Source organism: Esox lucius, chromosome 1, assembly GCF_011004845.1.
Source record: "Esox lucius isolate fEsoLuc1 chromosome 1, fEsoLuc1.pri, whole genome shotgun sequence".
NCBI classification, from domain to species: Eukaryota; Metazoa; Chordata; class Actinopteri; order Esociformes; family Esocidae; genus Esox; species Esox lucius.
The window spans coordinates 30,794,488-31,066,334 of NC_047569.1; the positions used below are offsets into that span (position 1 = coordinate 30,794,488).

General features: G+C 44.2%; 11 protein-coding genes and 1 long non-coding RNA gene across 29 annotated transcripts; 7 read left to right on the plus strand and 5 right to left on the minus strand.

The window, feature by feature from the left end:
- The first annotated feature begins 23,413 nt into the window (after positions 1–23,413).
- On the plus strand, positions 23,414–30,565 carry pld3 (phospholipase D family, member 3). Its single transcript, XM_010891953.3, has 12 exons — positions 23,414–23,617; positions 26,567–26,666; positions 26,756–26,806; positions 27,120–27,277; positions 27,453–27,633; positions 27,725–27,842; positions 27,964–28,091; positions 28,423–28,623; positions 28,875–29,014; positions 29,417–29,582; positions 29,681–29,780; positions 29,927–30,565. The coding sequence occupies exons 2-12, from the start codon at positions 26,640–26,642 to the stop codon at positions 30,112–30,114; spliced, it is 1,458 nt and encodes a 485-aa protein (XP_010890255.2). The 5' UTR covers positions 23,414–23,617; positions 26,567–26,639; the 3' UTR covers positions 30,115–30,565.
- Positions 30,566–31,522: 957 nt separating this feature from the next.
- Positions 31,523–33,869, minus strand: LOC105023087 (homeodomain-interacting protein kinase 4). Its single transcript, XM_010891991.2, has 3 exons — positions 33,334–33,869; positions 31,881–33,102; positions 31,523–31,672 (listed from the first exon to the last, which is right to left on the minus strand). The coding sequence occupies exons 1-3, from the start codon at positions 33,867–33,869 to the stop codon at positions 31,523–31,525; spliced, it is 1,908 nt and encodes a 635-aa protein (XP_010890293.2).
- Positions 33,870–56,291: 22,422 nt separating this feature from the next.
- prx (periaxin) lies at positions 56,292–63,551 on the plus strand. Its single transcript, XM_034291965.1, has 2 exons — positions 56,292–59,103; positions 60,058–63,551. Exons 1-2 carry the CDS (start codon positions 56,323–56,325, stop codon positions 62,602–62,604), a joined length of 5,328 nt encoding a protein of 1,775 aa, XP_034147856.1. The 5' UTR covers positions 56,292–56,322; the 3' UTR covers positions 62,605–63,551.
- A 4,553-nt stretch (positions 63,552–68,104) lies between these two features.
- si:ch211-14c7.2 lies at positions 68,105–76,294 on the plus strand. Of its 6 annotated transcripts, none has more exons than XM_010891958.3 (6): positions 68,105–68,934; positions 69,437–71,801; positions 73,910–74,061; positions 74,354–74,478; positions 74,911–75,025; positions 75,280–76,294. In XM_010891958.3, the coding sequence occupies exons 2-6, from the start codon at positions 69,665–69,667 to the stop codon at positions 75,406–75,408; spliced, it is 2,658 nt and encodes an 885-aa protein (XP_010890260.2). In that variant the 5' UTR covers positions 68,105–68,934; positions 69,437–69,664; the 3' UTR covers positions 75,409–76,294. The 6 variants fall into 6 exon arrangements, with proteins under 6 accessions (XP_010890260.2, XP_010890256.2, XP_034143842.1 ...); XM_010891954.3 differs by having other exon boundaries at positions 68,107–68,934; positions 73,862–74,061; XM_034287951.1 differs by having other exon boundaries at positions 68,107–68,934; positions 69,487–71,801; positions 73,862–74,061.
- Positions 76,295–76,487: 193 nt separating this feature from the next.
- kcnk6 (potassium channel, subfamily K, member 6) lies at positions 76,488–83,241 on the plus strand. The gene is made up of 3 exons (XM_010891960.5): positions 76,488–77,615; positions 79,908–80,303; positions 81,767–83,241. Exons 1-3 carry the CDS (start codon positions 77,273–77,275, stop codon positions 82,000–82,002), a joined length of 975 nt encoding a protein of 324 aa, XP_010890262.1. The 5' UTR covers positions 76,488–77,272; the 3' UTR covers positions 82,003–83,241.
- A 579-nt stretch (positions 83,242–83,820) lies between these two features.
- sertad3 (SERTA domain containing 3) lies at positions 83,821–86,722 on the minus strand. Its single transcript, XM_029121190.2, has 2 exons — positions 86,532–86,722; positions 83,821–86,000 (listed from the first exon to the last, which is right to left on the minus strand). The coding sequence occupies exon 2, from the start codon at positions 85,988–85,990 to the stop codon at positions 85,172–85,174; it is 819 nt and encodes a 272-aa protein (XP_028977023.2). The 5' UTR covers positions 85,991–86,000; positions 86,532–86,722; the 3' UTR covers positions 83,821–85,171.
- Positions 86,723–88,537: 1,815 nt separating this feature from the next.
- blvrb (biliverdin reductase B) lies at positions 88,538–93,436 on the minus strand. The gene is made up of 5 exons (XM_010891961.4): positions 93,237–93,436; positions 92,159–92,320; positions 91,837–91,926; positions 91,598–91,729; positions 88,538–89,326 (listed from the first exon to the last, which is right to left on the minus strand). Exons 1-5 carry the CDS (start codon positions 93,319–93,321, stop codon positions 89,172–89,174), a joined length of 624 nt encoding a protein of 207 aa, XP_010890263.2. The 5' UTR covers positions 93,322–93,436; the 3' UTR covers positions 88,538–89,171.
- Positions 93,437–99,134: 5,698 nt separating this feature from the next.
- On the plus strand, positions 99,135–160,931 carry LOC105023069 (spectrin beta chain, non-erythrocytic 4). 9 transcript variants are annotated; one of them, XM_020050063.2, is made up of 37 exons: positions 99,135–99,480; positions 109,777–109,950; positions 110,583–110,734; positions 111,039–111,212; positions 115,614–115,705; positions 115,873–115,953; positions 116,056–116,171; positions 116,391–116,503; positions 118,789–118,976; positions 120,159–120,276; positions 120,474–120,632; positions 120,889–121,191; positions 121,428–121,578; positions 121,970–122,840; positions 122,972–123,109; positions 124,436–125,192; positions 126,722–126,924; positions 127,699–127,789; positions 131,642–131,788; positions 146,544–146,807; positions 148,582–148,806; positions 148,957–149,046; positions 149,140–149,418; positions 149,953–150,083; positions 150,872–151,076; positions 151,273–151,518; positions 151,608–151,742; positions 152,172–152,416; positions 152,799–152,985; positions 153,102–153,186; positions 154,431–154,627; positions 155,495–156,555; positions 156,638–156,707; positions 156,825–157,105; positions 158,308–158,478; positions 158,562–158,604; positions 158,776–160,931. In XM_020050063.2, exons 2-37 carry the CDS (start codon positions 109,800–109,802, stop codon positions 159,049–159,051), a joined length of 8,196 nt encoding a protein of 2,731 aa, XP_019905622.2. In that variant the 5' UTR covers positions 99,135–99,480; positions 109,777–109,799; the 3' UTR covers positions 159,052–160,931. The 9 variants fall into 9 exon arrangements, with proteins under 9 accessions (XP_019905622.2, XP_010890264.2, XP_019905627.2 ...); XM_010891962.3 differs by having other exon boundaries at positions 158,782–160,931; XM_020050068.2 differs by having other exon boundaries at positions 158,311–158,478.
- A 2,008-nt stretch (positions 160,932–162,939) lies between these two features.
- On the plus strand, positions 162,940–172,173 carry shkbp1 (SH3KBP1 binding protein 1). Of its 2 annotated transcripts, none has more exons than XM_010891964.4 (17): positions 162,940–163,140; positions 163,588–163,641; positions 165,018–165,063; positions 165,174–165,247; positions 165,486–165,544; positions 165,649–165,729; positions 165,828–165,998; positions 166,122–166,212; positions 166,322–166,512; positions 166,966–167,081; positions 167,376–167,463; positions 167,603–167,719; positions 168,103–168,291; positions 168,534–168,689; positions 168,779–169,060; positions 169,150–169,282; positions 169,392–172,173. In XM_010891964.4, exons 1-17 carry the CDS (start codon positions 163,061–163,063, stop codon positions 170,101–170,103), a joined length of 2,640 nt encoding a protein of 879 aa, XP_010890266.2. In that variant the 5' UTR covers positions 162,940–163,060; the 3' UTR covers positions 170,104–172,173. The 2 variants fall into 2 exon arrangements, with proteins under 2 accessions (XP_010890266.2, XP_010890268.2); XM_010891966.4 differs by having other exon boundaries at positions 168,121–168,291.
- Positions 171,534–179,032, minus strand: esrrd (estrogen-related receptor delta). Of its 2 annotated transcripts, none has more exons than XM_010891967.4 (7): positions 178,833–179,032; positions 178,051–178,466; positions 176,677–176,793; positions 176,377–176,487; positions 176,010–176,171; positions 174,712–174,981; positions 171,534–173,168 (listed from the first exon to the last, which is right to left on the minus strand). In XM_010891967.4, exons 1-7 carry the CDS (start codon positions 179,015–179,017, stop codon positions 172,924–172,926), a joined length of 1,506 nt encoding a protein of 501 aa, XP_010890269.2. In that variant the 5' UTR covers positions 179,018–179,032; the 3' UTR covers positions 171,534–172,923. The 2 variants fall into 2 exon arrangements, with proteins under 2 accessions (XP_010890269.2, XP_010890270.2); XM_010891968.3 differs by lacking the exon at positions 171,534–173,168 and adding an exon at positions 173,206–173,376.
- Positions 179,033–181,974: 2,942 nt separating this feature from the next.
- Positions 181,975–238,436, minus strand: LOC105023073 (latent-transforming growth factor beta-binding protein 4). 3 transcript variants are annotated; one of them, XM_029119190.2, is made up of 40 exons: positions 238,097–238,436; positions 234,537–234,607; positions 231,587–232,124; positions 225,730–225,938; positions 217,775–217,981; positions 211,467–211,691; positions 207,217–207,506; positions 207,000–207,102; positions 205,272–205,334; positions 204,151–204,273; positions 202,985–203,161; positions 202,295–202,549; positions 201,938–202,015; positions 200,827–200,955; positions 200,361–200,486; positions 199,908–200,033; positions 199,580–199,699; positions 199,167–199,286; positions 198,928–199,047; positions 198,730–198,849; positions 198,341–198,580; positions 198,138–198,257; positions 197,918–198,037; positions 197,656–197,775; positions 195,543–195,662; positions 193,742–193,867; positions 193,455–193,580; positions 192,528–192,656; positions 192,292–192,423; positions 191,183–191,308; positions 190,921–191,052; positions 190,214–190,456; positions 189,702–189,770; positions 189,457–189,585; positions 189,197–189,343; positions 187,102–187,254; positions 186,749–186,995; positions 186,342–186,613; positions 184,775–184,924; positions 181,975–183,979 (listed from the first exon to the last, which is right to left on the minus strand). In XM_029119190.2, exons 1-40 carry the CDS (start codon positions 238,384–238,386, stop codon positions 183,846–183,848), a joined length of 6,525 nt encoding a protein of 2,174 aa, XP_028975023.2. In that variant the 5' UTR covers positions 238,387–238,436; the 3' UTR covers positions 181,975–183,845. The 3 variants fall into 3 exon arrangements, with proteins under 3 accessions (XP_028975023.2, XP_012989768.3, XP_012989769.3); XM_013134314.4 differs by lacking the exon at positions 198,730–198,849 and having other exon boundaries at positions 181,976–183,979; XM_013134315.4 differs by lacking the exon at positions 204,151–204,273 and having other exon boundaries at positions 181,976–183,979; positions 238,097–238,435.
- Positions 238,437–246,082: 7,646 nt separating this feature from the next.
- LOC117595408 lies at positions 246,083–258,047 on the plus strand. Its single transcript, XR_004576665.1, has 3 exons — positions 246,083–246,792; positions 247,297–248,257; positions 256,259–258,047. It is a non-coding gene; the product is annotated as an uncharacterized LOC117595408 (long non-coding RNA).
- The last annotated feature ends 13,800 nt before the right edge of the window (positions 258,048–271,847 follow it).

Consider the following 271,847-nt stretch of genomic DNA (forward strand, 5'->3'; position numbering starts at 1 on the left):
TGGAGAAGGATTTTTTTAAATGAGTCTCTAAATGGTTTGGAAAAGGGTTTGGAGGCAGGAGGGAGCTGGTTGTGATGGTACGCTGTATGTTTCCCGTAAACGAGCTGTGTACCTTATTCAAAGACTTGCGGTAAATGTTAAATAAAGATTAGATCAACAAGGACGCTCAGATTCGGAGGGAATCAGCATATGGGCTGTTCCATGAAATGGGTGTCTTTTATATTTTAAATAGAAAATGTTGCACATGTAGAATTACAAAGGCCCTTCCATACACTATAGAGAACAGATTTTCAATAAGAATAAACATCTGCTTAAGTGGCAATATTCAGCATAATGAAATGTCTCTGTGCACCTTCCACGACTTTGACTTGGAAAACGTTTTAAACACAACATTTCTCAGAGTTTTAATTGTCCTTGTAAAGCCATAGACTGCGTTCTGATTTAGCTTAAAGAAAAGTCCCTTTTTTAAAATATATATACACTAATATTTATTTACCATCTTATTGTCAACCCCTAACGTAAAAGCAGGTGAGCTGGTTTTACACTTTTTCAGTAATTGTTTGGTGTTTTGTGGTGGAAAACAGAATAGGCTGAGCACATCACATCAACCCTGTTACCCATGACTTGTAGAATTGTCGGAAGGAACCAAAAACATCTGTGTTTTCTTGGATAAACATTTCTAAAAATGTGTATCTCCCCAAACGAACGAGACCATTCAAAATGATGGTAAAAGATACGCGTCTCAGAACTTTCAAGCATCACACACAACATCCAGTACCACAGCTAGACTAGAAACAATTCACATAACTGACAATCAAAACATTAATAGGTGAATCATCAGCGTTGTTCGCGTGAATGAACAACACTGGACTCATTTGGAAAATAATCCTAGCATGACATTTATTAAGTGGAATGTTGCTTATTCTATAAGAATAGTTGGTCTTGCATTTGTTTGGGGAGATACACATCTCTACAGCATGGTCTATGATTAGGTGTAGCCTGGCCCAGGGGCGTGAACGTGATCAGAAAGGCTTGATGCTGTCTACCTTTGCTGTCTTGCCAGGTGGGCTCTCATCGCCACTGGGATGCCCTCCCTCCAATGCCTCTCAGAGGCAGAGTCACTGGCTTGTTGTTGTCTCTCTGTTGCGCACTTGTGCTGTTGAGCCCTGTCCGGGGCCTTTCCCAGATAGGGCCACAGTGTTGCCGGACCCCCCTGTCTCAGTCCCAAGGTTTTACGCTGCTGTTTTATTGTGCTGGGGGAGTAGAGTCAGTTCTCCTTCTCCACTAAGTTCTCCTTCTCCACTATAAATCCTTGTTGATATGAGGAATGCATTTTCTGAATTTTCCCAGTCTCTTCCCGTTTTGAACTTAGGAGGACATGAGGTCCTGGCCCACACCTGCGGAGTACCTGGCTTGAAAGACCTGTTGCTGTCCCTGTCCAAAGTCCTCCTGGTGGTGTTACAGATCAAGACGATACCTAATGATTTCAGCTGCCACTGGGCTGACACCTCCCCCTCCCCCGTGTTGTCCCTTTCTTTGTCGATCTGGTCATGCATCTAACCTGGACTAAGTTTAAATAGACTCTGGCCCACATACATTTATTACTTATTACAATTGTACTCATAATATGTACACCCGGCACAGCCAGAAGAGGACTGGTCACCCCTCTGAGCCTGGGTCCTCTCTAGGTTTCTTCCTACATTTTGGCATTCTTAGGGAGTTTTTCCTAGCCACTGATATTCAACACTACTGTTGTTTGCTCCTTGGGGTTTAAGGCCAGGTGTTTTGTAAAAGCACTTTGTGACAACTGCTGATGTAAAAAGGGCTTATAAATAAATTTGATTGATGGCTGATTGATTGATTGCAAATATTACCTTGTTGGTAGCCATCATTTTCAATGTTGCAGTGTAAATTACATCATCATCATCTTCTTCCGCTTCATCCGGGGCCGTGTCGCGGGGGCAGCAATCTAAGCAGAGATGCCCAGACTTCCCTCTCCCCAGACACTTCCTCCAGCTCTTCCAGGGGGACACCGAGGCGTTCCCAGACCAGCCGGGAGACATAGTCCCTCCAGCGTGTCCTAGGTCTTCCCCGGGGTCTCCTCCCGGTGGGACGGGCCCGGAACACCTTCCCGGGAAGGCTTTCAGGAGGCATCCGAAACAGATGCCCAAAGCCACCTCAGCTAACCCCTCTCGATGTGGAGGAGCAGCGGCTCTACTCTGAGATCCTCCTGGGTGACCGAGCTTCTCACCCTATCTCTAAGGGATCGCCCAGCCACCCTGCGGAGAAAGCTCATTTCGGCCGCCTGTATCCGGGATCTTGTCCTTTCGGTCATGACCCAAAGCTCATGACCATAGGTGAGAGTAGGAACGTAGATGTAAATTACATATGAGCTAAATGTACCATCTCCTTCCCAAAAGCGGCGACATCTTGATTTGATCAAAGCACTTGTGCTGATGCTTCATCTCACACATCCAGTGGCAGAGTTATTAGACGGGCAGGGAAAATGACCTCAGGCCTCGCATCACCCCGAGTCTTGTGAACTCCGTATTCTTGTCACTAATGCTAATAATAATAAAATAAAAGTTAAATAAAGTATTTATTCGCTCAATGCCCCCGGACTCTTCCACTGAATCCCACAGTCGCCAATGCACATATGCCACTGCAGTATGGGTTTGATTCCTGCCAACGGATAATTCAGCACACTCTCTCTCTCTGTTTCCCATTTTCTCTCTGTAAATAAAGCAACTCATTCTTTATAATGAAAAAATAAAAAACTGATAAGTGATCACGTGGTGTCAGAATAAATACAATTAATTGACAATTGAATTGACCTGTATTGAAATGGAAACATACAACGCTGCTGGAGAACAAATTGTTTGGAAGCATGTTGCAGTTCGTGAAACATAATACTCGTGGCGGCCATAGAGCTGCATTCTGACAAACTGTTATTCACACTGCAGGTAGTGTCCTTAAACAGCTCACAACCTAGCCTCACCAACAGTTGAGCCTCACACAATAAGTGGGTTGTGGGGGGCGTGGATATCAGAAAGACATCTGCCTAGGGCCTCCAAATCATCAGGTCCGGCCCTACACACCTCCAGTTGCATCATGACAGATCTGCTGTGCTATATACAGTCTACCTATATTGTCTGTTCACAAGAGCCTTTCAACATTTTCTTTCCTGGCTTTGCCTACAGCAATGGACTAAGTGCATAGATGTATAGTCAATCAAATGAACATCTCATTATTGACTTGAATTTGGACTCACGTTCTATTTATCCTTTTGTGGAATAGGATTATACATTACAATATTATCCGATAGGTGAAATACAGATAGATTACTTTTTAAAGACTGGGTCCAGGCAAGGGGGAATCCCTCTGTTGTCAGTAGATGCAGAAAGGCCAGCGCTTGCTGTCTGTGGGCTGAAGGGAGGGTTGGGTGATCCTGTTCTAAGGAGCTGTCTTGCATCCTGGTGTCACGTAATAAGTTTTTTTTTTCTTCAGGAACCTGTGAGGATTTTCACAGAACTAACAATGTGTACTCATTCATGAGTCACCATCACTTATCCTTAACACAACCCTTCTCCGCCTTCTCTCTCTCTCTCTCTGTCTCTCTCTCTCTGTCAGTTTCTCCTTCAGTCTCTCTGCCTGTCTCTACCACCATGTCCTATCCTTCGCATCAACTCTCTCTCTCTTTACCAGGGAATTTTGCATTATTCAAAGAGCGATTTGTCAGACGTCCACCTAACAAAAGCAGAAAAATGCTAATTGTACTTTAAACAGTATAAGGGAAAGGTATTATTTGTAACGGAGTATCGTCCAAATAGTTTGCTATTGTGCTGAGTATATTCAGCTTTTATCTAGTTAGCTCTTGAGGTTAAACCTATGAACTTTCCCTGTCTTCTGCCACTAGGCTTCAACACGTAGAAAAAGCATTTGCTTGCTTGATTAAAGTTACACAATGGATCGGCTATACAAATAGTAACCTTGCCTTGTATAACGTTACCTAGTTTGCCAAGCTAGCTTATTGTCTAGTCAGTAGTTAAGGCTGTGTAGAGTCACAAATACATTGTTTCTGTCATTTCCCCTTTTAGACCTTAGAGGGCTGAACATACAAAAGTCTTCTTCAAAATCCTCTAAACTCACCATTAGATCTCCTCATGAAGATACCATCAAAATAAGGCCATAAATGAATCTTACGTGTTACATTCACGAATCAGGTGATGTTGTTGTCCCCTTGTGTCCCCCTTGACTTTAATTAAAGTCTCTGTCAATACAGGGGCAATTTTCCTTGCTGTTTGAGGATGACTAGTGTTATTTGTTTCCACTGTGTAAAGATCGTCATCATATTACCTCTTCTTTATTCCCCCCGTCGATTGGTGCCCTGCTTCCTGACACTGCCTAACAGAGGTTTCCACACGTAAGACTGCTAAAAATAAATACAAAAGTAGGTATAGATATTCTTTTGTGGATGTTACCCAGAGATTCAGCAGGTATCGCATTGAGTGGACTTAGAACGATCGCCCAGTCATAGGTGAAGAGGAAAAGATTTTTCTGAATGGGCAAAGGGGCCACATCAGATCCAGGCCACTCCATCAGAAGAAGGCAACAGTCTGTTGCAAAGGTAGTGGTTTTGCACATGGCTGCTGAAATACTTGATGTTCGGGAGGGCAGAGCACACAGGCTGGTTCTGTTCAGCCTTTCTTCCAGGGGTCTTTTAATTCCACAGACGGCCAGAGGAGACGGAATTAGTGATACGGCGGGGTGATTTTTCACTGCTAAAGGTTCAGGGCTCCAAACCAAATAAATAACACAGATTCATTCAGAGGATTTTTTTTTTCTTTTTTTTTTTTCGGTCTGTGCTGAAAAAAAAACAAGCTCTCCACATTTGACATAAATAGAAGAATAAATAAAAAGGCACAGGGTGGTACATGAAAGGTTCTGGTTGAACTTCTGAAGGTCAGACCAGTTCTCAGCCTCAGATAACCCAATGAGATGTTTAATCCTAAACACATGTATTACTAAATGTCTTATAATTGTCATGAAAGGACGCTGACGTTGGTAAATTCAAGACACTAGCTGGATTGCCTTTTAGGATTCATAAGTCTATGGAAGAATTATGCGGAGTTTAACACCACACTATTGGGCCTGTTAAAAGCGGAGAAATAGCATGTCTCGCCACAGTTCTGGTAAGACGGGCACCGAAACGGTCGCTGGAAGGTACAGTTGGTGCAGCGACATCCTTAGACAGTTTCCTTCAAAACATCCGCTCAATGAATTAGACATCTTATTTCTCCACTCCGCCCCTAGTGCATTCACCTAGCTCCCCCCCACCTCCCTCCAGGTTTCCCTCCCTCTCTCCCTCTGCACCTCTCTCTCCCTCCTTCTCCTTCTTTCCCACCCTACCTTTGCACTCCACCGCTCTGTCCCTCCCCACGCCCTCTCCTTCCTTCTGCACGCCACCTCTCTCTTTCCCTCCCCCTCTTTCGCACTCTCAATCTTACTCTCTCTCCCTACTATCTCTCTCTCTCTCTCTCTCCCATCATCCCCCTTTCACTCTCTCCATCTCCCTCCCCTCTCTCCTACTCTCGTTCTCCCTCTCTCTCTATCTCCCCCCCTCCCCCTTTCTCTCTCTCTCTTTAATGGAATAAATACCCTGGTGTGTTTCCCTACTCTAAACTGGGTAGATGAACTAACACTACAACACTACGTCTTTTGTACACTATACACATGCAGTGTAACTAACTATAATTACATGGCCTTTAATGGCATCTTGTATTGCTTTATATGGGGAGCAGGGTTAGAGAGGAGCACTTGGACAATTACAAGGGTCTAGATAAAGGCATAGTCCTAATTACAGGGGTGTAGATATAGGTGTAGTCCTAATTACAGGGGTGTAGATATAGGCATAGTCCTAATCACAGGGGTGTAGATAAAGGCATAGTCCTAATTACAGGGGTGTAGATAAAGGCATAGTCCTAATTACAGGGGTGTAGATATAGGCATAGTCCTAATCACAGGGGTGTAGATATAGGCATAGTCCTAATTACAGGGGTGTAGATATAAGTGTAGTCATAATTACAGGGGTGTAGATAAAGGCATAGTCCTAATTACAGGGGTGTAGATAAATGCATAGTCCTAATTACAGGGGTGTAGATATAGGCATAGTCCTAATTACAGGGGTGTAGATATAGGTGTAGTCTTAATTACAGGGGTGTAGATATAGTTGTAGTCCTAATCACAGGAGTGTAGATATAGGTATAATCCTAATTACAGGGGTGTAGATATAGGTGTAGTCCTAATCACAGGGGTGTAGATAAAGGCATAGTCCTAATTTCAGGGGTGTAGATATAGGTGTAGTCCTAATTACAGGGGTGAAGATATAGGTGTAGTCCTAATTACAGGGGTGTAGATATAGGTGTAGTTCTAATTACAGGGGTTTAGATATAGGTGTAGTTCTAATCACAGGGGTGTAGATATAGGTGTAGTTCTAATCACAGGGGTGTAGATATAGGCATAATCCTAATCACAGGGGTGTAGATAAAGGCATAGTCCTAATTTCAGGGGTGTAGATATAGGCATAGTCCTAATTACAGGGGTGTAGATATAGGTGTAGTTCTAATCACAGGGGTGTAGATATAGGTGTAGTTCTAATCACAGGGGTGTAGATATAGGTGTAGTCCTAATCACAGGGGTGTAGAAAAAGTGTAGTTCTAATCGCAGTGAGCCTTCACATAACATTAATATTGTATAAAGTATGTTTTTACAAGGCAGAGATCTGATCATTGTGATGAAAGCAAACCAATAAGTTGTTTGATACTCTATATCTTCCATGCAAGCATCTGATGAACCATCCACAATGTTTGCCAGAAAATAGCCCAACATCCCTCTTCAAGTGACTAAGAAATTGGGTTACATTGTTGGTGGCCATGAGTTATGTCAACTGAGCTTTGAAATGCATTTTTGCATTTGCTTCAGTCATACTGCCCCTGCAGATGTAAGGAGATTAGTAATGTAATTTGTCTATATAATAGGAATTAGATTTATTTTCCCTCTCTTTGTTACACCATGCTGTCATCTACTTTTCACTTTTCTAATGTGCTGTCTGTCAGTGCTGTCACTCCTCCCCATTTCCATTTCCCTCTCCCCCATCTCTCTCTCTTTCTCTCTCTCTGTCTCTTTTCTCTGATTCATTTATCCCCCTCTCTCTAACTATCTGCTCTCTGTCTATCTTCTCTCTCTCTGCTCTCTCTCTCTTCTCCCTCTGCTCTCTCTATCTTTTCTCTCTCTGCTCTCTCTATCTTCTCTCTCTCTGCTCTCTCTCTGCTCTATCTTCTCTCTCTCTGCTCTCTCTCTGCTCTCTCTATCTATCTTCTCTCTCTCTGCTCTCTCTCTGCTCTATCTTCTCTCTCTCTGCTCTCTCTCTGCTCTCTCTATCTATCTTCTCTCTCTCTGCTCTCTCTCTGCTCTCTCTATCTTCTCTCTCTCTCTGCTCTCTGCCTGCTCTCTCTCTCTCTCTGCTCTCTCTCTGCTCTCTCTATCTTCTCTCTCTCTCTCTGCTCTCTCTCTCTGCTCTCTCTGCCTGCTCTCTCTGCCTGCTCTCTCTCTCTCTGCTCAATCTCAATTTCAGCGTCTTTGGGTCCTTGAAAAGCGTTATATAAATAATGTATTATTATTATTAATCTCTCTTCTCTCTCTCTCTCTCTCTCTCTCTCTGCTTTCTCTCAGCTCTATCTCTTTTTGCTCTCTTTCTCCGCTTCCTCTCTCTCTGCTCTCTGTATCTCTCTCTTACTCCATTGTTGCAGGTCCATTCAGGTGTCCCTGCGATAGAGCACTCAGTCCGTAGTTAATGGATAACTCCGGGGCCAGGGCAGCCATGATGAAACGTTGACATTTCCCTCCGATTATTCATCCTCCTTTGTTCTGCAGGCTGGAGTGTTTGCTCACGGCCCTGGCTCTGGGTGGAGGCAGGGGGACCTATCTGAGGCACTCCCGGCTGTTTGCTCGTCCTGTTTGCTCAATATGGTGGGTGGGTGGGTGGGTGGGTAGCGGGGCCACGGGGATGGGGCAAGCGCTGGCTGGGGCGGGGAGATGGGGGAGACAGCCTGAGACTTTGCCGGAACACATCCCAAGGGATACAAAATAAAGAAATACTGGTGCAGAAGGCTAATTGATCATTTCCACAATGTTACAGATTACCAGGGATGGGTGGATTAATTATTAATGGGTGGAGACAGTGCTTGATCATATTTCATAATAGAATAGTTCATATAATACATTTTCATTTATCAAATGTCTGCTGGAGATTTTTTTCCTAAATCATCACACGCATTTCCCATTTTAGATGTGCAATCACCCTTTTATGTAACATTGCAGCAAACAAAAATCACCTGGTGCAATTTCTCATTGAAGCATATTTTAACTGTATTTTCCAATTGGGGCACGTTTTCTCTAGGGCCTAGATAAGGTCTTTATGACTCCTATTGAGGCAGCGCATGTAAAACATGCCGACAGCCAGCCTTCAACTTCCCGTCTGCCACTGGGAGAACCTTGCTCTCACACCCACAATATGCCGGGTGTTCTCAGACACTTTTCCTAGACCCAGATGACATAAAACAGATCGACGACAGTTTATAGTGGGTCGGCTGCTCACAGAGGCCCTGGCCTGACAGAGCCCAGCCTCTGTCTGTGTGATCAAGGGGCGTGCCTCAGTTCCAAATAACCACTGGTAGACTCTGTAGATAATTGAACCACCCAGGTGGGGGATGGGGGGGTGTGGGGGGGGGGGGTGGTGTGGGGGGGGGGGTGGGGGGGGGTGTGGGGGGGGGGGGGGGGTAGGTGGCTCAGGTAGATCACTCACATCCAGACCCGAGGACAAAACAATGCCCGGCTGCCCAGAGTGAGAGGAGACTGGATGATCAGGTTGGCCGGTATTGTCTTCAGTGTTTGTTCATTTACTCACCTGGCAGATAGCTCTATCTGTCAATGGATGGACGGATGGGATGAGGGCTTCAGCCCACTCACAGTGCCTGAGCTAAGGACTCACAAGGGGGACTAGTCTGCAATGGATACGAGTAGGAAGAAAGACATGGCATTCATTGACTATATACTATAATTGTTTCCCAGCTTTAACACTGTGTGATGTACTAACAGTTATTAAACTGCAATTTACATGCTAACAGAACACTTTTCTTCTCTTCCAGTTATTACTTGACCACGTTCAGAGTGGTGGAATGGCACCACGTTTATTTTTTGGTGGAATTGTCCCCCTTGCCAAGACCACCATGTTACAGTGTATGAATCTGTTGTTAGTGCTAGCAGCTGTTGGTCTCCTGGGCTGGGGGTTCTACTGTTAGGAGCAGTTGGTCTACACCTGGGCTGGGGGTTCTACTGTTAGGAGCAGTTGGTCTACACCTGGGCTGGGGGTTCTACTGTTAGGAGCAGTTGGTCTACACCTGGGCTGGGATTCTACTGTTAGGAGCTGTTGGTCTACACCTGGGCTGGGATTCTACTGTTAGGAGCAGTTGGTCTACACCTGGGCTGGGATTCTACTGTTAGGAGCTGTTGGTCTACACCTGGGCTGGGATTCTACTGTTAGGAGCAGTTGGTCTACACCTGGGCTGGGATTCTACTGTAAGGAGCAGTTGGTCTACACCTGGGCTGGGATTCTACTGTTAGGAGCTGTTGGTCTACACCTGGGCTGGGATTCTACTGTTAGGAGCAGTTGGTCTACACCTGGGCTGGGATTCTACTGTTAGGAGCAGTTGGTCTACACCTGGGCTGGGATTCTACTGTTAGGAGCTGTTGGTCTACACCTGGGCTGGGGGAGGGACTTTTTGGGGAGGGGTACTCTGTGGCTTTTACAACTGAGTCAACACAATGCTGATTGCTTTTAATGGGATCAGTGAGAAGCCTCTGCTCTGACCCTGCCCTTGTTTGGTTGTGGGGGCATTGGGTGGTTGTCTTCTAGTGTGACACTCAGAACAGGAAAGACACACACACACACAGTCACTTGCATGCACACACAAACACCCAATGACAGCAGCCACACGCAGTCACACACCAAGACACACACTCACCAAGACACACACACATACACACCAAGACACACACACATCAAGACACACACACACACACCAAGACACATACACATACCAAGGCACACAGACACCAAGGCACACAGACACCAAGACACCCACACACACACGTGAGGTAATGTGAATGCTGTCAAGTTGGTAAAGGGAGAAACATGATGAGACAATGGCTCTGCTGGGAGTATCAGTGAGAAACAATGTGCATTGTGTAAAAGGGTACCCCAATTAAAAACAAGGAGACCCACACAATGCCCCTGATCTCCACATATGGGTTACCACAACCCTGTTTTATCTAATGTCACTACAGAACCATCAAGGGGACATTCCCTGACGGGCCCTGGTCAGAAGTAAGACACGAAATAAGGAATAGTGCCATTTGGGATGGTTTTGTGGGATTAATGAAGTATTACATAGATATGACAATAGTCTAAATGGGAAAGGCGTCGTTCATTCAGGCCATTTCAGTTTTGAGGGAGATGCTGTCCTCCACTGTGTGTCGGTCTCTATCAACACAAGTCAACTCCATGTATCCAACTCATTTATAAACAGTAGTGAGAGTTGCAGGTCACACTAGTCCAAGATGTTTGCCAAGCAAATAATGGTGTCGACAATAAAGTAATTATGATTACCATCACCATTAAGGATAGCAGGTTGAATCAGACAGTACACACAAAGCGACATAGCTGAAAGGGCAATAGGTGGGTTTATCACTATGATTTCCATGTTATGTTTCTTTGCTGTGATGCTTTGATTAGAAAATGCAGGAGAGAAATCCATGCAATGTTTGGTCTGTATTACTGTCAACTTGTGAGTCCTCAAACTCTACTGGGTGGAAGCAGCGAATTAGAGTAAATTCAACATGATCCCAGTTAGTCAGTGCTGTAGACTCTGTTAATCATGTAGGTCCAAACTATGGATTGTGTCATAAGCACTGTAAGAAAAGAGATGAAAAATGATTCAGCCATAGAGCTGCTAACAGATTTATGGACTTATTATTTTCTAGGTCAAATAGAAAACAACATTGTAATAGCTATGACACGACACTGAAAACAGATCCTAGACCAGCACTTTTTAACTTCCCTCTTAGAAAATCTTTACCAAACTGCTAAGCACTGGTAGTCTTTTTCCTTACTTAAAGTAAGTCTCATTTGTTACTATGACAATTAAGAGATCACAATATCTTATAATTCTGCATCCTCTGTTGTCTTCATAGCCCTTCCCAAAGATTTCTTCAGTTTGCTGAAAATCATCTCCTCTCCATCTTCCAGTGTTTATAAAGCACTGATGGCCTGGAATGTTTGTTGTTGGTTGTTGTTCTTCTAAGAACTGGCAGTTTTTTCATGTGAAAACACCCTCAAAACCAGCCTATGGTGGGAGTTTGGATGAGGATCACAGGGAAGATGAGGTGACATGGTGGAAGGTGAAGGATGGGGATTCCGCAGACTCCCAGTAAAAATGAGGACAAGCTTTTCTCCTATTTTGTCCCGGCCTTATGACAGGTCAAAATACTCTTGTGACAACAATGTTTTGGCAATATCAGTTCCTCCAATGAATGGTAGTTGACATTTGGGGCTAACGCAGCTTAACGTTTTGTTTTTTAAAATATGTTTTAGAAGAGCATGTACAGTATATCTACTGATGTGCAAAAGATCCTTTTCAACACAAAGTCACAAAGTATTTGGATGGTGACACAAAATCACATAATCATGTCAGCATCATGCACACAGACATCATATCTGTTGCACATACTGAGCATTAAGAAAACACTGTGTGTCGAAGAAATTTAACTCTCATCAAAATGGAAGATTCATGTAGGAAAAGACAAATAATCCATCAACACATCCAGTTAAGAATTTTATTTTACATAACATTTGATCCTGGCCACCAAAAATGTAAAATGTATTTGTATATAACACATACACATTTTGTATCATCAAGCAAAATGAAGTTACAGTATTGCACTGTACAGATGAATGGGGATAAAAGAAAACACTGCAACCTCAGGCACTGTCCTTCCTGTCATACTGAGTTGGACACAGGTGCTCCTAGCATGGTGGATCCATCCTTGGCATGTCTCTGCAGGGATATCACCACAGACTTCCTCCATTGCCCGGAGAAGACTCACTATCTGATGAGGGTTCCAATCATACACCTCAAAAAAATCTTCAACTGGATTGAGGAAGGGAGGAATATGGTGGATGGAAAATAATTTGGATCTGGGGGTGGTTGGTGAGCCTGGGGCCCTGTGTTGTCTTTCTGGGGGTGGGGGAAAAGGTCGTCAAGGAACACCAGAAGGTGTGCCGTGTTGTGAGGGGGGCCAAGTGTGACATGGCAATGGACAACCCCTGCTGCCTGATAGCAGCACACGTGATGAGGTCTCCACCCCTTTGGCCAGGAAACTCCGTCCTTCCTCCACCCTGACTCAGTGGCCAATGATGTTCCTTCCCCGGTGCCGCCTCTTGGTCAGGCTGAATCCTTCCTCATCCTCCATGTCTTCCCCCGACCTCCTCCCCTTTCTCCTCTCTGTTGCTCCATTTTAAATGTACCAGGAGTCCTTGTGTGCCCTTTTTCATAGCTGACAGGATGAGGACTGGTTGAAACCCAATTTGGTTGATTGTGTTAAGTGTGTTGTAATGCATTTGAACTTGAGTTTTTTCTGGTTAACTCGTGTATTCTCACAAATGGCCCAGGTGTTTTCTCAACGACAGTTGTGCTCACACATTGAGAGTTGTGTGTAGTGTTTTGCAATATGAGTGAACTGGAATCGTAAATTGAGTTGAAGCAAGTAGAATGTGTGCTTGGTTCTGCAGAAATCATCTGATTACTCAGTGTATGCTTTCACTCACAGTGTATAAATGACTGGGAAAAACTGTAACCTGTCTAATAGCTATATATTTATTAAAAGCTAAAATATATATATCTTGTCCTGAAGGTAGGGGATAACACAATATAACATTTTATAATGCCTCTCAAACCATTGCTGTACCTGCGCTGTAGATTGCCAAACCAGCCAACAGATGAGATGGTAGGCATACCTGTCTAGAAAGCATGCTAGTCTATATCACCATGACAACGTATACACATAGCTTTTTCTACTACCTTGATGCAAAGTCTCGTTCAGAGCCTCCCTGCATCAGTGTTGCCATGTCTGCTATATTTCAAAATGCCAGTACTTGGGCTTGTTTGAATTCCACCATTTGTTTTAACAACCATATTTAGCAATTTTTTACCACAATATATCCTGATTTCATAATTGAACATTTAGAAGTTGAGCCACTGATAAATCATAGGCTTTCGTGAAATTACACCCGCTGGCAGTAACTCCCCTTTTAAGCAGCCCCCGTTGAGTATTCAAATCGTATTACTTTCTTACTGCAGGGCAGATCTGCCTCCCAGTATATGTTTGAGTAGGTAAAACTCCCAACGCTTCTGTTTAATCTACGTACAGTCTCTACTCTGGTCTTCTTCCTGACTGACTGGTCAAACCATGACTGTTAATCATCCATGAAAAGACTTACCAGGATTCACTTTCTACCCATCAATACATCCGTTTCATTCAGCATTATCCTTAATCATGGTTGCATCCAAACGAATGAAGACGTTCTCAGTAACATAATGCATTCCAATATTTTCAATAAAAGGGACTTTGCAACAGAATAAAACATTATTTACCATAAACAAAAATAATTTTAAATACATCCAACAAACATTCATAAGCATGAGGTAGTCTTGCATGTTAAAAAATATTGGACCATATGTTGAACTAATTGTAGGTGCTAGCGCAGCCTTTTAGGATTTCCTCATGGAAACTATACCCCTCAATATTAAAACCAAACTTTCCTGTTCTGATGGACAAACTGACAACAAATATAATATTTTGTAATTCTAACCAATGTCCTTGTTTTCAGGGCTTAATACCATTAAGCTGCCTTACCTATTTCAGAACATCCTCATTCATGTTCTTCAATGAAAAACTAGATTGTATTGTCAAATATATGGGAATTATAAATGATATGGGACTTGTAAAACAAAAGAAGAGGTAAAAAGCCCACACAGTATTTAGTGGGGAGGACTAGCTCTTCCAAACATTGTTTTTGACTACTGGTTTGCAAATATCTGTCTTGTTATGTTTTGGAATGATGACGCCTCTGTTATATTGGCACAGGGTTTGTGTCACCCATCTGCCTAGAGAAGTTATTTTGTAATCCCACTATACACACAGCACAATGCGGAGCAAATTAAGGTGCACTTTGACCCGTCCTTCGCCCCTCAGATAATGCATTTGATCACTGTGGAGATGTTGGGATCCACATGGAAGAAGATCTATAGCCAGAATGGTCTTTCGCCTCCTCTGATCATCTGAGGGAAAACTATGACCTCCCTAGAAATAACTTAATCAGATCATGACAGATTAGAGACTATGTAAGAATTTGCCTCTGCACATTTCAAAGTCCTAGACCCTCTTTGTTTGATGGGTGCTTCAAAATGTGCCCAAAATCAAGCAAATGTGTATCTAATCTGTTTGAAACATTTCTAAATGTGAACACGACCAATAATGTCAAGGTAAGAAGCAAGGAGGAAATGGGCACTGAAACGTTATGTCTGACTGGGAGGATGACTTGGAATACTTTAACACCTTCTCAATCAACTCCAGACACTGTCTCAATCAAGAGTTTACACTATATACTAAGACATGGTACATGGAATGCTCCCTGATATCTCACCCCTGTCTGATGAATGTTAAATGGTGGAGGGGCCACTCCTTCACAGCTTTTTCCTAAACTCTGTCTGACCAACCTGTCCTGACGGCTACTGGTCTGGAATCCTTGAAATCCTTTCTCAGGTTCTGGAATCTTTAATAGAACCAGACCCAGTGTTGAGCATTCCCGGGATTTTGGAAAATGTAGTTTTCCTTGGTCTGTTCCCCTTCTTTTTTTTTATGTGGGCGGGGGGTGTTCATGTTTTATTTAGTTTGTCTTATTTTATTTAAATAATGAATAAACTACACCGCTAATATATTTTACATTTCCTGTCTGTTAAATGTATGTTTAATTAAAAAGTGTAACATGAAATTACAAAGGAAGCACACAATTAAAGTAGCTTCTAAAATCAACCGCAGTCAGCTTGAAAATTGAACACAGCACCTACCAGCACTGTTTATCTAAAATGAGTCCAACATTTCAATCAGTTTTTTTATGTTTCATATGTTTGGGTTTGGCTGCTAGCAGATGTGCAGTGTTGTTGTCCAACATGAACTGATAAGGGCTTTTATTTTCTCCAGTCCCTACACTGGCCAGGCTGCTGGCTCAGTGTCAACTGATAAGACTGTCGCATACCACCTGTATTAATGATTGGTCAAGCCTGCCTCCCAGGCCAGCAGTTACCAAAGAACACATGTCAGATTAGGAGAAACCTCAATAAAGCCTGCCAGGTTCTGGCCCTCTGTTAAAAGACACTATTCTCACAACTCTATGACAGTATTTTTTTTATTGGAACAAACAAGTCGGGAAAAAAAAGGAACCTGACAATTGTGAACAGCAACAGCCGAGTATTTCCCTTTGTTGGTTTGGACGATAACCCAACATCAAAAGGAGTTCAGCCCTAGTCCCTCTAAGTAGTTGCTCTGGAGCAATAGCCTGTATCTAAACTGGATCTTTTAACAGGACAGTACACTCCAGTGCACAGTCACTCAGTCATTACTGTCTCTGAAACATTCCCACCTCCCTTTCACCTACACGTCTACCTACTATTCTCACTACTACCATTACCCTATTCCCGCTACTACCATTACCCTATTCTCACTACTACCATTACCCTATTCTCACTACTACCATTACCCTATTCTCACTACTACCATTACCCTATTCCCACTACTACCATTACCCTATTCCCACTACTAACATTACCCTATTCCCACTACTACCATTACCCTATTCTAACTACTACCATTACCCTATTCTCACTACTACCATTCCCCTATTCCTACTACTACCATTACCCTATTCTCACTACTACCATTACCCTATTCTCACTACTACCATTACCCTATTCCCACTACTACCATTACCCTATTCCTACTACTACCATTCCCCTATTCTCACTACTACCATTCCCCTATTCCTACTACTACCATTACCCTATTCTCACTACTACCATTACCCTATTCTCACTACTACCATTACCCTATTCCCACTACTACCATTACCCTATTCCTACTACTACCATTCCCCTATTCTCACTACTACCATTACCCTATTCCTACTACTACCATTACCCTATTCTCACTACTACCATTACCCTATTCTCACTACTACCATTACCCTATTCCCACTACTACCATTACCCTATTCCTACTACTACCATTCCCCTATTCTCACTACTACCATTACCCTATTCTCACTACTACCATTACCCTATTCTCACTACTACCATTACCCTATTCTCACTACTACCATTACCCTGTTCTCACTACTACCATTACCCCATTTATTGTCTAATTCTTTTACTTCATGTGAAAGTGGCTCCTCCGTTCCCCCCCTGACCAGCTCATTTACACACCACGTTCGCCGTCTCATTATCGGCCCAGCCCTGGCACACTCACTGGGCGCTGACCTGGGGGCCGTCAGTCTGTGGCGGATAAAAGGTCCTGGTTAATGAGTAGCCAGTGGAACTGTGGCCTGCTGCTACAGGTGTGGGGGCCAAGGACAGGGACTGATAAGGCCGTCCTAGCAGACATGGCCGGGGGGGAGAGGTCGGGGACCAACAGTAGAAAAGGGGCTTGTGACGGTGACCCATGAACACTTCCATTGGATGGCTAATAGCACAGTCATTTAACCCAATGGTTCCTGATGTCCAATACGGTGCAGGTAACAGTAATCCCAGGCAGTTAAGTCATTCTGTATGATAATGGCCAGAGGCTGCCTTTGTGAGGTCGCAATTACTAACAGATTTTTTTGTTTTGTCTGTGACCTCTGAACTCTCACCCAGTTAGTAAAATTCAGTTCACTTCCTGTAATTTGTAAAGCATTACCCTGTAGGCCTATAGAATATGTAATCATGGTGAATTCACACAACCGCAAACAGTTACCAAGTTTTGAATCTCAAGTAGGCCGAGCACGGAATCCCAAAACTCACAAAAAGGTTTTCTAACAGGAGCAGAACCTTATAAACTAAAATTGTATCTAAAATTGTATCATTTGTATTTGTCAAGAAAGATGCTTGTGTGAGTGCAATTCCTGCAGAAAGATAACTTCTGGTAACTCTGGGGAATGACTCTTTGGGGCTGGGATGTTTCATTCAGATCAATATTTCAGATGCCTCTTTTTCCCCCACCTCTTCCCGCACACAGTCCTTGTTCGACCAGATTGGCTAATGAGTTACCTGGGATCACATCCAGTTCAGTCCTTCCTCCCCTAACCTCCCACCAGCTCCCAGTCATTCTACTCATCCCCCTCCTTTTCTCTGACCTCACACCCCCATTCCTCAGCACTGTCCATTATCTGCCAGCCTTCACCAGGGTGAACAAACTGTTCTATGTTCCCCTCTGGTTCCCTCTCCCGAGTACATGTCCCTGGGTCACCAGGTCCAGAAAAGAGAGAGGGCAACAGAAAGCTAACCCAGTCCAATGCAGGCAGCCTCCCAGGCTATCGCTAAGGCCAAAGACTACTGCCCTCTGAGAGATTGATTGTTCTCCCCCATTCTCTAACATAGGAATGCAACTTTGTTCTAAGCTTTTGAAAGTCACTTTGACTGGTAATTGACAGCCCTAAACTACCTGGCAGAGAACAGGAATTTGTAACGGAAACCTATGCCTAGGTTTGTATTGAAGATATTTCCATTGGAACTGCGGGGAACAGTTTCTGTGCAGAAACAGTTTCTGTGTCATTGTAATAGGCTAGGGGAGGCCAGACCTCGTGTGTGGACAGGTGTGTCACACAAGCTAATGGGTACTAGCACCACTCCACAATCCCACTCACAATGGCTACCAAGCCAGAGGATTACATTTGAACTGTCTCCAAATCCTTAGACTGTACAAATGGTTTTCTCAAGATCTGGATACCATACAATATGTGTGTTTGTCTGTTTGTGTCTATTTGAGTGTGTGTGTCTGAGTGTGTGAATGAGAAATAGAGAGAGAAAAATATGTCTGTATGATATATACAGGGTTGGTGGAAGAGGTGTCTCCCATTTATTGCCCTGCAGATTTTTCTTTTTTTATAATTGGTTACTTAACACATGCAGCAAAATGGCCTGAATTACTTCAACATCTCCTCATTAACCAAACCAAGAAAACACCCCAAAGGTATGACCACCTGAGTCATTGGTCAATACACGGGAAACCGGGCCTGATGTGTCACTGTGTAGCAGGCTGGCAAGACAGCCCCCTGAGCTAATCATCAACAGATTAAAAAAGAAACGGTATAAACCGGGTGGTTTGAACACTGTATGCAGATTGGCTGAAAATAGTTTTTCATGACACGGTAGATCACGTGTATGACCAAATATTTATTTTTCACTGCTTTAATTGGGTTGGCAACTGATTTCTAATAGCAATTTTGCATCTCCAGATTCCAAGATAGCCTAAGTATAATGGCCACTACGGATAGCCTTAGTATAATGGCCACTACGGATAGCCTAAGTATAATGGCCACTACGGATAGCCTTAGTATAATGGCCACTACGGATAGCCTTAGTATAATGGCCACTACGGATAGCCTTAGTATAATGGCCACTACGGATAGCCTTAGTATAATGGCCACTACGGATAGCCTTAGTATAATGGCCACTACGGATAGCCTAAGTACAATGGCCACTACGGATAGCCTAAGTATAATGGCCACTACGGATAGCCTAAGTATAATGGCCACTACGGATAGCCTAAGTATAATGGCCACTACGAATAGCCTTAGTATAATGGCCACACCCCCTCGTGCCACCTTGCTCAATAACGAGATAAACTGGGATTATGGCTTTGAATATGAGACTTCATAATAGTATAGGAAGTGAGTGTGAGAACAGGTGGGTGTGGGGGGGGGGGTCAGCTGAGGGGAAATGCGTCACATTTTATAACTTCACGGCAGTAACTGGGGACTGACTCACTGTAATAAAAGTATGCAATGGGGGAAGTCCCCACCCCAATCCTTATGTCTGTTGACATGGTTGTAGCTACTTGCTGTTTGGGTTCTACCTTCCGGTTTGCATCCAACTATATATGACCCAGAGGTCTAGAAAAGAAACCTGGAAAACGAACAAAATGCCCTGAGGGCCACTGGATGACGCCTGCTCCCAATGGAGACAGAAGAAGTGGCAAGGGAGAGGACTTTCCCGCTACTAAGTGTTGCAAACAATAGCTGGCCACCAATCCTGGGCTGTTAAACACACAGTGTCAACACTGACTCTAGGGAATGCTCAAGTTGTTTTTCATGCTGTCCATTTGGACAGGTCCCCGGAAAGCTGATTGAGAACCGTGTATTGTTGTGCCGGCGTACACCTTGCACGAGTCGCCCAAACGGACGGTGTTACATTTACCGCTGTGTGGATCCGCCAAAAGACAAGCATTTAACTGTCTTTATCTCTCTTGTGGCCTATCTGGAATTTGTTTGAAATCGGTTTTCAAAGGAGGGCTTGTTCTCTTGAAAAACATTTATTTTTAAAAAGAGTTTAATAGGGTTTTCCCCTGTCAGGACACAGCATCAGTCCTGGTGGGAGTTGACAGTGGAGATGTCTTTTTAACTACCCTGTTCACAAGGCAGGTTGCCTCAACGCATGAGCCCCAAATGACTACCTTTATTACAGATATTTATTGTCTTTCAGACTGGTTGTCTGGCACCATGTGGCTACTGGAGGTACTGTGAACAAACACATCTAATGTCACATTGAATTGATCGGAGAACAAAAACACCTCATGATTATCTTTGATATATTATTGCTTTGAATTCCATGCCACCATTTGCTATCTGAATCCATCAATTACTCCCACTATGAAAGGTGCACTTCTCTAGTCCACCACCATAAAGTCTAGAAGAGGAATGTGGATCGCTCTCAATCCCTGTGTACATGCGTGCTTAACGCACAGTGTCTCAGAAACACCTGACCAAATTACATAATTTATATAGAACACGCAATTGAAAATGTAACATTTGCAAGGTCACCCCTCTCCACTCGTTTGATATGAAATGTAATGTAATGAAATTCAGTACAGTCGCCTCACAAGGTCACTCAATGCAGTATTTCTCTGGTAAAAAACCTAAGGGATGCCACTGACCAATAAACATTCAAGTACTCATGGACTGGCACAAAAACCCATATAAATCATATATATATATATATATATATATATATATATATATATATATATATTTGCAGTGTTAAGACTCAACAAATGCAAGGACAATCAAGCCGACCTCACGGTGGCACTATATCAGTGCCATGTTACCATGTATCTCTTGATCTGTTTGATTCTACTATTCTTGGTAATGTCTTGTCACAGAAATCCAGCGTTCACAAAATGACAATAATTGTCTCAGGGTGATGTTGCAATCATCCATGTGGCACAACATGTTTACTGTTGCCTTGTGTTATTCTAATTCCATGCTCCAGAACAACAGTAGTTCTATGAAACGGGTTGGATAATGGGTGCTGGTAAGCAGGTGAAGATTCCTTTACCTTAAAATAATTTGTCTAGTCATCCGTTGGCTACGAGGATGTCAGTCAACTCTCAAGGACATAAATATGAAGTAAAATTGATCAATCATGTTTGAGGTGGAATAATTGTGAAAAGGGGTATCACATCAGTCATACCCGAAAACACCCGCAAAAATATGGTCAAAACAGTATGCTAAATACTTTTTTGTGCAGTTGCCTGGCCCCTGCTGTCATCAAAAATTACCTACATTTGAAATGTGCATGGTGTTTAACATAATTCGGCCTGTTTATCATGTTACCTGTATACAATAACGGCCTATCGCCCAAAAAAATTATAGTAGAAAATAAATCGATTTCTTATTCAGTCCATTTAGAATGGGTCAGGGCACCAACAGTTTTAAAAACAAGTTTCACTTCCACATCCATAGCAACAAAGGAGTGCAGAGGAAATAGCATTTCTTGGCATGACTGGAGGAGTTGTTCACCTGATCATATCCTGGATAAGTAGTAACAGTTCCTGAGGGCCTCACCCTTTAACCGCCACTTTTAAGTCCCTCCCTGATGTTATTACCTATTTATTTTCCTGCACCTTGCCTCCCTGCATTGAAAGACGCAGCAAATTATGCAATACTTGTGATAAAATAAACACTATATGTGTGGGAGTGTGGGTGCACAATGGGGATGAACATGACCATGATAATAACAAGGATTAGATGGCGATTACCCCACTCCAGAGAGTGGGTCAGGCATTAAGAGTCGGATAGTGGGGAAGTAGCTTGCACTACAAGAGAACAAATATATTTCGTAAAGGTCAGGCGTATGTTAGGGTATAGGCCAATAACAAGCATAGGATATGGTATACGGACATGATCATTAAGTTTAGATTTAAAATGACCGGACCTGTCTTCATGGTAGCCTGACCTCACAGCGTGCCGAGTATGACGCTTCTATAAACCTAGTTGGGTTTTTTATGATCTTACAGCGCCCTCATCGGGTATATCGGTGAATGACGGGCTTTCATGTAATTGAATACATCACCTATATTTCTTCTAACTATCACACAAAGGTCTTAGCGTGGGTTGCGCTGAGGCTGTCTCCGTTTTCTAGAAACATCCACTTTATGCCCTTCGAAACCAAGTAAACCAAGGTTGGTGATAATTCTTTTTTTTTACAGAAATACAATTACACACATTTAGTCTAAAATATGTTATTAGACAGATGTAATGAACTGAACACTGATCAGCACAACAACTGACAAAAGAGGCAATTTTTGGCCAAAGAAAGGAACAACTGTACCAGCCTGCATTCCACAGCCGGCTTGGCTCTGAAGGCTAAGCAGGGTTGGTTCGGGTCGGTGCCTGGGTAAAAGACCAGATGCGGCCTGAAGTGCTGTTTGAGGGGCATGTAGAGGACACACTTCCCACTGGTATAAAAATAAAAATCTAAATGCCCAAGCCTTGCTTAAGTCTATTGGATGGGAGTTTAAATGGGTGCCCTAACTCCATGGTGACTAAACATCCGGTGACATCTCCCTCATCTGTGAACGGGGCGCCAAGGGCGGACCTGCCAATTCTGGTGTTCTCTGGCGAATGCCAATCAAGCTACAGGGCGCTGGACTGTGAGCACAGGTCCCACTAGAGGATGTCGGGCCCTGATGCCACCCTCATGGAGTCTGTTTCAGACAGTTTGGTCAGACAACTGCATACTAATAGCCTGTTGGAAGTCATTTTGTAGGGCTCCGGCAGTGCTCTTCATGTGCCTCCTCGCACAAAGGAGCAGATACCGGCCCTGCTGCTGGGTTGATGACCTTCTACGGCCCTGTCCAGCTCTCCTTATTTAACAGCCCATCTCCTGGTATCTCCTCCATGCCGTTGAGACTGTACTGGGAAACACAGTAAACCTTCCTGCGACGGCACGTATAGATGTGCCATCCTGGAGGAGCTGGACTACCAGTGCAACCTAAATGGGCTGCAGGTACCACGTCATGCTACCAGAGGCGACAAGGACACTAGCAAAATGTAAAACGAAAGAAGGATAAGGAGAGGGCAATTGTCTGTGGCCATAACCTGCAAAACCATTCCCTTTTTGGGGGTTGTCTTGCTGTTGCCTCTCCAATGCACCTGTTGTCACTTTAATTTGCACCACAACATCTGACATTGACATAATCGCTTGGGGCGATTATGTGTGTAGTGGGTCGTGTCTCCTTTTACTTTTATAAGTCCGATGTTTCCTTTTATTATTTTATTCAGAAAATGTCATTCACAAACATGAATTCCTTCAACGCCGTAATGGCTAGATTTTCTGAAGATTACATCAGAACCACACAACATTTTCTTCTCATTGCCAACTTGTCAGTAACTTCATGATTACCGATGCATGTTTGGTTGCATGATAGTCTATGCACGTACCTCTGTTCACTTTTGCTGACATACAATTTAGTGTTTTCGAAAAATAATAAAAATAATACGATAATTTCTTTGAACAATCGGCAACTGTAAGTAAGCAGTTTTAGTAGTAAACATATGTGTACTATATATGTGTACCTTTAAACGGTGCATTGGCTAATACTTTCAGAACATAACTTCGTATTCTTATGAAGTCGGATATCTCCTTTCTCCACCCTCTCTGAAAGTCACGTCATATTGGGTTGGATTTCAATTGGTCGTCTAGGCTTGATCACATGACCAGTATCGACTCCCGTAGCCTTCGTTCTTCAATTTATCTCGACTTTAGCTTTGTACTGATCCATGTTAATTGGAACATTAAATTCGGGATAGAAACCCTATGTCACGTAAGATTTAAAGTACATTGTCAATAACTTACATTTGGCAATTAATCCATGGAAGATTTACCACGGACTGGCCACCCTATTCCAGGTATGACATTTCCTCGGTTTTGTTTTCTTTGTTGCACTTGCATGTCAACTACTGCACATTGATCGTATCTTGGCAAAACAACTTATGTTTCAACGACGTAATACGTGCAATACCACCGCTGCACAGTTTACTAGCGCCAAAAATGACAATGTTTATTAATGAGATGACAGGTATTTTGTTTCATTTACAAAGAATCTGAGAGTTGTGTTTGTGTATATTTTCTTAGAATATACTGTATATAAATGTATGCACATATGACTAATTTGCTTTGAATAAGTAGTGTGTGTCATCTGCTTCGTTAACAAGGATCTGCTAACAGTGAAAGGCTTAACTACTGGCGCTTTAAAAAAAAAAGTCAATAGAACTGAAAAGTGAAAATGGTAAGTTGTACATGGTTTAATGCCAAATAGCATATGGTCAGCTCGAAAGGTAGCTCCACGTATTGCGGTAGTTGACAATAAACAATATTGTTCAAATGTCTTTAAGATTTTTTTTGCCTGTCGTACTATCTTGTCAAAATAGGCGGGGGACGGGTACCACCTAAAAGTAATTTAGGAAAATAAATAATTGTTTTCACACCAGAAGCAACAACTCCCTCACTGAACCATTAGCATTTTCCTTGTAATTCCCTGCAAAATGTTACTTTTGCAAATAGAGAACTTGAATACGTTTTATTGTGTATTCAAAGTTAAAGTATTCAAGTCCCTTAGGTATGCACTCTACAAAAACTGAACTCTAAACACCCCCTCTTAAATGCACCCTCAAATAACCTTTAGACATTCCTTTTGGTGTTGATTATTGAGGGAGCTTGGTTCTTGAAATGGTTAATTGAGGAACCGTTAAAAGGAGTTCCCATACAAACTTCTAGGGGTTCCCCCAAAGTCTCCTCTGATGTGTGGACATGTCTGCAGTTCCTCATTTCTGTAGAAGATATATACATTTTTTTTTTATATTTTCATTTTTAAGTAACTTGCAATTCCACAAGTCATACATGTGAATGGAGAGGTGCTGTTGTTGTGGGAAGCGGCCTTGCTCAAGGGCACAGTTGCAGGCAACAACATCTGGGAGTTCATATCAGCAACACTCCTCTTGCCAGCTTTGCAATTTGCTTGTCAGACCCTGAGGTTTGATCTGGCAAACACCCTGGACAACAACAATGGTCTAATTACTATTTCATGTAGGCTTATGTGTTTGGTGAAGCATTAAAGTTATGTGCATTTTCATTCAAACGTTACGATTGTCCATAACACTGGAATTGCTCAATAACATTAAGAAGGTCTCTGGAAATACACTACAGTTTTTATTATGGAAACCCAAACTCCCTGACTCACACAGTAATCATTCATCCTTGTAATTCCCTGCAAAATAAGTTACTCCTACAAAGAGAAGTTGAGTTGTCCAGCAATACAACAGACATGCTGTGTCAGACTCCCTATTACATTAAGAGAAAACAATACACCATTTGTCAGACAAAAGCCCTTGTTATTTTTGTTGGTTTGAAAATCAAGGATGCTAACGTTTGAAACAAATGTTTATAGTATTTTATTTTTGTGTTGCCTTTCAGTTCCTGTAGTTTCATTGCCTTTTCAAACAAGTCAAGATTCCTCATTCCATTCTGTTAGAAATGTGCTGTATTCTGTAGAAAACGGGTCTATTGTGTAATACCCTTTGTTGTCCATGTGACATGACAGTGCCTGACTCTCAGATCAGACCTTCTCGTGACATGTTTGAAATGTGTTTCATTAAAAGCCCAGCAAATAAATAAAAAAAAATTACAAATGTGGGCAGAATGGGAACTTGATTTGTGTTTGACATATGAGAAAACCAATGTAGAATAAGGACAACAAAAAGTAAAGTACTGTCACAACAAAACAAAAAGTACAGATAACATAAAATCAAAACAAAAACCACATCCACCCTCTTCCCCAAAGACTCATGATATGTGACAACAGGAACTTCTCTTTATGTGTCAGCGATATAAGATTCCTCTTTCCTCTAACATGTCGTCGAGAAACTGCTTATTAACTTGATCAGTGGCACCCATTTTCCAAGCAGAACTTCACTTCTGATTTTCACCACCGTAGAACAATGCATTCAGGACCTACATCCACCACCCCTCGGGTGGTTGCCAGCTCCCACCAGATTTGACCTGGTAATCCTCTCACCTCTGGTTCACCCATCTACCTGTCAGACCACCAGTCGCACGCCCTGCCACTGGTCATGGGAAATGTGCTCTAAAAGTGAACGTCAAGCCACAACAGGTTCTTTGAAAAGTCTGAAGCCTTACAGTCTATTGCAGGGCTAGGCAACTGGATTTAACCTGTTAGTGTGGGACCAGAACATCATTTTAATAATTGTTAAACATATACGCTGCAATTTGACAACATCTAAGTGATTTCACTGTCATCAAATTTACAAAACAACTATAATCCAACAAACTCCTTCGGGTAGGTCAGTGGAGCCCCCACCGCCCCCCCAACAAAAAACAGTATGGCAGCCTATTGCCGACCTGTCAGGCTTGTCATCCTGGTGAGGAGAACCTTGTACTGTAATGCTTTGTGTTATCGCTAATACCTGTGAACGCCCCCCCCCCCCTCCCCTGGGGCCCTGGCTTTGACGTCAGTCTATTCCATAGCGTTGATGACACCCGGAACATTCCCATTATCAATGGAGCATGGCGTGCACCTATAGAATGGATGCAGTATTGAGACAATAGTGCTTGAAATAAGCCCATCCCTACCGCCGGATGGGGCGCCATGCTCCGGTTTTGACTGCGATATATACCCACTCAGTTTCCACAGGGTTGTTGCTCTACGTATGTGCTACGCCTCACCTCAACCTCAGACACACCTCATTTAGCTTGGGCTTTAAGCCATGTCATGGATTAGGACATTCTTTTATTAAATTGTATCTTGTTTTTTGTTTTTTTGTGGCTTTTTTTTTTTTAAGAGCTGCGCGTGAGCTGCGTCTTGGGTTTGAAATCCTGAAGTGAGACTTCCAAGTGTGATGACACACTGCAACAATGATTTCTGATGTTCCATATGAGAAGGTACGGTTTCTGTCAGCGCTGTTGTCAGACGTCTTGATGGCATTTTGTGTCTATGTTTTGGAACTTAGAGATTTCTCCTTCTTGTGCAGATGTGTGATGTGGAGTCGACAAGAGAAAAGTCCCATAGGAAAACGCAGATGGTATAACATTTCTCACATATAATAAGTCACCTAATGAGAATAGTGTAAAAAGAGTTTTGAAACCTACAGCAAGACCTTAGTCAGTGTCTGTGGATATGGAATTGGTCACGAACCAGACCCAGACAATCCTTGAATCCGTATAGAACCTGTTCTAGAAATGTTCTCTTATTCCTCACTATAGAACCTGTTCTAGAAATGTCCTCTTATTCCTGACCAGTCTTAGGGATCATGATCTCTTCATTTGATAGGGTTTGGGGGTGTGGTCAGTGTTATTGCTATGTTACTGCGTTCTGATCTAGCCGTATTTGTGTAGTATTCCAGGTGTCTTTTGGGTCTCGTCGGGGGTGCCACTCTGCTGTTAGTGGCCACTGTCCTCCAGACCCTGCTGGTTCCTGTGGGTAACTCTTCTCTAAACAAGCCTGGCCTCAAGGTTACACTGCCTCTCACTGAAACCTGCGCTGACCCCTGCACGTAAGTTAGCATCCACGCTCAGTCTTCCTCTTTCCCACTCTTATGGAGCTCCCTTTAAATGCAATAGTTTACACTGCAACTTTTAGGGGATGTGGTTGAAAGCCATTGTTTTTGCACAACAGGTGTGATCATAAAGTGTTCAAGAATGTAGTCCACTTCCTTTTCTCTATTCCAGAATTGTTCTTCTTGAGAGCATCCCACAGGGGCTAGAGTTCAACTCTAGTGTCACCAATCCATCTATCTACCAGGCTTGGGTCAACCTGATTAGTGAAGCTACCAGTAGCATGGACATCGCCTCTTTCTACTGGACCCTTACCAACGAAGACACAAGCACTCACGAGCCAACAGCCGATCAGGTGTGTGCTACGTTCGGCTGCTAGTGCGATGGTACAACTAACTGGTCTGTAGTTTTAACTGATATTTTTCTGTTGCTGTTATTTTCAATAGGGCGAGGATGTCCTGAAGAGGCTTGCTGAGGCGTCTGGGAAACTTGCAGTCCGCATCGCGGTCAACACTCCACCAGATGTCAAACCTCTGGCAGACATTGAGCTCTTAAAAAGCTCTGGTAGGGGATACTCCAACTGGACATTTGTTTTAAATTTGATGCAATTTACCTTAATCCAGCTACTACCAACACAGGAAATAGTAGGCTTTAGATTTGTTTAAATGTTTTTTTGTTTTTTTAGGTGCTAATGTCAGAATGGTGAACATGAAAGATTTGACATCAGGGGTGCTGCACACCAAGTTTTGGATTGTGGACAAGAAGCACATCTATATTGGCAGTGCCAACATGGACTGGAGGTCCCTTACCCAGGTGAGTCTCTACTATGCCCTTTCACTCAGATCAACAACATGCCAGGTTCTTCAAGTTAAAACAGCCTGACCCTATTCATAACCCATTCCAAAATGTCAACACTGCCAGCAGTATAAATACAATGGTGTCAGTTTCTTTGTGCAAAAATAAAACTAAACGTGTTACTGGAACCATTTAAACAGTTAAGCCTGTGGTGTCGCCTGAAAACGATCACATTTCATTGTTCATTTACGTCATGAGCATTCTCGAACAAAGTGGCCCGTACTGTTCAGGTAGTGGGGGGAGGGGTTGTTTAGGTCTGAAATGTGTCTGGGGTTTTTCCCCTGTGAAGGTCAAGGAGCTGGGGGCTGTGGTGTATAACTGTAGCTGCTTGGCCGCAGACCTGGCGAAGATCTTCGAGGCCTACTGGTACCTTGGGCAGAAAGACAAACCCATCCCGTCCCCTTGGCCCAGCAGTTTCAACACTCCTTACAATAAGGACACACCCCTACAGCTGCCTCTGAATGGCACAGCCTCCAGCGTCTATCTTTCGGTAAGAACAGACTGGTTGTGTTGGATGAAGGGGTGCTTTTTCCATGCTAAACCGTACCTATTGGATAGATAAGATGCAAGTTGGGCCTGTTCCTTGGTTTTGGCCAGTGTTACGCCTTACGCCATATCCGTGTATGTAGGGGTCAGTCATTTCGACGTCTCTGTGGCTGTCCTTTCCCCCAGGCTGTACACTAGCGACACGTTAAAAAATAAGCTCAAAAGTCTGCACCTCGTTGAAAATGTTGTCCTCAGAGCTCTCCTCCATCTTTCTGCGCTGCTGGGAGGACCGGAGACCTGCAGTCCATCCTCAGTGTGATGGAGGACGCGCAGGAGTTTGTCTACATCGCTGTCATGAACTATCTTCCCACAATGGAGTACACGCCCAGCAAACGGTCAGTGTCCAGAGTATTATTAACCTCACTATCTATGACGCTATCTTGTCTGATCAATAGGGATTTTCATCAGTAAACGCGAGTTAACTTTTTGTTACCTTTTTTTTAATCAAAGTGTCGGAAATACACTGGAAACATCTAAGTTTTACACAATCTGCTTTACACAAAATCAAAACACAATGTTCTTGTCAGAAGTCGGTTATTGACCCTGCCTATTTCTACAATTGTGCTTCTCACTATCTGATTTCAAACTTAGCCCTAAACTTAACCACACTGCTAACCTTATGCATAACCCTGAATTAAGTTTGTTTTCCGACATTTCTTTTCCCATGTAGCCAATTTTGAATATACAAATATTAAGACAATAATGTAGCCCAACCTGGTCTCTGGCGCCCTCTGCAGGTACTGGGCAGATATTGATACTCAGATAAGACGTGTGGCGTATGAGAGGCGGGTGAAGCTGCGTCTTCTGATTAGCTGCTGGGCCAGCACTTCACCTGCCATGATCCCCTTCCTGAAATCCCTGGATGCAGTGTGGGACCACAAGAACAAGCTGGACATCCAGGTGGTGAGTAGAACGCCTAGAAACCGATGCACTTGTCGTGTGGGCAGCTCGTCCAGAAGAGCAATGTTCTAGATTTTGAAGTGTTCTTCACTGTCCCATAGAAACTCTTTGTTGTGCCGGCCAATCCGAAGCAGAAGGAAATCCCCTTTGCCAGAGTCAACCATAACAAATATATGGTGACGGACAAAGTTGCCTACATAGGTAACATCTCCTCTACTGGATGATTTTATAAACCAGCCTGTTTCGTTATTCCGATCAACTTCTGAATTGACATCAAAGTATGAAGACTGACATTGTAATTGAGATGTCATGCTGCTTACACGTGTTGTTTCCCCATTGATGCCCAGGTACCTCTAACTGGTCTGGAGACTACTTTGTCAACACTGCTGGAACTGCCTTGGTGGTTAACCAGACTGCCGCCCACTCAGTAGGACCTACGGTCCAGGCACAGCTGCTGGCCGTGTTCCAAAGGGACTGGAACTCTGCATACAGCACTCCAATACACAAGCACAGGGACCTCAAAAAGCTCTGTTAAATTGAGAATTACAATGCCGATGTGTTAAAGAGCCTGTGTCCTGTGAGCCAGCAGGGGGAGGCGTGGGAAGCATATATATAATATAATGCACTGTGGTCCCAATGCATTCTATGGGAATAAATCCCTGTGAATCTCATGGAGATATGTAACCGTCATCTGTTGGCTGTTTGGATGGATGATCCTTGGCATACCGGTTTGATCCTTTTAATCTTTTGAATGTATGATTGGAATATTGGGCCCTTTTTTTTAATGAAAACTAGGGTTTTTTGTTTCAGTCATTTTGAGTCTGTCTGGCTTTAAAAACTAGTATATTTCCCTTTTGGATTGCACCAAATCCAGAAAAACATTTGTGTGGCGTGTGTCTGATGTGACAACTAGGTTGAAGTTGAGAATGTTGTCCTAGCAACTGTTAAAAGGTAATAAAGTCTAATAAACAACTTCTTCTTGGAAACAACCCGTGTGTCATTGATACAAGGTAAGAAACATGTATTCTGTCAAAATGTAGTAATGGCAATAGCTTAATTGTGGTCATAACATCAGTCTCCAAAACTGCCTATTAGCTCTGACTTGGTTAATATAAGACGATTCACACATTTATTATCCAGAGAAATACACCTCTAGTTCTACAGATGTCAAATTGGGTGACTAAAACCATGGCAAAAAGCGTAAAAATATATTACAGCTTTCTGGGGTTAATATAATATTATCTTCAAATAAGTTACAGTTAACTGTAAATCTATTTCCCCTGGCAACAACCTAGGAGGAGGGTCCCCATTGGCTCCAGGGTTTGACCTAGCAACCTTTTGGTTACTGGTTGGATGCTCTAACCACCTTGCTGCCCCTGAAATGGTTTCTCCCAGGGGATAAACATCGGTAACTGCCTCCTTTCTCATCAATAGAAACTATTCCGTTGCTCTTCAGAAGCACTGCAATATTATTTTGGCGAGTGTTATGGAAATTTCTAACCATATGAAACTGTATTGTGCCAAGATAGTTTTGTCTCTTCATACTTCCAAAACAGTTCTCATCGATGGGATTGCCTTCATACGAGCAACATATGATATAAATGACATATTCCCTTCCCTAACGCAGTTATGTATATAATCAATACATTTGATACTATTGTCTAGCACTACAGCTTTTCTATGTGTACGCCAAGTGATAGGATTACCATGAATAATGCAATGAACTCTAGCAAACGATATATATTCATTTTCTAAATATTTTATCCCATTGTCCAGTTAATATGGGAAATTAAAAAGCATATACACTTGTCTGCCCGGGCCTGCCCCGAGTCTGTCTGGCATATAACAGGCGAAGTTGGACTGGAGGAGCTGTTTGAAGCCTTCAGCTAGAGGTAGGGTACGGTCACGTGTAGCCTATACGCCCCCGACCCCCTCCAGGGGACTCAGCAGTGGGGGTGGCTCTGCTTTGGCTGACTGCTACAGCAGGCCGGGGGGCCGTAGCCAAGGTAGGCCAGATCAGAGGTCCACGCCGGCCACCACTGACCACAGTCACAGGAATAGCCTTCAGGTTCCAAATGGAGGAACTGGACTTCCTGTGGAAGAGTGGGAAACCCAAATGGAAGAGGACGCAAGTGAGAAAGGTTTATATTACTGAACAGGCAGATGACGGGGGCAGAGATGGTAGAGGCAGACAGCCCCAGCAGAATGGAGTCCACATGAAACAGCGTCAGCATGCCCACAACATTGTACACTGTATCATGTACGGTTCTAATCCACTGGAAAAATAAGAAATACGTTTACCTCCAAGCTCTCATAGTGACAAGCGGCCTGCTCTTCCTGGTCCCGCTTCCTCGACTCGGTAAGATCCCGTTGAGTGACTGAGTCCCCGTAAAATGGACTGGAGCCTTTGGGCTCCTCTGCATTCCTCACCTGGGGCCCAGATGCGCAGCCCCACCCTGGGGTGGGATCAGACTTTGAGGACCTGGCCGGAGGCTGCCGGGGGCGTTGACACGGCCTGGTGAAGCAGGCAAGCATGGAGCCGATGTCTGGGCCCTCTCTGCTCTGCTCTGTCTCCGGTTCGGCATCCCTGTTACCGGACCGCAGGATGGCTTGGAGACCTGAGGGCTCCGCCAAACTGGATGGAGAGGGGCCGTTCTGGGTGTCCTCTTTTGCCCATGCCCCTGTGATGGCCTCCAGGCTGGCCTCCTCCACAACGCACAGGCCTTTCATGAAGCCTTCCATCAGCTCTGTGGCGGAGTCAGGCTGGTGGCACCCCAGGGACGGTGAATGGACCCCCCTGCGGTCATGGTGGTGTCGATCCTGGGGACATCGTTGGGGGGATTCTTCCTCCTTGGCGTACAGGTACCGCTGGCCCCCGCCTGCATTCGGTGGGCGAGAAAACCAAAAGCCGTCTTTATCCGGAGCCGTGTCCAGAATCAGGGCGGAGCGGACGGCCTGAGTGGCCTTCTCGCAGTAGCTGCTGTAGTCCGGATACACGCGCAAGTGCTGCATGCTGATGAAGGGATGCTGGGAGGCGGCGGAGGGCCCAATCCTCTGGTGGGAGTCCAGGGTCAACATCTGCTTGAGGAGCTGGACCATGCTGTGGCGATCCACCACCTCGGCCGCCACGTCTTCGTTCTCTGGGTCACGCTCCGTGAACTCCATGGTCTCCAACTGGTCCAGGGAAGAGAGGATGTATTTCCTCCGATCGGTCGATTCTTTCCCCTGGGTACGGCCGTCTGCGGACAAGGGGGGGCGCTGCCTGTTGGACCTGAGCTGCCAGTGGTTCTCTCCGCGGTCGGTGGTGAGCTGGAAGAAGAGATGAGCCTTGCTGGCCGCGTTGAGAAGATGGGCTCCGGGGAGTCCTTGCGTCTCACAGATGTAGCACACCTGATCAAACTCTGAATCGCCAGGATACAGAGGCCATCCAAGGAACAACTCAGCCATCACACAACCCAGAGACCACATGTCCACTTTTTCACAGAATGGAAGGCCAAGGAGGATTTCAGGAGACCTGTAGAACCTATTATATATATATGAATAATGCAATGATATATATATATATATATATTTTTTTTTTTTTTTTTTTTTTTTTTTTTAAAGAAAAGTGAGTGCAAAGTAAGCTTTTTTTCCTCCAAAATGTTTTTGGTTTCACAGAAACAAGGACGCTGTTTACAGTCATACAGTGTAAATACAATATTGATAATAGGATATCATAAAGAAAGCAATAATTGGTGCAGCATAAGCTTTCTACCTGGATTGGATGTACGGCTCCTTAACAAATCGCACTTCATTTAAAATACTTGCTGACCCGAAGTCGATCAACTTTACCCGGAAGGGATGGCGACAATGATCCACCACCATTACATTTTCTGGTTTCAGGTCTGCATGTATGATTGCCAGTTCCTTCAGCTTTACTAGGGCTTTAATTATCTGACACGTGATAGTTCGGATGTTGCGGATTGCCATCGGCATGAAACCGTTCTCTTTCAGAAGCTGGTACAAGTTCTTCTCCAATAGTTCAAAGACTAGGTAATGATGAGTTTGGTCACGAAAGGCTTCGTGAAATTGAACTATGTGACTTGCCTTAATATTAGTCCGTGAAAGAGCACCCGTAAGTTTTAATTCATTTTTTATGATCTGATTTCGGAGAACATCAATTTTCATCATTTTTACCGCCACTAATTCTCCGTCACTCCCTCTCCAGCATTTTGATACTTTTCCGAAGGTGCCCTTTCCCACTACATCCAAAGTGTGGTAAACTTCAGTTTCAGAGTAAATATCTCTCATTCTTGCAGCTCAATTTGTGGTCTTTCGTAAAAAGAAAAACTTTCGTTTTAATTATAAACACAATTGTAAATAGTTCTAAATCCATAGAATGTTCACTTGGCGAATTCTAAGCATTCTGTTTGTTAATACTATTTGGCTACAAATGGTGAGACAAATTATATTAGGCTTGACAATGACGATGTACCATGAAAAAACGAATACATATTGTAAGGCTTATATGACTTTTATGATAATGATGATTATTGTAGATTTAACAATAACTACCTAATATATATAATGGTGGAGATTTTTAATTATTTGTTTTTGTCCCCGAACAAAATGAACATAGGCCTAAATTGAATGACTGCATTTACCCGATGCTTATCTAGATCCATGAATAATCTTCGAGACCATTAGAATTCCGATAGACTATGGCTCCAAACCCAACCCTTTCCACATGATCTTAAAAGGAGGGACATATATTGGTAGTTTTGGAGCAGGTGAAAATGGCGGTGTGTCAAACAAGACAACTTTACCCTATACAGTTTCTAGTTCAATATTGCAGTTTTTATTTTCAGCTGTGACTGGCAGACTATAGCATTGTGCAGCTCATGCACGCGTTATAATGAGCACAGTGCGCTTGAAATGGAGCCCGTGCGTGTCGGTTATCAGATTGAACGTTGAACGTTGAGATCCGCATTAACAACAGCCTGAAGATGTGGTAAGAATAAAAACCTTAAGATAATAATAAAAGTCGGTGATTAGACAAGTTTTTCCACAAAACCTTTGATAGTTTCTCTGCTTGCGACTGTTAATTACTTAAAAATAAACATTTAAGAGAGGTAACACCATTTACATTTTATATCACGTTTTTCGAATACATGTGTGCTCTACACGACAGAAGGTTAAACATTCATGCCGCGTGTTGTTTGGCTTGGCTATTCATGTGGACTGCGTATAACGGTATATCAGCAATGATTGCCAAGGTGACTGAGGTGGCCAAACTTTGATTAAGAAAACACGCCCAGAATAAACATTTTACTGAGCAAACTCAACCCAAGCCATCAGCATTATTTTTTTCTATATTTTTATCCATTATCTTCAGGGTTATGTGAAAATGTCACTGTTAGGTCTATACAACTGGATTGTAAGTGGACCAAGATAAACTGTAAACGGTCATGTTGCCTACTTTTGGATATGTACATTTATTTAGTTGTGACTCTGTTTTGATTTAGAAGCGTGTGTTAAAAATATATAATATAAAAATAAAATGATTTTAGTAAGATTGTAACAGTAATTAAATCAGAGGAGTTGTGATATTTTGCCAGTGAAGGCTGTTCAGTATGTTAAAACTCAAGTTCACATAGAGTAATTGCCTGTTACTAATAGGCCTACTTCACAAACTTGGGATGGCTGATTCAAATAGCAAGAGTAGCGCAATGTCATTGACAGTTATGGACCGCTAGGGTGGGCAGCGGTCCAGCCCCCCCGCCCCACACCCCCAGATTTTTTTATTTTATTTGGTTTGCTAGGGTTATCATTTGACAGATTTGCCATTCTAGTTTCCGATTTTATGCTGAACATTCGTGTTAGTCCAGTAGTTTATTGCCTCGTTGCAGTGACGGCATTTGATCACTAGTGGGCAACACAGATGCAGTTGTGTGGCTGGTGAGGTCACATGGCATGAAGGGCTCCTCTGCATTTTTAATCAGTGACGAATCCTTCTCGCCTGTGTTAATAACTACGACATGACTTGTTAACAACCGTCGACACTGCTTTATGGACTGCCAGGGAGGGCTTTCTGTAAACGTGACAATTTGAATGTCTCTGGGGAACCTTCCTAAAACCCACCCAAGGTAATCCCAGACATTAGAATTGCAGCGGCGGGCCGTGATAAGCTGTACACCGGGCAGGGGTGCAAGCTGTGTGCGTCACGCCTCATGATAATCAGATCTCAGGACAATTTCTCTAATTGCCTTTTTCGGTTTTGCGGAGACCACGCCAGGCTGCAGGTGGGGGAAGCATCCGGAGCTCAGCCCAGGGTTTGTTTGGGTTTCCCCCGACGACCTGGGCTGGTTGTGACGGTGCCTTCCCCCAGAGGGTTGGAGCTGGATGGTGGGTGGGCGGGGAGGGACAGTACGTGCCTACTGACGACAGCCAAGGTTGGTGACTGGTTCTGCCGTGCTGCTCTCCAGCGGGACCGGATGCCCCTTTCTGAATGAGGATGTCCTGTGTTTACAGTGGAGCTGCTGCTCTGAGCACCACCCACCAGCCGGCAGATAACCCTCCTCCTCCTCACCCTAATCAGGCAGTCTGCCCCGCTAACCCCTTTCCCCCCCGTCCCTCCAAGAGACACTCTCCAACCTTCCCGTAGTTTAGTCTGTATGGCTGAATGCCAGTCTAGTCTACCAGTGAATGCCAGTTTAGTCTTTATGGCTGAATGCCAGTTTAGTCTTTATGGTTGAATGCCAGTTTAGTCTTGATGGCTCAATGCCAGTTTAGTCTTTATGGCTCAATGCCAGTTTAGTCTTTATGGCTGAATGCCAGTTTAGTCTTTATGGCTGAATGCCAGTTTAGTCTTTATGGCTGAATGCCAGTTTAGTCTTTATGGCTGAATGCCAGTTTAGTCTTTATGGCTGAATGCCAGTTTAGTCCTAATGGCTGAATGCCAGTTTAGTCTTTATGGCTCAATGCCAGTTTAGACTTGATGACTGAATGCCAGTTTAGACTTGATGACTGAATGCCAGTTTAGTCTTTATGGCTGAATGCCAGTTTAGTCCTTATGCCAGTTCAGCCTCCTAGATGCAAGAGGTAGACCAGGAGGGAAACATTTCTGGTGGTCATAAGGTGAGAGGATGTGTTGAGGTATTGTGTCTCAATTCTACCCCATTCCTATGTTACCTGAACATCACTGCAGATTATGCACATGAATTGCCATCCCTTTGTGCCATTGGGAAGGTGGGCTGACATGGGTGCATGCGGTATAGTGTTGTGCATCCCCCTCCCTGCCTGGTTTCCCTTGCTGGACCCAGGGCGTGGTGGGCATTGCCACAGTCCCAGATGTTGCCCACATGTCTGGGTGATATAATTCACTTATGGTAGCCTGGGCAATAATTAGGTTTCAAATGGGCCGGAATGAGATCTTGATCTTAATTCATATCTGGACACGTGCAGTAGCATAGCATTGAGAGCATAATCCGCCAGATTTCTCCTCCTCAGAGAATTATTGCATGTCTCTCTCCCTGAAAAGTGAGCTGGACTGTAGTATTTCACCCCATCCAACTCTTTTATTTTTCTCTTCTTTTCTATCCCTTGGGTCATATCCCAGTCCAGGGTCCTTAAGCTGAATTGGATGCGGTCAAGGGAAGCACTGAGCAGATGGCTTAAAGATGTGTTCCTCTTCCACAGCGATTTGGCCTCCCTCCATCCCGGCCAAGCAAGCACACTTCCGCTTATACACCTTTTACAGTTAGGCAGTTTCCAATTCTCTCAAGTAGACATTATTTGGCCCCAGAGGACTTATGGGTTCTGTAGTCACAATTGTTTAATTCATAATGGATGATGGTTTTATAGACATGGTTTGCTGCTTGCTGATGTTCTATACCCATGTAGTTTCTGATTCTGTTTGTAACTCTATTAATGCCTGTCATGCTTTACTGTAGGGCTATATCACATGAAAGGACCATCAGAGCGAAGGCTAGCATAGCACTGTAGATATGTAAAGAATGATTCCCTGTCTGGGTAGTTACAGACGGTAGCATGTAATACTTTCCTATGAAACAGTCAGTACCACCTAAGTGAGTCTTGGGATTCACAGGTTTTACTGCACTAATATTATAAGTGCTCTAAAAAAAAAACGCTCTGGTCCTGAGCGTCGTTTTGTTCTCTCCTCGTGGTTCTGAATAATATCATCCAATTAGGATACTTCCTTTAACCACTTGAATTCTTATTGGATTGCAGTTATGAAAGGTCAGCGGCGACACTTAGATTTCATCACGTTAAGGGGACAGTCTCATGATTCCCAAGTGACAGTAACTTCGTTTTGTGGTACGGGGGGATTGAAACTGACTCCGAGTTCTCTTACCAGAAGGGGAAAGTTGCAGTGATCCATAATAACGCGCTGGTCATTTACCGATTGAGTTTACGGTGAATGTGGTAATTGCTATGGCAGGAACATTGCTTTTTAATGTTAAGTTCAGCTGCAACGCTGAACTCTCGTAATAAGGAATGAATAGAGTCAATGATTAATCTGGAATAGCCTTATTGTTATGATTATTAGAAAATGGAATATAATCACCCATCTTCTCTGACTGTATGACAGGGCGTTATATTACGCTGAGGATTTTATGTCATAAATATGAAGTTCTGTAAATCCATCCTTCAACAGCTCATTGTAGAAAAATCAAGTAATCAGGGCTTTCTATCTGGATACTTTCTTGAGTGGATGTGTTGAAGAGGAAGCTGCTTTGTTTTTATTCTTGTAACCTTTTTGTAACTCTGTCGGCTAAGGCAGCTACAGTCCTCTCTGTAAGCAGGATGGATTAATCAAGTTAACAGCAACTTGCTGTCATTGAATATTGTGAATTATGTGCGGTGAACAACATGTTTTTGTGCTCGTGTTGAAATGTCAAGGTCAGACCCGAGGACTCAAACAAAGAATAACTGAAACAATATCTACCCACATGATTCACAGACTTAATTATGATGCTACATGGCAGGAAATGTTCTGTTGGTACATCCCTGCATTGATAAATACTCAACTCTCCGTTCCTCTAAAAAGAATACTCTGGACTCAAGGGTAATACATTTTGTTATTAATAATATTATGCCTTCTGTTTTCTAGTTCTGGAAGTGGCAGTGAAAAGGCGTTTTAGTGCGTAGTATTAATAAAAGTGGCTTATATGTTGGGGTATGTACAGTGATAAAATATATATATTTTTTTATATGGTAATAAAATGGTGTAGTGATAGAAGTGTGTAATTATATAAGGGTGACCTGATAGTTATGTAAGAAGTGTGTAATTATGTATGTGTGTTGGGAGTTAAGAGTGTTGTGATAAACGTGGGTATTGACAACAATGTGTATTGAAAATAGTGTGTTAATAGAAGTGTTTACAGATAATAGTGTGTTGATAGAAGTGTGTATATGTTATAGTGTGTTAATAAAAGTGTTTATAGATAATATTGTGTTGATAGAAGTGTGTATAAATTATAGTGTGTTAATACAAGTATTTATAGTTAATAGTGGGTTAATACAAGTATTTATAGTTAATAGTGTGTTGATAGAAGCGTGTATTAATTATATTGAGTTGATAGAAATGTGTATTGATAAAAGCGTGTTCAATGAACTGTGGAATGATAGAAGTGTGTCGTGATATTAGTTGGTAATATTCTATTGGTTGTATTGTGTAGATAGTCATGCATTGTGATAATAATGTGCATTGATAACAGTGCGTTGATGGAAGTTTTTAGTGACTCAATGGGAATCTTACTATGCTACCTGTTGACCTGTTTACAGCAGGCCATGCAAGGGGAATGTGTTTTTCTTTTCATTATATTGTGACTGGTTTTGAGCTGTCTGACATGGTGTCCATTGGCCAGTTCACTCTAAGCCTGTTAACAAGGCCCAGTTGGGCCGGGACTAAAGCCACCCCGCCACCAAACAAAAGAGCAGGGCTTTACCAGGGGGGCACCCAAACTGCTGACTGTCAGCTTGAGCTAATGCAGCCCTATTCTGTCATGTCTCGCTCCTGTTGCCCCCCCCCCCCCGCCTGCTCTGTCCATCCATCCCTCCCTCCCTCTCTATCTATCTATCCCTCTCTGTTTCTCAGTCTGGGACCCTGTCTACACACTTGCCCAGCAACAGCCAGGTCCTCCATCAGCCCACTGATAGACTGAGTGCTCACCTTCAGAAAGTTATCTGTCCATCTGGTCTCGCTAGTCATTCTTTTTTCGTTCGTTTCTCAGTGTGTCAGGTGTGTGTGTGTATGTGTGCTCTGAGTGTTTGCTCGTCTTTGGACCATGTGTGAGTGTCTGCGTGGGATATTCAGAGTCACCTGGACACCCTCTTCCAGTGCAGGTCAGTGGGGACGGGGGGGCGTGTGTTCGGGGGGGGGGGGGGGTTCTGGTGTTCACCTGGACACCCTCCTCCAGTGCAGGTCATTGGGGAGGGGGGGGGGCGTGTGTTTGAGGGTTCTGGTATTCACCTGGACACCCTCCTCCAACGCAGGTCGGTGGGGACGGGGGGACGTGCATTCGGGGGTTCTGGTGTTCACCTGGACACCCTCCTCCAACGTAGGTCGGTGGGGACGGGGGGACGTGCATTCGGGGGTTCTGGTGTTCACCTGGACACCTTCCTCCAATGCAGGTCGGTGGGGACGGGGGGACGTGTGTTCAGGGGTTCTGATGTTCATTAGCCTGGCTGTGTTTCTTGCTGATAGCATTTGTTGCTTTGTTATTCTGCTTGCGTGAGATGGGTCTGTGGTGACATCACGTTGGTGAGTTACACGTCACCCTCACTGATGAGTCTTTTCTTGAATAAAGTAGATTTGTTAATCAAATGTTTTCTTTGGAGAAATGTGTGGCTGGTATTTGTCAGGAACAGGTTATTTGTGTAACTTAAATCAGTGAATAGTTATAAAAACAGACAGGGTTTTTTGGCTGTGCAATCCTGGCCTCAGTTGACTATCCTTCCGAAACATGTCACAGATAAATTGCATCTCTCACCTTTGTTATGGATGTTTAAGGGTGGTTCCCCACCCAGTTCCTTGCCTATTAATATGCCCAGACGGAAGGCCTGCGTCAAGCTGAAGAGGGGAAAGGAGCTTTGTTTAACTGACAGTCGTGTTAAGTTAGTGTGTCCGTATATCTGGCAGGCATTCTGTTTATCTACTGAGATCTGTTCCCTCCCTGCACCTTCCTAAATGCTCTGAGGTTGTTGTCTGGGTCAGAGACTAGTATCCACAGATGGAGAGGAGGCACTGCAGATTTGTGTATGCTGGCTGCCTTCCTTCCTTCTATGTTGACCGGCTTGGTTTCTGCCATCACAAGGTTTAAAATTTTCCTTGACAAAATGCTTTTAACTCCAACATCTATAGTTTTAGGGTTTGTGTTTGCACTGTCTCTTTTATGTTTTTATTGTTGTTCATGCACACATACGCATGCTCACGCAGACACTCTAACCCACTTAAAGAGCAGACGGCAGTGAAGTGAGCATGTGATCAACCTCCCCAGTCGGTCGACCTCTCAGTGCCCTGAGTATGTCCCTGGAGCAGAACCTTCCTAGGCCCCGGTTAAGTAGTTTTTCCCTTTAGCCCGTCGTTACCGGCCTGCTCCGGTTTCTGGCCCTGGCACACTGAACCGCTGACACCAGGGGATTGCTGGGCCGCTTCAACGCTCTAACCCCCCCCCCCCCCCTTCTAAATCCCAGTTTTGTGTTGACAGTGGAACGCAACAATGACCGTGTTAACACAATGCCAGCCGCCTGATCCCCCTGGCAGACATCATCGAGGGGCTCGTGTCCCTGGCTGGGTTCTATGCCAGGCCGGGACCACCTGCTGGGCTTGCACGGGGGGTCCGGCTGGCAGGGAAGAGTCTGCCAGTGGTAACTAACGGCCACGGCACTCGTGTTGATTTCCTCCGCTCTGCCGGCGGGGTCACTTCGAGAGGTGCCAAATACACGCAGGAATTGCAGCCAAACACTGAGTGGTGAGCTACCAACATCAGCTGCTCTCGCCCCAAGAAAATAAGTCACACTTTCTCTAAATTAAGTCCCAAGGCCTGTACTTATTTTTGGCTGTCGCGTTAAAAATATCCCCTCAACGTCAGCTTTCACTATTCCAGATCTGAAGACAAGTTCTGTTGTTAGTTTTTCACATTGCTTTACTCCTCTGGGAATTTAAACAGTGTCACCAGTAGCCAGGTGGGCCAGAAGAAGAGCAGTCTCCTGTCTTCCTGTCTTAAAGTCTGTGGCAAGCCAAAGCTCAGGCCTCTCCAAACGAGTCCTGTCAGAGAGAGGCTGGCCCCTTCCTCCTCCCTCGACTTTCATAGTCCCACCCCTCACATTCCTAATATGGGGGCATTCCTTTGCCCTCGTCCAATCGGTGATATTGTTGCGACCCGCCTAGAGACGCCGTGGGACATGTTCAGGTTTCCCTCCTCTAAGGTTTCAGAGAGGGGTCCGACTTGCTGGGAACCAGGGGTATCAGAGGGAGTGAATGAGAGTGTGACAGAGGACAGGTTGACTTCAGTCCTGCAGCCAGGTGAATCTCTCAACCACACAGAGAGTGGACAACACACTGACCGTTATAGGGACTTCAACAAGGTAGGATGAGTCATGCCAGGCTCGCAGCAGTGGGATAATCTGGGACTTTTTGTGAGTTGCTTATATTTGCGGGTTTGTGGAAAGTACTTGTTGAGCGGGGAGATTTTTTTTGCAGTGGTTATGTGGTGGCAAGTTTGTCAGATTTGGATAGTGGCAGGACATTTTACATATTCCACACTGCCGTTAATCACATACTGCCGTTAATCACATACTGCCGTTTGTGTAGTGCAAAACAGAATGTCCCATCTATGTAGCTATCTGCCTTGTTGTTTGAGCATGTTGAACAAAAGTTTGTATGAGTGCGGAAAGGGCCGAGTGTGGAAAACACAGCCGTCATTTGTTGTATGGGTGCCCAAACCTTTCACCAAGACAAATGGCGCTTGTGCTGCTTATAACACAGGGTTGTTACCGTACGATACACCGAGCACGTTTGTTCCTGCTCACCACCGACGTGGTGGCACCGGCACTCGCTTGCTCCAAACCTCTTTTTCCACCCGGGCGGGACAGCTGCTACCCTCTGGTCACAGGATCTGAGGGATGCTCCCCAGTGGCTTGCTCAGCAGCTTGGTATGGTATGGTATGGCACGGTGGGTAGGGCGACGGGTTTGTTACCGGGCAGGGGGTTTGGGGGGGGTTTGGGGGGGGTTTGGGGGTCAAGCCCCACCCAGGGCTGTGGCTGGTTTGGAATGGAAGCAATTATTTGACCCCCTTCGGATCTTCGGCCGCCGATCGATCATGTGACTCGTAGAACAATTTCAGGTTGTGGTGTGTGCTTTTGGTGATATTTGCCGTAGCTGATTAAGACGAACCTTTAATGGCCAACAAAAGTGCCCGCTTGGATTCCTGCCAGTGAGAAAGCGTTGCAGTAGCCGCCGTCTGTTTTGGAAGTGCGTTTGTGTGTCCTGAAGGCCCTCTCCACCCTCCGATGGCATGTGTTGAATGTACGCGTGTGTGATCTCCATGCCATTCCTCTCAAGACTGAGGGGTCAGGCGTGTTAACGATACACCATCACCGTCGTTGGGTAGCGATCAGCTTGAGAGACATCACCCCTGAGCGGACCCGGGGACTTGACATGAATGTTGTTGATATACTATAGATAGATGTTTATGGCACAGAATAGTGGAGTGTGATGCAGATTGCTAAGCTTCCCAGTGTACAGTCTGAAATAGAGATACTGAACCTGAGTCCCAATTTTGTTGTGTACTCGGGCCAGCCAGAGGATCAGGGTTTCATCATAACACGGACTTAACTGTAAATATTAAAGTTTGTCCCTGTTTACATTTTGGTGGGAACATTTTGGATTCCAGGGCATAATATCTGAGATTGCTTTAGGCGTTGGGGACTATGAAATATTAGGTGAATGTCTGAAAAATGATGACAGTTTCCTGGCGACTGGTTTCTTGAGAGGTGGACGGGTTGGTAGTGGAGGAGGATGTAGCTGGGTCAGAAGGTGGTTAAGGGATTTGGAGGAAGCTGGGTAACTCACAAGGAAACGCAACTTGACACATGGTGCCCAACTGCCCAGAAAATTCACCCTGAGACCTGGAACCTTTTCTAAGGTTGGATATGAATGTATGCTTTTCATTTTGGCATTAATTACCCGACAGAGTAATAAATCATTATGACAGGAGCAGGATGGGTGTTTGTGTCATGCTTTCCCTGGTGAGTAGTTATCTCACTAAATATCCTAGTTTCCTGTTTACAAAATGACAGTTCCTGCTGGCCTGCTCAAGCTTTTGGGTGTAGTTGATTTCTCCTGGGCTTTTAGAACTTCAGTTCTTATAGTGCTCTTGAAATACTTTTTTGGGGATGAGGAGACTTCATGAACTGTGATTTGCTGAAACAATTGCAAATGAAGTCCAATTTTACCTTTAGAATAGTTATATAGTGCATTGAATTCCACCATTAGGGAACCTCCAGTCCCTAATGTCTGATTTAGGTTCAAATTGCATTTTAGGTTGGGTACGTTCCCCTCAAATTATTCTCCTCCATGTTGGGTTCTAGTATGTTCCCCTCAATGATTACCCTGCAGGTTGGGTACTTGTAGATTTTTCATAACTATTCACCTCCATGTGTTTAGACTGATGTACATTAAGTCTCACACACACACATACAAACACATACACATGCAGACAGGCACGCATCACATATGCAAAAATCTAATTCTGTTGCATAAAAACACACACACTTTATTCTGACACACGGATACTGTACAAAAATACATTTAACATTTTGCTGTTCTGGGGAATAACAACACATTATTCCCATTCAAAACAAAAATATTCAAACGCCATTAACCCCTAAACTGAAAATAGCCTTTTCTTCTCATGGGGAACCACAGAATGTCTCTGGAGGTATTTTGGTCCCCCTAACAGTTGTAAATTATTGTGTACACATACTGGCCGATACACAGATGCAGAGGACACATATTGTAAATGAGTGTTGTGTGTGTGTGGGTTCCTATGTGAAAACAGTGTGGTCTAGACCATTTTAAAGTGTCACACCGTGCTGGGAATGCCAGCTATGCAGAGTCAAGCTTTCCCCTTTATTGTTCTCTGATAAACAGGGAATTGACAATCTCCACCATTGTCTGACCCTGGTTTCTGTAGGTCACAGATGAGGGAATACACATTTCCTGAATGCCTTTTTTTCCTCCTGGCATAAATATGATCCATCTGCATAACTATAGACAATGATCTGTTTGATTACCTGGATATCGTGCCCCTGGTAATGTTGGGTGATGTGCCAGGTTATGTTGGGTGATATACACTCACCTAAAGGATTATTAGGAACACCATACTAATACTGTGTTTGACCCCCTTTCGTCTTCAGAACTGCCTTAATTCTACGTGGCATTGATTCAACAAGGTGCTGAAAGCATTCTTTAGAAAGGTTGGCCCATTTTGATAGGATAGCATCTTGCAGTTGATGGAGATTTGTGGGATGCACATCCAGGGCACGAAGCTCTCGTTCCACCATATCCCAAAGATGCTCTATTGGGTTGAGATCTGGTGACTGTGGGGGGCATTTCAGTACAGTGAACTCATTGTCATGTTCAAGAAACCAATTTGAAATGATTCAAGCTTTGTGACATGGTGCATTATCCTGCTGGAAGTAGCCATCAGAGGATGGGTACATGGTGGTCATAAAGGGATGGACATGGTCAGAAACAATGCTCAGGTAGGCCGTGGCATTTGAACGAAGCCCAATTGGCACTAAGGGGCCTAAAGTGTGCCAAGAAAACATCCCCCACACCATTACACCACCACCACCAGCCTGCACAGTGGTAACAAGGCATGATGGATCCATGTTATGTTCTCATTCTGTTTACGGCAAATTCTGACTCTACCATCTGAATGTCTCAACAGAAATCGAGCATACTGGATGTTTTTCCCTTTTCACACCATTCTTTGTAAACCCTAGAAATGGTTGTGTGTGAAAATCCCAGTAACTGAGCAGATTGTGAAATACCCATGTCACGCTCGAAATTGCTTAAATCACCTTTCTTTCCCATTCTGACATTCAGTTTGGAGTTCAGGAGATTGTCTTGACCAGGACCACACCCCTAAATGCATTGAAGCAACTGCCATGTGATTGGTTGATTAGATAATTGCATTAATGAGAAATTTAACAGGTGTTCCTAATAATCCTTTAGGTGAGTGTAGTGTCCCAGGTTATGTCAGGTGATGTGCCAGGTTACGACGGATGATATAGTGTCCCAGGTTATGTCGGGTGATGTCCCAGTATATGTCGGGTGATGTGCCAAGTTATGTTGGGTGATGGCCCAGGTTATTTTGGTAGATGGCCCAGGTTATGTTGGGTGATATTGTGTGCAGGTTATGTCGGGTGATGTTGTGTGCCAGGCTATGTCGGGTAATATTGTGTGCCATTTAATGTCGGGTAATAATGTGTGCCGGGTAATAATGTGTGCCAGGTAATGTCGGGTAATATTGTGTCCCAGGTTATGTCGGGTAATATTGTGTGCCTGGTTATGTCGGATGATATAGTGTGCCTGGTCATGTCGGGTGATATTGTGTGCCTGGTCATGTCAGGTGATATTATATGCCTGGTTATGTTGGGTGATATTGTGTCCCAGGTTATGTCAGGTGATATTGTGCACCAGGTTATGTTGGGTGATATAGTGTGCCTGCTCAAGGCTTTTTTTCTCCAAACTAAATGTTTAAAGAATAACTGTGTCCATGAGTTGTACAGAAGCTAACCACTTTGACACTGTTTTTAGTGTTATTTATTACAGTAGTGTACCATTAACAGAACACACTCAGGATTGTTTCCATTATCCTGGGTCTCATGACACTCATTAGAACTCAATTAGAACCAGTCAGGGTAGCATTATTTACACTACAAATCTAGGGTACCCCGAGCGCATGTCTTCATATTTATTTCAAAAAATTACACACAAAAATTAGTGTTTGAAAGACTTACATACCACTGCCTTGTGTGATGTGATAACTGTTCACCAGATATCATTGGCTACATTTCATTGGTTCTTAATCGTCTCAGGGGCCTGAGGTGCTTCAGAGATAACTCCTTAGATTTTTTATTTGTCAATTAACACTTATGGTATATTATCAATATAACAAGGCTGACCACAAAAACATGCATGCCTCTTGAAAAGGATCTATGAAGAACATTTCAGATTGAGAAAGGTTCATCATAGAACCATTCCCCTATAATGAACCATTTAAAAGGGGTTGCATGGATGTAGCCCTGAAAAGGGTTTTTAACCAAAGCAGAAACCTTTCCTTGTTTAATATTGAACCTTTATTAATGGTTTGTTTTAGAAACTTTATAGCTCCACAGCGGTTCCATTTTGACATAAACATCAAATCTGGTATATAAACTTAGAAACACACACAGACCTTACTATCAGACCGATGCACATGTGCATTGACTTTGTGTGATAATGCGACACAACCTTCTGCTTCTTATTGTCTTGATCACACTGCTGCTTGTGGCAACACCATTTCTGTAGTCTTCCTTTAGACGTTATGATTGTTGGCCTTAGGCTCAAGTGTTCTGAAAGTCTGGGGACTTCGCTGGTGTTCTGCAAAGGTTTTTTTTCAGGATACAACAGTTACACAGCACTCTTAACTGCCATGTCTTTTAAGGGTGTACAAAGTGTCATACCCTTGGCACATGTCATGACAGAATCCATGACAGAAACCTGACTTTGTAACCATGTTACCCGAAGACAAATGTAAATATATTTCAAATCAGATTGTAACTGGAGATACTTCATATTGCTTTCATTACCATGATGTGGCTGCCTAACCATAACAACAAAGGCCATACATCACAAGATCCCATTACTATCCCGTCTCTAAATAGCTGACCCCATGACAAAGTTTGTTACTTCATTAGAAAATCTAATAGAGGCAAATCTAATCCTGAAAACCCCTTAGGTTCTGCAGGAACAATGAGTTTAGAAAGGCACTGCAAACATTGAGGACATCGGATCTGACAAGCAAACGTTCTGTAAATGAGTGCAGACAGTAGAGCACCCCACCCATCTCCAACTTTAAAAAGCTGTTGACCACAGAACCCGTAATTACAATCCCAGGACGTGAAATTAAACAGGTGGGTTAGCCACATTGGCAGGTATGCTGCTTTGATGTATCACTTTGATTTTCAAAAGCTTCCTCAGGGACCACCAGATGTTTCTCATTCCCTTGTAGCACTGACTTAGTTCACCCAATTCACATAATTAAGGACTTGATGATCCTAGAGAGGACTGGCCGGCCCTCAGTGTCTGTCTCCACTCTAGGTTTCGTCCCATATCCCTGACCCTACTGAGGAGCTTTTCCTAGTCACTGTGCATACATTTTTGTTGTTGCTTGCCCATTGGGGTTAAAGGCTGGGTGATATAAGCATTGTTAAAGCACTTGACAACTGCTTCTGTTCTATGCATTTAATACTATCTGATTTGGTTGGAACACAAAAAACCTGTCAAGGTCCCAGCTGGATAGGATTGATGCCTTATAGGTCGGTGAGTAGAATGCAAATGTGGGTCAGAGAGCTGGCACTATATAAAGAACATTGCCTGAGCTATGTGGAGCACCCACTGAGCAAAGCAAGGACCACTCTCAGCCAGCTGCTTCTTTCATTCACTCAACGAAGCCCCGACCAAACCAATTCCTGCTTTGCCTGATGGAAAAACAGGGATCCCCTCATGAATGCATCCCATCCTTTTAAATCTTAAAGTTGTGACTTCTTTGCATGTAACGTTCTCTAAATCAGCTCTTAGGTTTGCCTTAGCCGTGACAAGAAACTACACTGCAAAATGTCTTTTGAAAATAAGATTTTAACTATATTTGAGAAATAATCTGCCAATGGAAAAAGACAAACTTGATATTCAAGGCATGCTTTCTAAAACACTTGTGTTATTATCTAATACTTTTGCTTGTTAAAATAATATATATCTTATTTGAAGGATTTTTTACCTGAAAACAAGATAAGTATACTTAATAAGAAATGTTTGCAGTGTAGAGCCATGACATGAAGCTAGAGCCATTAGCCAATTTATTAACACTTTTTTGACTATAGATTCTTAAATTTGTTGATTATACAGGTCGTTATAAAGGATCTGATGCATTAGAGTTGTTTTCCTGCAATGACCAACAAGGCATATTGACTAATCTCGGAGTTGCTGCTTTGACAACATTTTGCTAACAGTGGCCAGGAGCACTCCATAACGAGTTCTCGTGATTGGCTCAGAAACCCGACCCTCGTGCAAATACCCTGACACTGAATACTCGAAACCCCTCGGATGCCTTACAGAAGGGAGGTGTTGAGAGGCATCACGGTGGGACGGCTGGTGAAGGGGACATGCGAGATCATTCATGACACCAGGAACTATAACAGTCTTGTTGTAAACCAATCCGACCTGTCCTCTGTCATATATAACACAGCACTGACAACATTCTCTTCTGTTTGCAGACTCTGACAGAGAATTGGAAGAAAGCCATGTATTTGCCCAGTCAAGACAATCAATCGTGAGTGGTGCTGTCTGACTCCCGCTTGTTCCGGGCATGCTAATTGCCTTATCTGAGGTCGTGTACTGCTATTTACCCTGGTATATCCTCTTCTGAGCCAGGTGAAAGACAAAAGGAGGTCCCCCCCCTCAGACAGGCCTCCCTCCGCTCCCCACGGCAATCCTCCCCACAGTGCCTCCGCAGAGGACCAGGAGAGCCCAGAGAGAGTGGTGCGTTTTGGATTAGACCCACACCATGCACACATCAGTTTAGGGAACAAACAACAGTAGCTCACAGGCATCTGTGAGATAAATCAAGATAGAGCGCGTTCCATCTGGCCGTAAGGATTCCAGGCTAGACTTCCAAAGAGAGAATTATGATAAGAACCAGGACGGAGATCTTATATTAGAGATCATGATATAGTGAAGAAAAACAGGGGAAAGCATTGCGCTATAAACAATGGTCAAGATTTGGTAATAATGCGTTGTGGTTAAGTTTAGGGGTAAGGTTAGAAAACAAAAATATTGCACATCCCTCTTGATTCAAACACCTCTGCTGAGCTTGGTCCTGTTGAATGGTTAGTTATGTTGAGAGAAGCCACAGGGGGGCAGGGTGGCCTCAGCCAGTATTGACTGTGTAATATTCCTTCTGTCAACAGCTGAAACAGAGTTTACACTGTGTAAAATGTCATCATCCAAACCCATGTGAGAAGTACTAACCCATTCACTTTCTCAAATTTCTCTTTGTATTATATACTGAATTTATAATTCAATAAATAAAAATGTTGCCATCAGTTTACACATACTCCATATTGTCACATGCTGGTAAGGCTTACCATGCCAGTGAGAGCCAGTGCCCTTGTTCCCTGATTTGAAGCACAGATACCTGTTTATGATAATTACCCTCACCTGTGTTCCTCATCACTGTCCCAATTTGAGTTCTTCCTTTTCTTGTGAGTCTTGTCAGTCTTTGTTTTGGTTTCGTCCATTTTTAACAATGTTGTGTCTTTATGATTTAGTTTCTTTTTTGTAAAATGTTTGGCATTTTTATTGAAAGTCCATCATTCTTTCAGCGCACGTGTCCTGCACACAATCACAAAGCATTTATTTTAAAATAATTATTGAAAATAAAAAACTGCTATATCTCCTGCACATAATTATTCAGCTCCAAATTGAGCTTCGATACTGTGTCCACCTGTGGAAGATTCAGTGATGTACATGACTACACAAGCTTGTCTATATAAGAGGTGTGTAGATAAATGGCATTATTATTATAATCAATTATGAGTTAATTCTATTACCCAACAAAATGTGGAGAAATTTAAGGGGTTGGAAGATTTTCAGAAGGGACTGTACATACATTATATGATACAGTATACATAACCAAACTGTACAATACATGTGTACAATGTACACACACACACGCCATGCAGAATTTGTAACCAGAAAATAACTATTATCATCATAGTTAAGGATCCAGCTGATTCATCAACACACACAATGCTTCATTTATTTTAGGTTCAGAAGGAAAAACTCCATGCAGAGCTGAAACAAGTGCTGAGTCTGAAGAGAAGCCATCTGAAAGAGACCAATTTGAGCCAGGCAGAAATGGATTCCCCAACAGAGGCCCAAGCTGAGGTAAAGAGCCAAGACACAACTTAAGATAAAGAAACAATAACCAAATGTTTTGTTGCTATCACTGTTGATATATATATATATATATATATATATATATATATATATATACACACACACACACCCTAACCCTAATCTAACCCTAAACCTTACCCTAACCTCAATAAAGTAACATTTATGCCTAAACTCTACCTAGATGTGATGCCTAACCTTAACCCTAAACTTAACCAACAACGCCAGGACCTTAAAGAAACCCCAATTCTAACTATAAAATTAATTGTAAGGTTAATTGTGACCCTAAACCCTGAGACGGAAATTGAATTTTGCCTCACGGGGACTGGCAAAAGGTCCCAATGAGTCAAATTATTTCTGGTTTTACTATACTCATTAGGACATTTGGTGCCCATGAGTTTAGTAAGACCTAAAACACACACACACACACAGTTTATAAACAATAACTATAACTGGTATAATAATAATTATCATATATTATAGATGTTCAAACAGGCCAGGAAAACAGTCAGAATGGCTTTTAATTTTACTGGTAACTTTTGAAGGCCGGAGACTTGTGAGAGAAGACACTCATCTGGTGTGTCCTTACAGGAGAAAGCTGCGTCTGAGGTGGTGGAGGTTGTGGTGGAAACAGGGGCTGAGATGGGTGCCAGTGGCTACAGTGTCACAGGTGGAGGCGAGCGAGGCATCTTCATTAAGGACGTTCTTAAAGACTCATCGGCAGCAAAGAATCTCAGCCTCCGGCAAGGTAATTGGATGGGGAAACTGTACTTACACAAATATAATGCTGCGAACCAGCTGAGATGAAGAAAAGGTTTGTTCTGAACTAGGCTGAAAAAGAAATGTGGTAGCAAAACGGTAAACCATTTGAACGAAGCTCCAATCCAAACCTGTGTAGCTGAAACAATTTAATATTAAAATCTTATGTATTCTTATTTATCTGTATTCATTATGCCTTCATTAGCGTTGTTATTTTTTTTTTAGCAGTAATTCGCTTATGATCTAGTATATTACGATGGAAATATTGTAAATTTCCTTCTTTAAAATAAAACTTATTCAATATCCTTCCTTTGATTGACGAAAGCAAAACACCACCATGTATAAAACCTGTGTGTTTACCTCTGTTCTCTATATCATGTGTGCTGTGCCCTATTAACAGTCTCCTTGATTGTTGTCCTTGTAGGAGATCAGTTGCTCAGTGCCCGGGTCTACTTTGACAATGTGAAGTATGAGGATGCTCTGAAAATCTTACAGTGTGCAGAGCCCTATAAAGTCTCCTTCCTCCTGAAGAGGACCATCCCTGGTGCTGATGTCAGTGTGCATTCCAGCACCACCAACGTGGAAGTAAAAGGACCCAAAGCCAAGATGCAGAAAATGGTACAGCTATGATAGTGTTTGCAATTGCCGATTTGATGATGGGATTTACAAACTGGGTGTCCCAGATTCACTGGTCCACCTAACTTATACTTGTATTTCTATTGCAGAGTGTCAAGAGCATCAAACCTTTTAAAGCAAAGAAAAAGAGGGGAGGACGTTTCGGGTTGAAAAGGCTGAAGGAGAAAAAGAAAGGGAGCGCTGTAGAAGAGTTGGAGATGGAGGGATCGCCTTCCAGGGTGGAGCTTAGTCCTGTAGATGTGGAGTTTGCATTCCCCAAGTTGAAGCTGAGGAAGGACGGAAAGACCTCTGGAGAGGGCACAGAGCAGCACGGAGAAGTGGTTGCCACTAGCAAGAAGAAGAGGATAATAAGGTTTCCCAGGTTGAAGACAAAGGGTGCTACGGCAGTCACAGGAGAAGTTGACATGAATCAACCAGAGGGACATCCACACATCTCCCTGACAGATGTGCCTGAGACTAAGGTCAAAGTCAAAGGTCACAAGTTTGGAATACATTTTCCTAAAACCAAAAAGACAAGATCAGACAACACCCTGTCAGGACAGTCACTAGACCTGAATCCCCCTGACGTCAAAGTCACACCACCCTCTTTGGAATTCAGTTTGCCGTCTGGACACAAGGATGTTGGCCTACAGAAACCTGAAGTGAAAGTCAAAGAGGGGTCAAAATGTCTGTACAGAGAGGGAGAGTTTTCATTAGGACTCCATTCAGCCCGTCACACTGATGAAATTGACGGTGACATTAAAACCAAAGGCTCAGCTAAATTCTCAATTCCTGAGCAAGGATTTAAAGGGTCAACTGGCCTGTCTGGCATTAAGATGTCCGAGGCTGACATCATAGCACCAAACCTTGATCTGCAGCTTGACACCAAGAGCAGAGTGCCAGATGAGCTTGAGGAACCCTCCTTTAAAGGGTCAAACCTACCTATGCCTAAAGTGGACATCTCATTACCAAAGACTGGATCATCTGATATGGATATTGAATGTCCAGAAAAGGCTGGAAATATGAACCTACCAACAGTTGGCATTTTGCTGCCAAAAATGACACCAGTGAAGAACAACATAGATTTGGAAGGACAAGTTGATAAAGAAGGTACATTTAAAATGCCAGGCTTCAATATTTCATCTGAAAAAGACATGAATATAGCGGGGCCTGAAGTCAAAGGGGAAATTAATATGCCTAAAGTTGCTATTTCACTCCCTAAAGGTCAAGCAAAAGGAGATATAGACATTGAAGGGCATGCTGGGACAGGGGGCAAGTTCAAAATGCCAGGCTTTGATGTTTCTCTTCCAAAATTGAAGTCATCTGAAGGGGATGTGAATGTAGAGGGGCCTGAAGTCAAAGGAAAGATCCATATGCCTAAAGTTGACATTTCACTCCCTAAAGGTCAAGCAAAAGGAGATATAGACATTGAAGGGCATGCTGGGACAGGGGGCAAGTTCAAAATGCCAGGCTTTGATGTTTCTCTTCCAAAATTGAAGTCATCTGAAGGGGATGTGAATGTAGAGGGGCCTGAAGTCAAAGGAAAGATCCATATGCCTAAAGTTGACATTTCACTCCCTAAAGGTCAAGCAGAAGGAGATGTAGACATTGAAGGGCATGCTGGGAAGGGGGGCAAGTTCAAAATGCCAGGCTTCGATGTTTCTCTTCCAAAATTTAAGTCATCTGAAGGAGATGTGAATGTAGAGGGGCCTGAAGTCAAAGGAAAGATCCATATGCCTAAAGTTGACATTTCACTCCCTAAAGGTCAAGCAGAAGGAGATGTAGACATTGAAGGGCATATTGGGAAGGGGGGCAAGTTCAAAATGCCAGGCTTTGATGTTTCTCTTCCAAAATTGAAGTCATCTGAAGGAGACGTAAATGTAGAGGGGCCTGAAGTCAAAGGAAAGATCCATATGCCTAAAGTTGACATTTCACTCCCTAAAGGTCAAGCAGAAGGACATGTAGACATTGAAGGTCATATTGGGAAGGGGGGCAAGTTCAAAATGCCAGGCTTCGATGTTTCTCTTCCAAAATTGAAGTCATCTGAAGGGGACGTGAATGTAGAGGGGCCTGAAGTCAAAGGCGGAAAGCTTGAAATGCCCATGGTTGACATTTCACCACCAAAAATTAAAGCAGAAGGAGGGGTGGACATTGAAGGATATTTAGGAAAAGGAGGTAAATTTCAGATGCCAACATTTGATCATTCCTTACCAAAAACAAAGTCATCAGATAGAGAAATTAGTATTGAAGGACCTGAAGTAAAGAGTGGAACAATTGACATATCTCACCCAAAAGGAAAAGCAGACGGGGATATTGACATTGAGGGATATTCTGGAAAGTTCAAAATACCTTCCTGTGACATTTCTCATCCAAAAATTAAGGTTAATGCCAGTTTAGATGGATCAGATGTCAAAGGAGAAAAGTTTCACATGCCACAAGTTGACATTTCACTTCCCAAAGGAAAAAGAGAAACTGACATTATGGAAAATTCTGGAAAATATGGAAAGTTTCAAATGCCTTCCTTTGATGTCTCACTTCCAAAAATAAAGTCATCAGGTGGTGACATGAAAGAAGAAGGAACTGATGTTAAAGTCAGTAAATTTCATATGCCCTCCATCGATATTTCAATTCCAAAAGGACAAACAGATGGTGTCATCAGTGAAGGAGAAGAAAAATTTCACATGCCTTCACTTGATATTTCTCCTCCAAAGGTAAAATTACCAGAATGTAAAGCCAATGTAAAAGGTCCTGAAATTGCAGGTAGAAAGGTTGAGATGGCAAAGATTGATGTTTCCCTCCCAAAAGGTGAAACTGTGGAAGAAGTTAATATTGAAGGCCATAGCAGTAAAGGAGGCAGGTTTAAGATGCCCAAATTTGGCATTTCCTTCCCAAAAATGAAGTCACCAGAGGGTAAAGTCAACATAGAGGGTCCTGAAGTCAAAGGAGCAAAGTTTCACATGCCTACTATCAACATTTCACCACCAAAAGGAAAATTGCAAGGTGATATCAATGTTGAAGGAAATTCTGAAGCAGGAGGCAGTTTTCATATACCTACAGGTGACTTTTCCCTTCCAAACCTCAAGTCACCAGAAGCAGATGTCAGTTTAGAAGGACCAAAAGGTGGTGATATGGATATGCCAACGATGGACACATCCCTGTCAAAAAGTCACATTGAAGAAGCTAAAGGACATGGAAGCAAATGGGGCAAGTTTCACATGCCCTCTGTTGACATTTCCCTTCCGAAACTGAAGTTGCCCGAAGGTGAAGTGAAAATAGAAGACCCAGAAGGGAAAGGTGGAAATACTGAATTAGCCACATTTGATATTTCACTACCCAAAGGGAAAATAGAGGCCGGAAATGACCTTGAAGGACATTCTGGAAAAGGAGGAAGATTTCATATGCCTACTTTTGACATTTCCCTTCCCAACATGAAGTCCCCAGAAAAAGATGCCACTTTAGAAGGACCTGAAATACAAGGAGGGAAATTTCGTATGCCAACAATTGACTTTTCCCTTCCTAAGGCAGAAATAGAAATTGACACTGAAGGCCATTCTGGAAAAGGCAGCAAGTCCCAAATGCCAGTATTAGATATGTCACTTCCAGAAATAAACACACCTGAAAGTGAAGTCAGCCTAGATGGCCCTGAGGTGAAAGGTGGAAAGTTTGAAATGCCAAAGATTGATATATCACTTCCAAAGGGAAAAACTGGGGAAATTGACATGGAAAGACATTCTGGTGAAAAGGGAAAGTTTCACATGCCTGGATTTGATATGTCCTTACCAAAAATGTCAAAAGATGGTGATATATTAGAGGGGCCAGAATTTAAAGGACATAAAATACACATGCCTACTATTGACATTTCTTATCCAAAGGGGAAGGCAGAAGGTGATCATGAGGTTGAGGGGAAAGGTGGCAAAGGGGGAAGGTTTCACATGCCCTCCGTTGATATTTCTCTTCCAAAAATTAAGTTACCTCAGGGTGAAGTCAAAGTAGAAGGCCCAGAAGCCAAAGGTGGAAACTTTGACATGCCCACAATTGATATTTCACTTCCAAAAGCAGAAGGAGAATTTGACACTGAAGGACCTTCTGGGAAAGGAGGAAAGTTTCATACACCCAGATTTGATGTATCTTTACCAAAAATGAAGCTCCCAGAAGGTGAAATCAAACTGGACGGACTGGATGAAAAAGGCAAAATACATGTGCCTACCATTGACATCTCTCTTCCCAAAGGGAAGACTGAAGTAGATCTTGAGGTTGAAAGGCATGGTGGCAAAGTGGGCAAGTTCCACATGCCCTCAGTTGATATTTCTCTTGCAAAAATGAAGTTATCTGAGCATGAAGGCAAGGTAGAAGACCCAGGAGCCAAAGGTGAAATGAAAAAAATATATATTTCACTTCCAAAAGGAAAATCAGAGGGAGAAATTGACATTAAAGGATCTTTAGGGAAAGGAGGAAAAATGTATATGCCTACATTTGATGTGTCCCCGCCAAAGATAAAGCAGCCAGAGTATGAGCTCACAGTAGAAGGCCCTGTAGTGAAAGGGGGAAAGAATGAAATGCCAAAAATTGAAGCAGAATCTAGGATTTCATCCAAGTTGCCAACTGTTAAATTGCCAACAGTAGACATATCAGCACCAAAAGTTGACCTAGATTTCGGAATTTCAAAAGGAAATGATAGGGAAGAGATGGAGCTACTAAAAGCAGAAGGTGGAAGGCCCTCCTCTGGCACAAGTTTTGACATGCCAGATGTGTCTCTCAAAATGCCTAAATTTTCTCTTCCGAAATTTGGTGGAAAGTCTAAATCTAGTAGAGATCTAAAGACAGAAGCCAGTACCCCAGATTTCGATATTCATATTAGTTCCCCACAAGTGGATGGTGAAGGCAGACTAACATCAGTGGAATTAGGTGGAGATGGGAAGACAAAAGGTAAAAATAAAAAGCCCAAAATGAAAATGCCAACTTTTGGAATATTTAAGAAAGATGCTGATATATCAATAGCCGGGCCTGATATGGAAATCAAGACAAAAAAAGAGGAAATAGACATTCCAAAGCCAGAGATCGGTATAGAAAACCATGAGGAAAAAGGAAAATATAGACTAAAATTCCCTAAGTTTAAAAAGGCCTCTCCTAAAGCTACTCTACCAGAAGGAGAGCTAGTTGCCTCATTGGATAGTGGAATGGAAGGGAAAGCTGGCTTTCATGCACCCGGTGTCACAATTAAAAAGTTCTCCATGCCAGGGTCTGGTGAACCAGATGCCAAATTAAAGGTCAAAATACCATCAGTGGAGTTATACTTGCCTGCTGCCAAAACATCTGAGCAAGAAGTGTTACTCCCAAAGGCTGAAGTGGATGTGTCTGAGGCTGATATCAGAGGTTATGAAGGGAGCCTAAAAATCCCTAAAATGCCAACTATTGACATATCAGCACCCAAAATTGATCTTGATGTAACTCTTCCTAAAGTAAAGCATGAAACAAAAATAGCTGAAGGGGGTGGGACATTTAAGATGCCAAATATCCAAATGCCCGACATAGATTTATCACATCCTAAATCTAAAGGAAAAAGTGACATTCATGTATCAGAAATAGAGGGAGTTGGTGGAAAATTCAAGATGTCTGGCATGAAAATGCCAAAGGTAGAGATATCACTTCCAAAAGGAAAACATGGAGCAATGGATGTAGATAAAGGAGAACATTTTAAGATGCCGCATATGAAAATGCCAAATATTGATATATCACCCATAGTAAAAGTTGGAGAGATTGAAGGACCAGAAAAAGAAATTCATGGTGGGGCTGAAAAAGTCACGATGCCCCATGAGGAAATTCCAAATATTGATTTATCACTTCCCAAAGGAAAAGGTGGAGAGATTGAAAGACCAGACATAGAAATTGAAGGTGGGGGTGGAAGATTCAAGATACCACATATGAAAATGCCAAATATTGAAATATCACTTCCTAAAGGAAAAAGTGGGAAGACTGATGGGCCAGTCATTGAAAACAAAGCAGAGAGTGGACAATCACAAGACATAAATTTACCAGAAACTGAAATAGGAGGAGGAGCAAAATTCAAGATGCCACATATGAAAATGCCAAATATTGATATATCACTTCCCAAAGGAAAGGTTGGAGAGATTGAAGGACCTGACATAGAAATTGAAGGCGGGGGTGGAAAATTCAAGATGCCACACATGAAAATGCCAAATGTAGACTTATCCCTTCCGATAGGAAAATCTGGAGAAATCAGTGCACCAGAAATGGAAATCAAAGGAGAAAAATACAAGATGCCACATATGAAAATGCCAAATGTTGACATATCACTTCCCAAAGGAAAAAGTGGAGAGATTGAAAAGCCAGAGATGGAAATTGAAGCAGGGGGAGGAAAGTTTAAAATGCCACACATGAAAATGCCGGATGTTGAGATCTCACTTCCAAAAGGAAAGACACCAGACATCAGTTTAACAGAAACTGAAATGGAAGGAGGAGAAGCAAAATTCAAGATGCCACATATGAAAATGCCAAATATTGATATATCACTTCCCAAAGGAAAGGTTGGAGAGATTGAAGGACCTGACATAGAAATTGAAGGCGGGGGTGGAAAATTCAAAATGCCACACATGAAAATGCCAAATGTAGACTTATCCCTTCCGAAAGGAAAGTCTGGAGAAATCAATGTACCAGAAATGGAAATCAAAGGAGAAAAATACAAGATGCCACATATGAAAATGCCAAATGTCGATATCTCACTTCCAAAAGGAAAAAGTGGAGAGATTGAAAATCCAGAGATGGAAATTGAAGCAGTGGGAGGAAAGTTTAAAATGCCACACATGAAAATGCCGGATGTTGATATCTCACTTCCAAAGGGAAAGACACCAGACATCTGTTTAACAGAAACTGAAATGGAAGGAGGAGGAGCAAAATTCAAGATGCCACATATGAAAATGCCAAATATTGATATATCACTTCCCAAAGGAAAGGTTGGAGAGATTGAAGGTCCTGACATAGAAATTGAAGGCAGGGGTGGAAAATTCAAGATGCCACATGTGAAAATGCCAAATATTGATATATCACTTCCCAAAGGAAAGGTTGGAGAGATTGAAGGACCTGACATAGAAATAGAAGGCGGGGGTGGAAAATTCAAGATGCCTCATGTGAAAATGCCAAATATTGATATATCACTTCCAAAAGGAAAGTCTGGAGAAATCAGTGCACCAGAAATGGAAATCAAAGGAGAAAAATACAAGATGCCACATATGAAAATGCCAAATGTTGACATATCACTTCCCAAAGGAAAAAGTGGGGAGATTGAAAAGCCAGAGATGGAAATTGAAGCAGTAGGAGGAAAGTTTAAAATTCCACACATGAAAATGCCGGATGTTGAGATCTCACTTCCAAAAGGAAAGACACCAGACATCAGTTTAACAGAAACTGAAATGGAAGGAGGAGAAGCAAAATTCAAGATGCCACATATGAAAATGCCAAATATTGATATATCACTTCCCAAAGGAAAGGTTGGAGAGATTGAAGGACCTGACATAGAAATTGAAGGCGGGGGTGGAAAATTCAAAATGCCACACATGAAAATGCCAAATGTAGACTTATCCCTTCCGAAAGGAAAGTCTGGAGAAATCAATGCACCAGAAATGGAAATCAAAGGAGGAAAAGTCAAGATGCCACATATGAAAATGCCAAATATTGACATATCACTTCCCAAAGGAAAAAGTGGAGCGATTGAAAGGGCGGAGATGGAAATCGAAGCAAGGACCGGAAAATATAAAATGCCACATATGCAAATGCCAAATGTTGATATCTCACTTCCAAAGGGAAAGTCACAAGACGTTAACTTGCCAGACACTGAAGTAGAAGGAGCAAAATTCAAGATGCCACATATGAAAATGCCAAATATTGATATATCACTTCCCAAAGGAAAAGTTGGAGGGATTGAAGGACCTGACATAGATATTGAAGGGGCGGGCGGTAAATTCCAAATGCCACATATGAATATGCCAAATGTTGAAATCTCACTTCCAAAGGGAAAGTCACATGACATTAATTTACCTGAAACTGAAGTAAAAGGAGGAAAATTCAAGATGTCACATACGAAAAACGAAAATATTGATTTATCATCTCCCAAAGGAAAAACTGGAGGATTTGTAGAACCAGAAGTGGAAATTCAGGCAGAGGGAGGGAAAATCAAAATGCCAGGTATTAAAATGCCAAAGGTAGACTTATCACTTTCAAAGGGAAAGTCAGGATATATCAGTGCACCAGCAATGGAAATGGACATTAAAGGAGGAACATTAAAGATGCCCAATGTTGACATAACATTACCAAAAGGCAAATCTGGAGACATTAATGTACCACATATGGAAATTAAAGGTCAGGATGGAAGACACAATATGCCAGAAATCAAACTACCAAAAATGGATATTAAAATGGCTAAGATAACGCCTGGTGATGTTGATGTGGAAATCAAACAGCCCAGTGCTGAGGCAGAAGGAAATATTAAAATGCCCTCAATTGACATGGACATGAAAGTTGGGACCCCAGAAAATGGAGCTGACAAAACTGGTTCACATGCGGAGGAAGACAATAAGATTAAAATAGCAATGCCAAAAATAGACGTGGAGTGCCCTAAGGTAGATCTGGAGCTGGATTTAGGCTTCCAAAAAGCTATGAAGGATAGAAAAAGAATTGAGTTACCTGATTTAGACCTTATCACTGGTACCAAAGTTAAGGGGCCAAAGGTCAAAGGCAACAAATTCAAAGTTGGAATACCAAAAATGAAGAGCACTGGAGATCATGCAGTAGATGTTGCCACAAACAAAACTGGTAAAGAGATTCAAGGGGCCAGTGGTCAGTTTAAGATTAAGAAGACAAAGCTTGGCGAAGGTGTAGATGTGGGGGCAGGTGGTTCTGTGGTGCCAAATATCTCCCTACCGGATGTAGGCTTGTCAGTGTCTAAAGGAGACAGCCAAGAGGGGAAACTTGGTCCAGGGATTAGTGCTGAATTGCCTAATTTGAAACTACCAAATTTAGAAATCTCAGGAACAGGCCATGAAGGAGCACAAAGCAAGGTTGGAGAACAAGAAGAAAATGATTCCGTCAAGCTTCAAATGCCAAAGATCGCTTTACCCTCTGTGGACATAAAGAGCAAACAAGGCTCTGCCGAGACCACTGGCACAGATACCAGCGGAGAGAATGGACCTAATCTTGGAATCAAAGTCCCTAAAATACCTGATACAGAGTTTGACACTGGATCTGATGACCATGGGACCGACACAAGCACAAGACAAAAAATAAAAATACCCAAGTTTGGGGTGGCTTTGCCGGCAATGTCTTCACCTAATGCTAGAGTTGATGTGAAGCACCCAGAGGTTGAGTATGAAGGTCCAAAAATGCCAAATGTTAAAAAAGCTGTATTTGTTTTAGTTAATCCACAAACAGAACACTCTGATATGTCAACAACCTTAGCAGAGGTGGAAGTAGGTGTAGAGTCTGGAGGGGCCGCCATTGAAAGACCAAAGATCAAAATGAAGCCATCTTTTGGAAAGTCAAGATCCAAGGTAAAGGGTGGCACTATGGAAACTGAGGGAAATCTAGATGGACATAAGTCAAAGGGAGCAAAGCTAAAAATACCAAAAGTTACATTCTCTCCAGGGAAAAACAGTTCATTTGACATAAAAGGTGAGGGGTCTAGTTCTAGCCTCAATGGGGAGAAAGATCCAACCTTTCAGAATGGATCGAAGGAAGATAAAGCTAAGTCTGGGAAGCTCAAACTGCCAAAAATAGAGTTCTCCTCACCATATTCAAAAACAGGCAGTGGAGAAGACGACCTTGAAATGAACGCTAAGCTTGTCAAAGAATCCTCAGGACCTGATGGAGAAACCAAGAGACCGAAAGGGAAATCAGGCAAAATATCCTTCCCGGGATTTAAGAAGAAAACATCAAAGGGAGAGGAGGAAAGTCAAGGCAATGTGGTGTCTTCATCGGCCAGGACTGAAATGCTAGACAGAGATAGTTCAGAATCACCAACACCTATGGCCTCCATGAGCTTTGTATCAGGGAATTCTAGGGGGCAGGTAGAGGCTGAGAGCAGCAAGCAACAGACTGAAGGAGGACTGCAGTCAACCTGGTTCAAGGCCCCGAAATTCAACCTGAAACCCCACTCAACAGGAATCCTCCACATCACACCAGAAGGTTCTCCCCGGGGCAGCATATCCTCACTACAGGGTCTAGATGAAATGTCTGGTACCTTCCGGCTCCAGATGCCGAGCATGGGGTTCTCTACGCAGGAGGTGTCTGAGGAACATGTCACCACAACAAAGGAGGGAACAGTAACCGTGGTCACAAAGACAACAAAGCATACAGTAACAGAGTCCAGAACTGATCAAACTCACACATCGCTATCTGACTGCAATTACTGAAGTTTGAAGAGATGACAGAGTAATATATTTCCCAATTTCTCATTTTACTTGTGACCACTGTTTTTGTAACTGATCCCCCTTATGTTTTAGTTTTTATCTTCTTTGAGAACTGGTTTCAGTGTGAATGTAAACATCAATGTTAATTCATTATTTATTGTTGTTAAGTTTTTTTTGCTAAACAAATGCCACACATTTTTATTTCTCAAAGGAAGATTTAATTTGTTATACCTTTAATTCAATGAAATTTACTTGAGCATGATTGTAGAATTAGACTGACAAGGAACACAAACCAATTTGCCAAAAGCAATTTGTATGTAAATAAGTTGATATTTTGACTGCTTACAGCAGCAAACTTTAATAAAACATGTAATTATTTTAATATTACCAGAACAGGAATAAGTATATTAGTGATTTGTGTAGATGTATTAATGTATTTGAAGCTTGAGGATGGTGTGAGATTTATAGTTTTTCATTAACTTTGTTCAGCTTGTTTTTTTATATATATATATATATATATATTAAGATTATTTTTCATTATACCACACACTGTATGAAAATCAATTAGGCAAACCTAAAACAATCAGAAACTGTCATTTGATAATAAGCCATGGTTTCAAGAAACAGAACATGTCTTCTCTTAAATTGAAATAGCAAAACCTTTTGGAAAAAAGGATATTATAATTTTTTTTTGTTAGAAAGTACTAGCAAATGCGTGTGCTTATCTGCATGGGAAGAGTCTCAGCAATTCTGTCAAATAAGTTTACAAAGTTTTCATTAACCATAATTAACAGCTGTTGGAAATCAACCTCAGTGGGGTTAGATAAGCCTGCAAACATCTAGCCTTCAGGGATGCAGTATCTTCAATCTAGCTTACTTTACTCCTGAAAACTGATGTTGATCCCCGCTCAGGCTTTTCTTTTACACTCACTACTTTAGGTAAAAAAAAATAGAAGTAACCATATAGATTGGTGCATGACAACCGTGCACTTGACCAGATAACATAGTTTAACCGTATATGTGAAGAGATTTTTCCAAATACCTTTGTGATTAGCATGTTTTCATTGCATATCAAAGTGGCATTGAATGTTGTTAAGAGATCACATCATTAATAAACCTTAATATTCCTACAAAAATGTTTTTAAAAAGTTTGCGTTCTTCATTTTATTGTAATTTCAATGACAGCTGTCAATGTAGTCAATGCATTTTAGACATAAGGTAAACAGCTCCTTCTCCTGTCAAATACAGCTGACATTTGGACTCATAGAACTAGTGGTGACTTGAGGAACCCCAGGGATCTTAAAGAAACCATTGGACTTCCTCAATAAACTGTTGTTAGTCAAAAGTGAATGTATTGGTTTAACATAGCAACGGGTTCCTAGAGAAACTCCAGAATGGAGGTGTGGCTTAGTACAGGCATGGTTTTAAGACATATCCAATGTCAGACAACCCTTAAAGTAAATAGAATGTGTTCCTAATGCTCTAATGCAATGTAATATTAAGGTTAATTACTGACAGTTTTTTTTTTTTTTTACCTCCAATGACTAACAGAGCTGTATTAGTTAAATTATTTAACTCCAGAAAATGTAATAGTTACAGCATTATAACTATAGATAATTAGCAGTGTTGAATAGTATTCACATAATTTTAGAATATTATGTGGATAGATATTGAAGCAATTTCTTTATTGGCAATGTAAAATCTGCAACATGAATAATACCATAGCTACTTGATGTACTAATTACTATCGTTAGCAAGAATTGGTGTAAGAAAAATACAACATCTAGAATCTAGAACAATCTAGAATGAGTGAATTTGAATTTTGAGCTGGAGTAGACTTCTGTATTTTTCGGCTCATAAAATACCACAAGTTCCAGCATTCGTAGGAGACATAGATTTACCACCTCCCTAACAACGTAGCAGATTATATGCTAATACTTAGAAGAACAAATAGACACTTGTTAAACAACACTTATTTTAGAAACACCCAACGTGGATCATGCCCATGTGTTGTTCTGTGCCTGGCAGTAATAATTACAAGCAAGCACAAAAAAAAGTGTTCCTTTGCTTTTCGTTTGCCTGGCGCCAGCACCAAATGCCCCCATATGTAGCTACAGTTCATTCTGAAAATATTCAGACACCTTCGCTTTTTCCCACAAGCTGTATACTAAAATTGATTACACTGATTTTTTTCCTCACTAATCTACACAATCATCAGTCTAGCCCAATAATCAATCAATCCACCTCATAATGATCAAGCAAAATTATTTTTTGGGAGAAACAAATTCTGGAGCAGGTTTTAATCAAAGATCCGTATGTACTTTGCTCCGTTTATCTGTCCCTCGGTCCTGACTAGTCTCCCGGGTTCTTGCTCTGAAAAAACACATCATGCTGCCACCACCATGCTTCACCGTAGGGCTGGTACAGGCCCAGCGATGAGCATTGCCTGGTTTCCTCCACAAGTCATGCTTGGCATTCAGGCCAAAGTGTTCAATCTTGGTTTAATCAAACCAAAGATTCTTGTTCCCCATTGTCTGAGTATCCTTAAGGTACCTTTTGGCAAACTCCAAGTGGGCCGTCGTGCTTACTGAGGGGTGGTTTAAGTCTGGCCACTCTACCTCTACTGCCTGATTGGTTGAATGCAGCAGAGATGGTTGTCCTTCTGGAAGGTTCTCACATCTCCACACAGGAACTCTAGAGCCCTTTCAGAGTGGCCATCAGGTTCTTAGTCATCGATCTAACCAAGGCCCTTCTCCCCCAATTGCTCAGTTTGGCCGGGTTGGCCATTTCTAGGAAGTGTTGATGGTTCCAAACGTTTTCCATTTAAATATAATGGTGGAGATTTTGTTCTTGGGGACCTTCAATGCTGCAGACATTTTATGGTATCCTTTCCCATATCTGTTTATCAATCCTGTCTCGGCACTCTACATACAATTCCTTTGACCTCATGGCTTGGTTTTTGCTCTGACATGCAGCTGTGGGACCATATGTGAACAAGTGGGGGCCTTCCCAAATCATGCCCATTCAATTTAATTTACCACAAGTATTCTCCAAACACATCTCAAGGATGATCAGTAGAATCCGGAATCACCTGAGCTCAATTTTCATTGTCATACAAATGGTCTGAATACATGATAATTTATATATATAAAAACAGAAATATATATATATATCACTACACTATAATATCACTATACTGTAAGCGCTGATGATTTGTTGCTGCTGAGTAGGACATAACCTTGCTGTTAACCAGTTGAAAAAATACAAAGATTCACATGTTTACCAGTAGAAATAACTTTTTCCCAGTGAATTCAAGCTTTCCTATAATTTTCACTAAATATGGTGGTTACGTCTCTGAAGGATCCCTATTAAGCATGCGTAGGCTCCAATGTTGTGGAAAACTAACGAGTTCTAATGATGGTAGCCATATCTAAAAAGAATAGAAATGTGTTTTATGCAATGATTGCTCGCCACAGATCTCTACTGTTGCTTTAAACCTACACAGATGCAATATGTTAATTCCCACTTATTTGCCTTATTGATCTCAATAAAATGGTTGTGGTCCAAATGCAATTATTTAATACATTCCTCAGTCTGTATTTTAACTCTTCTCACCAGGATTCTGGGGCATTTCCCACTGCCTCTCAAAGCAACTTTGTTAGCCTACTACTGTACGGTTAAATATCACTACTTAAGTAGGCAGCATCGTCCCTTCAGAGTCAAATGTTGGCACCTTGTACATTTATTAATACACCCGCTGACAGCAAGACAACCAACGGCTCTATCAAACAAGGACAACCACGAATACACACAAAATGACTATATAACATGGAGGCACTGCCAAATGAAGCAAATCATGACTACACTCATTTTTCAGATCACACTCACAGTTCGTTAAACGTTCGGATGTACTAGAGGGTGTCGCATAGCACGCAAATCGCATTCCTGCACTCAAACCTCAATGATTAAAAAAAAACTATGTAAGGTGGTTTCAGCAGAGTGAAATGCCCCTTTAAGGCTACTAAGTCATGCCTTGTATGTCATAGGCTAGCATCTTAAATATAATATTTAAAAAAGTTCCAAATGTAGCCCAGCCCATCATAAAATGGGTTCCAGTTTGAACCTTTACACAAGGGTTCCTTAATCCTTTTCACTGAACTGGAGAGGTTCTGGCAGTTTTCACTTGTGTACCTCAGGTTAGTCCCACAAAAGTCATTGACTATTATTCCATCTCAAGTGGGTTCAGGATGTTGATTTAGAATAGCCTTATACACTCAGCTAAAGGATTATTAGGAACACCTGTTCAATTTCTCATTAATGCAATTATCTAATCAACCAATCACATGGCAGTTGCTTCAATGCATTTAGGGGTGTGGTCCTGGTCAAGACAATCTCCTGAACTCCAAACTGAATGTCAGAATGGGAAAGAAAGGTGATTTAAGCAATTTCGAGCGTGGCATGGTTGTTGGTGCCAGACGGGCCGGTCTGAGTATTTCACAATCTGCTCAGTTACTGGGATTTTCACGCACAACCATTTCTAGGGTTTACAAAGAATGGTGTGAAAAGGGAAAAACATCTAGTATGCGACAGTCCTGTGGGCGAAAATGACTTGTTGATGCTAGAGGTCAGAGGAGAATGGGCCGACTGATTCAAGCTGATAGAAGAGCAACTTTGACTGAAATAACCACTGGTTACAACCGAGGTATGCAGCAAAGCATTTGTGAAGCCACAACACGCACAACCTTGAGGTGGATGGGCTACAACAGCAGAAGACCCCACCAGGTACCACTCATCTCCACTACAAATAGGAAAAAGAGGCTACAATTTGCACGAGCTCACCAAAATTGGACAGTTGAAGACTGAAAGAATGTTGCCTGGTCTGATGAGTCTCGATTTCTGTTGAGACATTCAGATGGTAGAGTCAGAATTTGGCGTAAACAGAATGAGAACATGGTTCCATCATGCCTTGTTACCACTGTGCAGGCTGGTGGTGGTGGTGTAATGGTGTGGGGGATGTTTTCTTGGCACATTTTAGGCCCCTTAGTGCCAATCGGGCATCGTTTAAATGCCACGGCCTGCCTGAGCATTGTTTCTGACCATGTCCATCCCTTTATAACCACCATGTACCCATCCTCTGATGTCTACTTCCAGCAGGATAATGCACCATGTCGAATCATTTCAAATTGGTTTCTTGAACATGACAATGAGTTCACTGTACTGAAATGGCCTCCACAGTCACCAGATCTCAACCCAATAGAGCATCTTTGGGATGAGGTGGAACGGGAGCTTCGTGCCCTGGATGTGCATCCCACAAATCTCCATCAACTGCAAGATGCTATACTATCAATATGGGCCAACATTTGTAAAGAATGCTTTCAGCACCTTGTTGAATCAATGCCACGTAGAATTAAGGCAGTTCTGAAGGCGAAAGGGGGTCAAACACAGTATTAGTATGGTGTTCCTATAAATCGTTTAGGTGAGTGTATATTACATTTCAGTATTCAACAAACAATGTCACTTTTCCCAAAATATTGTAACCTTTTTGTTCCTTCTATAGGAATATCATGAGACAATGTTCCCAGCAAACCCACTTAGAGACCTCTACACACATTCACCACACACACACGGGCTCACAGCCCATCATTTGCTTAAGCTCGTTAGTGCATTCTACACATATAGGCTACAATGTCCTTTTTAAATTATATTATAGTATCGTCTATGAATTGTTGGAATTTTAACCATCATCACGTTTTTCTATTGTGTGTATCAACTCAATCTTTACTCACGAGTAGGCTTTGATGATGCGTTGCCGCGTAGGATACGTGTGTGAGTGGGATGCAAGTTAAATAGGTTGTCGACGTTCTGGTTGCTGGGCGCACGAACTGTAGGCTACTGCGGTAAAGGATGCGTCTGCTTGATGGCTTAAATAGGCTACGTAAAGAGACTGACAGAAAAATATGATAATATCTTTAAAACAGCCTTTTGGTTTCGGCGCAGACGGATGGGACCTTTTCAACCTAATGCAATCAAAGCACGATATACGTATATGGATCCTTGTCGGCTGATGCTCAGGGAGTCGTGTTGGGAGACGCATACAAGGATTGCCTACGACAATTATCCGACAACAAGCAACGACAGTTTAGATGTCTGGGCAACGTCCAGTTTGGAGAATCTGTGTGCCATACGGTAAGAGAAGCAAGCGGATTACGACATTTTTGAGCGCGGTGGAGTCGATATGCACCCTTTTCGAATCGAAACATTTCGTGACGGTTTTGTGTACCACGATGGATTCATTGTCTTAAAAGCCACCTTCCTCATTCGATATTCATACGGGTAAGCTTTTTTTTTAAATGCTGCATGTGAATACTCTTTTGCGCAGCCTAAGTCGGGGCTATCTGGGCTAATCATACAGACATCATCTATATAGCCAGCCTCATTCTTACAATGGCCTAATGCCGTTGTTAATTTGGGCAAGAACATCTACTTCGTAATATAAAATCATGATAATGCTTACTGACGATTGAGTTCATGCAAACAAATGTAAGCACATTTTGGTTTAAAAATGTGTTTTCAAATAATTCATAGTTCATTAGCCCATAACATTTCAAATGGGATTCAGCCCAAAAACACCAATCAAAGTCTAGCAAAGATTGTGTTAAAGGATAAAATTGGTTCACACAATGCCAGCCACAAGACCTCTCTTGTGGGCAGATATTGATTTGAAGCCTTATTTGATTTGGAGTCTTTCTCCAGTAACATTCTTTCAGAAATGAAATGAGGTATTGAATACTGTCTGCAATTATATTTCCGATCAAGCCTTTTGCTCCTCCTCTAGGTTTTCTTTTTTTTTTTACATGGACTGAATTGTTTCGTCTGACGCCCTAGAAATACTCTGAAGCTGCATATCTGGATGGAGAACGATGTTGACAGCACAGTCACTGAATGTTATTCAGGATCCCAGAGCACACAACGTTCCATTTTATAGTTGTTGACGCCTCCTTTTGTACGTTTTAGGATTGCACGCTACCTTATATTTTGATACTGTCAAATAAAGACTGCCACAATGCTCCAGCAGAACAATAACAACAACTATCCATGTCTGGAGATGGCTGGCTCCACTAGGGAAGTGCTGCAGAAGTGCCAAAAAAGCTATCTTCCCTTCACCAGTCGTTTGGAGCTTGCAGACATGCCCTTAGTCAAGGGCCTTCGGGCCTGGGCGGTGTGCTCCAAGGAGCGGAGGAGGTCAGCGCCGTCCACCAGGGCTCCAGGGACCTGCCTCGGGTCGGCAGACATCTACCCAGTGGGACAGTGGGGCAGGGTGGGTCGTGATCTGGGGCTACCGCTGGATTCCACCTATTCCTCCCAGCCCAGGCAGGCAGGCCTCGGGGCTCTTGTGACGGTGGCCACATTGAAGGCCTCTGAGGGAGGCGGTCAGACTCAGACACACTGTCTGTTTCTCAGTGCAGAGAGTGGCAGGTGCCTCTACAGCACAAGGGGCCCAAAGACCCACGGTCAACGTCTGGTCCCTCAGACTCCATCCACCCTGGTGGGCAGCTGGCTCAGGGATAAAGTGGGGGGATTCAGGGACTCCTCTGTGGTGGGGAAAATGGGGGTGCGCGACATGGGAGGGGCAACATACCAGGTGAAATCGAGGTCCGGCCGGAGGTGGAGGACATCCTGCAAAGCTGTGGCTCCTATCCGGGGTAAAACACCCACCGAACGCAGGGAGGATCCCAGGGTGCACACCCTGGAAGGAAGTCAGGAAAGCGGGGACAAAGGAGAGTTTCCGACCCTTGTCACGGACACACTGTCTGGGAAGCAGGACAGAGGAAACGCCAGAAGCCTCAGATGCTGCCACGCTCAAACCAAGACCTGCACAGAGTGTCACCGGAGGAGAGGAGAGCAGGGGAACAGCAGCCGACAGAAGGGATCTTCCTCCGTCTGTGTGGAGGATCAGTTGGAGGGCGCCATGGAGGGGATTAAGGGGGAGGGGACTGCTGTCAGCCGACTAAAGCCCTGCAGCCTGCCCCCAGACACCAAGGACCCAGAAAGCCGCAGTAGTGACGTCAGGGACGGAGGACAGCCGGGCAACCCGCTGCGTCCTGAACTCTCCCACGACAAGGACCCCTTCCAGGACAAGACAGGGGATGAAGACACCGGTACGGGAGGTGAAGACGTGTCCAGTGGTCACCCAAGACACGCGGAACGCGCTAACGGCACGCTGGGCACTGTGAACGGGTTTGTGGAGCATATCAAGTCGGCCGAACGTGAGTCGGCGAGGCTAGAAGGGAACGGGAGCACAGCTGTGGGGGGTGATCAATCTACGGGGAGACACTGCTGCTCTGAGAGAGGCTGCCTCAAACCCCCATCCACACAGCCACCCACCCCAGCAGGGGGCAGCACTTCCGCTGCAGCCGATGGGACTGGCTGTGGTCAGATAAATCCGGAAATTAAATCAGTTAGTCAGCTCAACAAGGAGGGAGAGCTTTGCGGGAAGTGTCTGCCAAAAGAAAAAGTCCCCGCGGCTGTGGATAAAGAAGTGTTAGTGGTAGCTGAGCACAGGCTCCATGGGGAGAAGGAGAAAGACGGCGAGGAGGGAATCCAGTTGACGGCACCAGAAATTAGGGAGCTCTGCGGGGAGTATGGAGATATACAGCCTGAGGTCAGGAGCACAGACAATGTTACCAGACTGGAATGGGAAGCCAGGCAAGGGGATTTCACATCCCGAGGAGCGGAGAGAGGGCCTTACTGGGCAACGGAACGGCGTGAGTCAGAGGGGACGTGTTGGACGGAAGAAAGGTGTTTTTCTGGTTTAGCAGCTACCATGACTGAGAAAGCAATAGGAGGAGGGTGGATGGAGTTGGAGACTGGGCAGTTTAATTCCCCTTCACCAGGCCCTGCTACCTCTGTCACGCACACGCCGACTAATCCGCTACCCCCGGGAGTCATGGCAACAAGCTTCCCGGCTCTGGAGGGGGGACAGATCGAAGCTGCAAGTGGGGCTCCGGCACCGCTGATACTGAGTCTAGGGGAGCCAAACAGGGACCGGGACGAGAGCAAGGTAGCTGCCGACGCTGGGTTCCTGGATGAGGATACGGAGGGGGATGATGGTTTTGGGCATTTCATGCAAGCGGGGGAGCAGTCGTCCTGGAATGACGGTTTCATTGCATCACCTCTAGTGCCTTCTGTGAAGAGTGCCGGTAAGACCCATGTGACTGGAGCTCTGTTTCAAGACTTCCAGACATAACACACACACACACACACACACACATCTTCTAATGACTATGAAATGTTTCCCTTAGATTATCCAAGGGTCACAACATGCCATAGTTACAGCAATACAGTGCTTTTCAGAACATTGAGGACAGGAACTCTGGTGCAAACAGCTAGCACCACCAATGCCAGAGCATGCAGACTTGCGGTAGTAAAGGTCCTTCTTGAGGTTGGCACAGTGCCAGAGCATGTAGACTTGCAGCAGCAAATGCCTTTCTCTGTGGTTGGCAGCATGCCAGAGTTGCTAGAGTTGCAGCAGCTAATGTGTTTGTTGAGGTTGGCGCCATGCGGCAGCAGGAGCATGTAGACTCGCTGCTCCCGTTAATAATCAGCTAGTCTGATCTGACCCGGATTCGAGGGGCCCTCTCATCTCCCAAACTCATGTGAAGGTATTAATTATTTAAAGCTGTGTCAGGAATGTAGTGCTAGTGCTGTGGGCTTTGGGATGTAAGCCGTGTTAGCCTAGGGACATGGGGCTTCATGTTTACAGACACAGGGACCCAGGCAAGCAGCTTCCCCGCAATGGGGCTTCATGTTTAAAGACACAGGGACCCAGGCTGACAGCTTCCCCGTGATGGGGCTTCATGTTTAAAGACACAGGGACCCAGGCTGACAGCTTCCCTGTGATGGGGCTTCATGTTTAAAGACACAGGGTCCCAGGCTGACAGCTTCCCTGTGATGGGGCTTCATGTTTAAAGACACAGGGACCCAGGCTGACAGCTTCCCTGTGATGGGGCTTCATGTTTAAAGACACAGGGTCCCAGGCTGACAGCTTCCCTGTGATGGGGCTTCATGTTTAAAGACACAGGGACCCAGGCAGACAGCTTCCCTGTTAAGGGGCTTCATGTTTAAAGACACAGGGACCCAGGCAGACAGCTTCCCTGTTAAGGGGCTTCATGTTTAAAGACACAGGGACCCAGGCAGACAGCTTCCCTGTTAAGGGGCTTCATGTTTAAAGACACAGGGACCCAGGCAGACAGCTTCCCTGTTAAGGGGTTTCATGTTAAAAGACACAGGGACCCAGGCAGACAGCTTCTTTGTGATGGGGCTTCATGTTTACAGACAGGGATCCAGGCAGACTGCTTCTCCATGATGGTGAGAGACTGTTCAGGGTGACAACCTTACATTCCATCTCCATGTAAACTTTAATGTCATGCGGAGACAAAACAAATAACTAATGCTACCGTGCACAATGTCCGCTCGCTCAACTCGCAAGTCGCTCAATCTCTGGCGAGCTGTTCCCTAGTGTGAACACTGCTCGCTCGGGCGGGGTCCGTCTCTGCAAATATTTATAAGTATTTAGTATTTGCGTGACTCCACTACTAAAACGTATTACGACGATGCCAAGTCAATGATTTGTCAATGTTCAAATAGCAATTTACTTAATTTTACGTTATGCATGTATCACTCACCCGTGACCGCTGAAACTTTCCATGCATGCATTTTTAGAATTATATCTCTGTGTGAAGCCAGAGAAGCGTCATAAATAATGGGGAAACCGGACACTGCACTGCCCGAATGCTGCAAATTAGCATCAAGTTGAACATTCCTCAACTGTCACCTGTCGCTGGTAGATTTTTGTCTCAGAGAGTAGCTCCGCCCACTGTCGCCGTGATTCGCTGGCCCTCGTTGGAAATAAATTATGTAGTTCTGGCGAGCGGACAGTGAGCACTTAGCGTAATGTATAATGGTAATAACAAGTGGTATTTCCAACGGGCTGGTGTAGTGGTTATGACGGTGCCTGAAGTACACGTGCACCAACACAAAGGTGGGGGTTCGGATCCAGCACACTGCTATTCTAGCACACCCACTCCCCATACCTGTCCTATCTAGTATAACTATAAACAAAATAAAATGTAAGTTAAACTGGTCGTTTACCTAACCAAAGTCCTTCATTTGATTGTATATGCCTGTCTATCAACAAATGCAGATCACATAGACGGAAAAGTGTCCAATATGCTGATGCCTTCTAAATGTTCCTATACAGAAATTGAAAACCCTGCCGTCACACATTTGTCTACCCATTTGACCTCAGACGTGACGGACTGCTCATTTCACCAATCAGAGGGTGCCTGGACAGCCTTCCAACAGAATACGGACAGAGACGGACAAGACACGAGACGAGAGTGGTGGCCCACAAATGCTGTGGAGGAGACAAGAAGCAGATGCTCTAACAAGCAAAATGTGGTAGGCCTCAGTATTTTTCCTCAAAATGTACTAAAATATACAAGGAGTCAGCTTATCACATAACTACTAGGTGTCATCTGCCATCTTAATTGTTGAGGACTGGCTCATAGTAATGGCTGGAACGGAATTAATGGAATGCTGTCAAACACCACTCATGTTTGATTCCACTGGGTTTATTCCATTCCAGACTTCTTTATGAGCCACCCTCACAAGCCTGCTCCGTCCAAACAACTGAAGTTAAACGGCAGACACACTGATTTGTCCTTCATTCATCTGCCTTTCCATATTTCAGAATGGTGTGTTTGTGGAGGCCTTCTCCTCCCAGTCTACGCCCCCCTGTGATTGTGAGGCAGTTCCCACACTCGGCCAGCTCCTCAGGAGCGTCTTGGATCATGAAAGCTCTGCAAAGGATCACGGGTAAGTGGGCCATGAGAAAAATAAATCCAGCAAAGGGATTGATTTGGGAGTTTGATCCTGCATAAGCAGAAAATCCTACTTCTGTTTCCTGTCAGATTGGATGTTAAGCCAGTTAGAAGAAAAATAATCTATCGTCTTTGCTGTTGTACTGTTGTATTTTCAGATGGCTTTTGTTCGGTATAGTGCCCTCTAGTGGCTAATAATATTACCTTCAAGATAGAACCAGATATGGCTTTAACTGTCACAACTACCACCTGACAATTGCCCTACTGTTCAAAACCCTTACGATATAAAATTCATATCAGAGAATATCTCATGCACTAAAGCAGTATTGGTTTAATTAAACTTAATAAATTAGGCTTTTGCGGTTGCTTGGAGAGTTTGGAATGTTTTAGTTTTTATGAAATGTCTTTACATTTGTATGTCTTACAGCTTACTGGACGGGTTCCATGACCTGAACAAGATGATTGGATTAAAATATAAAAGGGCCAATACTGTTTCCCGTGAACGTCTTCTACACTCACTACAAATAGGCCTGTGTAACACAGTAAGTGTTTATGTCTGTAGTCAGTGTAATGCACTGTTAAAAGTGATATTCTAGCATTTGTTTGTGTCACATCCTTCTTTAAAACAAGCTGTATCGGACTAATACTGTGACAAAACTACTGCATGTTAGGAAAGGCTGACATGGTTATTTGACTTATCTGCACTCACTGTCAGTCAGATAAAAAGCAAATGAGATCATGACTTCAGGAAATGCAAATACAGGAAGACTCATAATTTGTTCACCTCTCTGTGTAGGAAAATATTACTGGGAACCAGGCAGCAAGCCACAGTCCATCTCTTGTCCCTCCCTTTTCAAGTGTGCATACGCAGACCTGTGGGAAGAGACGCTTATCTTATGATCTCAACAAGAACATCATGGAGTAGATTTTCTCTTTCCTTGACTCTCAACAACAGATGTTGTCTGCCCTACAATGCCAAACCCCTGGGAGACTGTTTTCATCCTCACAGGGGAAATAACGGAACAATTCACAAGATTCAGACTGGAGCACTTGACCCCCTGGCGACCCCTAATACTGTCTTATTTAATTTTGAATTAACTGGAGCTTATGTCAATAGATTCAACTGTGACAATTTGGATACACATGGTTTTGTTTTGTATATGTGGGTCTCACAGATATTTTTAAAGAAAGGCAAATGTCACATTCTTATTAATTTCCTTATTTTGGACTAAAAGACAATGTGCATTTGTCAGGCAAAGTGGAAGTATACCCCCAACAATTCACTCCACCCCCGAAATAAACTTTGAGACAGTACTTTGTGTGCAGAGAAGTAAACACATTTATACACACACACAAACAATCCTCTCCCATCATGTGATGTCTGTCTCAGTACAGTAACAACCCTGGAGCAGAATGTATTCTAGGATTAACTAACGCTGAACTTTACATGAAGCTTAATTTTTTTATCATACAGTAAATAAATGACTGTGTTTACTGACGTTCAAGTGGGTTGTTTCTAGCAGTCAGAAGGAACTTTTGTGCTGACAAAGAGAACATTGGATGTTTACAATGATACGTTTTGTTTCAGATCACAAAAAAGCAATTATGTCATACAAAGATTATACTTGTTTTTCTCATTTGTGTTTGTGGGGAAACCCTAACTAAATCAGCCCATAACAATGTAGTGGATGTCTGTCATTTGTACATAATTAATTCCTCACGAAAAATATACATATTTTCTGAGTTGCTCAAATGGATAAAAAGAGATTGTCAACTTGTTAATTGATGTAATAAAATGATATTGTGATTAATGTTTGCCATCTGCAAAGTTTTTCCCGATATGACATTCACTGTGATTGTTACAAGTGACATATTGTTACTCACTGAACCAAAAGAGGCAGGAAATCCTGTTTTTGCTGATGAAGTGGTACAGTTAGTCTTTTACGATACTGAAAATCCCCATAGTTCTAAGGCGAACGACACAGGCGAATCAACACCTGGCCTACAAGTGATATAGCCTACTTCGAATTAGCGTGCTTTCCATAACAGTGGACATGACTACAAAGTATTCCTTCAAGACGTCTGCATAAGACTGCTGCTGAGTAAAGCTGACAAAGTAGTGTTTTTTCTTAATTTAACCACAGAATGCTAGATGTGTGACTAGTATGATAATGAAGTAACGGGCCAGTGAGCCTGGGGAGGTCATGAACTGTTGGTCTATAATAGTTAACGGAATTGACTGAAGAATTTGAGAAGACGAGGAAAGAGGACCCAAGACAAATATATATATGAATGTGAAGAGAATGCCTTTAGATTTTGCACTTGGATTCGTTTTACAATTAAGATCAACCAATCTCTGCAAGAACTTCAGTTAATTTAGCAGTTTGGACATGTGAAACTACGACAGGGTGGAGATAAGCTGACAGCATCACCTCGTAGTTGTAGGAGCATTTCAATAATAGTTCGCAATACAGTCAAGTACAAAAACGCCTTTGGAATGGGCTTTGTGGGAGCGGTATGACAGAAAGAAAGGAAATGTGTTACAGATTTCCTCACTGGTTATGGGTCTGTTTTCTGGGGCTAGTGGAAAAACGTTTCATATAACAATACATAACGTAAAACGGCAAGGACGAGCTACGAACGTTAGAGAGCACTGTCTCCGAAACGGTATGTCGGCAAATTTGAGCGTTTGAATAAAGAACACACCCCCATCAAACTTAAGCAGGGTTGGAGGCAGGTAGTTGGTGAGACTGGGGAGTAAAGACTAAGTAGAAGCTGAAGTTTGTTGGATGACAATTAACACATTAAAAAGAGAAATGTCTTCGGGGTACAAATCTTGGATACTCCTCACAGGTTTCATTTTATTCTATATTACTTATCTAATGCTCGGAGCGCTGGTTTTCTCCACCATCGAGCGGCCGGTAGAGGACACATTAAAAACTGACATTAAAGCCCTGAAAGAAGAATTCCTCAATCAAAGTTGCGTTAATGCAACATCACTAGACAACTTTTTGGAGCGAGTTTTACAAGCCAACAAGTATGGTATATCTGTTCTTCCGAATTCTTCTGCGAGTTCAAATTGGGACTTGGCTTCCTCGTTGTTTTTCGCCAACACTTTAGTAACGACAGTCGGTAAGTAAAAAAACTTAACAAAGCAACTACCATTCTGTACTAGTCCCGAGTTATATTCATTTGTTTAAACTGGTCTGACATGTAAAATATTTGTAGAAAGTTTTAATGTGGTACTTATTTTTGTAGAATCGGTTCCACGTATTGGTGGAGATTTTCTATGGACCAATAAAATAGCCTAAACCTAGGAACTCCGTTAAATCTAGGGTACCGGACCATGCAAATTGAACTTGCCCATTTCAAAACAATTTCGCAAATACTGGTCACAGATTCCAATCCGTGAAAAAAATACAAATACTTTTACGGAGTAATCTATGCCACGTATTTGTTGGTCTGTGTGATTTGTATCCGGTAGACTTAATTACAATTGTTATACTATTAGGGCACATTTTCAAGTTCTCGTTAATCTGTTTGCTTTTAACCGAGTTATTTTAAAAACATGACACGCATCAATGTGTGATTGTTTCTGGTAGGCTACTGCACTAAAAATACATTTACTGTAGGCCTACTGTTTGAATATCTCAACTTGTGTATTTTCGAAGCTTGACATATTGACGAAACATATGTTTAATATATTTAAGAAATTTGCCGTCCAGATGAAACGCGCTTTTCTCATTGACACACAGACCGACGCATTGGCACAACCGTGATACATTGGCCTCCAAACCGTGGGTTGACTCTGAGAGCTAGGCCTGGGCTGTTTGTATGCTTGTGCTGTAGGCAGGTGAAATACATACTTACTTTTGAGGTAATTAATCTGCTTGCTTGTTTATATAGACCGTAGGAGATGGTTTGTTGTTCTGCACCTATAACAAACAAAGGGTAGTCTTTACTCGCAAGGAAAGTTTTATTGTAACACACTACACACACAAAGTATTCTACAAACACGTAAGAGGAATACTATCCAGGGAATGTCACCCTCCTCTTAAATGTGAAACCTTTTTGGATATTGACTACTGTAGAATATATACTTTTAAGACGTGGCGTTAGTGCAGTCTTCTAAGCTATTTGGAACAGACGGCTAATGACCTAAGTGCCACTTAGCTGAAAAACAACAGGGCATAGCGAAAATGGCAAGAGACTTTTGTTTGCGCTCCAGTTTCAGGAAGGGGGTGGCCGCTTGCTAAAGACATTTTCACTCTAGTAGGGTGCCTTAGGTGACATGCCGGTTTGTTTTAAACATATTACTTGACTTGTTACACACGTGTATTTAAACAAGAAAAAAGTTGTTTTAGTTGCGTATGATCAATAGGAAGTTCAACATTGTTTATAAGGTGAAAGTGGTTTATTAACACTTTGGCGTTAATGTGTGTTTTAGTGTTTTTCAGTGACAAGATATAGGCTATGCTTAGAGGTTATAGAAAGACAGCAGGCCCATTGTCCCTGGGGCCCTATACAGTGGCTTAACTCTTACAGAACTAGCCCTGTATTCCAGTTGTGAAGAAGACAGCCCCTAAACCCTAAGCCCTTTAATTGTTTAAAATTGTCACTTCGACGTGTACTTGCAAGTGCACTTGCCCAAGCAAGAAAGTGTAGTTATCGGAGTTGAGTTGGCTAACTCAATGGAGTTCACTGACTTGCAACTTATCTGACCAGGAGTCTGACCAGTGAGGTTCAAGTCACAAAAATGTCTCTGGCTAGTGGTTGGGGCTATCTAATGCATTGTTTTGGGGAGGGGGGGGGCGACAACGACAACATGTTGTCTGTTCCCTGTTGAAATGAGGCCATCTGTGGGAGGAAGTGTTGATGTTGTTTATTTCAGGCTAGTATTGTGTAGCAATGTTCCCCTTTGATCAATAATTTCAAATGCATTTCCATTCCTTTGTGTATAACAGTCTTTAGTTTCCATGAGATTAACATGGTAGGCTTTGTGCCCTTCATTGGCCTTACTTAAGCTGAAGTAGGTTTAACCTGTTGTTATTATTATTATAGGCCTTTCCCAATCCGCTGAGGAAAGTGTCAGTGTGTTACCCGTTCACCTTACGATTCTAGGTTGTTTCTGTCACTGACTGTTTTGACTTTCATTTTGGTCATTGATAACGTAGCGGAACAAAACGCAGGAAGCTTGACTGGACCAGTCGACCATCCGGCCCGACACGCTGTCATCAGCCGAGCCACCAGGAGGGCTCTACAACAGCTTAACTTCTTCGCTTCATAGTCTTGCTGGATGGAAACTGTGTTACCTGCTATTGCACTTTGCATTAGGACCCCCATACAAACAAAAACACAATCAGACCTCACTCTGTGACCCCCCCCCCCCCCCGTACTTTCTCTTTTGCCTCCCCCCGTCTCTAGGATATGGCCACACCACACCGCTGTCAGACACTGGCAAGGCCTTCTCCATCTTCTATGCCCTGGTGGGAGTGCCCTTCACAATGTTGGTGCTGACCGCCTGCGTCCAGAGGCTGATGCATCTGGTGACCTACGGGCCCATCGGCGTGTGCCGTCGGCGGATGGGCCTGGATCCCCGCACCGCCACTGCCGTGCACTTTGCCGTCCTGCTGCTGCTGGTCGTCCTGGGGTTCTTCGTGGTGCCCGCTGTGGTGTTCAGCCAGATCGAAGACACCTGGTCCTTCCTGGATGCTGTGTACTTCTGCTTCATCTCGCTGTGTACCATTGGGCTGGGTGACTATGTTCCTGGTGAGCAGCCCAGTCAGAGGTTCAGGGCACTCTATAAGATCTCTGTGATGGGTGAGTCATTTAATTTTGTTTGGTTACAAGGTGCAGCACGTTGATACAACCCAAACCGATGCCATGTACTGTCTGTGGTACTCTTCACTCAACTGTTGGTGTTCATGTAGAATAAAAGTTGTTTCTGATGACTTTACTTTTAAATAGAAAAAAAAGTGTTCTTGTGAAAGACGGCGTATGAATAAATGTTAGGCGGAGGGTGTGACACAGGAATAATTTGACTTGGCGGTTTTGACAATAGCTAAGCTAGAGACACTGCCCAACCACCTCTAATTACTGAGGAATGTGCTGGCCCATCCAGCACTGAGATGGTTAAGTCCTCTGGTGGAAAACTCTGCCTTCTGAGAAAGTTCACACTTTAGGTGTGAGAGACTATGCCTCTGAGTGCTATCTGCTGAAGGAGTCCTGTCAGGTCACATGGTTCACTGTCACATGATACATGGCAGAGGTGATCAGTTAAAATTAACTCTCAAAACCAATATTTTGGTTACCTTGTTCAGACAGTCCATGTCTGCAAATTCCAAATCACATTTAATAATGTTGCTGCCGCTACTATTCAAGCCAACTTCCATACATTATTGATTTTCAGGTGGTGATTGCAAACCATTTAGTACCCAGAGTACATTACATTTTGTTTTTGGTTCCATGCGGAAGGATATTGGAATATTGAGCCATTTAGAAGCTGTAGATGATTAAGTGGTCATGAGGGCCGGATGTCAAATGTAAAGTGAAGAGAAGACAATCATTTTAATTTTTTACATTTAGTTGTTGGCAAGCAACGTTGAATTTGTTGGCTCAAATCGTTGAGAGCAGGGGGTCAGAGAGCAGGGGGTCAGAGAGCAGTGTGCTCCCTATCGATCTCCCATCAACTATTGCCCTCTGTCTCTATGCTTGTCTGTCAATAAAGCATGACAGAATACAGAATGGGGGGGGGGGGGGGGGAAGAGGCCCACTTTTATCAGGTTTCTGTTGCAACCGGAGTCTGTTAGATAGGCAAACAATTCTGCCCTTTTAGTTATTTGTTAATCTGGACACGTCAGACTAGATTTCCAGTAGTGAACCAAACCACCTCGCCACATTTCCTCCATATTGGTTGGCATATTGGATGTGAGTTGTTTTTGCAGGGAGTCATGGAAACCACCCTAGTGCCACTTGTTGCTTGGGGATATTTGAATTTGTCACAAGACATTTTACAACAGTCCTTTTCTTATTCTTTAAGGTCTAACTGAGTCAATTCTGGAACGGCCAACTCATTCTGAGACCAGCATGACTGTTTGGGCCTTAGTGGTTTTAGTTATACCCTCCGGTTAATGTGTTGGCTATTTCTGTACATTCGTCGTTGTCTGTACCGCGCTTCAGTTCGTTTGCTCGTCTCCACGATCTTTCTTGTCGAAGCCCGGCGTGGCGTGGCGGGCTTCATCCTGGTCTTGGAGCTGACGGTTGTGCTTCCTCTCCCCGGGCAGTGTACCTGTTCTTAGGGCTGATGATGATGTACCTAGTCCTGCGTTCCTTCCACCGGATGGCCGACCTGCACGGGCTGACCGCGTTCTTCCAGCTCCCCCACTGCGACGAGGACGCCGAGGACCGGGAGCCCATCGTCAAGGCTGGCTCGGAGGACCAGAACGAGAATGACCTGAATGCCTCGGCCAAGCCCCTGGATCCCACCTCCAAGAGCTCCTACAACGCCATTCAGAGATAGGGACTTACTCCACTCTGGTACTTTGGTCCCCTAGCTCAGCTGAACTGTCACTGTTTTACAGAAACCCAGGGTTGAGGTTTAAACCTGAGCCTACGTACACTTCACCGCTGCAACTCATGGCAGGCCTTCCACGGCGGCCCAGCTAAACCAAAAAGAAACCAGATATGTACAGGTTCAACAGACCGCGTGTTGTTTTATAACTTACTTAGAGATTGTGTGGTTGGGAATGAGAAGGGTAACCATTTTTGTTTCAGACCAAAAATGCATGCGTGTTTATCACAGCTCTGCGTTGCTGGGGGAAAGGGCACATTTAGGATAGTTCTAAAGGTTTTAAAATGTCAATAATTTGTCTGTTTGGGCCTAGTTTGGTGGAGAACGGTGGGGGAAGCCAGTTCAAATCACTAAATTAATTTGATGACATCTAACAGTTAAGCACCAGTTTTAAAACCCTATTTATGCCTTCTATTTATAGACCCAATAGGATCAAATGCCACCATACTGTTTAGCAAAAATAATTTTCTATGATATTTTAGCCATATTTCCCAGTCAACTGTTTTATTTATATACATACATGTTTGAATTTGATACTGAATGATCTATTGTGGCCATCTTCAAATGTATTGGCATTCCACAGTGACAGAAGTGAAGAAGCTTTTGGAAGATCTCAACTTCATACTCCTTGGTCTTAGAACCCATTAGACAAGAGGTTGGGAGGTCCGTCTTCTCTGACCTTCTCCTAAGAGTTTTTGAGAAGGATGTCGGTATTATGAAATACGTTTTCTTATTGTCTAGAATCATGTGATGGAGCAAATTCCCCGGACCAGGATGGATCTTTCCCACTTTGTTTAAGACAATCATGTTATAGTACATGCGTAATCAAAAATAAGGATATTACCTGAAGGATTAACAAGTTATCGACCAAAAAAATGTATGTAATGAGGCTTGTAATTAACAACCAAGTGGCTCTCCTGGTGAAGGGCTGTCAGTTGTTAAATATTAGAATGTGGTGTTATTTGTTCCACAATGAGAAATGTAATTCCTGTCATGTCAGTTTTTTTACAACGTTGGAAACTTTTCACATGCACTTTAAATATTGAACAGTACATTGTCTGGTATACGGCACAAAACATTGTTGTGAGCCTCTAAGATTTTTCTTAGCTTTTTTTTTTTTTGGGGGGGGGGGGGTATGGTACTGTAATACCTGGAGGTTGTCATACTATAATAAACTATTCAAATGTATCTAAAATGTGCTTTGTCATTTATCGAATTTGATCCTTTGTGTGTGTCGTTGGAATCAAGCACAAATGTTGTCATGTGGATACTTAGTGCCAATGGGCAAATGCATGATTTTTTTTTCCAGAAACAAATTATGCTTTGTGAATTATGCCTAGTCCGAGTAACAAAGGCTGGCTGAACCCCAAAGGCAGGGTGGGCCCCTAAGCTCAACCTGGGAAGTGTTTTTATCAGAGCAGGTAGTCAGGAGCCTGGAGGCCATTTTGTATACCTCCTTAATTACGTTGAAACCAGATCCCTAAAACATTGACAGTATTCTGTACGTTTTCCTAAACATTATTAGCTAAATTCCAGGAAAAGGTCTTCCATGACCAAAAGCTGAAATCCTAAAATATCCTAAGCTGCTTATGTGGGTCTCCTTTATGACAATTGATATGACCACTAGGGGTCAGCATTGTACATGCCCACTTTCACAAAATATTTCTGATTCCATTGTTTGTAGGAAGGCTGTTTTAAAGTACAGATTAGCATAAACAGTATATTACATTTCTGAATTTATTACAGAAATTAACATTTGAAGCTTAGACAACATCTTTCTGGGCATTAAACCGAAAGGCACACAATATAATTTGTGAAACATCAAGATCACATCAAGAGTATTTAGGAATTTAAATATAGTTCCTATGAATAAACCATTAGTTGAACTGTGAGTGGCTGGCCATTTAAATGCCACAAACGACCACATAATATACATTTCAAGAAGTGGTGTTGCATGGAATACAAAGATCTATGTAACAGGAAAATCATGGATTACTTATCTGCTTTCTCAATCTGGTACCTGAACACAACATATCAGGGACATTGAACATAGCATTGTAGCTACAGCAGTTGCACCAAAATTAAGTTAAAATGCATAATTCAGCACGGTAGCCAACATTAGATATGTAATGCAAAACATCAAGGCCTAGCTTAAAGCCTATGAAAGAAAAAAAGGGATTTGAGCTAAAATGAATGATACAAATATAAAATACTACAATGCCTAGCCTTCTGTTTGAGGATTTGCTAGATGATAAATTGTGCCTGCAATGGTTGCCATCATCTATAACACAAAGGCTATATAAAACTGGGTCAGCAGTCTATATGAAGGAATTCCTGCAGACTCAAATTGGTATTACCTGATATTGAAGAGTTGGTAAGCGAGATGACACTTGAGACTCTCGGGCTGAGGTAATGTTTGTATTTCCTAATGATTGAAGCTCATCATCGCACCAAAGAATGTAATGTTGAATGGTACTCTGGGAACTGTAACCCAGAACGATTTAAGTCAGTGCTGCCAATTCATTCATTCAATGGACATTATTCCAAACAACTTTGAAACATTTGATTAGGAACAGTTTACAATATGAGCTAAATATGTTGATATAGGCCTAGGGAATATAATTTCCCTAATTTCAACACTACTTAATAACTAAAAGCTAGTATCTTACTCAAATGTGTCCTTCATGTGTACAGTACATCAGTCATTAAACCAAGTGACTGAGTGTACAACACCAGCCAAGCTAACAAAACCTCATGTTTTACAATTGGTTTGACAGGCGGCTAACGTGATCGCATTAGAGTTTCACATTGTTTTCTTTAATGTAAAAATACATTTAAGCACCCATAGAAAACATTTACAAAGGACACCAGATAGAGTGGTTAAGAGTATCTCCCCAGTAACCTAATATTTGCTAGAGCAAATCCCTGACCAAGACTGTAAACCACAATATCTCCCCGGACACAGAACGGGGCACCCCCCGCACTTTATAATTTCAAAAGGTTGTGTTAAAAGCAGACATTTTCCCCATTGTAAAACATGGAGTTTGCCTGGCTACGAAAACACAGAACACCAATGTGTTGTGCTGGTTGTAATGTAATTTCTTCAAAGTTCCAGAGATCAAGACTTGACCAGTATTTCCATAATGTGCTCTAGTTCAATCAAGTCCCTGGAGCTCTGGCTGAAGAACACAGAGGGTGAAGTGGATGGAACTGAGGTCAGGGACGGTAAGTACTTCAGCAGCTCATCACGGGCCACACCAGAGTCAGCTCGGACCCCAAGGGTCCCCATCTCCCTCTCAAGTACAGATGTGTCGATGTCTTGGAAAAGGTCACCCAGGGTCCCATCCTGCACATAGCTAGAATGCATGACCTCCACGCCACCAAGAGCAACCTGCTCAGAGGTTCTACACCCTTCAGGGCGCCACTCAGAGCTCAAGTACCCAGAGGTGGCTTGCTGGCGACCAACATCAGGTAGGTTATCTATGGACCTAAAAGGTGTCCTGCGAGTTCCCTGAGGCCCTCCGTCAATGGTCATATCTAGATCTTTCAGGATGGAGCCCACAGTAGCCGACAGGGAGAAGTCACTTTCTGAGGACATCCATTCATGCTCCAAGTCGTCTACACTAACAGGACCATTCATTACAACACCGGGACCAGAATCAAGGTTACTGAAGGGTTTAAGTGGGACCATGGATGGAACAGGTCCTGCCAGGTTAACTGACCCATGAAATGGCCTGTTCTCTGGCTGCATCTGCTTCAGGGTGTTGGCTATTAACACAGAGCGGCGCAAACTGTGATCCACCTGCTCCTGCCCACGGTAGTACTTGTTGAGGGAGATGTCCAGCAATGACTGACACTGGCTCTCCCAGGTGCCGCTGCACATGCCCCCCAAAAAATCATCATCATGGAGTTTGCGCTTCTGTCCCTTAGCGATCATCCTCCCGTACCTGTAAACACAAAACGCAATTGTAAATCTATGTTTTATTATAATCGACAGATCAAGTCAAGCTTAATGACTGTCGGCAGCTGTTGTTAATGTGTCCCTTGACATCAGCGAACTTAAAAATCACTTTCCCATGCAGGTAGTCGAACTGAAATAAAATTAATGTAACGCATTGGACTCCGACTACCTTTGAAAAACAGAACGGTAACGAGTTTGTTGATATCACTATGGAATTACATCAGACTCCCTGAATAGCAGTATATAGAGTAGTATAAGGATTGTACAAATGTCTTAGTGGACCGGAAATGTGTTTTTGCTGAGCCCAATATCTTTGAGTAAGTTTCGTCTGCGATGCGCAACGGCGTGGATGAGTTAATAACAGCTCAATAATACGGACAATTCTTTAGTTGCAAACCCGTAACTAGCAAGGTTCAACAATAACACATGATAATTGTCTAAAGTAGCTTACTAGCCTTAGATAGCAAAGCACAGTTCAATTTCCTACTTCGTTAATTTAGCAAGAAAAACTACAAACCGTCTGCTCCTCTGTCCCCAAATATACAAAGGTAATAAACGCTGCTAGTTAGGTTTAATGTTGTTGCGTTTTCACCAAGCTGCCCAACTCGGTTTAAACTTAAATTCTCCAATCAACAAAAAAAAATGAACCGCTTTTGCCAGTTCCCGCCCGAGATTTTGAGTGTTGCGAATTGATCCTTCTTCTGTGGTGTTTTTGGGTATACAATATCCCTCATCGCGTACTGCCGCCCTCTACCGATTGCGAAAAAAGGTATTCCACGCGTTAGGTAATAAATCAACACCTTCTTCCTCAGACTGAACCGAAGCCATGACCAAAATAGAAAAAATAACTAATAATTAAAAAAAAATTATTAAATAATAACGACACTCATCACCAAGTCCAGACCATGCTCCCAAATCTCTGCAAGGTTCAGCCTGACAATGGGGAACCTCTCCTGCCAACATAGCATAACTTCTCAGTCAAGGCATTTGTTCACTTTAATGTAGACCTGAAAATAATAATTCTAATGTATCATTGAATTGGATAACATTTTAAACAATACCCAATTTAAAATATATTATGTATTTGTTTGTTTACATATTTTCTAAAAATGAGTTCTCCCCTCCCTTATTTTGTAACATCCAACTGCAGCTTTGACCGTGTCTTGTTGGGAACGTGCTCCAAGACAAGAGAAAAGATTGTGTCACGTCTTCATCCTAAGATTCCTCGCATAGGTGGACATCGTGATATGAAAGAGTTCCTTAGATCGCTACGCCAAGTCAGTGTTTTGGGATAAAGCACACTGCTGTTCTCTCTTGAATTATATTATGGGAGAGGTTATGATAAATGACCAGTGATATGCTAGCAACAAAATAGTCACCATCAGTCAAAACTTGCATCTTGCACCTAAGTTTGTCCTGTACCACCACAGTCCTTCAGGAGGATGGATAATCTCAGGTTAGGATGTCAAGGCCACTACAGCTCCAAAGTATCAATATCCAATCAAATCACATACAGACAAAGTAGTGTTGAGTTATTCATCTGGAATATTACCCAAAAAGGTACAGCACAAGGCTTTGCATGAGTTGGCTCAGCTGTTAAATGAAGTACCATACTACTGATCCATCTGGATATATAAACCATAACAGATCCAACCCCTATATTAGTTAACAACACCAATTGGATTTCCCTATTTTAGAAGTGTCAGGGAAGGCTGCTTTAAAGTCAGGGTACATATTTTTGGGGTTAATGATTATCTCCTATTGGCACCTATTGAGTCAACCAGTATTTTTGACCTTTTTGTATTTATTACATTTTGAAAGGTGAAAAACATGTAGCTTTCCTTTACCACCCATCACATATGTCAACTTTGTGCAGATTTTGTCCTTGTTTTCTTCCACAATAAGCGCCATTTTACCAAGTCAAATTCTCAGTGTATTGATTCTGATTCTGTTGTTTTCTACATTACAACTCTACAGTGTTTGCCGTTTTGCTTCCGCAAACCAACCACAGGGTTTCTAGTCAATTCCATTCTGATTATTTGTCATCAACTGTTACATTGGTTGACAGGTAAGAAAGTCTCTCTAGGAATCACATTGGTGTTTGTGTATGCGAGTTCTGTCGAGATGCAGACTAGTGGCCCAGTGAATGAGAGTGTTCTACTGCCAATAAGCCTTTGAATAACTTGGCACAGGACAGATGATAATTCACTTTCAACCACAGTTGCCGGTCAAAGATCTGTTTTGGTTATTACCCATCAATAGCAACATATTGCAAGCAAATACCAACTTCCGAAATGATTTGCCACCTCACAATATTTTTTTTTATTAGAAAACGTGTTATTTGATCAATAGTATCCAACTATCATTTGTAAAATTAAAGATAACATCCATGAAAAGTACTAAAATAGAATTCACCCAGTACAAAATGTATTGTTTAGGTCTAAATATGTATTTCTTAATATACTGTACTTAAGTAACATTAAGTATAAATTGCTTAAAATTATACTAAGATTGAAAACAAGATTGTACAATTTTCTTTTTATTTGTGCATAGCCAGAGGAACAACACAGCACTGAGACATAATCTACAAGCGTGTTCAGGGGCGGTAGGAATGACCCAGGCAGAAAACCCAACCAAGGAGGCCTTCCTGGAGATCTACCATCCAGTAGGTTTTCACTCTAAACCTAACACATCAAATTCAGATAGTTAAGGGCTTGATGAGCTGCTAATAACTATAATTAGTTGGGCTATTGTAAAGTTGAGTAAAAAACCTAATGGATGGTTTGAGGGTTGGGCAGAAAAAGCATTTGGGAGCCCTGGCCTAGGCTATGAAAAACAAGGCATAGGCCGAATTAATTTCTCGCTTTACACTCATACATAAATCAACATTAAATTATCGGGCTGGACATTTTATAAACAATGTATCAAATTAAAGACTGCATTATTTGTACACACAAAAATGATTACAATATAGATTTATTGTGTTATATATCCAGTATCATAACTATAATAATTACAAAACATTAGCAATAGGTAAAGCTGTCCTGTCAAGCAGGGAGGAGTATAAAAATAAGCTACAATTTGCTCTGTCTGATAGGCCAAATGTGGTAACTGGTATGGGGAGACAAGAACCGAATAGGATTCTGTCATCTTAGGGCTAATTGTACTGTCCACAAACCCCGACGGTCTTTCGGTCCCAGTCAGGGATAGACAAGCACTTGACAAAGAAGTGTCCCAGGTCGTGTTTGGAAATGACCCGGCCTTTCAGCATGTTCTCTGTCGCTGTGTAGTTCTCTGTCAGTGGTAGTTTATCTGTGGGGGATAGTAGGACATTTAGAACTTAATATTATTATTACATTATTATTATTATTATTATTATTATTATTACATTATTTCAAATAATTGTACTAAGATTATCGGCCCCTCCATTTAAAAGGGGTGCTGTTGAGCCAAATTGGGTCTTGAAAATTGTCCACCATGTAATATACATGCACTATGTCATTAAAACTACTTCATTTCAAACATGGAATTTCATCATTAACTGAGGTATGTAATTGATTCTACTAAAGGATTTGGCACATATGAACATATTGCACAACCAGCCCAAATAAAATTGTTTAAGAGGTTAGCGCAGACTTTCAGCTTTAATTTGAGGGTGCTTACATAGCAAACAGTGAACCATGTAGGAATTACTTCCCCGTTTTAGTAATCCTTCAAACCCATTTTAGGAGAACAAAAAACAATTAGTTTTACTTGATTGCAAACCTTTTGCATTCTGTAATTGCCTAAATTCTGGGACCCGCTTACATCACCAGATGCTGGGTATCTTCCCTGGTGATGCTCTGCCAGGCCTGTACTGCAGTCATCTTCCGTTCCTTTTTGTTTTTTGGAATTTTTATTCTCCTCAGCAAATGAAACTAATGCTCAGTGGGATTCCGGTCACCTGACTGACTTTTCTCATTCACAAACTTTCCACTCTTAGGCCATGAAAAATGTATTGCTTGCTGCAGCAGTGTTTATGGGGTCATTGTCCTGCTACAAAGTGGCTGTATCAGACAAAATGTTTCTGGGCACTTCAAAATTCTCCTACTGCAATTCCAGCAGCAGCCATACACCCCCAAAACATAACACCCAAGTTGGTATGCCAATACATTTATCCACAACTCTGCAGGCTTTTTTTTTTATTTTGAAGACCACCCTGTTTTTGACAGTAACTAGTGGCTACAGAACCCCTGTAGTTATGTTGGTATGGTTTTCTGTGGATGGTGGTGGCTGACACATACATGCGGACCTCCTGAAGAGTGTTCCTAATTTGTTGCACAGCTCTTTGGTATTTCATTTGTTTGTCATCCATAGCAGCCTTCCTTGGTTTAGCAGGTCCTTTTCTATTGCTGAGCTAAACATTGCCGCCGTCTTGATGTACCTGGTGTTTCCCAGTTTCCAATTTTCCCAAATTTTTTGCAAACCAAATGCTTTGGCTGTCTCTAAATGTCGTGATTCGAAGATGGTCGTTTTGACATGCATTGACACTTCTTTGGCCCTCATGTTGTCAGACACCAGCAAATTATTCCAAATGCAAAGGCTAGAACCAATAGTAAACATTGACTGCATTTTTGTGCATGCACTAATGATGCAAACAAACACACCTGCATAATAAGAAACCGATGAAAACCCAATTTTCCAAATAATTTTGGTACCCTCAAATGGGGGATTGTGTAATAAACGTATTGTTATTTCTAGATGGTTCATCTGATATGGATGAAAATAATGCAACCTAAAGCTGAGTCTTTACTTTAACCTCAACAGCATTGTATTATTTAAAATGCTGAACTTCAGAGCCAAAAAGCTTTCGAGTCACTGTCCAAACATTTATGGACTGCACTATAGGTTTATCAAGCCTAGTATACGTGATATAAGGTGTCGGAGGATGAACAAATGGATGATTTATATTAGGGATGTACTTTACACTTGAAACAGCCACTAGTAAAACCGGTAGTTGCAAACTTTGCAATGCAAGTATTTCAAGGGGTGACTGTAGTGAAGCTTAAGAAAACAAGCTAACCCCAGCTAACTAATGCCAGGCTAATTGATATTACATCACTTAACTTTGCAATTTCTAATCTCAATATCCATTTAGATTCATAGCTAAATAGTAAGCATACCATTTGGTGCTGTGCAGCCTTTCATTTTAATTCCATCCTCAAAAGATTAGCCAGATACGCCACCTCCAAACGTGCTTCAAGTTAATATAGTGCCACTTGATCAAGATCTGATGTTGTTACAATGGTGGAACATCCACAGTGACATACAATTCAGTCATATAGAAGAATTATGGCAATCACAGGATCCGATATTGACATTTTCATTTTGTTGGCGTGTGGCCAACAAAATGAAAATGTCAATATCGGATCAGTACTCCGTACCGGCAGATAGTGAAAGTTCAGTATTCCTCAAACGATACTGACAGCGAAAGTGGTATCGGTGCATCCCTAGTTTAAATGTCCTTCGCATAATAAATGGGACCATGTGACTACAGTACTAGAACAATTCCGCTAAATGCAGACGGGTAGGGTGACAACCAACCATCGATGTGAGGGGGCATGACGGCCACGAAGTCCAGCCCCGACTCCTTCAACAGCATGTACATCCTATCATGATCCTCCGTCACCGGCAGGAGTCTGGGCGGCACTTTGGACCGGTCCCATAGGAGGAAGGCTGTGAATCAGCGAGGGGTTAATGTGAAGACCTGATCGATTTGTGCGAGTTTACGGAAGGTTAGAACAATATGCACTGGCTCTGACTGTCAGAAAGTCCCCCTGTACCTGACATACAGCCAACCACTTTGCGAATCCCCTTGGCCTTCATGGCATCCAGGATGTTCCTAGTTCCTTCAGACATCATTGTTGTGGGACCTGTTGAGTGCAACTGAAACGTGAACATTACCCTGACCTAGACAATGCAACGTGTACTTCAGTGACCTCTACTGGATTTCCTGCAACAATACCTCGAATCCAAGATCTACTTCACCTCATAAAAACTAGGCATGCATGTTATGAATTGGTTTATTTACACACATTCACGCAACCCTTCACACAATTTTAAACCAACTTCAAGTTACTATAGACTACCAATGCCCGGACTTACTGAGGTCATTCCTGGTGCCCAAAATGATAATAACAGCATCTTGACCCTCCATGGTGTTTTTCACAGCATCCTTATTGAGGACATCTCCCACCACCACCCTGGAGGCTTTGTGGTCAGCAGGCAGCCTGGCTGGGTCTCTCACCAGCACCGTCACATTGTAACCTACAGATGTTGATGAACAAAAAATAGCAGAGGCAGTTTGCCTGCCTGTTGGAATTTTGCTGCTGGTTGGAATCCCAGAGCTGTCAGTGATTTATTGATCTGCAATGGATCTTATACCATAATTCAATCATTGTTGTCTGAATGCTGGACATGATCCCACATTCCAAAGCTCTCCTTAGTCGGAGAAGGGACATGCAAAGAACATACTTTCTTTTCAAACATACAATTGCATTAAATAGCATTTTGAATATATTGACACAATTTATTATCTACATGAAATTCAGGTGGAGTTTGGTTAAAGTTTAGAGAAAATATGGAAATTACTTGAAAAAACGTTTTGGATGACCGGATTTCAATTCTAGTGCATGGCCGAATTACTGAGACCAGCCTTGAGTGCTGCATTTGCGCGATAAGCGTACAACGGACTTTATCTCCTATTTGCCGCACATCAACGTTCTCTTCCCAATCGTGAGTCAGCAAAAAACCCTAACGACTTGCATTTTCGTCATCTGACTCAGTGGAAGAAGAAAACGCTTGTGAAACACAAACCAAACAATATCAACTTATTTTATCACATTTGCCACACGTAACTGATTGAATAATATTTATTAAATAATACGTTGACTAACAGATAACCTATTAGTGTATTATATAAAAAACTAAAATGTTACGTTATTCTTTTTTTAAATATGCGATCAATCGCATGGAATGGAACATATTTCATTTAAATAGAAAATAAAATGCGCTGGGGCCCATAGCCTAGCAAACGGGACAATAACTGTTAGCAGCGCGTGGAAATAATGCAAAACAATTGGATAACCTTCCGACCAGGCCAGGTTACTCACAGCACGTCAGATTGTGTATCGTCTCTAGAATTAGTAGTAGGGCAGGCCTATGATATAATTTCCAAACCTACCCGCTGCAACAGCCAGTGGTAAGGTTGCCAGTCCAGTCATTCCCGTGGCTCCAAATATCGCTACATTCTTAATCGACTGTGACATAATTTCAGATTTGAGAACTGCCGCTGTTCACTGAAGAACGTTACAACTTCACGCTTCGTTGATTGCGTGCAACAATATATCAGAAAAAATAAATTGAGAAAGAATCTCTTTTGGCACTTTCATAAACGCCCCTTTTAAATGACCCACTTCCGCAACATGCGACTCCTCCCACTCTCATCAAAAGCATAACTCATTCACAACCGTTCACAACAGGGTGATACTTCTTGGAAACTTTTTTTAATACAGTAGCCGGGTGTTCTGTCTGGTTTTCCACTCTGCTGTAAGTGGAATCGATCCAGATCGCGCGGTTATTTTTCATGGCAAGAAATATTGTCTTGCCATGTGTTGTCTTTCAAATGCTGCCACTTACAACTATTTTGTTTGTTTGTTTTTTCCAATGAAATAAAACTGGTTTTGGCTGTGGTCATTTCACACCTTCTGCAAATGTCATTACCAACATATCGTAAAACATTCGATTTTAGTTTAAACTGGAAGACGAATAACCACAATGGGTATTGATTCCAAACGTTTTATACTAGAATTTAATGCCAGCACATTAAAGGCTGTTTCAAATTCACAGATTAAGCCTTGTCCTGAACCAAAAAAATATAGCTCATTGTAAAAGGTGTGTTAAAGCTCAAGAGATGTGGATCAAGTTTATTAGCCCCTGTTGATTTCCTAATGTTGAAGGCTAGCAAAGCATTTTCAACTTATTTTTCTGTGAACAGGCTCAGTGAAAAATATTGGTAAATAACAGCAAAGTAAATTCTGAATAACATTTCTATTTTTATTCACTTGTCGCATCGCATCGCATCATCTTCCGCTTAATCCGGGGCCGGGTCGCGGGGCAGCAGTCTAAGCAGGGATGCCCAGACTTCCCTCTCCCCAGACACTTCCTCCAGCTCTTCCGGGGGGACACCGAGGCGTTCCCATGCCAGCCGGGAGACATAGTCCCTCCAGCGTGTCCTAGGTCTTCCCCGGGGTCTCTTCCCGGTGGGACGGGACCGGAACACCTTCCCAGGAAGGCGTTCCGGAGGCATCCGAAACAGATGCCCAAGCCACCTCAGCTGACCCCTCTCGATGTGGAGGAGCAGCGGCTCTACTCTGAGCTCCTCCCGGGTGACCGAGCTTCTCACCCTATCTCTAAGGGATCGCCCAGCCACCCTGCGGAGAAAGCTCATTTCGGCCGCCTGTATCCGGGATCTTGTCCTTTCGGTCATGACCCAAAGCTCATGACCATAGGTGAGAGTAGGAACGTAGATTGACCGGTAAATCGAGAGCTTCGCCTTACGGCTCAGCTCTTTCTTCACCACGACAGACCGATACATCGACCGCATTACTGCAGAAGCTGCACCGATCCGTCTGTCAATCTCCCGTTCCATCCTTCCCTCACTCGTGAACAGGACCCCTAGATACTTAAACTCCTCCACTTGAGGCAGGCACTCTCCACCAACCTGAAGTGGGCAAGCCACCCTTTTCCGACTGATGACCATGGCCTCGGATTTGGAGGTACTGATTTTCATCCCCACCGCTTCACACTCGGCTGCAAACCGTCCAAGTGCATGCTGAAGGTCCTGGCTTGAAGGGGCCAACACGACAACATCATCCGCAAAGAGCAGAGACGAAATCGTGTGGTCCCCAAACCTGACACCCTCCGGCCCCTGGCTGCGCCTAGAAATTCTGTCCATAAAAATTACGAACAGAACCGGTGACAAAGGGCAGCCCTGCCGGAGTCCAACATGCACAGGGAACAAGTCTGACTTACTGCCGGCAATGCGGACCAAGCTCCTGCTTCGGTCGTACAGGGACCTGACAGCCCTTAGCAAAGGACCCAGGACCCCATATTCCCGAAGCACCCTCCACAGGAGGAAAGGATGTAGCCTGCTCAACAGTAGCCTGCTTATCAGTAACAGGTCAAGAGATCTGAATCTGTGGTGGATTACTCAGTAAGTAAGTTTATATTATAGCCAGACTTTGCTCCTCTGAGAAGCTTTAAACACGTTTCTTAATTGCTCAAAGGTCAAAACCCATGCTGTTAGATGTTGTTTTTCTAGTCTTAGCCCATGCCAAATTTCTGGTATGAAATCAGTCAGATGTGTCGGAAGTCAACCAGGGTCTGGATCTGATTTTGATTCTTATTGTCTTATGTAATGCATGCCTATCAACTACTGAAGCGAAAACAGTAGTACAATACTCCAGTGCTAATTAGGCTTCTGGAATAGCAGAAATACCATCAAGGGCACTTAGGTTAAAGTCTTTTAAGAAAGCATGCTCATCAAATGTGTAAAATTTATTAATGGATGGTTTGACACTGATATTTGACTTCTCTTATACATGCAATAGGACAATGGCAACTATTATCATAATAATGCATTGCCCCGTCCAAGGTAAAAACACCATGTGTAAACATTTCAGACAATAAAAATAAGCTTAATGTTTTGGTTAGCTAGTTTAAAATACCTTTCTTAGGAGAGGGTGGACAATATACGGTATATTTATCATGGTAACAGTATGGTTGTTTCCTAATTCAAGGCTTTATGCTAGCAATTCACTTGGTTTAGGAATGGAGACTGAGAGATGTTTTGTGAAAATGACAATACCTCCGCCTTAACCCACCCTATTAGCCCTGAAAACATTATAACCACCTAGAGCAACCAGAGCTGTTAGTTTCTTGTTGTTACCAAGTTTCAGATAAGATGTCTTGGCCTAACTGAAATACTCAAATGTTAATGAAATCCAACAATGATAATAAACTGTAATCAATTATAATTTGACAGAATATAATGAGATATTATTTCAAGTAAGTAAAATGTAGTAAGTACAATGTTTTACTACTACCATTAGTGCCAAGAAGACTTCAAATATTTATTTTCCACAAAATTGTTCTTAGTGATGAGATATTCCCTTTTGAAGCTTTCTCAATGGTCTTTCTGTCAGTTGGCTTGTTATTTCCTAATACTCACCTGGGACAGTTGCAATACTATCCTCCCACCATTACTCCTTTCTGTCAAAAGCCTGGCTCCTGTGTAGGTTTCATCCTTGGTTGCTGTCCTCCTAGACGTTTTCCTATAACCACTGCTTTTTTTCTGCTCTTAGGGATTTTAGACCTCATTTCCAAAAAAGTTGGGACGCTGCATAAAATGCAAATAAAAACAGAATGCAATGATGTGCAAATCATTTATCCCTATATTTAATTGAAAATAGTACCATGAAACGTTACAAAGTTTCATGCTGTAGTTACAAACTACATCATGCTGTAGTTACAAACTACATTTAATTTACACTCACCTAAAGGATTATTAGGAACACCTGTTCAATTTCTCATTAATTCAATAATCTAATCAACCAATCACATGGCAGTTGCTTCAATGCATTTAGGGGTGTGGTCGTGGTCAAGACAATCTCCTGAACTCCAAACTGAATGTCAGAATGGGAAAGAAAGGTGATTTAAGCAATTTTGAGTGTGGCATGGTTGTTGGTGCCAGACGGGCCGGTCTGAGTATTTCACAATCTGCTCAGTTACTGCGATTTTCACGCACAACCATTTCTAGGGTTAACAAAGAATGGTGTGAAAAGGGAAAACCATCAAGTATGCGGCAGTCCTGTGGCCGAAAATGCCTTGTTGATGCTAGAGGTCAGAGGAGAATGGGCCGACTGATTCAAGCTGATAGAAGAGCAACAACCGAGGTATGCAACCAATCAATCAATCAATCAAAATTTATTTATAAAGCGCTTTTTACAACAGCAGTTGTCACAAAGTGCTTTACAGAGACACCCGGCCTTAAACCCCAAGGAGCAAACAACAGTAGTGTTGAATTTCAGTGGCTAGGAAAAACTCCCTAAGAAGGTCGAATTTTAGGAAGAAACCTAGAGAGGACCCAGGCTCAGAGGGGTGACCAGTCCTCTTCTGGCTGTGCCGGGTGAGATATTAAGAGTCCAATTGGAATAATAAATAAATTTCTCTTGGCTAAATCCAGAGTATATTTGATTTTAGACTAGGTCAGAAGTATGACCAGGTGGACAAGGACAGGAACAGCAACGGTCCCCCCAAACCAGGTAATCCGCAGGTGTGGACCAGGACCTCATCTCCTTCTAAAATTTAAAATTGGAGGAAACTGAGAAAAGTTAGTAGTACATCCCTCATGTCCCCCAGCACAATAATATAGCAGCGTAACACCTTGGAAACTGAGACGGGGGGGTCCGGTGACACTGTGGCCCTACCCGGGGGAGGCCCCGGACAGGGCCCAACAGGCAGGAAATCAATCCAACCACATTGCCAGGCATCAACCAAAGGGACACCCACCAACCGCAACCCCCCTGAATGAGGGCCGAGTATTGCTAGTAGCGTACAGCCCAACTGCACAAGTGCGCAATAGAGAATCAACAACAAGCCAGTGACTCTTCCCCCGAAGGGCATTGGAGGGAGGGCATCCCAGTGGCGACGAGAGCCCACCTGGCAAGACAGCAAGGGTGGACAGTATCAAGCCTACTGGTCACCTTCACGCCCCCGGGCCAGGCTACACCTAATTATAAACCGTGCTGTAGAGATGAGTTTTTAGTAGACACTTGAAAGTTTGCACTGAGTTTGCATTTCTAACCTTAATTGGCAGATCATTCCACAGGAGTGGAGCTCTATGAGAAAAGGCCCTGCCGCCAATTGTTTGTTTAGAAATTCTAGGTACAATTAAAAGGCCTGCTTCTTGCGATCTAAGGTTACGTGTAGGTATTTATGGCTGACCTTGAGGAGAATGGGCTACAACAGCAGAAGACCCCACCGGGTACCACTCATCTCCACTACAAATAGGAAAAAGAGGCTACAATTTGCACGAGCTCACCAAAATTGGACAGTTGAAGACTGGAAGAATGTTGCCTGGTCTGATGAGTCTCGATTTCTGTTGAGACATTCAGATGGTAGAGTCAGAATTTGGCGTAAACAGAATGAGAACATGGATCCATCATGCCTTGTTACCACTGTGCATGCTGGTGGTGGTGGTGTAATGGTGTGGGGGATGTTTTCTTGGCACATTTTAGGCCCCTTAGTGCCAATCGGGCATCGTTTAAATGCCACGGCCTGCCTGAGCATTGTTTCTGACCATGTCCATCCCTTTATAACCACCATGTACCCATCCTCTGATGGCTACTTCGAGCAGGATAATGCACCATGTCACAAAGCTCGAATAATTTCAAATTGGTTTCTTGAGCATGACAATGAGTTCACTGTACTGAAATGGCCCCCACAGTCACCAGATCTCAACCCAATAGAGCATCTTTGGGATGTGGTGGAACGGGAGCTTCGTGCCCTGGATGTGCATCCCACAAATCTCCATCAACTGCAAGATGCTATCCTATCAAAATGGGCCAACTTTTCTAAAGAATGCTTTCAGCACCTTGTTGAATCAATGCCACATAGAATTAAGGCAGTTCTTAAGGCGAAAGGGGGTCAAACACAGTATTAATATGGTGTTCCTAATAATCCTTTAGGTGAGTGTATAACGACACAAGTACAACCTCATGTCAGAAAAATAGCAATCAGTAAAATAAGGGAAACATTTATAACAGTTAATTACTTAAATTCCGTATTTTTGAGCTTGAATTATTTCCTACTTATTATTTTATTGACTTTGTCAGATCCGGTAATGGCTTTTTATGGTATTATTTTTTTCCATTATAGGTTAACCAGAATAAACACACGTGCAGACCCCCCTCAACCGCCCCCCCCCCCACCCCCTCTCTCTTTCTCTCTCTGGGTTCCTACGCCGCACTGATGCTGAATTCTGCCTGTATCACGAGTGGTGGGAGAGGAACCGCGAGCGCGTATCAGGTGGACGGGATATTCGACCCCACCGGCTTGATCTAGCATCTCTGCCTGCCTTCAAAACACTTCTATGGCAGTTGTGTGATCCCAGTAACCGAGGCAGGGAGTACGCATGTTATGCCTTCATTAGTCGGATATATTTATTCAGATTCCATTTGACAGTGAGTCCGATTGTGGATTCACAGGCTATTTAACTCAACTATGCCAGCGAAGAAGCACGGTGGCGCGAGGCTCTAGCCTATTCCTAATTCGCTCGCTGGTTCATTGATACAGGCACCTCATCGACTGATTTTGCTAGGTCTATTTAATTGGGAGGAAAAACATATCTGGAATTGGGGTTGAAGGTAAGGTCACTGTATTCTGTGCCGCATGTCAAATATTATTGAGCATGAAAAATTCGAGACGCCTGTTTTGGTGTGAGATGCTGTAACACCGGCCTGCACTGGCTATAAGGCTACTGCAGTGATTGTATGGCCTCATGTTATGTTACTGCCCTTTCTTTTTCTGATATTAGGCACAATCTATGTATTTGTTTGGATTACAGGTGTTGGCCGAAGTTAGGCTGCTATCAGGTTAGTTACGCTGCTATTTGTACATTGGCTTTGGTAGAAAAGATGGACAAGTTAGGATAGGCCTATTGGACAATATTATATGCTTTAGTATTGGTCCGCGCATCTTGGTGAACATTAAACGTACACACGTTTATTGCATTTACTTGACACACTTCGGCGATTCATTGCGTCTCGTAATGAAGCCGTGTCATAGACAGAAGTAGCTTAAGTAGATAGCCTACTGAATATCATGCTTGCATATAAGCCCTACGTGGAGGCTAGGCGTTTTATTTGCCCGCAGCTACCGTGAAAGTAGTCCACATTTGATGCATTCTGCATTAAATCGCAGACCACACCATGAATGACAATTACAGCATTTTAATGTAGCCTGTTAGTTAATTCAATGTGATAATCCAAATAAAAGCACCTGTACTTGATATGGGTTGGTGCAGTGATCATAGCCTCCTATGATGTATGCGATACAGACCGGAGACGGCAGGGTAGTGTCATCTTAAGGTTAAAAGCGAATCGCACAATCTGGAGTTAAGCAGCCAAAACGTACACCTTTCCACTTTTCCACGTAACAAAATATACGCGACTCATGTTCATCTACAGAACCCAACAAACAACTGCGTCGAGACTGTTGTAGCTTCAGCTCACCTCACCATCACCTTGGCAATGCTATTTATTATATGATCTAACCAAGCAGCAGCTTTGAAATGACAAATCATGATTCATTGTTGATCAAGCCAAAATTATGTTGAAATATATGAGTGTATACCATTTCTTGTTAGCAAAATAATTTGTTTGCAGGACACTTGTGTCCAGCATAGAACTGGGCGTAGCCAATTCTACGCATGTGAGGCTCGTCGGTGTTGGTCACTCATATGTTTAAATTGTTAAATGACTGGAGCGGTTAGGTACTACGCGGGAGTTGCGTACTGTGACGTCAGGCTACAACGTCCTGCGCTCTCCATGTTACAGCATTTGTCATACGACGTAAAAATGTCAAATGCTGGTTCATCAGCAGCGTTTGTGGGCCAAGGGATAAGAGGCAGCAGAAACACTTAATTTTGAATGCAAATTACTTGATGAATTTAGGTTCTTGACAGATGGCTTCACATTCTCCTCAAGAATGATGTGGTTCAGAAGCAAGTGTTGAAGGACATGATGAACTCAATGACAATGTTGGCCACTTTTCAAAAAAGTGTTAAGTTGTTATGTGTAAGGAAATTGCATATCTGTTTATTTTAATTGCATCATTTTTAACAATTAAAAGTTTAAAAGACGGAGTGAAAACAAGGACGAAAACCAATTTTGCCAGAAGTGTGCTTAATACACAACATGGATCTACATATTTTGTAAACATTGGCTAACTGAGGGGCTGACAGTGACTATCCTGACAACAAAAAACATCTTATACACAACCACATTTAAATTGTTCATGTGTTCTGGGCCTCTGTGTTAAAGCATATGTTATGTCTGATTCCATCCCAGAGAGCCCTTGAGGTGACTGACTACATAAGTACTTCAAATACCCTTTTGGACCTATGTTACATTCCGAACAGCTGTAATATTCACAGAGAAAATAAAGTGACTGATTACAGAAGTAGTTGGGAAGACCGGAATGTGTGTGTTTTATGTCTGAAACAGTGTAGTTTGAAAGTGTGAAAGTTCCGGCAATGTACACCTGCGTATTTACTGAATGAGATGAGGCAAGATATTGTATAAAGCAATGATTAAGACTGTTGTAATAATACACCCCTCATACAGTGAATATGTTGATGGGCAATGTTCTTGGGACAGCCATACATTGATTACTGATAGAGTTCCCTCTGGAAGGATTGGCACTCTATGTAAATAAGAACAAAAAAGGATGTTAAATAAATTAAATAAATATCATGGTTGTTTATCAGCTTGATCATACACTCAACATTTCATATAAGAAAGATATTTGACATCAAGAAATATATCATTTCAACACACATGTGCTGTAATTATTTGCACCCCTGCATCTATTACGTTCTGAACCCTCCCTTTGCCAAGATAACAGCGCTGAGTCATCTCCTATAATATTTATTGAGGTGGGAGAACACATAGGATGGGATTTAAGACAAATGATCCATACAGAAACACGCTTGTGGACTCTTGTCCTCAGGTCACCCCACAGATCTCCAATGGGATTTAAGTCAGGTGACTGACGGGCATTGAAAAAAGCTTTATGCTGTGGTCGGTGAACCATTTAATTTGTGTTTGCAGGTACATGTATGCTTTGGGTCGTTGTACTGGTTTTAGCCTGGCAGATGCAGACAGGTTTTGGCTTAAATTCTCCGGGTACACGATGGAGTCCATGTTGCCATGTGTCCTTGTCATGCCATGTGATTCCCAGGGCCTTTGGAATTGAAACAGCCTCAGAACATCACAGATCCAGGTTATTTACTGCGTGAACATTGTTCTTTTTAGGCCAAACCCATCTCTGGTGTTTTTTGGCAAAAAGCTACATTTTAGTCTCATCAGTCCATAGAACCTGGTTCTCAAAAACATTTAGCAAACTCTCGGACCTTATGTTTGTGTTTTAGATTTGTGTAGCTTTGGCTGTTGTGTGAACAACCTTTTTTTCTCATAACATTTTATTGCCTTTGTGCAGTCTTTATGCATGTTTTTGAATAAAATAGTTATGTCCTAATAATTATTTATTTTTCTTTGAATCTCATTTTTCATTCATTTGATGTATATATTCATGTGATACATTGAGATTGAAATCAAGCTCATAAACAACAATAAAAAAAAAAAATCACAGCCTTTTCATATTTAGGTAGGGTGCCAATAATTCTGGAGGGCACTGCTGCTAACATTGTTCCATTGCTTTGTTGTTGATAGGCGGCAGTGGTAAGGAAAATTGGAAAATCTCTTTTTGCTATATTCATATTGGACATATATGTTCAGATGTCGACATAAATGGGTATAACTGCTGGTAAAACGCCATTGTTCTATCTAACACTCTCTGGAAATGCCACTGCTTATGACAAAAGGCGTTCTATTCAAAGCCAAAGAACGTAGAAAGGCTACTTAAGGCTCGCCTCATCAGAGCTGAGCAGATTGTTCTGGCCTAAGGCACTTTGTTGCCTGTCTAACCCGTCTCCTATATGTATACTGTATTTGGTTTTCTTTGTCTGTTGACATTTGTTATTTTTTCCTTTGCATCAAGTGTTATCAATTCAAACCAAACTTTTATTTTTATCATTTGGTACCATGAGCAGTTGACTGTGCTTTTCATTACCAACCTGTGTAAAATATTGATAAATAGCTGCTGAATAGGAGGAGGACCTGCAAGAAATAGGGACCAGTCCTCAGCCCGAGGGAGCAGAGTTGAATGTCTTTACTGTAATGTGGTGTGTCATTTGTCTGTCCCCAGGGGAACTTCCCCCTCTTCAGTCTTCTCCTCTCCATGCTGGCTTCATTTCTTTAGACCTGTAAGTCCTGAACAGAGAGCTGCGAGCTTGGGGCCAGAGTGTCACTCTATTCCTGGAACAGAAATCATTGACAACAAAACCAAACTTTGATGGTTGTCAAGACATGTTCCGTTGATCATGTAGAGGGGGTGGGTTTTCAGGAAGTGAACAATTGATATTGTGAAACCAATGTACCTAAATGTATATTTAGGCAAAAAGAGATATCTTTTAAAATTGATATTGTGAAACAAATGTACCTACATGTATATTTAGGTAAAAAGAGATATCTTTTAAAATTGATATTGTGAAACAAATGTACCTACATGTATATTTAGGTAAAAAGAGATATCTTTTAAAATAATCTTTATTACTGTGCAATTTTTTTTTTTTAATTGCACAGTAATAAAAAATATTTCAAAATATATCTCTTTTTACCTAAATATACATGTAAATGTTTTTCATGACTCAAAGACTTGGTACTGTAAAGACTTGGTACTGTAAAGACTTGGTACTGTAAAGCCCAACTGGTAATAGCATGGCACTTGGCGTTTGTGTGTTTGAGTCCCATGGGGGGACAGTTAAAAAAGCATGAACATTTTTGTACTCACTCACTACTTTAATTCTCTCCAAATAAAATAATCTGCTCATTGGTGGAAAGGGGCGGCTCAGGATAGAATCACCTCAAGCAGGCGAGAAGTTGAATAAAATCCCACTTAGATCCATATGATAAAACTAAATTTTCATAGATGGGTGTTAAATATGGTTTTGTGTAGAAGGACTGTTGTGAGTGATTTCCACAGCTCCTTACAGGATCACTGCTGAGAAGGTTGCAGGCTGACTGCTATCACTGGAGAACCTAGAATGTTCTCCTGGTGAGGAGGTGCTAGGCCCCTCTTTCCACAGCAAGTGTGGCCATGGGAAGTGGGGGAACCCTGCCTATGCCTCATGTCATGTCGGCACACTGGAGATTTATGGTTTTAGCCGGGTGATAATGTTGAGTGCTTTGGAGGAGAATGCTAAACAAGGCACCAGAGGCCATACTGAAACAGATGGCCAGTCTCAGTTGTGCCTATTCTGCTAGTTTGTGTCATATAATTGAGTTTAAGTGTAGCGGCGGGACCCGACGTCACACAGAAATCCAGGGGCCAGATCTACCCTCAGAGGTTGTCCTGAATGTCTGTGTGAACTGTGGCTACGTCGCGGGTTGTAGTACGCTTGCGGTGTACGACACAGCAAGGAGCCTTTATATTCTGAAATGAAATGGTTATGGTGTTAACACGGTTGAGCGCCTCAAGGGGCTAGTAGTGTCTACCGTTCTAGGGTCCGAAAACAATCACCAGCTTCACCGCGGATGTGTCATCAAAGTTGTTATTTTTCAGACCTTTTCTCAGCGCCTGGGGTGGGGGTCAAAGGGAAGGCAGCCTGGTCATGTGTCAATAGGTGGAGGCAAAAGCACGCATGGAACCGTGTGCCATTCACTATTAGCCAGTCGATCTGTTATCCCAAACGGTGCATCGCTTCTGTCTGATTATCAAAGGAGTCCGCTGAGACCTGCACTCTGTCTCCATGGTTGCTGCAGTTGTTGACTGCGGAAACAGTGGATGGATGAGGTCAGTCAGTATTAACAAGGATTCTGTTAGGGGTCCCCCTCTCAGCAGATGCACGTGTGGCCTGGATGGTAGCTGGAGAGCAACAGTGTGGTTTCGTGCGGCTCATCTGCGTAACGTGACAGGGGCCTCTGGCTCACTGAGGCACCGACAGCTGTGTTTGTTTTCCAGAAAGAATCACATAATGTGTCAGTCAGCAGGATCCTTAAGCTAAAAGGCTGTCTTATTAGAGGGATGGACACCAGGTGGGATTAGGACACAGCTGTTGGAGCCACTCAGAGCACAGGACAATACGTTTGATGGCGTGACGGTTGGAAAGAGACTTGATGTTGAGGCTCTGTTCGTGGTGACCTTCCATCAGAGGCATTTTACCTGGCAATGGAACTACACTGTGGGCATCTAGAAAACGGTGTGTTGTAGCACGTTGTTTTGCTTGGGGGGTTATGCTGTAGGAAGCTGATTCAGGATCTCGTTAGGTCCGGAAATATTTGGACACTGACACAATTTTCATAATTTTGTCTCTCTACACCACCACAAGGTATTTGAAATGAAACAACCAAGATGCAATTGAAGTGCAGACTTTCAGCTTTTATTGAAGGGGTTGAACAAAAATATTGTATGAAACGTTTAGGAATTGCAACCATTTTCAAAAACAATCCCCTTATTTCAGGGGCTCAAATGTAATTGGACAAATTAACACAATCATAAAATGTTCATTTTTTAATACTTTGTATTAGAATCCTTTTCAGGCAATGATTGCTTGAAGTCTGGAACGCATGGACATTACCAAACGCTAGGTTTCCTCCTTTGTGATGCTTTGCCAGGCCTTTACTGAAGCTGTCTTCAGTTGTTGTGTATTCGTGAGTCTTTCTGCCTTATGTTTTGTCTTCAGCAAGTGAAATGCATGCTTGATCGGGTTGAGATCAGGTGATTGACTTGGCCATTGCAGAATATTCCACTTCTTTGCCTTAAAAAACCCCTGGGTTCCATTCGCAGTATGTTTTGGGTCATTGTGCATCTGTAAAGTGGAGAGCCATCCAATCAACTTTACTGAATGTGGCTGAGTCTGAGCCGACAATACAATATCTATACACTTCAGAATTCATCCTGCTGCTTCTGTCTTCAGTCACATCATCAATAAACACTAGTGACCCAGTGCCTTTGGAAGCCATGCATGCCCATGCCTACACACTGCCTCCACCATGTTTTACAGATGATGTGGCATGCTTCGGATCATGAGCCACTTCAAGCCTTCTCCATACTTTTTTTCTTCCCATCATTCTGGTACAGGTTGATCTTAGTTTCATCTGTCCAAAGAATCCTGTTCCAGAACTGGGCAGGCTGTTTAAGCCTTTCTTGAGGCTTATGAATGGTTTGCACCTTGTGGTAAACCATCTGTATTTGCTCTCGTGAAGACTTCTCTTTATGGTAGACTTGGATAATAATATGCCTACCTCCTGCAGAGTGTTCTTCACTTGGCTGGATGTTGTAGAGAAGTTTTTCATTTCTATGGAAAGGATCCTACGATCATCCACCACTGTTGCCTTCCGTGGACATCCAGGCCTTTGCAGAGCTCACTAATCCGTTCATTTTTTCTCATTATGTACCAAACTGTTGATTTGGCCACTCGTAATATTCTTGCTATCTCTCTTATGGATTTTTTTAACCCATGTTAATTATTTAACTGTTACTTGAATATATTTTGGTAAACAGCCAAAATAAGAAAACTTGTGTCAGTGTCCAATTATTTCCAGACCTAACTGTACTGTATGTGATCACCCACGACATCTCACATTTGGGTAGTTCGGAGGGCTTGTGGTCTATGATGTCTGTGAGGGTGAAACTAGCGGTCATGGAGGCGGCTGTTCATCCCCCTAGGTACTTTCTCTAGACATCCAGAGACCATCAGCTAGAACAGAGACAGAACTAACTAGAACGCGTTGAGCTGTGAAACATTAGATTCATGCTTCACTACACGCCCCTTTGCATCACACACAAACAAGCTATCTCCACATCTGGACAGGAAGGGGCTATTGGGTATTGTTCGCACTCTGTAAATATGAATTTGACCGAGAATTACATTTAGGCCTCACTAAATTTCACTGAGCATTGCCTCGTCCTTTTGACCCAGTCTGAGACAAGGTAGATGGTGTAGAAAGACGTGGAATCGTGATCTCAGTATCTTTGTGAATTCCCACAGTACATTTCCAGTGATCATAATAGCACATCTTTTTATGTTTGTTGGAGACCTCCAGAACTGAAAAGTTTAATAATTGGTGAGATACATTTCTACTTTCCCCTTCCTCTCCGTGTCTCTCGTGATATGTACATGTCTGTCAGGCTGTTCTGACATTTGCTTGGATGGTTCACTTAGCTGCTATGATGTTCATTCTTTTTAAAACAAAAAACAACTCAACATCAATTTGTAGATATATTTATTTGATGGTTCTGAATGGTTGTAATGGTTATGTACAACACTATTATCTGTAACTATTTGTCAATTATACATATTTCTCTTTTCTTCCTTGAAACCTTTCACTTCTGCTGTTAGTGTTTTATTGACACTCTGTGTAAGGTTTTGATCTGGTGGTAACGGTAGGTTTAGTTTAATGTGGACTGTGACGAGGACCAGTCATTTCACCGTAAGGTTTTGGTGTTGGTGCTGAAAGGGTAATGTGGGGGAGGGAAAGGGGACAGAAGAGGGGAATCAGAGGTTGAGGATTGGGGGAGGGGGCTTTTTGAATCTCTGCTTTGTGAGGTGCCTCAAGGACAATAGCTGGCAATGCCACAGAATTAGACAGTTGTGATTTCTTTCACCGCAAAATAAAGTAACATTTTCCCCTTGCAGATACCCTGCACACTTACATATGAAATTCATATTCATACCTAAGTGATGAACAAGACAAACTAGAGGGACGAGGTAGAACCAGCGCAGTCCCATGGCTGTAAGGCTGGGAGCTGTGCATTGGGACCAAAATATCAGCAGTCCAAATGGATAAGACTGTAGACTCAGTTGTCCCACTGAATGAGAATAAGACACAATCTGACCCAGTTGTTTCAGTGAAGTTATTTTTATAAGTCTTGATCAGGGGGGGAAAAAAAGGGTGCCAGACTCTTAACTGTTACCGGTTTTATGAAAATGTGTGAGCCATGAACGAGATTATTTTTAGTGATCTGAAATATTTTTGAAATTCGACGATGCGTCGTGAGTGAGAGATTGGTATCAGCGTTAGCAAATGTGTTACGATTCCATGCGCAAGTGACCACGTGTGCTTCGGATTTAAGCAATAGTACATTGCATCTGCGTCAGTATTTTAGCAATGAGGCGTGGGGTATGTGGTAGCATATAGCCAATCTACCATGGCAAAGAGCTGTTCTTAGCTACAGTACAACCCCATATACAGTGGATATAAAAAGTCTACACACCCCTGTTAAAATGCCAGGTTTTTGTGATGTAAAATAATGAGACAAAGATAAATCATATCAGAACTTTTTCCACTTGTAATGTGACCTATAATGTGAACAATTCAATTGAAAAACAAACTGAAATCTTCGAGGGGGAAAAATTCAAATAAAAACCTTACAATAACCTGGTTGCATAACTGTGTTCAGAATTAACCAATCACATTCAAACTCATTTTAAATAGGACACATTACACACCTGCCATCATTTAAAGTGACTCTGATTAATCACAAATAAAGTTCAGCTGTTCTAGTAGGATTTTCCTGACATTTACTTAGTTGCATCTCAGAGCAAAAGCCATTGTTCGCAGAGAGCATCCAAAGCATCAGAGGGATCTCATTGTTGAAAGATATCAGTCAGGATAAGGGTACAAAATAATTTCCCAAGCATTAGATATACCATGGAACACAGTGAAGACAGTCATCATCAAGTGGAGAAAAAATGGCACAACAGAGACATTACCAAGAACTGGACATCCCTCAAAAATGTATGAAAAGACGAGAAGAAGACTGGTCAGGGAGGCTTCCAAGAGGCCTACAGCAACATTAAAGGAACTGCAGTAATTTCTGGCGAGTACTGGCTGTGTACTACATATGACAACAATCTCCTGTATTCTTCATATGAATGGGCTATGGGGTTGGGTGGCAAGATGGAAGCCTTTTCTTACACAGAAAAACTTCCAAGCCTGGCTGAATGTTCCAAAAACAAATATCAAGTCCCCCAAAAGCACGTGGGAATATGTGTTATGGTCTGAACTTTTTGGCCATAATTCCAAAAGGTATGTTTGGCGCAAAAACAACACTGCACATCACCCAAAGAACACCATACCCACAGTGAAGCATGGTGGTGGCACAATCATGCTTTGGGGCTTTTTTTCTTCAGCTGGAACCGGGGCCTTAGTCAGGGTGGAGGGAATTATGAACAGTTCCAAATACCAGGCAATTTTGGCACAAAACCTTCAGGCGTCCGTTAGAAAAATGAAGAGGAGACAACCACCCAAAGCACACATCCAAATCCACTGAAGCATGGCTTCACCAGAAGATTAACATTTTGGAATGGCCCAGCCAGAGCCCAAACCTGAATCCAATTGACACTGTGGGCTGATCTGAAGAGGGCTGTGCACAGGAGATGTCCTCGCAATCTGACAGATTTGGAGCACTTTTGCAAAGAAGAGTGGGCAAATATTGCCACGTCAAGATGTGCCATGCTAATAGACTCCTACCTAAAAAGACTGTGTGCTGTAATAAAATCAAAAGGTGCACACTTATGCAACCAGGTTATTGTGAATTTTTTGTTAGTTTTTCAATTGAATTGTTTATGTTACAGGTCACATTAAAGGTGGACAAAGTTCTGACATGATTTATCTTTGTCTCATTCTTTTACATCACAAGAACCTGGCATTTTAACAAGGGTGTGTAGAATTTTTATATCTGCTGTAGACTGGACACAGCACTCAATCATGGTCTATTGGCCGTTGACTATTTATGTGTAGCTTGTATATTTCTTCGGTGATAGAAGGTAGATGAAGTGTGATCGTCTTCTAACCCTCCTGCTGTGTCTCCTGCAGGGTGGTTCTGGGAAACAGGCGCGATGGCCAATGCCTCCACAGACTTGGACAACGCGGAGGCTCAGCGCCAACTTAACAACAACAACACCCGTCCGACCAGTAGCTCGGGACACTGGGAAACCGAGGTCACCAGCTCCAAGCTGTTTGAGTGCTCCCGTATCAAGGCCTTGGCGGGTAGGTGGATAGAGGGACTGAATTATTATGGACCACAAAATTAATCAGAACACTTCCACCTGTCTCTAGCACAGCTCCATCCCTTAGTCACAGCTCCATCCCTTAGTCATAGCTCTATCCCTTAGTTACAGCTCCATCCCATAGTCACAGATTCATAGTCACAGTTCCATTGCTTACAGTCACGTCCATCACCTACAGTCAGGGCTGTCATCAGGAATCCTGGGGCCCCTTGAAAAGACGAATGGCTAGGCCCCCCGACTTAAAGATGACATTGACATGAATTCAATCAGGGGGCCCTACCACGCAATGGGCCCCGTGAATCATATCCACCTTTCCCCGCATTGGCTACGGCCCTGCCTACAGTCACAGCTCCATCACCTAAAGTCACAACTCCATAATTTACTGTCACAGATCCATTACTTATTGTCACTGGTCTATCAATTACTGTGACACAGAAAACATCTATCTACATACAATAGACCTCCCTGTATGTACAGTTATTTAGGATCATACTGTACAAGTAGCAAGTCAGAGTAGTCCCATCCAAGACTGTTGGGTGTTGGGACATGTCTCAGATGTGATGTGTACCCTGAGATGTCCTGGGTAATGTGAATTTCCCATCTGTTCTGCAGAAGAGAGGGATGCTGTCCAGAAGAAGACCTTCACAAAGTGGGTGAACTCCCACCTGGCCAGAGTGTCCTGTCGGATCGCTGACCTCTACAATGACCTGCGGGACGGCTACATGCTCACCAGGCTGTTGGAAGTCCTGTCTGGAGAAATGCTGGTTGGTCTACACATAATCTGGTCCACACCTCCATTCCTAGCAGACAATGCATCATTCCAATGCTATGCTGTCTCTCATTCTCTCACTCTCCTTCATCCCCCTTCCCTGTGTCACCCTCCACTCACCCCCCGTCCCTCTGTCATCCTCCCCTCTTCCCCTTTTCTTTGTCATCCTTCCCTCACCTCACATACGTATGTAATCATCCCTTAATCCCCCTTCATTCTGTCTTCATCCCCTTATCCCCTTTCGTTCCGTAATCATCCCCTCATCCCCCTCATCTCTTCCACCTATGTCCCTCTCCCAGCCGAGGCCTACGCGGGGACGGATGCGGATCCACTGCCTGGAGAACGTGGACAAGGCCCTGCAGTTCCTCAAGGAGCAGAGGGTCCACCTGGAGAACGTTGGATCCCATGACATCGTCGATGGCAACCACCGTCTCACCCTCGGCCTCATCTGGACCATCATCCTTCGCTTCCAGGTAGAGATTTAGCTGACCCGTACTAACTGACCTGTCCTAGCTGACCTGTACTAACTGACCTGTCCTAGCTGACCTGTACTAACTGACCTGTCCTAGCTGTCCTGTACTAACTGACCTGTCCTAGCTGGCCCCTACTAACTGACCTGTACTAACTGAACTGTACTAACTGACCTGTACTAACTGACCTGTCCTAGCTGTCCCCTAGTTACTGACCCGTACTAACTGACCTGTACTAACTGACCTGTACTAACTGACCTGTATTAGCTGACCCCTACTAACTGAACTGTCCTAGCTGACCTGTACTAACTGACCTGTACTAGCTGACCCGTACTAACTGACCTGTACTAACTGACATGTCCTAGTTGGCCCATGTTGATGCCCTGTTGTTTTGTGTGGCCTCGGTTGTGTTTTTACCGTGTGTGATGTTGTTCTGGTGAGGATTCAGCCCGCTCCTGTGAGGCAGTTCCCATCTGCTGTTGTCATTTTCCTCTGGACCTGCTATTAGCTTAATGTCTGGGCAGATATTTTGGGCTTCAAGTTCCAGCAGGGATGTCTGGTTCTCTCCAAGGGAATGGGTGTTTCTGAAAGTTGCAAATTGTTTTTGCTGTGTCACTGTGTAGTTTACGCTTTAACTCAGTTAGTGATTAACTATTATAGCACCTGTGTTTCTGACTGATACGTGTCTTCTTGACATCACAGGCAATCTGTGGCAGTGATAAAACTTCATAATTCCATTTAAATGAAGAGAACCTGGAACCCAAAATATTTATGCGTGAAAAAGAAGGGTTGGGCTGAAGAACGAGATCCCTTTTTAGAGAGTGTAAGACCTATTGCTCTAGTGGTTGAGCATGGCACTTGTTCAAGGTTGTTGTTTCAATTACCATGGGTGCCAAGTTCAAAAATATATGCTCTCACTACTGTACGTTGCTCTGGCTATTGGAGTTTGCAAAAATACCTAAATGTAATGTAAGGGGAACCCACCCTGAGACTGAGACAAACCCAACCCTGTTTGATGAAGATGTCCACCTCATGAGTCTCTGCTGTCAACACACAGTGGCGATCAGTGTCATGATTACAACACAGCAGTCATGCTGCTTCCACCACAGTCTTCCATTACAACACAATGGCAAGAATTGGGGGTGAATTATAGACTGGCCAAAAGACTCCGCATGGAGAAGCCGTGAAACATGCTGAGTCATCGCTGTGTGACGTTACTAGCAAAGCTTGAATGTCACTCGGGTCCGGATTGTAGTTGGATCTCACACACAAGGACATACTGTCTGACATCTGCCTCGGAGACACACGTACGTTAGACGGGACCAAGCACTTAAGGCCCTAGTGGACGTGACGGCACGGTGGCAGGCTTGTGAGTAGCGCATAATTGCTTGCTTTTTTTGTTGTTGTTTGTTACGACGGTGGTCGACTCAGCATAAATGCTCCCTTTGCGTTATTCAAACGAGCGTAGCTTTGTGTGTGAGTCGGGGGCCCAGGCCTGTGGCGGCGGAGAAGTCTGGACCGGAGCGGCTAGTGTAGCCTGGCTTATCGGGCTGCTTTCTGAAAGCCACCGCAGGTTAACTGGCACCCTGTCGGCCTGGTTTCCATTCCACTGCACCGACCGTGGGGCTGGCCAGGGGGAAGGCCTCTTCAATTTCGCACGCAGTGAAAGAGGAGGAGCACATTATTGGAAACTGATTTGTGCTGTAAGGGGCGAGGGGTGGGGCTCCTGGCATGGCGAGACACGGCCAAGGTCTGTCCTCCTCCCTCACCCTCCCTCCCCTCTTCCTCTCCTCCCAACTCTTGGCCTCTTGTTCATCCTCTCCGCCTCACATCCCTCCTCTCTGTCATCGATGCTGCAGTCGTTTGTCGTCTTGTCACTCTGTGCTCACACTCCTCTTTTTCAGTCCAGTACAACTCCCCTCCCTTTCTGTCTCTCTTCACTCTGTCATTCTTTCTCCTCCTTTGTGCCAGTCTTCCACCCCGCCCCTACCTTTGGACTGGTTGAGTCTCCTCTGCCCAGTCAGCAGGTAAAACCATGCCACTGCAGCAGGCAGCCAGAGGAAAGGAGAGAGAGAGAGAGGAAAGGAGAAAGAGGGAAGGAGAGTGGGAGGGGAAAGGGGAGAGATGTAAAGGCCCAGGTAAACTATCTCCTGGAGCCCATTTTAAAACCGCCCGAAAACATGACCACCTCACTACATTTGATAACTTCACTGCTCTTGTTAGTTTCTTTGCCATGTCCTTGCATTTGTGGTGGCTGTGTGGTGGCTGTGTGGTGGCTGTGTGGTGGCTGTGTGGCGGCTGTGTGGCGGCTGTGTGGCGGCTGTGTGGCGGCTGTGTGACGGCTGTGTGGCGTCTGTGTGGCGTCTGTGTGGCGTCTGTGTGGTGTCTGTGTGGTGGCTGTGTGTCTGCCTGTATGTCACTGCAAGATAGTTTTATCTCTCGGGCATCTTGTTGTGCTGTTTTTCTGGATGCCATGCAGTGTGATCAAGGGTTCTTCAAATCATCCTGATTTAGGAATGTGAGCCGAGATGGACTGGCATTATTCCAAATGAAGAGACTATTATATTCTTTCGAGCCTCTCTATAGGGTGTGGGAGCTAACAGGCCATTACAGTAGAATATTTATTTTTGCTTCTAACTTTCACCTTTACCTGCGCTTTTTCAACAGCTTTAAAACTGACCGCGGTGACGCTAAACGCTCAATGAACAGAAAGAAACACAGACCACTTCAACTACATTAACATTCTCAGCAGTGGCTTTTTCTCGCTCTGACTGAGATATATTGTTGTTTATCTACCTCTCTGTTTACATTAGAGCCCCTGCTGAATGACCAGGAAATGCGTAAACAGATACTTGCAAATCGTGCAGGATATTGTTCTAATGGGCTCTGCCCCCAGATAAGTACACATTATAATTAGTGCATATTTTTGTCCTATTTCACACATGTACAAGGGGTATTATACCCATGTATGAGTCTCTTTTTTCAGGCTGTATCCCTCTCTACCTCTGAGTGGGGTTAGTGCCATGGAAACAGACATTAACCAGGCTCCCTGCCACTGTGTCTGTCTCCGTGGATGGAGGAATCCAGTCCAGATACAGCTGTTCTATACTAAGGTTTAGATTCGGTTTAGTCCAGACATCTGTGGATGTTGAAATCAATGGCCAATCCAGACTGGATCAAATCTGTGCCAAACTTAAATTGAAGTATCTGGTCTTATAATATACAGAATTTTAATAACAGTTTGCCTTAGCACGGCTCATATAGGGAAGATCAACAAGCCATCAGAAAATGTACTATAAAAACAATACGGATGAGCTTGTTTCTTAAACAATCCTGTTTATGAGGCCCCCAAACTATTAGGTTATTTTAAGAGATAACACTGTTTTCTATTCAGCTGCTCTTTTAGCTAAAGATTTGCTTTATTTGTGTCTTTTGCGGCTTACTACACCTCTAATCTTGGAGCCACAATCACATATGTTTCATGCATCCACTGTGTCAGGTATTATAAGGTGTCGAAGTCTGGCCTTTCTGATGCTATGTTTAAGTGGTGATACTTGCAATTAGATAATTGCCTACCTATCTCAAGGTTTTCATGCTTGGCTGTTTTGGAACGCTTTAATCAATTTTCAGTTTATACATTTAAACAAACAAGATTAACTTAGGACACCACAAAGGAAAACCGTTTTCTTTAAGTAGGCATTCCATAAAAAAATTTGTGTTATTGTATTTAATTGATTTTGGACAATGACTAGTATTTGTCCGTGTTACAAACATACGGTTATTGTTCTGTTATGATCATTTCATCACTAATATCCATTCCCTGGACGTGAACACCCTGAGTCCTGTACAACGGCAGAGCCTCCAGTAGCTTTTCAGTATGAGTGTGTATGAGTGGATGCCGTGCGATTGGTTGATACAATTAGTCTAGCAGATTCTAGGGTTCCAGCCCAGCCATTAAGATGGATCATGTCAGGGTGACGTGATTGAGTCAATGACTGTCATATAGGATGAGCTCCAACAGTGATTTTGTCAAGATCCTGTGGCCTTTCTCCTAGGATGACAGACACATCCTCTCCTAGGATGGGTTGATGAGCCATGCAAGGATGCGGTGAGGCTTAGTGTGATTGTTAATAGGAACTGGGATTTGGGTCTGTTATTAGACTTGATGTGGCTGTTAAAATGAACTGGGTTTTGAGTTGTGAATGTTTTACGTACTGATCAGAAACATGGGTGTTGGGAGTTGCTGAGACGAAACAGGGTCTTAATCAGAGCTCGGATAACACAAAAGCGGACCAAAGAACTGGGTGTTTTTGACTACTTTCAGTCTTGCTGACCTGTGATCTCACTGACCTGAGGACAGTCATGACTGTGGTTGTCATGTGCACTTCCTCCTTCTGTTTGCAGATCCAGGTGATTAAGATCGAGTGTGAAGACAACAGGGAGACACGGTCAGCTAAGGACGCCCTTCTTCTCTGGTGCCAGATGAAAACCGCTGGGTGAGTCTGTCAGCCAAAAGCCCACAGTTTGTCAATGTTTCTAAGCAGTTTCCACTTTCAGGATATTACCTTTGTTTTACCACTTTTGTTTAATAATTTAGATGAATATATGTCTTAGGCGTCTGTTTGGGACCAATGGTTCTTGTTGTGTTTGAACTGTATTGCAGGTACTCTGAGGTCAACATTCAGAACTTCACTACCTGCTGGAGAGATGGCCTTGCCTTCAACGCTCTCATTCACCGACACAGGTCGGCATTGGTTGTACAAGACAGGCTTTTGTCTGTTTGGAAAAAATATATATATTTATGTGACTATTTCAAAAGTGAGTGATCCACTTTCAATTTCTGTAGGCCTGATTTGATTGAATTCCATAAGCTGATCCGGTCCAATGCCACACACAACCTCCAGCAAGCCTTCAATGTCGCTGAGCAGAACCTGGGGCTCACCAAACTCCTGGACCCTGAAGGTAACTCTACACATAGGACCAAAACAGCTTTGAGGCAACAACCTCAACCATTCGTGTAAACTTAAACTGATGTTCTGCTTTGTGACTGCAATTTATCTGAATGTAGTATGTAGGCTATTTTAGAACAGAGGTCATCTGATTATGATGTATAGTCCGTACATACTCTCATCGGTGATGTGAAGGCTTGTTTACTGTTGTCCTTCTTGTGTTACTCCGCAGATGTGAATACAGAGAACCCAGATGAGAAGTCGATAATAACCTATGTGGTGTCTTACTACCATTACTTCTCCAAGATGAAAGCCCTCAGAGTGGAGGGCAAGAGAGTGGGAAAGGTACACCAGAATGCCAACCGTCACTCTTTAACCCTGGGTACTGCTGTACAACATGATACCACCGGTTGTGACTGGAATCTGAGGAAATAACCCTTACGTTACACGGTTTACGTTAAATATCCCTTACCACATACATTGCTGGCATACATTTCTTCTAATCGATCCAATAGAGTCACATATAGATTACATAGTGTATAGGTCTTATTGAATTTGTATTTTATGTTCTCTGTATGCCTTGCAGGCAGAGGGACCCCTTTGTCATGTATTTACAGTGGGGCAAAAAAGTATTTAGTCAGCCACCAATTGTGCAAGTTCTCCCACTTAAAAATGAGAGAGACCTGTAATTTTCATCATAGGTACACTTCAACTCTGAGAGACAAAATGAGAAAGAAAAATCCAGAAAATCACATTGTAGGATTTGTAATGATTTTTTTGGTAAATTCCTCGGTAAAAAAAGTATTTGGTCACTTACAAACAAGCAAGATTTCTGTCTCTCACAGACCTGTGACTTCTTCTTTAAGAGGCTCCTCTGTCCTCCACTCGTTACCTGTATTAATGGCACCTGTTTGAACTTGTTATCAGTATAAAAGACACCTGTCCACAACCTCAAACAGCCACACTCCAAACTCCACTATGGCCAAGACCAAAGAGCTGTCAAAAGACACCAGAAACAAAATTGTAGACCTGCACCAGGCTGGGAAGACTGAATCTGCAATAGGTAAGCAGCTTGGTGTGAAGAAATTGTGGGAGCAATTATAAGAAAATGGAAGACTTACAAAACCACTGATAATCTCCCTCGATCCGGGGCTCCACGTAAGATCTCACCCTGTGGGGTCAAAATGATCACAAGAACGGTGAGCAAAAATCCCAGAACCACATGGGGGGACCTAGTGAATGACCTGCAGAGAGCTGGGACCAAAGTAACAAAGGCTACCATCAGTAACACACTATGCCGCCAGGGACTCAAATCCTGCAGTGCCAGACGTGTCCCCCTGCTTGAGCCAGGACATGTCCAGGCCCGTCTGAGGTTTGCTAGAGAGCGTTTGGATGGTCCAGAAGAGGATTGGGAGAATGTCATATGGTCAGATGAAACCAAAATAGAACATTTTGGTAAAAACTCAACTCGTCATGTTTGGAGGAGAAAGAATGCGGAGTTGCATCCAAAGAACACCATACCTACTGTGAAGCATGGGGGTGGAAACATCATGCTTTGGGGCTGTTTTTCTGTAAAGGGACCAGGACGACTGATCCGTGTAAAGGAAAGAATGAATGGGCCCATGTATTGTGAGATTTTGAGTGAAAACCTCCTTCCATCAGCAAGGGCATTGAAGATGAAACGTGGCTGGGTCTTTCAGCATGACAATGATCCCTCCAGGGCAACAAAGGAGTGGCTTCGTAAGAAGCATTTCAAGGTCCTGGAGTGTACTAGCCAGTCACCAGATCTCAACCCCATAGAAAATCTTTGGAGGGAATTGAAAGTCTGCATTGCCCAGCGACAGCCCCAAAACATCACTGCTCTTGAGGAGATATGCATGGAGGAATGGGCCAAAATACCAGCAACAGTGTGTGAAAACCTTAGAGAAAATGTTTGACCTCTGTCATTGCCAACAAAGGGTATATAACAAAGTATTGAGATTAACTTTTGTTACTCACCAAATACTTATTTTCCTACAATGTGATTTTCTGGATTTCTTTTCCTCATTTGGTCTCTCATAGTTGAAGTGTACCTATGATGAAAATTAAAGGCCTCTCATCATTTTAAGTGGGAGAACTTGCACAATTGGTGGCTGACTAAATACTTTTTTGCCCCACTGTATTTACTTGTTGTGTGGCATAAATACAAACAGCCAAGGATCTCAACTGATTGTCAATCACTTCAACACTTGGCCATTCACAGAACAGGTGCAGCATCCATGATCCTGGGCACTGAATCTACGTTCTAATGACATTCCATCAGGCCATAGTCATCAGGACCGCTACACTATGCGTACACTTGCATCCATGCCTCCCACGTTGTGTGTAATGCTAGGTGGATATGGTTTCAATTCCCCATTTTGATGCCAACATGCTGATTGGGTAAAAGACAGTGTTATTGCCTGTGGTTGTTTTTGTCAGTTAGTTTAAATTTGAATGGTACAGTGTATCCCCTCCCTACCTTTTGCAAGGACGCAAGTCCAGACCGTACCGCCTCACACTTTTTGTATTTCATGTGTTTTTAATGTATTTTTTTTGTAGTGTTTTGTACACATGTTATAGATTAATATATCCACTGATGTGCCACCCAGGTGCTGGATAATGCCATCGAGGGCCAGAAGATGATCGATCGATATGAAGCTCTGGCCACGGAGCTGCTGGAGTGGATCGAGAAGACCATCGGCATCATCAGCAACCAAAAGTTTGCCAACTCCTTAACAGGTGTCCAGCAACAGCTTCAAGCCTTTACCACCTACTGCACCATCGAGAAGCCCATCAAGTAAGAGAACGTGGGGGAAACCACACAAAAACAATACATTAGATCACCAGTTACTTTTCGATCTGTAGATTCCCTTGCTGGTGTGGAGGTCTAAGATGTTCTCTGTAGCACCGCACTGACCAATACGGTCCAGATTATGTATTGAGCGTGCCGTTTGCTGACGAGTTCTACGAAGTCCCATGGGCGATGCAAATTGAACAGCGGAATCCGCAGAAGGGTGGGGAGGCATTGCAGCAGGGACTTCTTGCAAAAACAAGACGGGATGACGTGGATGCCTTAGGAGGAGAGTTTGCCGTGATATTCAACTCTCCTGAATCCAGTGGAAGTGCCTGTGGTAGGAGAGGAAGAAACAACTAGATAAGATTAAGCAGCATAGAGGAGAACGGGGGGGGGTACAAAGGGTTACAAAAAAAGGACATGATACCAGTCATGTTCAGTAGGGGGTCAAAACCTTTCATATGTGTCACATCATCCGCAATATCTGTTTCTTTTGCTCTATTTTAGGATGAGAATCAGTTGTTTATTCTGTTTATAGTTCCAAGTTAATTTGTCTGATACACTTATATATCTGGTACAAAAACTTACAGTATTTAGTATCCCTGCTTAGACTGCTGCCCCTGCGACCCGGTCCAGGATAAGCGGAAGATGATGGTATGGTATGGTATTTAGTATAAAGTTACAGTATTTAGATGCAACCATAACCTCCAGCAAACCTCCAGGCTCCGTATCATGTGACTTAGGACACTGGATCATGTGTCTCTGGTGTCTGGAGCCTTCTCAACCAGCAGAGTGGCCCCAGACACACTGGGTGCCAGAGGTGGTCACCCCTCATATGACTCTGACTGGCTGATGACCACAGCCAGGCTATGCCCGTGGGAGAGCTCAGTACTTAGCTGTCCTAATTGGAATATACAGTTAGTCAGTGTGTGGAGTTATAGGCCATTTGTAATAATGGGCTTTGCTGTGATAATCAAGCCTTCCTGTCATGGATAATGTATTGATGAGTAAGGTAATTTAACAATAGGAAACATATGCATTTCTGTTATCAATCTATAATCCCTGTTATTTTACATTTCACCAGGTCATTTCGTTAAAGAAAATTGAAATTGTCGTTAACACGCTACACCAGTGCCTGGAGCCCAGTATTGTGTCTAGTGAAATATGCATTTGGTCCTGTGCCAGGTTCCAAGAGAAAGGGAACCTAGAGGTGCTCCTCTTCACCATCCAAAGCAAGCTGAGGGCTAACAACCAGAAGCCATACGTGCCTCATGAAGGGAAACTCATCTCTGACATCAACAAGGTAACAAACACTGGTCCAAGTAGGAAAGGCACTTAACTTAAATGACTGACTCTGACTAGACAGGTCTCGCCCAGATATTAGATCATTTTCCATCACAGCCTGGTGCTTTTAAAAAAAAAAGAACACGTTCTCCACTTTATGTTAGATTTCTTTTGCCATGCTGCGCCGGATCAATATTCCTCTGTTATTTTGGCTAGGCATGGGAAAGGCTGGAAAAGGCAGAGCATGAACGAGGCGTGGCCCTGCGGCAGGAGCTCATTCGCCAGGAGAAACTGGAGCTGCTGGCTCAGCGGTTTGACCATAAGACCACCATGAGGCAGGCTTGGCTCAACGAGAACCAACGCCTCGTGTCTCAGGTAGAAAACCACACAACTAGCACAATTAGTGGCCGGAATTGATCACAAACTGAAGCCGTATTATATCTCTCTTACAGCAACTGTGCCATACATGTGGGTTGAGAATGAAATGTCTTGGGAATTTCCTTTTAGAACCAGTAGCAAAGTATTTCACACCATCAGCGGATAGACACTGGCATGGATCAGTAAAACCTAGTTAGGTGTCTGTAGCTCACTGAACGTCTGTCTCCCCAACTTTCATGTCCCGTCCCACCAGGACAACTTTGGCTACGACCTGCCTGCAGTGGAGGCGGCCAAGAAGAAGCATGATGCCATCGAGGCGGACATCTCGTCTTACGAGGAGCGCATCGGCGTGGTGGTGGAGCTGGCCGGGGAGATGGAGGCCGAGGGTTACTATGATATCCGGCGCATCTCGGCCCGCAAGGAGAACATCCTTGGCCAGTGGAGCCTGCTGAAGGAGCTGGTGGTTGGAAGGAAGGCCCGGCTGGAGAAGAACCTAGCCCTGCAGAAGACCTTCCAAGATATGGTCTACATGATTGACTGGATGGAGGACATGCAGGTGAGAAAAGGACACAGATAAGGGTTGACCCCCAATCGGTTGTCTTATCTGGGCTATGGATTTTCGTGTTTTCTTTCCTTAGCTAGAACACATTTCGGACCTTCCGTTGTGTTGACTCAGCGACATAGATTGTGGGCTGACAGCCGGGTACACATGAAATTACATTAATCCGTGAGAGCAGTCGGGGATGTATGGCGTGTGTCAGGAAGGTGACCGACGTCCCTTCTCACCACCAGGTCCAGCTCCTGTCCAAAGACTTCGGCAAGCACCTGCTGGAGGTGGACGACCTGCTTCAGAAACACAGCCTCCAGGAGGCCGACATAGCAGTGCAGGCCGACAGGGTTCAGACACTCAACACCGCTGCTCTCAAATTCACTACCATCGATGGTAAGACGCCTAGTGTCCACCGCGCCCTCTGGGTGTCTGGGGTCGGTGGGACGAGGGGTACCGAACAGTTTTGTCACGTGTCTGTTGGGGTCCTCTTGTCCAGTCAATACGCACCGTTAAAAACAAATGTTTTGAATATGATATGGAACTAAGAACATGTGAAATATAATCCTACACATTGAGCCGTGTAAATATTTCTGACACTTCCACAGAAACCCACTAGAGGGCAAGCAGGGATCTCCGCTAACTTCTCTCAAAGTTAATTTGCAATACAGATTTAAAAACAGTTCACTGATGCAGATCATGGAGTGTTTAGATACAGTCCAATGTAAACATGTAGTCTAATAAAGTGTGTTTAGTGAGCCATGTCCCATGTCTGTCTCCACCTCAGGCTACCAGCCATGTGACCCCCAGGTGATCTGTAACCGGGTCAACCACGTCAGCACCTGCCTGGAGGAGCTGAAGCAGCTGGCAGCCAAGCGCCGCACTGAGCTGGAGGAGTCTCAACACCTCTGGGCCTTCTTCCAGGAGCTGGAGGAGTCTGAGGCCTGGATACGGGAGAAGAGCTCCATCTTGGCCTCCCAGACCTGCGGCAAGGACCTGAGCAGTGTGCTTCGGCTGCTCCAGAAACACAAGACCCTGGCCGGAGAGCTGCTGGCCCACCGCTCCCTCCTCCAGCAGACCATGAAAAAGGGCAAGCAGATCCTAACGGAGAAGAGCTTCGGCACGGGTGGCATCCAGGAGCGCATCATGGAGGTGAAAGCGGAATGGAAGAGGCTGGAGGACCAGGCGGCGCAGAGGCTCGGCCACCTCCAGGAGGCGCTCAACTTCTTCCAGTTCAGCACGGAGACGGACGACCTGCTAGCCTGGCTGCAGGACGCCTACCGCCTGGTGTCCAGCGAGGACTTCGGCCACGACGAGTACTCCACCCAGTCGCTACTCAAGAAGCACCGGGGTGTGCGCGAGGCTGTGGACAAACACCGGCTGCACGTCGTCACGCTGCGCAAACACATGGTGGCGCTGCCACTGCACTACCGGGAACTGGAGGAGGTGCAGACCAGGATGGGCGAGGCGGAGCAGCTGTATGCCGAGGTGGCCGAAGTGGCCGTCCTCAGGCAGCAGTGGCTGCACGACGCGCTGGCTGTCTACCGCATGTTCAGCGAGGTCAATGCCTGCGAGGTGTGGATCGACGAGAAGGAGCAGTGGCTCGACAAGATGGAGGTACCGGAGAGGCTTGAGGACGTGGAGGTCGTAGCCCACAGGTGCGTCCCCAAAGCTGGGGAACATTTTAGAGTCATGTGACTTCAGCTTCGCCTTGTACGACAGTCACAGAGCAAACATTCCTGACTGATGGGTCTAATGCATTCGAAACACACATTCTCCCTCCCGGTAGGTTTGAGAGCCTGGATCAGGAGATGAACAGCTTGATGGGAAGGATCCTGGATGTGAACCAGATCGTACAGCAACTCCTGGACAGTGGTCACCCCAGCTCTACGGAGGTCAGAGGTTGTCAGGACCATCTCAACAGCAGGTAACTGGCCCACTAATGCTTGTCAAGCGGGCCGGTGTTGTGTGCCGTGATTGTGACATACCTGCAATGTCTTAGCGTAAATGATCGTTCAACCGATTGAGGGTCAACAACACAATCAAGGTTATTTACTATATCGTCTTACTCCTCATATGGAACCGGATGCGTAGGGCACGCGTTATATATATTTTTCTAAGTGGCCCAGTTACCTCATTCTTGGCTAATTTCCTTCCATACAAGCCAAGGTGGGGGGGGGGGTTAGAATAATAATTAGACTTTTCTGTTCCACTGTGCTGATTTGGCCCAGATTGGTGTAACAGAAGCCATGACGGTCACATGTATATTGCCTCCTGATAAGCCTGGAACAGGACTGAAGGGCACTGGTTGGACCAGACGCACTGACGGCACCATGTCGACACAGGCAAACGGAGTCCAGGCTAGGCCAGTGGACGGTGGTCCTAGTTCTGTTCCGTCTGACATTGGCAGGGAGCCTGTCTCAGGGAGACCATCTGTGTCGACTGCTTGACCCACCGGGTGCAAGAGCAACCTGTCCGAAATGTGTTATCGCTGGCTTTGCTACATCCTGCCTCAGACACAAGCAGTTAGGGATTTAGTTCTGACTAATTATAGCATTCGTTGATATTTAAATCTCTGTGACACAATAAAAACACTAAGCAAACCTAAAGAGTGGGCAAAGTCAACCTTTACTATTGTCTATATGATCCTGATGCCCTTAAGCCCGGAGGTTATGTTGTGTCAGAGATGCTTTGCTGAATGCGTATGAATCATGCCCGTTCTTTTGGATGGCAGCAAGATTTATTGGCCTGGAAACCGGCTAGACCCAAACTGGGTCAATAAATAGCCAAAATGACACAAATGCTAATTATAATGAACTGAACAAATGCATTTTATCAAACCAACTGATAAATTGTAGTATTGATTTAATCCTCATGTGCTGTGTTTGGAAATGAAAATGCTGGAAATAAAATTATTTTCAACATGAATTATAATTGTTCTCTAGTTACTAAACTGAAGTCACAACATCTATTAAATGTGAAATCTAAGCTTCCAAACTGATCCTGCATACCCTCCCCACCCCCTTTACTCCACCCCCTTTACTCCACCCCTTTACTCAACCCCCTTTACTCCACCCATCGTCTGTCTTTACACCTGTTTGTCCTTTTCCCCCGACCCCTTTACACCTGTCTGTATGTGCACCTGTCTGTCTACCCCATCCCTTTTACAACCGTACATCGTCCTGTCTGCCCCTACCTCTATCCACCTGTCTGTCTGTCTCCACTCCCTTGTCCCCCCCGTCCAACCCTTCAGGTGGAACCGAATCGTTGAGATGGTGGAGCAGAAGAAGCATCACCTGGACTCGGTGCTCCGCCTCCAGAACTACCTGCTGGAGTGTGCTGAGATCAAGTCCCAGATCCAGGACAAGCGCAAGGCCATCGATGCCACTCAGTACGTGGGCAGCGACCTGGGCGGGGTTCTGGCCCTGCAGCGCCGACTCACCACCATGGAGGGGGCCCTGGCCGTGCTGGAGCCCAAGCTGCTCCACCTGCAGCAGGAGGCAGAGGATCTGGCCGTGGCGCACCCGGCCAGGGCTGTGGAGATCCTGGTGCCCTTTGAGGGCATCAGCGTGGAGTGGGAGGAGCTGAAGCGCACGCTGCAGGGGTGCGAGGACTCCCTGATGGTGGCGGGGCGGCTGCAGCAGTTCATTCAGGACCTGGACTCCTTCCTCACGTGGCTGGTCCAGACCCAGACAGCGGCGGCCAGCGACGAGCTGCCCAACGCCCTGGAGGAGGCTGAGCGGCTGATCAACCGCCACGCGGCGCTGAAGGAGGAAATCGGGAGGTATGAGGAAGACTACGAGAGGCTGCAGGCGGTCAACGAGCTCCTGGAGGCCGAGGAGGCTCCCCTGCCTTATGCAGCCCTGCAGCAGTGGCTCCAGAAGCTGGATGTGGGCTGGAACAAGCTCCTGGAGATGTGGGAGAGCCGTCGGGAGGTGTTGGTGCAGGCGCACATCTTCCATCTCTTCCTGAGAGACGTCAAGCAGGCAGAGGCCTTCCTCAACAACCAGGCCAGTTTGAATAGTTTTTTCATTCAGCTCACCTCCAACGTTATGCACCTTCGCTTGGGAATAGTTTTTCCTTGTTGTCTCTGAGAATCAAACCAGTGACCATTCAGTGCGCTGATCCACTCGGCCACTGCAAGAATTGATGAGGAAATTCAACATGTAGTTTGAGGGCTTGTGACTGCCTTAGATATGGAGGAAAGGTTTCCAATGCAATCGAGTAGTAAAAAAAATGATGTGATGTCATACCTGTGGTATACAGTCTCATATACCATGGCTGTCAACCAATTAGCATTCAGGACTTAGCGTCTGCCCTAAATAGGGCTGAAAGCATAGTGCTGGGCTTGGCCAGTGTTATATGACTGCAGTGACACTGAGGACTCCAGGAGTATTGCCTGTAAAGACTGATCCAGCACAGTGTGACCCCAGCCCAAATCTAGAATCCTTAGGTGCTTCTATTGCAGGAAATCCCTGCTAGATATTGGATATGACAGCATGAGCCAGAACCCACAGTAGACCTGCCTTCCCGCAGTCTGGCAGGGAAGCTAGTCACTGAATGTCTGTCTGCTCTGTTGGTGATGGAGCCCCAACTGTGGCACCTTGGAGTGGGCTCTGTACTAGACTCTCCGGCTGGAGGGGCACTGTGTGGGCGTTTGTACTGGACAATGCATATCAGCGTGTAGCTCATTTCCCATTTTGGCATGTTGCTTGTTATTTATATTCATGGACAGACACAGTGTGTATTTGTATAAGGCCTCCTGTGTGTGTGTGTGTGTGTGTGTATGTGTGTGTGTAGTGATGTATGGGCTGTGCTATGCGTTCAGTATACGCCAGTTCGATCAGTAACATCCATTACAGGGTCTTTGCATGCAGAGCACCATTCCAGTGGAAATGTCAGAATGGCGTACATCTCCTCCGCCACCTCTGTCTGTGTCAGGGCATTTGTCTGTTCTGGTTTGCTAACAGACCGCCATCACAGACCCGGTTCTCCGCTAGGCCCTGTGGGCACAGTGCAAGGGGCCAACGCATTTCTTCTTGAATAATTGTCAAACAGGGTGCTGTAGATATATGTATTCGGTAGTTCCCTCGTCTTTCATAGTGAATGTCCTCAGACTGCCTTTTTTCCAAGTGGAAATGGTTTGAAAACAACAATTCGGTCAGTCATTTTTGTAGAGCTGTGTTAAATCATAGAGGACCGGGGGGAATGCTATATTCATGCCATCCATTGATCAGGGAAAGTGAGAGTCGTTGGACTGAAACCTGACGTACAATAGCCCTATAGTTTGTTAGCATTCAGCAAAATTGGACCTGCACAGTTTGCATGTAGTGTAGTCTCCATGACATGACACTCCTGTATGTGAGCAGAGCTTCTGCACACACAAGAGTACCCACCCATGATCTTACAACCTATCGTAACAGGCCCGTTTCCTCTCTCAGTTTTACGTCTATTTTACGTCTTGTATGGCAATAACCCATTGTTCACCTGGTGGTTCTGACCCAGTTCGTTGCCCACTGTCCCCCCCCCCCCCCCCCAGGAGTCAGCCTTGGCCCACGTTGAGCTCCCCACCACGGTGGAGACAGTGGAGGCCGCCATCAAGAAGCACAAGGACTTCACCACGACCATGGAACTCAACCTGCACCGCATCAAGGCTGTCATCGAGGCTGGAGAGAGCCTCATCAGCCAGAGCAACATCTACTCTGACCGCATCAAGGAGCGCGTGGACACCCTCGCCACCAGGTGGGTTCAGGACCTGGGCTTGTCCTAGTCCAGGGTGGCCCAACTCCGGTCCTGGAGGGGACAAACACGTCTGGTTTTATTCGCTCCTTCTGAACAGGGACAGAGTTGCTGCAGTTTACCATAAAAACCAAACTAGGTGTTTTGGCCTTTCAGGTATGTTCGTCTCTGCCATAATTACACATGTATGTTTACAGAAAATGTATACAAGCTTTGTCAGGACTATAACCCCGTAGCTATGTAAGAGAGCCCCCAAGTAATGTCTGTTGATCCTTTACAGGGGGGAGGGTATATTGGTCATTTTGAAGTTTGAAGGGGGAAAATGTATGAATCCATTATTAATACTCGCATACTGTACAACATCACACTGTTTGTCCTTGAAACAGGGGTAAACAGCACTGTTGCTGTAATGGACTGGTCTGTGTAGAGTGGGCCTCACAGGCTCAGTGTTCCGCAGGGAAGACAAAGCAAAAGCAGATGAAAAGAAACTCCACCCGTTGATGCTCGCCTTGACAGCACGCCGTGAAATTCATCCTGATGGGTGTGGCGCGGCGGGGGCCTGTACACCCCGTGTCCCATTCTCCATCCCCAACAAAAGCGTCGAGATTTAGATGACGACGTCGGCCGGGCTGCTTTCACTGTGGACTCATTGTCACTGCAGTCTGTTCCCTGTTGTGTCAGCGGGCAGCTGTTGAAGTAGCGGACGCCGGTGGCCTGACGGACGCTCTGAGTCCATCTGTGTGTGATTGACTGTCACTGTGTTTGTCCCCACAACAGAGGCAACCAGAACCGGGAGCTGGCCCAGCAGTGGCTGGAGAAGCTTAATGGTCAGTGGGGCCTACAGAGGTTACTACAGGACTGCCACGAGGTAGGACACAGCATATGTCAAATCAATGGACCCCCTCCCCCAGGGCTTTGTAGGACCAGGCTGCGTTTGGGACCACAGGGGGTCAGGCTTTAGGCTAACCTCGACATTGGTAGTGTGCTCCAGGATCCTTTAGAGAGAAGCTGGAACTCTGCTTACCTGAAATAGAATGGCCCCTGAATGACCCACGGGGAGCCTTTCCCTTCTATAAATCTGGGCTTGACAAAGTTTTTTTTTCGGGTAAAAGGTGAGGGATTTGAGCCAGGCAGCTGCTGTGCAAGATGTTTTACTTGAGGATGTGAGTGACAAACTCCTGAGGTTTTAATCTGAGTGGTTGTTGGCCTTTTGGATCTTTCCCCGACTGGATGGTCAGCTTCTGGCAAAGCCATTTGCGGAGACGGATGTTTGTCGATAGTCGGCGGACACCTGCCATTCAGCTGTCATGTGTTTGTGAAGGGAGATGATAGGTCACTGGGGTGGACTCAACTTGGATGGTCGGGTTTGAACTGTGCTGTGTTGCTTTGGGTCGGCAGAACCATATTCAGTAGCCAACACCCAGAGTGCCCGGCTCCGGTTTCAGCAGGGTCCTTTAGTATGCCACAGGGTCGCCCATACCTAGAGCTTTATTTAGTTTCTCTAACTTTCCTTCTGCCTTGCACTGAATTATTAACCAGCCCCTCCGTCATCATTAATTCAGGGGGAGGGCACTGTGTGAGGGTTAAGGCTTCCCTCCCTGCATGTGCCTCAACCCTACAAGTGACAAACGCTGTGACACTTCATAATAACGTGCAGAACCTTGAAGAAGGGTTCTGGATCTTGCATGCTCGTGATTCAGCCATACTGGCCTGACAAGAAAAGAGCTATGTGCTGTTTGTGTGTGTTGTGTGATTACACTGTGCCACTTTTCTTTCCTCACAAAAATGTTTTGAGCTGAAATCTAGCTGGAATCTAGACTTTGCTGTTTCACATGTTTATGGCTACATTTTTTATGTGCCTCATATGGCAACATGACTATGAAATGCATTATGGGAAATGGAATAGTGTGAGGAAAGGAGTTCTATTCTGGAAAGGGCCTTTGAGATGGATCCGTTCTGTGTCCTGCATCTGTCCTGTACTATTATAATGAGATCTTCAGATGGGTCCATGGGGAGGTGGAGGCTTGGTGACACTATATGGGAATATCTCAGGGACTTGGACGCTGTGGTCCCTTTGATGAGTGTCATTCCTTATCACCCGTACTCTGCTGCTTCCCAGTCTCATGGGCCAGATCCATTTACAGTCCCAGGGGTGATGCCTGCCTTTGACCCCCTGATGACCTCTTTGGGGTAAGGCCCTGCCAACAGAGATCAAGATTCTGGGAGGAGGTTGATGAAAACAATTGGGGCATCAGAAGAATATGCCGTGGACCCTTTGAATGAATGAGCAGTAAATATCAAACAACAACTGTACCAGCCCCAACTCCTCCCTCCGTTTTGCTCTGTCCTCCGGTCTCCTTCGACCTGCTCAGTCCTGTCATTTTAAGCGCAGAGCATTCTTTTTCGGCTTTCTGTGACACATCACAACAGCATTGGATCTCCCCTCCCTCCCGTCCCCTTCTCTCTCTTTTTGCTGCTCCCCCCCCCCCACATCTCTCCTTCATTCACTTGATCCAGTGCATGCATTCCTTTCCTTTGCTCTGCTTGGTCACTGCAGCACTGGCTGTGGTGTTGGGCTGGTTACAGCCAGGCACACAGCCTTGTGCAGCTAGGGGAGGCCAGACTGCAGCAGAGTGGAAAACGGAGCGAGGGAGAGATGCAGGCAGAAGGAGAAAGGGTAGTGGCTGGGGGTGGAGACAGAAAGACTGACAATACGCGTGTGAGTAGGTGTGAGGTGCTACGAAAGAGACAAGCGTTTGTGGATTTCCTTGGAGCCAAAATCTTCATCCTCCCTCCTCGACACTATCACACGCCAGCCCCCTCCTCCCTCCTCCTCTCCCTCCTCCCTCCCTCTCCTCACAGCATCACTAACCACATCCACTGAGCCTTCAGGCCATTGGTGATGCTTCCCAATCCCCGCCTGTCCTCCACCAGCCTGCTCAGTGTGGGTGGGGGGGGTGGGGGTGGGGGGGGGGGCGGGGTGAAGGAGGGGATGAGAAGAGGGTGCATAGGGAGGGGCAAACTGCCTCTTACAGTCTGCCATTTTATTGTTTTCCGGATATATTTTGTCACTCATTCTCACGCTCGGCTTTCTCTTGGCCCGGGTCTGCCTCCACCTTCTCTCTCCCTCTCTCTCTCGTTCCGGTTTGAACATACCGGCCACGGCAACGCGCCACGGCAACGCGCCACGGAACGCGCCACGGCAACACAGCAGCAGAGAGGCTGGGGCATCATCAGCGTTGTCTTGTCTTTAGGAGAGGCTTTGCCTTGCTGCTCTGTTTTGGGGATTCCTCTAGCCGCCCTCTTGTCTCTCTGACCGTGGGGCTTTGTGTTTTTTATCAGCCTGGACGGGTAGGTCAAGGATGAGGGTACGTTCGGCCAGCTGTCTAGACCCTCGGAGCCCATCCCGTTAAATGCCGCCTGCCGGTAAATGGAACACATTTCCCGTTAGCTGAAGTCAGGGGGAGTAGCGGTCGAGGACGGGAGAGACCGATCTGGAGGACGGGGGTGGAAATATGTGGGTGGCAGGCAGCAGGAAGAGATATTGTTCTTCTGATGTTTAATGCTCTGTTGATGTCGAATGGAAAGGAGTATTTGTGGGCCATTTTGTTGTGTTTGGTTAGCTTAGCATGTTGTTCCCCCTAATGTTCCAGGGCTTTATGTGCTTGTGTTGACGTGTGTGTGTGTGTGGGTGTGTGTGTCTGTGACCGTTCGGTGCTGTGTCAACTCCTGTTACCATGTGCATGCTGGTGTGTACACGTGTGTTTGTCATACTGTACGTGTCATCCATGGATTGTTAAACGTGCCCTGTGTTCGACCTTCAAGCCAAATGGTTTTTGTCACAATAACGTAGACTAATAATGACATGCCCACGGCTCCTCTTCTGTAATGCAGATGGTTGTAAATATGAAAGTACAACATTAACATATGCTGTACACCTAGTACACATACCAATAACAAGGAATAAATGCAAAATTACATGATCAGCTAAACCTGTCTTGTTCCCAGAGAGCACCAGTCGTTTTTTACATATACATTCAGTGTGCCTGTGTTTGACCTCTTTGTTTATGTTATTTATTTTGTGTAAGAATCTTTTTACCCATTTTGCATTTGTCTTATTCTTCAGGCTGAATAACTGTTGGGGTGTGTTTGGATCTAGTTATGGTGTGTGTCTGCTTGTGTGTGCAGACTTGTGGCTACATATATTTATTATATTTAAGCAATAAGGCCCAGGCAGTGTGCTATAGGGCTAGTATACCACGGATATGAGCTTTTCTTAGGCACAACGCATCAGAGTGCCTGGACAAAGGGTGAACCGTGGTATATTGGTAATGGAGCATGAAACCCTGTGATGCCTTATGACTTTTAAAAACCGGTTTCCAACATACCACAGGTATGACATCACATCACTTTTTACTTTTGTTGTGTTGGAATCTGGTTTATAATCACATTAATGCATCTCAGGGACGTATTGCCAATATACCATGGGTTAGTGGTGTCCAGGCACTCTGTGTTTCGTTTTGCCTAAGCAGTAGTATATTTGCCATATACCACACCCCCTCTTGCCTTATTGCTAACATATGCCATGGCTATTAGCCAATTAGCATACAGGTTTCAAAGCACCAAGTTTATAATGCAATAAATAACCTATATTGACTATCTAGATGGGAGTACAATGAGTGGTATGATTTTCCTGTGCTGAAAGCTCTGTCCCTTTCAGCTTGGAGACTGGGTGGCAGAGAAGATGCTAATGGCTCGTGACACGTCCCGCGATGAGACACAGAAGCTGCACAAGAAGTGGCTGAAGCACCAGGCCTTTATGGCTGAGCTGGCCCAGAACAAGGAGTGGCTGGAGAAGATCGAGAGGGTGAGTACAGTAGTGTACAGCACCGCTAACGTTCTACACTGAGGCTGGGATGAGGACATGGGGCCGATGTTCAGGAAGAGGATGAGGCCATGGTCTGATTATAATTGATGGTATGAGGGCATCGGCTGATGGTAATGGATGGTGAGACTAAGTTAGATGCTCTGATGTTGTAGTGGTGGACCAGGGGTTCTGTGCTTGTTAGGGGGTTGGACCAGGGTTCTATGGTTGTTGGGGGTTTGCCACAGGGTCTGTGTTTGTTGGGGAGAGGGCCCAGTGTTCTGTGGTTTTTGGGGGGTTGGCCCAGGGTTCTGTGGTTATTGAGGGGCTGGCCCATGGTTCTGTGGTTGTTAAGGGTTTGCCCCAGGGTCTGTGGTTGTTGGGGGGAGGGCCCAGGGATTCTGTGGTTTTTGGGGGGTTGGCCCAGGTTTCTGTGGTTGTTGTGGTGAGGGCTCATGGTTCTGTGGTTGTTGGGGGGAGGGCCCAGGCATTCTGTGGTTTTTGGGGGGTTGGCCCAGGTTTCTGTGGTTGTTGTGGTGAGGGCTCATGGTTCTGTGGTTGTTGGGGGGAGGGCCCAGGGATTCTGTGGTTTTTGGGGGGTTGGCCCAGGTTTCTGTGGTTGTTGTGGTGAGGGCTCATGGTTCTGTGGTTGTTGGGGGGAGGGCCCAGGGATTCTGTGGTTTTTGGGGGGTTGGCCCAGGTTTCTGTGGTTGTTGTGGTGAGGGCTCATGGTTCTGTGGTTGTTGGGGGGAGGGCCCAGGGATTCTGTGGTTTTTGGGGGGTTGGCCCAGGTTTCTGTGGTTGTTGTGGTGAGGGATCATGGTTCTGTGGTTGTTGGTGGGTTGGCCCAGGGATTCTGTGGTTTTTGGGGGGTTGGCCCAGGTTTCTGTGGTTGTTGTGGTGAGGGATCATGGTTCTGTGGTTGTTGGTGGGTTGGCCCAGGGGTCTGTGGTTGTTGTGGTGAGGGCTCATGGTTCTGTGGTTGTTGGTGGGTTGGCCCAGGGTTCTGTGGTTGTTGGGGGGTTGGCCCAGGGTTCTGTGGTTGTTGGGGAGAGGGCCCAGGGTTCTGTGGTTGTTGGGGGGTAGGCCCAGGGTTCTGGGGTGGTTGGGGTGTTGGCATAGGGTTCTGGGGTGGTTGGCATAGGGATATGTGGCTGTTGGGGGGGGCAGGGTTCTGTGGTGGTTAGGTTGGTGGACCCAGGGTTCTGGGGTGGTTGGGGGCTAGGCCCAGGGTTCTGGGGTGGTGGAACCGGGGTTCTGTGTTTGTGGTGGTTGGGGATAGGGTCTAGTTAGTGTCATTTCACTTTTGCTCTCTCATTATAAACAACCAAGTATAATGACATTCAAGTATAATGACATTTAATTGACACGTCCACCATATGGAAAGTCTGTACATGTCACGTTCTTGGCCACTTATCTCCCAAGTTGGCATCATTTTAGTGCTTTCATTGAACCACCACACTATTTTTAGAGAATCCTGCGTGTTTTCACGTCAGTTAACTAGTTGCAGCTGACGTGGTCATGTTCAAGCATGGTTTAGTGTCCTCCATTTTGTTTGAATTCTTGCGATAGACTCGCACTTCAGCCATCCTACTTTCTCCCCATCCCTTGGTGGAATAACACAAGCACAAGCCGTTAGAGATGATGTTGTCAGTGAATAGTCTCAGAGAGCTGCCATGAAGCCTGAGATGCCCCGATGTGCCGCATGAGCTCACCGCGAGTGGCTTTCCCCGAGACTCTCCGTCGGTTACATCACTGCGTCATATCTGTGGCCCTGCCTGTCTTTCAGATTGGTTCAGACTTTTATATTGCCGGGATAATGACTTCAGGACAAGTAATACAGGTACAGTGAACTGCTCAGACGCAGATCGTTAGAACCTGTTAGTCTCTTCTCCCTTAACGGAATATGACCCAACTAGATGGTTTGCGTGAAACTGAGTGGAAAAGCTTCTCCACCAAACACTGTGGGTATATGTACTGTTGAAGTGGATTTGGAAGCATGGAGGCTGTGAAGCCTACGTATAAACAGAAGTGTAACAGTGGTGACGTCATCGAGCCTGAGTCTAGCTGCTATGATCCATTATGGATTGAGATGAAACACGGGTAGACGCTATAGATTGTTTTGTGCTTTCTGTCCAAGGAAAGGTTGCGTTGAATCACATCCACCTCTATCACTAGATTAATTAGTAGCATGCTATTTAGCTTGGTATACAGTAAGGCATTTTCGAAGTGAAGAATGATTGGCTAAATGTCTGATAGCAATGTAGCATAGGCAAACACAAACACTGTTGGCTGCTGTGGGACTCCAGCGTAGCGTTTGTGGGAAAACAAAATAAACACTCAGAGGAAAGCACACTGAATGAATCATGGAATCACTGTAACGTGTGTGTGTCTCATTGGAACCCTTGTGTTTGGGGCTTTGGATCCCTGACCCTATTGGATTATAATTTAAAATATCATATTGACGTTATGGATTAATCTTGGTACTTGAGTTGTTGATGGTTATGTCTATGCTTCACAAGCTAAAATGCAGAGCAACCCCATGCATACATTGTTAGCTATACGCACTGTTCATAATATCCATGGACGTTGAGCAAGTAAAGCATACCAGATATGTCTCTGAGTAGCCTCTTTTCTTGAATAGTTCAGCCTACTTAGCTAAAATCAATATCATAATATTGTGTATCTGGTTTCGCCAGATTTAGCATAAATAGTTTTCCTTCTTCCTACTAGGACTGACTTTGCTGATAGGACACTTTAATCAATGTAGTAGTGTAGTAGCTATTACAGTGTTCAGTTAGCTATCTTAAGTTGATCGCACTAACATTTATGTGTGAACTTCTAACTAAAATGTAAAATTTAAATGAGACAAAAGGAAATGGCAGAAACAATGTGTTCATGAAGATTGGTAACCTTAGCAGATAACTAGATGACAACTAGTTACACATTGTGTGGTTTAAAGAACAGCTAGTTAGCTTGGCATTCTAGCTAACTTTATGGAATGTGTGGTCATGTTTTTCAGGTCTGTATCAGCCAGTTTATTAGTCCATTGCTTGAAAACAATGTCTCTATTTATTCACGTTTTCTCCAGAGCTTTAACACGATTTCTTTGCAACTGGTAATGATTTATTTTTTGTTGTACTACTATAAAAGTACTACTACGCTTCCCTTCCATCCTAATCTTATCGTAGTGTTTTAACAAGAGAAGGTGAATGGAGATGGTCATTGTAAATCAATGTGGAGCCTGGATTAAGTGGTTCTAAACACAAAGCAATAAGAGAAATATCATTGGGCGATGCAGATTCTCCCAAGCATCAATAAGCCGACAAATAACATAATTCCCCAATACCTTTTGTAATCGATAATCGAACACAGCAATGTCCACCTGGTGGTGCGTGCCTAGTGAGCCACTGGCCAAGCCATTCAGGTTATCACGTGTCTGTTCTTTCTGTGGGTTACCAAGTGTCTGTTCTTTCTGAAAGTGTCACTAAGGAGTTTTTGGCCTGCCATGAGTCGGTGGGGTGCTTAAAAGTGGGGGCACTGGGATGCGTGGAGGTTGAGGTTCTGGAGGCCAATTGGTCCCTTGTTTGAGCTCAATATCAACCCCATCAAAGTGACATGTGCATCATTTTAGGCTGAGGTTCCATAGTGCCAGTTTATACACCAAACCCTTGCACCAAACCTCACTAAACCCCTGCAACTCCTCCATTGTGCTGCAGGTCTGTCGCCTGGAATCCTGGGCCCTTGAGATGTCTTTACAGCCACCGTCTCTGTTGCTTTTGGAACTAATCCCAGCTCCGACTGTTGCCAAAAATCTGTTTTTGTAGAGTAATTTACAACTACTGAGTTTATGGATGTTTCTCCTGGCTTTTGACATTTTCTTTTTTTAAATGAATGGACTTTAAATTTAAGTCGCTCTGGATAAGATGACTAAAATGTTGAAAATATAAGAGACAATATAAAAGAGATGATCTATTGACTGTTTCGTAGAGTGAATTTATTGACTTTGTCATTGAGTTAAATGCTACCTGTATGTCTCCTAAGGGAGCTCTAGCTGTGATGTCATCATTCCAGATGATTTGGCTTTGAGTTAGGCTAGGTCTGAGAAAATGATCACCCTCTTCTGGATTTTCAAAATCTGAGCTGTGTTCTCTAACAGTTTACTCAAACCGGTTGCATACAGAAAGGTCTAGGACTCTCTGTTTTTCCTGTTTGTTAATATAGCAGCCACCTTTGTAGCAGGAAATGTGTTTTAAGGTCTTTTATCTTGTTTTATGCTGTGTACTTTCTCCCCACGTCACTGACTTCACAGCTGTTGGAAGGTGTGACCTTGCCAAGTGAAGAGATATGTGGCTGTGCTTGAAGCTGTCGCTAGGCAACAGTCTGTCCCCTCACCACATACCTCATGTGTGTAGGTTGTTTGTCCTGCTTCTCTCCCATTTCATTGGAACCAGAAAATGATTACCACCAGGAAGTGAAACCAGCAGGAAGTGGCGTAAGCGCTGAGCATCTGTACATCTTGTAGGTGGACAACTCTGATATACTGTAGGCAGTGGGCCTAGTTGGCAGGCCAAATACAGAAACATCATACAAGGCTTGTAGTTTAAAAATAAAATGTCATGCACCGGTATCAACCCACTCAATTTATTTAACCAGCAACACAACTGAGTTGCTGGACATACTTTAAAGAATTGAAGCTGCTTGAGTCTGCTTGAGACTGCAGTGTTAACAAATGGTTATAAATGAGGCCTGCCACTGCTTTTCTCGAAGCTGCCTGTTATATAAAGCCCAATAGGGTCATGTTCCCTCTTCCCCTTCCCCATGTTTTTCAGATCATTAATTGGCCTTGTTATCTAATTAACAACGTGAATCTCACTCTTCCCTCAACCTATTTTGTCAAGAACCACCGAGACAAGTAACAATGGTGACACTATTTAATTTGAGTGTGTGTCTGTGTGTGTCTGTTATCTCGGGTATGTATGGTGAATAGCATTCAACATTATTGTTAATAGCTACCCTGACGCTATATTAATAGAGATAACAACAACATCACCACTGCATTTTCTAATTAAATCTCCATCTGTTATGCCCTTGGAATCCCAAGGCTAACCTTCTACACACACGATTGCACTCTTCTGTGAAGCCCCTTGGCAGTAGGGTTTGACCCCTATGTTGTTGCCGGCGCTGCAGTGTGAAGGCTGTATGAGCCAGGGGGCTGAGTGAGCAGAGAGCAGGCAGAGAGATAAGACTCAAAGCCTTCTAGACCCCCAGTACACAGCAGAAAGGGGGAGGGAGGAGCCCGGAGAGAGCTAGATCTAAAGGGAGGAGGGAGAAGGAGGAGGGAGTGTGAGTGAGATGGGTCAGGGGCGGAGGAAGAAGGATAGGAAGAGGAAAAAGGAGGGATGAGAGAGGTGGCAGGAGGAAGCTGCGGTTTACAAGTTAGTCTATGTCATCTGTGAGAAAATCACACAGAGAGACACACTGTGCGTCAAAATGACATTTTATTCGGTAAGCACACCGCTCCAAGAAATGAAGGGAACACTTAAATCACACATCCGGTCGCAATGAATGAAATATATTAAAGATGAAAATCTTTACTGTACATTGTGTCATTCATTGAGCGGAAAGTGACGTAACAACGATCAATGGACACCAGAATCAACAACCGATTGACGGCTGGATTCAAACTCGAAGTAAAAATCAAAGTAAACAATTGAAACCACAGGCCTTTCCAACTTGCGTGAAATTCATCATGGCAACTCATAATGTGACTCAGTAGTGTGTATGGCCCCCACGTGCCTGTGGGTACTCCTGCAACGTCTGGGTATGCTCCTGATGAGACGGCGGATGGTTTCCTGGGGGATCTCCTCCCAGACATGGATCGGGGCATCAGTGACCTCCTGGACAGTCTGTGGAGCTACTTGGTGGCGTCGGATGCACTGATACATAATGTCATTGTCTTGCACCAGTAGGAACCCAGGGCACACTGCACCAGCATGAGGTCTGACGATAGGTCTGAGAATTTCATCCCAGTACCTAACAGTAGTCGCCGTTGGTACCGTTGGCTAGCACATGGAGGTCTGTGCGACCCTCCAAACCCGTGATGCTGGATGATGTTGCAGACAGCATAACGTTCACCACAGTGTCTACAGACTCATTCATGTGCTCAGTATGTACCTGCTCTGTGAAGGTACACAGAAGGTACAATGGCGGACCTGACAATTCTGCTATTCTCTGGCGAATGCCAATTGAGCCGCACAGTGCTTGGCTGTGAACACAGGTCCCACTAGGTGATGCCAGGCCCTCATCCCACCCTCATGGAGTCTGTTTCTGTTTGGTCAGACTCATTCACACCAGTAGCCCCTCTGAAGGTCATTTTGTAGGGCTCTGGCAGTGCTGCTCCTGTTCCTCCTCGCACAAAGGAGCAGATACCGGTCCTGCTGCTGGATTGATGCCCTTCTACAGCCCTGTCAAGCTCTCCCCATGTAACGGCCCATCTCCTGGTATCTCCGCCATGCTGTTGAGACTTTACTGTAATGGCATGTATGGATGTGCCATTCTGGAGGAGCTGGACTGCCTGTGCAACCTGAATGGGCTGCAAGTACCACCTCGTGCTACCAGTAGTGACAAGGACACTAGGAAAATGCTAAACTAGAGAAGAATCAGTCAGGAAGGATAAGGAGTGAGCAATTGTCTGTGGCCACCACCTGCAAAACCATTCCCTTTTTGGGGGTTGTCTTGCTGTTGCCTCTCCAGTGCACCTTTTGCCACTTTTATTAGCACCAAAACAATCGCTTATGCTGCCTAACTGGACAGATTTGATAACCCTGAGGTTTAATGGACTTGGTGTTATACTTTGATGATTACGCGTTCCCTTAATTTTTTGATCAGTGTACACACAGACAGAATTGTACATGATGTATTGGTTATGTTATTGGTAGACAACATACAGGAACAGAATACAACAGAACAGAACACAAAATCTATAAATAATTGACATACAATTAAATATAAATGTGATAATATAGCATAATGGTGTATGAGTGTTGAGTACATCAAATATAGTGCCAATGGACAATATTCAGACCCCCTCCCTTTCTAAAAATGTTAGAGATACCAATGCTACATTATTAATTATCCCAATGGGTGCCCATGGTTGTGTCTGCTCCCGCAAGTGCTTCTACAAAGCACAGAATAAAGAGCCTATATCCTTATGTACTTCAGTTTTTTTTATTTTCAATAAGTTGTTACAAAAATATACTGTTCTCCACGTGTTGGTCTATGGCAAAGTTAAGGAAGGGCGCTGGTAAATCACGTAATACAGTTTGCCTTGACCAGAACATTTAAATACATTTAATTTTGATTCAACATTTTTGGCCAAAACTGGGGGCCCATTAACTACAGCTGAGATTAGCCTCTGAATTAGAATGACAAACTGAGAGACTGTCTAGTGAGAATGTTTAAATGGGGAATAGTTATTTTGATTTATTTTGTAGAAATATATTATTTGTAACATAACTTAAAGTATTAACTCCAGTTGTCTACTGGTCATTTTTGTTTATTTTCATGCTAGCTGTACATAAAAAAATCTTACATATTGTCCCTTTAAAACACTCATTGATGGCTATTCCTGGTCGTCCTGGTCGCCATTGGCAACGTGTATGGTCCCACAGACAGATTTTGCCTCCAGGCCATCACACATAGAGTAAATGTTGACTCAATAGTTTCCATGGACACAACTGGACAAATTCAGTAGCCACTCTGTCTAATTATCATCTAGTAACAGATGTTTGATATGGCATACTTATTTTTTTCTTTGCCATCTGTTTAATTTTTGTGGTTGTTATTTTAATTTGGTTTCTTGCTTTCGTGATATTATTTCCTGATACTTTTAAATGCATTCCACGCAGGACCTTCTAATCAACACATTTTCATGAGCAGGTCCACATAAAATACAAAATTGTATTGATTACAGATTTCCAAAACCTCTTAATAAAATGATGTAACTAAATGCCTAAAGTGTAAATATAAAATGTATTAAACTGTGGAAATGCTTGATTTTCCACTCAATTCCCTTTTGCATCTTATTTCACCAAGAAAAGTAAGACACTTCTGCATTACCTCCCATGTTATGACATGTTTCTGTTGTATTGCAAACTGTGTTGAATTGTTTTATATTGAGAGAGGTAATGTATGGAACATGTCTGTGCTTTCAACCAATATCCCTGCTTATCTCAACCTGTGCGTCATGTTCCCATTTTAATCAAGCAACATTTGTGTCTTAATTGTTAACCATAAATCAAGTGATAATGTTATTAAAATGGCTGCTAATTAACCTTTTTTTTAAACAAAGCAGCCAGTGTCGATGTGGTAAGAATACCCTTGCTGCTTCGCTCCTCTGTGGATCAAAACGGCAACATATGCGTGCTGAGATATGTTGGCCTATTTGGGAGTATGTTGCTTCACAGTACAGCTGTGGTGTGTTCTCCAAATGAGGATGTTCTCTCTCTGGGCTTATGCTGAGAGAGAGAAAGAGAGAGAGGGAAGTAGATATTTCTTCCCAACTGGAATTCACAATAGATGCACAATATTCATGTCTCTTGTTTGAGCATTAAGCAGTAAGACTGTTGATAGCAGGACTGTGTTGATAGCAGGACTGTGTTGATAGCAGGACTGTGTTGATAGCAGGACTGTGTTGATAGCAGGACTGTGTTGACAGTAGGACCATGTTGACCGTAAGAGTTGACAGTAGGACTGTGTTGACAGTAGGACTGTGTTGACAGTAGGACTGTGTTGACTGTTGGACTGTGTTGACTGTTGGACTGTGTTGACTGTTGGACTGTGTTGACAGTTGGACTGTTTTGACATTAGGACTGTGTTGACAGCTGGACTGAGCTGACTGTTGGACTGAGCTGAGTGTTGGACTGAGTTGACAGTAGGACTGAGTTGACAGTAGGACTGAGTTGACAGTAGGACTGAGTTGACAGTTGGACTGAGCTGACTGTTGGACTGAGTTGACCGTAAGAGTGAGTTAGCAGTAGGACTGTGTTAAAAGTAGGACTGTGTTAACAGTAGGACTGTTTTGACATTAGGACTGTGTTGACAGCAGCACTGTGTTGACAGCTGGACTGTGTTGACAGCTGGACTGTGTTGACAGTAGGACTGTGTTGACCGTTGGACTAAGCTGACTGTTGGACTGAGTTGACAGTTGGACTGTGTTGACAGTAGGACTGTTTTGACAGTAGGACTGTGTTGACAGTAGGACTGTGTTGACAGTAGGACTGTGTTGACTGTTGGACTGTGTTGACTGTTGGACTGTGTTGACAGTTGGACTGTTTTGACATTAGGACTGTGTTGACAGCTGGACTGTGTTGACAGTAGGACTGAGCTGACTGTTGGACTGAGCTGACTGTTGGACTGAGCTGACTGTTGGACTGAGTTGACAGTAGGACTGAGTTGACAGTTGGACTGAGTTGACAGTTGGACTGAGTTGACAGTTGGACTGAGCTGACTGTTGGACTGAGTTGACCGTAAGAGTGAGTTAGCAGTAGGACTGTGTTAAAAGTAGGACTGTGTTAACAGTAGGACTGTTTTGACATTAGGACTGTGTTGACAGCAGCACTGTGTTGACAGCTGGACTGTGTTGACAGCTGGACTGTGTTGACAGTAGGACTGTGTTGACCGTTGGACTAAGCTGACTGTTGGACTGAGTTGACAGTTGGACTGTGTTGACTGTAAGAGTGAGTTGACAGTAGGACTGTTTTGACAGTAGGACTGTGTTGACTGTAAGAGTGAGTTAACAGTAGGACTGTGTTAACAGTAGGACTGTGTTGACAGCAGCACTGTGTTGACAGCTGGACTGTGTTGACAGTAGGACTGTGTTGACCGTTGGACTAAGCTGACTGTTGGACTGTGTTGACTGTAAGAGTGAGTTGACAGTAGGACTGAGTTGACAGTAGGACTGTGTTGACCGTAAGAGTGAGTTGACAGTAGGACTGTGTTAAAAGTAGGACTGTGTTAACAGTAGGACTGTTTTGACATTAGGACTGTGTTGACAGCAGCACTGTGTTGACAGCAGCACTGTGTTGACAGCTGGACTGTGTTGACAGCTGGACTGTGTTGACCGTTGGACTAAGCTGACTGTTGGACTGAGTTGACAGTTGGACTGTGTTGACTGTAAGAGTGAGTTGACAGTAGGACTGTTTTGACAGTAGGACTGTGTTGACTGTTGGACTGTGTTGACTGTTGGACTGTGTTGACTGTTGGACTGTGTTGACATTAGGACTGTGTTGACAGCTGGACTGAGCTGACTGTTGGACTGAGCTGAGTGTTGGACTGAGTTGACAGTAGGACTGAGTTGACAGTTGGACTGAGCTGACTGTTGGACTGAGTTGACCGTAAGAGTGAGTTAGCAGTAGGACTGTGTTAAAAGTAGGACTGTGTTAACAGTAGGACTGTTTTGACATTAGGACTGTGTTGACAGCAGCACTGTGTTGACAGCTGGACTGTGTTGACAGCTGGACTGTGTTGACAGTAGGACTGTGTTGACCGTTGGACTAAGCTGACTGTTGGACTGAGTTGACAGTTGGACTGTGTTGACAGTAGGACTGTTTTGACAGTAGGACTGTGTTGACAGTAGGACTGTGTTGACAGTAGGACTGTGTTGACTGTTGGACTGTGTTGACTGTTGGACTGTGTTGACAGTTGGACTGTTTTGACATTAGGACTGTGTTGACAGCTGGACTGTGTTGACAGTAGGACTAAGCTGACTGTTGGACTGTGTTGACTGTAAGAGTGAGTTGACAGTAGGACTGAGTTGACAGTAGGACTGTGTTGACCGTAAGAGTGAGTTGACAGTAGGACTGTGTTAAAAGTAGGACTGTGTTAACAGTAGGACTGTTTTGACATTAGGACTGTGTTGACAGCAGCACTGTGTTGACAGCAGCACTGTGTTGACAGCTGGACTGTGTTGACAGCTGGACTGTGTTGACCGTTGGACTAAGCTGACTGTTGGACTGAGTTGACAGTTGGACTGTGTTGACTGTAAGAGTGAGTTGACAGTAGGACTGTTTTGACAGTAGGACTGTGTTGACTGTTGGACTGTGTTGACTGTTGGACTGTGTTGACTGTTGGACTGAGCTGACTGTTGGACTGAGTTGACAGTAGGACTGAGTTGACAGTTGGACTGAGTTGACAGTTGGACTGAGTTGACAGTTGGACTGAGCTGACTGTTGGACTGAGTTGACCGTAAGAGTGAGTTAGCAGTAGGACTGTGTTAAAAGTAGGACTGTGTTAACAGTAGGACTGTTTTGACATTAGGACTGTGTTGACAGCAGCACTGTGTTGACAGCTGGACTGTGTTGACAGCTGGACTGTGTTGACAGTAGGACTGTGTTGACCGTTGGACTAAGCTGACTGTTGGACTGAGTTGACAGTTGGACTGTGTTGACTGTAAGAGTGAGTTGACAGTAGGACTGTTTTGACAGTAGGACTGTGTTGACTGTAAGAGTGAGTTAACAGTAGGACTGTGTTAACAGTAGGACTGTGTTGACAGCAGCACTGTGTTGACAGCTGGACTGTGTTGACAGTAGGACTGTGTTGACCGTTGGACTAAGCTGACTGTTGGACTGTGTTGACTGTAAGAGTGAGTTGACAGTAGGACTGAGTTGACAGTAGGACTGTGTTGACCGTAAGAGTGAGTTGACAGTAGGACTGTGTTAAAAGTAGGACTGTGTTAACAGTAGGACTGTTTTGACATTAGGACTGTGTTGACAGCAGCACTGTGTTGACAGCAGCACTGTGTTGACAGCTGGACTGTGTTGACAGCTGGACTGTGTTGACCGTTGGACTAAGCTGACTGTTGGACTGAGTTGACAGTTGGACTGTGTTGACTGTAAGAGTGAGTTGACAGTAGGACTGTTTTGACAGTAGGACTGTGTTGACTGTTGGACTGTGTTGACTGTTGGACTGTGTTGACTGTTGGACTGTGTTGACAGTTGGACTGTTTTGACATTAGGACTGTGTTGACAGCTGGACTGAGCTGACTGTTGGACTGAGCTGAGTGTTGGACTGAGTTGACAGTAGGACTGAGTTGACAGTTGGACTGAGCTGACTGTTGGACTGAGTTGACCGTAAGAGTGAGTTAGCAGTAGGACTGTGTTAAAAGTAGGACTGTGTTAACAGTAGGACTGTTTTGACATTAGGACTGTGTTGACAGCAGCACTGTGTTGACAGCTGGACTGTGTTGACAGCTGGACTGTGTTGACAGTAGGACTGTGTTGACCGTTGGACTAAGCTGACTGTTGGACTGAGTTGACAGTTGGACTGTGTTGACAGTAGGACTGTTTTGACAGTAGGACTGTGTTGACAGTAGGACTGTGTTGACAGTAGGACTGTGTTGACTGTTGGACTGTGTTGACTGTTGGACTGTGTTGACAGTTGGACTGTTTTGACATTAGGACTGTGTTGACAGCTGGACTGTGTTGACAGTAGGACTGAGCTGACTGTTGGACTGAGCTGAGTGTTGGACTGAGCTGACTGTTGGACTGAGTTGACAGTTGGACTGAGTTGACAGTTGGACTGAGCTGACTGTTGGACTGAGTTGACCGTAAGAGTGAGTTAGCAGTAGGACTGTGTTAAAAGTAGGACTGTGTTAACAGTAGGACTGTTTTGACATTAGGACTGTGTTGACAGCAGCACTGTGTTGACAGCTGGACTGTGTTGACAGCTGGACTGTGTTGACAGTAGGACTGTGTTGACCGTTGGACTAAGCTGACTGTTGGACTGAGTTGACAGTTGGACTGTGTTGACAGTAGGACTGTTTTGACAGTAGGACTGTGTTGACAGTAGGACTGTGTTGACAGTAGGACTGTGTTGACTGTTGGACTGTGTTGACTGTTGGACTGTGTTGACAGTTGGACTGTTTTGACATTAGGACTGTGTTGACAGCTGGACTGTGTTGACAGTAGGACTGAGCTGACTGTTGGACTGAGCTGACTGTTGGACTGAGCTGAGTGTTGGACTGAGTTGACAGTAGGACTGAGTTGACAGTTGGACTGAGTTGACAGTTGGACTGAGTTGACAGTTGGACTGAGCTGACTGTTGGACTGAGTTGACCGTAAGAGTGAGTTAGCAGTAGGACTGTGTTAAAAGTAGGACTGTGTTAACAGTAGGACTGTTTTGACATTAGGACTGTGTTGACAGCAGCACTGTGTTGACAGCTGGACTGTGTTGACAGCTGGACTGTGTTGACAGTAGGACTGTGTTGACTGTAAGAGTGAGTTGACAGTAGGACTGTTTTGACAGTAGGACTGTGTTGACTGTAAGAGTGAGTTAACAGTAGGACTGTGTTAACAGTAGGACTGTGTTGACAGCAGCACTGTGTTGACAGCTGGACTGTGTTGACAGTAGGACTGTGTTGACCGTTGGACTAAGCTGACTGTTGGACTGTGTTGACTGTAAGAGTGAGTTGACAGTAGGACTGAGTTGACAGTAGGACTGTGTTGACCGTAAGAGTGAGTTAACAGTAGGACTGTGTTAACAGTAGGACTGTGTTGACAGCAGCACTGTGTTGACAGCTGGACTGTGTTGACAGTAGGACTGTGTTGACCGTTGGACTAAGCTGACTGTTGGACTGTGTTGACTGTAAGAGTGAGTTGACAGTAGGACTGAGTTGACAGTAGGACTGCGTTGACAGTAGGACTGCGTTGACATTAGGACTGCGTTGACAGTAGGACTGTTTTGACAGTAGGACTGTGTTGACAGTAGGACTGAGTTTTCAGGCATGGGTGGGGTCTTGGAGAGAGCCTTCCAAAAGGTGTTATGGGGAGGTGGGGTTCATGGGAAGGTTAAACCTCCAGATCACTGGCTGATGTGTCTCAAAGGCGGTGGGGGATATTTATTGGGATGATTGCCTTTTTAACGATCCCCCATGCTCGGGACACTGGCATTCACTCAGGCGCCAAACAGATTGCGTGGAGAATGAGAGGTTCTCTGCAGAATAGAGTACTGCAGAGAAAGGAAGTGAGTTTGTGCTTTTTGTCTTCCCTCTCAGTCTGTGTTGTTGCGTCATGGCAGGCGGCTGCTCTGGGATGACTGTGCCTTCCTCTTGTTCACTGACTGAGTCTCTGGAAGGGTGGGGCTTACTGGAAAGAGGACTATTCAGGACTCCTAAATCTATATCTGTTATGGAAATACCTGTTTGGCTCAGTGTGGTATAGGACAAATCAAAGACATGAGTAGAATCGAAATCTCAAAACCAAACAGAAAAAGACTGAATGGAGTTACAGTAAATCCATAAAACAGGTGAAGGGCTAGTCTTGAAGGGGAAGTGCTTGTCTTGAAGGGGAAGTGCTTGTCTTGAAGGGGAAGTGCTTGTCTTGAAGGGGAAGTGCTTGTCTTGAAGGGGAAGTGCTTGTCTTGAAGGGGAAGTGCTTGTCTTGAAAGGGAAGTGGTTGTCTTGAAGGGGAAGTGGTTGTCTTGAAGGGGAAGTGGTTGTCTTGAAGGGGAAGTGGTTGTCTTGAAGGGGAAGTGGTTGTCTTAAAGGTGAAGTGCTTGTCTGGACTGTTGTAATAGAGCCATACCTCGTAAACCAATTTGTTGTCCACTAATTGGCCAGAGCCAAAAGCGTCCTGAATGTGCACTGACTCACAGCTCAAGCTAAGAGTGGCAGAGACGTTGAGCTTTCTTGCTGTCGTTTTCTTTTGTGTGGTTGTTTAAAATCCATCGTATTTACCCCCTTCCTCCTTTCATCCTCCAGGAGGGTCAGCAGTTGATCCAAGAGAAGCCTGAGCTGAGCCCGGTGGTGAGGAGGAAGCTGGGGGAGATCCGGGAGTGTTGGCAGGACCTGGAGAGCACAACCCAGGCCAAGGCCCGCCAGCTGTTCGAAGCCAACCGAGCCGACCAACTGGTGCAGAGCTACACCAGCCTGGACCATCGACTGCACCAATTGGAGGGGCAGCTGGGCTACGTGGACCAGGGTCAGGACCTGACCACTGTCAACAAGCAGCTCAAGAAGCTCCAGGTCTCTTGTTCTTCTCTATATATGATTAAAATGATGGTCATTTGTTCGAAGTAGATCTGTTGGCGAAATGGGATACAGGGCATATTGAGAACAGGTTTGGCATATTGAGAACAGGTTTGGCTAAAGCCTTGTCATTTATTTCATCTAAAGGTGAACATTGCTGTCATTGTTGAAAGGAGTACTGATCATGCCACTCACTTTTATTACACTGCGCCGATACTAACGTTTGAGAATGTTCCGTTTGAAATTAGAGTATCAGATGGGTTGCCTTGCCGTGTCAGGCCCTAACAGTTCTCATGGTAGGTCAAGCACCTGCCATCTCAGTAATGGTTGTTGGCTGATAAATGCGTTGACTGGCCAAGGTGCTTGCGAGTACATCCTGGTGGAACAGGCGGTTTAAGAGACATGCAAAGTAATGTGCGAGAGTCTGGAGTTTGCCCTTAACAAACATAAATCTCTGTGACAGGGGGCTAAATAGGACAGGGCTTGGAGAAAATGAAGATGGCCCCGACCTATTTTCACCCTTTTTTCTAACAAAGATTCAACCTTTTGATCAAGAGTAAATAAAGCCCCCTGTCACAGAGATTTATGACTGATTTAAGAAGAAACTGTCAGTCCTATTGTGGTCCACCATGTCATTTGTATTACAGTTCATGGCCCATTACTTGTCTTCATTTGTCTTTCTAAAACTAGGCAAAACAGAAAGTACAAAATGACATTTTATGTTTAATACATGCTGGCTACACAATGAGACAAAATACTGCTAAAATAATGCCATCCAATATCTTGTCTACATCAAGGAGACAAGATATACAGTGTCTTGGTGTTATACCTCTGCCTTCTCAGCCCTCGCACAAACACAACTCATCATTTCATCAAGTATCTCTCATCATCTCCTACAGCATGTGGCTGCTAAGGCCTGATTACAGCTTCTTTCCAGCCCACCGTTTGCTTTGTGTTTGTTTCACCAGTCACACGCCCAAACGCCACCCAGGGGTACAGTAGCCTTCAGTTTATTTTTCAGTTGGATTCTCTGATCCTCTCATTTCTTTTTATTGTTTATTTTTCTTTCTTGGTCTCTTTTCTCTCTTTTTCGTTCTTTCTTTTTCCTTCCAAACTTCACTGCCACTCATCCTGTCCACTGTGTGTGTGTGTTACTGTTTGCGTGAAACGTTAAAAAAAATATTATTTAAATTCAAAGACCAAAGTTATTAAATACTATGATTCAATTTTCATGTTGTTTTTTTATTTCTTTTTTATTTGTCAGATTAACATGTGAATTCATGAAAGTATTGAGCAGCCTCATTCCAAAAAGCCCTTTGCATCTTGTGCTCTTTTATAAGTAATGATCCTTGGTTACCCCACTCCATCTCCCCCAGAGATCTCCCCCTGAATATTCCTGTCCCAAAATGAGTGTTACCGCCTCTGTAGTAAGAATTTACATCCCCCTCACAATTATCTAACATTTGGTTGGCCGCTCTGAAGGATCTAACTGCTTTCGCTTCTGATTCACTGTTATGACTGACTGAACAATAGAGCAACCTATCATGCACACCTACCTAGGAGAGCCATCAGTGGCTGTCTCCGCCAGGTTTCTGGCTGTCCCCTGGATACTCTATCTGTCTTTGCCTACTAACTCATCTTTCTTTACTTCTTCCTTTCTTTCATCTACCCTCCCTCCTTCCTTCTTTCCCTCCTTCTCAAATCATTCATGTTCCCTTTTGCTTCCATTCCCTCTCCTCTCACTCCCTGATCATTCTGTCGTTCCCCGTAGACTATGGAAAGCCAGATGGAGGAGTGGTACAAGGAGGTGGGGGATTTGCAGGTGGTGGCTGCCTCCATCTCTCAGCAGGGTCAGGTCATGGACACGGTCAGCGAGAGGCAGGCTGAAGTGGAGACACGCATTGTCCGCCTCATCGAACCGCTCAAGGAGCGCCGGCGCATTCTCCTGGCCTCCAAGGAGGTTCACCAAGTGGGCCGGGACTTGGAGGATGAGATAGTGAGTTACTCTTAAATTTGTTTTGTTAGTGAAAGACGTTCGCCTCGAAATGAACAACACAATGACCACTTGGTTGCAGTATAACCGAATCGGGCGTCGCAGATGTTTCTCAGGTCGTTTCTGACAGCTGCGTGTGACTTGTGTTTGTAGCTGTGGGTTCAGGAACGCCTGCCAGCAGCCACGTCCCAGGAGCACGGCTCCAGCCTACAGGCAGTGCAGCAGCTCATGAAAAAGAACCAGGTGAGGAGCGACTGTAGCCAACCCTGTGGGCTCAGTGCCTTTCCGTCCCACTGGAACTGATCCGACTGTACGCACTCTGTTTCCCCACCTCAGACACTGCAGAGAGAGCTGCAGGGCCACCGGGCGAGGGTGGAGGACGTTCTGGACCGGGCCAACGTCATCGCCTCCATCCGCAGCCCCGAGGCAGACTGTGCGCGGGCCGGCCTGGAGCAGCTCAACGGGCTGTGGGGCCTGCTTTGGGCCGAGACGGAGAGGAGGCAGCTGGTGCTGGACGCCATGTACCAAGCCCAGCAGTACTACTTTGACACGTCCGAGGTGGAGGCCTGGCTTAGCGAACAGGAGCTGCACATGATGAATGAGGAGAAGGGCAAGGTAGGAGGCTAGGGGCAGACCACCAGGGGGCGATGCTGTTCATCTGCCCAGTAGCAGCAAGTAACTCGAGTAAATCAAAGGCATTAACATTTTTATCTGCCAAGTTGTAATGCATGTGATTTTCAATCATTGTCCTGTTCTAACGGGCACATTCTGAGTCCGTTCAGACCCCAACAAAGTACCGGATTATGGCGTTTAGTTTTAGGCGGGATGTGTATTTTATTTTTCATATGTGAATAATCTATGTAGAGCCACTATCATGCCTCAATTAGCCATGAAATTCCAAGTGTAACAAGTGAGGGGTTTGATGGGGGCCTTTTTTCAAATGCCCATTTTGACTTGGCAGAGCCCCTTTCGAAGTGGCCAGTAATTGCAGATTTATTAAGATTATGAAGAATACAAATCTAAAGATTGCTTTTTTTTAAGATTATGAGTAGTGTCAGTATTACAAACAAAATACTTACTGTGGAGATTAACTGTTCTATTTCTCTTCCTTCAAAAACGTGTTTCTCTGACCCAATCCCACACCCTCAGGATGAGCCCAGCACTTTACAGCTGCTGAAGAAGCACCTGGTCCTAGAGCAGACGATAGAGGATTACGCCGAGACGATTGGCCTCCTCTCCCAGCAGTGCAGACAGCTACTGGAGATGGGACACCCTGACAGGTCGGTGCTGGTGTCAAATTAACTTTTAACCACTTCATTCTCATCCTAGAGTATTTGTGGTATCGCTTGGTAATAACTACTTTGACGTGTCTGTGTCAAAGAAACCTTTAAAATCTTAACTGAAACTGTCTATAGTATGAGAACCAAGGACCTCAGATTCTTACTTGATTGAACAGGACCCAGGCTTGGTTCAGTGTTTTTCCAGCTGGCTGCTGAAGAGTATGAACCATCCTAAGTTGACATTTTGTTTTGTTATCCGTGCAGCAGACAAGTGTTGACTTCTGAGATGAGATGGTTTGTACAGGGCCAGCTGAGTAGTAACCCTTAATAAATTGCAGACAGGCATGCGTGATGTGACCACTGTAGAGAAGGGAGTAATATCCAATACAATATAGGTTAGTCCATTGACTCCCATGGCCCTGTTATGGGACTGCAGCGAATCACCGTCACAGACAGGTCAATAGCGCCGGGCCCATCTCGGCCAACCTGTTATGGAACTGCAGCGAATCACCGTCACAGACAGGTCAATAGCACCGGGCCCATCTCGGCCAACGTCTTAGCTATACGCTGTTTGGACCTGCATTTCTGCAATAGCATAGGCTTGTGGGTTGTCTGCGTTTGTTTCGTGTTGTTCAGTTTACTTTTCCTGTTTTCTCTTACCCCTTTTCCTTCTGGGAAGTTGACATTACTGTTTAAACTTAAACAACAGTTTTACATTAAAATTTTTTACTTTAGGAACTCAGCCGTCGTGCATTGCCCCTTTAATTTCAACATTGTGTGTATTACAGTGAACAGATCAGTAAACGCCAGTCTCAGATGGACCGGCTGTACGTGTCCCTGAAGGACCTGGTGGAGGAGAGGAAGTCTCGTCTGGAGCAGCAGTACTGGCTCTACCAGCTGAACCGCGAGGTGGACGAGCTGGAGCAGTGGATAGCTGAAAGGGAGGTGGTGGCCAGCTCGCCAGAACTCGGACAGGACTTTGAACATGTCACGGTTAGTGTTTTTAATAAAAAAATTTAAAAGTAGCATTTTCAGAATCTTGCAGGAAACTGTCTATAATAGTCCGTTATGGTCACTCATAGTTCTGGAAGGAAAATGGTTCCAACCAAGTTCTAGGGTGTAGCTAATAGACTATGAGTGTATATTGATCATACTTTTAATAATATCCTGTTCTCTCGTCCCCCCCCAGATCCTGCAGGAGAAGTTCACTGAGTTTGCATCAGAGACGGGCAGTCTGGGTCAGGAGCGCGTGACGGCAGTCAACCAGATGGTGGATGAGCTGATTGACTACGGCCACGCTGACGCCGCCACCATCGCTGAGTGGAAGGACGGTGTAAATGAGGCCTGGGCCGACCTACTGGAGCTCATGGAGACCCGGGCCCAGATGCTGGCCGCCTCGCACCAGCTCCATAAATTCTTTGCCGACTGCCGCGAGGTAACATTTACGCCATGAGGGGGGAAGCTCAATAATGGGCGCTGTGTTTGCACGCGTCTCCAACTGTCTTTTGTCACGTGGTGTTTCAGGTCTTGGCCCAAATCGATGATAAGAAGCGGAGACTGCCCGAGGTGCAGGCGTGCCAGGGTGGCAGTGCCAACACCAGCACCCTGCAGAGGCTCATGCACAGCTTTGAGCATGACATCCAGCTGCTCGTCACCCAGGTACAACCCCGCCCACCGTCACTTTATTTACATATTGTTGTTAGGTTTTTCTCGTGGTGTAACTTGGGCTGCAGCAACTAATCAATAAGAATCAATAATGTTGATATTAAAAGTTGTTGGCAACGAATGTCATTATCGATTTGTTGGGTCTTACACTAGACACAGAAAAAAAAAAAATATGTATGGGACAACTTTACATTGAAGAATTCAACTAAAAAAGGTTTGTTCATCTCGAATGCATGGCTGAGTTAAAGTTAACGTCATGCAACTCCGGCTAACTAAGCATTCCCAACGTTACGGATGAATGAACCCATTACAGTAGTGCCAAATTTGGCAAGTTTCTTTATTTCTCCACAACTCTGTAAGTACTAAAGTTCCTGTAACACAGTCATATTTGCATATACTGTGATTGACCTCCCCTGGACCCAGGTGAGGCAACTCCAGGAGAGTGCAGGTCAGCTCAGGACCGTCTACGCCGGTCAGAAGGCCGAGGCCATTGCCAGCCGGGAACAGGATGTGATGCACTGCTGGAAGGAGCTCTTGACCTCCTGTGAGGAATGCAGAGTGCAGATCACCACGGCGACGGACAAACTGCGGTTCTTTGGTGTGGTGCGAGACCAGATCATGTGGATGGACAGCATCATCTGCCAGATTGGCACTGGCGAGAATCCGAGGTATATCAACAGAAACGTTCATGATGGCATTATTTGGATGTGACGTGCATCATACTGCTCCACTCATATGCAGATCTTTGTACAAGTTCAAAGACAAGTATGGATTTATTATGGCGTTATCATTAACCTTATTAAGAACTTAACTCATGTTACAAAATGCCCACCATTGAAGGGCACACAGATAATGAACACCATAATGAAAACATTTCAATCAATATACTGGAAACAAATTGGACCATAGCAGTTAACAGTATTTATTTGACACCACTGAGTGGCCCTTTTTACATGTATAAAATGGCCGCCCTAGGGGTGTATGTATATGGGGCTGACCTGGCCCTTGTATTTCCGGGTTTGTAACCCCGTGCCCTTCTCTCACTGTCAGCTTTCTCCCCAGCGATATAACAGGCTCTGGACTCTCTGGTCCTTTCAGGGATGTGTCCTCAGTGGAGGTACTGATGAACTACCACCAAAGCTTAAAGAGCGAGGTGGAGGCGCGCTGTAAAAGTACGCTGCAGTGCATCGAGATGGGCAAGACACTTTTGGCCGCACGCAACCCTGCTGCTGAGGAGGTAATGACGCTGACTACCTTACCCAAGGGTCCGTCATAGAAAATAGAGGATGATAATGTAGCAGTTTGGATTATGTTTACACAGTCAGTACCTTTAAAATGCCCATCTGTTTTCAGATCAAGGAGAAGCTGGATAAGGTGGTGGCCAAGCAGTACGAGCTGTCTGAGAAATGGGACAGACATTGGGAGCTCCTGCAGCACAGTAAGTAGCTGGTAATGTACTTGAATGTCCTTTCTGTCATCTTGGGCAAATTGAGACCCAAAATCAGCATTCATTCTTGTTCTGCAGGGTAAAAGAAATGGCTTAGCTGTTTTTTTGCATTAAATGATCTTATTAATAGCAAATAGAGAAAATAATAGGAACAAAAATTGTTTGGAATTGTAATATTTCCATGTCCGTTCAATGCATAAATATTTACTTAGAAAATAAAATAATTGGTAATGAATATTACATGGAAAATCTTGTTTCTTACTAACAATATGTACCTCAAAACATTGGTTGCTAATATTTCCAGAGATTTGGTTAATTCCATGATTTTAAAATGTTCCTCATTTAAAATCCTACAAATTCTACCATAATGGCTCATGGCTGATAGATTTTAGACTTTAGATTGAAATCATCATGGTGACAACCATAACATTTTATTCTCACAGAATATTATTTTATGTTCAAATATGTTTTTTGTAATTAGATGTCAGAGTCACACAGCAACACAAGCAATAGATTGTGCCACTTTGAATACTCTACCACTTGAAGAATTTACAATGTGTGAAAACTAACGTAAACTCAGATCCTTTGTTCTGTCAATGATGAAAATTTTTACAATTGTTTGTATTGAACTTTTATTCCTAGAGGCAAACATTTTTCTTTTGAATATCTGTTGTCAGCCCTGTCATATAACTGTCAACTCTGTCAATGTTTGCTATCCCCAAAAGATGTATTTTATGTGAATATTATTCAAAATGATCACTACTCCAGTATATGCTTAAACTTTTGAAGTATTTCTTTTGTAAGATTGAATGAAGTTACCTCTGGCATGTTATATTGTGCTATAGAACAAAACATTTAAGGAAGATTTCATTCCATGACACGGACATGAATTTAGTAGCAAAAAAAAAAAATATTTGGGATAGCAGATATTTTGTTCTAGCCATTATAAATATGTTTAAATTACCTCCTAATATATTTTAGTGAAAAAACCATAGACTTAGTTGGCATTGTTTTGCATGATTAGCTTTAATTAACCCTAAAACACAGTATCTCTTGAACCATTCGCGCAAACTTTGTTTCACGTCTTTAAGCCATCCCAACTTAAAATTCTTACTGAATGTGACTATGTTAATAAGACTAAGTTGCATAATTAGTGTTAATTAACCTTAAAGCACAACTTCTTGAACCACTTTCCATTGTTCTCAGAACGTGTTCATCTTTCCTCTCTACACCAGTGCTGGAGGTGCACCAGTTTGCCCAGGAGGCAGTGGTGGCCGAGGCCTGGCTCACAGCTCAGGAGCCCTTCATCAATAGCAGTGAGCTGGGCGCCAGCGTGGACGAGGTGGAACAGCTCATCCGCCGCCACGAGGCCTTCCGAAAGGCAGCGGCCACCTGGGAGGAGCGCTTCAGCTCGCTACGACGTCTCACCACGGTTCGTCGATCCGTCACTTTCTCAGCGCAAAGGGCTTACAGCTAAAAACAATCCACTGAGTAAATAACTTTGGAAACACGTCTTTCTTTTTGAAAAGGTGCTGAAAAGACCTTATCCAAATTATTTTGTTTCCGTGGGAAACAATAAAATGCTTGAGCACAGTGGATGGGGGAAAAACTCCCTAGAATGGCAAGAAGCTTGGAAGAAATCTCAATTCCTGTCATGTCCAAATCTGAGTGCCGCCATAATTCAGTGTTCCTTATGCTTGCATTTTCATGGCATTATCTGAATAGTACATGGAATTTACTCTTTAGTAAATTGTACACGCCAAACATACATTATTAAAATTGCACGTATCCTACATTCAAAAACATGTTTAAAATAACAGACACCTACTGAACTTGTTTCTAAAAAAAACAAGAGGACGTTTTAAAAAACAAGAGCATGTTTAAAAAAACAAGAATACATTTTCAGAATGATGAGCACGTTTTATTAAAAAAGAATCATTCAATGTCACCTCCATGGCTCCGTAGACACCAACACATTTTCATAAAACGTTTTTTCCAACTATAACATTACATAAACATTTCTGTCAATTAGTTGACTCCCCTGTCCAGAATTACTTACAGTAGTGAGTGCATACAGTTCTGTCTTAACTGGCAGAGGGGCAGGATTTAAAAAATATATATACTGTATTGATCAAAACCTGATAACCTCACCCATTTCCTCTGCGAGAGCGAATCAGAAAGCAGGGTTAGGTACATTTAGTATAGGATTACTTAGGCTCCATCCAGATTCAGGTTAGATTAGCTAGCTAGATACCAGTAAATAAAGGGATTGCAAATAAAGGGATTATACTGTTTCCAGGTGGAGAAGCTGAAAGCGGAGCAGAGTAAGCTCCCACCCACCCCCTTGCTGGGTCGTAAGGTGTTCCTGGACCCCCAGGAGATATCCCCTGCACGCAGCCATGGCTCCCCCCTGATGAGACACACCATTTATGAGCAGGTGGCGCCCAGAGCTGACAAGCCCCCCCAGGAGCCCTCGCCCTCCTCCGTGGCCCGGCGCCTAGGCTCCACCGTGGCTAATTACACCCCTGTCATGAACGGCGCCAGCAGCTACCGCAGCAGCCTGGAGGCCCGGGCCAGCCTCGCGGCGGGAGGCGTGGTCGGAGTGGCAGCTGGCCTGGGAACAGCCGCAATGGAAGCCCGGGGGGTGGCGACAGGTATAGGGACCACCGCTGCCATCGAGGTCCGAGGGTTGGCAGAAGGATCGGTTACCCCCGCGGTGGAGGCCAAAAGCATGGCCGCGGGCTTGGCGACCGGTGCGGCGGCCGCCGTCGAGACGAAAGCCTCGCCGTACCTCCGGCAGCCGAAGATCAAACACCTGGACGACATGGTGACGCCGATGCTGGTGGCCTGTCGGCTGGAGAAGGCGAGGGAGAAGGAGGTCAGAGAGAGGCAGCAGAGGGAGAGGGAGAGGGAGACTATCCTAATGGAGCCGGCGCCGGTGATGCCAGTGATGGCCGAAGTGGTGCTTCAGGAGATGGGGAGGGAGGGGAGGGAACGGCTGAACAGCGAGCCCAGCAGCAGAGACCAGCGGGCGGGAAGCAGCCGGTCAGAGCCCCACGCGGACCACCAGCAGAGGGACAGGGACCGGGACAGCCGGGACAGCAGGGACAGTCACAGGGAAGCCAGGCTGGAGCGCCAGCACTCGAGCGAGGCCCTGATGATCCAGGCACGGCGGGACGAGCTGCCCCAGGAGGTGTGGCGGGAACGGGCCGAGCGCAAAGAGAGGAAGCTGGAGAGGCAGACGTCCAGTGAGCAGGAGGGCCACGTACACGAGGGCCGAAGGAGAGAACGTCACCGGATGGAGAGACAGGAGTCCAGCGAACACGACACAGCCAAGGAGCAGTCCGACAGACGCTCTACGTGAGTACCAGACTGTGACCTTAGGGGTTCCTCAGGGCTGAATGCAGAAGGGTGGCTCACCGTTTCTCTTGGCTGGTTACAGGGAGAAGCGGTCAGGAGGACAGACCTTGTTTGACATTGTGGAACAGCTGCAGGAGAGGGAGGCGGCACAGGTCTGTCTGCAGTTCACCTGCTTTCCTCGGCGTTATCACACAGGTCGTTGTTGTAAATATGTAAGGGTCAGGAAAACGTGTGCTGGCTAAGGTGTTCCCTCTCTCTTCTCTCCTCAGGCTAGAGGCGAGATCCCTAAAGTGCCAAACGGCGTGCCAGAGAAGTCTTCTGGTCGTCCAGACCGCCCGCGAGCACGGGACCGCCCCAAACCCCGACGGAGACCCCGGCCCAAGGATCCCTCAGCGGGAGACGCCAACATCACCCGGCGGTCGCGCTCCGCACCAGAAGCAGCCCAGAGCCTGAGTCCATCCGTCCCCCAGCCACCCACCCACACAGCCCACCATGAGGGCTTCCTCTTCCGCAAACTGGACATCGAGACCCTGAAAAAGAGCTCAAACAGGTGGGATGACGTACCAACAACAAGGCATGATTTGTTTAGCATGCTAAGCTAACAATACGACTTGACTCTACCTGATAGACTGTTCAATTGGTGCATGACACAGGCATTAACATATGTTCCAGCGTTTGATTGGTGCCATAGGTCTGGGTCGACATATGCTCCAGCATCTTATTGGAGCTTCGGCATTGCTCAGACATATGTTCAGGCATTCCTATTGGAGCTGACAACTTGCGTTTACATATGTTCTTGTAACCTATTGAAAATAGAATTCTGGGTTGACATATGTTTTAGCATTCTATTTTCTAAAAAAAAAAATAGCTATTTGCTTTAACATATGCTCTTCTAGCATTTTATTGGAGCTTCAGATCTCTGTTTAGCCTCTGATCAGAAGTGTATCAGAATGAGTGTTTTTATTTAACTAAGAGATAGTCACCAGCCATTCCACTGCTTGTGACATGCATGGTGCCTAACCAATACAGTCCGGCTGGAGAGTAGTCTGGTTGATTGATGTTGTTGCTTGGCCAAAGGTCGGACCTGACACTGATTCTGGCCCGACCCATGGCCAGTACAAGTTATGCCACCATAACCAGGCTACCCGCACAGGTCCCTGTAGCGAACACATCACGTTGCTTCCTCCCGAGAGACGTTTCGTTCAGTCGGCCATGCTTGGTGGCCCGCCCTGGGTCTCTGGCCCTGGAGGCTGAACCGTCCGCCTCTCACTGCTGCACTCCCCCCCCCCCCCCCGGAGTTCATGGCTGACATGCAACACTACAGACTCATCCCGCGGATGAGTCCGGCTGCTCACTCACCAATTGGACGAATGTTTCTGATGTACATGTAATGCTAAATACATGCCAAGGTAAACGCCCAGCTTTTTACGCGTCCACTCTGAGTTGCCTCGAGAGGTGAGGTCAGTGTTCACTCACACCCCTGCTGTCATTTAACCAGACTCTCCGTCTTTTCCCTCTCTCCTGTTGCTCCTTGCTGCTGGCTGTTCTTCCTGCATCTCCACAAAGGTAAGCCACGTGTACGTGCCTCTGCACGCTACCGTCTGCGGTGTGTTGTTTGTACGGCAGTGTCCCCCCCCCGCTTGGCCCGCCGCGGCTGATCGTCTCGATCGCCCCCCAGGTGAGTGAGGTTAGGTAGTGTTAAGGCCATGGTTAGTTTTTGCTGAACGCGCCCCATTTCCCCCCAACCCACAGCAGATCCTGGGTCAACCTGTACTGCGTGCTGAACAAAGGAGAGATAGGCTTCTACAAGGACGCTAAGAACACCAACACACCTTACAACAACGAGCCCATGCTCAACCTCGGTCACTGCCACTGCGATGTCACCCTCGGATACAAGAAGAAGAAGAACGTCTTTACACTTAAGTTAGTACAATGCCTTCTCTGTGCACACTGTAAGGATGACCCTAGTGTCCGTCACCCTCAACGTCTCTGTCTTCCTGTTTCAGAACAAAGGACGGGAGTGAATTTCTGTTCCATGCAAAGGATGAGGTAAGAGGCGTTCAAAAGTTGACTCCTTGTTGTCTCAAAGTGTGGCAATGTGATTCCGCGTTGTTTGTCCATGTGCCAAATAACTTTATTTCTGTTTTTCTCTTTCCCTTTCTTGTTCTTTATCATTCGTCCTGCCCCATGCTCTCTCTCATCTCGATTTCTCTCTCCGAGTCACAGGATGATCTGAAGGCCTGGACAACCACCATCAACAGGAGCATTGCAGAGCATGAGGAGATTGCCAAATGGGGCCAGCCCCAGCCTACTACCTCATCCACGGACGAAGGCACGCGTCGCGAAGGCAGCAAGGCAGAAAACAAGTCAGAGCGTGGCGAGAAATCTGACCGGGGAGAGAGGGTGGAGAGGGCCGAGCGCTCTGAGAGGTCAGACAAAGGGGAGAAATCGGACCCCAAGCGCTCAGAAAAGTCAAGCAAGAAGAAATTAGGTTAATGTGTTTGGCTGGTGAAAGATAACTTTCACCTCATCCCCAGATAAGTTTAGTGAGAAAATGACAGGAATATTTCCCTTGTGAACTGACAGGATGGATTTATATCTTTACCTCAGTTGCTCTGAGGGTGTCAGACCTGGGCACTATCACCTAATGGCTGGCTTGTTCCACCTATTGCCCTCTGGTGGTGAAATTGGTGCTCTGCAGATGCTCCTTCCAGTAAGTGTGTGATGGACACACCGAATCAGTTTGTGTTACCGCTGGTAGTGTGTAAAGTAGCTCATAATGTTTTCTGTTTCTTTTTTTATAAGATGAGCTGTGTCTGTTTGTAACTCTTGTCCATACATTCGTCTGTTGTATGTCTCGAACATACAATCTTATACTCCCTAATGAAAGAGAATGAAATATGCCAAAATGTTTTTATCAACTGGCCTCTTTTTTGGAGAACACTTCTATGTTGTTATTTTTTTTTTATATATTTTTGCTCATTCATTTTGCCATTATTCCTTTTTGGGCTTTCTTTAGTCACCTACAGTGTAAAACAGTGATATCGTCGATCTAATCCAAACTGAATTGGTAAAAACTCCACATTGAGCTAGGAGATGGAGAAGAGGTCAGTAACATCAGAGAGCTGGTTTTGTTGTTGAATGGATGAGCTGAAACTTTGACCCAGAGGCTATGTACCCACAGCCATAGTCAGCTATGCCTTCATCTGGGGCCCCAATAGGCCCCCCAGGACCCAGCAGCCATTGCCATCCAGCACCGGAAGCACAGTACTGGAAGCCCTCTAGCAAGACATCAAGCCTCCTCCTTCCGGCCATCGGACAGTCTTAACCTCACTCAACATACCCAGTGAACGTTATTTGTGTCCATTCAGAAAGTATGACAATGCTTTTTATAGACAGTCTAAAATAATAAGTTGTGTGTGTGTGTGTGTGTGTGTGTGCATGCATGTTCGTGTGAAGTGTGTGTGTGTGTGTGTGTGTGTGTGTGCGTGCAGATGTGGGTCTGTTCTGCTGCTCACCACTCCCAGGGTTTTCATAGCTCAGGTTTTTTTGTTCACATCTGCATCCTCAGTTCTCCCTCAGTCTTCCAGTTCCACAGGGGTTGACAAGGACACACAGCCGATCGCTCGTTCCAGGGCCTCAGGAGTGCAAGTCCATGTCAGACGGATGTAAAGAAAAGCCTCCTAGCTTCTGGATGAATGACTCACGTGGTTGCATGTCCTGCATGGGATAATTCCCTTGTTGGGATGCTTTGCACAGTGGCCTAGTCCTCTGTTCCTCTCCCAGTGTGTAGCTCTCAGCAAAGATGTTCACATTTGTTCATCTCCATGCATCAAAGAATAAATTGATCAGTTAAGCCATATTTGGTCTTAGGAAGTCTTAGACTATGAAAGCCAGTGGCAAATCGTGTTGTAACATCAGAGATCTGTACAGAAGTGATGTCGAGATAGTGCAGCGCAAATATCATGAAATCTTTTCTGAGTAGCTTTTTCTACCTTGTTTTTTTTTTAATGCATCTATATAGGCCTGAATGCCAAATCAATGCAATCCATAGCGCATGTTGGACACAAAGAGGAAAGGATCAGCAAAACCTATTTTTTAATTAACATAACCATCACATTGAATGTGACCTTCATTGTGAGATTTGTACGACACACTTTGTTGAGTTGCATAACGTAACATCTACTGTAGTGTAGTGGGAAGATACTAGCAATAGACTGCTATTCTGCTGAGTCCGTACATGCAGGGGTTTCACTGTGCAGTATTCACTACTACCTATTGTTATGAGCAGACTCCTCTTGCTTGGGCGGCTCATGTGGAGGATGTCTCGTTCAAAAACAATATGCTCAATAAAAACTGATTTGGTTTCAAATGAACGCACGTTACTCTCTTGGTTCAGATTTGAAAATTGTTTGGATGTCTCTTTCAGTCTGGAGGTTTTCCGTCTCTGAATGTTATCCACATTCTGAAAGGTTATACACCACTGAATCCTCCCTTTACTGCTGTCACAGATATCAGATGTGTTTGCCATAGTCTCACTCTAAACACATGGTGTGCAGTCAAAGTCTTATGGTGGCTTAGGGAGAGGTTGACAGGAACTTACTGGTGATGATGACAATAGAGAATTTATGCAACTTTTCCTTTGCACTATAATCCTCCCAGACTGCACTCTAATCCTCCCCGACTGCACAGTGCTATTGCCTGAGGAGAAGTGGTGCTTCAGGGTCTGACAGGGGAATGTATTTATTTGACTACTGAAGAAAAAATTCATTTTCAGTAATGAACATTAAGTGCAGCGGCCTGAACAGCATGAGAGTGTATTTTCAATCATGATATGAGATATTTGACATTCCAGTTAGTCTTGCTTGTTATACGTTACAAACACATGAAATTCCTGCTATGGTGCATGAAGAACACAAGTTTCACACTACAAACATGGCTGCATAGCATTATATCCAAATATGAATGCGTCATCCAGCTTCTACCAGGATAGATAACCGGTAGTCAAATATGGACCAGTAAGTACGCTTTCATGGCCAAGGTCCATGTTATCTTGTACTTTTTCTGTTTCACTGGATGCAATTTGAGCTTATAGACTTCCAAATTACAAACCAGCTGGACATTGTTAATACACAGAAAGCACAATTTTATAACCTACAGGTAATGTAACCTACAGGTAATATACAGACAAGCATTGTCTTGTCACAGGCAGGCTGGTGAAAGTAATCCTATTATTGAAACAATGCATCTCTATTAGCTACACATACCTTATGTTTTAGTTTTGCCAGATTGTTGCATAACTGGTCATTAGGGTGTGATGTGCATAAACCCTGGGAGTTCTTCCTTCATGAACGTTTTCACAACTTAATCAACGATTATGAATTCTGTGTTCCAACGCCTTTATGAATTAAAAAAAAAATCTAATTTGATGGAATAATAACATTGCTAGTTTCAACAAAGATTTGAATCAGTCAATGTTCAACACCTGCCATTCATTTTCTGACTTTTGACCCTAGAGCACCACTTTTTGGGAACTACTGAAGGGATATTTTGCAAAGTTTGACAGCTTGATGACCTGTACAAAATGTAATTGCTTAAAGTATTTTCTGTAAAGAAATAATGTACAATGGAAATCACTTTTTTCCAACAAATGTATTGAGAAAAATGGTTCATTTGTACAAAATTTATGGAAAACATCACAATATCAGGACAAACAAGTTGCATGAAATACATAGTCCCTATTATAATACTGCTTTGCATGTTTTGAAGTCTCATTCCTCCACTATACAATCACTGTAAAATAATGGGGTGACACACATACATGGAAAAGGCGAATGAATGAATGATAATGTATAAACAGATCCAACTTAAAATCATTGACTGTATGTACAGTCTTTTCTTTGAATTGATAAATACAAATTGTGATATTGAAAAAAAACACAGTGTTGATAATTTTGTTTGCATGTTCAGTGTTTAGGAGAAAAATATTTGCTCTTATGTTCAATTCTCTTTGCATAATTTTAAAGAGCTGTTATAAAATATACTGTCTATGATTTAGTATTATATATTTTTTTTATCACTACTTAGTCTACAGCATGACTACATACTATAAAATCAAAACTGGTTAACACTGTAACAGTTCACTATATGCAGAGCGCTAACAATGCTTTGATTTGGAGTGATAATGCGGAAAATATGCTTTCAGCAAGGTGAAGGTTAGAAGGGGAACCTTCCTTCATAATCTTTATACGTTTTATAATCTGTATACTACAATTATTGGCCAACCTGCTTCTGTAATAGCACTCCAGAACTGGTCGTGGCGCCATAGCCGTGACCATTTCCGCTGTGGGCGGGGACACCATAGAGTAAGGAAGAGATCGCTGATTGGGATTATTCAGGAAGTTGAGGCGAAATGCTTTTGGGTAGTATGACTAGTTAACGTCAGATAGCTTGCTATCCACTTCTTGTTATGGAGTAATTCCAATATTTATTTTGTGGGTAATGCATGACCATTCCCACAGCTTACTGTATTGCTGATATGGCAAGGAACGGAGATATTATCCATTTAAATGTTGGAGGAAAAAGGTGAGGACTCTAATATCTTAACTAGCTAACTCCTACGATAATAATGGATATCGTTAGCTATCCTACCGCCCGGCACAACTGGACAAATGTCGTCGAGTGGATACTTTCTAGCTAGCTTTATACAAAGGTTTTTGGCGGTACTAACAAACCAGCATTTTTTGGGCAAACACATGGCTCTCTACATGATCCTTTTCATCCGTTGTGATTAAGGTAATATAGAAAACTAGCCAGTGTGTAACGTTAACAAGAATAAATCCATACGTAAACTAGCTACGTCTGCTAGCAACCTGGCTAACTTGCACTACTCGTTACCCTGCCTAGCTAGTTTCTCACGACAGTTTACTGTACCTGAACTTCTTGATCAAATTTGACATTGGTGAGTAGGCTACGCTGACTTCAGCTAGCTAACGTTTTAGTCGTTTGATTTCAGTTATCATCTTGTTTCAGGTTCAGCACCTCCAGACAGACACTGACATGGGTACCAGATTCATTTTTCTCAAGGTATGTTAATGCTACTGTTGTTAACTAGCTAATTTCCGTTTTTTAGTAGCTACACACACGGAAACCTTTATTTATTTTTTACATATTTGGACGCATGGATAATTGAGGTAAATTCCAACCACATTTATTAGTTAAAATAAAAATGTAACAATAAAAAATAAGGCCATTTATGCAATTAAAATAAACTGAAATGTATCTTCCTTATTCAGAAAAAACTTAGTACACCCTTACTTTTACAGTACTATCAGGTACAATGTGGTGCCCCAAAACGGGAAATTATAAGAAAATAATTAGAATGTGGCTTGGGAGGGTCCAGACTTCCATACTGATTAGAAACTTGGTCAGATTTGTTCTTAACTGTCGGTCGGATCATCTACAAATGGAGAAAGTCCCTGACCACTGGCAATCTATCCAGGACAGGTTGTCCCACCAAATAAATGGGAAAGGCTGACCGAAACATGTTGCTAAAGTCTCTAAGCCCATCAAGGGAACTATAGGCCTCTCTTGCCACAAGCACAGTCAAAGTGCATGAGTGAACTGTAAGAAAGAGAGTGTGCAAACTTAGCATTCATGGGGAGGTTTGGAAGGAAGAAGTCTGCTAGAAAATATCTAGACCAAAATTACTGGGTAAAGACCAAAAATACTGTAATGGTGTGCTTTTGACATTTGAGGTGTTGTTTGGCTGCAATGCCATAGGCAATGTTTTCCAAAAACTAAACAGTGCCTTTGGACTGAAGAACCTCATACCAACTGTAAAGCTTGGTGCTGGTGTTCTTATGGTTTGGGGCTGCCTAAGGGCCTGGACAACTTGTGATCTTTTGGTCAACCATGGAATCCAAATTGTACCAGAAAATTATTGAAAGGAAAAGCTAGGCTAGACATGGATCCTTGCAACAGGACAGTGATCCAAAACACACAAGCAAAGCTGTAACAGAATGGCTCAAAAATAAGAAATTGAGTGGTATGCTAGATATAGCTGAGTCAAAGGCTGGATCTCAATCTGGAAGTGTTTTGTGGGGACTTGAAGCATGCCGTGTACGCAAGAAAGACCTCGGACATGCCACAGTTGAAGCAGTAATGGAAAGAAGTGTGGCCAAAGATTCCTCCCACTCGATTTCAAATCCTGATGGACATTTACACCTACATTATTTCAGCCAACAGGGGAAACTGCAGCTTTTTAAGCTGAAGGTGTACTTATTTCTTCTGCACTATGACATTTAATTTATTATTATATATATATTTTTTTATGAATAATCAAAAGTGTAATCTCCGTAAAACTCATTGATTACCTACACAATGGGACATAGCGACTGTATCTGGTAATTTATTGAAACTCATCGATTAATGGTCTAAAATTTGTGACTGGTGTTTGTCAGCCTTTTAAGTGGAAGGATCTCAACCCTGAAGGATGAAACTGGAGCGGTAAGCTTCCTGTTATTTATCAAATAACCTAAATTGTGTGTCAGATAGCGGATATTGGCAACAACTTGGGCATTCTTAACACGTTTGTTTGTGCTGATTTCCTCCTATAGATCTTCATAGATCGCGACCCATCTCTCTTTACTCCCATACTGAACTTCCTTCGCACTAAAGAGTTATTTCCCAGGTAAATATTCCTGTATTAGCATTTGTTTACACCATCCCAGGAACTAGTCTGTTAAGGCGATTACGTTCTGTAACAATACATGACTCATGCTGTTACCAATTCAACCAGAGCGCATTTGCCGGGCGGGTGGAAACACAACAGACCTTCTCCAGGATAGTTGCAAGCTATGTACATACAACACAATCCCAAACATTCTCTTGTCTATAATGTTTTTTTTCTTTTAACCCTTTATGTTCAGGTCCATAAATGTGCATCTGCTGATGCATGAGGCTGAGTTCTATGGAATCACACCACTGGGTAAGAACGTAGCCCCTTGCAGGCCACGCACAGCTGTGAATGAAGGCCCTCTTTCCTGTGTATGACACGTGTCCTCTGCTCCTGTGTGACGTGGTCTTCCTCAGTGCGTAAGCTGCAGCTTTGTGACGAACTGGACCGGTCCTCCTGTGGAAGTGTGCTGTTCAATGGCTACCTTCCCCCTCCAGGTAGACTGAGCCAGATTCCGCCTGACCTCGGGACAAGCCAGTTGTTGTGCCAAGTTTAAAGTTGAGTGTCCTGATGATCGTCTCCCCCCGTTGACCAGTGTACCCGGCGAAGCGGAGGAACAGGCACAGTGTGGCCGGGCCTCAGTACATGGGGGGCCGGGCGATGTCCATGGAGAGGGTCCCGGTGAGACGCAGTAACACCATGCCTCCCAACCTCGGCAACGCCGGCATACTGGGCAAAGCCATAGTGGAGGAGAGGATCGGTGGTGGTAAGGCCATGGGATCCACACCTCCCAGTATTCACTAGCTCTGTAGATATCCACCTGCGTGCGGTGTCTCTACAGGAGTGCCAACCGTCTCCCACACCTGATCCTGTTTCTGTCTCCACACAGCTCAGGTTGCCGACCCGGGCATGGTCCGCATCGTCTGTGGCCACCACAACTGGATCGCCGTGGCCTACGCCCAGTTTGTTGTTTGCTACAGGTAACGTCACAGGACTTCCAGTTGTGACTGCCCCAGTGTCTACGGAGTCTGTCCTGCGTGGTTATGAAGGACCGTGGGGGGGTGTTCACTGGCTGTCCTCTGCCCACAGGGTGAAGGAGTCCACAGGCTGGCAGCAGGTGTTCACCAGTCCTCGTCTGGACTGGGTGATTGACAGGGTGGCCCTGAATGCCAAGGTGATGGGCGGTTCCCTGGGGGACAACGATAAGATGGTGGCGGTGGCCTCGGGCACGGAGATCATCCTCTGGACTATCTGTCCTGACGGGAATGGCAATGAGATAGGTCAGTCTGTCAACCAGAGAATGCACAGTTGGAGGTAACCAAAGTTCATTGGAAGTTATTACAGAGAGCACTGATACTGACACAACCAGGGATGGACTCAACTCCAGTCAGTACTGTGCTGTCCACCCTGGAACACGACTCCACTAACCCCAAAAAACTGTTATTTTTGCTGCCCGTGTGTGTAGTCACAATGTTTCCATTTTCATACAGTGAAGTACTTGTGAAATAACGGCAGGAATTTCAATTGTTTTCAATGCTTTTGTAATGATAAAATATCAGTTAGTTTGGACTGACTGGAATTGTCCCAGACCCTGGGGACACCTGTATTCAAATGCACTATTCAGTCACCAGAACAGCAGCATCATTGCCTTCGCTCATAGTACTTTAAGAGACCTCTTCAGGTGGCTGCAGGTATTTATGCAATCATGCTTCATTGTTCCTGCTTCCCTCCAGGTGTCTTCAGTCTGAATGTTCCTGTGGAGGCCCTCTTCTTTGTCGGGAACCAGCTGATTGCCACCAGCCACACAGGCAAAGTGGGCGTGTGGAATGCAGTGACTAAACACTGGCAGGTACGGTGGCGTTTCTACCACGTGGGAGGCCCGTCATGTCAATGGAACGTTGTCTAACGGGCTCGGCTCACCAGAATTTGGTTGCAGAACTCTGTTAATATACGCCGTTAATTTGCGTACCGGATCCTCGCGTAGGATATGAAAAGAAGGGACACGTATACAACAATGAAGCGAATGTACTTAAGTGTTCTACTGGCGTGCTGACCTATCTGCACTTGTCATGTCAGTGGGAACGTACTCCCGTGTAAAGTGTACCGCATGTTCACGTGTTCCCTGTTCTCTTTGGCTTCTCAGAATCAAGATGTTGTTCCCATTAACAGCTACGATACGGCCGGCTCCTTCCTCATTCTGGGCTGTAACAATGGCTCCATTTATTATATAGGTAAAGGACGTCCTCGTTTCCACATGCAACTTGTTCTTTTAGAGGGGGGGGGTGTCGTTAAATATGTTTAATGCTCATGTTTTGGATACTTGACAATGTGAGCTAGTTCATTCATGTGCCGCGTGGGCCCTTCCCACAGATGTCCAGAAGTTTCCATTAAGAATGAAGGACAATGACCTCCTGGTGACTGAGTTGTACCGTGACCCTACAGAAGACGCCATCACCGCCCTCAGTGTCTACCTCACTCCCAAAACAAGTAAGTCTGCTCAGTTTTTCACTGCAAATCTGTTTGACATTTTATTAAGGATTAGGAGATCATCATTTGTGAGTCATGGCTGTTCAAAGACGCCTGGGGCACATGAGACTGCGAACATAATGTCTGACATGACTACTAATATGTTACAGTTAGCAGTTGCTTGTTAAAGGCAGTGGTTACAGCTGGCAGATTGTTTTGTGGCTCGTGACGGCGTATTGCGAAGTCTTGGCCCGATTTTAATCTTCGCCACTGACTTCGTTCCCCTGATCTCAGTCACCTATCCTTAACGTCCCGTCGTTATGTCTAACCTTCGACCTTTAGGGTTTGATATGTTCTTTGTATACTGCATGCATGGAAGGCTAAAATGGTGTATGGGATAAAAGTCCCCAATGTGTCATCAGGTGACAGCGGCAACTGGATCGAGATCGCCTACGGCACCAGCTCCGGGACGGTGCGTGTGATAGTACAGCACCCGGAGACGGTGGGCTCTGGACCCCAGCTCTTCCAGACCTTCTCTGTCCACCGCAGCCCTGTTACCAAGATCATGCTGTCTGAGAAACACCTCATATCAGGTGAGACCGATGGGCTGGGAGATTCCCTGTTCTTCTGTGATTTCTGTTCAGCTGTTTCCCGCCTGTAAGTCACATTTATAAAAAAAAAAATTTTATGCATTAGGCTTGATTTGTGTACGGCGACTAGCGCAGGAATACAGCGAAACGAGCAGGGACCGTTGCTCCTTTGCGTTCATTATCAAACGTCCGCCGCGGAGCTGTTTTCGGGCCGGCCCGGTAATACTGTTGTGTCGTGTCGTCAGTGTGCGCTGACAACAACCACGTCCGGACCTGGACGGTGACCCGCTTCCGAGGCATGATCTCCACCCAGCCGGGCTCCACTCCCCTCACCTCCTTCAAGATCCTCTCCCTGGAAGACACCGACGGGCACGGGGGCTGCGCCGCTGGCACTGAGATAGGTGAGCGCGGGGTGACCGTGGACGTTGCTTTCCGTGTGTAATTGAAAGGTGCAATTCGGCGGTGAGTGAGTGTTGCTCCCGTGTGACAGGGCCGTACGGAGAGAGGGATGACCAGCAGGTGTTCATCCAGAGGGTCGTCCCGGACACCGACAAGCTCTACGTGCGCCTCTCGTCCAACGGGAAGCGGGTGTGTGAGGTGCGCTCCGTGGACGGCACCTCCATCACCTCCTTCATGGTGCACGAGTGTGAGGGCTCCAGCCGCATCGGCTCACGCCCGCGCCGCTACCTCTTCAGCGGCCATGCCAACGGCAGCATCCAGATGTGGGACCTGACCACGGCCATGGAGATCGCCGGCAAAGTGGACATCCGGGGTAAATTATTCCCGCGCCACTCTCATGGCATTTCGGGTGACATAGGAAAGTGTTGTAGATACTGAGCTGTGTCTGGTTGGGTCCCTCAGCCCTCGGCGGCCCCACAGAAGAAGAGCTCCTGGAGCTGTTGGACCAGTGCGACCTCGCTCTGACCCGTACCCCTGACATGAGCCCTGCTGCCTCCTTCACCCACTCCTCCACCCCCCGCGCCTCCACCTGCAGGTACGCTGCTCGCCGTCTTTGGTACTGCCAAAGACACAAGGCAGGTCCCTGTACTGCCACATAACACCGCCCCCCCTGCTGATGCTTGTTCTCTGTTTCATCTTTACAGTTTGCAGTCCCAGCTGAGTGAGAGCTCCAGGGAGCGTGTTTGCAGAGGAGGTCTGAGCAGCTCGGGGCCCTTCTCTTTTAGCATGCCTCGCCAGGCTCCTCCAGTCACTCTCGCCAAGCCCCGGGATGTGGCAGGGTTGGCCCTGCCGACCCACCACCTGGGCCTCAGCCAGGCCTCCCTCAGCAGTAGCGGAAGTCCCCGGCCTGGCTGTCCCACCCCTCAGGACAGGGTTAGCGGCTCCGGGAGCCCCCGAACCCGCAACGCTTCTCCCCAGGACCGGGACAGTGGCGTGGGGGGCGTGCGCAGGGGCAGCTTTGTGGAGCGCTGTCAGGAGCTGGCCAAGGTCTCGGACTCTGGCGTGGGGGCGGACGGGGGCGGACGGCGCAGCCTGGCTGTGTGCAACGAGCTGGAGGCCAGACTGGGCCTGCGAACCCTGGCTTCCTTGTCGGTTCCCCCGGCGGATTCCTCTGTGCCACTCCCCTCTACGACCTCACTGTCGTCCCCACGCCGGCCCCCGCCCAACTCTCCAAGCCCCGCCCCCGGTGCCGCGGTCAGTCCGACCCGCTCCCTGACCCCTGTGTCCCCTCGCTGCGCGGGGACCTCTCCTGCTGCCGACGTCCCGGCCTCTGACGCCACAGCAGCTAATCCAGAGAGCCCCTCCTCTGCGTCCCCCATCAGTCCTAAACCCCCCATGAATGAGACCAGCTTCTGACTATCTGAGTAATGTGCCTGTAAGTAGATTTCATGCCAGGACAGGTTGAAAATATTCTAAATTATCTGATCTTTCTGTCAGTATTCGCCTAGAGACCTCATTGGGATGAAGGACGTTTGACTGGCGTCTGAAGTATAAAGGTTGAATTTGGGTAAAGCAATGTGACTGTGTCACCTTATAACATTCAGGCAGAAACTTTGCGTAGTTTGTGTCGATTTGTGTTCGAGAGAAATGTAAGGATGTGAGAGTGCGACTACTGTTGACGTTCTACACCTAAAAGTGAATCGACAGGCGTGTTGTTACACACTGTCAATGGAGCGGTTGTTGTACAGGACACCGCTGATGACTATTAAAATATTGTGCTCTGATGTTTTATCATTGAGCTCATACAGTAGATTACATACCTCTTTACTCCGTTTGTACTTTTTCATCTAATATTATTTGCCATTTTTTTGTGTTAAAGAGAAAGAAGACATACCAAAAAAACAACTGAGGAACACCTTTGGCGGTGATTTGCATCTGAAAGTCTTAATGAGTTAGCCTCTAAACGCTTTGCACATCTGCATCGTGCAAAATGAGTTCTATTATTCCCTCCCAAAACATATTTTGGCCCATGTCGATGTTGGGGGTCATGCCTAATTTTCAAATGTTTACCTTTTTAAGAAAGATTTTAAACTTTAACTTGTTGCCACTCCGCAACATTCACAGATTTTTTTTGGTAAGCAACTCAGGTATAGATTTGGTCTTGTGTTGTTGGTCATCCTGCTTAAAGGGGAATTCCTCCCCCAGTTTCTGGTGTGAAGAAGACGTAACCTTCCTCCAGGATTCTGCGTCCTATTCCTCTTTATCTGAAATACTCCCCAGTTTTTGCTCTTGTCAAGCAGACCCATGCTATGATGCAGCCACCACCTTGATTGACAATAAGGTGGCATTTACCAGTGATGCAGTGTTTTAGATTTACCCCAAATTGAACACGAAAACTAAACCACCATACGCTGTTGCGTGTAAATACAATTGTTAAATCCCCACCAGATTATGCAATGCTGGCCAACTAGAAGGCTATAATGTTAATCAACTAAATGCATTTAGGGTCATAACATAAACAAAACCTTTGCTGATATTGAGATCTTACTTTTGTTGGGACATTTGGACATTTTCTTTATCGTTGAATCTGTGATTCAAAGTAAATACTTGACTGAGGGACCTTACATAGTATTGTATGTATTCGAATACAGTGGAAGGATTTATTAAAAAAAATAAATGTAGATCTCCATTTCAAAGATTGAGTCTGTCACATGTGATTTGTTCAGCCAAATGCAACTGCTGAACTATTTTCTTTTTTTTAATTTGTAAACATTCTGAATTTTATTTCCAACGGTTTATAAGATCTTTTGGTAAATCAGTAACACAAAAAGCACAATTGACTTCAATTCAGTTTTTTCAATGTTATATACATAGAAAGTAGAAGGTGTCAGCATTTATGCAAGTCACTGCATCTCCCTAGCATATTGCCATTTAGTATCATTAACTATTTCCCAAGATGTGGATCCAGTGCCTTAGGCACAAGTGTTTTATATCTTCCATTATGATTTAAAACCCATTTACTTGCGTGTATTTTGGGAGGAATAGCAACTTGTGGAGGCATCGGTAAAGATTTGTAATTGGCTTAAGACACAGTGTATGTTCTAGTTTAGCTCTACGAGTGCCTTAACTTGACAATAGCCATGCTGCCATACTCAGGTAGAGGTTAATCCCTTTGTGCTTTTTCTGAACCACTATAATTTTTTTTTTTTTTTACTATTATGGTATATTAGCTTGTTTTCCTTGTATTGAATGTTCTATGTTGCAATGTAAAAATAACCAGTCAGTGAATATGGCAACCTGTTTGCCAGGACTTTGAACACCAGTAGGTCAGGAAAAGAAGGCTGTTCAAATGTCTTCCTCTGTTTTCTGTCATGTCCAACTCTTCTGTTTTTGTTTTTCTCACTTTGGTAGCATTTGTTTTTTTTTATTATTACAGCATTATTACACACTTTGTCACAAGCTAAATAAAGCATTATCTCAATACTATCATGTGCTTCCATTTCTATGTTTAGTTCACTGGTTCCACTGGCAAGACCTGGTAACATGTAACATGGGCCATTTTTCCCTCCCTGCTGTTTGTGCATTTTGTATACAGTATTGGTGAATCTCATTTCTAGTTTTTATGACTATATTATTTGTCTTTAAACACATTTGCACTTCGTTAAATCCCACTAAACATGTTGAATAATGACTTTTAATCACATGCATACAAACTAGTATGAAAGCATTTTGTCTTTGTGCAACAGTCGTAATAAATACATAAATACAAGTATTTGTACAGTATAAGGCAGTTGATTCAGATTGATTGGTGGCTGTTTGTAATTACAGCAGTCCTAATGGAAATGCAGCCGGTCTTACACAGCTTTGCACTAAAGGGCAGCTACTTGGTCAACAGACATTGTTCTACTGTATGTGCTACGTTTCACAAGTCACATCCGTTTACATCAATTAAATAAAATGGCTGGAAAAATCCCTGTGACAGAATATTTGTTAATTTTTTTTACACACGCTCCTTAAAAAGTATAAAAATATATTAATCTACAAGATGTGACTTTAAACCTAATGAGAAACAAGTGCTTTCACTCAACAGTTCTACGCAGCTCTCATCAGTGTGGTTCCACGGTGTAAAGTGACCAACCCGGTCCCCTGAACCTCTGACCCAACCCCCCCCCCGGGGCCCTACGTCCCCCTACACGCCCTGGCACACTCCCTGGGAGCCATCGGGAGGTGTAACACTCATATTTTGGCATCCAGCATCTCAAGGAAAAGTTTCTGCATTGGCACGCGGCCCTCCAGGTGGAGACGACAGAAGGTGTCCACGGCCCGATTGGCGGTCTGCCGCAGCAGGGGGAGGGTCATCAGCAGCTTCCCTGCCCGGTGGAGCTCCGCCGGGTACTGGGAGCTCTCGTACTCCTGCAGGGCCTCGTGAAGCCCGTCCTGGAAACGCTGCACCGCCTCCGTGCTCTCCAGGTTCTCTGCGTCTGAGGAGGTAGCGAGGGGTTAGCGGGGACAAGGTCAACACGGGGCTGTCTGTATTTTGCTGTGGGTTGAATCGGAAAAGGTGTTAGACCTCCCTTTGTTTCTGTGTGACAGCATGTGAAATCCCATTGTCCACCCCAGTTGTTTCTCCACTCAGGGATAATGGACGGGGCCAAGATGAAGTTGGCATGCAGCCGACCCTCATTTTTCCTAAACGGACATTAAATGTAAAAACAAGGGCTCTCTCCTCGGGCAATATGACTGACCCAGAGTGACCAGACCCTTCTAATGGAGTTATGAATTCCTGTGATCATTTGCAGGGGGCTGTGAGGCAGATGGATGTATTGATCAGGGCTGAGGGCAAAAGCACCCCTCCTCACTGTTGCGGTATTGATCAGTTTCCACTTGCTGCGGTCTGGGGGTGGGGGTTGGGGTTTGGGGGGGCTTAGAGGAGACAGATTTGGCAGAGGTCTGGACCTCCCTTCTCTGCCATGGTGGTTGGTAGAGTGACAGTTTGAACCGAGTTAGTTGAATAATGATTAATCAATAGGAATGCATAAATGTTGTTTACCACGTAAGTATTTTGTGGGCACTACCGTTCAGAAAACAGACCCCTACTGAAAGGATGTTTTAGCTGTATCCTTGTGTAGATGTTGTTAACACCTGGACTCTAAGTGGAGGGTTGATATGCTGTGACATTTAATGCTGTACAAAATCTAATTACCAAACAACCAGACCTGTGAAGGACATTTTGCCAATATTGGGGTCTAGCCACTCATTCATTCCCTGACAGAAGTCAATGCATGCAGTTGCTTTTTCAAGTCATTGACCATAATTTAACAGCCCTGTGCTGCCAGGGGACCTGACCTCAGAACAACCCCCTGAGGGAAAGACCCTGTGAAACACACCAACTCTAAATAGTACTGGAGGAGCACATGCCCTCTTCGTATGTGGGGCTGCCTGAGGATGGGGAATTTGTAGTCACTGTTTCATGAATCTCAAGTCGGCTTTGTTATGCTTCCACTCTACAAGAGATCATCTACAAAATGGAGGACATTCCAGACCACTGGCAATCTGCATTGGACAGGTCCTACCAAATTCGGCCCATGAGTTGACAGATCTAAAAGCATATTTCTATAAGCATCTATTTCTATAAGAACCAAAGGACCTCATGGTAGCATCCAGGGATCTACAGGCCTATCTTGTCACAATCACTGTCAAAGTGCAGGAGTCAACTGTCAAAAAGAGACTGCATAAACTTGGTCTATATGGAAGGTCAGGAGGGAAGAAGCCCCCCTACTCTCTAAAAATAATATCAAGAGACAACTGTTGTTTGCCACAAAAACACATGGATACACACCAAAACTACTGGAACAATGTGCTCTGGACAGATGAGTCAAAGGTTTAGCTGCAATGCCAGAAGCCATTTAGGGGAAAACGACACAGCCCTTGAGAAGCAGAACATCATACCAACCGTTAAGCATGCCTCAGGGCCAATAAATGTACATCTAACTTGATATTAAGTGCATGCCATGTAGTTAGTACCTGAGTTGGCGAGGGCCATCGCCTTAAGAGTGACCACCTCCTCTTGGCTGGGATTTATCTGCTGGTACTTGGTGGTCAGTTGTCTCAGGGCAGTGTAGAGGTCAGAGAGTCCAGCCGCACGGCACTGGGACTGATCCAGAAGCAGGTTTTCAGCAAACACCAGCTCCTGACTGTAGCCCAGAGATCTAGAGACCACAGACAGGACCAGAGTCTCCATCCAACCGCTCTGCAGCAGAGCCATCTGGTCCACCAATGAAAGAGTGGAGAAGCCTGGTAGGACCAAGGTGGAATGGTATTACTATATATGTTGCATGTATCGAAATCCATCATCTAACGGGAAAGTTCATTCTCCCTCTTATTATCTAATCATATTTAGTTTTTTTTTTGTTCAATGCAAAATGAAAACTTATATTAGTATATTATAAACATTTTCCATTTCAATTTTTTTTTACCATTATTTGTTTCTAGCAACAAAAACGACCCGAACCCTTAAGGCCTACGTCGCCCGATCACAGTGGTGTCCAGTTCCTATAATCATAACCATGGGAAAAGGGGCGTGGCTCATTTTAGCCCTATACAGACTCGGTATGCACATGGGCACTTTCCTCTCCTCAGTTGTTCTGGATTCTTGACAGATCTTACAATGCCTGTATAAGTGTCAGCTAACCACATCATAGGTCAAAGCAATCTGTCAGTCTGTCACCAACGGTCCAATATATGGAACACAACCAGTCGTTGATGCACGTAAGCCTGAGCAAAGGAAGAGCAAACAACATCTTGGCTACCATGGATATCTGAAAATGGATAGCTTAGGCCAGAAAAAAGTATTTCAGTTACAATGATGGCCTGCAATTAGCTGGCACTATGGAAAAATCTTAGTTGGGCGGATATTAAAGTATAGAGGTCATATTCTGGAGGACAACGCCAGGCTCCACAGATGTCGTCAGAGAGCATCACAACCACATTGCATCAATTGTGATACATTTACACAATGTTATTTAACCTGTATCTACAGCAGGCGGTTTGGCGGGGGTGGCTTTTATGACATCAGCATTAAAAGTTAACCAAAATCCCTGTATTTTTCATCCCCTTCGTCTGACTACTGTGAATCTTCCTGTATAAGGCATTCATATCGCACTGAATAGAAATACCTGTTAAGCAATTCTTTTGTTTTGTCTTTGTAAAAAGTTCAGGATAGGACAGAAGTCACAGAAACTTCTGTAATTCTTTAAAGGTGTCTCCAATCTCTCAGGGTGATAAGTAGATCAGTCAGAATGGCATTAGAGCAACGTTAATACCTGGGATGTGCTTGGCCCAGCCAATCATGACCAGGAGTTCCCGATTTAGTAGGTCACAAAGGGTGAGCAGGGCTTTTCGGTCATTGTCATTGGTTGAGTTGTCAGGAGTAGCACACAGGGGGGCTGGCTCTGTCAAGAGGAGCTGGGATATCACTTTGTTTCCTGAGGAAAAGGACATATTAGTAACACACGCCTGCCCCTCTCCTGGTTTGTGACCAACAGTTATATGTATTTTATGAAGCCCTTTTTTTACATCAGCGGTTTTCACCAAGTGCTCGTACAGGTACTGAGTCTTATAAAAAGAGCAACAACAAGGAACTGAAGCATGACCGCAGTGTGTGAGTGCTGCGCGACAGAGGACACTCACCATTGGACTTTAAGGGTTGTGCATATGGGGCTTTCATGTAAAGGGTCAGGCCAGAGTCCGCCTTCCTCTTGTACTTCTGACGGCCTCCTCGCACTCGGTCCATGCGAACTCCTTTGGGGACACGAAAGCAAGTATCAGCGATTGTGCTGCTTCCGTGGCGAACGATCAGTGAGGACTCAGAAATGAAAACGCCTGAGGTTCTGGATAAGGCCGAATGACTTTTATTGGTCGGGAATGCTTGTGGGTTTCGGCACAGACACTCCGCTGAAACAGAAGAATGAGTTGCCAGTTTAGCCTCACCTTCCTTCATCATGCCGGCACGCAGGCACTTCTGGAAGCGACACGCCTGGCATGACTTCCTGCGACGCTTGGTGATCTCGCACTCATTCACCACGGGGCAGCTGTACTCGATGTTACCTGGGAACACGCAAAGACCCAGGCCTTGTTACGCCTCCCCCCCAAACCTGGAGGTGAACAGTCAGCAAGCATATGTGGTTCTGCCACGTTTGGCGGTAACCTTCTTGCGGTGCATTCGTGATGGCGCGGAGGTAAACTTGTCCGATTGAAAAACAAAGTGTGTTTAAGTTGTTCCACCATGGCTAACCCAGGCCATCTGGTGGGTCACTGAGTTAAACTGTGTCAGATAAGTAAATTGCCTCTGTTTTTGATGGCACCCTGAGCTTTCACACAGTAATCCATAGAATCCCAGACAAAATATAGATATTGATTGGCTTTGTCACACTGAGCCCATCGACCACCACAAGTGTTAAAAAGTTTGGGCTCACACATGACAAAAAGGGGGTTTAATAGAATATTGACATATTTTTGGAGCCCGTCTATACCAAGACAATCAGGAGTGGATCTCAGCGTGATCTTGGGGACAAGGGCCCTCGATCGATGAGCTCACTCAATCCTAAACCCGCCCCTGTCCCCTGGATATGAGGCTCTGACTTAATGGTTACCAAATATCAGCTGCAAGCCTTTAACGTGAGATAGAGACCTTTTCACAGTGCCATTCAACTGAAATGTGACCTGTGTTATGTGACCTGTGCAAGAACAGCATTTTGACCAGAATTTTCATGCTTTTAGATGATTACTGTCGCTAAATAAATACTTTATGAAAAGTAAGTTGATAAATGAAAAAGTAGGTACAATTAAATACCGTTGAATATCTATGTGCATCAGATACCACTGGATCATTATCATGAATCAGTTATTTTTGGATTTTTTTTTAACATAATGTTCTCTTATTTTAGAAAGCAAGAAAACCCAATATTTAGAATTCAACTAAAATCTAAACTATTTAATATAGGACTACATAAGCTGTTTTCCCATACAGAAATATAGTATTTTTGGGGCTATCAACAACTGTGAAACACACACATTGACTCTTCACACGAAAATCAATCCCATTGCTGATCTGCCTGACAGAACTATTGGAAATCAGCCTAATTTGCTCAACCCCTATAATATATTATTGATCGTTTTATTCATTAAGACCCAGAACTTTGCAATGTCCCAACTCTAGGCTAAGGCCGTTCACACGTGCCCTCTCGCATACCGCACGACTTGAACACAGCACCCAGTACACTAAGACAACTGCTTAATTTGCTGGTTTATATTGTTCGAAAAAACAAAAACATTCATTTTTGTCCTTTTTTTTTTTTTTTTTACCTTGAATTGTCCTCTTGAAGAAAGCCTTGCATGCCTCACATGAAGCTACTCCGTAGTGGTAACCTGACGCAAAGTCGCCACAAACTAGGCACAGCCTTTTCAGTCCAGAACCCAGCGACGACAGGTAGTCACATTTTAGGATGGAGTCAATGTGCGCTGAGTGCGTCAAACTGCGCTCCGAGCGAAAGTGAGATGCACTGCTAGAGTCCGGTGCCGCGCTGACACCGCTGCCGCTGCTCACCGAACTCGGGGATTCCGGGTCTAGTGAGTGACCTTGTGAGAATACGCTGTATCCACTGCTATCTGAGCTGGGACTGAAGGGCGTGTTGGTGTCTAGGGCGAAGGTCGGGCTGGGGGGATCCGTCTTGATACATGTATCATCCGGAGAAGGAGCGTCGTCGGTGTCGTGGGGTAGGCTACCGAGACGAGTAAGATGAACACGACAAAAATTGCCTACATTAAATTATATAGTATTATTTACGTGTAAGCCTATTCGAAGAACCTCAAACTGTGGTTCCTCTGTTTCATGCAAATTGCTTGTATAACATTTACTAACTACAAGGACCACAACATGGACCTCCCACGAAGGAAATTAACTTTAGTTATTCTACAAATGTATTTTAATAATAGCTTCCGTTACTTTAATAATATAAAAAAAGATGAACAGCAGTTACAGAAAAAAGTACGTCAATAGCCATACCTTGTATGATGACAATAAGTTGTTAATTACTTTAAACCGAATATAAATGGCCAAGAAATATTTAAGTCTAAAACATCCTTACTTGTGCTGGCTGAGGAAGTGGAAATTCTCATTTAGGCAAAAATCCTTTAGATCCATAATGAGGAAGAAAGTCTCCAGTAGAGGAAATATAGTCGTCGATTCAGTAGTTTTATCCCAGTGTCCTGGTTTGGTAGCTAAGGTAGATAGGTAGTGACAGACCGAGGACACCACGGAGATGAGGGCCATAATTATAGCTGCAGGTTTATTTGAAGCTTCGTGCATTAGAAAGGGGTGTGGCCTGACTGACTAATCCTGACAAGTGCCAAATCTTTATTGATGGCTTTATTCCCTTCTCTGTCTATTGTATTGGACACTTGACAGAGGTGGGTAGTAAACACAAGAAAACATAAATACATGATACATTAGTCAAAGTACAAACAACAATATTTGTGAAAAGAGGATTTACACAGTTTCCCCTCTTTGTGACTACATGATATCAGTGAGATGATCAAAGGAAACCTGATTGCTTATAATGGAACACTCTACCCTTTTTCCATTTGTTTTTCTAAGTTGACATAATGTGCATTTTACTATAATTTTTTCCCCTTTGCTCATCTGTTTTCCAGTCTCAGCCATCCCTCATCTTTGTGGTGTTGTGGGACCAAGTGTTCTCTATGGTACTGTTTGGTATCCGGCTGTTTGGTGTAAACAGAGATAACAAAGGCTCCTCGTGAAACCTGAGGACTCACCAGAAAGCACACAGACCAGATTCCCTGACATGTCATCTTCTTCACTACCAGGTATTTGTTGTTTTTCACAACAAAGTGTCACTAGCACAAAGCTTAAATTTAAAGCATATCGGTGACAGAACAAGTGTTAAGTATATAATGGCTGCCCCGCACTTCAGCCAGTGAGCATTTGATTCAAAACATACATCACCAGGTAGCTGTGGGATGAGCAATTGCTTCTCTATTATAAGTCAGCACAAAACTCGCTACAGAGCTACCCCAGGCATTGAGCGGATGCCAACAGTGGACCCGGGTACTGCTACCTTAGTGTGTACCACTTCCTCCGCTGACTTCTCTATACTGGGGTCAGTCCGTCCACCATGACAACCTTCTGGCGGTTTGAACTACCCGAAAAAGGACAAAAGCTATTGTCAAATCGCCCACACTTCAAACAAGCCGTGTAGTGAGTTGATACAGTATGTTCTTAACTCGGTCACACCATTACAGGAAGCGTAACGCGTCCCCTGAATTTCCCCGGTTCACATAACCACGCGTGTCTTTTCCTTTGAACCGCGTCTGCACAGTTAATCTGTGAATCAGCTGAGGGGGAGAGTTAGAACAATTGCCAAGAAAACAGGATCGAATTAGACTGAAGAAAGGCAGGGGAAACGAGAGAAGGAGTAGGTTGAAAGGGAGAGGGAACTCCTAACCTAGGACTGGTCAGTAGGTCAGGTACATACGTCCAGTACTGGACCTTTCAGCCAGGGGGGAGACAGAGGGAGGCTGGAGGGGGAGGAGGATTACAGGAGGACATCCGATGCCAGGGTTGTTGGCAGGGGTGCTGAAACAGCACTTTTAGACACCCTGAGGTGTGACAAACCTGTGAGGAGCTAGAACATCCAAATCCACTCATCAGACATCTAGAGGCCGGTCTTGCCTCAGTGTCACGTATATAAAGTAGTAGCTGGATCTTTGTCGGTTACAGCTGCATTCTAATTAGTTTGAGGTGGAATCTTATCTAAGCCACTGCTGCATCAGTACCTAGAATTGATGTAGAATATCAACAATGAGCAGGTGAATCAATCTATTTGACATTACGTAACCAATGAAGCAAAGATGTTATCATCTTCTAAATGTGGGATTATTCAGCAAATAAATCGATTTCAGCCTGTTCCATGACACATTTACACATCATTCCACCAACTTCTAAATATTTCAGATAGGTTTCCCACAGTGGGCCACAGTGGCCTCTTCCTTGTCTAGCAGCGATTCCCCGCCCATGTCTTTCCCCAACTCTGAAATGTATTACATGGCATTACAGCAGCACACTGACCCAGTTCTGACTGCAGGGTAGGCCCCTAGTACAACAAGGAGATAGGATTAGTGTCTGGGCCAACTACCTAGACACCTCTCAGTCCTCCTCAGTCCTAATCCAGGAACGGATGAATCAGCAAACACGAATAGTCACAAACACAATAGCACGCCCACGACACAAACAGCCAGCTTCATCTGATCGTGTTTTCACGGGCAGCCCCAGTGTGTGACATGAAATGACAATTCCATGGACACGTTCTGCTCGGCCCTGGGACCGGTTTACCTGCTGTGGGTTGATGGTACTGAAAGGCTCTGTGACAAAGAGAGTGGAACAGGAGCAGAATGATGTCCCAGCGGTTCTCTTGTCATGATTTCATATCATTACATGCTAACACGAGGTGGCAGGTAGCCTCGTGTTCAGAGCACCTGAGCAGTAACCAAAAAGTCACCAGATCGAATCCCAGAGAAAGTTGAGACAAGGATGTAATTCTGTTCTCGAGCCAAGGTGGTTTGTTGCTGAGAAATTGCTCTCATGTATACTTGTGTGTAGGGTAAACCATAAAAAACATGCCGAAAGACTACTTACACAACACTAGCAAATAATGCCAGTGATTTAGTGGTCCTTTAGTAATTGTCAATTCATGTTTTAAAGGCAGAGTGATAGTTATATAAGTGAGCTGTTTGTAATAAACAAAAGATAAAAAATAGCCTAGTGTTCTTGAGTGCTGGTTATTGGTGTATACAGTACTAATGAGGTGTGGCAATTATTCTGAAGCAGCTACTAATAGTGTTTAGGGTTGACACGGGTCCTCTAATTATGATTTGGTTAAGTTTTTTACAATAGTATTGACAGTGACAGAGAGACAGAAAAGAGAGATGTACAGTCCAGCTGAGAAAGAAGTGAATTAGGTACAAAGTGAATTAAGTACAAAGTGAACCTCTTTAATCAGCTTTGCAGTGTGTGATGAAAAAGGATTGGCCTATAAAAAGAGATTAGTCATTGGATCCTTGTAAACACTGCTGGGCATCAGAGTTAGAGTAGAAGGTAACTGGATTAGAGGCCTGGCCACTGAGCCCAGAACAGGGGAAAACTGCTGTAATAACAGGGTTACTAATGATCATCAACATAGTGTCTTATCGGCCTATCTGCACTAACGATTTCGTTTATACGTCCCCAAACAGCATCAGATCGCTAACTACTTCCTAACTATCGAGTAAAGTAAAAGTGTACATGGCATAAGTGCCTTGGCTCAAAACAGTCAGACAAATAAAAACACTTGGAATGGAGTGTGTGCAAATATATTGTTTTCATAAAAACAGCGATACAAAAATGAATGCAAATACCAGATACACACTGTAAACATTTACAAAGGCTTGTGTAAGAAGTAGAAAACGGCCAGGTTATCTACCTAAACAGTGCATAGTGTTTTACATCTTTAGGTGCTCAAATTAGAACATTATTTTGGGGTTTTTTTCAACTCACAAACAACAAAAGGATTTGTGAACAGTGACAGAAGATACCATCGATGTCTTGCTGAAATAGATACCTTTTGGTGATACATTGTGGAGAGAAAAAAGGAAAAGAAAAAAGTTTAATGTAAATATGAACACTGTATGTTGTCACTGAGTGTATACTGATCACGTGTATTAATCACCCAAAAAACAAATGGCAAATGCAAAGTCAGCTTTAAAGACCACATGTAGTCTTTGTATTTTTTTCTTTTTTTAATAATCACGTTATGTGATTCAATATGTGCTTATTTAATGACAAAAACTCCCAAATAATCACTTATTCGAGCTGACTTGACAGTTAAAATGCTCAGTTTGATCATATGGGTGCTAGAAAACAAATGTGAAGATATTTACATACACAGCCCTTATTGGCTGATTGGACAGTGTAGTGCCCGCCCCTGTACTCAAACGAAGAGTCATTGGTCCATTACAATCAGTTTACGTTTTTGACATTCCAATACAGGCCAAAGGGTCCACCTCACATGAAGAACAGGCAAAAAATCTGGTATTTCTTTTAAACAGCTCATCCATAAAAAGGGCATTGTCATAATTTTCAATATCAAAGTGTTACAAAAGTCAAAGAAATAAATGTACAGACACGTCAGGCTAGTTTCCTCTTCCATATATTGTGTATTTCTATAAAATAATATTAGCTATTATTATATAAAGAGTAACTTAACATGGAACAGCATAAATTAATATAACAAGCAATCATAACATCAATGGGGTTGAAAGTAAAAAAAAAAAAGGTTGAAAATAAAAGTCACTGGCATTTTAGAGGAATACAAATTTGGTTCAGTGATGTGGTGATTTTGCTGTGGTCTTTGTACATTCCAACCGAAGAGAGCTTTCATTAACACAACATCCCGTAGACAGAGATTATGTCTTGGAAAAAGGCTCTGCTCATCTGGTCTGAAACGGTAGCATGTCACACTCGTCTTAGAGACTACACCGGCCCCTAGAGCTCAGCCCCGTTCACTTTATCCTGTCTGCCTCAAGCACAGAACATGATTAGATCTGCACTGAGCTCAAAGTAAGCAATCCCAATGGGAGATTTCATATAGATTCAACACAATGTGTGTTCATTCTGTTTTTCATATCAACCATAAATACCAACACCTTCAAAAGCCATCTTGGTTAAAGGACATGATGTAGCTGCTTGCAAAATGCAGTCTGAAAGGTGTGAGTGGAGTTGTAGTCCCCTGGATCTACCGTGTACAGAATGTGTACTGACTATGTGCTGTACTGGGCTACACAACATATTACTATCAGAGTTCTATGGAGTCAAACCGCTCTCAGAAACTACGTGTCAGAACATAAAAAGTTGTTTCAGAGAGAAAAAAAAATGACAACACTCAACTGTTGTCTCAGGTCAGTAAATAGACAGGCACTTTTATTGAGACCCTGACAGAGCCTGCCAAGGCCACCGGAGGGCGCTGGTGTTATAATAATAATGTAATACCCTTTCCCAGCAGCAGGTGGGACTGTTGAGCGGGAAGCAGCGTTTGGCTGTAGCAGTGCTATGCCGCCACACAGTGGCCGGGCCGACGGGACATGACGTAACCACGGTGACACACACAGCGATAGGAGCCATCTGTGTTGACGCACCGACCGTTCACACACACGTCGTCTGGATCCTGACACTCATTGATGTCTGGGCAGAGAAGCAAATAAACAGGTAAAACACACGAAGCCTCCGAATCGTTTAGTTTTCACAAACATATGTAGAACACTCTTAGGTAATCGTTTAAAACAGCGAATCAATACATTTTCCAAGATTCCCGGTCGCACTGGTAAATCTGCAGATTAAACCCAAACACAAATGTGTATCTGAGAATATGAGATTTGACGCTTGACGGATATTGAAAGGCATCAGGTTTTAACCTTTTCACGCGTGAGTTTCAAACATTCCTTACCGACCCCCCAGTGTGAGTTTTTTTACACGTGACTTCAGTACTCTGCAGCATTTGAACTCACGCCAGCATTTGAACAGTCACCTTGCCAGGTAAGGAACACTACATGCATTGCATTGCAAGCTTCTCTCGTTGACTCGAATTCTAAGAGCTGCAAAAGTTGGTTGATTTATAACTGTAGCTAGCTAGCAAACGTCAGCTAACCGCTAGCTAACAAAGCGTGACCAGTAATTCAGTGCAGTGAAAATGAATAAACGATATAAAAAGCATACAACGGGTAACGTAACTTCTAGAAGGTTTTTACAATGGTTTTGATCGGTTGTCAGCTCTTCCAGGAAATGTTAAGATGCTCCATTGTACTCGCTAATATAATTCGTTTTTTGTATGTATTAGTGTTGGCTGTCTGTTGGTACGTAAGTAACACTTCTTGTCCCGATTTGAATGCTTTCTACCTGGTTAATCGTACGCGTCAAACGGTTAAAAAGCAGGGAGTTTTGCCGACAGGCTTGGTTGTTTTAAAAGCTGGGGATACGTACCTATGCAGGTCATGGAGGTCATGTCCAGCTCGTAACCCTCGAAGCAGTCACATGTGTATCCCTCGGCAACGCGGATACACCTGCCGTTCTCACAGCCGTGCAGTATCCCACAGTCCTCGGTGCTCAGGCTGGCGTATGGCTCGTAGCGTCCTGGGAAGTGGACGGGGAGAACTCTGAACAGATCTCAAATACACATTGTAAACAGGGTCTCCTTCAGGTCAACACATGCCAGTATTTTGGGCCGCTGTGCCCCTGCAGCAGGGGTTAAATGACAGGGGTGCAGGGGTTAAATGACAGGGGTGCATGGGTTAAATGACAGGGGTGCATGGGTTAAATGACAGGGGTGCATGGGTTAAATGACAGGGGTGCAGGGGTTAAATGACAGGGGTGCAGGGGCTAAATGACAGGGGTGCAGGGGTTAAATGACAGGGGTGCAGGGGCTAAATGACAGGGGTGCAGGGGTTAAATGACAGGGGTGCATGGGTTAAATGACAGGGGTGCAGGGGCTAAATGACAGGGGTGCAGGGGCTAAATGACAGAGGTGCAGGTGCTAAATGACAGGGGTGCATGGGTTAAATGACAGGGGTGCATGGGTTAAATGACAGGGGTGCAGGGGCTAAATGACAGGGGTGCATGGGTTAAATGACAGGGGTGCATGGGTTAAATGACAGGGGTGCAGGGGCTAAATGACAGGGGTGCATGGGTTAAATGACAGGGGTGCATGGGCTAAATGACAGGGGTGCATGGGTTAAATGACAGGGGTGCATGGGTTAAATGACAGAGGTGCAGGGGCTAAATGACAGGGGTGCATGGGTTAAATGACAGGGGTGCATGGGTTAAATGACAGGGGTGCAGGGGCTAAATGACAGGGGTGCAGGGGCTAAATGACAGAGGTGCAGGGGCTAAATGACAGGGGTGCATGGGTTAAATGACAGGGGTGCATGGGTTAAATGACAGGGGTGCAGGGGCTAAATGACAGGGGTGCAGGGGCTAAATGACAGGGGTGCAGGGGCTAAATGACAGAGGTGCAGGGGCTAAATGACAGGGGTGCATGGGTTAAATGACAGAGGTGCAGGGGCTAAATGACAGGGGTGCAGGGGCTAAATGACAGGGGTGCAGGGGCTAAATGACAGGGGTGCAGGGGCTAAATGACAGGGGTGCAGGGGCTAAATGACAGGGGTGCAGGGGCTAAATGACAGGGGTGCTGGGGCTAAATGACAGGGCAGCAGGGGCTAAATGACAGGGGTGCAGGGGCTAAATGACAGGGGTGCAGGGGCTAAATGACAGGGGTGCAGGGGCTAAATGACAGGGGTGCTGGGGCTAAATGACAGGGCAGCAGGGGTTAAATGACAGGGGTGCAGGGGTTAAATGACAGGGGTGCAGGGGCTAAATGACAGGTGTGCAGGGGCTAAATGACAGGGGTGCAGGGGCTAAATGACAAGGGTGCATGGGTTAAATGACGATTGCACGATAGGCACTGGTTCTAGTTAACAGACGAAGATGTTAACGGAGAACGTTAACGGCCGTTAGTGTTTCATAAAATGGGGGATGGTAAGAGAGGGCTTACTCTCAAAGGCTCCCCATGGACCAGCGCCAGGCCCTTGTCTGTCAGAGAATGGAGGGCCTGCACGCCACGGTTCTGGGCCCCCCTCCTCCTCATCGCTGTAGGGGTCACTGTCTGGAAGTGGGGCCAGGCTCAGAGGGAGTCCCTCTGGGATGGGGGGAGGAGGTCGCACACCAAAGGCACGCTCGGACCGAGGGTCTGGGAGGGTCCGTAATGGGGGTCTCTGAGGAGCGTCGGGTGGGCCATACTGGTCCTCGTCGTAGTAGCGCTCAGGGCTGGAGTGAGGAGGCGCAGGATGACGATTCATTATCAAATGATAGAGATACGCTGTACGGTATTTCAGGGATACCCTGCATGTTTCCTGTCTGCCTATAGAGGATCTATGTGACCTAAGTGTGGTGATACATTACTTGTATCCCGAGGGTGGTCTGTAGGGCCGTTCTGGGACGGTGTAGGAGCTGGGGGTCCTGCCTCTGAAACCAGACCTGCTGCCGGCCCCTGCTGGGGTGTAGTCATCATAGTCAGGCCTTGGGGGGACAGGGTCGGAGAAGGAGTCCGGTCCATAGGGCCCGTGGTACCCCCCTCCGCCTCCCCTCCCGGGTCCAGGATCGGATCCGTAACGCTCCAGGCCCACGTTACACAGAGTCGCAAACTCCTCTGACAGAAGGGGATGCACACACAAAACAGACGAAGGAAGTTAGACAACGGGCTGGAGCCCCCCCCCCCCCCGAGTGCATGTAAAAGCCCAACCACCCAGCAGTACCTGAGCCTCTGGTGGGACAAAGGGCACACTGCAAACCCCAGGCCTCCCCGTAGAGGCAACAGCAAAACGTGTAGGTGGCCCGGAGTCTCAGCAGGGGGCTTTGACATACCAGGTCATCCGTGACATGCTCCCAGCAGAACGACAGCTCATCATCTGGAGACGAGGGGAGGGGGGACGGGGGGGGGGAGATGACAGGGGAAGGTGAGTTGAAGAGGGACCGATAACGGAGTGCTGTTGTAGGCCAGTAGTGAAGGATGACATTTGAGGGGATAGTGACGGAGGACGGATGAAGGGATAGTGACAGAGGACGGATGACGGGATAGTGACGGAGGACGGATGAGGGGATAGTGATGGAGGACTGATAAGGGGACAGTAACGGAGGACGGATGAGGGGTTAGTGACGGAGGACGGATGACGGGATAGTGACGGAGGACAGATGAGGGGATAGTGACGGAGGACAGATGAGGGGACAGTAACGGAGGACGGATGAGGGGATAGTGACGGAGGACTGATGAGGGGATAGTGACGGAGGACGGATGAGGGGATAGTGACGGAGGACGGATGAGGGGATAGTGACGGAGGACTGATGAGGGGATAGTGACGGAGGACTGATGAGGGGATAGTGACGGAGGACGGATGAGGGGATAGTGACGGAGGACGGATGAGGGGATAGTGACGGAGGACTGATGAGGGGATAGTGACGGAGGACGGATGAGGGGATAGTGACGGAGGACGGGATAGTGACGGAGGACGGATGAGGGGACAGTGACGGAGGACTGATGAGGGGATAGTGACAGAGGACGGATGAGGGGATAGTGATGGAGGAAGGATGAGGGGATAGTGATGGAGGACTGATGAGGGGACAGTAACGGAGGACGGATGACGGGATAGTGACGGAGGACGGGATAGTGACAGAGGACGGATGAGGGGATAGTGACGGAGGACGGATGAGGGGATAATGACGGAGGACGGATGAGGGGATAATGACGGAGGACGGATGAGGGGATAGTGATGGAGGACGGATGAGGGGATAGTGACGGAGGACGGATGACGGGAAAGTGACGGAGGACAGATGACGGGGTAGTGACGGAGGACAGATGAGGGGACAGTAACGGAGGACGGATGAGGGGATAGTGATGGAGGAATGATGAGGGGACAGTAACGGAGGACGGATGACGGGATAGTGACGGAGGACGGGATAGTGACGGAAGACGGATGAGGGGACAGTAACGGAGGACGGATGAGGGGATAGTGACGGAGGACAGATGAGGGGACAGTAACGGAGGACGGATGAGGGGATAGTGACGGAGGACTGATGAGGGGATAGTGACGGAGGACGGATGAGGGGATAGTGACGGAGGACGGATGAGGGGATAGTGACGGAGGACGGGATAGTGACGGAGGACGGATGAGGGGACAGTGACGGAGGACTGATGAGGGGATAGTGACAGAGGACGGATGACGGGATAGTGATGGAGGAAGGATGAGGGGATAGTGATGAAGGACTGATGAGGGGACAGTAACGGAGGACGGATGACGGGATAGTGACGGAGGACGGATGAGGGGATAGTGACGGAGGACGGATGAGGGGATAATGACGGAGGACTGATGAGGGGATAGTGATGGAGGACGGATGAGGGGATAGTGACAGAGGACGGATGACGGGAAAGTGACGGAGGACAGATGACGGGATAGTGACGGAGGACAGATGAGGGGACAGTAACGGAGGACGGATGAGGGGATAGTGATGGAGGAATGATGAGGGGACAGTAACGGAGGACGGATGACGGGATAGTGACGGAGGACGGGATAGTGACGGAAGACGGATGAGGGGACAGTAACGGAGGACGGATGAGGGGACAGTAACGGAGGACGGATGAGGGGACAGTAACGGAGGACGGATGAGGGGACAGTAACGGAGGACGGATGAGGGGATAGTGATGGAGGACTGATGAGGGGACAGTAACGGAGGACGGATGACGGGATAGTGACGGAGGACGGATGAGGGGATAGTGGCAGAGGACGGATGACGGGATAGTGACGGAGGACGGATGAGGGGACAGTGACGGAGGACTGTGTCAGTCTTCATCCTTACCCCCGATGCCAACGGTGGAGTTGACGCAGCTGCGCTGAGTGTCATCCAACACAAGAGGGGGCTCACACTTGCAGTAGTATGAGCCCAACACGTTCACGCAGACACCGCCGGGACACCTGTCCTCCACCGAATCACACTCGTTAAAATCTGCCAGAGAGGAGAGAGAGAAACGCGCAAGCGCGCCCGTCCGCGTGAGTTAAAGGGAGCCAAGAGTGGGTCAGAACAGGGCGACGTCACAAAGGAAACGGCGCGGCACCAACCGACACACTCCAGGAGCTCAGTGTCATGGTAGTAGCCGATGTGGCAGTAGCAGGAGTAGCCGGGGATGTTGTTAACACACACGCCTCTCTTACACATCTCTGGGTGGAACAGCTTACACTCGTCCACGTCTGAAGAACAAACACCAACAACACTGCATTATTCACACGGACACATCGTGCGCGCGTGCGTGCGTGTTTGTGTGTAATCGTGTAGCGCGCGTGTTTGTGTCTGTAACAGTTGTTACCTCGGTAACTAAATGCTCCTGGCCCAGTCACATATCCATGGCCGCTGGGACACAACGCCTGGTAATCGGCTGGACGGGAACAACCGTAAGAGAAATATATGTCAGCCGTGACAGGACTTATCTTTCCGTCCTGCTTGTCATTGACAACCAGGTGTGCTAGATTAGGAAAAACCGACAGGACCTAAGGTCTCCAGCCCTGCTCTTGTAATAGACATACCGGCAACCAGGAAGGAAATGCTAATTTTTTGGAAAATTTTCACTGAGCTTTTACATGGAACTGAACTGGGAGGGATGTCAACAAGATCTTTTCGAGCCATGCTGGCCTGAAAAGTGGAAAGGTTTTCACACAGCCTAAAGTGTGATGCAACAATGATTCCATATCATTGTCATAGTGCAGTATCTTTTATTTACTCAATGGTTTTTCTTTGTTTTGACGGTATATATTAACTAGAGACACATTCACTGTAGCACCAGATATACCAGTCACGTTAGTGTTTAACACCGGTCCCTACCTGTGCCTACCCGAGGGCATGGGTCATACTGGCAGGCCAAACCCCAGCCCTGACCCACAGTGCAGCAGCACTCCTGCCAGGTGACGTTGCGCGCCAGCACACTGCACGACCTTTGCTCCGCCATGTTGTAATAGCACTCCCGCAACTCGCCCGGGCGCGCCAGGGGCAGCTGAGACACCTGGGGCACACCGGGACGACGCTGGGGGCCGGAGTGAGAGGGCCCGCCAGGAAACAGGGGACGAGCTGGAACACAGGCAGGAGGGGCTGTGAATGCATTGCTGCCATCTTAAACCACACAAGGTCGTTGTAGTGTTCCCTCATCAGCAGCAGAGGGCAGCAACACCAAGCTGTTTGAATGGCTCCCTGTCTTGGTTCATTATTTACAATAATGAGGTTATCAGTTACAATTGCTTCATCAATTAGAATATATCCATTAGAGTATATCAATTACAATTAATTAGCTTATCAAATTTAATTAATTAGCTTTTCCCTATTAATGATCTGGATGGAATTATGTGATCATTCATGAACAAACAGGAAGTCCCAGCCAGTTGACTACTTCAAAGTGGTGAAAGCTCTCAGTGCTACTGCCCGTACCAGATTTTGACCACAAGCAGTGTCTACTTAAGAGTGTCCAGATGCTGTAATTCTAAAAGTGCACAGTATTCATGGAACACTTGACTGAGGCCCGCTGAGGAATGGAATACCTGGCTGACACTGTCCTGATCGCGTGTCAAACTCCTCCCCCTCCCGTGGGCACTCGCAAGTGAAGGAACCATCTGCGTTTTCACAGCGCGCTGTTCCACAAACATCCTGCATAGTCACACACTCGTCTTCATCTGGAGAAAGAGGAAGGTGGGGTGGACGAAAAGCTAGGTTCGTGCAGATCAAGCAAAGACCAAAGGCCCGTCGATGGGCTCTCGGACGGCAGTGTTGGTACTGTCCTCCCCAGTCGCTGTGAAGACATACCTACACACGCCTTCCCATCACTGGTGGCTGTGTAGCCCTGGTCACACACGCACTGGTATGTTCCAATGAGGTTCTGGCAGAAGGCGTTCTCCCCGCACACTGTCATGTTGGCACACTCATTGATATCTGTTTGCACATTCATAGAGGGAAGAGAAGAAGAGAGACATGAACAGTAATGTCTCTGTCACTGTTAGAGTAGGATACACTTGTTTACATGTTACACAAGAGACTAATAAAATTAGTTTGTACTTTGACACATTTAACGTTGTGAGCCCAGGCTGGTCCAGAGGTCTTCCTCAGGTTCACTGCCGCAGCGTGGTTTTGAATCCGACAAACTGATCTTTCAGCAAAAACTCCCATACAAATCCTCTCTTTTAAACATTTCATGTACGTTCTATGCCAGGAAAGGTAGTTATCCTGAACTAATGATCACCATTAAAATACACCCCAAAAGTATTTCTAATAAAACAAATGGGCAAGAGTTGACTGAAAACCAGTAGAGTCTATCACAATGGCCACAACCAAAGCCGGTAATCTCCATCTTCCTTATTGCTTAAGATATTTGCAAGCATGACAAGAAACTGTATGAATGTAGTTACCTTACTATTTCTCCAGTTGTCATTTGTTTTAAGTCAGACCCACTAACCACCACCCTTCATTATTAACATTAGTAAATGTCGTTGTCCTATACACATTTGATTGAAAATACTTTAGAATTCCATCAATTCCCATTGTTCCTGAGTAGTACCAGCTTCGGTTATATAGTGTTTGTGTACACCAATCACTGGCTCCTGCTTGTGTCACAGATGTGTCTCTTGGCAAGGAAGGGCCAATGGCACATTTTACACTTTACGCATCTGTGCACTGAAAACCTCCAGCCCGACACATCAATCAAACCCAGCAGCCATGACGACTATCCCCTTAAGCCCCACCCTCAGCCTGGATTCTACAACTGTGGCCAACCTGCCAACCATACCTACACATACCAGCATGGCTAAAGTGGACGATGTCATAGTGAGAACGGCATCCGATCTCGACTGAGCTCCTCTGAAGCTCTCAGTAGCGTACAATCAGACGATTTAAATGAAGTTTGAAGGGATAGAACTGACCGACACACTCTCCGTTAGGGGTGACCCTGTAGCCTGGCTCACAGGACGTGAAACAGCGGTAGGAACCGATGGTGTTCGCACAGCGCTGCGACACACAAACTGCTCCCTTGGAGTCCACACACTCATCCACATCTGAGAGGGAGATGGGGGAGAACATCACTCACACAAGTTCCATAGGGGTTTTGCTATAAGCACACATTTAAATGGTCAGGGACAGAACGTAGGCGTTCGGTTACCCAGACACGCCGTCTTCTCTGGGTTGGTGGTAAAGCCCACTTGACACTTGCACTGGTAGGAGCCCTCCGTGTTGATACAGCGGCCATCCGGACACAGCCCCTGGCCGAACCGGGCGCACTCATCCACATCTGATGACAAAACACCGTCACATCACAGACGATCAACTCCGTGTGCCAATCGGAGCAATCCTTTAAGACACCCTCATGATAATGCACTATTTCATTTGAAGTCTTTCGCTATGAGAGTCAGTGAGCTATTTGTGAATTAGCACACAAGATATTAGTTGTTGGATGTTTCTGTGTGTAAAAGATCTATGTGTGTGTGTGTGTTTGTGGTTTGTATCATTGGAAGGTTTTTACTGTTACAAGGTTATATATCTCTTATAAAGAATGAATTGATAATGTGTTGATTTTAGTTTAAACTCTTATGATCATACATAGGACAGGTGTGTGTTTGAGATGTGTGTGTCTGTTGGAGGTGTGTGTGTGTCTGCTTAGGTGTGTGTGTCTGTTTGAGGTGTGTGTGTCTGCTTGAGGGATGGTGTTCATGGGCATCTGTTTGAGGTGTTGTTTGTCTGTTTGAGGTGTGTGTGTGTCAGTTTGTTTGAGGTGTGTGTGTGTCTGTTTGTGGATTGTATGTGTCTGTTTGAGGTGTGTGTATGTGTCTGTTTGAGGTATGCGTGTGTGTAAGTGTGAGGTGTATGTGTCTGTTTGAGGTGTGTGTGTGTGTGTTTGAGGTATGTGTGTGTGTCTGTTTGAGGTACGTGTGTGTGTGTCTCTGTTTGAGGTGCGTGTGTGTGTGTGTGTCTCTATTTGAGGTGTGTGTGTGTGTGTCTGTTTGAGGTGCGTGTGTGAGTGTTTGAGGTGCGTGTGTGTTTCTGTGTGTGTGTATGTGTGTGTGTGTGTAGGATGGTGTTGAGGCCTCACCAAGGCAGGAGCTGCCGTTGCTGCTGGTGGTGTAACCTTGTGAACACACACACTGGTACGAGCCCACGGTGTTCACACACTCTCCCTTGGGGAAGCAGAAGTCCCCTTCCAGACACTCGTTGATGTCTGTGGAGACGCGGGACAACCGTGTGACAGTACAATAAAACAACGGTCAGACCATAAACAACCGGTTGGCGTAACGACCTGGAAATCACACGGCTGACAGCCGAGCCGGCATGATTCCATGTATTCATCAAATCAACATCTTCATCCTCATCAGTACTGACCTCTACATTGGCGCCCGTGACCGCCGGTCCTGAAGCCCGGTTTGCAGTCACAGCGGTAGGATCCATCCGTGTTCACACACAGCCGGTCCGTACCACAGGTGTCAGGGACCTGGCATTCATCCACATCTTAGGAGGGGATCGGGGGTTGGTCAGTGCGGCAGAAGTGGTGTTTGCTCGCTCACATACACACACTCCATTTTCATGTGTAGGGTCTTAACGGTCAAATCCACGACTACATAACTATTTTGGGTGTTTCTTCTTTTCAGTCTTCCTACATATTTGTGTGTAAGTATTTCAGGCATAATAAATCACCGTAGCAGTATTTGTGATATTTTGCACCTTGAACCAAGGTGGTTTATTGACACTGTCTTATCTAAAATGTATTGTTTTGTAGCAATTATTGTGGCCTTTGAGTTTTGCCGTTTGCTTGATCACACTAGTTGTGGGAAGATATGGTTATTTGTCTTCTATAGAGCCATTACCAACAATATTCCTATCAACCATGAAATAACAGGATAACCAGGTTGAATAATTGTATTTGTCTGTCAGGAGGCCTGTTCCCACCCTTGAAGGTAGGCTTTTCAAAATTGAACTACTTTTTAAAGATTCTCAGGAACTTGTTAGCTAGCTAGTCTTTTTCAGATTATGAAACAATGGCAACCTTTGTTGATTCCTCAACACAAGAAGAGTTGGACAAAGCTGTGAACCAGGAAATGTAGATGGCACTCATATTGTGGAGAGGGACAGGGAGCGGGGAAAGCAGAGGAGAAAACAGTGCTGAAAGAAGGAGTGACAGGGAGAGATGAGGAGAACAGTGTTTTCTGACTGAAGGAGAACGACAGGGAGAAGGTATATGAGAAACGTGCTGGCTGACTGAAGGAGAACGACAGGGAGAAGGTATAGGAGAAGAGTGCTGGCTGACTGAAGGAGGACAGGGAGGGTATAGGAGAACAGTGCTGGCTGACTGAAGGAGAACGACAGGGAGGGTATAGGAGAACAGTGCTGGCTGACTGAAGGAGAACGACAGGGAGGGTATAGGAGAACAGTGCTGGCTGACTGAAGGAGAACGACAGGGAGGGTATAGGAGAACAGTGCTGGCTGACTGAAGGAGAACGACAGGGAGGGTATAGGAGAACAGTGCTGGCTGACTGAAGGAGAACGACAGGGAGGGTATAGGAGAACAGGAGTCTATCCTCTTTAAAACGTTTGGGAAGTGCAAAATTCATCCCTGGTATGGTGAATGTCTGGTTAGAAACATCTGCTGTCACATTCTTAAGAGTTCAATATTGACTCATCAATGTCTTTAAAACGGTGTTTCCTCATTAGAAAGAAATGTGACATGTTTACAGGATCACCCTTGGCTGAAAAGGAGCAGTGGCATTCCTTCTCGGTGAGAGCTTTAAAACAGCGCGAAGACGGATGGTGTGGCCGTGGACAAGGGGACTGCTTGAAAGCAGATGTGGATCAGTGGATCGGGTTTCTCGGAGCCCTCTGATTTGAGTGAGTCTCTAGGACAGAGGAGATGATTGGAACCAAATAGGCAGTTGAAAGTTAGGGGGTTTTCCGGCCACCTGCCAGTGGACACATTCGTGGGCCACACGGCATCATGCCCTCGTCAGCTCATCCTGACAGAGAGCTATGGGGGGGGAGTTGCCAGTTTACAGATCTACCTGACTGAATACAAGGGAAACATTACAGTGAATGTCTTCACTTGACAATATAACACTGGGCACGTCCACTGACTAATGTGTGTGATTCAAAACGATACAACGCAATAGACTGACTGACAGCTAAATCTTACCTGAGCATACGCCATTCTGCAGGCTGTGGCCAACTTTGCAGGCAATGCATTTATAGGAGCCGACAGAATTCACACACTGCTGTCCCGGACACTGTGAGGGCTCTTCACATTCATTAATGTCTAAAAGGAAGAAAGGAGGTTAGAATTAAATAAAATGCAGCATCAATACAGGTGCTTATAGTGTCACCAATACAGGTCATACAGTCTTATCAAAACAGGTCATACAGTCATATCAATACAGTTCCTACAGTCTTGTCAAAACTAGATTGTTAACTATATTGCCTTATATATTTCAATGAGAGTTTTTATTTTTTTAAATAAAATCTGAGTTAGCATTATATCCTGCTGCTAGAAGAAAGGTAATGAAGCCTCAAATGGCCATCACTACCTATCAATACAGGTCATACAGTCTTACCAATACAGGTCCTACAGTCTTACCAATACAGGTCCTACAGCCTTATCAATACAGGTCCTACAGTCTTATCAATACAGGTCATACAGTCGTACCAATACAGGTCATACAGTCTTACCAATACCGGTCATACAGTCTTACCAATGCAGGTCCTACAGTCTTACCAATACAGGTCATACAGTCTTACCAATACAGGTCCTACAGTCTTATCAATACAGGTCCTACAGTCTTATCAATACCGGTCATACAGTCTTACCAATACCGGTCATACAGTCTTACCAATACAGGTCCTACAGTCTTACCAATACAGGTCCTACAGCCTTATCAATACAGGTCCTACAGTCTTATCAATACCGGTCATACAGTCTTACCAATACCGGTCATACAGTCTTACCAATGCAGGTCCTACAGTCTTACCAATACAGGTCATACAGTCTTACCAATACAGGTCCTACAGTCTTACCAATACAGTCTTATCAATACAGGTCATACAGTCTTACCAATACAGGTCATACAGTCTTACCAATACAGGTCATACAGTCTTACCAATACAGGTCCTACAGTCTTATCAATACAGGTCATACAGTCGTACCAATACAGGTCATACAGTCTTATCAATACAGGTCATACAGTCTTACCAATGCAGGTCCTACAGTCTTACCAATACAGGTCATATTGTCTTACCAATACCGGTCATACAGTCTTACCAATGCAGGTCCTACAGTCTTATCAATACAGGTCCTACAGTCTTATCAATACAGGTCATACAGTCGTACCAATACAGGTCATACAGTCTTATCAATACAGGTCCTACAGCCTTATCAATACAGGTCCTACAGTCTTACCAATACAGGTCATACAGTCTTATCAATACAGGTCATACAGTCTTACCAATGCAGGTCCTACAGTCTTACCAATACAGGTCATATTGTCTTACCAATACCGGTCATACAGTCTTACCAATGCAGGTCCTACAGTCTTACCAATGCAGGTCCTACAGTCTTACCAATACAGGTCATACAGTCTTACCAATACAGGTCCTACAGTCTTATCAATACAGGTCATATTGTCTTACCAATACAGGTCCTACAGTCTTACAAATACAGGTCATACAGTCTTACCAATGCAGGTCCTACAGTCTTATCAATACAGTCTTATCAATACAGTCTTATCAATACAGGTCATACAGTCTTACCAATACAGGTCATACAGTCTTACCAATACAGGTCCTACAGTCTTATCAATACAGGTCCTACAGTCTTATCAATACAGGTCCTACAGTCTTATCAATACAGGTCATACAGTCGTACCAATACAGGTCATACAGTCGTACCAATACAGGTCATACAGTCTTATCAATACAGGTCCTACAGTCTTATTAATACAGGTCCTACAGTCTTATCAATACAGGTCCTACAGTCTTATCAATACAGGTCATACAGTCGTACCAATACAGGTCATACAGTCTTACCAATGCAGGTCCTACAGTCTTACCAATACAGGTCATACAGTCTTACCAATACAGGTCATACAGTCTTACCAATACAGGTCATACAGTCTTATCAATACAGGTCCTACAGTCTTACCAATACAGGTCATACAGTCTTACCAATGCAGGTCCTATAGTCTTACCAATACAGGTCATACAGTCTTACCAATACAGGTCATACAGTCTTACCAATACAGGTCATACAGTCTTACCAATACACGCGCTGTCCTCTAGTTTGAAGCCGGAGCGACACACACACTGGTAGCTGCCGGGAGTGTTTTCACAGCGACCGTTGGTACAGGGAAAGGGGGTCTGGCGACACTCATCGATATCTGCATAAAATCCAAAAACACCGCTATTTGCACAGATATTCCCATCAAATATTCAAATATGGAAGAGGATGGAGCCCTCATGGCAAACCGTGAACAGTAAAAAAAACACAAAGAGAGACGAAGGAGAGATTAAGACATTCACCATGACAACCCCCGCGTCCACCCTCAAAACCTGGCCTGCAGGGCACACATTTAAAGGAGCCCTCAGTGTTGACACACTCCTGCCCCGGACACTGCAGGGCGTTTTCACACTCGTCCACATCTGAAACGACACGCATATAAGGCTGACGGGGAAAACAGTCCGCCAGCCAGGAAAAGCTCTACATTTGACAGCACTATGAAGCGGCGGTGTCCTGTATTACCGGTGCAGATGCCGCCATGTAGCCTGTAACCAGATCTGCACGCGCACTGGTAGCTACCAGCCGTGTTCTGGCAGCGGCCACTGGGACAGACGGGGGGTTTCTGGAGGCACTCGTCCACATCTGCGAAATGAGACCAGATGAAGAACACGTGCCGCTGCCGGTGACGGAAGGCGGTAACTTGGATACGGCCGGGTTCTGTCTACCTGTGCACCGTCTGTTGACCAGCCCGAAGCCCGGCCGGCAGGACACGCAGGCGTAAGAGCCGCGGGTGTTCGCGCACTCCTGCCCGGGGCACTGGGACGGGTCGGCGCACTCGTCCACGTCGGCGCAGACGTCGCCCTGCAGCCGGTAACCGGCGGGACACGTGCAGCTGTAGCTGCCCTGGCTGTTCTCACAGTGGCCGTCGGTGCACGGCCCCGGGATCTGACCGCACTCGTCCACATCTGCATGAACACAGAGGGGGTGGGGGGGGGGTGGGGTGAGGCATGACACGCTATTCAAAGGCCATCAGTGGATGGACGGACGATGGCGGGATGAGGAACGGTGGAGGTCCACGGGTATGCATGAGGACGCGAAGACAACGAGCTGTTACCGGAGCACTGTCCGTTGACCACGGCGAAGCCGGCCGGGCACGACGCGCACTTATACGATCCCTGGGTGTTGGCGCAGGCCTGACCGGGACACCTCAATGGGTCGGCACACTCGTCCACATCTGAAACGTGCAGAGACCAAGCGTTTTCGGTGGAGCGGCGTTCCTTCCACATTTGCACGTTCAGAAGACGTCTCTTACCTGTGCACGTCTGTCCCAGGAGTTTGTATCCGGCCGCGCAGACACACCTGTAGCTGCCCGGGGTGTTCTCACAGCGGCCGTTGGAGCAAGGCCCGGGGTTCTGACGGCACTCGTCGATATCTGCACGGATCCACACAGACAGCCTCCTTTAAAACGCACTGCTCCCGTCGCGCCGAGGAGAACCTCAGCCACGTGCTTAATCATTGGTTCCAGGACTGCGTCGGGAAAAGGAGCCTTACCGGTACACTGTTCGTTGAGAATCCCAAAGCCCGGCGGGCAGGATATACACCTGTATGACCCTGGGGAGTTGACGCAGGCTTGGCCCGGGCACCTCAATGGGTCGGCACACTCGTTGACGTCTGAAGACAGGAGGACACGCAGAGGGGGACAGGAACTTTTATGTCTGACTGTCTTCTGAGGTACACTATGATTTCACCGACTTCACCACGTCTTTGGTGTGTGAAAATAATATACTGTAGTTATATACCGTGATAATATACTGTATCAATAACCTGTGTTCATATACTGCATTAATATACTGTATTCATTTTACTAATATACTGTAGTCATCTACTGTAGCTATATATTGCATTAATATACTGTATATGTAAGTATAAGTAGCTTCTGTAAAATAGACAGAGGGCTGTTTTACCTGTACACGTGTTTCCCTCTAGTTTATAGCCAGTGCGGCAGACACACCTGAAGCTTCCAGGGCTGTTCTCACAGCGGCTGTTGAAACAGGGGTTTGGAACCTGTCGACATTCATCCACATCTGTGAGGCAAAAAGTCAAAGATGTGGCGGTCAATTGCTCATCGGTCATCATCCGATTGCACATCGCATGCTCTAAGCAACTGCTTTTCAGCCATTATAATATTTATCGCAATAATACCAACAATTTTAAGTTAAGTCAAACATTGTGGTTGCGTCACTGACAGTGTACAGTGTTGGACTATACTGCTGAGGTTGTGTCCCCTCTTACCTTGACACAGTGTCTGCTGGAAGTTGGCTCTGTAGCCAGGCAAACACACACATCTGTAGCTACCTGCTGTGTTCACACACGTCCCCTCAGAACAGGGGCGTGGAGTCCACAGACACTCGTCCACATCTAGATACAGATAAAACCAGTCTTAAGGGATTCTCCTGGAACAGGCCAGAGGATGAATGCCAACTAGCATTAGCACAATGCCTTAAATTATACAACAACTGCGAGCTGTACCCATAGATTTATAGTAATTGTGCTGACGCTAGTTAGCGATTGTGTAAACGCTACGTAGCCACTTCCTTCAAACTGCATCGAAGCTTTAAAGTGGTATACATGAGTTTGGCTGACTCCGGGAAATCCCGATCACCCCCTTTAACCGTTGACCTTTGGAAGTACAAGGCATTCCAGGGGGAATGATGGTGGGGGGGGGGCGTTGAGACTGGGCTGTACCTATACAGCTGGTGGACTGAGCTCCAGGCTGGTATCCTGAGGGGCAGGTGCATCTGTAGCCCCCGTCCGTGTTATGGCATCGTCCACTGCCGCAGGGCGGACGAGAAGTCCTGCACTCGTCTATGTCTAAAGGAAAAGGGGATGACAGGATAAGAGGACACGGGGGGGGGGCGGAGTTGAAGCGATTGAGGGGATGAGTGGTGATCACAGAGTAGTCCCTCAGGGGACAAGGTTGTGTCACCATAACCACCCGGAACTCATCCATAATGAGTCATTCATAATGAATTGTCCATAATTAATGAGTATGTTCATTGATTACATGTTCATTGACCTCGCATCATAAATACAGCTGAGGCACCATACATCATCCTTGGTGTGTGTGAATGTGTGTGTGTGTGTTTGTGTGTGCTGTTTTGAAGTCTTATAGTATGCAAGTAGTTTAACTAGCCCTAAGAAGAATGTTCACCTTGACACTGAGTTTGCAGAGCGTTGAGTTGGTATCCCTGGTTACAGACGCAGGTGTGTCTCCCTGCAGGCAGGTCCACACAACTTCCCTGGCCACACACCTGGGGCCTGGCGTCACACACACCCCGAACTGGACGCCGAAACGGGATGCCACAACAGAAACACAGAGGTGCACAGTCATGGATTGAAAAGGGAGATAAGCTGGCGATCTCAGCGGGTTTCATCTCTTCGGCCGCAGCCATTACAGGTTGTGAGGGGAGAACAGTGACAGAGGAATGGCGTGAGGCGTATCAGATCTCATCTGGCTGCCTGCTCTCTGTTTACATTGGAGAGTCGACCAATGAGCTCATCCCATTCCAGATCACATATTTCTCAGAGACTTATTAGGTGGAGTTGTAAAATCTCAGAACTGACTTGTTAAAGGGCTGTGGGTGGAAAGTGTTAAATGTGTGGTTACGACGCAAACTGTAATCAGGCTATTTGATGACCTTTACTTGAGAGTTAAAACTGCCAGCATGTGATAAAAGACAGCATTGTGGTAAGCATTTGGCTCGCATTAGGGTAACTGTTTCACGGCACAAACTGAACATTATACCCATCTGGTTACTGCTTCTATCCTGGGCCAAAGCTCCTGGCTAGGTCTGTGTGACTTTTTAAACCTCTCTTTGTAAAGATGTGCATTAAAAAATATAAAAGCAATGGAGGTTTTGAAGTTGGTTTGAGGTATGTGTGTGTGTGTGTGTAGTACTGCCAGGGTGGATTAAGTACTCCAGAAAGAAACCTGAAAGACTGGAGCCAAAAACACATGATGTCTTTGTACATGACCACTTTGGCTTCATCTATCAAAAGAACATTTAATTCTACTTAACTCTACTTACATAATGCTTTAAAATTGTAAAGCATTATTCGGTTCAGTTTGAACTCTGACCTCTTGCCTTCAAGTGCTGTCACACAAAATAAGTGTGGAGTAGAACAAGTCCAGAACAGGCCTTGGGTTGGCAATGTGAGAGGCCACAATTAACTTACATCTGCAGTTGACCTAACTTTGTAGCCTTTTCACTACATCACGATGAAACATAGTTCGGTTGTGGGGTACGGTACAACAGGCCTACCTGGTCTGGTGATGGGTGGGCGAGCCGTGATTGGGGAAGGTCTCACTGGAGTCCGGTTTGTCTGTGTCCGGGGCCCAACTGGACAAACCAAAACAGGAATTATCATTTTACAGACAACACCTAGGAATTCTATTGTTTGCTCATTACAACAAACAGCTGTGAACTGTCTTTTTTCACAGAAACGTTTTAACAACATGCTGCTGTAATGATCAATCAACTCAACAGAAACGTTCTGACAACACGCTGCTTTAATGATCAATCAACTCAACAGAAACGTCACTTCATGAGTATGTTGACGTTTCCGATCTGGGTGTTACAAAAGTACACATCTCCTTGAGGCTGATGCTTTCTACTCACGCTGAGGCACGGCGCTGGCTGGGGTGTGTGCTCCGCCCTCATGGGGCAGAGAAGCTCCTCTGGACGGCTGCTGGGGTCTGGGCTGAGTGGTGAGTCGAGCGTTACCTGCTCCCTGAGCCTGGGTCTGTGGGGTGCTTTGGGATATGACCGGGGGACCTCCAGTCCCCAGCTGCTCCAACACCCTCTGGTTGAACTTTATGGCCGAGGAAGAGTAGTGGTATCCGGGCCCGGCTGGGCAGATCTCCTTGAAAGCAACTGTCAGGAAGGAACAGAAATCCCCATCGGCAGGTACTGAGCCTCGTGATTCATACATATATATGTTCCGACGATGGGACTGTAGTACCGTTCTGTCAGTCTACGTAGTCTTTGACCAGTGTTTCCGCGATGCCTCATGTATGAAAATTATTTAGTGTTGTGTGTATCTACTGTAGCTACTATGTGTATCGTGATTTGATGTACTGTGTGCAGCCAATAAGAAATGTCTAGCCTGTTAGTGATGTGCGCTGTTAGCGTTTCAGTCAGTTACTTCACTCACTCCGAGACTGACAGGTAAAGACAAGAGTGAATTCAGTTGTTTTCCCTAGAGCTTTGGCTTTTGTGCGGGGTGGAACTAAGGCCCGGCCTGACAAGACCACTCTGAGGGGAAACACTGATATGACATAATGTCAGAATCAGAACAGGGATGCTCACCTGACCCGAAGTAGGGACACCTCTCACAGGTCTTGCCCCAGGCCTTTCCCACACGGCTGCAGCAGCAGATCTGCTTGGTGATGTTCCTTAGGATGGGCACAGAGCAACTCCCAGGGCCGGAGCCGGAGGTCAGGATGCGATAGCACTGACCCTTATCCTCAGATATCACCTTGTGGGCTGCAAGAGGAGGACAGGATGAGACTTTGCCGACAGGGGAAAGGTGAGGCGAGGATAGCGATATTACGTTCTAGCCATACAGACACACAGCCATACAGACACAGCGTCATATTCCTAAAGGCATCAGAGATATCACTAATGAACCTCAACATGCAGGCCCAACACATGCTGAGAAAATGCTCTGGTCAAAATTCTCGGCTGCTTCTGGAACTCTGTCTTTGTAATTTAAAAACAATAGGTGCTCTGTTTCGGTTTAGCCAGAATGAAAAAATAATGGAATATTCAACCGAAGACACAATTAGTTGCAGAAGTACCTTGAGAAAAAAAAAAAACGTCAGAATTTATCGCTGTTATACCCTCGATTCGGAGAGTAAGAAAACAGCAAAGCTGAAAGCATTTCCATTAACTTTTCAGCAACACATGATTTATAGATGACCGTGCAGTCACCGATGCAAGAAACTGAAAGGCAGTTCTGCTACAGTTAGAGCCAAGAGCTGGGGAGAAATGAAGAGAGACATAAGCAGAGGCAAACCATATGAGAACTGCAGGCAACACACAGCAGCACAGTTCATCTTAATGTTGGTTAGAATAAGCCGGTCAAGAGTGTCACAGAAGTCCAGGAGCTGCAATGTCATGTTTATGTTTTTATATGATGAAATACAATTACACTCAATGTGAATCATTGCAAAGATGTTTAATGCAGAAGTGTGAGGAAGTACTTTTCAGATTCAGCATGATTGACGGTTGCAGGATGATTTATTGGAAACAAATTTAGTCTACCTGGGATGCAGAGAGTTGGATGATGTCTAACGCCACCTAACATCACCCACTCTACATTTATGGAACTACCCAGCAGGTGGTTGCATAGCTCGGTACTGCTCAGCCCCATAGCACCTTGGCCATGCATTGCTCCGGCTCATTCCAGACATCACGGCACGGCCAGCCCAGTGCTCCCGTTCTCTAGCCGGGTCCTCCTGCAGGCTACTTACAGACACAGATCCCGTGCGAGGCGTCCAGTATGTACCCCTGCCTGCAGACACAACTGTAGCTCCCCCGAGTGTTCACACAATTTCCATTTTCACAGAAGCCAGGCTGCAAACACTCATTAACATCTAGGAAGGGAAATACCAGGGTGACATTTTTATTCCCTGCCTCCACACCCACATCCATCCACAGGATTCACGGACAGGAGAGCCTCTTGGTTTAGTCCGGGCTATGGAAAACGATGACTCTAAGAGTCTGTCATCACCCAGTACATTTAGCATATTATATTTAATAATTCCATAAAGATAGTCAAAAAAAGGCCATCCTTCCAAACAGCTGTAAAACTAATAGTCTATTTCCTTGAGGTTGATGTAAGCCAGATGCTCCTTCATGCTATTTCAATTACAGATTGTTATTTTATTTATTTTGTAATCCTTGTCTTCCAGTACTAATCAATTTGCATGTTGTACCAAGAGCTTTACGCCTGTTCTAAACAGACTTTAACCCATGAACAGTTTGATCAACTACAAAAGCATAGATATGATCAAAAGAGTGAGTGGCATGTTGTCACGGCAACCATGCTCTAGTTACGTCACATGTCGTCACGGTGATATGGCTGCAGGTACGTCACGTGTTGGGGTAATGTGGTTGTGGGTATGTGGCCCTGTCTGGTGAATGGAAGTTGTACCATGAATGAGTGCAGTCATACCGATCTTTCCCTAACTGAGTGATGTCCAGTGTATTTGATGTATGTGTCAGGGCCATTCCTTGGCAGCACTGTGCTGTAGCACGTTCCCATCAGTTGTCTTCTTTCTCCTGCCGTGTTAACAGGCCCTACAGACACAGTCATTCCATAGCAGCAGATAAACGTGGCTGGTGGTTTCTGTGCTCCTCAGACTCAACAGCGTGCCTTGGCTCATTCCCAGGCTAAGTGACAGACCTGGGTTGAATAGTGACCTGCTCCTTGGGACATCAGTTGGTAAACTGAGACAGTGCTACTACTACAAAAAACATGAGTCAGAAACTATACAGCCAGTTAACGCACAAATCCTCCAGACACACAGGTTAACTTTGCTCAGTAGACACCATTTTTCTACAGGAAGTGGTAGAGTCAAATGGAACTCACCAACACACTGGGTGCCGTTGATCCTGTTAAATCCCGCTGGACAGCTCCCATTGACTCCACCTCCTGAAAGAAAATATGTTTCACAACATTTCTTTAGCAGAACATTTCTTTACCCCTCTCGTCAAGCCCTTAGACAAACTATGCTCCATTGTATATGTAAGTAAGAAGGCACGAGGGGGTGTGATATATGGCCGGTATACTATGGTTAAGAACAGCTCTAAGCTGTGGTATATTGGCCATACACCACATCCCCTTATGCCTTATTGCTTACATATACCATAGCGATCAGCCAATCCACATTCAGCATTCTAAGAACCCAGTTTATAAGGTCTTACATACCACAGCTTTCATCATTCAGTGTAAGAAAACCGGCTAATAATTTAATCTGTGAACTGGACTGACCTAGCCATGCTACTTCCAATTATCTTTTGGACGATTGCCGGCCTAAATCCCACTGTCTAGGTCACCTTTCTGCTAGCGCTCTGCCTCCCAGCTGTTTCTTCTCTCACATCAAACAAAGCTCTGACTTTACATAGTTGTGAAACAAGTGGTAGTTTATGAGGAGACATGAGTCTGTGCAGTGAGGATACAGAGGACATACTTCAAAGTAGAAGGGAGAAAGTGGTCACTGTTTCAAAGGACTATGATATCGGGCCAAGGTTTTGGACAAGGCCTCTATTGTTTGGTATCAACAACCTTTTTATGGGAATGTTTAGAGAGGTTTATTTCATGGAGGGAGACATTGCAATTAAGAACATATTCATCATATTCTCATACTGAGTCAAACCATGTATCTTTTATCTTCCAGTGTTGAACAGCGACAAAATAAATGATATTTTTGTCCATTTATGTGCATGTGACAGTACATAAAGTCCTGTCCCTCTCATTTGCTCTGGCTAAGTATTTGCTCTGGCTAACAATATTAAAGACTATCTCAATTCTTTAAAAAATGTAGCAACATAAAAAAAAAGAAAGAAAGAAAGTGGAAAACATCACAATCTCAGTGCTTTTTGACAGTGTCGATATGGTCTGGGAGTCAAGAGGGTACAGAGACAACTAAATGGACAAATATGGAAAAGAAAAAAGTGCATTCCAGTCAGATTAGTCAGGTCTGCAGTAAAACATGCCAACAACCTTATGTACTGTATAGAAGTAGTTGATAATGTGACATTACATAGAGTCCTATTTTACTTTGCTCCGTAGAGAAGCAACATCTGGTTCAAGGTTTCTCATTGTCCAGTTGTCCTGTCTTTAAAAATAAGTGGGAGTCATTGAGAATAGAGACAGTGACTCAAGAGTATCAGAAAAGAAAATCACTGTTTCCAGTACAATCCAGATGTGTTAGACGTAGTTATAGTGAAACACATCTATTCTGGTGTCTTCTGGTCTTCTTGTATTAAATCTAGCTATAAAATTGGCCATAATGGTTCAACACATTTAAATCTGTGACTTAGAAGCACCTTGGAAAGTTGCTGCATTCTCACCTCAAGGAAAGGTTTCTCTATATTTACCATGAAGGACAGATTTGGCTCTAGGAATTATAGTTGTATGTTGTATTCCGCAGCCAATTAAATACCACCCGGCTAACCAAATAAACACTCTAACGATTTCTGTAGAATTAACCCATTTTATAATGGAGGGACTAAAAGATGAAGTGCAAAATGGAAAGGTGTAGTGTAGCAAACGGCATACTGAAGTCAAACAGGTGACTATGAGTGGCTCTTCTACCTGTGTTGGCGGGGCACAGGACACACTGGTTAATGCCCCAGGCCAGCCCAATCCCTCTGCAGCAGGTGTCCTGACTCCTGAGTCCTGGGAGGGGGGAGCTGCACTGTGGGGTGGAGGGGAGGAGAACTTTTACCGGCACGGCGACAGCCAACCCTACCACAGGACAGCACAGGACATACAGCAAGGCTTCCGACAGAAGAAGCGTGTGAAGTCTCACCTGGCCGTTACGGACCTCCCTGAAGCAGTACTTGAACCCAGAGGCCTCTGTGTGGATGGAGTCACCGCGGAGGGTTTGGGCCTGGACACTGGCTTTCGGCGGTGGGGCCTCAGCCCTCTCCCCCGGCAAAAGACCCGCTCTGGCCCCGGAGAGGCCCGCGGACCTGGTGACAGTCTCCGGCTGCTCGCGGTCCGTGCCTGGCCCGTAGCCCACCTTCAGCACCTGGTGGATCTTCACACTGGCCTCTGGGGGGTGCCGCACCCGTACCTTCACCATGGATGAGCCAGACACTGGGGGGGGGGGGCGGAACAGAGGGGACTGAGGGTTAGGGGTCAGCAAAGGGTTTTGCATTTGCAAACACAGCGGACTCCATACCATCTCTGAACAAAGCCTGACCCCGAGCTGACCTGTTGTGTCTACAGGGGTCATGGGTCATCCTGTGGCAGACCATTTATGTGAACTGCGTCCTTGCGGTTTACATTTGCTGCCTGCTATATGGATGACTTTCCCATAGTGGTCATGAATTTGTGACAACTGCTGATGTAAAAAGGCCTTTATGAAATACGTTTTTGCGATTAGATACGTGGTCATTTATGTATGGAAGGTGATATAGGACACTAAGATGTGTTTTTAATTCAAAATGAGAATATTCTAGTCTTCCCATTTGGCAGGAATTTAATGTGAATCCATGTTACTGTAGCAGATACTCAAAACATAAGCAGGGGTGTGTATGTCCAAAATGACGTAGCTGAGTAGTTGTTCTGAAACAAGCTGTTAATGTCATGATGGCATGCAGCCTCTCATTGTTTGGAGACTGGATCCCAATGTTAGCACAACATTAGCACAACGTTTCCCCCACACTTCTACTGAGAAGTCAGCAGATTGCCAAGTGAATTGAGCTGAAGCCCCTCAGGCCCTGACTCATGTCTTAACCTTTCCTTGGGCTTTATCTGCAGACTGAGAAGTTAAGGACATAATCAGTTAACTCTGGCTGACGCCCGGATATCGTGGGTGTCCCGGCTCGTTGAGTACCAAAGAACTGCACAATTTTGTTTTCGGTAAAATAATAAGAAAAGGGAAGAACAAGGCTCATTAGAATCCAGACCCATGTCCTGGGAGGCTTTTTTCCAAGTCATCGGACCGTGTTTATTATTCAGGGCATTGCGCAACCATTCTCACTGGCCCGGGAGATATGCAGCAAACACAATGTTTCAGTTACAGACGCTGTTTGGACTGTGTTTTTCACTGCCCTGAACATGTCACTGCAGATGGATCTTCGTCATATTTAAGACCTGTGGCCAATGGAACCACATCAGAGACAAAGACATGTCAAGTGTCCATTTGCTGTTAACATGCCGGGTCAGTGTTTTCCCTAGGATGTTTTTCAGCAGTGGTGGCAAAGTCTGTATAGTAAAAGTTCTAAATATGTTTCCTAAGTAATGCATGAACCTAGGCATGCAACGGATACATTCCATGTTGGAATGGAGTTGGTCTCTTCTGGGGCTTACTCTTTTTTTATAATGTTAAATAAAAATTCTACCAGAATTATTCAGCATATTCATAAATGTTTGTATTTCATTTATTCATTTATAATTTTCACTCAATAACTTGTCTTGTCTTTATAAAAAACTTTCAATTTTTCTATTTATTAGTTCTCACTATCGTCATTTTGGTGATATCTCGGGTACTTTTGGCACAGCGGCTGCCACAGGACAGGTTAATGGCCAAAGCCGCCTCTGAGGCACAGTTAAAAGTATATGTGCACACCCAAAACAGCAAATTAGCAGTTCTGAACTGTTAGCTGTTGTTACTGGTTCAACTCTTTTTATTAGTGCTATTTTAGAATTACATCATATTTTTGGAAGGCTTCTATTTAGCTGCTAAATTAATCTAGGGGAAATAGTGAGCACAATTCAATGTTTCTGCTTCTGTAGGGTATCCTAAAGCCATTCCTATAGTAATTGAGGTATTTGGGAATTCCCTTGTTGTTTGTTTACTTGAGCTGTGAAAATCTGCTAGCTACTCCTTCACATATTTTATTGCCTGATCAACATTTAACACTCTCTGGCTGTCTCAGTATGGGTTAGTATTGGCCAACATCATCTCCACAGCTGGTCCAGAAAGCACAACAGAGTTGTCCTTCGTCCTCTGTCACACAAAAAAATTAAGGAAAATGTTCACACATGAACAGCGTTTCTTTTAGCGAAAAGAAGATTAAAACAGAGCAGTCATGCACTCTTTCTAAAAGCAATCCCATTCTAGCGGAAGGAGGCATGAATGTGGTTGGCTTTAGTGGCGGTACGAATTGTGAAGGTACACCGCCAAAGAAATTAGTAAGTCTATTGTAGCATAACTGCCAATAGAAAAATATAGAGTATACAACATCACTGCTTAGGAGCACAATGACATACTATTTTTTTAATAATTACTCTGGAATTCGAACCAGTGACTTTTCAATCAATGGCACAACAGCCTTGACCATTAGGTTCTCCGCCAGCTCAATCAGGTCGCAGCATTAACATAGGCATCCTCAGTGAGGTTTCATAAGCTCTCAGATCTGGACTTCCAAACACCCACACAACCTGGAATAGCGCGTGGACGTCTGGAGGCTGCATGTCAACATAACTCACTCTAACATTTCATTTGTTAGCATAAGCTCCACAGGCTGTTTAGATTTCACTGCCATTAACTTTTGGTTGCGTTTCGCCATGCCTCGCACCACCCTTGGAGTGAACACAAGCCACACTGATGTCATTGGGCTTTATAGAGATTAGATAAATACACAAACGCTCAGGGTCACATTTTAATGATAATGTCTTGAAAGGGAGCAGAAGACTCCCCAGCATACTGTATCTTCTAACAACTGTCATCTACATAACGGCATTTAACTGCAAAAATGTCAGATTTCCCCAAATACATAGTTAGTTGTGATTGGCAAAGATGTTGACCTCACTTTCCAGGGTCTCAATAACCCCTCTCCCCCCCGTGGGGAATTGTCAGTATTTGGCTTTTGTTCATGTTATGTAAAGACACTTCAACTCAGATCTTAAGTCAACTGATTCACTTTGGTCAGAAACATCTGGCTGTCATAATGTCAAAAATTCACATTTGGCAAATAAGTGAGAGCGAGCATTACTAAGTAACCAAATGAAAGGGTTCTCGTATGCGTTCTAATGATGTTAAATCAACGACAAGTGAGTGACTGCAAATGTCTAAGAGACCTAGAGGAATGGCTGTCAGTGTTTTAAGGCTTATTGCCCATTGGCGCTAAGATGTACAATTGAAGTGTTAAGTACATGCCAGGGGAAAGTAGTTTAATGTGTATTTCAGCTACAGAAAAGCTACACTTTATGTGTCTGTATGACGTCTGAGACATTATTAAAAATGTCTTCACTTTCCTACAGTGTACAATACCTATTTTTGTGTTGCTAGCATTCACTGCCAGTAATACTTACACCTTAACTGGGTTCAATAGTGGTGCAAATAGCTATTCATGGATGCACATTTCATCATAATTCTGTTTTAAATATTTATTTTTGGGCTGAGCATGCAACTCAGTTCATCCACAATGTGAGCTGAAGAAGGTTTGCAGTAGCGTTCATTACTAAAGGCCGGGAAAATCTCTAAAGATGGAAAATCTATTTTGATGTCACCAAATAGATTTTATGAGCACGCAATGAAAACATGAACTAGCTAGTTAATATTGAGTCCGTCAAATTTGAGCTATTGTTGACAGACAATAGATAATGCTAATAATCTGTCCAAGTACATCTGATAACATGATGAGGACGTCAACATTGTTTTAGACTAGTTTTGCCTAGTTTTGCAATGATGTCGTATATCCAAGCCTCTAAAGTTTAATTTAAACATAACAGTAATTTGATGTCATTAGTCGGTTCAACTTCTGATCATCAATATAACTACAGTGTCTATAGAACATTCGTGAACATGGCAACCTTGTGACTGGGTAAAGGAGGTGCAGTCTATAGTTAGGATGTTAGAATCCCACTGTTCTTACCCTTGTATTGGTGAACCTTGCCTACATGATGTGTTACGAAACCCAGTACCACAGGCAGGGACACGTTCCACTAGAAACATTAAAGACGCTTTTCCATTCGCCTTTATCTTTCCCGAACAGAATGACATTGACTTTTTAAAGATGTGTCCAACCTGTTAACATTGTGTAACATTTGTTTATCCCAGTCCACCAGAACCCACCTCTGTCACAAGGCTGGCCCTGTCACACTCACCACCATGGCTCTGCTGTTGACTGTGCAGGGGGAGAAGGTACTCCGACTGGGTCAGCAGCTGCTGAGTGGCCAAGACAGATGGGCTGGGTGGCGGCTTCTCGATGTCATTAGTGGAGGGCGTGGCCACTGGGATGTGGCAGAACTTGCCGGTGAAGGTGGGAGGACAGAGGCAGCGGTCCTTCTGGATGCAGACCCCTCCATTCTGACACAACATGGGGCAAAGGACTGGAAAAGAAAAGAGACCAGCAGAGACAGCCTTGTTTACTTAGACTAGAATGAGGAGCACACATGGGGCTCAAGATATTTATGAATAAAACCCAGAGAGAGACAGTAACCACATTGTTTGACGTCCCGTAGTGATTTCCTAGGTTCTGTTACCATTAGGTAAGGCTCTGAGTTACTTCCTATTGGAAAGATGGAAATGTAAGAAGACAAACTAACGAATTACATCAGATACGATATCAGCACCAAGTGCAAAGTGGAAGACATCTGGTCAACAAACACTGGAAAATGGAAAACGTCAAACAAATGTCTTTCTCACAGAGACAATGGATAGACTGTTTGTATAACAATCACAACTACGGAACACACAAATAACTTCACTAAACTCTTTACTTAGTTTGCATCGCTCTTTCTTAACCACAATGAATCCCAGACAACAAACAACAACAACCAGAACTCCTATAGAAAAAAATTATCTGCTTGTTTTGTCAATTAATTGACTTTAAATGATTTCTATATAACACGTCTGTTCTGTTGCTAAAATAATAATAATGTCAATAACACTGGAAAGCTTGGTTGTGGCCCATGTCTTAGTCTATGAAAATAGCGGATTATGAAACTGAGCGATACCTATTCAGGTCAGCACAAATTGGCACAAATGTCAATTTCTTTTTTTCGCTCTGTCATTATGGAGTGTTGTCTGTAGACTGATGGCATATAATGAATACATGTTATCAATTATAAACAAAGTCAATAACACAACAAAATGTGGAGAAAGTGAAGGGGTCTGAATACTTCCTGAAGACATTGTCTGGCTTTAAGCTGAGCTGAGTTATCCTTTCAGCATCTCCAATCAGTCCACTGTCCAAGTATTTCTCAGGCCAACTGTTCAACATACACTTGGCCAGAAGGATCCACTCAGCACTGTGAGTAAACACAATCTGACACAGCATATGAGAGAGGAAGAAAGAGGGAAAGGGGAGATGCGGGAATAGGGAGAGGTGAAAGTAAGAGGAATATGAGTAGAAAGAGTAAGAAGAGATAAGAGTGAGGAGGAACGAGAGGGGATAGAGTGAGCATGGATTAGAGTGAGGAGGATGAGAGTGGAACGAATGAGGAGGTGTGACAGAGGAGAGAGAGTCAGGGATGGATGAGTGTGAGGAGGGATGAGAGTGGAAGGAGTGAGGAGGATGAGTGTGAGGAGGGAAGAAAGGGAAGAGTGAGGAAAGATGACATTAGAAAGAGTGAGATGGGATGAGAGTAGAGAGAATGAGGAAGGACAAGAGTGAAGAGAGTGAGGAGGGATGAGACAAGATGATTTATGTTCCATATGAATATGCTGTCAGCTAGGCTCCAGAGAGCCAGTCAGCAGAGGGCTTCAATAATGGTCTCATTCCCAGAGCCCATCAGACCTGCTGATGCCCATTGTTCTACAGGCCGTGGCAAGGAACAGGAAAAATATGTTTTGTCAGGATGGGAAGAAGAGCTGCTCTGAAAACGGAGGGTTTTTACCAGAGGAACTTACAGCACCTGCGCTCAGGGCTTCCTATGGCAACAAGCCTGGTCTGGGGTTAAAGCAGCAGTGTGTGGCGGTGGGGAGTACATTCTCCAGTGGAGACATCATGGGTGGAAGATACGCAGTGTGTCAGTCTGTGTATTCCCCACTGCGCCGTAGCCGTGGAGATGAGGACATGTGCGGTATGCAAATGACAAGGCGACAGTTGTTTGCTCCAAGTGCAACGTGTGTCCCTCCAGATGCAACGGATCCGTCCACCATTAGAGACAATTAGGGAGAGAGAATAAAGAATGAAGAACGCAAGAGAGAGAGAGAGAGAGAGAGAGAGACATGCAGAAAGAGAGTCAGGGATACACTTCCAGAGAGGACAGAGTCAGGCACAAATACATTGAGACAAAGGGAGACAGAGTGGGTACAGGTGCCTCCGGTGGAAAACAATGACATCATCTGAGATGTTCAGAGGTAGAGAGCAGCTGTCCAGTCCTCCACAGGCCTTGCATGTGACTCATGATGTAAAACCTTCTCTGAAAAGACGTCCGTTACTGCACTATTTTTATCTCTCGGTGTGTGACATCAGGTCATGACTTCAGGTTTCACCAGAGCCTGTTTTATGCATGGAATAAGGGATTAGAATAATGATAAGCCTTCTCGTGACACTCTTGCAATTCAGCAGGATGTAAAAGGTTTTATGGGTGTTTGGAGGCACATAATCTGCCTAAATGATGGAAGGACACTGGTTGGAACTCTGTGACATAACTTCCTGTCTATACAGGCCACCTGTGCAGGAAAGTTACTGGTTGTTTTGACTCGATTCCAGACATTTTCAGCAAGGCCTCCAGAGAATTTCACTCCCAATGGTGGTTTGAAAACGAGTGTCATCACTCAAACATTCTATGCACGCGAGTGTGTGTACGCTAACGCAGCATTAGCCCTTTCTGGAAAGAATCAAAAAGAGTGTGTGTTTGGGGATGTTTTGTGGCAAATTAAAGACACATGCCGTTTGGCCTCTTACTACGAATGCAGAAGAAGGAAGGTCCATCTGGCTGCGGTTTCCACAGCTTGCACAGAGATGTTTAACCCCTGATGGACGTCCTCAATCAAACCCATGCTGTACCTCCTTTCAAGAAACTTCTGAATGTTCCCTAATATTTTACAGCGATAGATTCCTAGCAGGTGAAAGAAGAATTATTATCATAAATGGGACCGGATGCAAACAAAAGCGAACATTTATCTGTTTAAAATCCAATTTAGTCTATTCGTCAATGAATGCAATGAATGCACCAAAGTTTTATACAGTTTGAAGTCTGCCACAATGCACCTTTAATCAAAATAGCAGCCAAGTATCCAAACCATCTAAGATGAACTTTCCACAGCATGTCTGTTTGAATACCGGACAGTATGTGTCTCTGAGGGGTAAAATATGGGATATTCACAGAGATATTTTGGGCTTGGTTGCCCACATCTGCCTGACAGGCATTTTTCACAATTCAGCGATAAAGGGCATGGCCTGGGTCACAGCAAATGGGACCAAAGACTTTAGCATACTGCAAAACGAAACAATACTCTACATTACTCCACAGTTGAGCTTGGTGTGTGTCCAAAGTAATACATTATCGGGGACAATGAGCCATTGTTTCTGGTCTGTCCGGTTCCCGCTACCTCACCTGACATGGCTGGTCTGTCACGTGGTCAATTGGCTCTGTGGGCCTTGTTTGTACATAAGTCTGACTTTGAGCTGACATCACCTGAATGATCGAGTAAAGGAACAAGTCTCTGAACCAGACGTGTGCTAAGCGGATGGGAATCAGCTATGTTTACTACTTACACTACTCAAACAGGGCTTACCCAGTCTGGGTCATTCTGAATTAATTCAACGCTATTAGCTGTGGTCGTGTGTACAGTATGCTGACATTGGCAAGGACGGCATGCCACAGTTCCACATTCACCATTCAACAGATGGCTCTTGCAATCTATCCGAAGGATTGTGCGTAGAGCATGTAGAACACCAGCACATTATTTAGTCAAGGTATTTCAAGAGCTGTCTTTAAGACGGTCCTTCTAAGGCATTGCAACACATGGTCATCCTGGGCATTCATTCCAGCATGGAGTGGTTGTTTTCCAGTGCTTGGAGGAAAAACGACAGTGTTAACAGCCTTCTCGGACATCGTGGCAGCACGGGGGAAACACGCTGCCGTGATTAGCTTCATATGCGCGTTGCTAGTCGTGTTCATCCATAATTTGAAAATAATATGTGACTCACTCGTCTCATCTCAACTCGGAAACATCTAAAGACCCACATGTGGGGTCAAGGCACTCTGGCTCATGTCCTAAAAGGCCTGTCCAGAGACTGTGAGGAACTGCAGTCATTCCGGCCTGGTGTATCAAGACACATGCAATCCCTTTGATTAGCCAAACACGGCACAGACGAGGCCTCGGTCAGTGAAACCGAGTTGCGTTGCTGAACTAAAGCAGCTAATCTCTGGATTTAGAGTTGGGCATTTCAAGTCGGTCTCAGTCTGTCTTGAAGGCACTGAGTGAATCCAGCCGTCACACACCTGCTAATTACTCCAATACAGAAAGGCATGACTGCGCTATTAGCACAAGATGGACAACAGAAAGAGGAGGGGTGTAGGAATTTAGAGGGTAAAAGACAAAGCGATGATGAGAGAGAAACATGGATAGAGAGAGGTGATGGTGGCTCGCCTTGTGTTAACTCCCCTCAGTGCTATACTTTCCTACCGGTTAAGTGTGAACATACAAACCTGCCAGTGTTTTAACACTGTCTCTCCACCCCCTGCAGTCATGTTCCAAGGCCTTTATTCGCTCTTCAAATATGAATATTTGATCCCGATTGGATAACCGTGAAATCTGTCAGCCTATCACAAAACCAATATGCTGATATTGGAACACAAATGTTGGAACTCAATGTGTTGCTCTCAACATGTTGGTATCTGGTTGCCAGGCAACTGTTTTTGTTTGCACAGACGAAAACAGTCTTTCAAAATTGGCCAGCAGTAGCTCATGTCTAAATGCATTCCGCAATTCGAACCACAAAACGTCTTAGCTTTCATTTGAAGTCTCAAGCCAACAGCTGAATGTTTGTTTTTGACCTTGTTTATAAATCAAATAGAATTTTTCAGGCTCCACAAGTTGTCATGGAAAATATTCATGTTGTTTCCAACAACCAATAACCAACTCTGCTGTACTACTGAACAATGAGATTGCAAAAAAGGTCAATCCTTGGCAGTGAAAATGGGAGACAAGAAGTAGAATTTTAGCTAAAGAGACTGGTGGTTTAAGACATCCTTGGCTACTGTATCTGCAAGTTCAGAGGAGCAAGGCTGTTGGACTTAAACCAAGTTATTACCCTGCTCTTTAGTCTAAGACTGCCTTTGATTAAATTGTTTGTGGTGATGTCAAAATGAGGGGTGATGAACAAAAAGGCCTGAGTGACTGATTAGTCTCTACCCAATCACAGTATTAAAAAAAAAAAACAGTTTTTGGGTTCTGCCCCAATCATCAGGACTCATTCTGGGACCAATCATATTCAGAAAGGTCAGAATGTGTTTGCATTCTACCAATCTTAGGAGGGAGACCCAGACTCCCCAAGGAAAACCAACAATCTAGGTGTGGCGCTGAGCCCGGAACAGGGAGTGGTGCTGCCAGGCTTGTATGAGACTGGCTATCTCCTTGACATCAAGAAATAGGATATAGAGAATGGGCTGAACACAAATGAACAACATCTCTCCTCGTAAGGTTAGCTTCCACTTTATTATTTAAAGAGCTTTAGAGATCTAGAAGAGCCCTATTAAAATACAACCATTTTATTATTAATGACGTCTTCTATGGAATCCCCAGTCCAAATGAGGGTCACTGAAGAAAAACTTTGAAAAGCTTTGTTCAAAATGACTTCCCAAGAAAGTCAGTCAAACATGGAATGTAGTTATATGGACATTTGGTAAATTATCTTCAAAGTGAAAAAGATTAAATGTTTCTGAAAAACACATACCAATATGACAACAGAGAGAATACATGCTACAAACAAATGACCAATGTCCTAAGATCACACACTGTCATTAAGGGGGGCCAGAGACTCCCTGGCATTTAGAATGGGTCCACCAAAGGGCATCTTAAACTAGATGTTTGGTCATACATTCTTCAGGGTGCTGGAAGTGGGACAATCTTTCTGTTTTGTCTCTCACATACACACAGAGAGACAGACAGCTCTGTCAGTGTGTTGAGGTGGATCCCAGGTAGGCATGGTCCCAGTATTTTGGCTCTGCGCCTGGGTAAATATGTGCACATGTCTGGATGGTTGCCTCTCAAGATGGTGTGAATACCGGTAAATCAGTCCAGTGGGTCTTTGAGGCCACATTTTAAAGTGTAGCCCATACCATTCTCACAAACCCTCTCTCCATTGACTTCAACAACACAACAACGCCAAATACACACCTCCAGCTCATCAGTCACAGGGGCTTTCCTCCCAGTGCATCATTTGTCAACCAGGAGGTCCCAGAACAAAAACCGATTGCTAATCCTGGCTTAACAGATATGATAAGAGGTTACTCACAGACTCTGAAGCCTGGCCCCAGAGAAGCCTGGCCCTGGTCGCTGTTGTAGAGCGTGGTCATGTTGCCCCGCTCACAGAAGTTTGTGCAGCGTCCATTGGTACAGCGCACCTTGCAGATGGTTGGCGTGAAGAGGACCTTGATGCGCTCGGCCCCTCTCCCTCCCCCGATGCCCGTTGCTTCTCGGAGGCCGGTGGTCTGGTTGCTGGCTGCAAGGGGGAAGAGGACCAAGCAGAGGCAGAGTAACGGTGAGAGTCTCAGCCCGGAGCAGAATTGGAGCATGGTACTGACTGTTCAGCCCCTGGCGGAAACCAAACCGCAGAGATCCACCAGGAGAACTGCTGCGTACAGGAGGAGGAGATGTGAGGCGCGGGGGGACGACTGGGGAACTCCACGCTCACTCGGTTTTTCTCTCACTCACTCTCCCCCCCGTCCGTCATCCCGTATCCGAGGAAAGCAACTGGCGTAGGACGAGGAGGGAAGGAAGAAAGTGAGAGAGAAAGAGAAAAAAAAAAAAGAAAACAGACCCAACGCTTCCCTTCCTTTTTTCCGAAACACACCAACCAAAGAAGTGGCTTTGAGGAGGGAAGCATCCGCACACGTATGAGTGCAAAAGAAAATATTTTGAAAGCTTTTTTAGGACAGGGTGCCTGTCTTAATTAGAAGCAGCACAGAGAGCATTCACTGGGCGAGGCTCCAGACACAATGTTTAGAAGGGATCCAGTCCATCAGCCAGTATTGTTACAGAGACTCTTCACTGCGGCTAATGATTTTCTGTCTCTTTCTGTGCGCTGCCTTTAAGTAGACCCTGTGATGTGTTTCACCCCATTATCTTGTACTCCCCCATGTACTTTCATAGCATGAACCGTTCTCTTATCTGGGGAACTACAAGGGGTGGAGGGGTTTGAAGTCTTTGCTGGAGTTGTAAACTGTAGTGAAGTCAGCACTCTCTCTAAGGGAGGGTGAGCAGGGGGGGAGGTTATTTTCCTTTCGCTACGCATTTTCAGAACTGTAATTTCACAAGCCCCACAGGCTTTTCCGTGCCATACACAATGTACATTAAACCTGTTGCCTTACCGAGCCAGCACGTTCTGGAACGTCAGGGGATCGGGCACGTGCACGGACATCGCCACGCCTCGCATCACCCGTAATGCTAAACGCACATGAGCATGTAGCCAGGCCAACTAGCATGAAATCACCAAAAAACATTAGCAAAGAAACAACTAGGACAATGCAAACGTTATAAGGTATTTCCCCAAACCATTTGACAGAAACACCTAATTCGTTTGCCAGTAGGAATAATTGCATGGTAAAGAATGGAAAACACAGAAACCAATGCACAAAGAAATACTTGGTAATTTTTAAGTTATGGGCTGCAAATGTATGACTTGTCTTTAAATTCACAAATAATTAACTTTGAGACAAAGCTGGGCATACATAACTTTTCAGGATTGGGAGACCAACAGCTGCATTGGACCGGGCTCAAACACAGATGGCCCATTACAGCAATATCTCCAGTTTCAGCACCAGCATAAACGGGGAACACAGGAATGAGAGGACAGCGAGCGAAGCACGCGCCAGCCAAGGCCCTAGACCACATCAAAGAACTTGTGATGTTAAGAGAATAGTGTTTTACTCAGAGCTTAAATGGGTCATAAACAAATTGGGGAGAATGACCTAATATAGGTTATGGGAACCAAACCGGGTCAAACCTGGAGGTTAGGGCTATTAACTGCTAAGTTCTATGAGATCCAGATACTCTGGTAATATGGTCAGTGGTCCACTGTTGTCTGAACCACCTGTGGAACAAGTCCCCCTGGCTCCCTGTGCATTTTTTCATACTACAGTCTTTGGCAATACTCCACTGGTCTGATCCACACCTGTAGCTGGGAGGTGGGACTGAAAAGCTTGGAGGTGTGTTACACTGCCAGAAGGAGACAGAGCGAGCTGGGAGGGCCTTGGCGCTGGACACACTGTAAATTACCATGCTGCCGCAGGGACGGATCGTCTGGGTCTGAGTTCCTGTCTTGGTGGGGGAGGTCTTAATGTCTGCTCACAACAGGTGTTGTTCATGATTTTGCTAGTGTGGGTCACTGAGGACAAAGCAAGTTGTTTTGCATCCTTTTGGAGTGACTGAAAAGGTATTATTCAAACAAATGACGTTTTAAAACTGACATAAAAACACTCTTTGCTCGTAGTCTTACTGGCTACAGTAAATGGCTGTTAGTTAGCCGAGAAAATAATCTGAATCTAAAGGTAGACTTTCACCTTGGAAGAAGGAAGCCCTTTATAAGCATAGGCCAGGCCAAGTGAGTGTTCACACGTGCATATTCTTTTTTTTCCTGTTGTTTCCCTTTTTTCTTAATTCATAATGTTTGATGTCCAATTCCAAAGTGTGCTTGCACTGACCTTAACCCACGGCTAAATGGCCCTACTTTGGAGCAACGTTTCTAAACTAGTCCCATACGCGTATCCTCAGGGGGTGCGCAGACCAGCTAGCGGAGGTTTCCACCTCCATATTCAACCTATCACGGTCTCTGTCTGCAGTCCCCTCCTGCTTTAAAACAGACCACCATCGTCCCTGTACCGAAGAAACCTTCCATCACCTGCCTGAATGACCACCGACCTGTAGCACTGACCTCCATCATCATGAAGTGCTTTGAGCGGCTGGTCAGAACCAAGCGTGCCGCACAAGCCCTGAAAAGTGAAGCCAAAACGTCTCGATCGCCCCCTGGTGAGTGGTCCCAGTATAGGTCATAAACCCCGCCCTCCCCATGTTATTCAATGGGACGCGAGACCAACTAAACAATTAAATTACCCTTCAAATATCTTTTTTCCGAAGCTGGTTTCTGTCATTTACTGTAGTTTGTATCACGCTAATGTAAATTCAAGAGTTTGTTTTTAAAATAAGTTGGTTTATAGTTAGTTATTTAATGCTCTAAAAACGGTGGTGTGACGTCGTGATTCACAGCTGTGATTGACAGCTATCTGAGCCGAGGAGCCACTGAATCTTCGGAGGACTGAGGAGATTGGAACTTTACATTTAATCTCTAAATTTCTATAATTGATATAATTTCACACGGACATAATGGGTTGTTCTGCAGTACATTGTGCTAACTGATCTGGCATTTCCAATCGATCTTAGAATTTTTTTCGGTAAGTTACATTTATAAGCTATTTAATTAGTAAATAAATGTAATGGGCTAGCTAACGTTAGCTAAAAGACAACAAGCCTCGTTAATAGCCATGTTAATAGCTAGCAGGTGATCGTTAGCTAGAAGTTACCAATTATTTTTGTATTAGGCCTATTCTAAATTAAGGTTAAACATGATGTAAGTTAGGCTATAACATATCGTCTAGGTTTAACAAGCAAAGGTTGTACTGTACTTGGACTTGGGATTGATTACGGTATGCACATTCTGCGAGGGAGAGTGAGGGCGGGGCACAGGGGTGGGGCCGTTGATTTCGCGGCTTTACGGCTTTACTTCCTGCTCGCTACTGCGCATAACTACTGCGCAGAACTGGTCCCAAGATCGCTATCTGCGCAGAAGCAAGTCCAAGATGTCAGCGCCGTATCGGGACACTGGCGGCTTCAGTTTTCACCAATGGAAAAGAGCGAAAGGGCGTTGTCCATTTTTTTTACAGTCTATGGTCAGAACTCACATATGCTCCAACCTTCCTGACACCTTTCTATTTGCATACTGCCCCAATAAATCTACGGACGATGCCATCACCCTGACAACACGCACCGCCCTCTCCCATCTGAAAAAAGGCAATACATTTGTGAGGATGCTGTTGGTTGACTACAGCTCTGCATTCATCACTATTGTGCCCACTAAGCTTGTTCCTAAGCTCAGGACCCTGGGACTTTACACCTCCCTCTGCAGTTGGATCCTGGATTTCCTGACAAGCAGACCCCAGGTGGTGAGAATGGGCAACCTCACCTCCTCTGCACTGACCCTGAGCATTGGAGCTCCCCAGGGCTGCGTACTCAGTCCCCTCCTGTACTCCCTGTTCACGCATGACTGTGTGGCCACACAGCTCCAACACCATCCTTCAATTAGCGTATGACACAACCATCCTGGGTCTCATCTCCAACAATGATGAGACCGCTTACAGAGAGGAGGTAAAGAACCTGGCTTCTACAGGTGCACCATTGAGAGCATCCTCTCAGGCAACATTACTGTCTGGTACGGCAGCTGCTCCGCTGGGGACCGCAAGTCCCTCCAGAGGGTGGTGAAGTCTGGGAGTGCGTCACTGGTTGCCATCCCCCCTCCGTGCAAGGCATCTACCATACACAATGCCTTAGGAAAGCACTGAACCTCATCAAAGACTACAGCCACCCAGGCTATGGTCTGTTCACACTGCTGCCGTCTGGTAGACGCTACCGGAGCATCGGGGCACGCACCTCCAGACTCACAAACAGTTTTTTCCCTCAGGCCATAAGGCTCCTCAACCAGCAACACTGATCTATGATCATACTGATCACATGAACATTCCAAATGGTCGGATGTCTTTCCATGTACAGTACATTCAATGTACATTACAATATTATTTAGCATGCACCATTCATAAGCATATTACACTCATATTGTATCTATAATATTCAATACTTCTACCCACATTGTTCATATTTCCCATCCTGCTCTTTTTTAAATGCTGCTAGTTTACATTGTTATGTATATTATTGCTATATTTTTGCTTTATATAATTCTTAATTCTTACTATGCAGATGTTGTGTGCCAGGTCAAAAGAAATTCACTGTGTTATTCGGTGCATTTGATAAATACAATTTGAACTTCATGATGATAAAACAGCCAGTGTGAAATGGGAAGTTTATGATCAAAAAGCTAACGTATTCTATTTTGTAAATATGTATGTACAATATATATAACTCCAAGAGTAGTTGGACAGTGACAATTCATTTTTTTTTTTGGGGGGGGGGGGGGGGGGGGCTCTAGATTCCAGCACATTGGATGTGAAATTAAACAACGACTACTGGGTTAGACAGTCATCTTAAATTTAAGGGAAATTTCATCAATATTGTATGAACCTTTTAAAAATGACAGGACTGTTGTACATAGTCCCACCATTTTAGGGTGTCACTAGCTTGAAATGCTCTGCTTAGTGTTAATTATGTAAATCTAATCATACTTAGTGACGTGCAAAAGAGTTGTTTTACTGAATTATAAATAGTTCACTGACATGACTTTCTCTTTCATATTTTATCTTTAAATAACTGCTACTCAAAATCTTTTTTGTAAGGTGACATTGATTTTATGTTGGGATATACTAATAGAAAAGATCAAGAAAACCTCCAACTCCATACAGATTAATAACAGATTTTTGCTGTACCCTATACTTCTCATTAAGAATTTCAATTTTGACAATTTTATTTCTACTGACTAGCAAGATACAATACCTCAACAAGCTACACAGTGAATAAGCTACAACTACAAGCTGAATAAGCTAACAAGCCACAGGCACCACTTTGAGTTTGATTTCTATACTTTTTGTCTTAACTTTAGAAAACCATGGAAAACCATTTTAATGTTAAAGAACATTGTCCATTTGTCACATTCCTAGTGTGCACGTGCATTTGTGAGCAATGGTGGCCTTTGAGAATGTGCTTTAAAAGTGGTTCTGAAAAGGCCTTTTCAATTTGCAGCGTTTTTCTTTGCAAGCCTTCTTTTAATTATGTTCAAGATAATCAACAGATCAACATCATGAAGAGATTGGACGTTTGAAAAGACAAAATGCACAACTTACATATGGATCACTGCTTTTGACTTATGACCACATTGTATGTGCTAATTCTTTTTTTCTTTTAAAATAACATATATTTGACCAGATTAACAAGTGCGATTGACAGGTGCATGAACTGAAATGACAGGAGGGAATCCCATGTCAGCATAATGAACACTTCCATTGTCAATGGCCTGGTCAAGTCTTAACCCATTTGAGACTGCAAAAGGAGGGAGATTCATTCTTACCCTTTTGCTTACATAAGCTTTATTCAGACCAATGCCCCTGCTTGCCACTCAAGTGAGCAGAAGACCAGTCTGATTCCCTGGGAGAGTGGTGGACAGGTAATAAATCTATTTAACAAATGTAATTAAGAAACGGACCTCTCACGCAAATATTTGCAGAGACACGTCCAGTGCCTGGGTACTTAAAAAAGGTGAAGGTATACCAAAGAAATCTAGGTCCGTTCAGCTCTTGTGGAATGTCGACAGAAAGTGAAACAGGAAACAACAGACACAACAGACAATCAACTGATTAGGTCTCCTTCGAAGTGGACAGGAAACAACAGACACAACAATCAAGTAACTGTATCTCCTTCCGACTGGAAAGGAATCACAACTGACAGTCAGTTGACTGATCCTCATTCAGCATGTGCAGGGGACAACAGACAGTCAACTGACTGATCCTCATTCTGGCTGAACAGGAAACAACAGACAGGCAACTGACTGATCCTAATTCAAGTAGGACAGGAGAAAACAGACTGTCAACTGACTGATCCTCATTAAAGTTGGACAGAAGACAACAGACAGAGAGTGTATGCAGTAGGGTTGGAGATTTTCATGGATACTTAAAATTTTTACAGTATCATGGTTCCAAAAAAAACTAAACAGGAAATGTCACAGCACTGGCTTACCTCTAAAAGAAAAAAACCTGACCTGTTGCTCCTCTGACTTGGAAACTTGGATTATGGCTTTACAGCAGACATTAAATTTGGGGTTTAGGGGAAGAAATCAAGCATTAGAGTAATACACTTTCTTTCCATGTGAAACAAAAGGCTCTGCTCCAGGGACATTCAGATATGTATTGGATGTTAACAACAAGTTGGGCAGACTGGACAGAGTGGTATTAAACTCAATAACACTTAGAATCGGCCATATGGCTGTTACAGTTTCTGAGCGTAGTACTTACTGTGCCTTTGATTTTGAGCAAGTCCAACCACTATGCTACTTCACAATGTATGAGGTCATGCACTGTATATCCTGGAGTGGTACCCATTACACTACCCTACAAATCAATAATGTAATGATGTCACAGCTTTGGTGATCTAAAAAAAAAAGATCACGAGACAACGTTGCAATTTATACGCTACAAGAACGCCATGCCTGTTTCAAACAGGTAATTGTCTTGTATTGGACTCGGCTGCAATTCTGTTAAAATATGAGCTAAACAGACTGGAATGTCTGTCAGGTCACTGGTGGCACAGACGCTGTGTGAGACTGTCCGGCTCTCGTGAAAAATATAGCACTTTAACCTTCTCTATTAGATTGGTTCCCATTTCGACACGCCATGAGGTCATCGGGGCAGGAGATTTGGGGGTTACCGTTATTTTAACATAATCCATCATCCAGGCCGGTACTGTAGCTATGCCAGCGGGCCAAGGAAAACAATGGCAGGAATTGGCCACAATGAGTTATCAGGGTTTGTGCCGGTCTGAAACATATACTCACGATAACCTTATCTTTTTCACAAGTTTATTCAACTGGGAAAATGCCCAAGTTACTAAAATAATGTCTAAAGGCTGTTTGGTTTTTGGTGTACAAAGTTTTAATGGCTGTGTTGTGTCAACCACTCACAGCTAGCATCTAACACTTAGCGCTTCGTCTTGTTGAATCACGAGTTGCTAGACAACAGGTCTGAGCCTATCAGAAAACAGGAGAATAAACTTCTAGTAACAGTGAACGAAAGCAGGAACACAAGGGTATTTCTTGGCGTGAACAAATCTGATGTCTAAACAGAACTACGTAGTGGATGTGCCAATCGCTAATGTGCTAAGTTGTTGGAGTCTTAACACAATTTGATATTGGCTAACTTGCTGCCTTGTCCAAAGAAATATTTCAAATGACTGCAACCGGTGCTATAACAACATAACAGCACAGTGTCATCAAAGTTACAGAGGCTGTGGATCTAGGACAGGGGGCCAGCCTCAACTCACCTGCGTATGTTTTGAAGTGAACAGTGTACTGGCCCTTCTGGGTGTGGAAGTGTTTGACACTGGTGGTCTGGCTGCCTGACAGTGATGAGGCTGAACGGAGCTTCTTGCTCTCTGCCTCAATGTATTTCATCAGGATGGTGGTCATCTTGTCACCATGTCCACTCCGGGCCAAGGCCTTCTTCAGCAGCAATGACTGGCTCTCCTTCAGACTGAACAGGAAACAACAGACACAACAGATAATCAACTGACTAGGTCTCCTTCGAACTGAACAGGAAACAACAGACACAACAATCAACTATCTCCTTCCGACTGGAAAGGAATCCCAACAGACAGTCAGTTGACTGATCCTCATTCAGCATGTGCAGGGGACAACAGACAGTCAACTGACTGATCCTCATTCTAGCTGAACAGGAAACATCAGACAGGCAACTGACTGATCCTAATTCAAGTAGGACAGGAGACAACAGACTGTCAACTGACCTATCCTCATTAAGGTTGGACAGAAGACAACAGACAGGGAGTGTATGCAGTAGGGTTGGACATTTCCATGGATACTTAATCATGGTTCCATTTAGTATATGTATTGCAATTCAAAATTGCAATTTTAAACTAAAATCTACTCAATTCAGGGGATTTATTGATGTAATTAGTGGATGAATGTGATTCTGATGCTGTGTATTTAGTCATAATAACAGCAGTGTGTACCACTAGATAATTAGCCAGTTTCTTCTTCATGTCTCTTCAGTTCATCAGAAAACTAGACCAGTCTTCTTGACCCTGTGTTGTTCAGCAATTCCCAGTTTCCCTGGCAACACTAGATCCAACATTTTAGGGGTAGGGGAGTGAAAGGAGGCAAAAACCAACGCCTGTTCTCAATTGCATAATCATCTCCTTGCTCCTCTGTCTTTGCCTCCACTTAAAAAACAATTGGAGGAGAAGGCCAGAGGGAGGGACATCTGGCTTTCTCATCCAATGGTGCGTGTTCCATTCATTTCCTGTGTGAACTGAGCCATGAGAGCAATGACATACTGTAGACCATGACACAAACATAAAAACGAACATAAAACTGAACATAACCATGTTCACGTAAAATATTGTTTCACTGTAGTGAAGCAGGAGGTGGACATATCATAGTGTTACAAAATGGAATCATTGTGTAAAATCTGGACAGATTTGGGAGTTTGCTATTTGAAAGAGGCATTAGTAATTGCCCAAAAATAACATTTGGCTGACTATAATATCTAAGGGCTGACCCTTGAAAAAATTAAATAAAAATTATAACGCATTACAAAGTTTATTTGTTGTTGTAATATCTCTAACGGACATTCATGCCAGTTTCACCATTGCTGACTCCTGCTTTACGAATACTTTCTTAAATTTAAGTGATTTGACAGATGCTCCTATAAAGAGCAACTTACAGGGGAACATTACAGTATATTTCACAACACATCAATCTGTGAAAACCCTCTAGAAATGAATACTTAGGTTAGCTAGCGTGTGGATCTATTATATTGAAATATCTGGAAAGTCTCATCTCTCAGCACATTGCTCAACAACAAGGATGTTGACATTCAGTGTCACTAGTTGATCGGGGGAGGGCTGACTGCTGAGCTACAGCAACACCCAGGCCTTTCAATGCCCCATTGTCATGTACTGTTTATCCAGGGTCAACCTCTTCCTTCCCCAACTGAAGTTAGTGCATCGCAGCCAGGTCCACTCTGCAAGATGACATTTCTAGATTACCGCAGAGATTTTTCTTTCTCCCACACACACACACACACACACACACACACGTTTTGCTTAGTTGGAAATGCTCCATCATGTCCTAGCGTAGGAGGGGTTAAATGTAGACAGTGCATGCAGTTCAGTCTATGCAGTGCCATTCCCCGATTACAGCACTGTTTTTTCAGTCGGCTAGCAGTTTCGCCTCATTTCCAATGCTCGTGTCAGAAGGCACTGTGTCTTCAGACAGGGTAATCTTACACAGAGTGTCATTCTGACAGGGGGCACTGTGTCTTCAGACAGGGTAATCTTACAGAGAGTGTCATTCTGATAGGGGGCACTGTGTCTTCAGACAGGGTAATCTTACAGAGAGTGTCATTCTGACAGGGGGCACTGTGTCTTCAGACAGGGTAATCTTACAGAGAGTGTCATTCTGACAGGGGGCACTGTGTCTTCAGACAGGGTAATCTTACAGAGAGTGTCATTCTGATAGGGGGCACTGTGTCTTCAGACAGGGTAATCTTACAGAGAGTGTCATTCTGACAGGGGGCACTGTGTCTTCAGACAGGGTAATCTTACAGAGAGTGTCATTCTGACAGGGGGCACTGTGTCTTCAGACAGGGTAATCTTACAGAGAGTGTCATTCTGATAGGGGGCACTGTGTCTTCAGACAGGGTAATCTTACAGAGAGTGTCATTCTGACAGGGGGCACTGTGTCTTCAGACAGGGTAATCTTACACAGAGTCCACCTGTGGCAGATGCCAGTACAGGACATCATGTGTCTCGTTGTCAGTTGATTAGTTACAATTCGGCAATGTTGAGTGAAAAACAATGAATAGTTGGAGTAGGTCCCTTTAACCGGATTCCAAATAGTCTAAATCAACATAGTAACGTAAAACCCATTAAAGGCAACAAGCCATCATAATAGGTTTAAAAGCTTTCAACAGGCAACATCTGACCTATCAAAAAATTCTGAAACAAACTGAACAGGCACATGTTGTCTGACCCTTTTTTGCTGGGCAGAATTAGTCAGAATGATTAAGACACCAGGTTATTTAGATGGAGGACTCACTGTGCAGAGGTACTGCAGGTCATCTCCTAAAAACACCGGACCAGACAAACCAAGACAAGATTGGGTGAAGTGCCTGGCGTCCCTTAACAAGTGTGTCAGTTTGTGTGTCTGTGTGTGTCTGTCTTTTGGGTATCAGGATGTCTTCTGATGCATTCCAGGTAACTAACACTGGACAGACAACAAAACAATGGAGAGGGGCTGTATCACTTCCATCAACTTGAAATGTGGCATCACAGCCTAGCAGAGTGGGAGTCATCCCATAGAGCAGCCATAGTAAAGGTGTCTGCACGTCGTTACAAAGCTTTGGTTGTACATAAAACACAAGGACTTTCCTAATTCCCTACGAGTGTGTTGCAACCGAGAACGAGTAAATTTAATCAGTGATTAAATGTGAATGTGGCTACACACATTCTGGTCATTATAATATAAGGTTCTGGTCATTATAATTAGGGCACAATACAACTAACAGGGTTCCAACTGGGGGACTGTCAAAGAGACATGGTTTGTTGAAATTCAACATGCTGTGGTGTTGAGGTCTACAGAGATCACTCTGTTTACATGTATAGGGAAGCAGAATTTGTGAAAAATGTCAGCTCAGGAATGAGACGAGGAGTAGAGCCAAAGACAGAGTGAAAATGGTCCATCCTTTCCAAGATGCATTAAATCACTTTTGGCATTAACTTTTCTGTGTGGGTGTTTTTTTTTTAGGTCTTTTCCAAAATAGATTGTTAGGGTTTCAGCAGAGTAGCATTGGTTATTATTATTCTTCAGTTTCCACCATGGAAGTGAAAATTCCTGTGAGATAGGTAAGTCATAGGAAGGTGAGTCATGTCAGAATTGCAAAGGCCACTGACCTACACTGTCCCATGCAATGCCATGCTACTTGGCTACATGGAGGCGTTTTAACAAGTGATATTTTCAAAAGCCTGCAGCCATCACCCTGAGTGACATAGAGTTGTGACATTTGCTAGTGAAGTCTGTGTCCACACAAGGAAAAGATGTGCCTCTAGGACCCATAAAGTTTGCCATGATGGATTTTCATGTCAACAGTGTGTATCAAATTTAGAAAATGTGTCAAACAGAGTGTCTATTTGCCAAATTCTGGTAGGTCTCACTGTTTGAAGAAAAAATTCTCAAGTAAAAAGTTTTTAGATATTATTCTTTAGATATTTCTTTTTCTCATTAGTCCTTATAGGAGTCAAGGCCTCCACACAGCTATGGGCAATGTTCATCAGCTAGACTGTACAGTAAATGACTGGCCTAGTTATAATGCTTCAAGCTGCAGCTCTTCTTATCACTATGTTATACTATATTATGTGTTTCAGGATTTGCTGAATTAATATGCAAGATGTTACGGTCTTAATATTAAATAACATTTATATTTGACAAAACAAGAAATAACATGGACATATTTGTACTTCAGCAACGCTACAGAAAAACTATTTTATGAATCATAAACATTAAAGTTTCCAAAAGCAGTCATTCACTAACAGCTTTCTTATTTTGCCAAGAGAATTATGGAGACTAAAAGCTTTATTTTTCATTTCAGAGCATAAAGATGTATTTCCTTCACAGTCAATCATCCTGCTTATCTCCTAGGACTTATAGGCCATCTCTCCATGACTCATTTTGACCTTTTTCTGCATATTGACAGTTCTCTAAATTGCAGTAAGTACTGGTAAAAAACACCCATTCATGAACAAAAACCAAAACCCATGAGTCGCACTATCTACAGTATAGTAATCACTTACAGTACATGTTATTTTAGGGAACAGCTCCCCCTGCTGGCTATCAGTAGTAACTCCACTCCACAGTCAACAGTAATAAACAGCTGATAGTAAATGACACAAATTTAAGGTTGATCTAATAGGTTGAGGCTACAAAAGGTGTATTTCTATGGATGTGTTTGTATTCAGAGATAATGGCATAGAAATAAAGTACAAGGGCACAAAGCTGCCGCGTATGGGTTGTGTGATTGAATATGTCACACGCTTGACACCTCACTAGCCAGTCAAAAAAGGCACCATGGCATATTGTGTTATTGCTTCAAACTATGAAGGGATAAAGATACATCCTGTTGTTAAGAAGAAAGGAGAATGTCTACTCACCATTACACTGCTCTCAAATACAGATAATATTTAAGGACCATTTTTGTACCACACATTGCACTACACTCTATACTTGCATATTATTGCATAGATAAAATGGCGCCTGGCTCACTGTTGAATGTTTAATAAAGCTTTTATTTATGTATTCCTCGAATCTAATGCTTTATCCACAGTCTTGACTAGGCAAGGCAACTTGGCAATTTAATTTTGGCTGGAATAAAAAACTGAGGCTGTGCTTGATTTTTTATGAAATAAACAAATTTGGAAGAAATATTTGTTTCCAGGCACCCAAATCCCATTACTCTGAACTATGCTCATATGGGCTGTGTGTGTCACAGTTTTGACTGGACAAATATATATAGAGCAGTGCTGGACACGCCTCAGCTATTTCCACTAGCAAGACACACCACCCAAGACATTTCTGCAAATGTGTGGGTCTGTTTTTTTTCTCCATATTTTAACAGGTCAGCTGACTGAGAACTCAATCTCATTAATAACAACAACAGCTTAGGAGCAGTGAGGCTTAACTGCCTTGTTCTGGGACAGAACCACAGTTTTCATCTTGACGGCTCAGGAACTGGAGGTCTGGTGACCTTTGTTTACTGGTCAGAAGCTCTAATAATTTTGGGTTACGGATTAACTGATGTGCAACAGTGTCGAAGTCGGATAAGCCCCTCCAGCCTGTTTGAATTCCTTGGCTGGCACTGGTCCAATCCTCTCTATCACGCTGCCAGTTATTCTGATACCGACACCTGTGCTGCATCAGGTGGACTAAATGAACCAGCATGGACAATAGGCCCTCTGACTCCACAGCTGCGGCCCACATGCTAGCTGGCCCAGACGGAGGACGGCCACTTCAAAGAGGAAGAGGAGGAGGAAGACACAGGGCAGTAAATAAAGGGCTGAAGGGTACAAGCTGGCGATGTAGTAAATCAAGGTGAAAGTGAAGACTCACATGAGAGGCTGCCCGCGTCCTGTGTAATGGGTCCTGGTCTCAGGCTTTGTGGCGCTGGCTGATGTCTTCCATGCAGCTAAAGTCTCAGATGGAACTAGGGTGGTTGGGGAAGGTGAGACGGGGGTACTTGGTTGGAGGGTGAGGCTGGTTGGCAAGGTAGTGGAGGAAGGTGAGACGGGGGTACTTGGTTGGAGGGTGAGGCTGGTTGGCAGGGTGGTGGAGGAAGGTGAGACGGGGGTACTTGGTTGGAGGGTGAGGCTGGTTGGCAGGGTAGTGGAGGAAGGTGAGACGGGGGTACTTGGTTGGAGGGTGAGGCTGGTTGGCAAGGTGGTGGAGGAAGGTGAGACGGGGGTACTTGGTGGGAGGGTGGGGGTTCTGAACATGGGGCTGGTGGGGCGCAGGAAGGGCCCGGGATGGCCTACCAGGCCATAGCTCACGCTGGCAAACTCACAGCGAGCCCCGGAGAAACCAGGCCGGCACTCACAGATGTTTGGCTGCCTGCACACCGCTCTATTGTGGCAGCGAGGAAGACACCTTGCTAGAAGTCGGGGAGGTGGAGAAAGAGAGAAAAGGGGAGAGAAAGAGGTGAAGTGTTCATTATACCAGAGCAGTGGAATCGATGGAAACCTAAAGCCGAGACTTAACTTTTAGAGACTAACTGCTTCAACCCGTTTTTGCTGCACATTTTACTATCTGAATAAAAACTCAGTCGGACAAACAGCACAATTACATTTAATGGGCACTGTGACTTAACAAGTCAAACAACCAATGGTGGAGCGGTCAAGACTTCACTCCCCTGAAATAAACCATGGATTGAAAGGAGGAGAGCAGAGGGAGAACACTGGGCCCTGGATACAGGGAAGGAGCTATTCATGCATACATGATGCAGGGTTTTTATGGGCTCCGCACCTCCAGAGCCCCCCCCCCCCCCCCCCTCGTAGCGCTTGGTTTCTCCCATCATCCCTGGCTTGGTGTCATTGTACCCGGGCCAGACCCCCTGGAGGGCTCCGGCAATGGCCCATTGGCCACAGACAACAACAGAGTATCCAGCTTACCACAAATCTCCTGGCCGCCTGCGTGAGTATCAACAGTGGTGGGCACTGCTGACTGACACTTTTTCAGAAGCTCTGCATCAAAACCTTTCTTACGCAAACATTTATACAATCGGACCCAACACTGAGACTTGAGGTGCAACGTGGTCCGTATCTCGTTTTATTTAGCATTTAGCTTTAGTATTAGGTCAACATATCAAGGCTATGGACTGTTCTTAGACCTGCCACAACAGCATCCAGGGTTTGTATGTGTCTGTGTGAAATTCTCAGTGACAAGAAAGCACACCCATGCTGTCCCATGCTGAGCTAGCTGTTTTGGACGGGCTGGCCTTTTAAATCCTCCGGGTCAAGGGTTGGGTCAAGTTAAGTTGTTCTAATCCTAGTAATCAAGACTTGTAGAGGTGTGGATTATAACGATATGCCACAAAGATATTTTGGAGACAGACAGGAAGAGGAGCTCCCCTAAAAGAGACCCTTTCCTTCCCAGAATGCCATGTAGACTAGTGAATTATTCCCCCCTGACAGAGGTTTAGAAGTCCTACTGGCCCAGGGACACTTTGGGTCACTATAGAGAATATAGTGACCCAAAGTGTAATACTCACTGTTATTAGCTCTGTCATAACCATTATAACTTTCATAATCATGCTCATGATCACTGTTATAATCATTGTTGTATTTACTCTCAAAACTACAGTCATAAGTATTATTAATGTCACAATCACTGTTATAACCACTGTCATTATCACTATCATTACCATTGTTAGAAACACTGGCATATCACTGTGATAATCACTGTTATAATTAAAATCATAATCACTGGCATAACCACTGTCGTAATCAATGTGATACTCCCAGTCATTAGCTCTGTCATAACCACCCTCATTACCACTGTAACAATCACTCTTATACTCACTGTCGTAACTACTGTCAGAATAACCACTGTCATTATCACTGACATGACCATTGTTTCAACCACTGGCATATCACTGTCATAAGACTGCAATAATAATTTGAATAATCACTGTCATAATTGTCATTAGCAGGGTTATAATTGTTATATTCACTGTCATATCTACAGTCATGATATTCACTGTTATATTCACTGTCATATCTACAGTCATGATATTCACTGTTATATTCACTGTCATTTCTACAGTCATGATATTCACTGTTATATTCACTGTCATTTCTACAGTCATGACATTCACTGTTATATTCACTGTCATTTCTACAGTCATGATATTCACTGTTATATTCACTGCCATATTTGTTGAACGTTCACATGTTATTTACATGACAATGCACTATTTTTGAGTTTGAGATACGACGCAAAAGAAATTTGCAGGAAATTACTAATTATTATTAATGACATTAAAATTCAAATGCACTGCAAGACAACTATATGAGTGGGCATGTAGGTAATTTGCCATCCAAAGACACAAAACCAGAAAATGATCATAGAATAAAGTCCTACATTCCAGATGGATTTCATATGTCTGACTGAGGGAGGAATGGGAGGAAACACAGGTTGGATTCTCCTGTTGTTGGATGTAATATTACAACTTCCAGCTGGCTGGATAGAGCATTCCATTGTCCTATAGAGTATGATTGATGCCCTTTCCGTCCTTATTAAACCACGTTTTTACAGCTTGCATTCTATGCAGTACTCAGAACTAAGTCATGGCTCCTGATGACAAAAGTACCTGAACTGGATTGTGACCCCTTTAGACAGATGGAAACAAATTCACGTGTCTGACATCTCACGCTATGGTTATGAAACAAAATGTTTAGATTACACAAGATTTGTCTGACTGTGGAACAGAATTATACACACCAGAAGGGCTGATAACATTTGTCAAATGTGTAAGGTGAAAGGTCAGTGGAGAGAAGGAACTCACGCTTGGTGCATTTTTGAGTTTTGGATGAAATGGTCCATCCGAGGCAACACCTGTCTCCACAAATGTTGGGCCTGCAGGGACAACATAAGGGACAGACCAGAAAACAGGTTACATAGGTTGGGCCTGCAAGGACAGACCAGAAAACAGGTTACAAAGGTTGGGCCTGCAAGGACAACATAAGGGACAGACCAGAAAACAAGTTACAGCTTAGTGTACAGGCACAACAGATTCATAAAAGTTCCATAGCAGATTTGTAATAGATTCATAATAGATTCAAAATAGATTCTGCGCGTGGAAAACTACAGCTGTTGGAAGAGAGGGGAACTTGAAGGCCCTGGGAGAGAAGAGTGTCGGTCAGTCATGTGTATGGATGACAGATGATGTGTTTCAAGGCTGGTCTGGCTATCTTGACCTTCCTGTGGGCCAGCCGCTTGCATCGTCCACTCCCCAGATGGGGATTAAGAGTTCCCCCGAAGAGTCTCGTTTCAGGGGGCGCCCGTCTGTGTATCCAGGAAGCTCCTGGGAGATGAGGCAATTAGCACGCCAACACAAGCCACGGGGCCGACGCCCACTTCAAAGTGACGGCCCAGTGCGACTAACGTGCCACCAGGCTGGCCACTGTGGGATTTGCTAATTAGTTACAGTTTCCTGGCTTTATTGTGCGTTTGCAAATGGTAAGCCGGGAGGCTCTTCCAGCCAGGAGCTGACCGCGACCTGTCGAGGCCGGGTCCCTATTCAAGCCCAGCCACAAACTCACCCACACGTAGGTAGCCCATCCGGGAGACTGCAGATGACCTTCAACCCCTGGGTGAAGTTAGAGGCTCATTCAACAGAAGTCAGTGCCAAAGCAGACTCTGCCGGGTCACTGTCGACCTCCCGGAACTGAACGAACAGACACAGTTACTACACTGCTGCTAAACTGCTAACCTTTCAGTTGGGACACTGTCGCGTGGAACGCAGAGGACAGCGTAAACCACCAACCGGCAACGTCTAATTCCGCCTCAACAAAAGAGGAGCAAACTAATCACACCCGAAAACCCAAACCGGATTACGACAGAGGCAGCGTTGGCCTCTCTGACTGACAGTTCTATTCAGCGCAGGTGCTGAGAACCGAACGCCACCAGTGCCCTCACCCATGGGGACGGGCGATGGAGACCCAGCCAGTGGCTGTGTCAACATTTGCGCATGGACTCATTCAATAGAGAGGGCGTGGTCCACGTAAGAGAGCTCCTATATGAAGGAAGGGGGTCAGCTGGCGTGGTCAGAGCCTCCTCCTCCTCCGTCTCCATCTGACAGTTGAATGCAGGAACCCCTTAGACGGGATGGGGGGGGGGCTTTACACAAAATAGGGATTGGTCAGCAGCCTGGTTGGAACGGAAAGTTACAGGCTGTTTTGCCTCTAGTTAAGTCTTAATGCAGAGATGACAGTGCTGTAATAAAGCAGAAGGCAGAATCCGGAGGCTGTGTGTTTATAGAGCTAAGTAGGACCTGTCGTCCACGTGGGAGCATCAGCCCATTAGGACCCACAGACTTGTGCTGATTCCATCCACTGCCATTTAAGTGTCATCTCTTTGCCTTGAAACAGGTTTTCTGGCACATTGAGCACTGAATCTGAAGGGCCTGAGTTCAAGACTTGGTTTTTATATTGGATCATCTTTGAGCGGTTACTGTAAAGGTTGAGATGGCCTGAGAGATCTTGAGTTCTTTTTGGAGCATTCCCCAACACAAGAGACTGAGCATATGTATGCTTCATTATGTTGTACCCGCAGTAGTGCCAACTGAGACAATCTATGTTTCCCATAAAACACCTTTTTTTTTTAAATAACCAAAAATAACCAAAAAAACTCTCTAGCACGATAACTTGCAGTCATGTTGGATGTTGACCACTGTTACAGTTAAGTGGGTGATGACCACGAAAACCTGCAGGACAGACGGTTATAGCCAAGATAAAAACATATATTGTTTGGGCTTTTCTAACACTTGTTAGATTTCAAACACATGATCATATAATATTTGGCTGCAGATTCTGCCTTCATACTATTGCATTATCTGGCAAGTGAACCAACAAATACTCATCCCATAGGTGTTTTAAAACCTGGAACGAGACGGAGATTGACATCTTTTATTCTTAAAGACAGCCTTTAACTGGCACGAGCTGCATTTGAAGTTACATGTGAAGGATCCAGGTCCATATTTATAAACATTTCACTAAAGCACATGCACAAGAAAACGTTTCATGACAGAGCCAGGAAATTGTTCTTTATCCTGTAGTACAGTAGTCACAAAGAGAACTCATTCTCTCAAAAGGAACACTGCAGCTCTACCAAGTCAATTCATACTCTTGTTCTAGCCGAGTGCAGAGGTCTGTTCCCACTTCCCTCCACTACGCCCCCCCTCCCCCCAGATCAATAATATATTTCACTCTTTAAAATGAAGTGAGCTGCTACAGATCCTCATCAAGGAGGCTTTGAAGTAGCGCCAGTTTCCGGGCCGTGCTTGTCGCTACGTTCACTTCCCTAAGCCCGTTTTGAACTGTTGAACCACCAGTCTGTGGCTCGCTAGCGTGACTAACCTCCGCACAAACAGCCTCCTCCACCCTCCAGGGCCTGTCAAAGTACCTCCCGTTTAGCCCCCCTCGGGCCCTCACTGCACCCCTACCAGAGCCCCCCGAGGAGAATCGCAACAGGGTTTAAGATCAACTTTCAGTCTGGCTCCTTCAGTACAGTGTGTTAGGCTGAATAAAGCTGAGTGGGTCATGGTCACCTATAGATAGAGGTTGCCTGTTCGGGATGGACTAGCACCCCTCGGTTAATGAAACTTAACCGAAAACATAACATGAGGTAATCAAATATTCTAAATGAATGGGTTTGGAAAAAAGGAAGTAATCATACGCTTAACGCTTGGAGGTCTTGCATCTGGTTTCATGTGTATGGCAGGACTGGTGTATATGCTACTGTTATGTGTGCCAATGCCAGGGGTTAATAAAAAAAATATCCTACCCTAGCTTTAAGGATCAACATTTTCTCTGCAGTTCAGGAGAATACTAAACCGGATGAGAAACATTTTCGGTCTCTAATCTTGCCATATTTCAAAGGGTAGTAAACTCCATGAACTGTTTGTTGAACAAATGCCATTTCCCAGCCTCGAGATGTTTGACTGCGGGTCACATTGATCAGCTGTTGTCATGCACTTGAAACAAAGGTGCAGTCAAGTCACCATATACTCACTCCATAACTCTTGTGTCAATGAGGTTTACACATTCCAAGAGGGAGTAATGCCATTTCACACAGACTACATGGTTACTTTTTTTTTAAATGGATGAACATTAAACATGTTCTATAATTTGGTTAATTGAAGCTGACAATACAGACGACAAAACAATAAAACCCAATATGTCCGAATAAAATGAAACTATCAGATAACAAAGCCGGCAACTTATATTGAGCTTTCATCGGTTACGTTATGTAGGCTACGGCATAACACCTGCTATAAATGTCGGGCAACAGCCAACGTTTTACACATCTTTATACTGATTTGAACATTTCTTCAATGTAACTCACCCATTTAAATAAATCGTCATATTAGCTCCGTGCTTCCAATGTTTCTGTCCCTTGAAACGGGACTGTTTCTGTTTCAACGTGGGTTTTGAAGTCGTCGTCCTCCACTGAGTGTGATAAACTTGATAATTTACGGTTCCGTGGTAGTACCTGCTCGCCGTTTCCCTCTGTATATCCTGCACTCTTTTATGGGTTGCACGCTTCCCTAGTGTCCCATCTGATTTCGAAAATGTAAGACATAAAATAAATGTCACCCCAACAATTAAAAAGTGAGCGTATCTCCTTCTGGGCATCTTCAGATTTATTGTCTGCGTTACAAGAACCAGGAGCAACGAGGAACTGTCGGAAACTCTTATAGCCTAATTGATTAACCAAAGATAATAAAATATGTACTGCAAGAATTAGCTCAACCAAAAAAAAGACAAATATTTTAAAAATGCTAATAATGCAAATGGAACAGATCTACTTTTTAATAGAAAATAAACTGTACTATTCAGAGACTAAGCTATTAGTTTCTGCATTATTCATAGTAGACAGAAAATGGTTAAGTTGGTTTAAAGTTCGGCTTAAAAACGTTTAGCCAATGGACTAGAAGTTCTAAGATGTAAGGATAGCACAGCCAATCAGATATGTGGATGACCAGGGCAGATAAATGGAAATGGAAACGTAGGGGTGACCGCAGCCTAGCCTGTTCATTAACGAGCGGGAGTTAATAACCTACGTTTCACTGTAATTAAACTTGTATGAGGACACCCGAATACTTGCAGTCATACCAATGAGACTGAATAACTAGTAATCATTAGATCGAAATACTAACAGCGTGCAGGCTCGCAAGTATAATCTGAAACAGAATTGCAGAATTTCACGACCTATTGTACTTCATATTGTATTACACTATAGTATAAAAATACATCAACGCCATCAGGTTGAACAGTGGTCGTGTGATTCCAGGTATTCAATTCACCTCAGTGTCCCTTTACACCACACCTGCGCAGCTCAGGAGGTCCGGCTGTTTGAGTTATGGTATGCCAACTCAGCTAGGCAACTGGAGACACTGCCACTGCATTTACTTACCTGGGAGAAATAAGTTATTAGAAACAGATATCCAAGGTTTATTGAAAACCGTCTTCAGCCGTTGATTTTGATGCCGCTAAATTCTAATGGTTGAACAGTTAAACAATCCACGGAGACCAGGCGTATTCATATAGCCACTAGATGGCAGCAATGGCGGAGATATTATTTGGTTTTCTGTTCTGTTTTGTTGTGATAATCGTCTATGCATAAAAGACTGCTGCGTAAATCATTGATAACACTAATGACAAGTGAAACAGTTCGCTGAAATACTTAATATTAATAATTGAGATGCACAGTGACTCATTATGAAATGCCTTGTAAAAATGTAGCCTATGCTCTGTGGGGAAGACTCATTTGGAGCCACTTACACTAGTGAGTGCATACAAATTTTTTTTACAGACTCAGTGCATTGCAGATGTTGTCATACACAGAAATGAGTCCAACAAACACACTGGCCGATGCCTGATTTTGTAAAAGGTATGGTACTGTGTTTCCTGTATCATATGTTTCATTGTTCTTGTTAATATGTGTCGAGCTTCTGGATCTTTCTTGACATTCACTTGCATAGAATCCAGTCATTCCTCTGCCTTATTCTGCTGCAAAAATGTTTTGTATTAGTTGGAAAGATGGAAAGGGGAAAGGCAAAATCCGTCAATTGAAAAAATGAATACATTGGGTCCCATAATGTCATTAGTGTTTTGACCGGAACCATGAGGTTGAGAGGAGCATTTTAAAGAACATCAGGAGAACCCAGGGGCTTGGAAGGCTGCTCATTGGCTGTAACCCACTCGCCTCTCGAGAAACAATGCTTCTGCTTTATAATGGCCATTCATCATTGTAGTCAGCCAAGAGGGTGACAGTGTTTCTGTTGGTTGACAGCTATGATGATGGAAAGCCTGAGAGAGTTCATTAGAGGACTTCAATGGGTTATCAGGGATGGACCTATAATTGGGTTCCCTTTTTGTTCGGATGCTTATATGCTGGCTCAAAGGGGGGATACAAAAGTGTGGTTACGTATTTGAATGAAAGTAATAGTGAGAAAGGATTTTTTTTGTTGCTTCACCATCCTTTAAGACAATATGAAATGCAGAGACAAGTTTCATTATGCTAATTCATGTGAAGTTGAATTTATTAATCAACAAAGCAACAGTAAACATGTTGTGCCCCTCTGATGATATGAGACAAGTTTAAATGTCTCATCCGACTAGGGGCAAAATCTAGAGTGTCCGGAGCGTCTCTGAAAAGGTCCTAGGGGTTCTGCTAAAAGAACTGACGCAGGGGTTCAGTGTAGCACCCTGCTTCTCATTACTGACTCACCTCTGAGCCTAGTCAGTTCCTGGATGGAAGACCAGATGCTGCTGGAAGTGGTGTTGAAGGGCCAGTAAGGTGGTAGTCTGCCCCCGTGCAGTCGCTCCGTGTTCAACTCTTCATGTGGTTTCAATGCAGTCAAGTTTAGTACAGATTTGGGAAGTGTGGTTACGTCAGAACACATTGCCTCGACATTAAGGAGATAAAGAGTTGAAATCAACATGTTTTATAGCTTCAGAAACTTAACAACCTGGCCTAAGAATAGACACAGATGATTTCCACTTCCCTAGTGATGTTGACCCTCAAATGTCATAACTGTTTTTGTTTTTTTTCTGAGTGAAGGGTTTGACACATCCTTTACAGTAAGGCCTAATGCCAGGCATGCCCCCTCTGGAGGTGGCATGGTGTTAGCCAAGGAACTTAAGCGCTGTAGCCACTGGACAGGCAAATGACAGAGGGATCATTATGGAAAATGAAACTCTGATTAGCTTGGACTTTAATAAAATAAATCAGAAAAGTTGTGCTCAGAAGTATGCATACCCTGGCAGAAATCTTTTACATTCGTTTTAATGTTTGGCCTTGTTACAGACACACAAGGTGACACACACAGGTGAAAATATAAATTAAAGGTGAATTTCTGTGTATAATTTCCATGTAAAAATAGACATTGGGTTTGTTAGTTATCACATGGATGCAGTGAGCAGGCTAGATACTGAGCCATGGGGAGCAGAAAAGAACTGTCAAAAGACCTGCGTAACAAGGTAATGGAACTTTATAAAGATGCAAAAGGATATAAAAAGACATCCAAAGCCTTGCAAATGCCAGTCAGTACTGTTCAATCACTTATCAAGAAGTGGAACATTCAAGGATCTCTTGATACCAAGTCAAGGTCAGGTAGACCAAGAAAGATTTCAGTCAAAACTGCCAGAAGTATACAAAGATACAAAGAAAAACCCACAGGTAACCTCAGGAGAAATACAGGCTGCTCTGGAAAAAGGCAGTGTGGTTGTTCCAAGGAGCACAATATGCACAATACAAAAATGAGCTGAATGGTTGAGTTGCCAGAAAGAAGCCTTTACTGTGCCAGTGCCACAAAAAAGTCCTGTTACAATATGCCCAACAACAACTTGACACACCTGACAGCTTAAGGCACACTGTAATTTTGAGTGACAAGACCAAAATAGAGCTTTATGGTCACAACCATAAGCGCTATGTTTGGAGAGGGGTCAACAAGGCCTATAGTGAACAGAATACCATCCCTACTGTGAAGCATGGTGGTGGCTCATTGATGTGTTTGTGCTCTAAAATCTCTGGGAATCTTGTGAAAATTGATGGCAAGATTAATGCAGCATGTTTTCAGAAAATACTGGCAGAAAATTTTTAATCTTGTGCACCAAAGCTGCGGATGGGATGCTCTTGGACTTTCCAGCACGACAATGACCCTAAGCACAAGGCCAAGTTGACCCTCTAGTGGTTACAGTAGAAAAAGGTTCTGGAGTGGCCATCACAGTCTCCTGACCTTATTATCATTGAGACACTCTGGGGAGATCTCAAACGTGCGGTTCATGCAAGATGACCAAAGACTTTGCATGACCTGGAGGCCTTTTGCAAAGGCAAATGGGCACCTATACTACCTCCAAGAATTTGGGGCCTCATAGACAACTATTACAAAAGACTGCACACTGTCATTGATGCTAAAGAGGACAACACACAGTATTAAGAACTAAGTGTATGCAGACTTTTGAACAGGGTTCAGTTCATTTTTTTCTTTGTTGCCATGTTTTGTTTTATGATTGTGCCATTCTGTTATGTCCTACAGTTGAATGTGAATCCCACAAGAAATAAAATACGCGTTTTGCCTGCTCACTCATGTTTTCTTTACAAATGGTACATTACATTACCAATTCTCCAAGGGTATGCAAACTTTTGAGCACAACTGTTTACTGTTTACAGAATGATTGAAAGCTGCAAAAGAATGCTTATCAGCTAGCCCCTCACAACATTGCAGTACGCCAGTTGATAAGTAAAAAAATATTTGTCAGCATTAAGCAAGGTACTGCAATGGTTATGAGCTGTTCACTGTTTTTAAAACAATATTTACATTGTATTTACAACTACGAGTGAGTAGTGACTCCAAATATAATCATCATTAACCCCTCCTCCCATCTTTCGATAGTGACACGAGTAGGTCAGTATTAAGAAGTATGAAACTGTAGCTTCATTATCTCTGTCAGGGCTGTTTCACACCAGGGTGCTTCCTGCTTTACTCAGAACCCACTTTCCCTAGTGCTGTGGAAACTCTAGTGTCTGTAGCTTATATCGCCGTCACTGGGTAACAATCAGCAAGCCTTCAATGTGATTGATAAGATGGAGGCCAACGGGATGTAGAAGAGGCATTAGCACCAGTATTGCCGTGGCAAATCGGGATTTCTTCATGTGTAAGGATAAAATCAAGTCAAGTAAACACCTTTCCAATTGCTGTTTCGCTTCTATTACAGAAAAAAAAGGCTTCCAGGAGCAATAGTGTGTGTTATAGGCGACCCTGAATCAAGGAGATCACAAATAACTCCATATTTAGCCAGCTGTATGAACTATGGAGATGACAAACAGCGTGAGTGAGTTGGACCGGGAACAAATGCATGTATACTGTAGCCTGGAGCCCCATGAGTCTCTACGATGTACACACAAACACTCCTTTATTGGTATGCACAGTGGCGTCTTTATCCCCCTGGTCTCTGCCTTCTGTTCCATGCGAATGCCTTATTTCGTCTAGCCTTTCTCTCCATCCCCTTCCCGCTGAAACAGGGCTTTTTATAGTCGCAGGCTGGGAGGACAGAGCATTTAGCTCCGGGGAGTTTGAACGGGGCAACAGGCTGGGCATGGCTAATGATGCGGATTGTAATTGCGCATGAGTAAATTTGTGTGTCTTTCTGTACAGGGAATAAGCGTACAGGTTTGTGTACAGGTATTGTTGTGTGTGTGCGTGTGTGTGTGTGTGTGTGCGCGTGCGTGCGTTTGTGTTGGGATAGGGATGGACGCCTCGGGCCACGTAGTGCCTAAGGATGTTTTTTTCTGCTCTATGGCTTCTTTTTTTTTTAATAAACACTGCCTACTTAGAAGAACATTATGTTTAGAGCACTGAAAGACTGCCTCGTGGGAATTCTTCACTACTGCCAACTGTGGAAATCTGGGGAATGAAGAATTCCACAGTTATATGGTAAATAGACAGCCAGGACACCCGTTTTACATCCCACTTGAAAGACAGCACCCTAATGCAGGGCAATGTCCTCATTAATACCCTGTAACATCGGGTTTTGATCTTTATAACACAGGGAAAAGGGCCCCTTATAAGAGCATCTGGTCTCCCATCCAGGCACTAACCAGGACAGATCTTGCTTAGCCTCTTTGAAGTGTTATTATCATTAGCATGACGATAAATCGCTCTCTAATGATATTTACCTCCCCAGTCATACCCTCTGTAGGTTCTCAGGTCTGTCTGTCAATCTCCCTCTGTCTTTCTCCAGCTCTCTCAAATCTGAAGCCTCTGGAGTTTCACCAGTGTCTGACCTGAGCCTGAGACAAACACTACCAGGTCAGTGTAATAGCCATGTGAAGTGCACCAACTTGTTCTTTTCCTTTGCAGTATTTGGCACAGCTTGGCATTACACAATCAGTCCTCCACAGGTGTTTTCCCTCTGGTTTTTGAATGAAGGATGTTGAGTTCCTTTGCTAAGCCCCCAGTAGAACGTTTGCAGAGACCAGTCCCCACAGTGCAGACTGAGGTAATATTTCTTCAGCCACAGTCCTTCTGTCCTACAGACTCACAGTGTATGTCCTCATGTTCTACACTGAAATATAAGCAGTTTCTCAAATTCTGATTGCCGATTGGCTGAAAGCCTAGGCTTCGACTACACACATCCTCCTCTTCTTCTTCTGACTTGTGCTTTCAGGATGGCTGGGATGTAGCAGAGCAGTTGCTTAGCGACCGCCTGCTGCTTGATTATTTAAGTCCTATGCAAGGATATCCGGTGCAGGGAAGAAGACAGGACATGGGAATTTTCCTCAGGGGCATAGGTTTAATTTCAAATGTGAGGGGGACAAACACTAGCTTACGTGGACCGCCCCCCCCGGATGGCCAATCGTGAAGCGGTATATACACATGGAAAGCCGATCCTGAGGTCTGACTATGATAATCACATAGAAACATTTACAAAAATTACCAAAAACATTTATAGAGGTCAAGCACCCACGTTAAGTTGAAATGTCAAATGCAGCTATGTAGGGAACTACAACTTTGCTATGGCAACTTTTCAAGAGATCAACTATTAAGCTAGTTAGTTAGCTATATCTAGTTAGCTAGCTAGCTGTACCACTCACTTTTTCTTTGCAAAATGCCCGTTTTTCTAACTTCAGTCATTTCTTGGCTGGTGTCATACGGTGCTAGCTGTGAGTGAGGTGAACCTAGTGTAATGTAGACTATTTGCTAGCTAGCGAAATAACGCAGTTTCCACAGGTGTGTCGGAGAAAGACAGGCCGTACTCCCGTTTCCATCCCACTCAACAGACAGCACACTATGCAGGGCAATATCATCGCCAATGCCCTGGACCGCTGGGTTTTGATCTTTATACCAGAGGGAAGACTGACCCTTACATAAGCATCTGGTCTCCCATCAAGGTACCAACCAGAGCAGACTCTGTAAACTTTCAGAGGCTTTCACTGTTTACATTTTTATTTTTGTGTGTTTTCTTCCATTATGTTGTTCCCGTGTGTTGTCCTGACCTTTTGAAAGTGCACACCTTTGGCCATGTCGTCAATGAAAAAGAGTTCTCGACTGACTTGGTTAAATAATAATGGTTAAATAAACTAAACATAGGAGGAAGCAGTGGAATGCAGTGGAGTGCTATGCTACTTGATAAGGGGTTTCCTTGATCTGAAAAGAACAGGGAAATAAATCAAAGGGCGACTGACTACCCAACCAAACACACTTTCCAATTACTGTAGCCCCTCTATCCCATTGAGTGGCTCATCCCCTGTGTTCTGCTAATCGAGAGCTAATGTGCCCATTCAGCTTACAGTAGAGCTTATTCTCCTCCTCGCCGTCTCCATGGTTCCAGTTAATTATTTGGTGGCTTTGCTCCAGTTGGCAGAGCACATTTTAAAAAGGAAACCAAGCAAGATTACCCACCTGCAGCATTGTTTTAAAAGTCATTCTGGCCATGAAGCTTAAACTACAGGAAATAACCTGACAACGTCTGCCTGTGTCAGTATCTGTACTGACAAACAAGGTGGGATAGCCTTGTAGACAGAGTTTTGTATAATCACTCGTGTTTCAGGCCAATTCTTGGTACCGACACTTCAAACGCCGTCAAACAGTGGGACTTGAAATCCCTCCTGGCCGGTTCCGGATAAAGCGCTTCCCTGCCGGTCGGGTTACGCACTGGCTGGCAGTGCCTGGGCCCAGATGGTGGCATCGGGTTGGGCATATGAAGCCGGAAGCTAATGGGCCACAGTCCCAGGCACATTGGCACTGGTGCCTGAGGAGGATCTTACTGAACACAGTGGCTCGTGCCGAGCAATGCCACAAATAGTCTTGTCGCTGCCGCTTGAGCTCCAGACAAAAACAGTGCTGTGGTAACAGCCTCGCGATGGTGCTCCAATTGTTGTTTTGTGTATTGTTATATTTTGTGTGATTTATTGTATGTCATAACTGTACTGGTGCTGTAGCCTAGCCCTCTAGGATGTACTATGTATCTGCCCAGATGGTGTGCTTCAGTGTCTTGGTGTGTATACACAACAGGGACATTGTTCATTTGTAATGCAGGACTATGAATGGATTTCAGATGTCACTTAGTCACGGCTGTTCTAGGAGCTTCGGAGTGGAGAGGGAGGGAGGGAGTGAGGGAGAGAGGAAGGACGAAGAGGGGAGAGAGCTGCTCAGCAACACACAGAGACTGAGGTGGAGTGAGAGAAACAGAGAGACAGTGGTATTGGGAAAAAGTGAAAACCTGGATTATTAAAAAAAAAAACGGACATGGGAATTTTCCTCAGATATTGCTGGACAGTATAATGATGTTGATCAAGACCTTCAGACTTCATTTGAGGAGCATCTTGAAGACATGGACAAGAAATAGAAAAGGATTTCTTTGCAGTCTTTAAATCCTCATCCGTTCCTGTGGCAAGAAGAGAAGCGGGGCATCTGATCTGACAACCAACTAGTGGACACAGAAGGAAGTGGAGAAAAGGACCAAAAAAAGAGAGGGAGTGGAATAGAGGGAATGATGGATGGATACGCTTAATGACTCAGAGAAAGAGATATAGTAAGACCTGTTTGTTTCTCTCTGTTACTGTTATTTGTCTGTCATTGTAACATGTTATTCAAATGTATCTGTTACAACATGATATGTCTGTTGCTGTCAGTTACTCTGATGCATTTATTACTCTACTTTATGTCTGCTACTCTCTGTTAATTTAATGTGTCTGTTACTCTGATTTGTATGCTACCGTCTGTTACACTGTCTGTTACTCTGATGTGTCTTTTTCTGTCTGTTACTCCAATGTCTCTGTTACTCTGATGTGTTTGTTTCTCTGACATGTCTGTTACGATCTGTTACTCTGATGTGTTTGTTAATCTGTTTATCTGCTGTGTCAGTTACTGTCTGCCACCCAAATGTGTCTGTTAATTTAATGCTTCTGTCAGTTCCTCTGATGTATCGCTCTAATCTCAGTTGCACTGTCTGTCACTCTAATATGTGACTGTAATGTGTCTGTCACTCTAGTATGTGTTAGTCTAATGTGGGTCCCTCACAACTTTGTGTCCTCAGAGGAAAACCATGGGTGACACAGAAGACCAGAGGACAGCTAGACACGCAACCTGAGCCACCCGTCCCCTCCCACCCCCCACGGATGAGTCTCTGCAACCCCCCCCCCCCCTTTCTTTTCACTATCTCTTCTGCTGCCAGTTCTGCAGCTTCTTGAAGATCTCTTTTTTTCTTTTCTTATCTCACAGTCCTCCTCTCATCCAGTCCGATTATCATTGGCTTGATGTCTGCTATGGCTACATTCTCATTTCTTTGTGTCAGTATGGAAAATGCCTCCTCTTTAAATACAGCTCTATCCAGCAGCAGATTGTATTTTTCTCATTTTAAGAAACAAAAATATGTAAATAATTAATCATTTTGGTGATGGGAAGACTGTCCATGGGTCAACAGAAAGTGCAAAGGGAAAGATTGTTTTGTTAAGTCTTTCATGTAGAACAGACATTGAGCTAACATACCTCTGGGAAAGAAGATGGAACTTTACCTGTGAAGCAGAGGAAAAACATTGCCCACAGCCTCAATACAGGGACATTTGAAATCTAGTTCTAACAGCAAGAATTCATATTAAATATTAATAGTGACAGGCATGTAGGAAAAGCATGCATCAATGTTCCACGACGAGCAAAGTGGAAACAAAACCACTTGACACCTGATGAGAGGCTCAGAACACAGACCAAGAGCCCCTGATGGAGATCTAGGTTTTGACGATTGAACTGACAACAGTCAGACAATATACAGAGCCAGGTTCAGGGCGTCCCTATCATTGAGAAGTCAAGGCAGGACGAACCAGTCTGTGTTTCAGCAGGACGTTTGCACTACTTTCAACAGCGAGAGACCTGGACCAGGAAGACAGCAGTGAGCTGGGGGATAGGGAGGGGGCGGAGCTTTGCCAGAAACTAGAGACATGGAGAGGACACTGGAATAGCAAAACAGTGGCATATTGGCTACCCCCCAGGCGCAATGTGTGGTGAGTATACAATTCATTAGTACACACGCAAGTCTGCCTGTCTCTCTGTCTCCATGCGTGATGAATGTGACTGCTTCGTGGTTTGAAAAAGAACCGTACGTTACAAGACCGTTTAAGACAGGGACAGGCTAAAGGAGAAATGGATGTTACGTGACACTCATTGAACGGGCAAAAAGCCAAACAGTGAAACTGTCACTGAACGTGTGGTTGAAGACGACCGATTCAACCTTTACTGTGTTTTACTTCCCCACTGAGGTTTGTTTAGTGTGTGGGGTCAGAGGTGATTTGCAACCATGGTTTCTGCTTTTCTTATGTGTCTAATGGTCAGAGGGTTTCATACAGAAAAAGCCTAGGAAATGCACTGTACAGTAGTAGCAGAATATAAACACACTGTGTGAATGTGCCCGTGACTCCACTGAAGTCTTTGGACATCTTTTGACTTCTTTAATTATTTTAAATCGTAAATGTGATGCAACTGATTTGTTGGACACATTCATGTAGAAAGTGGTTTGATATTCAAACATAGACACTCTGATTAGAATCCTGACAAAAATATGAATGAATATCCTTATTTAAAATGTCTGCAGTTTCGGAGGAACCCTAAGGTCAAGACTGTGGTGTCTGAAAGCCGCCCCTAACATTTTTGTTCTGACTGCTGGTACAACCAAAACGCCAGTTCCAGAGAATATGAGAGACTGAACAGGTACATAAAAGCATGTCGTATAGTCAGGGTTCCTCTGAGAGGTGCAGTGGCTTATTTCAGTAAGGTGTTTGAGTTCCTGGTCACGGTGTACCTACAATGTCTCCAGTCTCCAGCACAGGGGGGCACAAATTGGCTGAGTACTGCCTTGGGTGGATGAGTGGATGTCGGGCAGGGCAGCGTTGCTCTCTAGCACCTCCCCATAGTAGGTGGGGCGTTTGTTGGCTCAGTCGTGGTTGTTGGCTGGGGGATGCGTTCATCTCCAGTGTGTATCAGTGTGCGATTTTAAAAACATTCTAACAGGCAACACATATTCAAACTTTAAAATGGATGTTTTTTGGGCTCAATAAGATCAAGTGGACTATATGTAGAAGCCGAGGGAAATGAAGGTGTTTTTTCTTCTTCAAGCATCTACATCTCAATTTTCTGGTGTTATCAACCGCTCTCCGAAACACCACATTCTGAAAATAACTAGACATTTCATTCTCCCCCAAGTTGACTTCTATTTGATTAGGTTGAGCCGCTTAACCCCCCATGTCTCAGTTCTCAGTTTCATTAGTTGAATCAGATAAGGAAATGGAGACAGTTGTTGCCAGTAAATATGTTCACTCCATTTCCTGTAGAAGAGGGGGGCGGGAATGGCAGAGGCCATGGAACTAGTAACCCCTTGATCATTTCATCATGAAGGATATATCCGAAAAAGAGGTCACTGGTGAAGCTAATTAGAATGAGAGTGGGAATAACATCAGAACAGGGGGAAGCGAGGAACTGAATTTAGTGTCAGTCCGCATGCTCTGGTCGGAAGGACAGTTAGTCACTAATCCGAGCGGGAAAAAGCGAGAGATGACCGAAAGAACGGGAGGCAATCTGACAGTCAGCGGTTGACCCCCCCACCCCCCACCCCCCACCCCCGGGCACCACTCTCCCCTCCCGCGTAGCCTGCACATCAGAGCTCATAATGAGGCATGTGGAAGGCAGGGTCGTCATAAGGGTCTGGCTCCCCCGCCATCACTGTGTGTGAGTCATCTCAACCCGTGTGTGTTTTCATATATGTGTGTGTGTGTGTGTGTGCTGTTTTATCATGGATTCTAATTCTGTGTCATGTTTCAATGCTATCTAGCTGTTGGGATCTGTTGTGCAATAACCCAGAAGTTTCTCTGCAGTCGGCACCTGTCTTTTAGCTGTGCAGTATGAAATATTTGTAATGTTATTTATTAACACCATTAGGTGTTGCAGAAGGGGCAACAATCATTCCCGTGGTCCCACACAAAATCCAGAAAAAATTACATGAAAAAAATGGCAAAAGACAACCAGAGATAAACATATTCACATGAACAACATGACTATGAAACTGAAACTGTGCGGGTGTATGTACAGTGTGGACATTTTCTGACTTTGTCTGTTTCCTTAATGCCTAACATGGCACAGCCCATTCCCGTTTCTGCCGGCAATCCAGAATAATTCCATTATGGATATTTATTGGCCAGATTATGCAATTATACATTATGTAATAACTTCTGTATCAGATTCACACCTGTAGTGAGTGGATGACACTTCCCGGGTCGCTGATTTCCAAGTCAGAAGGAGCATCATCATTGACTCTCAGATCTGATGGTTGGGAGTTAGAGGAATAGAGACATATAAGGAGAAGAATAGAGAAAAGGAGGGAGGAGAGAGCAGTGATGAAGACAGTGTGACATGTAAATGTTTTTCTTTGTGGGATAAATGAAATGTCGAAGGGGATCTGTCATGTATACAGTATGGAATGGCAAAAAGGGGTTGTGAAGACAAAGGAGAGGACTACAGCTATATACATTTAGAATCCAGTGCTATGGCATCCAATAAGGCAGTTCATTGAATTGCAGCTCTTTCAATCCATGCTATCTTTGAAAAATAGTGGCTAGAACAGTACATTCTTCAGGTTTTTCTTTGTTAGGGAACCCTTTTTTGTTGCTAGATAGAACACATTGCAGACAGTTAGTTCAATCAATATTATTAGCCTTTAGAATGTAATTATTCAAGACAATACAAAATATAGTTTTTCAGTCTATATTCTAAGGCCTTTCCTTGAGGGCCTAGTTAAACCATTACCACAGTTGTGTTATGAGAGACCTGCTGTACAGGCCACACCAGGCCTGAAAGTCACAATATATTGATTTCAATCACCAGCCATCTAGACTTGGATTGGTTTCCAGGGTCGTGTAGTCAGATACTATCTAAACCCTTTAAACTGAAACAGCAACCTGAATCAGCTGAAATTCGAATAGAGTTGACTCATTTAGAAAAATAAATAAATATTGGTCTTGGTGTTTGTTTATAATTCTACAAAGAAACTTGCCAAAAAGCATGTTGAAAAGTCTGGTACTGTAGGCAGTTCCTGAGATGGCTACCACTCGGCTGACTGACTTAAAATAGGATATTGCACTGTACCCTGACATAATAAAGGAAATCTAGAGAACACTGTCCTATTTTTTCTTTACAGGATTATCTATTATGTCACCGGCACATTTTAGAACATTTGCACACCTATTTAGGGGAAAATTATTAAAATTATCACAAAATACATAAAAAAAGATTAAGACCATTTCTCAGACTTAATGTACAATTTCTACAAATTCAACTGGTTTCTGGTAGAATGGTTATTTCACTTCACTGATAGCCCTTTCGGAAAAATGTTTGCTTGTTACTTGTACTTTTTATGTTTCATCCCTCAAAAGTAGATAGAGAAAGCTGCTCTGATAGTGCTGGTTTATTTCCTTCCTATCAGTATCAACACATGGTCTTACAGCAAACTCTCCCAATCTTCTGTGTTCATTTTTGGGTAAACCTTTAAAAGTGTTTGCTTGTAAATAACAGTGCATACCGTACCATCGTTGCAATAATTACTAATTAATTTCAAAACTTAGAAATAAGGCCGTGATCAGTTCAGTCAAATTATGGCTGACAGTCATTAGCGCCTGGTATATTGTTTTTGCATTAACAAACTACATCATGTTATTTAAATGCGAGCATTTTACAAGTGCCTAGTTGCATAAACAACTTTCACTAAAACAAGTTTGTCTGCAACCTACGTTTTGAAACTACAGTGTTCTGGTATATCAGCCTTATGGTTTTGTTGTGAGAGTGTCCTGTCTGAAGGTGGACCCATGCCTAAACTGTATATCCTTAAAAATTCTGAGCCTAAATGAAACGTAAAGGAAAAAAATACAAAAACCTTTCGTGCCAAGACTATGTTGTTGTCTAAATGACAATGTTGTCTAATTGACTTGCCTTCAGATAAGTCAACTACATTGCTGAATACATTAACAGGCAGGTATACATATTACATTTGCAGATGTCATGGTAAGAAGTGGTTTGAAAGTGTTCATCCTCCATAGCATATATGATATCAGCATTTATAAAATTACTGTAAATTAGCGTAGCTTTAAAGCAACAAAATTGTCTCTCAGGCCCATGGGACTATGGGCACAAAAGCAGGAAATTAGTTTTGAAACAGCAAAATTTTTCTTCTGGCAAAATGTGAACAATAACCAGAACTGTGCTGCGGTCGGTTCCACGGAGCCCCAAATGCTTAAGCCCGGATGTTTGAGAGGAAGAATTGTTGACATGAATGTTGACATTTGTAATTAAAAGGGAAATAGAAGAAGAAAAAAAGGTAGCATATTAATTAATATATATTAAAAAATATTAATTATTTGATTAATTTGGTAATATTTTTGAACATATCTGTGAACTTATCAGAAGTTCCAATATAGGATTGTTCTTGGATACTTTATACATTTTACTGTAGACAGTGTAAGTGGTCACAGCCCTCACTGACCTTTATATTTCTTACATTTTGATCTGGACTGTATAGTGTTACAATATTAAAATACGTCTTATATCATAGTGCAAATAATAAATCATATGTATATGACACAAATTGTTTGTAGCTCTTCTGGGAAAGGTTATAAAACATTACTAGAGAATTTAACATTTCCAGGAGCACTGTGGCCTTTATCATAATAAAATGGAAGATGTTTGTAACCATCATGACTCTTCCTAGAGTTTCTGAACAGACATTGGAAAATGCAACAGAAGAACAACCATATATCCTGCACTCCATCAATAATGCCTTTATGGTAGAGTGGCTGGACGTATGCCACTCCTTGGTAAAAGGCATATGACATGCCAACCTCAATTTGTCTTATGGCACCTAAAAGAGAAATATTCACTGTTTTGATTATACCTATATCAAACTATTTGTCCTAAATTCAACATCCCTACAATGAAGCAGTATGATGGGAACATCATGCTATGGAGATGCTTCCCAGCTGTAAGGACTGGGAGACAGAGGGAAGGATGAATGGGGCAAAATGTAAATATGTCCATTGAAAAACCTGATCTAGAGTGCACAGGACCTCAGATTTGCACGAAGATTCCTCTTTCATATGAAAACATACAGTCCGTTATTGACCTTTGCTCTGAGCAGTGGTGACTGCTCTGGACCCTTGGCTCGTGTGTGAGCGATTCGGTTGGACCGCACTGCATCAGCACCCGTCTCTCTTTAGTGTCAGACGTTTTATATGAAGTTAAAGTTAACTCCCATTTATGCCTGGTGGACAGAGGTCAATCCTTTACAGCTCCGCATGCCAGAGCTGGAATGGGGAAAGGTCGGAAGGCAAGGCACGGCACTTGGTGGATGTGTCTACACAATTAAATTTGGCTCTTGATGTCAAAACCAAAGTGGACGGAATGGTTGGACGGCTGTGTCCTCCGTCAGAACACCATAACCAAATGCAGGAGTCTGAGCCAGGAGATTTTGGGAGGAGACATTAAAGAGGTTTCAGAATGATGAAACGTTAAGACGTTCCCATTAGACTCTTGCAGCAGAGGATTGTCTGAACCAAGCTGCACATGCTTCTATTTTAGCCTCGTACTAATGCTGTGTGAATATAATGGCTTTCAGTTGACTCTAATGAGGATTGCCGATAGAGACTATCCATGCTTTGCAATTAAGTAACTTGGACAGCATAGTCTGTGTCTGCAATTCCACTGTGGTCCTGCTCTTTGAAAAGCTACATTAAAATACATTAATCATCAACGGTGTCTCTCTCAGATCCCTTGTGGTATTAATGTTGCAGGGTGATATCTTGTCATCTTTGTGAGCCTATAATATGAACCTTCATTAATGCTTACAGAACAGCCCTAGAATGTGGATAAACTTCTACATACTCAAATGTATCATAACTGTGAATATGTCTGGGATAGGCTTGCTGACATGTCAATCAAAACGTCTGGGCTTTTGAGAGGAATGCTTCAGTATAGTTCAATCCCCTCCCTTCACAAGGCCGCGGTGGGTAAAAAAGGAATCTGTACCTATTTGAATACGATTTCACACCTTTAGATTAGTTGTTTAATGTATGTCGAAGATGTACACAATAGGCTGGTGAGACCCTACAGGTTAACAGTCATTACATTGCTTTAGGTTTTTCAAAGTGACAGTGGAGCTGAGCTGGTTGGTACGTACCGTGACTCACAGCCCCCCATCTCCTCAGATCCCAGTCCACTGTCGACACCCAGCTGAATCACTGCTACACGCCGGGCTTTGGGAGAGGCCCTTTCTGGGGATCTAGGCTGAATAACAGTGAGTCAGTGGGCTACCAGTTACACTTACACTGCAATTTAAAGATGAGATCCGCTTCGAGCTGGGCAAGTCAAGGTGGCATACAGAACCGTACTGTAAGATACTAGGAAAATGATCATTTCGTTTGAATGTTCCACTGGAAGTGGTAACCCCCATTACAAGGAACTCTCTCCACACACCTCTCCTTCTTAAATCTATCTTACCATATCCTTTTATTTGTCCTCCCCCTTCCCTGTGTTTCTCTCTCCATTCCTGACTTTTCCTTTGTCCCGGTCTACATCTCTCTCTCTCTCTCTCACCCCCGAGTCAGTTGGCAGGGGAACAGTATTTTCTGTCCACCTCTGAGAGGCAGCACCGGGCTAGGGCCATGTGTGAGTAACTCCCTTGCTGGGCCTGGAGCGAAGAGGTGCTGTGTGTATTTCCCCCTAATTGGGTTGGAAATAATTGTGTTTCACTGCTGAATAGCTAAGTCACATCAGAGCAGAGGAGAGGAGGCCAGAAGACACAGCTATCTCCCAGGCCTTACCGGGGCCTTGGGCTGCTTCAACATCTGCTAGCTCCTTTATTATATTGATTATTCTTTCTGACCCTTTGTTGTGCAGAAAGAAACCACCAATGCAGAACAGGAGAGGGTTGATTCCTGCTGTGCAGACTGCAGTTAGTCCTCTCCGTAGGCACCCACAACAGTGTGTCCTCTTTACTTCAGTCCACTTGAATGGTCCCTTGATGGTGAAGCAGCACAGAGCTGTCGTCTCTGAAGTGGATGATGAAACATTCAGTTTGACATGGGCATCATGTTGAATTAACACATGGCACCATTGCCTGGGAAGGGACTGGAGAAGCCAGATACCCTCACTGTTATGCTGAATCCCCAGCAAGGGCTCTAAACAAGCTAACAGCACTGAGAAATACTGGCTCTTGTGCCATGAATGTGTACTCACAGCCAAAAAGGTGAAGCCTGATTTTGTTATTCATAAATGTTTTATCCTGAGGTTTGTATAAAATGCTGTGTGAATTAGACTGCTAATACCTAATACCAATAACAGGTCAATGATAACATCTGATACTAACAGGTCATTGATAACTTATGATACTAACAGGCCAGTGATAACATTTGATACAAATAGGTCAGTGATAACATATGATACTAACAGGTCAGTGATAACATCTGATACTAACAGGTCATTGATAACTTATGATACTAACCGGCCAGTGATAACATATGATACAAATAGGTCAGTGATAACATTTGATACTAACAGGTCAGTGGTAACATCTGATACTAACCGGCCAGTGATAACATATGATACTAAGAGGTCAGTGATAACATATGATACTAACAGGCCAGTGATAACATATGATACAAATAGGTCAGTGATAACATTTGATACTAACAGGTCAGTGGTAACATCTGATACTAACAGGCCAGTGATAACATATGATACTAACAGGCCAGTGATAACATATGATACAAATAGGTCAGTGATAACATTTGATACTAACAGGTCAGTGGTAACATCTGATACTAAGAGGTCAGTGATAACATATGATACTAACAGGTCAGTGATAACATTTGATACTAACAGGTGAATGATAACATCTGATACTAACAGGTGAATGATAACATCCGATACTAACAGGTCAATGACACTATCTGATCTCTCCTCCCCTTCAGGTGTACCACCCTGTGGGGGTGGGGCTCACTGATGGTGAACATGGTCCCCCCCGGCCGGCATGTCTGCCACTTCCACGCCGAGGACCCGGTGGATGACAGGGAGGAGCGCGTCCTGGCCGTGCTGGGGATCATTGGGACTGTGCTCAACCTGCTGGTGGTGATCTTTGTCTACATTTACACCACCATTTGACAACCCCCACCACGGTCCGAGCGGCTCAGGGCCATGGTCCAGGTTGACACGTAGGCTCCTCACCGAGGCGGAGGGCCACACATGCAGCGACAGGGACAGAACAGTGGTGGACCCAGACGGAGGAGAGATCCAAGCAGCTTGACCATAACATCAGCCATTAGATATTTTGGTTCAGGAGAGTGAGGAGGAGTCAGCATGTTCACGTACAGCTATTTTGATATCAGCAACATGGGAAACTTTCCTAGTTCTTCAGTGAGAATATTCCTCTTCTGTAAAGACCCTCGCTTTCTCTTGTATATTCTTTGTAGATGTTTAGATTAGTGCTCCCTGTTTATATTATTCATTCAGCAGCCACATATTCATTGGATAGCCACGTTTACTGAATGCTCCATTGTCTGCCATTTTGTTATGAATCTACACTTTAATACGGTTCGCCAGTGTTACTATTTTGTAAAGAAGCATAGATATCATGCGTGTTGAAAAGGAGACAGAGGATCTGATCCTGTTCAAAATGTTTTTGTCCCCTGGAGCACATTCCAATGTTCAAGGACATTTCCTTCACCTTCTCATAGTAAAAATTAGACGCCATTCACTGAGGCACCAAAATAACTGCGATGTACAAAGAGCCGGCCTGAATATTCACTTCATCCTCAACATACTATTTTCTACTAACAAGCTCAAACCTGAGAAGACATGACAAGATCATTTATTTTGGGTTTAATTGTTTCAAACGCCTGTTTAAAAAAAAAAACATGTTTGCACATGTTTATCTTGTGTGATTATCAGTGTTGGCTACAATTGTAATCGAAGGAGACACGTTAGCATCAGCATACTCAATTTAGGATTATTTTATTTACTAACCTTCATGTATGACTGTGATTTCTTTGAATCTCTCTTTGGAATGTAATGTGCTTCCACAGACCCGCACTGCATTTGAGATTACAATGGAGCAGACATAACTACTCAATTGAAAATTGGAGTGTGGGTTGTCACTGACTGCACCAATTACAGCAAAAATATTGGGCTTCCATTGACATTTGATGTCAGCGTATTTAGCCAGAAAGTTATTAGTTATAGCTTTGGGGAAACAATCTATTAATTTCAATCGTAAACGTTTACAGCGTAGGTTTTTTAAATGTATTTTTATTTCATAAATTGCACCAATCGCTAACCTGCTGCAAAATGACATCTCCTGACATTTTCCAGGGCTTCCAGAAGAGTTCATTACTTGAACAAACACCAACCTACGGTCCTCACCTTAATGACAAAACACTTGCCTTACTGATGTCCCCGAAGACTTGGGTTAGCTGTAAGGCTTGAACAGTGTATCAAGGTAGACCAGGGTGGCCACAGTAAAATCAGTCAAAAATCTATGGGGTTAAATACCAGTTGCAACAGCTCAATTCTGATTCCGCTTAGGCGCTTGCATTCTAGAATCCTCAAATCTGCTGAATTCTTCAGGAACTCTAAAAATGGCACAGGGATTTCAACCATCACACGGCATGGCTATTGGTTCCCTACAGATATAATGTACAGTGGAGAGAACAAGTATATGATACACTGCCGATTTTGCAGGTTTTCCTACTTAAAAAGCATATAGAGGTCTGTAATTTTTATCATAGGTACACTTCAACTGTGAGAGACGGAATCTAAAACAAAAATCCAGAAAATCACATTGTATGATTTAAAAAAAATGATGTGCATTTTATTGCATAAGTATTTGATCACCTACCAACCAGTAAGAATTCCGGCTCTCACAGACCTGTTAGTTTTTCTTTAAGAAGCCCTCCTGTTCTCCACTCATTACCTCTATTAACTGCACCTGTTTGATATCGTTACCTGTATTAAAGACACCTGTCCACACACTCAATCAAACAGACTCCAACCTCTCCACAATGGCCAAGATCAGAGAGCTGTGTAAGGACATCAGGGATAAAATAGTAGACCTGCACAAGGCTGGAATGGGCTACCGGACAATAGGCAAGGAGCTTTGTGAGAAGGCAACAGCTGTTTGCGCAATTATTAGAAAATGGAAGAAGTTCAAGATGACGGTCAGCCTCCCTCAGTCTGGGGCTCCATGCAAGATCTCACCTTGTGGGGCATCAATGATCATGAGGAAGGTGAGGGATCAGCCCAGAACTACACGGCAGGACCTGGGCAATTACCTGAAGAGAGCTGGGACGACAGTCTCAAAGAAAACCATTAGTAACAAAATCCTGCAGCGCACGCAAGGTCCCTCTGCTCAAGCCAGCCATGGGACCATGTATCGCGAGATGTTGGCCAACAACCTCCTTCCCTCAGTAAGAACATTGAAGATGGGTCGTAGCTGGGTCTTCCAGCATGACAACGACCCGAAACACACAGCCAGGGCAACTAAGGAGTGGCTCCGTAAGAAGCATCTCAAGGTCCTGGAGTGGCCTAGCCAGTCTCCAGACCTGAACCTTTGGAGGGAGCTGAAAATCCGTATTGCCCAGCGACAGCCCAGAAACCTGAAGGATCTGGAGAAGGTCTATAAGGAGGAGTGGGCCAAAATCCCTGCTGCAGTGTGTGCAAACCTGGTCAAAAACAACAGGAAACATATGATCTCTGTAATTGCAAACAAAGGTTTCTGTACCAAATATTAAGTTCTGCTTTTCTGATGTATCAAATACTTATGTCATGCAATAAAATGCAAATTAATTACTAAAAATCATACAATGTGATTTTCTGGATTTTTGTTTTAGATTCCGTCACTCACAGTTGAAGAGTACTTATGATAAAAATGACAAACCTCTACATGCTTTGTAAATAGGAAAACCTGCAAAATCGGCAAATATTTGTTCTCCCCACAATCTCTTCAGCAATTTAAAGATCATACAGTTACAGCTGCCAAGGTGACCATAGATTTACAGTTGAACACTTCGCTAATCCGTCCACGGCTCAATCAACAGTAATCAGGTGCATGTAAAACAGTGAATTTCCCTTCACAAGTTGATGCTCTTGTAACACAATAACTTATATTGGAATGATGACACAGTTTCAGTGCGCTGTACATCCCATTGAGTTTACATAGTGAAATTAACCAGATCTAGTGAATAGTAATGGACAGACAAAATGGACTCTCCGTTGCCATTTAGTCTTACCCAAACTATCCAATAATGAGACGTGATTGAGATGACTATTGTCCTGGCTGTAGTGAATCCTGCTGTATGTTCAGTTATACAGACAACCATACAGCTCCAATGTATTTTCTACAATCGCACAGAGATGTTGACCTTAACCATGGTTGAGATTCCCAGAATACAGTTTATGCACACAGCTAAACGTAAAGATGTTTGTTGAAACAAACTTATTTTTACAGTGCAACATCGCTAGAAGACTCATGAACTTAACTATCTTTTCGTGTGTGTGTACAATATAGTTCACCATGTAGTTAGCTTGCTGCTAAGCAGGGCTTTCTGCCATGATAAAGCTTTTGCTTTAGACCAGAGGAGAAGTGGCCAGGGACCAATGGGAAGGAAGAGCCCAGAGCAGACTCCGGGCCATCTGCTGTCCCTGTAGACAGTGGCACCTCCTCAACCCAGAACAGCCTTCCTTCTTCCTCGCGTCATTCCACCCCTTCAACTGAAACGACAGAAGTACTTTAATTCAGGGACTCGTGGGTAAAAGGGAACCTCGGAATGTGTGTTTTTACATTGTGTCATCCTAAAACAGTCGGAACAGGCCTGCGTGTGCTCTGACATTCTGTCTCCTAATAGTTCTGCCTATCTGGACATACACTTTGAATCTTGGTGAGTCACCTGCTTCATGCTGTATGAAAATGCATCAATCTATTCAACTCTTACCATTTCCTACATATGTACATTCAAGTAATTCATTAGACACTATTATCCAGTGCAACTTACAGTGGGTAAATGCATTTCTATACATGATGATGCCCAGTTTGAAATCCCTAAAATAACACTAGATCACCATAGAGTGGTAGCACATGTCCTGCGTGTCATTTAGAATTGAATTATGTAACATAACGGAACATTAGATTTGTATTCATTTTGTTTCACATAGGAAGGGACAATGATTTTTCCACAGTGTGCATTTGAATGAATTCTGTCTTTTTTCTATACAGTGGGTTTATTTTAATTTCCAGAACTTTCCCACTGACTGTGTAGCCTCATTTATGATGTATGAGAGACCTGGATTTTGGAACGAAAGGGACTCTTATGTGGAAGTTTCTGAAGTGTCTGGACAAGATTACAATTTATAGCCCCTGAAATACTGAAATATTAATATTTACTGCACAAATAATTGAAAGTCCATACAAACAATAGAATTCAAAATATCCAAGAGTATTATAAAAAGAGAGGGAATTGTATTCTTGCATTGCTATGCAGTCTTTAAGTCTTATTGTAAAGTTTTACTCTTTATATTTGTGTTTGGAAATGTTTGTGCTATACCAATGCAGCTACCGAAAATAATAAAAACAAATGCCATGAAATCAGATGTATTTCCATGCACTGGTTATATTATATAATTATTCCAATAAAAATGTCAAATGGTATCACTTCTCTAGTTGTTGTTCTAGTTTTATTCACACCACCCTAGGTAAAAATGAACAAAATGTTCTTCAAAAACTGTTATTGTTATATGTAACTTTTAATAGAGAAAAACATATATTGATATATATTCTAATTAAGATTTATTCCATGACATCCTGTTTCACTGGGGTATAAATATGAAGTGACACAGGCTAATCTCCTCTAGTCATCCTTCAACATGGGAAGGGCCAGAAAATACAAATGAAACAGTCAATGACTATTAAAATAAAGATACCGTAATTTCCCATTTATAAACTGCAGCTTATTCACAGATTTTCAACCACAGCGATTAATACATGGGTGTGCCTAATACACAAGTTATATACTAGTTTACATTTTTACAAATGTTTACACCAGCAAACTTTTTCACAGATGCTTGAGGACATAGAGATCTCAGAAAATCATGTTGCAAATATGATACAATTGGGTTACAGGGTTTTCAAAAACATACTTTATTTTAAACTTTTTGTAGAACTCTATGACAGATGTTTAATATTAATGTACAATGTATGTATAAGTCATAATTCTTCAGGCAAATGCGATTTATGTATTGGTATGGTTAATACTTGGTTTGTATACACACAAAGCTATAAAATGAATGGTGCAGTTTATACTCAGTGTGGGTTATAAGCGAGGAATTATGGTACGTGCCTGAAAATACCCATCTCCACTACAACTGGAGCAATGATGAACCTGTCTGAAAGACGACGCATGTGTATTTTGTACACTTTCAAAGACTCTGTGGACCTAGTTAGGGACACAAAACTGACTCCATCAAACACCAGGAGGTTTAGGCCAAAACCTGTCCACTTCTGCCAGGAGGCTAAAACTGGGTCATTGTTAAATCTTCCAGCATGACGACTATTCCAAGCCTACCTCCAATTCCAAACGAAAATGGTTCACTGACCATAGAATCAAGCTTTTGTAATGGCCATCACTGTCCCCTGACTTAACTTCCATTCTGAACCTATGGGGTGAGCTGGCAAGGAGAGTCCACAAGTGAGGACCAAAGATTCTGGAGAGTTTCTGTATTGAGGAATGGCATCAAATCCCTTCATCTGTGTTCCCCACCTCATCAAACATTCTGGGAGATTGCTTAGAGATGTTATATTGGCAGTGTACAATTTAATGTTTATATAAAATAAAATAAATATTATTTGAAAAAATGTCAGCAAATTAAAAGTTTGATTCATATGAGTTTGAGTGTAAGATCAAGATGATTAACAAGCAATAAAAATATATATTTAACAAGGGTGGCATTCATTCTGTAGGGCACCATATTTTATTTCTTTGTCTGTGGGCAAATGTACAAAATCAGCATGGGATCAAATACTTTTTTCCCTTACAGTAGATGCAGAAAAAAACAATATGAAGTCTGAAATGATCCCATTGTTTGATCTTCAAGGTTTCATTGCTTCTTGAGAAGATGTGGTGAACATACTGTGTAAATCATTAACTAAAAGTTAGATGTCAGAAGAGCTCAAGAAAATAATGGACGAGTTTCCCACTAATGGCCAGCTGGAGGGTGTCGTTCAGAATTGTCCTTTGTGAACGCTGGTATGGTATTTATGATTGTACAAGATGATACAAACACAGCTCAGGCTGTAGGCTCTGCCTCAGTCACCCCATAACCATGCTCAATGTTTCCCATTTCCCAAAACAGTTTGATCATCATGTTAATAGAAATTTTTCATCAATTCTGATGTGTTGTCAAACAGACTTCCCATTTATTGACTCTAAAAGATCAGAAACAAACCAGTGGTACAGGATATATAAACAGAATTCCCACAAATGCAAAAGACTACATCCGTGTGAGTGACTTTGTACCATCCAGCTTGAATGCTAACTCCCATCTCATAGTTATAGTTAAAGTATGTCCTAAAACTTGAATTCTGACATTGTCTATGGTATGACCATTATAAAACAATTCACTGTTTTTAGCTCAGCAAAGAAAGGGAAACTATTTTAAATAGTATGGTATGAGGACAAACAAGGCAGTCTGATAAAAACTGTTTCTCATAACAGTGATCCCACCTCTTGTCATATGACATAGTTACATGACTGTATGTTTACAATTTTATCTGAAGAGGAGCAGCAGGTCTTCATCGCTGTCTGAGGGAGGCGGAGCCTAAACGCTGCAAACCTCCACACAGAAGCTGACATCCTCACAGATCAGAAAGGAATGTCAGTGATGTTAGACACAAAGCACAAAAGGCATTTCACAATCACCATTTACAACAAAGCAGGATATTCCCAACCAGAGTTGATATGCAAGTAACAACCCGAAATTATATTACGGGGCCTTACAGTACACTATTTATATCTTTTTCCATCTGCCCTCCGGTTTCTTGACCTCCTTTATAGAAAAGTCCTACCAGGCATCCAGTGAAAACACATCACACTGCAGAGCTCAGGAGACCCGCAGTGCCTTGTTCTGTTTTCAGCCAGCTAAATAAAGAATGTGCGTCTCCAGTCTCCTGTCTTCATCCAGTATTTATTAACAGTATTATCATTGGGCCTCTTTCTATTGTTTATTGTTGTTCCTGTCTTCATCATCGACCCAGCGGGGAAGTTCGTTTTCAAAGCTGGAGCTCACTCCCTCTCTTTTTATCTTGCTTTCTTCCTACCGGCATATTTCTACAGTTTGATAACTATTTTTAGTGCAAGGGGACGGGTTGTGTGACAACGAAGGAGAACAAGAAGAGGTGTATGAATGCGAAGTCTGCTGAGAATGTCCCTGGTAGGACTGGGGATATCTGGGTGAGTAATGGCTCAGGACCAAAACAGATGGGACGGAAGTTGTCAAATTAGTGAGCTGCAGGCTTGAAAACTCAACCATCCCAACACCCAGGACACATGCATGCAAAATCATGCTCTCAAGAAGGCGCGTGTGCAGAAATGGAAGTGTATGAACACAATAGGTTGTTTTGAGATAAATACACGCACAGACACACACTTAGTGAAGTAAACTTATGCCTTGGTTTTCCTACCGCTGCTTCAAAACCAAAACAATTTCAATCCTTGACAACACATACAGTCCATAAAACGTACACGCATCTATCTTTAATATACTCCACTTTTGGGTACAAAGGTAGTTCAAATGTCTCATTAAATAGAAAATATGGCAACCCAGTTCCAGTTATATATGGCCCTCTGCCCAGCCTCTAAGGGAAGGGAAAGAAACTACCGGATACCTCAAATGTATACATCTGGTTGGGTGGGCAATCTTTGGCCCTTCTGCAGACAGGTGCACATAAGGGGAGTTGTGTTGAGCTATTGCACCCTCTAGTGTCAGTAATGGAGAATTAACGACACTAAATGACAAACTGGCCTTTGATGAAGACACAGCGCTTGCTTCTGTCTCGATCAAGGGTTAGAACCTGAAAGACAGATGTGTACTAAGAGCTGCGTGTGTTTGTTTGTTTGTGTGTGTGTTTGTGTTTCTCAAGTAAAAGTCTATACGTCACATACTCAGTTTACATCAGGTATAAAAGCTACAACTGATGTAATTGCTTACCACCTTAACAGTGCAGTGCCATATCATTATTAATATCAATAATCAGACAAATAGAAAAATGCATTAGAAGGCGGGCATTCAAAACAACATTATATACTAATTGTGCTAATATGTCCAGTACAGTTACATTTTAGTACTCCAGCTCACACTCTTATCCAAAGTGACTTCGTTGTTGATTACATTTGGTTTCTATGGTACCCTGCATTGTGAGGGATTTGATCTTGAGACCAGGTGGTAGAGTGCCCCCTACTGGTCCTTCAACACCACTTCCAGAGCCTCAAAGGCTGGCCAGATGTAAAGAGCAGTACAGACCGTAGCACAAAAACGCAATACAGTAATGCGTCTATTCATGAATTGCACATTACGTCACAGTAATGTTTTGAACATTCCTTTTTGAGCTGACGTCCTACTGAGAGTTATAGTCAATGCACTCTCACTGGGAGATGAGGAAGATTTGGTGCAAGTCATGAAAACTATGGAAAACATTATACAATATCTAAAGAAAGCAAGGTATTTATAGCTAAAGCTTTTGTAATCATTTTGATGTCACAAAATACATTTTTGATGTGACGAAATATTATCTAGCAAGTTAATATTGAGGTGCTCCACTTAATTTTTGCTAGCTTATGTTAGCATTTATAGCTATTATTGATTGACTTTGCTAGCTAAAGAGAACACTGCCAACTTGCAAAATACATTTCATCAAATGGTAATGATTACATTGTTGTTTTCTACTAAATATTAGCCTAGTTTAGCAACCTTGTTGTATTTTCCAGCCAATACGATGTAATTTAGACAAAATGTCAAGCCAGTGTTTAAAGTAATTAGGCCTGTTATAACCTCTAGTCATCAATATAACAGGTTTCCATAGAATGTTAGTTGCCGTGTCATGGACTCGACGATTGAATGAGATGCAGTCCATAAGTAGTACAATGTTAATGGTGTATGTGTGTTCATGTGTATGCTAAGTGTCTCTGAGCATTTGGACATCTATAGTTAACTGTCCAGCAGTCTGTGCTGGCCTGGTTAATACGGGACCTAATCCCCCACACCTTCTCTCAGATAGTGACTGAGTGAACAGTGGCCCTGAGGACTGAAGCCCTTCCTGGTGTAAGCATCCTTGGAGATAGCTAACTCACACCCAGGATAAGTGTGCCTATGTCAGAAGGTGTCTCTCATAATTAACTTAATGGGTTTGATGGCTCTCCCACGGTTTGCCCATCACCTAGGTGTTGGCCTGGACAGATGGGACTATGTGTTAACCGCAACCCATCCATGGGGCTCGCCATGACTGAGTGTAGCAACACTTCAGAGTGTAGAGGCACTGACAGGAGGCAGGAGGCACTTACAGGAGGCACTGACAGGAGGCAGAAGGCACTGACAGGAGGCACTGACAAGAGACAGGAGGCAGGAGGCACTGACAAGAGGCACTGACAAGAGACAGGAGGGAGGAGGCACTGACAGGAGGCACTGACAGGAGACAGGAGGCAGGAGGCACTGACAGGAGACAGGAGGCAGGAGGCACTGACAGGAGGCACTGACAGGAGACAGGAGGCAGGAGGCACTGACAGGAGGCACTGACAGGAGACAGGAGGCAGGAGGCACTGACAGGAGGCACTGACAGGAGACAGGAGGCAGGAGGCACTGACATGAGGCACTGAGGGATACTGAGTGTCCTCAAAACGGGAGGGAATTTGAAAAGCAATCAAAGAAGACATTGGGGGCGGGGGGGTTGGGTGTTTCTTTGAGATCTTGTTCTGTTTTATCCTTTGTCTCCTGTCCTTTGGCAGCATTATGTGAATTAGAACAATCTACCCACATCTGTTAAGTACATGGGGCCTTCTGGGCAGAACAGAAGAGATTCCAAGTCAATGCATTCATGTATTTAGAAGATCATTCTTAATTCTCCTAAAGATCATGGCCACTAGAGGAGGATATAAACATTGCCGTTTTGAAGGTCTGTCTACTGGCATGACTGCATCTCATTGCATGACAACATTTTGCACGAGAGCCGCATGGGAGAGCCAGGGTCATTGTCAGTCCCTGTCGGCCACAGTACTCTTCGCCGCTGCGTGACCCCAGCGTGTCACACAACAGATGGATGTACGTCAAGCCACTTCCCAGCATGCACGGTTGTTCCCACCGAGCCAATCATCTCTGGGTGAAGCATCCCCAGCACGAGTAAATGCACACTAGCTGCTTTTCAGAGGACTGAAGCTGCCTGAAAACACTGCTCCTCTCTGTTCGTCCTTGATCTACTGTACTCTGCTCCACTCTGCTCCTCACTGCTTCACTCCGCTCTGGCCCTCCCTTCTATCCCTCCACCTGTCCATCAGGAGCGGTCTGTCTGCCTGTCACAGAGCTGGCCCTGAATGCTGATGGAGTTCTTCATCTGCTGTTCCCTCTTTTCTGCTGCCTGAGCTTGATGCTCCTTCTCTTTCCCCACTGGGGACATCAACAGGAAGACCAAGACTTTGAATTAAATGACTACTGGCATGAATATAGAGACGCTTCAGTGTGGATTTCTGAAGAGATATGCAGTGGAACCAAACTTGATTTCAATGGAATTTATATGGGAGTGACTATTATGAACACTGCCCTTTATTTCTCAAATGCATAACCTCTCGATTGACATTTCTCAGCCCACAGTAAAGACATGAAGTCCTTATTTAGGCATACTCTCTCTAAATCATCAGAGGCTAACTGTTACAAAATAACAGGGTCCTGTCTATCCAGTCTGTGTTATGGAGGAGAGGGAAAGATGCAGCAACTCATCTGTGAAAGATGCTCACAATTGGCGGAGGGCCTATTTGTCTGTGTGTGTGTGTGTGATTCTCAGTGTGTCCCTATATCTTAATGTTTTGGTATTTGTGTGTGTCTGATTCTAAGCAGTGGTGTACGTCTCATTGTGTTTGTTTCTGTGTATGATCGTGTGGTTCTCCTCCTTGTCTTGTGTGCGGCATCTTGCACACTAGGGCAGAGTCAGAGCCCATTGGACGTACTGTGTGGCTCTCTCCAGGATGTGGGGAAGTAATGGGGAAGTAATGAAGCATGTCCAAGGGCAGAGAGAGAGCCATATCCTCCCATCCCGCTGCCTCCTGGTGGGCCTGAGAAAAGCACGTGTTACGCGCCTTTAGTCTGATGACAGCTAACTCACAGAGTATGAATCAGGCGTGTTGTGCGGATGGCAGGTGTTGTGTGTGTGTGTGTGTGTGTGTGTGTATATGTGTGGTGGGGCGGGTCAAGGTGTGATGTCCATGGACACTTGATTCCCTGCGTGTTGGTGCAGACTAATCGATAGCACAGATTCATGTCACGTTTACCGACGGCATTAAACTAGCCTCAGCCCAGTGACTCGTGCCACTCGCATGGTTCCGTGTCCAGGGAGTCATGACCACACGCTTGCCCGGCTGTGCCAAGGAGCAGTCATGTCCCTCATCACATCGTTGACACGTCTGGGAGGCTGCGTGGCTTGAGGGGGGCATCGTCCCTTACGGACAGTCTGAGGACGTTCTGATTCTCGTAAGCCTACAAGTCTCGACCTCCCAGTCTGGTCTCTGAGCTCCTCCCTGGCCTTGGTTAACAGGACATCCTTAAATGGGCATCGGATAAACTAACGGTTTTCCTAACTTAAAATCTTCCTTTTCGACCTTTTTGGAAAGAAAAAGGTGCAGGGGTCTCTTGATTCTTTCCGGAGCTGTATATTAACAATTCTCCAAGGGTGTGCAAACTTTTGACCACAACTGTATCCTGATATAATCAACTAGCCAGTAATGCTCCAGGTCGACAACAGAAGCAATTAGTCCCAACTGTGACATTCACAGATATCGTTTTCTCAAGTACTACGAGACCAGCGCTCTGAGCGACGACCGCATTGGGTTGCTGCAGGATAGCTGGGAAGATGAGGTCATGATAGTCGTGTGACATTTGAGTGCATATGAACCCAGTGACATGGAAGCATCATCGTTAAGCTAACACAAATGAGTTCCTTGGCCAGACATTTCAGAGACACACACACCATCTGTGACGGGGTACATTCATTCTTCAGGCATAGATGTTTTTGGGGGCCACAGGTTTGGACTCGGCATCACCATGCCACCTTCATGTTGTGTGAGGGTAAATATAGCTACAACGTACAGAATGTCTGTATATATGATCATGTGTGTCTCTTTGCCGGAGGGTGCACTTTAATTGAGGGCCATGACATAACTGAATTTCAAACAGAAACCGTCTATAGACCACATTAACTAAGAAGGAAGACAGAAACCGTCTGTACACCACATTAACTAAGAAGGAAGACAGAAACCGTCAATAGACCACATTAACTAAGAAGGAAGACAGAAACCGTCTATACACCACATTAACCAAGAAGGAAGACAGAAACCGTCTATACACCACATTAACTAAGAAGGAAGACAGAAACTGTCTATACACCACATTAACTAAGAAGGAAGACAGAAACCGTCTATACACCACATTAACTAAGAAGGAAGACAGAAGGAGAGTGGTTTGAAGAGGAGTGGAGACAAAGAGGGGATAGAATAGAAGGGGGAAAAGGAGGAGAGGGGAGAAGAGAGGGGAGAAGAGAGGGGAGAGAAAGGGAGGGGGAAAAGAAGGAGAGGGGAGAAGAGGGGTGAGGAAATGAGGGGAGAGAAAGAGGAGGGAAGGAGGAAAGGGGAATGGAGGAGGGGAGAGGGGCAGATAAATGAGGGAGAGGAGAGGGCCAGGGAAAAGAGGAGTCGTGGAGACGGGAGAGAAGGGGTGCACTTTTGCTTGTCACCCGGAGGCACCATCTGTGTACAGGCCAATAGTTTCTTATTTAAAGGGGAGAAAACAGCAGCTTTCCCCATGGTGCTGTGAGCATTACCCTGCAGCGCTTTAACCATGGCTATTATGAGACACATTTAAACGCTTTATATGGCTAGATGGTATTCCAGCAATTGTCACCTTAAAATGCTTAGAATTCCAGTCACATGGAATGGACTGTTCCAAATCTGCTAAAATTTTAACATACGTTAATGGGTTAGGATGATTCCCAATCCTCCCAACTAGGATGAGCATCGTTAGGATGATGAACTTCAATGGACAATATGTTGAATTTCGACATCATAACATTAGAAAATAAATACAACCCTGTTTCCAAAAAAGGTGGGACACTGTGTAAAATATACAGAAAAACAGAACGCAATAATTTGCAAATCATTTAAACCCTATATTCAATAGAAAATAGTACCAAGAGAACATATCAAATGTTGGAACTGAGAAATTATTGAGAAGTTATTGTTTCTTGGAAAATACATGCTCATTTGGAATTTGATGCCAGCAGCACAAAGCTTGGACAGAGGCACCAAAAGACTTCAAATGTTATGTAATGCTAAAAAACTAAACCTGGTGGTTATCACACAACTAATTAGGTCAGTTGGCAACATGTCAGTAACATGATTATTAAAAGATAACTCCAGGACGACCTGTCATAAGTGGAGAGGCAAAGAGTGAAGGACAGAAGTGAGGACTATGTGGGCAAATAGTGCCACAATTCAAAAATTGCAAAGGGTTTGGCGATCTCATCATGTATGGTACACAATATCATTAAAAGTTTCAGAGAATCTTGAGTAATCTCTGTACGCAAAGGACAAGGCCGAAAACCAATATTGGAAGGCTGTGATCTCCGGGCCCTCAGACGGCACTGCATTAAAAACAAACACAATTCTGTAGTGGAAATCACTGCATGGGCTCAGGAACACTTCTGAAAACCATTGTCTGTGAACACAGCATGTCACTGCATCCCCAAATGCAAGTTAAATCTCTACCATGCAAAGAAGAAACCATACAGAAACAACATCCAGAAACACCAGCGCCTTCTCTGGGCCCAAGCTCATTTCAGATGGACTGAGATGAAGTGGAAAACTTTCCTGTGTACTGCCGATTTTCTGGAATCATGGATGTCCTGCAGGCTATAGAGGAGAGGGACCATCCAGCTTGTTATCAGCACACTGTGATGCCAGCATCTGTGATGGTACGGGGGTGCATTAGTGCAGTGACTTGCACATCTGTAAAGGCACCATGAATGCTGAACAATATATACAGGTTTTGGAGCAACATATGCTGCCATGCAGACAGTGGCCCTCATTTATGAAACCTTTACAGAAAAAGATCTCAGATTCAAGCGTGGGGAGGGGCTTACGATCATCTCTAAGTGTGATTCACGAAAGTGTTGCACCTGGTCGGAATGAGCTAAGATGTCATCGAAGATTGACATTGCTTATTTGTTTAGCACATTACATAGACTACACACAGACAATCCATACCTTACAAATTCATGAACAACAAAAATTAAGTGATAGAAAATGCAGAATAAAGTGAAACAAATAAATAATACATTAACACGGTTGTGATACAATATTTAATATTGCAGTATGTTTGTTGGCCTATGAGTGTGTGGATGAGAAAACATGACTGGGGAGCAGTGGGCACACTGGGTGCTCGTGGATTTGTGGAGGCAGCCAACAACGTATTTACAACTCTAGTCTTAGCAGCTAACTAGATAACAGCACGCTAGCAATGTAGCTAAAGTTACATGTATGGTTTTGGAATTCCCATTTTCTTTCCAGTGAAAAAACCTGAACCAGAAGACAAAGTCATCAAGCGATACAGGATCATCAAGAAACATATAATTGACTGAGCGTGAATAGGCCGTGATTTATTATTTGTGAAGTACTCCATTGCAAATAAATCTTTCCCCAGTACTGCCCTTATAATTCCAACTGTGTATTATCTTGGGGGATTGGTGTGTGACAGCCCAGTGGACTCAATAAGCTGAGCGAATGGGGTGCAGATGTCTTCTTCAGATGTCTTCTTCTCGACTGTGTTTGGCAGAGGGAAAATAGAGGGGGAGGATCCTTTGAAAGGGGAATGGGTGGAGCTGGGGTTTCCTGGGGTCAGGGGATGTTCTTCCTGTTAGGTGAGCTCGCAATGAGTCACTCAGTAGTGGGTCCGGAAGGGAGGATGGGGTTGGCCAGGAGAGAAAGGGATAGAGTCGTATGATGTGGAGAGGAGGGAGGAGAGGGAGGAGGGGGAGATGAGGGAGGGAGAGGGAGGAGAGGGAGGGAGAGGGAGGAGAGTAGGGTCGAAGAGTAAAAAGGGATAAGGATTTACAAAGGTGCGCAATAGGGAAGACCATAGAGTCTCTGGAGAGATGAGTAGCCCTACGTTGTAGTTCTATGGAAAAACATACAGGAGTCAGATGAAGAGAGACCAACTGGAGAAGCCAAACCGTCTTCCGTCCATGTCTCCGTCTGGGCCGAAAGG

Coding starts and splice junctions, on each gene's coding strand:
- si:ch211-14c7.2 (XM_010891954.3), top strand. CDS start 69,665: ATGCTCCAGCAGAACAATAACAACAACTATCCATGTCTGGAGATGGCT. Junction 71,802..73,861: donor GCCTTCTGTGAAGAGTGCCG/GTAAGACCCATG, acceptor GTTCCTATACAG/AAATTGAAAACCCTGCCGTC. Junction 74,479..74,910: donor AGCTCTGCAAAGGATCACGG/GTAAGTGGGCCA, acceptor TATGTCTTACAG/CTTACTGGACGGGTTCCATG.
- blvrb (XM_010891961.4), bottom strand. CDS start 93,321: ATGTCACAGTCGATTAAGAATGTAGCGATATTTGGAGCCACGGGAATG. Junction 91,927..92,158: donor GGGCACCAGGAATGACCTCA/GTAAGTCCGGGC, acceptor TGCACTCAACAG/GTCCCACAACAATGATGTCT. Junction 89,327..91,597: donor CATGCCCCCTCACATCGATG/GTTGGTTGTCAC, acceptor TATCCCCCACAG/ATAAACTACCACTGACAGAG.
- LOC105023069 (XM_020050063.2), top strand. CDS start 109,800: ATGGCCAATGCCTCCACAGACTTGGACAACGCGGAGGCTCAGCGCCAA. Junction 122,841..122,971: donor GTGGAGGTCGTAGCCCACAG/GTGCGTCCCCAA, acceptor CCCTCCCGGTAG/GTTTGAGAGCCTGGATCAGG. Junction 125,193..126,721: donor AGGCCTTCCTCAACAACCAG/GCCAGTTTGAAT, acceptor CCCCCCCCCCAG/GAGTCAGCCTTGGCCCACGT.
- LOC105023073 (XM_029119190.2), bottom strand. CDS start 238,386: ATGCCCAGAAGGAGATACGCTCACTTTTTAATTGTTGGGGTGACATTT. Junction 200,487..200,826: donor TCTGCAAACTCAGTGTCAAG/GTGAACATTCTT, acceptor CTTTTCCTTTAG/ACATAGACGAGTGCAGGACT. Junction 189,771..190,213: donor ATGCCCTCGGGTAGGCACAG/GTAGGGACCGGT, acceptor GTTCCCGTCCAG/CCGATTACCAGGCGTTGTGT.
- esrrd (XM_010891967.4), bottom strand. CDS start 179,017: ATGGCCCTCATCTCCGTGGTGTCCTCGGTCTGTCACTACCTATCTACC. Junction 176,172..176,376: donor ACAACCCTTAAAGTCCAATG/GTGAGTGTCCTC, acceptor CCTTTTCCTCAG/GAAACAAAGTGATATCCCAG. Junction 173,169..174,711: donor GATGGCCCTCGCCAACTCAG/GTACTAACTACA, acceptor CTACCTCCTCAG/ACGCAGAGAACCTGGAGAGC.
- pld3 (XM_010891953.3), top strand. CDS start 26,640: ATGATTTCTGATGTTCCATATGAGAAG. Junction 28,092..28,422: donor ACTGGAGGTCCCTTACCCAG/GTGAGTCTCTAC, acceptor TCCCCTGTGAAG/GTCAAGGAGCTGGGGGCTGT. Junction 29,583..29,680: donor ACAAGCTGGACATCCAGGTG/GTGAGTAGAACG, acceptor ACTGTCCCATAG/AAACTCTTTGTTGTGCCGGC.
- shkbp1 (XM_010891964.4), top strand. CDS start 163,061: ATGACCATTCCCACAGCTTACTGTATTGCTGATATGGCAAGGAACGGA. Junction 163,642..165,017: donor CCAGATTCATTTTTCTCAAG/GTATGTTAATGC, acceptor GGTGTTTGTCAG/CCTTTTAAGTGGAAGGATCT. Junction 168,690..168,778: donor CGCCGCTGGCACTGAGATAG/GTGAGCGCGGGG, acceptor CCCGTGTGACAG/GGCCGTACGGAGAGAGGGAT.
- LOC105023087 (XM_010891991.2), bottom strand. CDS start 33,869: ATGAGAGATATTTACTCTGAAACTGAAGTTTACCACACTTTGGATGTA. Junction 33,103..33,333: donor GAGCCGTACATCCAATCCAG/GTAGAAAGCTTA, acceptor TATATATAATAG/GTTCTACAGGTCTCCTGAAA. Junction 31,673..31,880: donor GTCACTATGAGAGCTTGGAG/GTAAACGTATTT, acceptor ACTCTTCCACAG/GAAGTCCAGTTCCTCCATTT.
- prx (XM_034291965.1), top strand. CDS start 56,323: ATGAAGCTCCCAGAAGGTGAAATCAAACTGGACGGACTGGATGAAAAA. Junction 59,104..60,057: donor GAGGAGGAGCAAAATTCAAG/ATGCCACATATG, acceptor GCAAAATTCAAG/ATGCCACATATGAAAATGCC.
- kcnk6 (XM_010891960.5), top strand. CDS start 77,273: ATGACAATTAACACATTAAAAAGAGAAATGTCTTCGGGGTACAAATCT. Junction 77,616..79,907: donor CACTTTAGTAACGACAGTCG/GTAAGTAAAAAA, acceptor CCCCGTCTCTAG/GATATGGCCACACCACACCG. Junction 80,304..81,766: donor CTATAAGATCTCTGTGATGG/GTGAGTCATTTA, acceptor CTCCCCGGGCAG/TGTACCTGTTCTTAGGGCTG.
- sertad3 (XM_029121190.2), bottom strand. CDS start 85,990: ATGATCGCTAAGGGACAGAAGCGCAAACTCCATGATGATGATTTTTTG.